Source organism: Myotis nattereri (genome assembly GCF_964212035.1).
Source record: "Myotis nattereri genome assembly, chromosome: 7".
NCBI classification, from domain to species: Eukaryota; Metazoa; Chordata; class Mammalia; order Chiroptera; family Vespertilionidae; genus Myotis; species Myotis nattereri.
This window is the reverse complement of record NC_138082.1, coordinates 9,583,377-9,803,344: the sequence shown is the minus strand read 5'-3', so window position 1 is coordinate 9,803,344 and position 219,968 is coordinate 9,583,377. Positions and strand designations below refer to the sequence as shown.

The 219,968-nt window shown below is 44.7% G+C and overlaps 5 protein-coding genes and 1 pseudogene across 8 annotated transcripts; 1 reads left to right on the top strand and 5 right to left on the bottom strand.

Annotated features, from left to right (window-relative positions):
• Positions 1-1,585: 1,585 nt before the first annotated feature.
• Positions 1,586-39,015, top strand: FLACC1 (flagellum associated containing coiled-coil domains 1; the record flags this gene model as incomplete). Its single annotated transcript, XM_081096156.1, has 15 exons — positions 1,586-1,615; positions 4,819-4,978; positions 5,486-5,560; positions 10,727-10,775; positions 12,215-12,348; positions 14,717-14,810; positions 16,650-16,711; positions 19,166-19,263; positions 20,279-20,331; positions 22,323-22,422; positions 29,456-29,559; positions 34,323-34,385; positions 37,566-37,655; positions 37,773-37,882; positions 38,889-39,015. Exons 2-15 carry the CDS (start codon positions 4,866-4,868, stop codon positions 39,013-39,015), a joined length of 1,272 nt encoding a protein of 423 aa, XP_080952282.1. The 5' UTR covers positions 1,586-1,615; positions 4,819-4,865.
• Positions 39,016-40,380: 1,365 nt separating this feature from the next.
• CASP8 (caspase 8) lies at positions 40,381-63,778 on the bottom strand. 3 transcript variants are annotated; one of them, XM_081096154.1, is made up of 8 exons: positions 63,711-63,778; positions 54,204-54,540; positions 51,097-51,202; positions 50,138-50,276; positions 48,307-48,575; positions 45,784-45,925; positions 43,414-43,912; positions 40,746-41,934 (listed from the first exon to the last, which is right to left on the bottom strand). In XM_081096154.1, exons 2-8 carry the CDS (start codon positions 54,506-54,508, stop codon positions 41,799-41,801), a joined length of 1,596 nt encoding a protein of 531 aa, XP_080952280.1. In that variant the 5' UTR covers positions 54,509-54,540; positions 63,711-63,778; the 3' UTR covers positions 40,746-41,798. The 3 variants fall into 3 exon arrangements, 2 of the variants coding, with proteins under 2 accessions (XP_080952280.1, XP_080952281.1); XR_013996250.1 differs by lacking the exons at positions 50,138-50,276; positions 51,097-51,202; positions 54,204-54,540; positions 63,711-63,778 and adding an exon at positions 48,705-49,202 and having other exon boundaries at positions 40,381-40,851; positions 41,602-41,934; XM_081096155.1 differs by lacking the exons at positions 50,138-50,276; positions 51,097-51,202; positions 54,204-54,540; positions 63,711-63,778 and adding an exon at positions 48,705-48,975.
• A 52,946-nt stretch (positions 63,779-116,724) lies between these two features.
• Positions 116,725-162,019, bottom strand: CASP10 (caspase 10; the record flags this gene model as incomplete). Its single annotated transcript, XM_081096153.1, has 9 exons — positions 161,133-162,019; positions 149,583-149,637; positions 147,833-148,186; positions 146,059-146,155; positions 140,360-140,498; positions 131,734-131,810; positions 125,569-125,677; positions 121,547-122,039; positions 116,725-116,887 (listed from the first exon to the last, which is right to left on the bottom strand). Exons 3-9 carry the CDS (start codon positions 148,177-148,179, stop codon positions 116,725-116,727), a joined length of 1,425 nt encoding a protein of 474 aa, XP_080952279.1. The 5' UTR covers positions 148,180-148,186; positions 149,583-149,637; positions 161,133-162,019.
• CFLAR (CASP8 and FADD like apoptosis regulator) lies at positions 160,573-203,278 on the bottom strand. Its single transcript, XM_081096152.1, has 12 exons — positions 203,225-203,278; positions 191,472-191,872; positions 188,423-188,528; positions 187,045-187,180; positions 186,073-186,158; positions 182,434-182,491; positions 179,285-179,334; positions 178,488-178,569; positions 169,461-169,603; positions 169,093-169,322; positions 165,627-165,787; positions 160,573-162,066 (listed from the first exon to the last, which is right to left on the bottom strand). The coding sequence occupies exons 2-11, from the start codon at positions 191,750-191,752 to the stop codon at positions 165,649-165,651; spliced, it is 1,311 nt and encodes a 436-aa protein (XP_080952278.1). The 5' UTR covers positions 191,753-191,872; positions 203,225-203,278; the 3' UTR covers positions 160,573-162,066; positions 165,627-165,648.
• LOC308522518 (actin, cytoplasmic 1-like) lies at positions 161,088-162,021 on the bottom strand (annotated as a pseudogene). Its single transcript has one exon. The product of its transcript is annotated as an actin, cytoplasmic 1-like (transcript).
• Positions 203,279-216,934: 13,656 nt separating the features above from the next.
• LOC308522746 (elongin-C-like) lies at positions 216,935-217,351 on the bottom strand (the record flags this gene model as incomplete). Its single annotated transcript, XM_081096311.1, has 1 exon — positions 216,935-217,351. The coding sequence occupies exon 1, from the start codon at positions 217,271-217,273 to the stop codon at positions 216,935-216,937; it is 339 nt and encodes a 112-aa protein (XP_080952437.1). The 5' UTR covers positions 217,274-217,351.
• Between the last annotated feature and the right edge of the window lie 2,617 nt (positions 217,352-219,968).

Sequence of the window (219,968 nt, the reverse complement as noted above, 5' to 3'; positions counted from 1 at the left end):
AAGTGTAATTTAGACTATAGATTTACTTTAAATTTGCTTTCAAATAATCTGATGTTGGAGGCATGGGCTGGGTATCAATGAATCGATTAGTCACAAATTGCTAACTGTTGAACCCGTGTGACAGATTCATTTCACTTTTTTTTCTCTACTTTTGAACATTTAAAAATTTCTCCACAGTAGTCAAGTTTTTAAATGACGTACTGATCTTCAAAGAACCTCCTTACTTAAAAAAGATTATCTAGAATATAAATGGGAGAAATTGTTCCCATTTACGAGTAATTACATAAATCTGCTTCTTTAGACTAAGGAGAATTCTAGAAGACTCTAGCCAAAATATTGCCAGTGGTCCTTCCGAGGTGTTAGCATTTTGGATAAACTTTACTTCAGGTTATAATTTTCTTTACAATGAGTTTAATCTAACACACACACAAAATAAACCTATCTCCCCCCCCCCCAAAAAAAATTTTATTTTGAAATAGAAACAAAACCTTCCGTAAACAAATGCCACCGGGTTCCTCATATTCCGAAGCTCCAAGCTCGGTGGCAGGGTCTGAGGGCAGGTGTGCCCGGCCGCGCGCTCCCGGCACCGGCTCGCGCCCCGCAGGGAGCCCCGCCGACGGACGGCCTCCCGGAAGGACCGGGCTCCCGGCTCAGGAAAGAAAAAGTTAATCTTTGGAGCCTCTGTGCAGTCAGGCCCACCTGACTCCAAAGCCCAAGGAAAACTTTACTAAACCATGTTGTGTGTGTGTGTGTGTGTGGGGGGGGGGGGTCATAATCCTGACATTCCAGCCCAATTTTCATTTTTCTAGTATATTCTTTTCTAACCCTTTTCTGTGTAGGTACATACTTTCACATCATTGTATCCATTGCACACATACCATCTCATATCCTTGTTCATGAGCATTTCTTCAGGTTTCCATAGGCTTTCAATGGTCAATCAAAATCTAGTAAAACCCCATTGAGTAGTTGCACTGTAAAATACCTACGCATTTGGGGGTTTTGTGGGTTTGTTTTGCGTGTTGCTGCTTTTTTTTTTTTTTGCCTCCATTTATCTCATCGCCCTCCCTCGAAGGAGGGCGACGCTCACTCGTCTTCTCTCTAGTCCTATCACTCTCCCCACCGCGCTCTCCCTCTCCCCGGATATCCTGCCTCAGACCCTCCAAGGGACATAAGGGACGTAAGGGACGTAAGGGACGTAAGGGACGTATGCGCGGGAAAGACGTGCGTGCGCCCAAGGGACGTAAGGGTAAGGGACGTACGCGCGGGAAAGACGTGAGTGCGCCCAAGGGACATGCGCGCGCCGAGACCTGCGCCTGCGCAAGTCCGCAAGTCCACGCCCCGCGGCCCTGAGCGCGTCTGCCAGGCTCAGGAGGCGGGGCTGGGGTAGCCGCTCATCGACGCGTGGCCCACAGGCGCTGCTTCCGCTCGGCCCGCGGGCTCCGCTGGGCGCCGCTCACAGCCGCCGCCTCCCACATCGGTTGCGGGGGTGTCTTCAGGCTCCGTAAGCGGCGCGCCTGGTCGGCCGGCCCTTTTAAGTCCTAAGGTTTAATATTGTCTGTACTGTTGTCATGGCCGTTACGTTTTTGCAGTTCATCTGACGATCGGCTTCTCCTTGGTGAGCCGGTTCCTGAGGTTACACTCTCCCAGTTTCTTAGTTCAGCAACAAATACCAGATTCTCACTGCGGACAAGCTGCCTCGCTTGGACCCAGGGCGGCGCCGAGAAGGGCCCCGGCCCGAGGCGCAGGCGAGGAAAGGCGGCGGGAAGGCGGCAGTTCGGGGAGCTGACGGCCTTTGCCTCTCGCCTCGGCCCCGGGACCGGCCCCTGTGCGCACAGGAAGCGGACGCCGAGCCTAAGCAGAAGCAGGGCTGCTGCCTCGCAGCTGCTGCCGCCGCCTTTCCGATGCTCCCGCGGTTCTGGCCCCGGTGGCACGGTCTCCTCGCCTGGGGTGCCCCATCCCGGCCGCTGAGATCTCCCCGTCGGGCCCCGAACGCCGGGGAGCACAGACGGCTAGATCCGCGGCCTTGTTGCCTGGCCGTAGGTCTTGGCTGTTCCCGCAGCCTCCCGGCCTCCTTTCTGGCCTCCTCTACTCCACAGGGGCGCCGGGCCCAGCCCGCTGGCCGGCTCCTCCCGCACCTGCCCCGCCCGCACGCCCTGCCCCTCTCTCCACCCTGCCTGCCCTGCTGCACCCCTGGGACCTGCACGCTTCCTGAGGGCGAGGTGCAGGTGTTGGGCACTCCCCCCACCCCCCCCCACCCCCCCCCACCCCGCATCTGCATGGTACTCTCAGCAGGAGCTAACCGTACCTATTTGTGCTACTAAACGAGCCCGTGACGGGTCCCAGGGTCGCTGCAGGCCTTTGAGTCTCAGTTTCAACATCTGTAAAATGGGTTTAATGTTAAGGTCCCCTTTAGCTCTAAAAGTCATTAGACCACCTATCTGGGTTTCTCAAGCAGCAGTCATGTTAGAGAAAAAAATGTGTGTTTCATTTTTCAGCTGATTTCTTAAACAGATTTATTCCAGTGAACTAGTGGAAACCAGTCGCTGACTTAGAATGGGAGTTAAATCTACTGTCATTGTAATGCTGCTACTGGTCTCTGGGCTCCCATAACATGTTGTTTGGTGGTAGATTTAATTTTTTTTATCAAATAACCCACTGGCATTTGAAAATCAAATTGTGTTACACATTCATTAACGAAAAGTTACAGTTTCCGCCCCGCCCTTCTTCTCAGTTCTGCTCCTCAGTGTGCTCTCTAGGGGCCATTATTTTCAACATTTTTAGCTACTACTTTGGAACTTAGCTTCACACTTCTAAATAATTTATCTCTACCCCATTTGTTAATTTTTAGACATTCTCCATTGACTTCCTGCTATGGTAGATGAGGATTTAACACTTGTTCATCCTCCCTTCATTGTCTTCCCCCCAGTTTTTTCTAAATTTTCTGTTTGTTTGTTTTTAATTATTACAAATGCTCTGTGACAAATTACCGCAAATTCAGTGGCTTAAAACAACATCAAGCCCTGACCGGTGTGGCTCAGTGGATAGAGCGTTGGCCTGCGGACTGAGGGTCCCAGGTTTGATTCCGGTCAAGGGCATGTACCTTGGTTGCAGGCACATCCCCAGTGGGGGGTGTGCAGGAGGCAGCTGATTGATGTTTCTCTCTCATCGATGTTTCTAACTCTCTTTCCCTCTTCCTTCCTCTCTGTAAAAAATCAATAAAATATATTTTAAAAACAAAACAACAACAAAAAAAAACACATCAATTTATTATCTTACCATTCTGAGACCAGAAATCTGAAAATGGGTTAAAATCGAGGTATTGGCAAGACCTCCTTCCTTCGGTAGGCTCTATAGGAGAATCATTTCCTTGCCTTCTCCAGCTTCTAAAGGCTGCCCACTTTCCTTGGCATATGGCCCATTCTTGGTCACTCCTACCTGACCATTTTTTGACTCTGACCCCCACACCCCAACTTCCTTTTATAAGGATGCTTGTGATCACCTTGGGCTCACACTAATAATCCAGATAATCTCCCCATCCCAAAACCCTTAACTTAATCATGGCTATAAAGCTCCTTTGGCACAAAAAGGTAGCATATTCACAGGTTCCAGAGATTTTTGTGTTTTAGGGGGGACGGAGCATTATTTGACTTCCCAAGGGTCTAACAGACCTGGGAAATGCCCATATGTTCCACCAGATAATCTCCCAGTTCCAAGTTCTGAGTCTTGGGATTTGGCTCCGTCTGGTTCATACCCCCTTTGCAGACATATACGCTGTAGCTTCCTATGGTGTGCTCAGTGAGGAAGTTACTGTGCCAAGCGTGTACTGACATCACCTGTGTGGTACTGTCTCCTCTCCCATTCTCTTTCGTTTTTATGAAATTGAGCCTATTTTAATCCTGCACTCTCATTTTAGTGGGATTCTGTGGGGGAGGGGGGAGCAGTGGGGAAGGGATAATTAGTTTAATCGTGTGTGATCATGTTTATCTGGTAGTTGTTTTTCACGCAAGCTTTCATAATGGGGATTTTTGTGTGTGATTTTTTTTTCTTTTTTTTACAGGGCCAAAAAGGCAGCGTTTTGACTGTGACTCAGGCAGGTGACCAGGAATGAGAAACTGGGAGATCCCGTTTAATTTGAATAACAGAGCTCATTTTCCACACCCAAGTTCTGTGTGGAAAGTCCCTGTGCAGGACCCGCCTTAGGGATTTCTCTTTACTTCAGTGAGAGTTAATGTGACCTGATGAAAGCGCAAGGGCTTAGGAGTCAGGTAGACTGTTTACCCTGTAACTTGCTACCTCCATGAGCTCTCTGAGCCTCAGTATCCTCATCTGTAAACAGGTAGTTAAGCCCAGCCAGAGTGGCTCAGTGGTTGAGCGCCGACCTATGAACCTGGAGGTCATGGCTCGTTCCCGGTCAGGACACATGCCCAGGTTGTGGGCTCTATCCTCTGTGTGGGGCCTGCAGGAGGCAGCCGATCAATGATTCCCTCTCATCATTGATGTTTCTATCTCTCTTTCCCTCTCCCTTCCTCTCTGAAGTCAATACAAATATATTTAAAAAGAAAAGAATAATTGATCACTTACTGTATACCTGGCTCACAGTAAGCACTCAGTTAGAGCAAATTTTAAATTGCTTTCAAGTCTAGCCTGAGATGGCAAGGAAAGAGGTGTGATTCTATAGTCAAGACCCTGAACCAGATCAGCAGCCTCCAGAATCTACCATCTGTGCTTTGGACCTTCCCCGGGTTCTTCCCAGCTTGTCTCTATGCATTGTTGCTTTGACTGGATGGTATGACTCTGCTGTTCTCCCCCCCATTTCAGCAAGGGCCTCCTGACCTAGCAGCCAAGACTGCCCCAGACCTCCTACCATGTACCACAACCCTCTCATCTACTGCACCTGCTGGGACCCCTGGAACTTGGAACCACGGAAGCTAATCAAGACCCCTCAGCCACCAAAAAAGACCTCCACAGGGAAGCCCAAGTAAGCATTACCTGGGATAGGCAAGGGCCTGGGGGCTTGGGGTCCATTTGCAGCCTTCTTTCTCTCACAAGATTCCCCAAAACAATTTGGTAGCCAAGATCCCAAGGGGGCCAGAAAGCCTAGCTCTACACGGCTTTCCCTGTCGGCCTGTTAGCTGCACATTGCTCTAGCCAGTCCTGCTAGGCTTAGTGTCATTGTACGTGAGGAATCTCAGAGATGATTGAGCAGAGAGAGGAGGGCTTCCAGCCAAAGGGCCCCATGGCAGCTGCCCCTCCATATGGGACCAAGAGCTTTGGGAACTGGGGGCAAACTGTGCTGCCAACCGGGGACCCCCTAGGACAGTGAGCAAGTGCCAGGGTCTTCAGCCTGAGGCTGCCAAAGATCATCTGTTGTGAGCCCATGTATTCTAATTCGGGGTCACTGTGGAGACGTACCTCATCTGGGAGCGCTTAAACAGAGTTGGGAATATCCAGTTTTCCCTTTTTGCTGTCTGTTTTTTCCTTTCAGGCTAACTCTTCTTCCTCCAGCTTCAAAAAAACAAAATTATGTCCAACCACCAACAAAACCTGTTGTCTCCCCAAAGTAAGTATCTGCATGTGCATGGGGCGGGAATGGTTTGAGGTACGTGAATAAAACAATCTCCTTCCTTGGCCTTCATACCCTTGCCTGCAACTTGAACTCATTGCTGCCAGGAATGTCAGAGAATCCACTGTGAAGGCCCCCAAAACTCAGATCCTACAGATAGATTCTATGGTCCTCTGCACCCACAGCTTGCAGAATCACCACAGATGAGCTCTCAGCTAAGGTGCCCTGACAACTGTCTCCTGCCCTAAAAGGGCACAGTTCTTGATGCCTGTTAAAGGCAAAGAGCCTCCCTTTGGTGGTTTCACCCTTTTACGGGTTTCTTTCCTGTGTCTAAGATTGTTTACAAATTGCAACTCTGTTTTTACTTACAAATTTAAAAATTTACCAATATTTTATAAGCTTATAAATATAACTTAATTTTGTCTTTGCATGAGTCTTTGTATTCTGTTTATTTGGAATATATTTATTGAGCATCTATTATTTGTTAAGCACTTTTCCGGGTGCGAGAAACAGCAGTGAACACAACAGAGCCTCTGCTCTCTTGGAGTTGACAGTCATGATTTCATGTATGGAGATCAGGGCAAGTCCCTCTGTAAAGGGGGCAGTGGGAGCCACACTGACATCTGGGCCAAGTACTCCTCTCAGAGGGAGCAGCAAGCACAAGGGCTGTGAGCAGGACCTCGCTTGGCACACCTCGCCTTTTCCAGGAAAGCAGAGAGACCAGTGTGTTGGGAATGGAGGACGTGAAGGTAGAGTGGTGGGAGATGAACTCAGAGAAGTAACAGAGGTGATGAATGTGGTTGGCGTCATAATGGTTCCCCAGAGATGTCTGTACACTAATCCCTGGAAACTGTGACCATGTTCTGTTACTTGCCAGGGGGCAATTGAGCTTACAGATGAAGTTATGTTTGCTAATCAGCTGACCGTGACAGATTACCCTGGAAGATCTAGCCCGGCCGCAGGTAACAATAAAGGTCCTCATATGTGAAAGAGGAAGTCAGAGTGTCAGAGAAGGAGATGTGACAACAAAAGCAGAGGTTGGAGTGATGCAATTATTGGCTTTGAAGATGGAGAAAAATAGGCAATGGAACGGGTTTTCTTTTAAAGCCTCCAGGAGGAATACCAACCTACCAGCACCTTGGTTTCCACCCAGTGAGACCCCTTGCAGACTTGACTCTAAAACTGTAAGATAATAAATTGGTATTGTTTAAAGCCACTTAACTTAGAGTAATTTGTTACGGCAGCGAAAGGAAATTTACACAGTGAAGTTTGCTGGCCACTGTAAGGGCTTTGGCTTTTACTCTGAAAGGGATGGTGTATCAGCTGCTAGAGCTGCCATGACAACAACAACAACAACAACAAAAGACGGGGTGGCTTAAGCAACAGACACATTTTCTCACAGTCCTGGAGACTGGAATACCAAGAGCTAGGTGCTGGCAGGCTGGTTTCCTCTCAGGACTCTCTGCTGGGCTTGCCATTGGCTGCCTGCTTGCTGCCTCTTCACATGACATTTCCTTTGTACGTGTGCCTCCCTAGAGGGTCTCTCTATGCATCCTCATCTCTCTTATGAGAGCACCAGAAAGATTGGATTAGGGTCCACCTTAATGGCCTTATTTTACCCAAAGGCCTTATCTCTAAATCCAGCCATACTCTGAGATAACAGGGGTTAGGGTTTCAACATATGAATTTGGAGTGGGGAGAGGTAGACACAACTTAGCCCATAACAGCTGGGAAGCCACAGAGGATTCTGAGAAGAGTGACATGATCCAACTTGCATTTTGGAAAGACTAATCTGACTACTGCACTGGGAATGAAGACTTACTCCAATGGCCAAGAGAAGAAGCCTTGGGAGAAGCCAAGGGAGATAATGTGCAATTGCAGGGACCCCACCAAGGGATGATGATGATTGAACTTGGTGGAAACAGTAGAGGTGCTAAGAAGTGGTCGCATTCTAGATATATTCTAAAGGTAGAAACCAATAGGATCTGCTAATGGGATGGGTATAAAGTATGAGAAAAAAAACAAAAGGAATCAAAGCTGACTTCAGGATGTCTGGCTGAGCCCCGGGAAGGATGGAGTTGCCATTTTCTGTGACTGCGGAGATTGCATGAGGCGCACACATGTAGGGGATTGCGCTTAGGCATTTTGAGATCTCTCTAAATTTCCAAGTGCAATGTCAAGTAAGCAGCTGGGTAAGCAGGTCTGAGAGGTCTGAGCTGCGGATAAACATTTGAGAGTCATTAGCATATGGTACTTAGAGCCCTGCACCCAGGTGACATCTCCAGGGCAAGGAGTGGAGATAGCGGTAGGAAGAGGTGGGAGAACTGAGCCCAGAGCACTCCTGTTGAGAGGTGGAAAAGATGAGAGGATCGAACGGACGTCGAGAAGGTGTGGCCAGTGAGGCAGATGAAGAATCATCTACCTGGTGTTCTGGAAGCAAAACAAAAATGTTCCAAGAAGGAGGGTCTGATTATCTCTGTTAAAAACTGCTGCTAGTCAATTAAGATGAGGGCCAAGCAGTACTGTTGGACTTAGTAGCCTGCATCTGGGTGACAACGAAGGGAATTGTCTCAGAGGAGTGATGGTGGAAAGCCTGAAGGGAATTGGATCCATTCATAATAAGGAGTCCACGGAATGCCTGTATGAAACGTTTCCTGGTTGCCTGCCTTCTGTGTGCTGGCACCCTGCAGGCATGATCCTACCTATGGATCTTATCTAACTTCCATTTCAACAGACAAGCTCAAGGCCTCAGCTACCCAGTGCTTGTTGGGAGAGACCTCACTAAGACCCACAGCTCCACTCTGACCACCAACACTAGCCCCGGCCAACATTGTCCTCCTCTGGCTTTGCAATATAGTGAGGAACACTTTGTGGGTATTTTTTTAAATATCTCAAGAAAAACAATTTTAAATATTATAATGTTACATGCAATAAACACCAATTATTTGTGGGTATTTTTAAATTCTCTATCACAGACCTGCTGATTGTATTTATAACTTTCCAGTAAGACCATTCAAGGCAACATATTCCCTGAAACATGACGTCTTCCAAAACCAATTCAGAGAACACACACTGGGGAATGTGTCCTCCGCTCTGGCTCCGGCCAGCACTTGGGAAGGGGGATGGAGCAGCCACACAGGCAGACAGGAAGAGGCCCAGGCAGACATTGACATGACCTCCAAATGGGGACAAAGAAGCTGCTCAGCAGTCAGCCTTTAACTTGGGCCTCTGTCCTCAAGCATGCCACCTTGACACTCTGAATCTGTCCCTTTTGTGAATCCTGTCATTTTCTTGCAAACATATAATGTGCTTTTTGTGTTCTAAGTTTTCAATTCTTAAACATGAACTATAACTCAATTTTTATAACCCTATTTTAGCAATTCTTGGGGTTTGTTTTTGTTTTGCTTTTGATTTTGTGTACATCAGAGGCCTTGAAAAATGGCAGTGGCAGAGCGCTCTCAATCCCTGAGAGACACAATTAGGAGATCTCTTTATCTGTACTTCTCTACGGCACTTAATTCTTTTTCTTCTTCTAGTTTCAGTATTTATGTGCCTTTTTTCATCTCTTAAATAAAACTATCACATCTTATTCCATTTCTCTTGGTACGGAGCGCTGTGGTTTGCATATATGAACTACTCATTGAATTCATTAAATGAGAAATTGTGAAATGCTTTCAGCGATGTCAACAAAGTGTCAGAATTTGGTCATTGTAATCAGAGTAATCTGAGTAACAGGTTGACAAGAACAAAAAGAGTAAAGATGAGTCGTTCTGGATCAACCTTACTTTTTACTTTTCAATGAGAGAAGCATCATTTTCTGACAAAATGAGTATCTACGTAGCCACATAAAAGTTCCAAAGTTAAAGCAATGCTATGGAAGATCTCAGTTTGTTCAATGAGATTTATTAAGAGCAAAAAATGACATAAACTCAAATCCAGGGTCAGCTTTTTAAAGAGATTGCCCATCCAGTGGTTTCCCAACAAGGTTTTCCTAAATTCAGAGAAAACAAGCCAAATTATCCATTGTGGACAGTTGAACTAGGAACATATGGTTAAGTTGCATTTTAAGTGATTTTAAATCTTAAATTACATGTGGACCTCATTGAAATATCAGTGTATATTATGCACTCATGCCCATTTCTTAACACGTAGACTTTTTTTTTTTGTCAGTGAAAATTAAAATCAAAGGTTGGTGGTCACCTCTAAGGTAGCCAAATCCTTGGAATGTTTTTCTCAGTGCTTCTCTGGAGGCCCCCTCTGGGGGTGGGAGATGTGGGATCTAATCCAGACTGATGGTTATTAACCAAGATGGAACTGCTTCCACCAGGAAAAGTCCTTCCAGCCCCACTCCCCACATCCGGAGTCAGCCACGGACTCTGGACCAGTCCCATCCTAGTAACCGACCCCACAGCCCCTAATGTTAGTGCGGTTGTTTTGATTGTGGGGAACTGGAACTTCCAGAGCAGGTTTCAGTTGTCTCTCTTCACAGCAGTTGGCCAGTGGTTGTGTACATGTGTGGTATTGTAGAGGCCAAGGGGAGAGGCCTACCTATTCTTGTCAGCACATCAGAAGGTAGTTACTCTAATATTTCAACCTTCTAGGTGAACTTCCTTATAAATACTTTTTTGATATTTGGGTACCTGATATTATACTCAGGTTTCTGTACCTGAAACAAAAATTTATTATGATCAGGAAATCTGTACCAGACCTCAAAATAGTAACATTTTGCTTATCCTGAATTAACTTGCAACTTCAGGGTCCCAGAACACGGAATTCTGGTGCAAATGAGAAGAAAAGTGGTTATACAGACAACATATATGTCACTAAAAAAATGTGTGCATTTATGATTATGCATCATCCCTTTGAATTTCACTCCAGGCTTCTTGGCCCTTATTTTAGGAATGGTTCTACTATTAAGACTAGTGACTAGTTGATTTTCCACTTTTCCACTACCTGCCATTTTATTACAACCTATGTACCAGTGATCTCTGGACCACTAAATATTCTCTATTTTCTAAAGTAAAATATTTTGAGAACTGATGGGCCACACAGATTATCCTAGGAATGTCACATTTTGCAGATGAGTGGTGGGGTCAGGGCACAGCTGATCTTGGAACTTCTCTTTGCTCGTTGGTTGATTCTGAGCATGCATTTCTCTTGCAGAGCGAAAACCCACTTAGGAAAACAAGAAGAGAGCAATAATTTACCTTCTGTGAGTAAAAATGGAAAGAGGGTTGTGGGATGTACCGTTATTGAGTACCTACTGTGTGCAGGCATGGGCCTTTTACACATACTGACTTCATTGAATCTTTGCAACAATCCTGAGGAGGTGCTGGAATTACTGCATATAGTGTAGGACCAGGACTTGGACTCGGCTCTGCCAGACCCCAGAGAGAGTATTTAATGACCTTTACTGCCTTATGTAGGGTGAGGAGAGTGTGCCAGGAAAACCAGGTGGTGGCAGTCAGTCCAGGACAGGAGACAACTCATGCGCAGGTGTAGGAAACCCTCTGCTGTACTTGGGAATCCACAAATGCTTGGCAAGGGGCCGCCAGGGCATCTGAGAGGGGGCAGGGCAGGAGAACACTGGAGAAAGAGATGGGGAGCAAACCCTGAAGGATCTTGACACCTGCCTAGAAGTTTGGGCCCAAACCTTTTGATGTCTTGGAACCTTTATGTGTCTGACAGGCATGTGACCAGGTAAGATTTACATTTTAGGGGGGAAAAACACACCCTCTGGTGGGATATAGTTGGTACTTTTACTACTTTCTGCTTTTGTCTATTTTCCTTTCTTCCCTAACCCCCTTCAAAGAAGATCATGCGATCCCTTAATGGGCAGGGAAAAAACCCCAAAATGTCATAGCCCTCCAGGTGGAGAGGATGATGAACTCAGGGGGAGCCAGACTGAAGGCGGAGAGGCCCGCTGGGGAGGTAGCTCCAGAGCCCAGGAGACAGATGTTGGTGGCCTCCAGCTCCATCAGGGGCAAGGCTGGGAGAGGAGAGGGTGAGGATGAGACACTTTTAGGAGATAACAATGGCAGGACCTGTGGCCGCCTGCAGGGGTGTCCACAACTGTAGAAGGTACAGTCGCATCCGAATCTATGGCTGCTGGTAGCCCTGCATCTGACAGGAGACAGAGAAGGAACTGACTGAAAAAAATTTTTTTGAACCTGTGCTAGGCATTTTCTCATGTTATTTTGTTTTAGCTTCACAAAATCCCTTTGAGGAAGAGCTATTATCCTTATTTTCTAATGAGGAAACGGCATAGTGATGTTGAACAACTATGGTTGGTGGCAGAGCCAGGATTTAAAATCAGGCCTGTCTAATTCCAAACGTTCAGCTGCCTCCTGGCTTCTGGCCATGATGGAGAACATAGAGGAGGAACAGGGTTTGGGTGTAGAATGTGGAGTGGGTGACAATGGCTGGATTTTGGAAATGTTGGGCTTGAAAGGCATAGGGAGACATCCAGGATCTAGCTGAGTCTTACAATTGGATCTCAGGAGAGAAATATGGAGATACGAGGGTGAATGGTAACTGGGGAGGGCACAGTCCATCTCAAGTCTCTGTTTGTAGATGTGATAGGGGCACTAGTGGATTTGGAAGAATCTCAGCTTGCTGCAATATTCTCTTACCTTCCACCCTGTTGCCCAGGAAGTGATCAACGTGTGCCCTGGCTATCGCCTCTTTCGGAATAGGGAGCAGATTTCCGTCACTTTGGGAGATGAGATGTTTGATAGGAAAAAGCGTTTGAAATCAGAGATCATGGACAAAATCAGAATTCGCAGGTAATGTCTTTGGGCCAACATCCAGCTCCTCGAACCTCTCCCGAGCTGGCTCAGCCTGGCCTCAAAGATAAGTGCCTAATGTCTACTCCCAGTCCTGCGCTGGAGGTGCTGCGAGTCCCTTCATGCCTCAGCCCTCTGCCTGCTCCTCTCCACCCTGGCTCTCTGCTCCAATCCCATTCTAGTCAGGATGAAGGTCAGCTCAGCAGCTCTGGAAAAGGATTAGGTGTAGTATAATTCGTACTAAAGGAGAGCAGTTTTTCCTGACAGTAATGAACTGATGAGATATTAATACAATAATCTAAATTTTTTGGGTGAGAACTAAAAATAAAGTCGGGGTTTCTGGGAGGCCCGAGTATACATCCCTTTTTTATTATGTCCAAAGGTACTACTCAGCTTATGCCTCTGGGAGATGTAGCTTGGAATATTCTGGTCTAACTCCCTCTCAGTTGAGTACACTGTCATCCTCTCTGTCATTCAAGTCCTACCCACTCTCTATCCTCCAATGCCATGTAAAAGCGGTCCCCACATCCTTTACATTCCACCTCCTAAATCCCTCATGTCTTCTCCTTCCCCTTCCCCATCTACCTACACTATTGCAATGGCTCCCCAATGAGTGTCTCTTCCTTGGGCTTTAAATTGCTATGAAAATTATTTTTTCAAGACAGAAATCTAAAAGACCAACAATAGCAACAGAACACACACACACACACACACACACACACATCATCTAGGTATATAGGAATATGGGTATATAGAAAGGATATGACCAAGCTGTTAGCAGTGGTTTTCTTTGGGAAGGGATTCAGACTAGGATAAGGCTGAAGGACGCATAGGCCCACTGTTGAGAGGGGCCATGCAGAAGTCACTCTGATCTGACCTGGCCTAGAGAAACCAGACTCCAGTCTCTGTGTTCCCTCCAGTGGGAACATTCCGGCCCTGTTTTCTTTGCTGCGCATCCAAGGCCCTCTCCAGGAGATGGGCCATGTACCCACAGTCAAGCCAGCACCCTCAGGCACCTCTTGGCCTCAATAAGAAAGTTGTCACCAATTATGGCATAATAAAATACTGTAGCCCATAATAGTTTTATTCCCTGGTAAAGCTGTGAGTATTGTTTATATTGAAGATCATGTTAGGAGTTCCCTATTGTTTAACTTTCTCATACCCTTTCTTTCTCATGCCTTGATGTCCTCTCTTCCCACATCCTTTTGTTTTCTCAACCTCTTAAATCAAAGACCTCTTCTCTGCTGCACTGTACACAGCACTGCCCTCCACCCTGTCTACTCCAGGTCAACCAAACAGAGCTGGATAATCTTAGACTCATGGAGGCCGCAGACCCAGAAGCACAGAAAACCTTTATCAAGTCTGAAAGCAACTCTTTCTCTCTCTCTCTCAAATCTTTTTTTTCTCTTTTAAATCTTTATTATTGAAAGTATTACATGCATCCTCCTTTTCCCCCCATTAATCTCTTCCAGCCCGCTCCCATCCACCTTCCCCAGGCCCTCACCATGCCATTGTCTGTATCCATGGGTTATGCATATATGCATACACGTTCATTAGTTGATCTCTTCCCACTCACCCTCCCCGGCCTTCCCTCTGAGTTTCAACAGTCTGTTCATACTTCTATGTCTCTGGGTCTATTTTTTTATTTTATTTTTTTATTGATTTCAGAGAGGAAGGGAAAGGGAGAGAAAGAGAGAAACATCAATGATGAGAAAGAATCATTGATCAACTGCCTCCTGCATACCCCCTACACAGCCTGGTCATATGCCCTTGACCGGAATCAAACCCAGGACCCTTCAGTCCGCAGGCTGATGTTCTACCCACTGAGCAAAACTGGCTAGGGCTCTGGGTCTATTTTTTATCATCAGTTTATTTGGTTCATTAGATTCCACATATGAGTGAGATCATGTGATACTTTTCTCTAACTGGTGAAAGCCACTCTCTTAAATCTCCTCCTCATCCAGTTTTTGGCCCATTCCTTGCCTATGATTCACTGTCAGCATCAATCCTATTCCCCACCTTCTCATTTCCTAATTTTCTGAATTTCTCCCCGCTCCATTTCAACTATCATTACCAAATCAAGGTCAAACCCTAATAGGTTTCTGACATATTCCACTTTCCCTTCCATTCAATAGGCCACTCAGCTCTGGCTAACTTACACAAAAGGGCCATGTTTGAGGCTTAACCACCCTACTGCCACATTCCTTCTCTCCACTCCTCTACCCCTCCCTCCCCACCTCAGTGATGGTGGAACAGGTACAGATGGTATGGCTTGGCTCTCACCAGAACACATCCAGTCATACTCAGGAAGAGGCCTGACTGGCATGAGAAAGCTTTGTGGGTGACTGAAGAATTACTTATCCCATAGGACTGATATCATTACTGACCTAGAAGAGCAGATCTCAGAGCTGACGATGATAATAGAGCAAATGAACAGAGACCACCAGTCTGCCAAAACAACGGTGAGTGATCCCTAAGCTAGCTGACGTCTCTGTGGGTACAGGAAAGACCAAGATTTTCAGATCACGCTATCTGCCAGGCATGCTGCCAAGTACCTGACTCATAGGAGCCACGTTGCCCAGGTGAGAGCTCTGAGGATAGGACTGGGGCCACCCAATACTATTTCTCTGTCTCCATCCTCCTCCATAATTGCAAGAACTCAAGTCCTTCTTCCAGGCCTAGCTGAGTTTCTGTAAGTTCCCCCAGTGCCTGCAGGGTGTTCAACACCACTGTCCTCTCCACACGAGGGGGCGCTGGCCATTTCCCGCCTGGCGGTGAGTTACGCTTCAGAGGTTGTGGAGGCTCTTGCTTAGGCACCACGGCGGTCAGTGCTTCCAGTGTTGCTCAAAAACTACCCAGAAGCCTTTAGTACCCACTTCCTGTTGCTACTGAAACTACCAAAGCCCAAATTTCGCTGATGTAAATTACACTCTTTGGGTTTCCTGGGGATTTTGGTGAAACCTCCTTTAGATTTTACCATCTATTTGATCATAATGTCTTCTTCCCCACTTCGAGCAGGTGTGCCTGGTGGCCTGCACTGGAGTGATAAACCAGAGCCATAATCAGACCCACCCCCACCTTGCCTGTTGGTATTGAAAGGCACTTGTAAAGGTTGAATTCCCAGCAGGCCCAGCCTTCACCCTCTCATGCACCCCAGATGCTTCTGAATCCTACAGGCACCCAGCTCATGACTCAGACTGAACCTTCCCTTACTAATGAGTCATTACTATGTTTATCTGAAAGCCCTGCCAGGTTTGTGTTTTTTTTCTACCCAAAGAAAATTGAGTCTCAGGAAGTTAAATAATTAGCCTAAGAGCATTTACCTTTATTTAGGCAAAATGCCTATTTTCACTCACTGAAGACATATTTAGAGATTACTTCCATGGAGGGACCTCAGATGTGATCCTTAACATTCACCTAAAAATAAAAATTCTTCCACCTGTAAACACCCCAAATTGTTGTGTGACCCTGTGCAAGGGAGGAGTGCTGGTGCCACGGTTCAGTAAGAGAGGGAAGGACAAGCCCCAGACCCTTGTCTCAGCAGGCAGTGGGTGTTAACTAATTTGGAAGTGTCCACTCCTCCTGAGACAGTGGCCAGAGGACTGGATGTGCTAGCATGGAAGGTCACCTGGAAGTGGGCAAAACTTGCCTGCTGGAACCCAGCCATTTTGCCAACGAGGCTTGAACACTGGATTTACAGTTCTTCGAAGGCAGGGTCTGAATCATAGACCTCTTTGGCTCTTCCAGGCCAAGCCCTTTGTTTAAGAAATGATTGTTCAATTGAATTCTGTATCTGAGGGTCTAAGGCAGCTGTGGGCAAACTACGGCCCACAGGCCAGATCCGGCCAGTTTGAAATGAATAAAACTAAAAAAAAAAAAGACCGTACCCTTTTATGTAATGATGTTTACTTTGAATTTATATTAGTTCACACAAACACTCCATCCATGCTTTTGTTCCGGCCCTCCGGTCCAGTTTAAGAACCCATTGTGGCCCTCGAGTCAAAAAGTTTGCCCACCCCTGGTAAGGCCACTCTCTTACAAAGAGATTACAGTCCAGCAGAGAGGACCGAGCCTGCTCACAAAACCTGGTAGTGACAGACATGGTTTCCATGCACCAATCCTACAAATTGATCACATGCCAGACCACACAGAGCAAGGCAAGAATTGTTCTGTTCCCTCATAATGATGGAGAGACACAGGGAGCGGGGTGTACCCCGTGAGTCAGAAGGCTTCTCACAAGTTGCAGACGAGTGGGAGTGGGGTCTTCAATCCTGTGTGGCTGATGATGGCCTCATTTGCAGCTCGCCAATGAAATGGAAATCCGCTGTGCTGAGATGAAGCAGGACTTCGAAAACAAGAGCAGGTATATTTTCTGGCACAAGCCCTTGTGTGCTGAAGGCCCTAAAGCTCCTGTATCCTCGCAGGACTTCAGTTCACTGGATTTCAGACAGTGTCAAATGGAATTGGGTAGCAAGGGGCGGGGGAGATGAGATGCATGTCTTTGGAGAGCAGGATGGTTTGATTTGAGGCACAGAAAAGGTTACCCCTGGTTTTGCACTTTCTCATCCAACTGTTTCATTCCCATTATAATCTCCCTTTTTGTTGGTTGCTGCAAAGAGCCATCTTTTAAAAATTGCATATGAGATTTCTGTGGTAGACAGCTGTGGTTCTCCTCCATCTCCTCCCCTTCCTCCTCTTCTACTCATACTGCTGCCCTCTCTGGCTGCTAGGTCAGGGCCTGGGCAAAATGGCAAGAAGGTATGGGAGGGGCAGGAGCCAGAGCCCCAAGGACAAATCAACAGGAAGTAAATGAGGTGTGTTGTCTGTGTGGGTGAGGAAACCCACAAAATCCCCTCCACGCTACCTGCTGGGCTCAGAAGCCCTGGTGGAGAGAAGTCTTCCTAATGGAGTCATAGACTTGTTTCCTTAAAAAACAATTTTTTAAATTAATTAACTTATTTATTTTTTTATTTCCTAACTTATTTATTTTTAATAGAGTTTCATTTTAGAATAGTTTTAGGTTCATAGTTAAATAGAGTGTAAAGTACAGACAGTTCCTATATATTCCCTCACCTCACATCTACATGACCTATGCCATTATTGACACCCTGCACTACCAGTGTGCATATGTTACACTCAGTGAACATGCACTGACACAGCATTCCCACCCAAAGTCCATAGCGTACATTAGAGTTCACTCTTGGTGTTGTCAACACACATTCTATGGCCCTAGTGGATAGAGCATCAGCTTGCGGATCAAAGGGTCCCGAGTTTGATTCCGGTCATGGCCATGTACCTTGGTTGCAGGCTCCTACTGCTCATGCAGTAGGCAATCAATTGATATGTTTCTCTTACATTGATGTTTCTCTTTGTTTTCCCCTCTGTCTTTACCTCTCCCTAAAAATCAATGGAAAAAATATCCTCAGGTGAGGCTTAACAAAAACAAAAAAACAAACCCACATTCTATGGATTTTGACAAAATATAATGACACTAGAGGCCCTGTGCATGAAATTCATGCACGGGTAATGTCCCTAGACCTGGTGGGCGATCAGGGCCGATCTGTGGGGCAACCAGTGGGGTGATCGGGCGGGGGGGCAGGCGCTGGCACCTGCCTTGGCCAGCCTGGTGTTGCCTGCTTGCCAGCCCCGCCCCCCGCTACCACCAGTTGCCTCCCTCTGCAGGGCGATTGGGGGTCCTCCTCTGGCACCCGCCTTGGCTGGCCTGGGGCCTGCGGACTGGGGGCAGCTCCTGGGTTGAGTGTCTGTCCCCTGGTGATCAGTGCACATCATAGTGACTGGTTGTGCTGCCAGTTCAGCCATTCGGTCAATTTGCATATTACACTTTTCTTATTATACTTGAGGCCCAGTGCACAAAATTCCTGCACGGGGGCGGGGGTGTCCCCTCGGCCCAGCCTGCACCCTCTCCAATCCGGGACATCCCTCTCACAATCCAGGACTGCTGGCTCCTAACTGCTTACCTGCCTGCCTGATTGCCCTAACCGCCCCCCTGCCAGCCTGATCACCTCTAACCGCCTCTGTCTGCCAGCCTGATCACCCCTAACTGCCCCACCTGCCGGCCTGGTCGCCCCTAACTTCCCCCTCCCCACCAGCCTGGTTGCCCCTTACTGCCCCTCCTGCCAGCCTGGTCACCCCCAACTCTCCCCCCCCCCCCCCCCGCCAGCCTGGTCACCCCACGCAACCTGCTGGTCGTTACTGTGATGGGATCCCGGACAATTTGCATATTCCACTATTATTAGTATAGATGTATCCACCATTATAGTACCATACAGAATAGTTTCACTGCCCTAAACATCCTCTGTGATCTACATATTTATCCCTCTCTCTCTGTTAACCCCTGGCAACTATTGCACTGACCTTTTGACTGTCTCTGTTATTTCGCCCTTTCCAGAATGCCAAATAGTTGAAATCAGACAGTTGCAGCCTTTTCAAATTGGCTTCATTCACTTACTAATAGGCATTTAAGTTTCCGCCATGTCTTTTCTTGGCTTGACAGCTCATATAGCCTTTCATTGTAACACTCATCTTGAACACTGGAATGGAGACTAGAGAGACCTTGCACTCTAACATTATCTATGGCACCCACCAGCTCCATTCACCATCTAGGATTGATGTAAACAAGAGTCGTTTTCCTCTTCTCTGCACGAATGCCAAAAAAGTGACTCAAAAAAGTGAGGGTTCCCCAGCCTGCCCGCTGGCTTTCTGTGTGAGGGAGGAGAGGTGGGGTCAGGTGAATATAACAGCTCAACTCTGCACTTCTTTTCACTGATGATTGTGACTTTCTCTCGGGACATCACAGGGAGCTCAGAGAGGCTCACACAGCAGAGCTCAGTGAGTTGGAGAACAACTACAAAGCAGCCTTAAAGGAAGAGAAGTTGGCTTCCCAAGAAAAACTAGGTACGTTCAGGACCTGGAAGAATGACCATGATGAAGGGGCGGAAGGCTGACCATGTGGGTCTAGGGCTGAGGAACTCTCATGGCCATGAGTGGGCTTTAGCTAGACTTTCAAGGTTTCCTCTTAAGCTCAGGAAGAGGGAATGATTGAGAACGAAACTGAAAAGAGGGAAGCCATGCCTGCCAATGTCCTTCTTACCCTTTGTACCGAGTCTTAGTTTCCCCATCTGGGAATTGAGGATAGTAATATTGGCCTTTTATCAGCATGATAAAAGTGAGAAAGCACTTTTTAAAGTATATTTAAAGTTCTGCAAATATAATGCTATTCTAATTCAGCAAGTTTGCTCACCAGCAAAACGATGGTGTTTCATTAAATTCTAACTGACACACTGTGATTTGTGTGGCCTCATAATCCATAGGGGTTGTGTTGGCCATTTATCCCATTGTTTATGCTGTTCCTGGGAAGAGGAAGTGTGTCTTCTTCAGAATTCTGAGTTCGTAGACTAATCTCCACAGAGAGGAGAAATTCTGTAACCTTCTCCCCTTCCATTGCCTTTCATTTTTTTTAAGGTGGTATTTATACCTTGCTGATTTCCCAGATTTTTTTTTAAAGAGAACATGTATTGTTTTCAAAATCAGTGTACACTAGGAGGTGTGATTTTAAAAAGAGAGAGGCAGGTGCAGGCAGATTTTGCTTCTCTTCTTCCAAAGATTCAGGTTTATCCTGGGGCTTAGTTCTCAGACTTGGTGTCCATCAGAATCGCCTGAGAAGCATATTGTCGACAGATACTGGGGCTCTCCTCTGAGAGCTCGATTCAGTAGGGTTGGGGTGGGGTTCAGGCATCTAATAAGAGTAGTTTCTAATAAGCCTCCAGAGTGGTTTCTGAGGCACACCATGGTTTTACCACCCAGGGGATGAGTTTGACATGGGGAAGGTGTGCAAGAGAGCTCACATTTGAATTTGAAAGTGTGCATTTCAGAGCAATAATGATGATCCTGTTGTTTTCCTTTTGTCCAGAGGAGATGGGAAAGGAATACAAGTATTTGAAGAATATGTTTTTTATGTATCAGGTGAGATCCAGAACTCCTCATTGGATTATGAGAGTAAGAGAAGCAAGACTCATTTTCTTGCTTGATGATGATGGGACGAATCTAGAGCTCTGCCCCAGAAAATAATTCCGGCAGCTCCCCAGCATCCTTGCACCTAAGTGGCACACACTAACTGCGCCCAGGGAGGAGAGTGCACTTCGGACTATGATGGCTCCCATGCGTGACAAGCCAGTCACCCAGGCCTAAAGAAGCCCATCAAAAAATACGTTTGTGATTACAAAAGTAATACCTGCTCAGTGCTATTTTATTTTATTTTTAGTGGGGGTTTTTAAAGGAATTACATAAACCAACAGCAGCAACAAAAAGAAAAACTGTCACTGCCCCAAGACAATGACTGTCCATATTTGTACTTTGTGACATCTTAGATTTTAATAGAGTTCTGGGTCAAAAGGAGTAACCATTGTAAAGGTCTTTGATACATTTGGCCAAATTTCCACCCAAAAAGACTGTATCCCTCTAGCACAGTGGTTCTCAACCTTGACTGCACATTAGAATCATCTGGGAATCTTTTTAAAATCCTGATTTCTGGGCCTCATCCTCCAGAAATTCTGTTTCTTTGTTACTAATGTTGTGGCCTCATCCCATAACAAAGAAACAGAATTTCCAGAGGATGAGGCCCAGAAATCAGGATTTTAACAAGATTCCCAGGTGATTTTAATGTGTAGCCAAGGTTGAGAACCACTGCTCTAGCACAGTGGTCGGCAAACTGTGGCTCATGAGCCACATGCAGCTCTTCGGCCCCTTGAGTGTGGCTCTTCCACAAAATACCACGTGCGGGTGCGCACGTACAGTGTGATTGAAACTTCGTGGCCCATGCACAGAAGTCTAGCAGAACATGGAAGTGCTCTAGCTTCTCGGGGCATAACCCATTCATTTAATCAACTAATTTGATGGAGGCCAAGGGACAGAGTTAGGGCAGGATTTCTTCCTAGGGGATGAGAGAGTGGGAGGTAGGGAATGGACAGGGAAGGGCTGAGGCAGCAAGCCCCCATCCTATGGTGACGAACTAATCCCAGTTTGCCTGGGACTTTTGGGTTTTAGCATCAAAAGTCTGGAGTCCCAGGAAACAACTCAGTCCCAGGCAAACAAGGATAGTTGATCATCCTATCAAAGGGGGAAATCAAGTAAAGCACCAGCACCACCTCTGAAATTCAATTTACCACTCATAGTTTCAGTTTTGAACTAGAATCCAAAGCTCATTTTTCAGGATGTACCTTCATACAGTCAGGGAAGCGTCATAGACCAGAGCCTAAGAGAAGCGTCAGGTTGATGAGCAGGTAAGCGGCCCCAGTTCCTATGTATACTTGGTGTTTGCTTCAATCTGGGCCTCTCCAGAGAGTGTGACCTCTCTGGAAACAGCTGCCCACCGGCCTTGAAATTGAGAGAGCTTCTATTTAAATGGCCACAATTACAAACGAGCTCTGATACCCAAGCCCAGTGTAAATTTTGTTGCTAACCGCACAAGGAGGGCAGTCAGAATTCTGAGTGGCAGGTTCCCGGTCCTGGGCCCCCCCTTCTGAGGTCCCACCGTCATGAAGTGGTTAGGCTTATTTAACGTTAACCACAAAGGAAGTTAGATTTACTGAGGGAAACGAACACTTTGAAAAACATCTTGTTTTCTAAGTGGTCACGTTAACTAGTGGGCATTTCTTTTGTTTTTTTTGAGTGCTCTTTTTGAGTCGTGAGTCAGAGGGAGGTGACAAGTGATTCTTTAACATGGGGAACACTACCTGTCTTTAAACTCTGCAGACACCACGCAGAGCCAGGCGTTTAAGCTTCTGTCATGCTCAAGGGGCTGGGCTGGAATTTACTTTCCCCATTCACCCACATAGGGCCCCCCACCCCAGCAAGGGTCTCAGGTGAGGGAAGCTGACAGGGCCCAGTGGTGGGCCTTAGGCCAGTGTGCACCTTTCTCAGGGCCCTTTGCTTCTGTTGCCATTATGTCTCCGCAGGACAGCCTTTATGATGAAATGGAAGATAAGTTGTCAAAAAAGAAGGCAGAATGGGAGAAGGATGAGAAGTCAGAGCGGGAAAAGATCCTGCTACAGCAAAGTGAGTACAGAAACTTCTGACGTCTTGGTGATAGGTGTACCGAAAAAGCACCATGAAGCTTGGTCTTGACTCAAGGAAGGCAGCCTTGGATTCACCAAGGTGATGAGCCACATGGCTAGACTCCCGAATGGAAGGTGCCTGGAGTTTGCAAGAAAGTGACAGGAGTGGAGTCTTTTATGAAGTTCAGCCACCTGAGATTCTAAGCCTACACCTTCCAAAACTCACTGATTCCAAGTTTGGCCATCATGGGTTGGAACAAGCTTTGGAACATCTGTAAGAATGTGCACTTGTTATTTAGTTACAGGTGACTCCAAAGTTCCAGGAAAAAAGTTCTTGAATTAGGTTTCAAATATTCAGTTGTTGGGGGAGGGGCAGTACAATCCATTGTACTCTATATCCCGCCCCCCCCCCCAAGTAAGCCATGTTTGAGATAGCCTATCTAATAAAAGAGAAACATGGTAATTAGCGTACGACCGCTACCCTTCCCATTGGCTAATCAGGGAGATATGCAAATTAACTGCCAGCCAAGATGGCGGCCGGCAGCCAGGCAGCTGACGCGAACAGGGAAGCTTGCTTGCTTCAGTGACGGAGGGAGCCAAGCTTCCCCGCCTGCCTTGCCGGCCTCTCCGCTGCACTCTAAGCAACATTGTAACAAATATAGAAGCTAAACAAAACCCCGGGCTTCAGCCAGCAGGACCGCAACATTGTTTCAAATACAGAAGGTAAACAAAGGCCAGAAAACTGCTTTCAGCAGCGGAGGTCTCATAGCTGGAGCCGAGCCTCAGAGCTAAAGCTGGCCCAGAATAAAAAAAAAGGAAAAAAGGACAGGTTGGGAGCTTCAGTCACCCGCCAGCCTGAAAATGGCCCTCAGCCCCTCACCCAGGCTGGCCAGGCACCCCAGTGGGGACCTCCACCCTAAAGGGTGTGTGACCAGCTGCAAACAGCCATCATCCCCTCACCCAGGCTGGCCAGGCACCCAAGCGGGACCCCCACCCTGATCCAGGACACCCTTCAGGGCAAACCAGCCGGCCCCCACCCGTGCACTAGGCTTCTATCCTATATAGTAAAAGGGTAATATGCCTCCCAGCACCAGGATCAGCATGACAGGGGACCGCGACCAAACCCCCTGATCGCCCTGTGGCTCTGTGTGTTACAGGGGGCGTGGCCACAACCTCCCTATCCGCCCTGCTCTGTTCCTGACAGGGGAGCTCCTGAACTCCCCAATCAGCCCTGCTCTGAGCCCAACCAGGGGCTGCACCTAGGGATTGGGCCTGCCCTCTGCCACCCGGGAGCGGGCCTAAGCCAGCAGGTCGTTATCTCCCGAGGGGTCCCAGACTGCGAGAGGGCACAGGCCGGGCTGAAGGCCCCCCTTACCCCCCCGAGTGCACAAATTTTTGTGCACCAGGCCTCTAGTATATATATATATATATATATATATATATATATATATATATATATAACATCGTATAAGTTTAAAGTATATGACATTGATTTGATACATTTATATATTGCTATATAATTTTTAATATTTTCTTAATGATTTCAGAGTGGGAGAGAGTTAGAAACATCAGTGATGAGAGAGAATCATTGATTAGCTGCCTCCTGCACGCCCCCCACTGGGGATCAAGCCCTCAACCCAGGCACATGCCCTGACCAGGAATTATACCGTGACCTCCTGGTTTATAGGTCAACACTCAACCACTGAGCCATACCAGCCATGGCTTGCTATATATTTTTAATATTTCCAACACTTAACTCAAAGTTTGGATCATACATAGGTGAGCTTTCTACCCCCCTGAGCATCTGCATAAATGGAAAAAGGAGAGAGAAATTTATGGAGATTCTGTTCCCTGACCTAGAAGACTAGTTGAGGTAGGAGTGGGACCTCTTCAAACCTATTTCACATCCTACCCCAACCTAATTCATATCAAATTTAGTTGCTTTAACAAATTACTCATTTAAATGCAGTTACCCCTGGAAAAGTTTAAATCTTGTCGCTATTCCTACCCCGGTGGGACACTGGACTGCTAGAAGGTAGCATGAAGACCCTGGAGTTAAAACTGGGAATGGAACATGGAGCTGCTCCTGTTGGAGGCTTTGCTTAGAATCTTGGTGTAGCATAGCCCGGGTCAACTCCCATACTCCTAGCTACTCATACTATACTCATCCCTTGTTGTCAAAGTCTAAGTTAAGATGTGACAACTAGTTTTTGGAGACCAGGCTTTAGCTGCTCACAGTGTAGCTCAGACCAGACTTATCCTGTAAGCCTGGGAGTTGCCTCCTTATCCATTCAGTACTGTGATGCTGAAGAAGAAATTTGTTAGCCCCATCACCCCTGCTTCCTTCTGTTCAATATTGATTGGATCTTTCCTGGCAGGTTCTACCCCAAAAAAGAAAAGTTTAAGCCTATTTCTACCCCAGGGCTAAGTGTGGAATGTCTCTTATATGGCTGGAAAAGTCATGTTAGCCAAGAGCTATACTTTAAGACTAGAGGCCTCGTGCATGAAACTTGGCAGCGGGAGGGGGGGGCAGGGTGCCCTCAGCCCGGCCTGTGCCCTCTTGCAGTCTTGGAGCCATCAGTTGGACATCTTAGTGCTGCTGCAGAGGCGGGAGAGGCTCCCGCCACCACCCCGAGCTTGCCAGCCATGAGCCAGGCTCAGGGCTTCTGGCTGAGCAGCGCTCCCCCTGTGGGAGCACACTGACTACCAGGGGGAAGCTCCTGCATTGAGCATCTGTCCCCTGGTGTTAAGTGTGCATCATAACAACCTGTCATTCTGCTTTTATCCTATACTAGTAGCCCAGTGCACGAAATTCATGCACATTAAAAGGGAATTAATTGTCCTAACCGGTTTGGCTCAGTGGATAGAGCATCGGCCTGTGGACTCAAGGGTCCCAGGTTCAATGCCGGTCAAGGGCATGTACCTTGGTTGAGGGCACATCCCCACTGGGGAGTACAGTACGCAGGAGGCAGCTGATCGATGTTTCTCTCTCATGGATATTTCTAACTCTCTATCCCTCTCCCTTCCTCTCTGTAAAAAATCAATAAAATATATTTTAAAAGTAAAAGGGAATTAACGGAGTTATTTTAATATTGCTATTTGCCCTTTCTCTACAATAGAGGTCTAAGAGATGAAAGGAAATTAGTAAAATGTATATGAAAATAATGTATAAATTTACTAATAAATAAACAGTAACAAAAGGATATAACAACAGAGGCATGATATAAAAATGACAAAAACATGATATGAAACAGTGCAAACAGTGATGCAAACAATGACTGATAAAGTGATTAAGCTTATTCTAATATCTCCCTGTATACCACATTAAGAGTGAAAACACTTTCAGAGTGCTTGACTAATTTCCCTGTGATGAAGTATTTAGAACTTTAACTGTAACATCATATGCTCTTCAAACTCAAGAGAAAGCAACGTATAACTGACCATGTGCAAAAACGGGTTCAGGTAGGAATATGCCTACTTTGTCTAGAGTTTGTCCTTGTGATTTATTAATAGTTATCACAAATGCTGGCATCACGGGAAACAGTCATCAAATCAATTTAAATGGGAGACCAGTGTCAGGTGGGGACAAATTAATTCTTGGAATCAGAACAACCTCTCCCTCTTCAGATCCTGTTAATACTTCAGCTTCAATAATGTTAGGTGGTAATCTTTTGATAATAAATCTGGTACCATTGCAAAGATCCCATTTACTATTGAGATTTCTCAATAGCATGATGATTGCACCCACTTTCAATTTTAATTTATGACACGGCATTCCCGAAGGAGTAATACTATTAAGAAATTCGATGGGAAAATTTTCCTTTTCAGCATCATCTGTGGAATCAATGGAATCATCACTCAAATATGTGTGAAACTCTCCATCGAGTATATACAAATTTTCTTCATTTAATTTTTGAACATGCTCAATTTTTGGACAAAGACTTGCACGTTTAGATATATTTTTAATATTCTCTATAGCAGTGATTCTCAACCCTGGCTGCACATTAGAATCACCTGGGAATCTTTTTAAAATCCTGATTCCTGGGCCTCATCCTCTGGAAATTGTTTCTTTGTTATGGGGTGGGGCCACAACATTAGTAACAAAGAAACAGAATTTCTGGAGGATGAGGCCCAGAAATCAGGATTTTAAAAAGATTCCCAGGTGATTCTAATGTGCAGCCAAGGTTGAGAACCACTGATCTATAGATATAGTATTTCCAAAGGTAGCTTCAATAATAGATCCATTACAAATCATTTCACTTCCAGGCTCTGCTCCGAGGGCAGATTCCTGCCTGAAACCTTGCCCTGAGGGCAAGTTCCTGCCTGAAACCTCGCCCTCCAGGAAACAACTGGGGGAGTGCACAGCCTTTTCCAAGATGACCCCTGCAGGACTGACTTCCTTCTGGTTGGTCACGGTTCTGGCCGTGATGTTACACCCAGGGTTTTTATATAAGTAGATAATAAAAGCATAATGTGCAAATAAACAGAAAGGTGTATATACTCGATGGAGAGTTTCACACATATTTGAGTGATGATTCCATTGATTCCTATGACGTGCACTGACCACCACAGGGAGTGCCGCTCAGCCAGAAGCCAGGCTCACAGCTGGCGAGCCTGGCAGTGTTGGCAGGAGCCTCTCCTGCCTCTGCTGCAGGTGGGCGGTAAGGAGCGAGGGGTCCCAGACTGCGAGAGGGATGTCCGCCTACCAGCGTAGGCCCTATCCCTGGGGGGAACAGGCCCAAGCTGGCAGGTAGACATCCCCCAAGGAGTTCTGGACTGCAAGAGGTCACAGGCCTGGATGGGGGGAACCCCCCCTCCAGTGCATGAATCTCATGCACCAGACCTCTAGTATTTGCATGTTAGCCTTTTATTATATAGGACTAGAGGCCCGGTGCATAAAAATTTGTGCACTCGGGGGGATGGGGGGTCCCTCAGCCCGGCCTGTGCCCTCTTGCAGTCTGGGACCCCTCAGGAGATAACGCCCTGCTGGCTTAGGCCTGCTCCTGGGTGGCAGAGGGCAGGCCCAATCCCTAGGTGCAGCCCCTGGTCGGGCTCAGAACAGGGCCGATTGGGGAATTAGGGCGCCGCCCCCTGTCATCCACAGAGCAGGGCGGATTGGGAGGTTGCGATGCCACCCTCAGTCACGCTCAGGGTAGGGCCGATTTGGGGGTTGGGGCACTGCCCCCTGTCACACTGAAGGCAGGGTCGATAGGGAGGTTGTGGCACTACCCCCTGTCACACACAGAGCAGGGCCCATCAGGGGGGTTGGGGCTCCATACCCTGTCACACACAGAGCAGGGTCGATCAGGGGGTTGGGGAGCTCCCCCCTGTCACTCACAGAGTAGGGCCGATAGGGGAGTTGGGGCACCGCCCCCTGTCACACACAGAGCAGGGCCCATCAGGGGGCTGGGGTGCCGCCCTCTATCACCCACAGAGCAGGGCTGATCAGGGGGTTGGGGCACCACCACTGTCAAACTCAGGGCAGGGCCGATGGGGAGGTTATGGCTCTACCCCATCAGACACAGAGCAGGGCCCATGGGGGGTGGGGGGTGGGGCGCTGCCCTCTATCACCCACAGAGCAGGGCCGATCAGGGGGTTGGGGTGCCGCCACTCTCACACTCAGGGCAGGGCCAATGGGGAGGTTATGGCTCTACCCTGTCACACACAGAGCAGGGCCGGTGGGGGGTGAGGGGGTTGGGGCGCCGCACCCTGTCACACACAGAGCTGCAGGGCGATCAGGGGGCTGGGGAGCTCCCCCCGTATCAGGCACAGAGCAGGGCCGATCAGGAGGTTGGGGCGCCTTCCCCTGTCAGGAACAGAGCAGGGCCGATAGGGAGGTTGTGGCCCCACCCCCTGTCACACACAGAGCCACAGGGCGATCAGGGGGTTGGGGAGCTCCCCCCGTCACGCTGATCCTGGTGCCGGGAGGCCTCTTGGCTCCGCTGATCCCAGTGCTGGGAGGCATATTACCCTTTTACTATATAGGATAGAGGCCTGGTGCATGGGTGGGGCTGGCTGGTTTGCCCTGAAGGGTGTCCTGGATCAGGGTGGGGGTCCCCACTGGGGTGCCTGGCCAGCCTAGGTGAGGAGATGATGACTGTTTGCAGCTGGTCACACACCCTTCAGGGTGGGGGTCCCCACTGGGGTGCCTGGCCAGCCTGGGTGAGGGGATGATGGCTGTTTGCAGCAGGTCACACACCCTTCAGTGTGGGGGTCCCCACTGGGGTGCCTGGCCAGTCTGGGTGAGGGGCTGAGGGCTGTTTTCAGGCTGGCGGATGACGGAAGCTCCCAACCGCTCCTTTTTTCTTTTTTTTATTCTCAGCCAGCTTTAGCTCTGAGGCTTCAGCTCTTAGGCCTCCGCTCCTGAAAGCAGGTATCTGGTTTGTTTTGGTTCTACAATCGAAACTCTGTATCAACTCCAGGTCTGAGATCCCAGCTCGCTGAAAGCAGGTTTCTGGGGTTTTGTTTAGCTTCTATATTCGTTACAATGTTTCTTAAACTGCAGGCTCAGAGGCCGGCAAGGCAGGCAGGGAACGTTGGAGTCCTCCATCACTGAAGCAAGCAAGCCTCATGTTAGTTTCAAGCTGCCTGGCTGCCGGACGCCATCTTGGCTGGCAGTTAATTTGCATATCTCACTGATTAGCCAATGGGAAGGGTAGCGGTCATATGCCAATTATTATGTTTCTCTTTTATTAGATAGGATAAGGATATTCAAGAAAGCATAGTGGTTTACTTCAGCCAAGAGAACAAACAAAACAATAAGCAACAGATCTAAAATAAACTACACAAATTGAACATGAGACATTAGAGGCAAACCCTATAGGGCTGATGTGATCAAGAGCCACCACCCTGTTGACCTCACTCTCAAGCTTCTCCAGGTGTGTGTGTCAGACGCTGAACACCAGGATGAAAGCACTTCGCGCTTGACCCAGGCTGGACTTTCTGTTATCTACTGATATTCTGTTTTTCTCTCTGCATCTGTTTTTTTCCCCATGTTTACACCTTCGATAAGTGGTTTCCTCTCATCTCCACAGAAAATACGATGACAAAAAAGTTTGAGTTAGAGTCAGAAGAAAAAAAGAAAAAATTAAGTGAATCCTACAGTGTTCTCTTTGAGAACCTCACTCAAGAGAAGGAGGTGAGTCAGTCCAAAGCACATCGGTGGTGGAATGTGCAGTCTTGATGGGACATCTGGTTTCCAGGGGTGCCCTGGTAATTAGATCAGCTTTCATCTTCCTGGGAATATTTCTCCTTCCCAAGCTTCCCTGGAGCATATGCAAGTAGACAGTTTTTCTGTCCTTTATCTATATAGCCATACCACAGGGTTATTGGAATGAAACTTATAATTAACAAGAAATATAAATTGTGAAACATGCAGAAGCTGAAATTCCCTATTTTGCCAAAATCCCAGTCTCTGAATATCCTTCTCACTCTTGACTATGGCTGAATCGAAAAGGTATTGCTGCAAATTAAACTAAGCAAATGTGGTCATGTTCGACTCTTAGTAAATGAGGGTAGCTAACTAAAAGTTAGAGGTTGTGAGGGTTAGCTGGTCCTGTAAGTCACTCCCCTACAACCTTGACACTGATACCAGGTTATAATGAAAGCAGGTCTCAGACCAAATTCTAACAAACACGTGGACATTCACTAAACAAACAGGCATTAGCCAGCAAGTCCAGGCAATTGTATCACCAGCTCTCTGAGTTTTGGGGTGCATGATAGAGTCAACATGGGTATTTGCGGTGGCATTATAGAAGTAGGCTTCTGTAAGCCTACTGTAACCCTGCAGCCAGCATCAGGCAACCAGAGTTCCCATCCCTAAGTGCACAAGCTACAGGCTTTGTTAGATTTTTGTACCCATTTCATACAAAGTGCAAAGAATCTCTAATATTCTATTTTTAAGAGCCCATTTCTAACCATCATGTTAATTGAAAAGCACCAATTTCGCCAATAAAAGCCCATGTATGACATTCACTATATTACTGAGCAAAACAATAATGAGGAGATGGGGCATGCTCTGCAATAATGCTTCTGGGGTCTGGAGAGCTCACATGTCTGAATGGTAGTTCAGTGGTAGTTCCTCTTAGTGGGGAGAGATTTGATCATCTGCATTATTTCTTCTTCCTCTAATGACGCCGATTATAAACCTACAAATGGGTGTTTTTTCTCTCTCTCACATATAATTTATACTTAGCAAAATGCACAGATATTAAATGTACAGTTTGATGAGTGTTTACAAATGTATATATCCATGTAACCAACACCCAAATCAAGATCTAGAACATTTCATCAACCCAGAAAGCACTCTAGTGTTCCTTTCCAGTAATCCCTCCCTCCGTCAGATTTGCCCCAAGACAACTACTCTTTTGATTCCTGCCACCATAGATTGTTTTTTCTTATTTTTTTAAACATATTTTATTGATTTTTTACAGAGAGGAAGAGAGAGGGATAGAGAGTTAGAAACATCGATGAGAGAGAAACATCGATCAGCTGCCTCCTGTACACCTCCCACTGGGAATGTACCCGCAACCAAGGTACATGCCCTTGCCTGGAATCGAACCCGGGACCTTTCAGTCCGCAGGCCAACACTCCATCCACTGAGCCAAACTCTTTAGGGCTTTTCTTATTTTTAAACTTCATATAAATGGAACCATACAATATATGCTCTTTTGCGTATAGTTTTTATTTTTCCTCAATGTAATGTCTGTGAAATTTACTCATTTGTTGTTCATATCAGTTATGTTTTCCTTTTTTATTGTCCAGTAATATTCATTTATAGGAATATCAGATAATGCATTCACCATTTCCCTGTTTGGGGAGATTTTGGTGGTTTTCGTTTTTTGACTTTTACAAATAAAGTTTCTATAAATATCCTGTACAAATGCTTTTGTAGACATTTGCTTTCATTTCACTTTGGCATACCTAGGAGTGCTAGTGCTGAGATTGAGGGTGGGTATAAGTTTAACTTCATGAGAAACTAGAGGCCAAGTGCATGAAATTCGGGGTCCCTAAAGTCTGCCAGCCGCCGGCCAGGGCCTTTCTTCCCCCACTGCTGGCCACCAGCTGGGGCTTCCTTCGCTCCGAGCTGCCCCCTGGTAGTCAGTGCACATCATAGTGAGCGATCGAACTCCCAGTCGAACTCCCGAGGGGACACTTTGCATATTAGGCTTTTATATATATAGACTAGAGGCCCGGTGCACAAAAATTTGTGCACTCGGGGTGGAAGGGGGGGTCCCTCAGCCCGGCCTGTGCCCTCTCGCAGTCTGGGACCCCTCGGGAGATAACGCCCTGCTGGCTTAGGCCTGCTCCCGGGTGGCAGAGGGCAGGCCTAATCCCTAGGTGCAGCCCCTGGTCAGGCTCAGAGCCGGGCCGATTGCAGAATTGGGGCGCCGCCCCCTGTCATGCACAGAGCAGGGCAGATTGGGAGGTTGCTATGCCAACCTCAGTCATGCTCAGGGTAGGGCCGATTGGGGGGTTGGGGCACCGCCCCCTGTCACACTCAAGGCAGGGTCGATGGGGAGGTTGTGGCACCATCCCCTGTCACGCACAGAGCAGGGCCGATAAGGGGGTTGGGGTGCTGCCCCCTGTCACGCACAGAGCAGGACCGATAAGGGGGTTGGGGAGCTCCACCCTGTCACGCACAGAGCTGGGCCCATCAGGGGGTTGGGGAGCTCCCCCCTGTCATGCACAGAGCTGGGCCCATCAGGGGGTTGGGGCATTGCCACTGTCACACTCAGGGCAGGGCCGATGGGGAGGTTATGGCTCTACCCCGTCACACACAGAGCAGGGCCCGTGGGGTGGGGGGGTTGGGGCGCCGCACCCTGTCACACACAGAGCCGCAGGGCGATCAGGGGGTTGGGGAGCTCCCCCCTATCAGGCACAGAGCAGGGCCGATAGGGAGGTTGTGGCCCCGCCCCCTGTCACACAGAGCCACAGGGCGATCAGGGGGTTTGGGCGCTGCCCCCTGTCATGCTGATCCTGGTGCCGGGAGACCTCGCGGCTCCGCTGATCCCAGTGCTGGGAGGCATATTACCCTTTTACTATATAGAACAGAGGCCTGGTGCATGGGTGGGGGCTGGCTGGTTTGCCCTGAAGGGTGTCCCGGATCAGGGTGGGGGTCCCCACTGGGGTGCCTGGCCAGCCTGGATGTGGGGATGATGGCTGTTTGCAGCTGGTCACACACCCTTCAGGGTGGGGGTCCCTACTGGGGTGCCTGGCCAGTCTGGGCGAGGGGCTGAGGGCCGTTTTCAGGCTGGGACTGAAGCTCCCCACTGCTCCAGTTTTTCTTTTTTCTTTTTTTATTCTGAGCCAGCTTTAGCTCTGAGGCTCCAGCTCTTAGGCCTCCGCTCCTGAAAGCAAGTATCTGGTTTGTTTAGGTTCTACAATCGAAACTCTGTATCAACTCCAGGTCTGAGATCCCGGCTAGCTGAAAGCAGGTTTCTGGGGTTTTGTTTAGCTTCTATTTTTGTAACTATGTTTCAGACTGCCAGCTCAGAGGCCTGCAGCGGCAGGCGGGGAACGTTGAAGTCCTCCGTCACTGAAGCAAACAAGCCTCATGTTAGTTTCAAGCTGCCTGGCTGCCGGCTGCCATCTTGCATGGCAGTTAATTTGCATATCGCCCTGATTAGCCAATGGGAAGGGTAGCAGTCGTACGCCAACTACCATGTTTCTCTTTTATTAGATAGGATTACCAAGCTATTTTCCACCATTTCACTCTGTGTCTTAAATATATGAGATGAATTCCAGTTGCTCCATATCATTGACAACAGTACTACTAATCTTTTAATTTTTGACCATGCCAATGAGTATGAAATAGTATTTTGTTACCGTTTTAGTTTCCTTAATGACTAAATATGTTGGGCAGTTATTTACTGTATATCCTCATTGGACCATATATATGTCTTCTTTTGTGAACTGTTGGTTCACGTCTTTTGCCATTTAACAAAAGTGGGTGCTTTATCTTTTTATTATTGATACGTAGGGATACTTTTTATATTATGGATACAAATTCTTTGTCAGATATATGCATTCCAGATTCTGTCTCTCAGCCTGTGGGAGTGCCTTTTCATTTGGCTCATGTTGTCTTTTGATGGGCAGAAGTTTTTAATTTAATAAAAGTCTAACTATCAAGTTTTTTCTTTCATGGTTACACCTTTTTGTGTCTTCTTTATGAAATTGTTGACTATTCCAAGGACATTAAGATACCTTTTTTAAACAAAATAAAAGCTTTATAATTTTAGCTTTCATGATTCTATGATCAATTTTGAATAATTTTTGTGTGTGAGATAGAGGTCATAGTTCTTTTTTTCCCTCCTGAAGGATATCCAATTGTTCCAGAATGATTTGTTTTTAGTGTATTTGTCATATCTGGGAAGTGGGGTGGTGGACTCTCCACTCTATTCCATTCAACTATTTGACTTTACTTCAGCCAACAACACATTGTCTTAATTACTGTAGCTTTAAATCAGGAAGTAAAAATCTAACTTTGCTTTTGTTTTTCAAGATTATTTTGGTTTTCTGTATCCTCTATATTTCTATATAAATTTTATAATTATCTTGTTAAGAAAACCTGCTGGTATTTTGACTGGAATTGCATTGAGTATAAAGTTCGATTTGTGGAGAACTGCATAGTTAGCAGTACTAAATCTGTATGCTAACCAGAAAAGCCTTTGAAGAAAATATTTCTTTTACTGTTTGTCAATGCGCTATGGTTTAACATAAGTGAGATTTTCATTATTTAACTTCAACATGCGATGCCATTAGTTAACAATATGTGCTTCATGAAACCAACATGTAAACTTTGGTAACTATTATATTTCTGAATTTTATTCTGGTTTTCCTAGTTTTTTAAAGAAGTGCCAGAACCCATTGCTGACCTTTTTCAAATAAAATTACTTTTAGGAGCTCTTGAAGCAACATGAAAAGGACACCTTGCAATTAAAGGAGCTAAAAAAGACCAACGAGGTAAGCTTTCTCATTTTTTTTCTGTGGAGTTAGCACCTTACAAATACATCAGTAAAATTATATACTCTCAATAAGATGGAATCAATGATAATTTCCCCAAAACTGGAAAAAGAAAACACACAAAAAACCCACAGAAGAACTAAAGCTGAGTTTGCTGAAATCAATAAGTCAAAAAGGATTTTAGAATTATCTGTAAAACAAAGCCATTAGTGTCTTTTTAGAGCCTGATTTGAACAAATATATGGGCAATATACTGTGTAATCTTCAATGTCAAAGGCCTTTCATTTCTAGTATGGTTCCAACCACAAAAGGATTAAATAGTAAAATGCCAAATTCTTTCCTTCAACCTCTGAAAAGTACTATCCTGCCCCCTTGGAACTCTAACTCCAAGCCTTTCCTTAAAACTTGGAGTTTACATTATCCTCCACCCCCAACCCAGCCCCTCAAGGAACTCTCTCCTGAGACTTCCATGTGGAAGATACCTGAAGGAAAACCCTTCAAACCCACAAAGTGCCTTGTGATTCATCTTTCACTGAAAATTTAATTTGGATCCAGAATGGACATGTTTGGGACATGATTAGCCATTATGAAAGCATGGAATGATACCTTAGAATCCAGGCAGGGTTTCAATATTGTTGGGCAAACAGATTGCAATGTCCTACAAAGTGAAGGAATGGGCTTTGGAGAAGATAGATCCCATGTATTCTTTTTCTCCCCCTTTTTAGTGAATGTATTGGGATGACACTGGTTAACAAAACTATACAGGTTTCAGGTGCGCAATTCTACAATGCATCATCTGTACACTGTATTGTGTATTCACCACCCCAAGTAAAGTTTCCACCCGTCACTATTTTTCTCCTTATATCCTCCTCCATCTCCGTTTACCCTCCACCCCCTGGCAGTCGCCACAATGTACTCTTATAACTGCTTTACCGAGTTTGTCTACTGATTAGCTATAAATTAGTTGCCTCCTTCATGAGCCGCAACCAGGGCCCAGGCCAGGGAGGAGCCTGCAACCAAGATATGTGCCCCTGACCAGGTAATTTTTTCAGTGGATGTAAGCCATTGTGAATTTTACCTTTTTGGATGCTGAATATTTTTGTATTCCTTTAAATATTCTTGAGCTTTGTTCTGGGATTCAGTTAAGTTACTTGGATACAGTTTGAGCTTTTCAGTGTTTTCTTTTAAGCTCTGTTAGGCAGAATTACAGCAGTTTTTGGGCCGAATTTTTCCCCGCTACTGAAATGATACCCTTCTGAGTAGTCTACCCAATACTGTGTATATTCAGAAGGGTTTTTCTACCCTGGCTGGTGGGAATCGGAGCTATTCCCAGTCCTGTGTTGGTTCTGGGGATTGTTTCACCTACTCCATGCTGGGGACTCTTTCCCCCACAACCTCATTTCCTTTGGTTTGTTTCCCTCCATCATGCCACTCCAGTGGCCCTGGACTTCTTGCTGTTTATCGGGCTAGGATGCTCCACTTTGGAGTCTTCGCACTTGATGTTCTCTCCTCCTGAAAAGTTCTTTGCCAGATATCCACATGGCTAGCTTCCTCACTGCCTTCCAGTCTTCACTCAAATGCTAACTTCTCAGGGGCCACTCAACAACCCGCCTGGCACTTCCTTTTCCCTGTTTTACTTTTCTACACAGACTTATAACCATCTAGCCTGATAAACTCAATAAAGACAGGGATTTTTGTCTGTTTTCTTTACCACTAATCCCAGTTTCTAGAACAGTGCCTGGCATATCACAGACATTCTGTAAATAGCAACTGATTTTTTTGAATGAATAAATCAATGAAAAAAATGCAAAATGACTGCTTTGTACAATGCAGTTGCAGTAAATGATGATGCCCTTCAAGTTTATGCAGAGTGGGAGGTTGCTCTACATGGGAATAGCTATGCAGATGGTAAGAGTTAAATGAGCCTGGCTCCTGAAAGCAGATCCTTATCTAGTCCCTTTTTATTTTTTTTTTAATCCTCACCCGAAGGTATTTTTCCATTGATTTTTAGAGGAGTAGGAGAGGGAAAGACAGAGAGCAACATCAATGTGAGAGAAATACATAAATTAGTTGCCTCCTGCATGAGCCCCAACCAGGGCCGGGGCCAGGGAGGCTCCTGCAACCAAGATATATGTCCTTGACCTGAATCAAACCCAGGACCCTTTGGTCTTCAGGCCGACGCTTTATCCACTGAGCCTAACCAGCTAGGGCTGGTCCAGTTTTATAGTCACTTCACCAGCTCTCTAAAGTAGATCCCACACTTATACTGTGTCCTCCACCTGCATCCTGGATTTGTTTTTAATCTACTATTGTAATTATTTTGTTTGCTTTTATTTAATTTTTTTATCTTTTCCTCACTAGAATGTGTCCCCCATAAGAGTAGGAATTATATTTGTCTTGCTCATCGTAATATTTGTAGTACCTAATACACTGGATCTACCTTGCTCCAAAGCCCATTCCTACAGTAGGTTTTTTATTTCTAATTAACAGACTTTTTTTTAGAGCATGGTTAAGTTTACAGAAAAAATAAGCAGAAAGTACAGAGATTTCACATACACTCCCCATCCCCACACAACTTCCTCTATTATTAATATCTTGCATTGGTGTGTTACATTTGTTGCAGCTGATAAACTACTATTAATATATTATTTTTAACTAAGGTTCATAGTTTACATTATGGTTCATTATTTGTGTTGTACATTCTATAAGTTTTGTCAATCATGCTATATAGTCACCATTGTAGTATCATACAAAATAATTTCTCTAATCTAAAGATCTTCTGTTATCCAAGTATACATCCTTCCCTTTCTCTCCCAACCCTTAGCAACCACTGATCTTTTTACTAACTCTATAGTTTTGCCTTTTCCAGAATGTCATATAGTTGGGGTCTATTGTTGATATTTAATAAATACTTATTTAATGAATGAATAATTGCTAACTGTTGTGACAACCCATGTGAGCTCTGATGAGGATTGGCTCTGGGGCAGTGACAGTGAGCTTGCAAAGGAGGGTATAGATGGGGAAGACAAAGGGAGGGCATAGGGTTAACAGGGCATAGTGACTGAATGGTGCAGAAGAAGGAGTAAAGTCAATGCTGCACATTCTAGTCCAGGTACCTGGAGAAGAGAATAAATGGGCAGATACCATCATGCTGTCCCAAAACAATTTCTTCCTACACAGATCATAGAGGAAGAGTTGCATGCACAAGCTGTTATCCTGGAATCACTAAACACCACCCTCTACCAAACCCAGATGGAACTCCAGAAGGAGGTGAGTCCTGGCTGGAGTGGGGATGGGCATTTGTGGGAGGATCCCAGGTCTCTGTGTAGCTCAGCCATACAGCTCTGGTTGGGAAAAGATAGCTATCAAAATGTACATGTCTTTCAGAAAGCTGCGGTGGCAAATCTGGAGAAAACACTCCAGACCAAGCTTGCTGAAACGGAAGAGAAGTTTAAATTCACCATACAGCTCCTGAGAGAAGAAAACATTCATCTGAGGTGTGAATGGGGTGCAAAAACATGGCTGACTTATCTTTAGGAAGGGGGAGGGGGTTGGGTGAGGAATAGGTGAAGATGAACTCAGGTGTTTCCTAATGAAGTCAAGGCACAGGCACTTTCAGGAGGAAGATATTCACAGTGAGCCTGACCACAGAATTTACCTGCTGTGCTCAAACAGTTCATTTGATAGTTACTATCTCTTTTTTTCATGCTGTTGAGCATTTTTACCATCATTACTCTCAGTTCTTATTTTAAATTTCTTATCTCTGCTTCATTTATCTCTTCTTCTGGAGAATTCTGTAGTTCTTTCATTTGGGGGTTGTTTCTTTGTCTACTAATTTTGGCTGTTTGGCTTTGTGACTATGTTTTAGGTAGATCCTCTACACCTCTCCCATCTCTAATGCAGGACAGTGTTAAAGGCTGTTTCTGACTCATTGGATCAGGCAAAGACTCAAAGCCTCCAGAGACTGCCTCTGCCTACAGACTAATAGGATTCTGACTTGAATTGCCCCACCCCCACCCCAGTTTGTTTGAATTGGTGCTGTGTCTCAGTTTTTATGCAAAATGATACATCGTATTTATCTGAGACTCTCTAAGTGTATTCAGGATTTAAAAATCAAAAGATTATTTTTAAACATCTCCCCTGAGAGTTTAGGGGTGTAGGTGTTAGTGGTTTACCCTTAGATGCAGCAATATTGGGTTCCTGTAAATCAATTTTAGGTCAGAAATTAAACTGCAACCTGAAGATGCATCTTAAATTATTGAAATAAATTTCGGTCAATACTTTAATAAAGGGAACTTATTTATTATGTTGATTTAGTGGAAAATTCCTCACATGGGCATTTGGTCATCCACATATCCTGTCTCATTAAATTCAAAACTACTGCAAGTAATGAGTGAGACTGCCCCCAGTGAAAGAATGAAACCACACTTCTCTCTCCCCAGATATCCTACCCCACTGTCTACTCTTTGAGTCTATAATGATACATTTTCTCTTTCTTTATAGGCAAAAGATAAATACCAAAAATGGAGGAATTTATGAAGAACGATCTGGAAAGTCAACCTGTATTACTATTTATGAGGATGATACTGAGACTTTAGAGGAGGGTAGCAACAAAAGACAAGAATTATGAGCAGAAAAGTTGTTCTCCATCATCAGAGTTGATAGGAACACCATCTCTGTAAGCCTAGAGTACTCCTGTAGGTTTTCTTGAGAAATGCATAAGATGGGTTTGGTTTTGGGGTTGCCTTGATTCTACTTTCGTCTTTTCACAATTTGCTTTCTTGTTAGTGGTTGGGAATGTTTTAATTCTCATCTCAATTACATAGATTTTTTTTTCATGATTTTCACTGAAAAGTGATGTGCTCTGTAGCTAGAGCTGGGCTTTCTCTGGGTGTACTATTTTCTCTTCCACCTTTACATATTTTATTATGAAGACACTGATCTGAAATTTTTCTTCCTATAAAATGTTAACTATATTTTGGACTGTACCTGGGGCATTTAGCTAGCAAGAAAAAATGTATTGGTTTGATTTCAAAAACCTTTCTTTTTCATATGTGTCCCCACTCTCTCACCTCTCAATCACATTCCCTAACCTGTGATTTAGGAAGAGTTTCTGATAATTCTTGCCAGATTCTCTAAACCATTGCTAGAATTCAAATACCACTGTGCAGACAACATAAATAAGTGAAATGGGCTGCACATAAAGAAAAACAATCCAACCAAAACAATAATTGGTAATTGGCAGCAGCTTCAATAGAGGGGACTAGAGGGGGGAGGCAGTGAGAGAAACCATTCCATTGCTGCCATACAGGAGCATGGATTAATGGGATCAAATACTCTGATTTTTCAAGAGAAGGTATTCTAGTTTTTATATCACATCTCCCAATTTTTAAATATGAACTACACATTTTTTTTAAATATTGATTTCAGAGAGGGAGGGAGAGGGAGAGAGAGATAGAAACATCAATGATGAAAGAGAATCATTGATTGGCTTCCTCCTGCATGCCTGTTATTGGGGATCGAGCCTGCAAAGGCGTGTGCCCTTGACCAGAATCGAACCTTCAGTCTGCAGGCCGATGCTCTATCAACTGAGCCAAACCAGCTAGGGCTGAACAACACATTTTTTAAAAATATAATGGTGTGAGCCAACATTGGAGGGTTCAAGTAAAATGTATCTGTGATCCAAACATTTTCCACCTGTGAGATGCCATTGGCAAAAAGCAAAACAATCTCCTGCGAACAGTAAAGTTATATTTTGTTAGAAGTACTTTTGAAAAACTAATTTTTAAAAAAAACCTAATTAGCTTTTAAAAACAAGATAATTCATGAGTATTTCAAATGAAATTATAATTTTAAAAGCATGAATAGCACAGAAATGCTAGCAAAAAAGCAAATCAAGCATGTACAGAAGAATGCATATACTACAAGAGCAATAAGAGGAAAGGCTGAAAAGGGAATTTGGAAGTAGATTGTAACAGATTTGTAAAACCATTTTGGGTTTTTAAAAGCTTTTAATGCAAGAAATAGTATTTTCCAATTTGTATTTTAAAGAAACTTGTAGTGCAAGTTACTTGAGACACAACAGTACAAGACGGACACTCTGACCCTGTTTTATTCCCCTGAAAGTCAGAAATGTCCCATGTGAAAGCCCCCCCACCCCCATCCCACCCCCAACCCCATAAGAGGAGGATAGAAGGCATCAATATTATCAGATAGGGAATTTAGGGCCAAGAAGGCTGTGTAAACAAAACTTGTTATTTCTTTACTATTAAGACCAAACTTCTTTGTCTTATAAATGCTTCTCAAATTTATTGTTATTGTGTCTAAAAGATATAAAATCTGCCTGATTTGATAACTTTTAAAAAAATATATTTTATTGATTTTTTACAGAGAGGAAGGGAGAAAGAGAGGGATAGAAAGGTAGAAACATCGATTCATGTGCCCGCAACCAAGGAAGGTACATGCCCTTGATGGGAATCGAACCTGGGACCCTTCAGTCCACAAGCTGATGCTCTATCCACTGAGCCAAACCGGTCAGGACAATTTTTTTTTTTTTTGAGTCTCGTATTTCTGTGAACTCCGGCATGTATGAAAGTTAATTTTATTTTTCTATTGTTAATTTATCTTAGGTCATTTTAATTAGTATGAATAAAAAGGAAAAGTTTTCCTTACATATAATTGTAGTGTGGAGGATGGCTTGGAAAGAGAGGGACTGAAAGTACAAAACAAAACAATTCTTAACAATTTGAAGCAGCAGTCGCCAACCTTTTGGGCCTCATGGACCACCAGTGGTCCGAGGACCACCGGTTGTCAACCGCTGATTTGAAGGGAATTAAATGATTTGGGGTTGAAAGGAAATCAGAGATGAGTGAAGTACATTCTGCCACTGTTTTTGAACCATTGTAATGTCGCATTTCTTTTAAACTTACTAGCCTTTGTATCTACTATAGTTTTTAAAAGTTTTTTATCAAATTAAAAATACAATTAAAATCATGGCTATGGCTATAAATATCTAGCTATCATTGCAAAGCCAGAAATTTAGGCTTCAATCTGCATAAAAATTAAATTGTCATGACTCCCATTCTCTCCCCTCTCTGCCTTCAAAAACTGGGGGGTGGGGCCGTACCCAGTTTGACACAGTGGATAGAGTGTCAGCCTGCAGACCAAAGGGTCCCAGGTTCAATTCGATCAAGGGCATGTACCTTGGGGCTCATGCAGGAAGCAACCCATCGAAAAGGGAAAAATATCCTCAGGTGAGGATTAACAACATAAAATAAAATAAAATAAAATAAAATAAATGGGGGAGGGGCATCATCATCTTATTAACAATTAAATTAAGCATAGTGTTATGCAAATAAATGATAGCATAAAGTAAAAGCATTATAGTACAAAAATTAAGCATAGTGTTCTGCATCAATTAAGGGGGAAGTAGAGTTTTTTTCTCAGGGTGAAAGTGGGTTGTGGCATCTGCTTCCCCATATTCTTCTTGTCGTCCTTATTGCTCACTTCAAAGTTTACCTCAGTGAGGATGGTGAGAATGTCGTCACCCCTGGAAAACAGAACATAGCACTGTGACCATGTGTGAGGGGGAAACACTGGTAAACCCGTTCACCTGCTGTGCTTATGATAGCTATTTCTCTCAAAACATCAGGCAAGCCCAGCTGGCGTGGCTCAGTGGTTGAGCATCGACCTATGAACCAGAAGGTCACAGTTCGATTCCTGGTCAGAGCACATGCCTGGGTTGTGGGCTCCATCCCCAGTAGTGGGCATGCAAGAAGCAGCCAATCTTTGGTTCTCTCTCATCATTGATGCTTCTCTCTCTTTCTCCCTCTCCCTTCCTCTCTGAAATCAATAAAAATATATTTTTTAAAAAAACATCAGGCAGATGAAATAAGTTGCTAAACCAAGACCTGCCATAGCATTTCAGGTAAAGGATGTTTCAGAGCTTAATAACTTACCTTTGGTTTCCTCAGGGTCTCTGCAGACCATCAGAAACCTCCGTGTTAACATGAGATTTGGCTTCTTCCCCTCCCAATCTGTTTTACCTCACTCTACTCCAGCTTCTATGTTACTTGCCCCCATCATCCTCTCAATGATCCCTAGCATCCTCTGCCCAAAATTGACATTGCTTCTGTGGATTCATCCATGATGCAACCAGACTTATGGGAAGTGAAAATCCAGTGTCTCCTGCAGCCACACCACCCCTTCCTCACCAGTCTCACTATGCAGTTTAATTGGGCCACCTGTTCATCCACCTCTGCAAATAGCCCCCCACCCCCACACCCCCACACCCGCCCCCGCCTAACCTTGCAGGATTCATGGTCTGAAATGAAATGAAATGAAATGAAAACATAGTGTTGATGTTATGGTTCACTCCTTTATCCGCCATAGAAAATTCTCATTCTTCATACACTTTAAACATAATAATGCTGAACTAGAAGGAACCTAGCAGAAGATTCCTTGCTATCCATCTGTCTGTTGTGTGTGCATTTGGGTGAACTGTGACATACAAAACTTCATGTAACTAAAAGAATTGTGGGATATTTAAATGAGGAAAGGCGATTTTCCTACATTTGGGGGCTTTAAATCAGGCCAGATGAGTACAACAATAAAGGATTTTTGCTCTTTCACATTTCTCTCTCACAATACACCAAGAGGGTGTGAGGTCGGTTAGCTATTATGGAACTTTTGACAGAGCTAGAGGATAGGACACACTGAAATGGGTTATTGCCTTTTTGGAAGACTTCTTAGAATTTTTTTAGTTAAGGTGGCACAGTCATGATTCTGCCCAGATACAGAGCTGGACTATATGACTTCACCATCCTTCACAGCAATCTGATACCCTGCCTGTCCTTTGAGGTGCTAACAAGGGGAAACTCCTCAGTAAGTATCTGTTTTTTCCCCTCTGTGACTAAAGATGTTAAGACTCGTCCTCTCTCCCACTTTGCAACTGACATGGGAAGTACAGCTCTGAGGCCCACAGCTGGACATGTATAGATGAATGACGGGTTGAGCAGGCAGGAATTACCTAGGACATCTTTCTCTCAGACTCTGGCACAGTGACTGGATATACCAGGTCCCCTCTGCAGGGTTTCGGTAGGAAACACAGTTGTTCACTGTGGCCATCCCTAGCAGAAAGTCAGCCTCATCTGGGATATTTCTCTTCTGATTCGAGTCCATTTCTAAATAGGCTTCCTTCTCCTCTGAGTCGGTCTCAACAGCTATGCCTTTCTGGTAGTTATCCCCTTGGCAAGCCTGGATAAAAAAGATTTTCGGTTTGCCTGCAAGGGAAGGGCACTTCAAACCAGTGAAGTAAGAGGTCAGCTCATAGATGGGGGCTTCCTGCCCATCACAGCCATAGACGATGCCCTTGTCTCCATGGGAAAGGATGCAGCAGACGAAGCAGTCTTTGTCACTGTGGTCCTTGAGTTGGTAGTCTTCCAGGATCTCACCGATTGTCTTTGCTGTGGCATCGTTGTAATGCACTACCTCAAAATGAAGATCACTAAAGGTTTTGCTCAAAGCCTCTGAAAAGTGAAATACAAAAAGTCATATTACACCACAGTAGTACCCAGAGCTGAAGAGAGCATTGATCAGATAAGAATTTGAACCAGAACTTAAAAACAAGATCCACTAAATTAGTGGCTAGATTCTAGCTGGAAAAAGTTTCCCAGTCTCGAGGCAACAAACAAAAGTAGAATACTATTGTTGGCCCATTGCCTTATTTCAGCTAGTCTACAAGATGAGTAAGCTTACTTACACTAATCAGAAAACAAAAACCAAAAGGACTTTTAACAAAATAACCATACTTATTTTATTCTGAACGCTCTCAAAACTGTCAAAATAAAATATATGAATGTTTAAAAAGTCAAGTAGAACCAAAAGACCTATTACCAAAAAAACTCTCCCTCTCTAGCCCTCCCTATTACCCAGTCACATTCCACTTTCAAATTCTAACTGCTTTTTTGTTGTTGTTATCAGCCTCCATTTTGTAATAAATTTTGGTACACTGCTATTTATTGATTGATAAATTTTAGACTTTTGTATTGAATTACTGATATGGTGTTCTTACACAATTGTTTACAATTTTTAGTAGAATCAATAGTAATGTTTGTATTACTAGTTTTTGTTTAAACATAATATTTAATTATGCTTCCTTCTTTTTTTCAATTGTTGACACTATTATAGATGTCCCCCATTTTCCCCACCTTTGCCCGCTGCCCTGGCCTTCACCACACTGTTGTCTGTCTCCAGGGGCTATGCGTATATATCCTTTGACTAATCTCTTCACCTTCTTTCATCCAATTCCCCCTCCCACCTCCCCTCTGACATGTCAGTCTGTTCCATGTATCCATCCTCTGGTTCTGTTATGCTCATCAGTTTACTTTGTGTCCCCACATGCTCTGTCTTTGAGACTGTTCCATGTACATTTGAGAAGAATATATTCTGCTTTGGGTTGAAATGTTCTGTCGTAAATATCAATTAAATCCTATTCCTGGCCCTTGGCAACCTGTTTGAAGCTACAAGTGAGCCACAGTTTGTGGCTGCCTCTGTGGGCATGGCAAGGCCAGCTTTTACAGGACAGGGCCCAGAGGGGGGTCCACAGGCCTCTCCAGGCTCCCAGGATCTGCCTCCACCTGCCAGCTGGCTGTTAGGCTCAGTCACTGAAAGAAGCTCTGGCAGAATGGGGAGAGTGCGGATAGTGGATACGATCTTGATACCATGGCAATGTTTTCACACACTGTAATACCTAACACATTCAACAGAAATACTAGTCATTTAGTTGAATTAAAGGCAAAGCTGGTTGCTGCTTTTCAGTAAAAGCCCTTTAGTAAGATTTAATATTTTATCTTTATGTGTATACATTATTTTAATTTTTAAAATTAAGTTAAAAAAAAAGAAAAGCAGAAAACTAGCAAATACCTAAGACTGTCCTTCGCCTCCACAGGAAAATGTGGTTATAGTCATTTTTCTGAAACATATAGCTCTGTTGGTATAGCTTTTGTTCGCCCCCTTTGATAAAAACATAAGTATCCTATATAATAAAAGCCTAATATGCAAATCGACCAAACAGCAGAACGACCAGTCACTATAACCTGCACTGACCACCAGGAGGCAGACACTCAATGCAGGAGCTGCCCCCTGGTGGTCAATGTGCTCCCCTGCTCAGCCAGAAGCTGGGCTCACAGCTGGCGAGCGCAGTGGCGGTGGCAGGAGCCTCTCCCACCTCTGCGACAGCAGGAAGGAGCAGCGAGCAGGCAGGCAGTAAGGAGCGAGGGGTCCTGGACTGTGAGAGGGCGCAGGCCGGGTTGAGGGACCCTCCCACCCCAGTGCACAAATTTTGTGCAAGGAGCTTCTAGTTAGAAATATTTTACATCTCTTTTGGAATCTACTGTACCTGCATCCAAGTTTGTTCCATCCCTATCCTTCATTTTGCGAAGTTTGGGCACGTTCTCCCGTGCTTTGCTAAAATCATAATTATTAAAGATCACACAGTATCCTCGAGGTTTGCTTTTCATTCGGTAAACTTTGTCCGCTGTCTGAAAAACAAAAAGCACAACCCAGGAGCTGACACTGCAGGTCAGACACTTGAGATGTGAGCAAACAACTCCCTGGTCCAAGGTTAGGCTGGCCCCTGAGCCAGACTGGGCTCGTTCAATGGCTCCCACCCAAGCTGACATTGTTTCCCTAATAAGCCGGCTCATCTCCTCACACAGGACCCCCAGACTCTTGCTCCCCCTGTAGTGTGTCTAGTTAATGTCCCAATACTTGGGCCTCCTGAGCACCTTGCACTTACATTCATATTGTCATCATAATGTATTATTTGTCCTCATTTCTGCTCAAGGCAGATGATGTCTGGGTCAGGAACCAGGACTTATTCATTTGTGAGAGCTCAAGCAGGAGTTGCTCAATCAATGAATGTCTTAGGGCTGTCTCTGGGCTGTCCTTCCGTGACCCTGTGATTTCTATGGCTATCTGATCAACTCATCCCTGTTTCTGGGCAAACAGCTGAGGGCCTTCCCTTCACACATGACATTGGGTCCCCAGACTGTTAAAGCTGATGTATTAATCTGGTTCTCAGGACCACAGGGACACGAGATGAGAGATGCACTGGACAAGCAAATCTTGGCTATTGCAGGTCACAGTTTCCAGACTCTAGAACCTGACATTACCAGTCAGTGGTGGCCCTGGGCTGGCCTTATTTTCCCAGAGCTGTTTCAGTGCAAAGATATCCAACATTTATTGGGAAATCCATGCAGCTCCTCCCAGTAGAGAAAGGGGCTCCCAGCTGGAGGGGGCGTGGAGGTGTGAGGGATTCTTGACTATATCCTATATAATAAAAGCCTAATATGCTAAGTGTCCAGTGGTCTGGTCGTCAGTTCAACCAAGCAAAGCATAATATGCTAATGATATGCTAAGGCCACTCAACTGCTCACTATGATGTGCACTGACCACCAAGGGGCAGACAGTCGACCAGTCGACCAGTTGCTATGACGTGCACTGACCACCAGGGGGTAGACGCTCCAACTGGTATGTTAGCTTGCTGCTGGAGTCCAGCCAATCAGGACTGAGCTAGATGGGCCGGACATGCCCTGGAGTCCTCCAGTGATCCCTCCCCAGCTGTCCAACTTCCCACATCCCTCCCCGGCCCTGATCATGCACCAGTGGGGTCCTTCAGCCTGGCCTGCACCCTCTTGCAATCCAGGACCCCTCAGGGGGGCACATTGTCTATCAGGTAGTTCCATCTATACAATAAAAGCATAAGCGACCATTACAGCGGAACAACCAGAATGACCAGTCACTATGATGTGCGCTGACCACCAGGGGGCAGACGCTCAATGCAGGAGCTGTCCCCTCATGGTCAGTGTGCTCCTACAGGGGGAGTGCCACTCAGCCAGAAGCTGGGCTCATGGCTGGCGAGCACAGTGGTGGTGGCTGAGCCTCTTTTGCTTCCATGGCAGTGCTAAGGAGCAGCAGGCTGAGCGGTAAGGAGTGAGCAGGAAGGTGGTAGGGAGCAAGGGGTCCCAGACTGTGAGAGGGTGCAGGCCGGGGTGAGGGCCTCCCTGCCCCACCCCACCAGCCAGTGCATGAATTTTGTGCACCGGGCCTCTAGTACTTAATAACCTTAAAACCTTGAACAAGTTATCCAATCTCTCTTGCACCCAGGATCCTTAGCTGTTCCTGGGGCAATGCCTGTAGAGTGCTTTACTCTGCAGTGTGCTCCCTTACTTCGGTTAATCCTTGATTTTCAGACTGAGAGAGGTCCGGTAACTTATTCAAGAGCCCCCTGGTAAATTGTTCTCTAGGTTTAATTTTAAGTCTCCTGCTGGGCTCCTGGTGTTCAGGATTTCCTTTGCTTTCCGCCACAGAGAGGTGTGAGTGGGCTATGAGTCAGAATGGGTTTGGTGGGTCACTGAAGGTTACACAAGCAGGAGTGCTTATGTCTAGAAAGGCAATTCCTGGACTGGCTCTTTGGAGTGAGAACACAGAGATGGCTAGATTATGAGCGTTTGCCACTTACACCTAATCACCAAGGAGAAACAGTTTTGGGATGTCAAGCCAAAGGAAACGGCTTTGCTTTCTCCAGTCCTGCTGGGCTCTGCCCCCAAAGCCCGCTGCCATTCGGGCTGATGCAGCTGCTGAAAGGGCCTGGCAGGAGCCTTCTCACCCCTCTGCTCCAAGTGTTTCAATGTCTTTGTCTTTGGTTTTAAAATAAACATTTAACCCGAGAAATCACATTTTCTTTACATTAAAAAGTCACACGTCAAGCTTGTGCTTTTGTGAATTTTTCCTATAGTTCTCAAAATAGTCACTAAGTTTCTTCTCCTTACTAGTTTATCTGGAAGCTTAAAAAGCGAAGGAATACACTAACTAGAATCTTCAATGTAAAGAAAAGAAGTAATGGGAGGTTTCCTCATACCTGCTGTGGCTTATTGTCCTGCTCCCGTGACTCACAGTCCTGTTCCCGTGACTCACTGTCCTGCTCCCGTGGCGGCTCACAGTTCTGCTCCCGTGGCTCACAGTTCTGTTCCTGTGACTCACTGTCCTGCTCCCGTGGCGGCTCACAGTTCTGCTCCCGTGGCTCACAGTTCTGCTCCCGTGGCTCACAGTTCTGCTCCCGTGGCTCACAGTTCTGTTCCTGTGACTCACTGTCCTGCTCCCGAGAATAGTCGGAAATTGGCCCCCCATCTACAGGGAACGACAGGTGGCAGAGAAGGTACTTTAGTAAAGAAACATGTAACACCTGAGACAACAGAAAGTGCCTTTTAAAAGGAAAATTCATATCCTTACAATCCACAGAATAAGTACCATTCTTACCACTGAAGAACTCTGCATCTGTTTCAAACTTGCTGGCCTGAGGCCACATGGTTTGTGTCTCTAGACACATGTTTTAGTGTGTAGAGCAGAGGTGACAAGAAGTAGCCACCGAGCCCTCATCCTGGTACTCGGTGGCAGGTCCATTAAGATGTGGACGTGGATGGTAGGAGGTTGTAGAGAGGAAGCAATGAAAATATCAAAGAGTAAATTAATTAAGCAGTCTTGAAAACAGCTCCAGGTATCACCACTTGAAAATTCACCTGGACTTCTGTTAAGAGGATAAGATTAAACAACAACAACAACAACAAAAAAAAAACACAACTCCCTGCCCAACTGGCGTGGCTCAGTGGCTGAGCATCAATCTGTGAACCAAGAGGTCACAGTTCGATTCCTGGTCAGGACACATGCATAGGTTGCAGGCTCGATCCCCAGTAGGGGGCATGTAGGGGGCAGCCGATCAAAGATTCTCTCTCTCCCTCTCCCTTTCTCATTGAAATCTATAAAAAATATATTTAATTAAAAAAAAACTCCCTGAGCAGGAAAAAAAAACAATCATACAAGCAAAACTTAATTTAGCTTATTTTACAAGGCTAACTTGACCTTGTTTGTGCCTCTGAAAATCATGAGGAAAACTTGAACTTTTCTCCAAGGTTGATATGAGGTAACCACTGATCAACCCGTCATTTAAGAAAATTCTAACATCAGAATCAATCACTGTGAAGAATGAACAGTCACTGCTTTCTCACTGTGCAATCTGCTTTATAACAGCGTGCTCCTGAGCCTCATGCCATGTTTTGTTTTGAAAGCTCCCGGTTTGCAAACTGTCTTTTTGGTGTGTGCATGGTAAATTTTTACAATTATTCTTTGATTTTGTTTTTGTTTCTTTTTCATATTTTTTTATTGATTTTGAGAGAGAGAGGAAGAAGAGGGAGAATGAAAGATAAACATCGATGTGAGAGCAGAACATCGATTGGTCGCCTTCTGCAGGCCCCCTACCTGGGATCAAAACCCCAACCTGGGCATATGCCCTGACTGGGAATCGAACCAGCAACCTTTTGATACATGGAATGATGCCCAACCAACTGAGCCACACCGGCCAGGGCTGATTCATTGGCTTTACTTTGGCTATTTATGAATATTTAACAAAGGCTCATTCTTCCCTCTGAATTAAAGCAAACACACAGTTTTGTTTTAAAAATACTGGGACATAGAGGGGTTTGTCAATTTAAGAATACATTTTGCTGCACTGGGGTTGCAGGTTCGATCCCTGGTTGGGGCACATAAAGGAATAAACTGGCAGGAATCAACCAGTGAATTCATGGATCAGTGGAACAGCAAATCAATGTCTCTCTCTCTATATATAAAATCAATAAACGAAAACTTTTTAAAAAAGAATACATTTTGCTGATTCACAGCTGTGAGGTTGTTTCTACCTTTACTTAATTTTTCATAAGCACTGATTTTTTCCAGCAGGCTCAGGTTGATTTGTTTACAGATTCTTTTTAAGGTGTCCAAATTTCTTTCTCCAAGGATGAGTCTCTTCTCCATCTCCATAAAAATATCAAGCAAACTCTAGAGGGAGGAGAAATAAAGTTGGAAGATGGAATTGGGCCATATTGGCTTTTAGATTAGATTTTTGTTTTTACTTGCACTTTCTCCAACCCAAGGGACCACCCTAGCTTCCCAAGCAGACTCTCCTGAGAAGACATCCTGGTCTCTCAAAGCCAATGTACTTCTAGGAAGGCACTTCTGTGTTTTCTGGCCCAGAAATAGAGAAGACAGGAGACACCACATCAGTCCCCAGGACCCAGGCCCTGTGCTAACACCACCCATGACACTTGCATGTGAAACAGCCATCGCCCCCTTGGTGACAGCCTTGGGAACTGCCTAACATTTCCTCTGGCGTTACACACACACACACACACACACACACACACACACACACACCAGACACACAAAACCGCACCAGACACACACACCAAAAAAACCCTGCAACACACCACAGATACACAAATATGCACACGCCCAGAAACACCCCACACACATATAAACACACGTGCACACACATCACACACACAGACACACAAAACCGCACCAGACACAGACACCTCTCTCTCCTGGCTCTGCAGAGTCCCACGTTGGGCTGAGCCCCACAACCCCCTTCTCTTCTCCCGACACAGCCTGGCTCCTGGTAAGGAGCGTGAGCAGCACTTCACAGCACACGAAGGGATCACATCTACAACCTTCATGCCTGACAGCTTTCTTCTTCGACCCAGGCTAAAAAATGAGAATTCGGGGTGCTTTTACCCGAGTAGCCCTCGCTTCAGTCTCAGCAATCCCCACTGGCTGACTCTTCCTCGGGACTGAATCTTGGCATGACACCAGGTCTTACCATGCTATCCACCAGTTTACATCTGGAGAGCTCCCGGTTCAAAAAAAACTTAAAGTCCTTCAATTCCGGTGCAGTTACATCTTCTGAAATCCGGAAAAGCATGACCCTGTGGTGGGAAATGGAGACACTTGAGAAATGCTTTTTTAAGTAATTTCTCAGGTGATACATGGCGTCACTGCAGACTCGATTCCGATGGCCTCCCTTCAAAATAAAGCCAGCTCATCGCATGGTGTAGGAGTTGAGTTCTTAGGGAGAGGCTGGTGTAGTGACACAGAAAAGTACGGACTCATGCCCAACTATCCAGCTTAATGAATTCAAATGAACCGTCCTTCAGTTCATTTCAGCTCCACGAATTGTGGTTTTCCGTTGTCTTCACTATAACGTCAAGATCTTGTTGCCACAAGAAAGTTTTGATTTTGGAAGTTACGTTTCTCAAAATGCAAATCCGATCCTCACTTCCTAATTAAAACTTGTCAGTGTTCTCCCAGCCGTTACCTTCAGTAGGAAGGCCAAACACTTGGTTCTGGAATACAGACCTCTGTGAGTTGAGCCCAACCTACCCCCTCATCTCGGCCACTCCTCACCACCCTCCCACTGTCTCTTCTCCAAGCACACCCAGCTGCCCTGCCCCTCACCCCTTTATGCCTCGCCCCCCTCCACACTCCTATTCCCTTGTCTATCTTTAGACAACCACTCATTCACTAACAGCTCACGCACTGCCTACGTGCATTCACCCTCTGTGCCTTTGTATCGCCCAAAGGGTGACAAATAATTGTCTGCTTATCAAGCTCTCCAAATCCCCTGAGAGAAGGGCCCAGGCCCTGTTTGCTTCCATAAGCTCAGAGGGTTGTGAGGGACAGTGTTTAAATGCAGGGGACCCAGACGAAGGATGTTGGAGCCTTGGTCCCTCCACGCACGAGCTGCGTGACTTCAGACACGTTACACACTTTTGTCTTCATTGTAGACCGCAGACGCTTCTGTATCTATGCATTGGAACGTGTTGGGGAATTACATGAATAAGTTTATCTGCAGTGCTTAAACCAATTTTTGGCAATGCACTAAGTGCTCCATACACGGCATTATTTTTCCTAACCTATGATAAGGTTTGGGGATACGCTTGTTCAATGAGCAAAGGAATGTTTTATAAGTCAGCAAACCTTTCATTATTATGTTGTAAAGGAAACAACTTTAATGCAAAAACACGTTAATTTCAAAGTTAAATTAGAAAATTAAAATTCTAAAAATAGTAGAAATGGGAGTTACTTAGTATTATCATCTGCTTTGTCCTTCTCGTGGAACCTGTACCCTGGAAGTATTTTGCTAAAGCTTTCTCGCTTTGGCCAAGACTGGGTCCAATCTAAAGCCACCGCCCCTTTCAACTTGACTACCAGGTATTTTTCTCTCTTACTTTCCTCATACTGAAACCTACTAGCTTTCTTGTCCCATCGTTGTCTACAAATAAACCTGGATAGTTTATGACACTTATTTTTTAGGTAGCAGTTCTACTTTGACATTTAAATGTCTAGTGGTTTCTTATAAATGGAAAGCTATCATACTAGTATATTTTTTATTTACTGGCTAATGATAAACAATGCAGAAGCACTAGCTTGTGCTTGTGCTGGCTCCACCCACCCCTCTTGCCCCCAAACTAACATGTTGAATATTTTAACAGACAGATCCTGCCCCTGGCAGGGACCCTGGCCCTCACACAGAAGGGACAGGCCATGTCCGGCACTGGCAGTTTGTCTCAGCCCAACAGCCTCCAGAAGACCAAGACGGTGGGCATAAGCTGAGACCTTCCAGGCTTCCTAGTTTGGGGGATGTTGTTTTTTAGGTTTAATTGGTGCCTAATTAAAAAATTCCTTAAAAGAACTTCACAACCCTATTAAACCAAAGTTACCCAGTATTGAATAGTATCCTCCTTCCCAATTCATGTTCATCCAGAACACATCACTGTGACCTTATTTTAAAAAGGTCTGTGCTGTTGTGATCTCGTTGAAATGAGATCATACTGGATTCCAGTGGGTCCTAATTCAATGACTGGGTCCTTATAGGAAGAGGGAGCTTCAAACAGACACAAAAGGAAGAATGGAGGCAGAGGTTAGATTGATGATTCTGCAAGATGAAGGATTGTTGAAAGAGAGAAGTAGATAGTATGTCTCTATTTTTAAAGTCTTGAGAATCACGAAGATGTAACTGGCAGTGACTTGTTATCACCCTAGGTCACCGACTCTCCCACAGGTGGGGACGGCTGAGCTGTAAGGCCTTTGGCAGGCCTGACACCCAAGTCAGTGTCATTCTCTCAGCAGCAGCAGGCCTCACGGGGGCTAAGCAGTCTCTGAGGGCTCTGGCCTGGCCCATCTGGAACACCTGGCAGTGTGTCCCTCATTGGAGGATTCTATAATGCAAGTGTGGGACATTCTCCATTGAGAATTCCTACAGTCACCCACAAGCAAGTGGGAGGAGGATTTCAGGGTAAAAAGTAGTGATGCTTTATCCAAAACTAGAGGCCCGGTGCACGGATTTGTGCACCGGTGGGGTCCCTAGTGTGGCCTGCAGGCAGCCGGGGAGGAGCCCAAGCCCTGGCCTGGCACCACACCACTCCTGCTCATGCTGACCCCACTGTGCATTAGGTTCACCAGCCATGAGCCCAGCATGGGAGCGCACAGACCACCAGGGGGCAGCTCCTGTATTGAGCAACTGCCCCCTGGTGGTCAGTGCACGTCATAGCGACCAGTCAACCGGTCGCTTAGGCTTTTATATATATAGATAAAGTAAGCACACAATGTGGGCATCAAGAAAACAGAAACACCAAGACAACAGACACCTATCAGAAAGAGAGAACATTTAGGAAAGGTCTATTTTAATGGCAGCATACTTGCAGGTAACGTTTCACTTTACAATTTTTATTTTATGGTTTGAGCTTTTTTTTTTTTCTTCCTGAATTCTACAACATCAGGTCTCCACATTTCTTCACCCAGCCCTAATAGGACATCTTCCCAGAGCCTCCAAAGTCATTCTACATCAGCAACCTGCAATCAACCCTCCCACAGGGATGTGTCCGCTCCCCGCCCCTTCCGTGCTGAGGCTACAGAGATGGTCCCCACCTGTACGCAGAGATCTGAGCCCGGCCCGGGATCTGAAGCTCCCTCCACATCTGCTCCTGTCTGGTTTTCAGGCGCTTTTCCAGCAGATCCAGCCTGTCGATTCGGAATAGCAGCTCCCTCAGGAAGGACAAGTTGCCCTCCTCCAGCATTTTCTTCTCCTGGAGTTTCTCAAAGAGCATCAGGGCATCCTTGATGGGCTCCTGCTTCCTTGGTGGGATGTGGTCCAGGCACAGGAACTTGAGCGAGGCCACCTCATCACTGCTCAGCGCTTCCCCAATGTCATACAGAAAATTGCTGAAATCCATGCTTGTCCGTGTTGGTCAAATGTAGCTGTAGCCTAGGTCAACACACAACATTATGATGAGGAAGAAAAGCACCATTAACTGCTTGGTTCCCTCATCAAATGCTATGACATCATTTACAATATGCGTCAGGCATTTTGCTGTGGGTAGAGGGACGAAAACAAACAGATAAGCTCCTGCTCTCAAGTAGCTTACTGTATGGGATGGTAGATCTATAAACTAGCCAATGGTCAGAGGAGTTGTGATCACGGTGCAGTAGGAATAATAAATGCGAAAATGCACTTGGAAGCAGTGGTTTTCCAACTCTCTGCAAAGTAGAAGGAGGCTTTGTTGAAGCCTTACTCTGACTCTCCCTTGCCTTAAGAGGTGCCTGGAGAGCTGCTGGGTGAGAACCTTGGACAAGGAAACCTTGAACTTCCCATCTGGCTCCTTCATCCCCTCAGTCCCACAGACTCTGTGCCTTTGGCACTTTCCTTAACCTCAAATAACCTTAACCTGTTTGGACCCCTTTCCTTCCTAAAGCAAAGCAGATGGTCCCCGGCTCTTTAAGCTCCCTGCGTTTACTGACATTCTTGGGTGAAAATGCAAATGCTGATTGCACTCAGAGGTACTAAGCAGAGGTAGTGAACCGGACCCATATATTTTGTACATATGATATTATAATAGAAATATTTTTGATTTGCACATTAAGGTAAGTGTTAGGTCTGATCAAATAATTGAGTCAATTTCCCCTCCTCTGGGAACTGACCTTTAGACCACTTCACAACAGACATTCCCTTTTGCTTAAAGCACATTCCACTTGCTAAGACCATCACCTCTCCCCTGCAGACCTTCCCAGGATCCAGACCTGCACAGGGAATTCTCTGCCCACCTAGAGTCCCTTAAAAACCTTTGACTCCCACCCTTGGGTGCTGGCGCCATTTGGGAGCACAGCCCATCTGGTATCCAGATGAACTAATAAATTTATAATCCAGAACCACTTTGGCCTCATGCATTCCTCCTGTGGTGAGCTTAACAGTAAGCTTTAAATTTTTTAAGTGACCAAAAGGACTTTGAGCCTTTTAAAAACCACCTTCCTGTCTGCACTTTGATTATAAAACCAGTGGGGTTTTTTGGTGAAATTTTAAAATGAGTTATAACACAGAAGCTCTCCCACTGCAGACACAGCTGACTCTCATAGCCAGTTAGCCTGGAGGTCAAATCACCCCTGGTATTACCGACAACAATCAAGGCTTAACTACAAGACTGCGCACAAAGACCACTAGGGGGTGCACCAAGAAAAGATAAAAAAATGCGGAGACAAAGAAACAGGACGCAAATGTCAGAAATGGAAGATATAGAGCTCAAAACCACACTTTTAAGGTCTTGCAAGAACTGTCTAGAAGCTGCCGATAAACTTAGTAAGGCCCTCGAAAAAACTGGTGAGACCGCCGATAAATGTAGTGAGATCCTCAAGAAATCTAATGAGACCCTCAATGTTGTGATAAAGAACCAACTAGAAATTAAGCATACACTGACTGAAATAAAGAATATTATACAGACTCCCAACAGCAGACCAGAGGAGCGCAAGAATCAAGTCAAAGATTCGAAAAGCGAAGAAGCAAAAAACACCCAACTGAAAAAGCTAAATGAAAAAAGAATCCGAAAATACGAAGATAGTGTAAGGAGCTTCTGGGACAGCTTCAAGTGTACCAACATCAGAATTATAGGGGTGCCAGAAGATGAGAGAGAGCAAGATATTGAAAACCTATTTGAAGAAATAATGACAGAAAACTTCCCCCACCTGGTGAAAGAAATAGACTTACAAGTCCAGGAAGCGCAGAGAACCCCAAACAAAAGGAATCCAAAGAGGACCACACCAAGACACATCATAATTAAAATGCCAAGAGCAAAAGACAAAGAGAGAATCTTAAAAGCAGCAAGAGAAAGAAACCCAGTTACCTACAAGGGAATACCCATACGACTGTCAGCTGATTTCTCAACAGAAACTTTGCAGGCCAGAAGGGAGTGGCAAGAAATATTCAAAGTGATGAATACCAAGAACCTACAACCAAGATTACTTTATCCAGCAAAGCTATCATTCAGAACGGAAGGTCAGATAAGGAGCTTCACAGATAAGGAAAAGCTAAAGGAGTTCATCACCACCAAACCAGGATTATATGAAATGCTGAAAGGTATCCTTTAAGAAGAGGAAGAAGAAGAAAAAGGTAAAGATACAAATTATGAACAACAAATATGCATCTATCAACAAGTGAATCTAAGAATCAAGTGAATAAATAATCTGGTGATCATAATAGAATCAGGGACATAGAAAGGGAATGGACTGACTATTTTTGCGGGGGAAAGGGGTGTGGGAGATGCGGGAAGAGACTGGACAAAAATCGTGCACCTATGGATGAGGACAGTGGGTGGGGAGTGAGGGCGGAGGGTGGGGCGGGAACTGGGAGGAGGGGAGTTATGGGGGGGAAAAAGAGAAATAAATGTAATAATCTGAACAATAAAGATTTAATTAAAAAAATTAATAAAAGTTGCCAAAAACTTAAAAAACATAAATATATAAATAAAACCCCCCTGTGCTGGAAAAAAAAATAATAAAAAATAAAATAAAATGAGTTATAACATAGTCCCAGTTATCATTACATACACCACACACACACACACACACACACACACACACACACACACATTTATATAAAAATTAGGATCAGGCTGCATATCCAGGTGTATACACATCCACCCCACACCAGCCCCCACTTAACACTTAAAATAAACATTAATCCCTACCATTAAATATTCTTCTTTGACATATTTTTAATGTTTCTAGATTTTTCAGCACGTGGATATATCAAAGTTTATCTTAAGCATTTTTCTATTTCTTTACTGCTAAAAATCATATTGCATTGAAAGGCTTTTGCATCTGTCCTGTGCCTATATCTGATAAATTCTTTCTGAGAATTAGAATTATGGGGCAAAACCTTTTTCCTCCCTTTTAATGTAGAGCTGACATCATTGTTTAGACAAGTCGTCTTGAGTCAGGAAACTGAACAGATAGTTATCTCGAAAGACACACTTTGCGTTGGATTCACAAGGGCTTCCGGACCGAGATCTCTCACGGCTGAAACAATCGGTTGTCATGAAAATGCCTTTGTTCGAAGACATCTTAAATAAGGAGCCTGCACCTCACAGAAGATATTCAAAGTGCTACAAACAAAACTGCCGGACATATAAGGAGACAAACTAGACAGCTCATTCCCTAAATCACACTCTATAGAAGCACACCTGGGTGCTCAACAGGGTACGTTCCTGGCGTCTCATCACAGGGTGACGGGTAACCTCCAACAACTAGGAGCACCCCACATGTCCCCCAATACAGGGACACTAGGCAAGCTAAGGCGTGGTCGCGCCGCACAATATCATGCAGAGGTTAAACAGTGCACACCGTCTTCCGAACTACACAGGGATAGAGATTCAAAATACGTGTTATGGTGACGGTGAGGAGAAAAAGCAAGTTGCAATATAACAAAAAAAATCATACACCTACTTTTTAAAAATACACAAAGCAATACAATTAGATTTTCAATGACTACAGACGCGTATGTGAAAGCGAGGTCTGGAGGGAGAAACTCTACTCACCCAGCTCGTCCTGGAGGTGGCGGGAAAGTGACAGCGTGGGGGGAGCGAGGAAACGGAATGTGCCAGGGAGAAAGCATGCAGGCATCCTCTGCGTAAATGAAACGAAACTTTAAACACCAGCCTGGTGTGTTCGTGGGTTTAAGAGAGTGGAACAAAGTGCGTGGAGGAGGGGCAGGAAGTGAGGCTTTGGGGGAACCTGAGGAGAAAGAAGAACCCCAGGCATGGAGACAAGATCATGGAGGAGTGACACAATCACATGCGTGTTCTTACAAGAAAACAAACAAAAAAAAAACTAGAAGGACTGAACATTTCAAAAGAACTCAAAGAACTTACTTTCCCCCAAAGAGCAGGAAACTTTCACACATCTCTCTCAGAGACTGAAAAATCTAGGAGGCTGCCTACAGAAGACGGGCGTGGCACAGCCGACAGACTGTCTCACAGGCATTTCCTCTCGGTGGGAAATACACATCCATTCAAACACGGACAGAATGATCACCAACCCTGTCCACAAGCAAACCTCTAACAGATCTCCAAAAAGCAGAAATAATACAGTCAATGTTCCTGGCTATTAGACGTTAACAATGAGATTAGAAATTAACATGTTCATTCGAAGTTAACAATGAAAAATGGCCAAACCAAACACACCACCAAAAAAGGCTCTTCACATGCAGGTGGCTTCTGAAGCACATGGTGTTCGAACAAATGGGTAGACTTCGGGGACAAGCTGGAATGAAGCCTAACTGAACTCCTTACACCAAAAGGATCAAAGATTTAATCCTTAAAATTAAAATACTAAGATAAGACATGGGAGAATTTTAAAAAAATAATCTTACAGTAGTGAAGAGCTTCTCTAAGTATAACAGAAAACCGGAAAGCCAACAAAGAAAGATTGATAAAGTGTATTTAAATAAAAACTAAATTATTCTGAAAAAACTCCACAAAATTCCAAAAAATAAGTAAATCTTGTACTGGGAAAAAATGGGCAGTAATATGTAATAGGAAAGGGACTAATTTTTTTTTTTTTTTAATAGGACTCCTACATGGACACAGACAATGGGGCAGGGAGTGGGGACGGGCTGGAGAGGGTCAATGGGGGAAACAGGGAGACATATGCAATACTTTCAATAATAAAGAACTATTTTTTAAAAAGAAAAAAAGGGGGGAGGAGAAAGAAAAGAAAGAGAAAAACTAAAATGGGGAAAGGAGAAGAAAAATGAGAGGAAAAAAGAGAAGAGCGAAAGAAAAAGGTGCAAAAATAATAATAAAAATTTTAAAAAATAAAAGGAATAAATAAATAAGGCTCCTATAAGTCAGCTTAAGGGGTTTTTGGAAAAAAGAGAAAGACCAACCATCCAACGCCTAACTGGGTAAAGATCATAAGCAGACAGAGAAAAAAGTCCCAGTGGCTTTTTTTTTTTTTTTTATAACTAATGGCGTTTTTACATTTGAAAAGATGTTCAACCTCATTCACAATTAATTTTTTAAAAGCAAATTGAAATTACAAAAGACCACTTTCAACAACAACAACAAAAGGTAGGTGGGTAATTTGGCCACATCTGTCAAAATATAAAATGTACAGCTCCTTTGACCCCCCAATTTAACTTGCAGGACTTTTCCCTACGTGAGCTGAACACGTTAAGCGCCCTGTCAGTCACCGGTGACTGAAACAGAAAGGAAGACAAAACAGGCCTGGCGCCCAGCGTGTTAAACATCAGTGTACGAAACGCATGCACAGGTTATTCATGGCAGCATTGCCTGGAATAATAAAGGAGCAGAAACTACCGTTTAATGAAAATCAGAAGAGTTAAATAAGCTTTTAACCATGTCCGGTGCTACTCTTGTCAACTATTAAAAAGAATGGAAAGGGCATCACGGTTGGGTATGTGCGATCTATGTGATGTATTATTAAGTGGTGCATCGATTTCAGAATTCACAGATCTTTGAACAGAACACACAGGAGTCTGCTTGGTGGTTGCCTCGGAGAAGAGGAAACAGGCCTGGGTGAGTGTGGGGAAGGCCTACGGGTGAACCAGAAAGTGAAACATTTTTCCCCATGTCAAATTTTTACCATGTGCATTATAAATGTACGTACAAACCTCTAAATTAAAATCTCTATTTAAAGATCCATTGGTATTCATATACTCAAAAGAGCCTAAACTAGGTCCAGCCCTGTTGGGTACAGTGTCGTTAAAATTTTATATCATTTCTAACCAGTGTTAAAATCTTATTTTACAGAATAAAATCAACCAAAGAGCCTAATGCAAGCAGAACCTTCTTTTTTTCCCTCCCCAGTTATTTTTTTCTGATGATAACAATCCTTCTCGTATTCATTTTACAAAATAAAGATAAAAAGAAAAAATCAAAATTACCTATGATTCCATCATCCTAAAATAAACACCTAATAATACTTTACTGTCTTTTGTGCCAAATATTTTATGTCTATATATTTTCCCTCACAATTCGTTATAATAATGTTATGGTCATAAGGAAACCCCTCTAATGTGTGGAAATAATTATTGTGTGAAATGTTTGCTGTGTGAAGACCCCAATACTCTGTAACTTCCAAAATGTGGTGAATGCCCCACTATCTCGATGTGAATGCCCTGAGCCCTGAGCGTAAACACCCTGCTCCTAGCAAAGGCACGCCGTCTGGCCCACACTGATAAGACACAGTTGTTGACTACGGCTATAGAAGCACCAGAGTTCCTCCAGCCGATGTCTCCTGCCTGAGAGGAGGACTCCACGTCACTCGGTGAGACAAGCCCCGGAGTGACTGCTCTGCTGTGTGAGCCTGAACCAACTGCGGCCGCCTGTCTGTCTCTGTCTTCGTCGTCCGTCTTTCGGTGTGCATCACCGGGTGGCCTTTGCTGGAGCCTGGGACCCACTAGGAACAGGTAAATAAACCCTGTGTGATTGCATACTGATTCTGTCTGTGTGTTCATATGTTCCGGTTCGGCTCAGCTCTCTAGACAGTGAAGTACCAGGGGACAGGCAGTTATTGCTGACTCCTGGCCACCTGCGTTTGTCCCACTAAGTCTAGACAGACAATTAATTAATTAATTAATTGGGACATAATTGGAACACAATTGAACACACCATATTCTTGAGGTGTAAGAGTATTTTTCCATTGATAATGTCGTAAGTACATTGATGTCTTCATTTTTTCTTCTGCAATATGAATTTTAAAATCTATAAAGCAGCTAATCAAATGCATGGGTCATAATTTATGCAACCAGTCTCTGATTACATTTAGGATGATCTTAAAATGCAAATTTCTATGTACACCTCTGATTATTTTCTTAGACTAATTGCCCAGAAGTAGTATTAGAGTCAAAAGAAATAAACCTTTTTAAAGCTTTTGTTCAAAAGTGTTTTCTGACAGTATATATACAGGGGTGGGCAAAAGTAGGTTAATAATAATTATTATTAATTACAATACAATAATGAACACATGATAATTCAAGAATAAACTCTGTGTTTCGTGTACTCACAACTGTAAACCTACTTTGCCCACCCTGTATGTATATTACAATTCAAGGCCAATGATGTCTCTCATTAATTGATGTTTTTCTTTCTCTCTCCCTCTCCCTTCCTCTCTGAAATAAACAGAAATATACATGTTTTAAAAATATTAATCTAACAAAGTTTCTAGCTCATGAGACTGTCCAGTAAACGCAGGTCCCAGGGTCCCTGTAGTTAGAACAGGAGTTTAGTTAGAACATGATTGGGGCTGGGCTCCTGTCCTCTGTAGCCAGCTCATTGTGCTCGTTTTATTATCTTTGCCGTAACATGACAATGTTTCCTAAGTGATTTTTGCATCGTATCAAAATGGCCACTTAGTAAATGCTAGTGAGGTTTCTTTCCTGGCTCAGGTTTCCAGCACACACTGGGATGACTGACAGTCAGTCTGTCTGTCTGTCTGTCTGTTTGTGTCACCTAGTTTTCTAGTCATAGTGCCTGGCAGCAATCGCCTGCACGAGATTCTACACCATTCACCACAGGCTGCTGCTGGGCAGTGGGTTCTAACTATAGGGAGCCTGGGGCCTAAGTTTACTGAACAAACTGATGAGCTAGAAACTTGGTTAGATTAATATACTTTTATTGATTTCAGAAAGGAAGGGAGAGGGAGATAGAAGCATCAATGATGAGACAGGATCATTGATCGGCTGCCTCCTGCATGTCCCACACGGGAGATCGAGCCCACAACCCAGGCATGTGCCCTGACCGGGAATTGAACCGTGACCTCCTGGTTCACAGGTCGACACTCAACCACTGAGCAACACCAGCCTCTAGTATAATTATATTTTTAAATATTAAAATTATTTAAAATTTTTTAAAAGACCAAAAAATCACCCCATAGCACAAAAACAGGAATTCTTAACTTCACTATAGCAGAGAGAGGTCAGAACCTTATAAACCGAGCTAGTACATGCTGGAGCCTAAATTTAGACCTCAGCCACAAATCCACCCCTGCCTTATGGCCACGATTTAACTACAAATAAATCTCATCTAATCACAAACAATCCTTCTGGCAATATTCTAGCAGCATCCCAGATCCTTTAGGGATATGGATAACGGGAAAAGAAATCCAAAACTTGCAGTCATCGTCTGAGACAAAAACCTGCAACTCATTCCAAGCTTAACAGGACTTGAAAATGGCTCTCAGGCCCAGCCCACAGTGATAGTGTGGCTACTCCCTCCCGTCCGGGGTGGCCACCTCAAGTGGGGGCTCCCCCAGAACCTGCCAGCTGTCCACTCTGCACACAAACACTGTCCCCGCAGGCCCTGAAACCAGCGCTTTCACACGGCCCAGTGAAGGTGTTCAAACCTCAACAAAACCCTGTCATTTTCAAACTGAATGACATTCCTAAGTCCACCTATAAACGCTAAACCCCACAAGTACAGTCTCGAATTTTGTCAGTAATTTCCTCTGTAATTTTTAAATTTCTCAAAATAAATAAATAAATGATTGAATTTTTAGGGCTGTGTGCATGTGTGCGTGTGTGTTTATGTGTGTGTTCATGTTAGTAGGCATCTATGTGGGTGGGTAAGTGCTGAGAAATGGTTAGCTGTAGCAGCAAAGTTCTTTGAGATGTAACATTTGCTTTCTATTCTTTGACAAGTTTTACCTGCATAAGAATCACTGTACTTGGAGCATTTCAGAAAAAACAAACAGGAATGCATCAACCTAAGCCAGTGGTCGGCAAACTCATTAGTCAACAGAGCCAAATATCAACAGTACAACGATTGACATTTCTTTTGAGAGCCAAATTTTTTAAACTTACACTATATAGGTAGGTACATCGTTATTAACTTAATTAAGGTACTCCTAAGGCTTGGGAAGAGCCACACTCAAGGGACCAAAGAGCTGCATGTGGCTCATGAGCCGCAGTTTGCCAACCACAGACCTAAGCTAGAGAGGCCTTGAGATGTGCAATCTGTGGGCCCACAGGCTCTCGGCTCAAACACAAGGCTCATTTCCAGGAGCCCTCGGCCACCAGATCCCACCCTCAGCAGCCTAGAAAACCCTAGAATCAAAGGCCTTCCTCCCCAGAGGCCCAACTGACCTTACCAAAGGCAAATCCTGGGACCCTCACCGCTGCTTGCTTTCCGATGGTCTAGCCAAGCCAAGAGTTTAAGCCGAATGAAGAGTGAAGTGGGCTTTTACTTCCTGTTTTAACTGTGCGTGGCACCTCCCAACATTTCATAATAAGGCTGGTAGAACCAAGAAATTGTTAGTTTTAGCTATGTAAGCTTGGGTGCTTTAGAGGCAAGTTTCATTACCATATTCCAAAATTAGAAAGCTGGACTAAATGATGACTAAGATTGTTTTCTTTTTACATCCAGAATTTACCAATAGTCTAGGAAGGTTTATCATAAATGTTATGTTTTGCCTAGAAGGTCAGGGTTCAATCCCAGTCAGGGCATATGCCTGGGTTGTGGGCTCGATCCTCAATGTGCAGGAGGCAGCCAATCAATGATTCTCTCTCATCACTGATGTTTCTGTCTCTCTCTCCCTCTCCCCTCTCTGAAATCAATAAAAATACATTTAAAAACATAAAAAATATAATTTTGATGTTTCCATTCAATAAATATTGACTGAGCACGTCTGAGAGATGTTGAGATCTGGAAACTGTAGGGACGCTCACCACAGCTCACAGAGGGTCTGCTAACTCCCACAGCTACGTCTTGTGGTTTCCCATCGACACTCAAATACAAGAGTCACCTCCATGGGCCCCTAGGCCACCAGATCCCACCCTCAGTGGCTTACAAAACCCTGGAACCAACCCAGCCAACCTTACCCAAGAGGCAAATCCTCAGGCCCTCATCATGATTGGAGTCTGGGAGACGTAACAGTGAACAAAACACACATAAGCCCGGCCTTTTTGCTGTCAGTCATTTGAGATGTTCTCTGATGTTAAAAGTAGAAACAAACAAACAAAAAACACCTCTTTCCTTGAAACTTCCTTTTTTTCTTTCCCCACATTGGAATATAAGTTTCCAGATGACGTAGACCCATCTTACAGCTCAGCGGATTAAGTGAGGTGTCTGGACATGCCTCATCCCCCGAGAAGGGCTAGGACTCAGTGATGGCGAACCTATGGCACTCATTTTTTTGGTTGATTTTTCTTTGTTCAATGGCATTTAAATATATAAAATAAATATCAAAAATTTAAGTCTTTGTTTTACTATGGTTGCAAAGATAAAAGAAATTTCTATATGTGACACGGCAACAGAGTTAAGTTAGGGTTTTTCAAAATGCTGACACGCCGAGCTCAAAAGGTTCGTCGTCACTGGGCCAGGTAAAGGTGCCAGGTAACACCGGTGTCCTTCACACCATGGATTCTGCTCATAAAGACTGAGTGAAAACACAACAACAGAATACAATCCTGTTGGTGCTAAATCCTGGCCCAGGGGGGTCCCCGACCCTCGCTGCCTCCTGAGCACCCAGCCCAGCCCTGTCCCTCTGTTCTGTGACTAGCTCCTGGCTTAGGCTTTGAGCTTCACAAGGCTGGGGTTCCCTGACCTGGTGTTCAAACTCATCGTAACCTGGGAAATGCAGAAGAAAGCAAGGAGATACCCACTTTACCCTTATCAGATTGGCAAAGATTTGCAAGTTGGATCAGGTCAAGGGTCAGAGGGCAAGTCCTTATAGAGAACTGGGGAAGCCATCCATCTCTCAATACTGTGTAGTGGTTAGAAAGGCGAAATACACAGAATATAAACTACACAAAGTGCTTACTTTTTAAAAAGGAAACAGGCCCTGGCCGGCTTGGCTCAGTGGATAGAGCGTCGGCCTGTGGACTGAAGGGTTCCATGTTCGATTCCGGCCAAGGGCACATGCAAGGGTTGCGGGCTCGATCCCCAGTGGGGGGTGTGCAGGAGGCAGCCGATCAATGAGTCTCTCTCATCATTGATGTTTCTTTCTCTCTCTCCTTCTCCCTTCCTCTCTGAAATCAATAAAGAAATATATTTAAAAAATAAAAATAAATATCATTATTTAAAAAAGTAAAAGGAAACAGAATGAGTAAAATAATACAAGTAATACATTTGTCATAATTGCTAACACTTGTTGGGTACTTAGCCAGCCAGTCACAAGCAGTTAATACCTCTTATCACCTTGCAATGCCCACAATCACCTCATGATGTCGTATTAATATTAACCCCATTTAATGAGCAGAAGCACAGAGAAAGTACTTGCTCCCGGTCACATAGTTAAAAAATAGTGCCCACACACAAAGCAACGACACGTTTTGCAAAGACACAGATCCATTCAGGGATACGGACCAAAAGATTTCAAGAGCTGTCTTTTGGGAACCTCCGAGGGTAGGAAGCCGGGATCAAGAAAGAACCTAGAATAGGGCAGGGGGGGAAAGGGACAGTGGGCCTTCAAGACCAAGGACCCAGGCCATTGGGATGTGACAGAAAGATTCACTTAGCCCTCTGCCCCAGCACCAAACAGAGTGGAAGCAACACATAAAGTCTTGTGGAATCTCCAAGCTGATCCGGCAGGTGGGAGACACTGTGTATGCTTGAGGCCGCTGAGGTTTGAGGAGACTGAGAAACCAGCAGAGGAACTGGAGATTTCCAGAGCTGAGAAGGAGCAAGGCCAGTGGCTGTAGCTCAGAGGGAAACACACGTGGAGATCCTGGCGGGACCCAGAGGTGTCCTCACTCAGCAAGTCCCAGCGACGCGGTGTCCAGAAGCCACTCGCAGGGGCACTCACCTGCTCCACCTGTCCCAGCAGCATCATAGTCACCAGGCCCCCGACGCCAAGGCCCCCAATCTCCTAATTTCCCACGATCACATTCCACACAACCAGAGGGGGGCGAGGGAAACCAGGAAACAGAGCAGGAAGGAAAGGGTGGGGATGGAACCGCCTCCAGAAACTTTTCTTTCACTTTCGTCTCTCACCAGGGACCCACTTCCTGTCTCTAGTCAGCACAGTCAGAATTCCCTAGCACGCGAAGCAGGGCTTTTAAAGTCACCAGAGAACTGTGCAAACATGTCCCTGCGGCAGAAGGGCGGAATCTGGTGTTTGAGAAAAAAACTCTCTCAACAGAAAGAACTAGAGAATAAATTTGATTCCTAAAACAGGAGGACAGACGAGAGACAAGTAGTGTTTCTTATTTAAAGAGACAGATGCCCAATTTCCAACCATTCAGAAGCGGAGGTGACAGTCGTCAGCATGCATACTAAACACCGGGAAGCTGGACGTGCCTCATTGGAAAGCGCTTACGCTGACTACGTTTAGTAGTAATAACCCCTGTCGTTTTTAAAGACAGGCAAGTGAAATGCCATTCGCCCTTGAAAGAGGTCTGGAGAGAGGAACTGTCCCTCTGGGCAGTGGCTCAAATCTGCACGAAGCCATGACCCAGCCCCTCAGATGGGGGGCCTGGGGGGGGGGGGGGGCAGGCGCTCCCCTTGGGTCTGAGCCGGCTGCTAGCAGAAATGTGGGGGAGGTTCTGCACAAACATGAAGCGGGTGGGATGGCCCAGCCCTGGCCAGGCTCCCAGGATAGGAGTCACCAAGGCCTGTGCGGTGTCGAGCCTGGTGGTACTATGGATGGAGATCTGCGCCCCAGGACCCTGAGCCCCAGGCCCTCCCCAGCTTTTCTTCATCCCCCGTCCACTCCTCTGTCTCTGTTTCCTGTCTGAATTTTCTTAGAGGTTTCCTGCCTTTTTGTTTTCACATCTTGTACATGTTATAACCCAAACGCTGACCATCATGCAATACCTCGATGCTGCGTCCTTTACACACGTTTTCTCTAATTCTCACAGCAATGCAGGGTCTTGTTCTCCCGTGTTCTGGGTGAGGAAACTGAGACTCAAACTGATAACAGACTCAAACTCAGTCCTGTTGGACCAAACACGGGATTATTCCACGATAACACACTAGCCCTCTTCCCCTTGACACTTAGGATTTGAAATAAGCAACGTGCTGGAAAAGCAATGAACTTGAGCTAAGACAGAGTGGCCTATGCACAAAGATCAGAAGGTCTTTGGTTCCCTGTCACCTAAGAAAAAGGAGTTGGCCTCCTGGCACCAGCTAACATTTACCAAACATTGTGTGTGCGCCGGACACAGTCACCTAAACCGGCTCATTTCACCTCAGAAGTGGATGCTATTTTTGTTCCCATTTTATGGAGGAGGAAACTGAGGCCTGAAGAGATTGAAAGACTTGGCCAAGTGAGCTAGTGAGTGACAGAACGAGGTCTGTTTGTCTCTAAGACCCCAAGCGGTTAATCACTGTCTAAATATTAACACACAGTGATGGGTCTCAACTTGACTGGTCTGAGAACTAACTGGAGAGGTTTAAAAAAGGGCCAGTCTTCAGGCCCCAGCTCTGAATGCCTACCTGAGCAGAATAACTGGAGATTGAACAGACCGAGGACTTCGAGCAGCCCCAGGCCTTCCACTGTTCTCGCCACCGTTGTTGCTTACGCTCAGGCCTCTGTAAGGCGGCTATTTTAATGACTGGACATCGTGTATGGATGAGAAAACTAAATTCAATGTCCACCAGCTGACAAATGGCAAGACCAGCAAATAAACCCAGGACTGCCTCCCTCGAGAATTCATGCTCATCCCCCAGTCCGCACCCAGGCCCAGCCTGGCCGACACGGGTCAGCCACTGGAGGCGTGAGGGTTCATTCAACAGGAAACTAGGAGCCGTGAAGAGAGAACTCTCAGGGATGGGCCACTCACCACAGAACAGGCAGAAACATACCTTGCGTCTTGAACAGGAAGTGCACTACATTACTTAGGAGGAAGAAGAGATTCCAACTTGCCCGGTAACAGCTCAGCCAATGGGAGCCTGCCATAACTCAGCCAATGAAAAATCATTATCCTTTGACCATCTGGTAGGGGCAGAAATAGAATGCTAAGGAACCAGCTAGAATTGCAAGAAATATTAGTCATGCTCTGTTAACCGTGACTGTTTTGTTCTGATTAAAGGAGGCACATCCTAACCTGGCTGGCAGACGCCCTCTGGACCTGGGGGCTCACCTGGGAATGCAGCCCGCCCTCCCCATTTGGAGCTGCCTGTTATCTTGGAAAGATGAACAACTCTGCTGCAGAAACCAGAATCGCCAGCCCCTCCAAGATCCCAGTCCTTGCATATCTGTAAACTGTCCATTTGCCCTTTCGCCTGCTTTCCTTTGTACTTCTACCAATCTAAGGAGTCGGCTTATGGTAGGGTCCAGAGCAGATTTTTGTGGAAGACCTGCTGCTCTCCCATACTGCCAGCAATATTGGAATAAACGCTCACAGATGATTCAACCCTGTCTCTGCTGAATTGGCTCAAGTAGTGACAGGCAGCACGGACCCACTGTTTGTCTGGTTACACATTCAATTTCTTTCTATATACTCCTTTACACCAGCATCCTTGTGTTCCCCTACCCCCCCCCACTCCAGTCTATACAGCATAAAGAGTGTTCTTCTCCTTTGTTCTCTGGACTTGCATATGTACCCCATTAGACCACACGTCCTGAATTTCAATTCTTTGTTATTCCCAAATAAAGCCATTTTGCTGGAGAAATAGCTGGCTATTTATTAAAGGTCAACAGATGCATTCAGGGGCCGTGCTGTGGATGAGTGTGGGCAAGGAGGAGGACAGAGGGGGTGTCTCAGGGCTTCCATTTGTGTCTTTTGTAAGGTATTGACCCTAGGCCCTGCCAGTCTTAGCTCTTTTTTAAAAGGAAGATGAATAATTAACCCGTGAATCAGGAACCTGAAGTTAGTTACATTCCTACTGTGATCTGCAAAGATCATTATTCAGTCATTTGCTCTAAACAGTTTCTCGCCTCAGTCTTGACATATATGTCTGTGTCTATTTGTTATTGAAAGGAATAATGTATGGGGTCTTTCACCACAGGGAAGCTGGAAGACCTGGAGGTGCTGCCGGAGCTGCAGGACTTGGGGGAGCTGGTTCCCGCCCGCTGCACCGTGAGGACAGCCTGATTTGACTTAACCACCAAGTGGTTTCCACCGTCGTAAATCTTAGCTCCCTCTGGAAGCCCTGCTCTGGAGACTCAGGCTAAACGCGATTTGGCTCTGTACGCCTCCCTAGCACACCCTTCCCATTGATCTGGACTTGAACCACAGGACACTAGTCAGGGATAAATACTGACAGTGAAAGAAAAGTCTTCTGAACATGCATGTGCTTTGTATGTTGCTTCTTCTTTAAGTGGCACATAACTGACTCACAGGCCCTAGCCTCACTCCTACTTTGACTCTAGCATCTGGCCTTGGTTCTGGGCCTTGTATACTCCCTCCAGGAAGTGGTGAGGGAAAGGAAAAGAGCTTGCATCCCAATCGATCTGTTTCATCCCCTCCTAGGCCTTGCTCGAAGAGAGTCAGCTAGTTGTTTAAAAGTTCTTCACCGCTGGGATTGTAAGCCTTTTGATTTTTGTTTAGGCGTTGAGATGATTAGACAGTCACAGGCAGATAGAAGAGGTTACAGTCACCGACTTTAACATGCATGTTCTGCAACTGGCTGGTGGCCAGTACCTGCCTCCCAAAACTACTGCAAACTAAGACCCATACCACTCACTGATCTAGAAAGGAGGAAACTGAAGTAATTGTTGGGTTGCGATGCCAATATTCATGTCACCAACCTAGCTTTTTTAATATTTTCTTGACGTTCTGAACAGGGTGAGGCTCCTTTATGTTCTTGCTTTACTCTATGCCTCTACCCAAGAAATGGAGCACCTTGAACCCTAAGGACAAGTGTAAAGAGTCACTTAAAATTTTTCATAAGGATAAAATATACATAACATAAATTTTACCATTCTAACCAGTTTAAGTGGATTCATACTGTTGTGTAACCATCACCACCATCCAAGACATTAAGTACATTCGCACTGTTGTGCCATCATCCAAGGGCCACTTTTAATGATATAATAAGACCATATTTATTAAGCATCGTAGTTTTTTTAAACATCTTTATTGTGATGTAATTCACATACCATACAATTTACTGGAGTTTCATATTTTCACAGAGTTGTGCAATGATCTCCACTATCAATTTTAGAACATTTTCATTATCCCCCAAAGGAACCCCATACCCTTTGGCAATTGCTCCCACTTTCCTCCCAAGCTCCCCAGCCATAAGCTATTTTCTACCACTAATCTACTTTCTTTCTTTTTAAAAATTTATTGATTTTTAGAGAGAAACATCAATTTGTTGTTCCCCTTTATTTATGCAGTTATTGGTTGCTTCTTGTATGTGCCCTGAGCAGGGATCAAACCCCAAACTTTGCCCCTACCTAGCCAGGGCAAGCATGATATAGTTTTATAGCATTTTCCCTACTATGTCATTTGACCCTCATTGGTAACTACCTTTTTAATCTAAGACAGGCTGGGCAGGTGTTACAAAGACATTTAGGAAACCAAAGCTCAGAAAGGTGAAGTGACTGAGCTGAGAGAAAGGATAGTCTTTCCATGAAATGGAAACTGGCATAACTGCACATCCACATGCAAACACACACACACACACACACACACACACACACACACACACCTTTAAATAAACAAACAGCCTTAGCAGGTTTGACTCAGTGGATAGAGAGTCAGCATGTGGACTGAAAGGTCCCCAGTTCTATTCCGGTCAAGGGCACATACCTCAGTTGCAGGCTTCTCCCAGACTGAGCCCTGGTCGCCCACTCAGCCTGCTTGTTCAGTCGTTTGGTCGTCCCTCACTAACCCCCCTGCCGGCCTTGTCACCCCACGCAGCCTGCTGTTCGGTCATCTGTCCGGTTGTTTTGGTCATGATGGCCCCTGGCATTTTATATATTAGGATGACAGATTAATTGGATAACCATAATAAAAAAAAGAACCTTCTACCTACAGAAATGCAAATCCAGGTGGATCCGAAACCTAACTATATAAAAAATGCTAAGAGGATATCTTCATGATGGAGTAGACAGAATAGGACACAAAAAGTGCTAACCCTTAGGGGAAAAATGATCAACTGAACATTCATTCATTCATGTATTAGAGGTAAGAGGTTCTGTTCAAAAGCTGAATCGTGAAAAAAGTCAAAAGGCAGGCCAGAGAGACGTACGTAATACTTTCAGCAATAAAGAATTTAAATTAAAAAAAAAAAAAAAAAGGCCAGAGAACAGGAGAAGAAAAGTTATGACCTGGAACAATCTCCATGATGTGTTGGTAAATAAAAAGTGTCACAGACACAGAAAAGCGCAGAATGAGAACAATAAACAGACAGGGCTGGGCGGGCCCTAGAAGTCAGAAAATGGCGTTTCCCTCCTTCAACACCGTCACTTGATTTTCTGAGGGACATTTTGCATTGCCGGGAGCTGGTCCATCCTTGCTGTTTCAAGGGACCTGGCATATATAGCATACTGTTCTTAATATGTTTGCTCCCCTTAGCGCTGTGTGTTTTAACCAAGGTCACCTCTCCGAGAAAGGTTGTTTCCCCAGGTAGGAATTTTTCCCTGAAGTCAGGGAGGGGATGCCTCTCCTAGAAAGGTTGTTTCCCCAGGTAGGAATTTTTCCCTGAAGTTAGGGAGGGAATAAAACCCCTCAACTAAGTGCCAGGCGGGTAATTAATCACTTTAACTATGAACAATCATGCTTAAGCTACATAATCTTTACTCCCTGGAATGGAGATAAGAAACACCCTAACCTTTGTAATAGAGATTGATAGGATTGAATCAACTGATATAAATACAGATGTAATAAGACAGCAAGACACAGAACTTAGGAGACAGAAAGAAGACAGCACCTACACAGAACCTACAGACAGAAGAACTTCGCTGGAGAGAACATGGCAAAAGATCCTGGACTGAACCTGACTACAGAAATTGGCAAGAGAACCTGACTAGAACCTGGTGACTGAACCTGGCTGGAGAACCTGGACAGAACCTGGCTGGAGAACCTAGCAAGAGAACATGGACACAGAACCTGGCTGGAGATCCGAGCCAGAACTTGGCTGGAGATCCTGGCTAGGCTGCTGATCAACTGAACGCTGTCTCCATGTCATTCCTTCTTCGCCGACTCCATCTACGCCTTTGGGGACTACTGGACCCGCTGGGGTTGGACCCCGGCATCTGGCGCCCGAACAGGGACCCCTAGGTAAGCGCCCCGCACTCGGGACGGATAGGACTCCACCGTAGGAAGAGGGTGGATAGTCTTCGCCGACTCCGTCCACACCTTTGGGAACTCCTGAAACAGGATTCCCCTAGGTAAGCCCCCCTCCCCATTGAGAACCCCCACACTCGGGACGGATAGGACTCCACCAGGGTGCTACAGACCCCCCTATAGAGGATAAGTAGGGTAAGAAGGTGGATAGAACAGAACTTAGATTGAGAAGATGTGCCATACTGAGTCCAAAGAAAGAAGACTCTGTATTGATTCTTAGATTAAGAAGATGTGCCATACTGAGTCTAAAGAAATAAGACTCTGTATTGATCTTTTAACTCATATGCTTGCTAGCAGAGGAATTAAGGTTACTCCTAGTCAGACAGAACGTTTTATACAAGAAGTATGTCCATGCTTTTCTGAGGAAGGAAAGGTAAATGTAAAGGCATGGGAGGAGGTAGGCCCAAGGAGCCTTATCCTTAACCCCACTGCAGCCTTTCCACCCCGGGAAAGTGCAGGATTGGCAAGCTCTCCCTGGGGTGATAGATCAGGCCTCAGGTAATAGCGGAAAGCGCCAATCCTACTCTTAAAATAGATACAAGAGAGCATTTGGGTTTTTTTTTTTTTTTTCTTTTTAATGCCTGCTTTTAAAAAATAAAAAAGGGGGAATTTGCCGGGAGCTGGTCCATCCTTGCTGTTTCAAGGGACCTGGCATATATAGCATACTGTTCTTAATATGTTTGCTCCCCTTAGCGCTGTGTGTTTTAACCAAGGTCACCTCTCCGAGAAAGGTTGTTTCCCCAGGTAGGAATTTTTCCCTGAAGTCAGGGAGGGGATGCCTCTCCTAGAAAGGTTGTTTCCCCAGGTAGGAATTTTTCCCTGAAGTTAGGGAGGGAATAAAACCCCTCAACTAAGTGCCAGGCGGGTAATTAATCACTTTAACTATGAACAATCATGCTTAAGCTACATAATCTTTACTCCCTGGAATGGAGATAAGAAACACCCTAACCTTTGTAATAGAGATTGATAGGATTGAATCAACTGATATAAATACAGATGTAATAAGACAGCAAGACACAGAACTTAGGAGACAGAAAGAAGACAGCACCTACACAGAACCTACAGACAGAAGAACTTCGCTGGAGAGAACATGGCAAAAGATCCTGGACTGAACCTGACTACAGAAATTGGCAAGAGAACCTGACTAGAACCTGGTGACTGAACCTGGCTGGAGAACCTGGACAGAACCTGGCTGGAGAACCTAGCAAGAGAACATGGACACAGAACCTGGCTGGAGATCCGAGCCAGAACTTCGCTGGAGATCCAGACCAGAACTTGGCAGGAGACCCTGACAAGAGAACCCGGCTATGATGATCAACTGAATGCTGCCTCCGTGTCACTCCTTCTTCGCCGACTCCGTCCACACCTTTGGGGACCCCTGGACCCGCTGGGGTTGGACCCCGGCATTGCATCTTCTTTTGAAATGAGTAGTATTAAGTGAAAGGCTCGGTTTGAAAATCTAACCTGATAGCATTCCCACTTGGGAGTGTACAAGGCCTGTGCTCACCAGATCTGCCGAGTCACGCACCCTGCACGCCCGCCATAGGCCGCTGGCACCCAGAGCCCCGCTAGCAGGCCTCAGACAACCCCGCGTGGTCCAGCCGTAAGGGAGGCTCCCCAGGACTTCCTTGCCCTGAATTTTCTATAATACTGTTCTGGATGTTTTTATCTTGTTAATTACTTCAACAGTAGGGAAAAGAGAGAGAATTAGTCACCACGACTAAGGAAGTAGGGTGTTTGAAGCTCGAAAATGAAAGCTGTTTCTCATTAGTAAGTTGTGATCGTCTTACTAATGCTGAGAAACCCGGCCACTCTGGCAGAGAAGGCAGAGCTGAGGGGAAAGGGCTGAGCCAGGAGGAAGATCTGTACCCCGAAAGCTCCCAGGACCCAAATGGGCTCTCAGGTGGTTGCCAGAGAAATGTGTAATTTATATATATTCAGTTAAAAGAAGAGTATTATTTGGATGTCCCAGTGGTCTCCAGCCTAGACAATTCCAGAAACAAACTGGTTCCTTCCCCAAATTCTAAATAAATCTTACCAGCGGGCAAATACAGATGGTTCTTTCTGGATGTGTTCTCGCCAAGAAAGGTCCTTGAGAACTGCTGGGTGCTTCTCTCACTACTCGAGAATATAAAGGAAGTGGAGACTATAAAGGAAGTCGAGAATAAAGGAAGTTAAATGAGCACAAGTGAAATTTTCTGAGATTAGAATAGACTCTGCCAATGAGTGTGGGTGGGGTTCTGATAAAAGCACATAATATTTAAATGACAATTCTCTTCAGTAACTAGGATTTTTTACTTATTAAGCCCAGCTCTGGGAGTCACGTTTACTCAGCACAGCTCCGGGGGTCACTTTTACTCAGCAAGGAAGTCATGTCTACTCAGCACAGCACCAGTTGCAAATGCCTACAGGCCTCTTGTTTGGAGTGATACTGATTATGTCCTCAGACTAATTACCTCAATGTCTGACCCATTCATGCCCATGATGGGGTCGCCTAGGTTTCTCCCTTGAGGTCTGGATTGCTCAGTTTAGCTGTTTTCCCTTTGCTAAAAGAGGGTGTTGGAGAAGGGAAGATAATCTCTTCATATCTCAGTTCAAATAGTTAATGAGTGCATGATGATGTGCTCTTTTTTTCATTTAGGGTCTCAATTATTTTTCCAGGATTCTAGTCAGGACGTCATTCATTCAAAATATATATGATAAGGGTTCACTCCCCTGGAGGGTGGGGAAAGGTGCAGTTCTTGCTCAGGACACAGAACAGATTGCCCACCTACAGTTGATGGGGAGATGTCCCTCCAATTGTGAGGACAGGAGCACCTTCGGACCTGAGCTCTGTTGTGGGAAGGGACCTAACTCTCCCCTCTCTCCCATAGGCTGTGTGACGTGTACATCACCAAATTCATCCACTTCCAGTCCCAGGAAGTGGCCCCTGCCCTGTATTGGACAAACTGCTGGATGTGCCATCCACTACCCATCCCTGTAGATAAACATCTGATTTAGTATCCAAGCTGCTGGATACTAAAGAGGGACCTTTCTGGTACCTTAGCTGCCCCGGCCTTAGCGATCTGGATCCAACGTGTTGCCCAGTTGGACTCTGACAGTGCAAAAGCAAATGCCTTCCGAGGTGCCAACTTGCTCCTGTCAGGAGACAGGGCAACTGGAACATCTGAACAAAGGGGCCTGGGATCCACCTTTGGGGCTATTTTTAACCCAAAAGAGTGAAGACCTTCTCCTCCCTATACTTGCCCCTTCCATACACAGATTTACAAGTCCATTCAAGGACTCTGCCCCATGGTAGCAATGATTCTTACACACTCAGTGCAGTGTGTGTGCCCCTTGAGAGTGTTATTTCTTTAGTGAACATAGGCTTTCCCCTGCCTTCCTTCTAGCAATGTAACACTTATATCCAGGGCATTAATAAGAGACTTCCAAATATTCAAAACAGTTCCATCCATTGATCATATCGCCTTACACGGAGTAAGATGAGAACTCCAAAAACGAGGGGGACCCCGGTTACTCAGGAACATTTCCAGGGGGCATTACCAACCATTTCCACTGTCAGGATCCTTCCATTGGAAGTGGTTGTGCACAATGTGTGTTTGCTGAGGTCATTCATGGCCCTACTTCAGCTCTGGAGACGCAACACATCATCCTCAGTTTCTGGGCCCAAGTGGTGTTGGATGCCTGTATAACCCTTGACTTCCTACTGTGAGTCAACGTGGATGGCCAACAATTGGTGTTACACCTGAACCAATGGGACTGGCAAAGTAAAACAATCTATCACTAAGCTTAGGTAAAAAGCCTCCTGGATCTCTAAAGTAGACTTGGGGGAACTATCGAACCTCTTTTTCTCACTTGACAATCATTGGGGTTTGTGGTTAATCATCTTATTTGGAGTGATATTGATTATGACCTCAGACTAATTACCTGGTTCTTGACACAGTCCCTCAATGTCTGACCCATTCATGTCCATGATGGGGTCGCCTATGTTTCTCCCTTGAGCTCTGAAATATCAAAGGATGATGGTGAGAGTCTGGCTCCAAGCCACAATCCCATGTGTGGGTTTTCAGGCCCAGACATGGGCAATTAAAGAGGCCTTACCTGGCCAACTTCACAGGTAAGCTGCCCTCACCACACCAGATAGACGTGTTAAAGTAACTTGTTAAGTGGTCTAATTTATTAAATTGGCCAGGCCTCCACAACAGTGTGGAACAATAGGATCAATAATAGACAGCTTTACCATGTCTTTTAGTTAAATGAGAATACTTATAAAGTATTTCTAATAGCTATGATTTTTTAATTTAGGTTTCTGGTAGATATTTTTATCAAGTTGGAGACTCTTCTGATTGAGTTGCTGCTGAATACAACAAATGAACAATTCCTAAATAGGGACCTTTCTGGTACCTCAGCTACCCCAGCCTCAGCGTTCTGGATCCTATGTGTTGTCCCAGTTGGACTCTGACAATGCAAGAGCAAATGCCTTCTTAGGTGCCACAGACAATGGGGTAATGGTTGCCCATCACCAGTGACACCTGACGTGGAGGATTTCCTTGCATGAAAAGGGTGAAAATGGTTAAGCCAGGGAGGAAGGGAAGCTTAAGGAAGTCATCACCAAGGGAAAGCAAATGAACCCAAAGCACAACCAGGCCAAGAGACCTGAGAATTAAGGAGGAATCATATTAGAAAAAAGTAAGCTGATAGGTGTCTCTGAACTCCTAAAAAGATTTGTTATTCATCAAAAAGTAAAAGTCAAATCAGGCAACAAAATTCAGAAATTAGATGAAGATACCTAACAATGGAGGAGAAATGCATTTCAGAAGAGTAAAGAGAATAAAAGATTAAGTACCTCTTACACTCAGAGAGGAAGTTACTACTCCCTAAAATTATCTCATAAATAACCTTTAGAAACTTTAAGTGACATCCCATGTATTCAAGGCATACTAGGTGTACCGGTTAATAATGCAGACTTTTTTCAATAGATGGATTTACACATATCTACTTATATAAAAACCCTGGGTGTAACATCACGGCCAGAACTGTGACCAACCGGAAGGAAGTCAGTCCTGCAGGGGTCGTCTTGGAAACAGCTGTGCCCTCCCCCAGCTGTTTCCTGGAGGGTGAGGTTTCAGGCAGGAACCGGCCCTCAGGGCGATGTTTCAGGCAGGAACCCACCCTCAGATTGAGGTTTCAGGCAGGAACCTGCCCTCAGGGCAAGTGTTCAGGCAGGAACCAGTCCTTGGAGCAGAGCCTGGAAGTGAAATGATTTGTAATGGATCTATTATTGAAGCTACCTTTGGAAATACTATATCTATAGATCAGTGGTTCTCAACCTTGGCTGCACATTAGAATCACTTGGGAATCTTTTTAAAATCCTGATTTCTGGGCCTCATCAAAATGCCTCTTTTTAATGTTTCCCAGGCACCATACTCAAAACTCTCAATTCTAAATTCTATCCTTCTGAGCCAGGATAAAGCCAGAAGAAACTATCAATGAACAAGTAAATAAGACCAGCCTGTTTTCTTGTGGAGAAAATTTGCTAGCATGAGAAGTAAGACCCTTGGTTTGGAGAATAAAAAAAGAAGTGACAAAAAATGTCTAAAGCCAAGGATAATTCAAGCTGCACGTTTACAACTCTGCAATCTTCAGCACTTATGTAATATTGGAAAACCCATATGACTCATTTTCATCTAATTTTCTAAGCCTTGCTAGATGTTTTCATAGAGAAAAAGATCCTATCCAAGAAAAGTCACAATGAAAAGACTCCAAAAGTTTAAGAATCTAATGAAGAAATTCAAAGACATAACGATTTAAGTGGAAGGTAGAAATAACTGACACTTTTTCAGCTTTTTTTTCCCCATTGAAAAATCATGTCACACCATTCTTCTTATTTGTTTTGTTTCACTCTTTGTATTTTAATTCAGAGGAAATAACGTGCCCTGAAAGAGCTCTAGATGAGCATTCAAGATTTATTTATTGATTTCATTTTCTCACCTCTACTCCCATATTTCACCATTCATTTCTTGGTTAGACATGTTTGACAGAATAAAAGTTCAGTAGCTGTTTCTGGTATTTTTCCTATGGGAAGGAAAGCTTAAGGTTGTTGAAAAAGTCAAAGCCCATTGGTATAATTTAGGTTAACTGTAGATAGGCGTTCCTCCTCTCCAACCTAGGGGATTCTAAATTCCTTTCGTTGTCAAATAATTAAAACAAAGAGTTTGTCATGAGTGTCTTTATTCTGCTCCAAATTGCTTGCATTTATTAACCAAATATGCCAATTCAAAATATATTTCAAAATGGCCTCAGTTAATTTAGAAAAAAAAAATTGTCATTTGGGTCTAAGGCCTTTTGGCTATAGTACATCTGTCTTCCCTGGCCCCTTACCAGATAAGATGGGGGTCTCCCTCACCCTCCCTGGAGCTCAGCTTCCCTCCATCTGTCTACCCCACAAATGGGTGTTTCAGCCAAATCAGACACAGTCACTATTTCTGACTAGGAACCCTGTCCAGATTCCTGTCCTTCTTCCACTCACAACAAATAATGAAATCTTAACAACCTCATTCAAAATGTTGATCATTGAAGTTTTTTTCTGATTATAAAAGTACTAGAGGCCGGATGCACGAAAATCCGTGCACTGGGGGCGGGGGGGGGGGGGGGAGGCAGGGAGAACGCTCAGGCCGGGCCTGAGCGTTCTCCCAGTCTGGGACCCCTTGGGGGATGTCCACCTGCTGGCTTAGGCCCGTCCCCCAGGGGATTGGGCCTAAGCTGGCAGTCAGACATCCCTCTAGCAGCACAGGAGCCCTCAGGGGATGTCCAACTGACAGCTTAGGCCCGCTTCCCATGGGAAGCGGGCCTAAGCCACAGTCAGAATCCTTAGTGCTGCCAAGGAGGTGGGAGAGGCTCCTGTCACAGCCACTGCACTCACAGCCGTCAGCCCAGCATGTAGCTGAGCGGAACTCCCCTTGTGGGAGTGCACTGACCACCAAGGGGCAGCTCCTGCATTGAGCATCTGTCCTCTGGTGGTCAGTGCGTGTCATAGCAACCAGTTGTTCCACCATCAGGGTCAATTTTTCATATTACCCTTTTATTATATAGGATTACATACCTCATACAATTTTGAAAATGCCAAAAAGAATAATAAGAAGTATAAAATTCAGCAGTAACCCTTTTGTCCATAGGCATCATGTGTATGTGTATGTGTAGATATAAATGTGTATATGTGTAATGGATCATAATGAGAATTCAAATTTTTGTCAACTTTCTCCCTGAATTTTATCTCAGCCTTCTTCACCACTATTTCCTTTAAAGACTAATCCTGAGCAGCGTCCAATCACCAGCTTCTCCTTTCTCTCCTCATCTGCCTTGGCCCCATCTGCTTGACTGAATCAGAGAATTTTTTAACAGAATTTTCAAATGTTGAATGCTGCCCTCTGGTGAAATTCACTCTGGCCATGACCACTGGCATAAACTACCTGTGGGTCTTGAATATAATAGCCCCTCTGGATAATAGGATATCCGATTTCATGGGCCCAGGAATTTGTTATTGGCCTGGACAACAGAAAAATGTCTGGAAAATCTCCAATACATAGAGGGTCCAGGCAGATGTCTTAGGGAGGTATCGTACTTCTAAATAATCCATGAGTCAAAAAGAAAGAAATCAAAAGGAAATTAGGTAAGTAGAAATCCGAACTGAATTAAAATAAAAGCAAAACATATCAAAATGAAGCAGTACTTAGGGAAATGTTATAGCACTAAATACCTAGAAGAAGCAGGGGTGGGGAGGAACAGGAAGGCAGGATAAATGGGCATAAGGCATATTTAGGAGGTCAAATTATCTTGACTGAAGTGGTGGTTTCAAAGGTATATATATATATATATATATATATATATATATATATATATATATGTTAAAACTTATCAAATTATGAATTTTAAGTATGTGCCATTTGTTGTTTATCAATTATACCTCAATAAAGCTATTTTAAGCAGACATATGGCTAGTGGCTACATTATCACACAGAGCAATTTGAAAGCAATTACTAAAAGACAACTAAAAGAATGTATAATTAACTAGCTAGTAGAGGTAAGATACACTTTTTTAAAAAATTATTTAATTCACCTAAACTAAAGGAAGTCAAAGAAGTTAACAAAAATAAATTGGCACCACAAATAAAAACAACTAAAAATATATTAGATTTAAACTCAATCATACTAATAACTACTGGCCCGGTGCACAAAAATTTGTGCACTCGGCGGTGGGGGTCAGGGGGTCCCTCAGCACAGACTGTGCCCTCTCACAGTCTGGGACCCCTTGGCTGATGACCATCTGCTGGCTGAGGCCTGCTTCCCAGGGGATTGGGCCTACGCTGGCAATCAGACATCCCTCTGGCAGCTCGGCAGCCCTCGGGTGATGTCCACTTGCCAGCGGGGAGCAGACCTAAGCTGCAGTAGGAAATCCTTAGCGCTGCTGAAGAGGCAGGAGAGGCTCCCACCACCACTGCTGTACTGGCAGCCAGCACCCTGGCTTGTGGCTGAACAGAGCTCCTCCATGTGGGAGCTCACTGACCACCAGAGGGAAGATCCTGCATTGAGCGTCTGCCTGCTGGTGGTCAGTGTGTGTCATAGTTACCAGTCATTCCCAGTCTTTCTGCTGTTAGGCTCAGTTTGCATATTACCCCTTTACTATATAGGATAGAGGCCTGGTGCACGGGTGGGGACCGGATGGCTTGCCCTAAATGGTGTCCCGGATCAGGGTGGGGGGTCCCGCTTGGGTGTCTGGCCAGCCTGGGTGAGGGGCTGATGGCTGTTTTCAGACTGCCTGCACCCCTTCAGGGTGGAGGTCCCCACTGGGGTGCCTGGCCAGCCTGGCTGAAGGTTTGAGGGCTTTTTGCAGGCAGGCCAAGCCTGCAACTGAAGCTCCCAGTCTCTCCCTATTTTTCTTCCTTTTTTTCTTCTGGGATATATTTACCTTCTGTAATTGAAAGTTTGTTGTGGCTCCAGCTCCAAGGCTGGCTGGATGAAAGCAGGTATCTGGGGTTTGTTTAGCTTCTATAATTGAAACATAGTTGCTTTTGGAGTTGTTGCTTTCAGAGCTCAGAGACCGGCTGTGGCAGGAGGGGAACCTTGGCTTCCTCCATCGCCAGGGCAACCAAGGCTCATGTTTGCTTCAGCTGCGTGGCTGCCAGCCGCCATCTTGGTTGGCAGTTAATTTGCCTATCACCCTTATTAGCCAATGGGAAGCATAGTGGAGGTATGCTTAATTACCATGTTTGTCTATTATTAGATAGGATAGTGTTATGTTATTATATATTATAAATATTATTTTTTAGATGTTTTTTGCTCAGTGCTTTGTTGGTTTTTTTTAAAAATTAAATCTTGCCGAAACCGGTTTGGCTCGGTGGATAGAGCGTCGGCCTGCAGACTGAAGGGTCCCAGGTTCGATTCCGGTCAAGGGCATGTACCTGGGTTGTGGGCACATCCCCAGTGGGAGATGTGCAGGAGGCAGCTGATCGATGTTTCTCTCTCATCGATGTTTCTAACTCTCAATCTCTTTCCCTTCCTCTCTGTAAAAAATCAATAAAATATATATTTTTTTAAAAAAATTAAATCTTTATTGTTCAGATTATTACATTGGTTCCTCTTTGTTCCCACCATAACTCCCCTCCACCCAGTTCCCACCCCACCCACCGCCCTCACTCCCCACCCACTGTCCTCATCCATAGGTGCACGATTATTGTCCAATCTATTCCTGCACCCCCCACACCCCTTCCCCCCCAAGAATAGTTAGTCCATTCCCTTTCTATGTCCCTGATTCTATTACAATCAACAGTTCATACTGTTCGTCAGATTATTTATTCACTTGATTTTTAGATTCACTTGTTGATAGCTGTGTGCTTGTTGTTCATAATTTGTATCTTTACTTTTTCTTCTTCTTCCTCTTCTTAAAGGATACCTATCAGCATTTCATATAATACTGGGTTGGTGGTGATGAACTCCTTTAGCTTTTTCTTATCTGTGAAGCTCTTTATCTGGCCTTCACTTCTGAATGATAGCTTTGCTGGATAAAGTAGTCTTGGTTGTAGGTTCTTGGTATTCATCACTTTGAATATTTCTTGCCACTCCCTTCTGGCCTGCAGAGTTTCTGTTGAGAAATCAGCTGACAGTCGTATGGGTACTCCCTTGTAGGTAAATGACTTTCTTTCTCTTGCTGCTTTTCGGATTCTCTCTTTGTCTTTTGCTCTTGGCATTTTAATTATGATGTGTCTTGGTGTGGTCCTCTTTGGATTCCTTTTGTTTGGGGTTCTCTGCACTTCCTGGACTTGGAAGTCTATTTCTTTCACCAGGTAGGGGAAGTTTTCAGTCATTATTTCTTCAAAGAGGTTTTCAATATCTTGCTCTCTCTCTTCTTCTGGCACCCCTATAATTCGGATGTTGGTACGCTTGAAGCTGTCCCAGAGGCTCCTTACACTATCTTCGTAATTTTGGATTCTTTTTTCATTTTGCTTTTCCAGTTGGGTGTTTTTTGCTTCTTCGTATTTCAAATCTTTGACTTGAGTCTTGCGGTCCTCTGGTCTGCTGTTGGGAGTCTGTATAATATTCTTTATTTCAGTCAGTGTATTCTTAATTTCTAGTTGGTTATCACAACATCAAGGGTTTCATTAGATTTCTTGAAGATCTCACTACATTTATCGGCGGTCTCACCAGCCCTTTCGAGGGCCTTATGAAATTTATCGGCAGCTTCTAGACAGTTCTTTAAAGACCTTAAAAGTGTGGTTTTGAACTCTATATCCAGCAGTTTGCTTTCCTCCCATTCTGTCGTTTGTGTCCTGTTTCTTTCTCTTGGCATTTTTTATTCTTCGCTGTGTCGATAGAGTTCCTTTCTGTGCTAAGTGTCCCAATTACCTGAGGTAGACACTCTTGGTGCACCCCCTTGTGGGCTTTGTGCACAGTCTTGTTGTAATTAAGCCTTGATTGTTGTAGTTATCACTGTGAGGAATTGACCTCCTGGCCAATTGGCTGTGAGAATCAGCTGTGTCTGCAATGGGAGAACTTCTGTGCTGGAGACACCCCTCTGGGGCAAGACTTGCTTCAGTGGGGCTTTGGTGCTCACTGAGTCTGCCTCCTGAGTGTGTCTATTATGGTTCCACGGAGCTGCAAACTGGATGGTCCCACTATGACTTCTGGGCTTCCTGGCTCCTGGATCTCTAGGGAGGTGCTAATCTAGCCTTTGCCTGAGGCTATCCAGCAAAAGCCTCCCTGGAGGGCTTGGGCGGAGCGGGTCCCACAGGATCAACAAGGTGGGGCTAGCAGTTATGGCTGCTCTCAGTATTGCCCTCAGAGGCTCTGCTTCTCAGTGTCCCAGTAATTGCTGCAAGCCCCTCAGAAAGGAAGCTGCCCTAGGGTTCTGACCGATGCCCGCAGGCCCACTTCTCCCATATGAGTCTGGGTCCCGAGAGACTCGCTCGGAACTGGAGCTCAGGGCCTTAGAATCCCTCCGGATTGAAAACGACAACCACGCCTTCAGCTGCCAGCCCGCTCCGCATGCACTTTGCACCTTAGTATTTTACTCCCGTACAGCGCCTCCTCTGAGTCTCGGTATGCTTTTCTCTTTCCATCTAGTTGAAGAATTTCCACTCACCCAGCCTTCCTGTGGTTCTGGATGATGTCCGTTCCGTCTTTCAGTTGTATTTTTGAAGTGGTTGTGTGAGGCAGCAATCTCCGGTGTTTACATATGCCGCCATCTTGGTTTCTCCTGTTATAAATATTATATATAATTTAACTATTCAATTGTGCACCTGAAACCTATATAATTTTGTTAAGCAGTGTAACCCCAATAAATTCAATAAAAATATAATAAAAAATAAAAACTATTCAGAATGCGAACTCATATAAAGATTAAATTTCATATTGTAGTTTACTGAATTACCTTTGATACATATAAACAATTTAAAACATGGCTTTAGCCATTAGAAAATGACAAAATCTCTTGTCTCGAGGTCTGTACACTTTTCTGTTTAATCTCACAGGCCAAAAGAAGAAGTAACTCTTCAAATATCATCACATATTACAAAACTAACTGTAAAGGATTTTGGTTGTTGCGAAAGACATGTTTCTGAGAATCGTTACAAAATAAGAAAATTGTCTAGAGCTCAGATGGAAGTCAGATGATTCTGTGGCATTTTGAATTGTCATGTATCATTTCCTGTTTTAAAACGGAAATGATCATTATTAATAACTAAGGCCCGGTGCACGAAATTTGTGAACTGGGGGGGGGGGGGAGGGTCCCTCAGCCAGCCTGTGCCCTCTCACAGTCTGGGACCCCTCAGCTGATGACCATCTGCTGGCTGAGGCCTGCTCCCCAGGGATTTGGGCCTAAGCTGGCAATCAGACATCCCTCTGGCAGCTCGGCAGCCCTCGGGTGATGTCCACTTGCCAGCGGGAGGGCAGACCTAAGCTGCAGTCGGAAATCCTTAGCACTGCTGAGGAGGCAGGAGAGGCTCCCACCACCACTGCTGTACTGGCAGCCAGCACCCTGGCTTGTGGCTGAGCAGAGCTCCTCCATGTGGGAGCTCACTGACCACCAGAGGGAAGATTCTGCATTGAGTGTCTGCCTGCTGGTGGTCAGTGTGTGTCATAGTTACCAGTCATTCCCAGTCTTTCTGCTGTTAGGCTCAGTTTGCATATTACCCCTTTACTATATAGGATAGAGGCCTGGTGCATGGGTGGGGACCGGATGGCTTGCCCTAAATGGTGTCCCGGATCAGGGCGGGGAGTCCCGCTTGAGTGCCTGGCCAGTCTGGGTGAGGGGCTAATGGCTGTTTTCAGACTGCCTGCACCCCTTCAGGGTGGAGGTCCCCACTGGGGTGCCTGGCCAGCCTGGCTGAAAGTTTGAGGGCTTTTTGCAGGCAGGCCAAGCCTGCAACTGAAGCTCCCAGTCTCTCCCTTTTATTTTTCCTTTTTTTCTTCTGGAATTTATTTACCTTCTGTAATTGAAAGTTTGTTGCGTCTCCAGCTCTGAGGCCGGCTGGCTGAAAGCGGGTTTGTTTAGCTTTCTGGGGTTTGTTTAGCTTCTATAATTGAAACATAGTTGCTTTCGGTGTTGTTGCTTTCAGAGCTCAGAGACCGGCTGTGGCAGGAGGGGAACCTTGGCTTCCTCTATCACCGGGGCAACCAAGGCTCATGTTTGCTTCAGCTGCGTGGCTGCCAGCCGACATCTTGGTTGGCAGTTAATTTGCATATCACCCTTATTAGCCAATGGGAAGTGTAGCGGAGGTAAGGTTAATTACCATGTTTGTCTATTATTAGATAGGATAATGTTATGTTATTATATGTTATAAATATTATATATAATTTAACTATTCAATTGTGCACCTGAAACCTATATAATTTTGTTAAGCAGTGTAACCCCAATAAATTCAATAAAAATATAATAAAAAATAAAAACTATTCAAAATGCAAACTCATATAAAGATTAAATTTCATATTGTACTTTACTGAATTACCTTTGATACATATAAACAATTTGAAACATGGCTTTAGCCATTAGAAAATGACAAAATCTCTTGTCTCAAGGTCTGTACACTTTTCTATTTAATCTCACAGGCCAAAAGAAGAAGTAACTCTTCAAATATCATCACATATTACAAAACTAACTGTAAAGGATTTTGGTTGTTGCGAAAGACATGTTTCTGAGAATCGTTACAAAATAAGAAAATTGTCTAGAGCTCAGATGGAAGTCAGATGATTCTGTGGCATTTTGAATTGTCATGTATCATTTTTTGTTTTAAAACGGAAAAGATCATTATTAGTAACTAAGGCCCGGTGCACAAAATTCGTGAACTTGGGGTGGGGGGTCCCTCAGCCCAGCCTGTGCCCTCTCACAGTCTGGGACCCCTCAGCTGATGACCATCTGCTGGCTGAGGCCTGCTCCCCAGGGGAGTGGGCCTAAGCTGGCAATCAGACATCCCTCTTGCAGCTCGGCAGCCCTCGGGGGATGTCCACTTGCCAGCGGGGGGCAGACCTAAGCTGCAGTCGGAAATCCTTAGCACTGCTGAGGGGGCAGGAGAGGCTCCCACCACCACTGCTGTACTGGCAGCCAGCACCCTGGCTTGTGGCTGAGCAGAGCTCCTCCATGTGGGAGCTCACTATCCACCAGAGGGCAGATCCTGCATTGAGCGTCTGCCCGCTGGTGGTCAGTGTGTGTCATAGTTACCAGTCATTCCCATTCTTTCTGCCTGGCCAGCCTGGGTGTGGGGCTGATGGCTGTTTTCAGGCTGCCCGCCCCCCTTCATGGTGGCGGTCCCCACTGGGGTGCCTGGCCAGCCTGGATGAAGGTTGAGGGCTCTTTGCAGGCATGCCAATCCTGCAACTGAAGCTCCTAGTCCCTCCTTTTTTTTCTTCCTTTTTTTTATTGTGGTATTTATTTACCTTCTGTAATTGAAAGTTTGTTGCAGCTCCAGTTATGAGGCCAGTGGCTGAAAGCAGGTATTTAGCTTCTATAATTGAAACATAGTTGCTTTCGGTGTTGTTGCTTTCAGAGCTCAGAGACCGGCTGTGGCAGGCAAGGAACCTTGGCTTCCTCCATCGCCAGGGCAACCAAGCCTCATGTTCGCTTCAGCTGTGTGGCTGCCAGCCGACATCTTGGTTGGTAGTTAATTTGCATATCACCCTTATTAGCCAATGGGAAGTGTAGCAGAGGTAAGGTTAATTACCATGTTTGTCGACTATTAGATAGGATAGTGTTATGTTATTATATGTTATAAATATTATATATAATTTAACTATTCAATTGTGCACCTGAAACCTATATAATTTTGTTAAGCAGTGTAACCCCAATAAATTCAATAAAAATATAATAAAAAATAAAAACTATTCAAAATGCAAACTCATATAAAGATTAAATTTCATATTGTACTTTACTGAATTACCTTTGATACATATAAACAATTTGAAACATGGCTTTAGCCATTAGAAAATGCCAAAATCTCTTGTCTCAAGGTCTGTACACTTTTCTGTTTAATCTCACAGGCCAAAAGAAGAAGTAACTCTTCCAATGTCATCACATATTACAAAACTAACTGTAAAGGATTTTGGTTGTTGCGAAAGACATGTTTCTGAGAATCGTTACAAAATAAGAAAATTGTCTAGAGCTCAGATGGAAGTCAGATGATTCTGTGGCATTTTGAATTGTCATGTATCATTTTTTGTTTTAAAACGGAAAAGATCATTATTAGTAACTAAGGCCCGGTGCACAAAATTCGTGAACTTGGGGTGGGGGGTCCCTCAGCCCAGCCTGTGCCCTCTCACAGTCTGGGACCCCTCGGCTGATGACCATCTGCTGGCTGAAGCCTGCTCCCTAGGGGATTGGGCCTAAGCTGGCAATCAGACATCCCTCTGGCAGCTCGGCAGCCCTCAGGTGATGTCCACTTGCCAGCGGGGGGCAGACCTAAGCTGCAGTCAGAAATCCTTAGCACTGCTGAGGAGGCAGGAGAGGCTCCCACCACCACTGCTGTACTGGCAGCCAGCACTCTGGCTTGTGGCTGAACAGAGCTCCTCCATGTGGGAGCTCACTGACCACCAGAGGGAAGATCCTGCATTGAGCGTCTGCCTGCTGGTGGTCAGTGTGTGTCATAGTTACCAGTCATTCCCAGTCTTTCTGCTGTTAGGCTCAGTTTGCATATTACCCCTTTACTATATAGGATAGAGGCCTGGTGCACGGGTGGGGTCCGGCTGGTTTGCCCTAAATGGTGTCCCGCATCAGGGTGGGGGGTCCCGCTTGGGTGTCTGGCCAGCCTGGGTGAGGGGCTGATGGCTGTTTTTAGACTGCCTGCACCCCTTCAGGGTGGAGGTCCCCACTGGGGTACCTGGCCAGCCATATGAGGGTTTGGGGGCTGCTTTCAGGCTGCCCGCACCCCCTTCAGGATGCGCATCCCCACTGGCATCCCTGGCATGTCTGGATGCAGTGCTGAGGGCTGTTTTAAGGCAGGCCAAGCCTGCACCTGAAGCTCCCAGTCTCTCCTTTTTTTCATCTTTTTTTTTCTTCTGCGATTTATTTACCTTCTGTAATTGAAACTTTGTTGCGTCTCCAGCTCTGAGGCCGGCTGGCTGAAAGCAGGTATCTGGGGTTTGTTTAGCTTCCATAATTGAAACATAGTTGCTTTGCAGTTGTTGCTTTCAGAGCTCAGAGACCGGCTGTGGCAGGCAGGGAACCTTGGCTACCTCCATCGCCGGGGCAACCAAGCCTCTTGTTCACTTCAGCTGCATAGCTGCCGGCCGCCATCTTGTTTGGCAATTTATTTGCATATCACCCTTATTAGCCAATGGGAAGCGTAGCGGAGGTATGGTTAATTACCATGTTTGTCTATTATTAGATAGGATAGTGTTATGTTATTTTAGTTGTATTTTTGAAGTGGTTTTGCGAGGCAGCAATCTCCGGTGTTTACCTATGCCGCCATCTTGGTTTCTCTTGTTATAAATATTATATATAATTTAACTATTCAATTGTGCACCTGAAACCTATATAATTTTGTTAAGCAGTGTAACCCCAATAAATTCAATAAAAACATAATAAAAAATAAAAACTATTCAAATGCGAACTCATATAAAGTTTAAATTTCATATTGTACTCTATTGAATTGCCTTTGATACATATAAGAAATTTTAAAATGGCTTTAGCCATTAGAAAATGACAAAATCTCTTGTCTCAAGGTCTGTGCCCTTTTCAGTTTAATCTCACAGGCCAAAAGAAGAAGTAACTCTTCCAATGTCATCACATATTACAAAAGTAACGGGAAACAATTTTAGTTGTTGCTAAAGACATGTTTCTGAGAATCGTTACAAAATAAGAAAATTGTCTACAGCTCAGATGTAAGTCAGAAGATTCTGTGGAATTTTTAAATATCATGCTTCATTTTCTGTTTTAAAATGGAAAAGATCGTGATTAATAACTAGAGGCCCGGTTCACAAAATTCGTGAACTGGTGTGGGTGGTCCCCTCAGCCCAGCCTGTGCCCTCTCTCAGTCTGAGACCCCTCGGCTGATGACCATCTGCTGGCTGAGGCCTGCTCCCCAGGGGAGTGGGCCTAAGCTGGCAATCAGACATCCCTCTGGCAGCCAGGCAGCCCTTGGGGGAGGTCCACTTGCCAGATGGGAGCAGACCTAAGCTGCAGTAGGGCATCCTTAGCGCTGCTGAGGAGGCAGGAGAGGCTCCCACCACCACTGCTGTACTGGCAGCCAGCACCCTGGCTTGTGGCTGAGCAGAGCTCCTCCATGTGGGAGCTCACTATCCACCAGAGGGCAGATCCTGCATTGAGCATCTGCCCCTTGGTGGCCAGTGTGTGTCACAGTGACCAGTCATTCCCAGTCTTTCTGCTGTTAGGCTCAGTTTGCATATTACCCTTTTACTGTATAGGATAGAGGCCTGGTGCACGGATGGGGGCCAGCTGGTTTGCCATGAATGGTGTCCCGGATCAGGCTGGGGGTCCTGCTTGGGTGCCTGGCCAGCCTGGGTGAGGGACTGATGGCTGTTTTCAGGCTGCCCGCACCCCCTTCAGGCTGGGAGTCCCCACTGGTGTGTCTGGCCAGCCTGGATGAGGGGCTGATGGCTCTTTTTAGGTTGCCCGCACCCCCTTTAGGGTGTCGTCCCCACTGGGGTGCCTGGACAGCCTGGATGAGGGGTTGAGGGCTGTTTGTAGGCATGCCAAGCCTGCAAATGAAGCTCCCAGTCTCTCCTTTTTTTCTTTTCTTTTTTTTATTCTGAGATATTTTTACCTTTCGTAATTGAAACTTTGTTGCAGCTCCAGCTCGGATGCCGGGCTGTCTTAAAGCAGGTCTCTGGGTGCCGGGAGCTGGTCCATGCTTGCTGTTTCAAGGGACCTGGCATATATAGCATACTGTTCTTAATATGTTTGCTCCCCTTAGCGCTGTGTGTTTTAACCAAGGCCACCTCTCCGAGAAAGGTTGTTTCCCCAGGTAGGGATTTTCCCCTGAAGTTAGGGAGGGAATAAAACCTCTTAACTAAGTGCCAGGCGGGTAATTAATCACTTTAACTACGAATAATCATGCTTAAGCTACATAATCTTTACTCCCTGGAATGGAGATAAGAAACGCCCTAACCTTTGGAATAGAGATTGATAGGATTGGAATCAACTGGTATAAATACAGTTGAAACAAGACAACAGCAGACAGAACTTAGGAGACAGAGAACTAAGAGAGACAGAACCTAGGCACAGAACCTACACAGAACATTCTCTAGAGACAGAAGAACTTCGCTGGAGAGAACATGGCAAAAGATCCTGGACAGAAACAGGCCTCAGAACCTAGAGATAGAACCTAGCGAGAGAACATGGCAAAAGATCCTGGACTGAACCTGACTACAGAAATTGGCAAGAGAACCTGACTAGAACCTGGTGACTGAACCTGGCTAGAGAACATGGACACAGAACCTGGCTGGAGAACCTAGTGAGGGAACATGGCTACGGAACCTGGCTGGAGAACCTGGAGAACCTGGCTGGAGAACCTAGCAAGACAACATGGACACAGAACCTGGCTGGAGATCCAGAGCAGAACCTCTCTGGAGATCCAGACCAGAACTTGGCTGGAGATCCTGGCTAGGCTGCTGATCAACTGAACACTGTCTCCGTGTCATTCCTTCTTCGCCAACTCCGTCCACACCTTTGGGGACCCCTGGACCTGCTGGGGCAGGACCCTGGCATCTGGGGTTTGTTTCGCTTCTATAATTGAAACATAGTTGCATTTCGGAGCTGTTGCTTTCAGACTCAGAGCTGGGCGCAGCAGGCGGGGAACCTTGGCTTCCTCCATTGCCCGGGCAACCAAGCCTCATGTTTGCTTCACTTGCGTGGTTGCCGGCTGCCATCTTGGTTGGCAGTTAATACATTGTATGTGGGGAAACATATTTATACGTTTCAGGTTGACTGGTAGTAGAGCGTGGGACACGTATTTTATAGACAAGGGATACATTTTTTATAGACTAGCAGTAGAATGCGGGTAATGTATAAATACATAAACTAAAGTTATCGTAATTTTACTGAATGTTGCCATTTGCACAAAAAATTAGCAAAAATGGCCCGCACCACCTGTTAGCACGCGATAAAAACTACCTGCAAACAATGTGTTAATTTGCATATCACTTTTATTAGCCAATGGGAAGCATAGTGGAGGTATGGTTAATTACCATGTTTGTCTATTACTGTTAGGGTTACTGTTAGATAGGATTACTGTTAGGGTTTGGCCAGTGACATGGGCTGTTAAATAATTCACAATTAAAAGAAGAGAGCCCAGCGCACTAGCATGGCTTGGTGGTTGAGCGTTGCCCTATGAACCAGGAGGTCAAGGTTCAATTTCCGGGGTTGATCCAGGCACATGCCCCGGTTGCAGGTTCAATCCCCAGTAGGGGGCATGCAGGAGGCAACTAATCAATGATTCTCTCTCATCATTGATGTTTCTATTTCTCCCTTCCTCTCTGAAATCAATAAAAATATAGCCTATCTAATAATAGACAAACGTGGTACTTGACCATACCTTCACTACACCTCCCATTGGCTAATCAGCGTGATATGCAAATTAACCGCCAACAAAGATGGCGGCTAATTTTCATACTGCAGGCAGGGCGGGACAGCGCCAGCCGCCAGCACACCATCATCCAAGGCAGCCCTGAAAGACCCAGAATCCAGTCTGCTTTGCTGCCCAGGCCGATCTGGTCCCGGGCGGCAAGGCAGGGCGGGACCCAGAAGTCCCAGAAGCCGCCTGATATGGTAGTAACTCTATCAGTAAGCACTCTGAAAGTCAGTGGCATAAATGCACCAATTAAAGGATAGATTATGAGGGTGAATCAAAAACAAAACCCACTTTAAATATAAAGACACATATAGATTAAAAGTAAATTAATTAAACTGCAGCCTGTTTTGCTCAGTGGATAGACCAGGGGTGGGCAAACTTTTTGACTCGAGGGCCACAATGGGTTCTTAAACTGGACTGGAGGGCCGGAACAAAAGCATGGATGGAGTGTTTGTGTGAACTAATACAAATTCAAAGTAAACATCATTACATAAAAGGGTACGGTCTTTTTTTTTTTTTAGTTTTATTCATTTCAAACGGGCCAGACCCGGCCTGCGGGCCGTAGTTTGCCCACAGCTGGGATAGACCATTAGCCTGTGGACTGAAAGGTCCCAGGTTCGATTCCGGTCAAGGGCATATACCTCAGTTGCTGGCTTGATCCCCAGTCCCTATCAAAGCATATGCAGGAGGCAACCAATCAATGTGTCTCTCCCTTTCCCTGCACTCTCTCTAAAATTCAATGGGAAAATATCCTTGGGTGAAGATTATCAAAAACAAAGTAAATGGATTAAGTAACATTAAAGAGATTATAAGAAAAATATATTCCAAATTTTGTTAGTTGTATAATGGTTATGTTTAAATTATTAACACCTAAGAAATTGGGTGAAGAGTACATATAATATGCTGTAGTATTTTATAGTGTTTTTTTACATGTATGAGATTATTTCAAATTAAAATATTAAAAAATTAAAAATTGCCAAAACCGGTTTGCCTCAGTTGATAGAGCGTTGGCCTGCGGACTGAAAGGTCCCGGGTTCGATTCTGGTCAAGGGCATGTACCTTGGTTGCGGGCACATCCCCAGTGGGAGATGTGCAGGAGGCGACTGATCAATGTTTCTCTCTCATCGATGTTTCTAACTCTCTATCTCTCTCCCTTCCTCTCTGTAAAAAATCAATGAAATATTTTTTTTTTAAAAAAATTGCCAAAACCGGTTTGGCTCAGTTGATAGAGCATCGGCCTGCTGACTGAAGGGTCCCAGGTTCGATTCCAGTCAAGGGCATGTACCTTGGTTGCAGGCACATCCCCAGTAGGAGATGTGCAGGAGGCAGCTGATCAATGTTTCTCTCTCATCGATGTTTCTAGCTCTCTATCCCTCCCCCTACCTCCCTGCAAAAAATCAATAAAAATATTTTTAAAAATTAAAAATTAATAAAATATTAATTGAAATGTGTATGCATTACATGAAAAATCTCCTAATTGCTTCTAGCATAATTTATTAAATTGTGCTAAAATTTACAAGGGTTCAATTAAAAAATATCTTAATTCTAAATGATATAATAAAAAATATATAATGGTGCAATTATAAGCACTTATCTGAAAATAAAAATTTAAAGAAGTGAATTTAAAGAAGGTATTAGCCAAAGAAAATATATGCACAACCCATGGACACAGAAAACAGTATTGTGATGGCCAGAGAGAAGTGGTGGGCAAGAGCTTGGTAGAGGGGACAAAAGGAGGGAAATAGCGACATCCTATCTACACTAATAAAAGAGAAAAATGGTAATTGCTGTATGGCGCTACCCTTTTCATTGGGTAATCAGGGCTATATGCAAATTAACTGCCAACTAAGATAGCAGTTAACTGCCAACAAAGATGGCGGCTAATTTGCATATGTAGGCACAATGCAGGGAGGCAAAAGGGAAAGCAGGAAGAAGCCCCCTGCCACTGACAGTGATTGGAAACCCAGGGGGGAGCTAAGAGCTGGGGGGCAGGGCAAAGGCGGCCCCAGGGCCGCCTTTGCCCTGTCCCCCAGCCATGATCGGAGAATCAGGTGCCTTTGCCGCCCTGGCCAGTGATAGCAGGAAGTAGGGGTGGAGCCAGCGATGGGAGCTGGGCATGGTCGAAGCTGGTAGTCCTGGGAGCTAGGGGTCCCTTGCCTGGGCCTAAAGTGGAGCCCACGATCGCAGAACTGCTGCAGCTGCGGGTCCCCGCTGCCCGGGCCAGACGCCTAGGCCAGAGGTGTTAGGCCTGGGCAGGGGAAGAGCGGGAGATCGTGGGGAGCTGGGGGTCCCCTGTCCAGGCCTAATGCCTTGTCGAGAGGCGTTAGTCCTGGGCAGGGGCAGAGCCTGCAACCACAGGGAGCTGGGGGTCCCCTGCCCAGGCCTAATGCCTCGGCCAGAGGCATTAGGCCTGGGCAGGGGCAGAGCAGGAGATCGTGGGGAGCTGGGAGTCCCCTGCCCAGGCCTAACGCCTCGGCCAGAGGCGTTAGGCCTGGGCAGGGGTGGAGCCTGCAACCGCGGGGAGCTGGGGATACCCTGCCCAGGCCTGACACCTCTGCTGGAGGCCTCAGGCCTGGTCAAGGGGCCGATCCGGTGATTGGTGATCGGAAGGTGATGAGGGTCAACTCCCCTGGCTGAGGCATCAGGCCTGGGCGGGGGGCTGGGGGTCCCCTGCCCAGGCCTGATGCCTGGGCCAGAGGGATCAGGCCTGGGTGGGGGACGGAGCCGGGGATTGGAGGGATATGATGGTCCCCTTGCCCAGGCCTGAAGCCTGGGTCAGAGGCATCAGGCTTGGGCGGGGGGTGGAGCAAGCGATCAGAGGGAGATGGGGGTCCCCTGCCCAGGCATGATTCCTGGGCCAGAGGCCTCAGGCCTAGGCGGGGTCAGAGCCAGTGATTGGGGGGAGATGGGGGTCCCCTGTACAAGCCTGACACCTCTGGCGGAGGCGTCAGGCCTAGGCAAGGGGCCGATCAGGCGATTGGAGGGTGATGGGGGTCTACACCTCTGGCCGAGGCATCAGGCCTGGGCAAGGGGCAGAGCCAGCAATCGGAGGGGTCCCCTGCCCAGGCCTGACGCCTGGGCCAGAGGCATCAGGCCTGGGCTGGGGGCAGAACCAGTGATGGGGGGAAATGAGGGTCCCCTGCCCAGGCCTGACGCCTCTGTTAGAGGCGTCAGGCCTGGGCAAGGGGCCGATCCTGCGATTGGAGGGTGATGGGGGTCAACGCCTGAGGGCTCCCAGTATGTGAGAGGGTGCAGGCTGGGCTGAGGGACACTCCCCCCCCACACACACCCAGTGCACGAATTTCGTGCACCAGGCCCCTAGTAAAATAATAATAAAAGGCTAATATGCACATTGCCTGATCGGCAGAATGACTGGTTGCTATGAAGCGCACTGGCCACCAGGGGGCAGACGCTCAATGCAGGAGCTACCCCCTGGTGGTCAGTGCACTTCCATATGGGGAGTGCCAGTCAGCCAGAAGCTGGCTCATGCATGGCTGGCCAGCGCAGAGGTGGTGGCAAGAGCCTCTCCCACCTCCATGGCAGCACTAAGAATGTCCAACTAACGGTTTAGAGTTGATCCCCTGGGGGCCTAAACCTTTAGTCAGACATCCCCCTAGGGCTCCCTGGCTGCCAGCAGGATGTCTGACTGCAAGCTTGGGCCCCAAGGGGTCCTGGACTGTGAATGGACACAGGCCAGGCTGAGGGACTCCCCCCCCCCCCCCGAGTGCACAAATTTTTGTGCACTGGGCCTCTAGTCTATATATAAAAGGAAGAGATTCAGAGAGGAAGTTTATTTTACTTCACCAGAAGGGAAAGGGTCAGTGCAATACTAAGCGATACAAGGGCAAGAAACAAAAAGCGGCTTCCCCTTTTAAAGGGTAATGGCTGCTGTTGCTGGGTAAAAAGGAAGAGAGGGGGATTTTTGGCTAAAGTTGAGTTTGTTTTTCAGGATATAGTCCAGGCAGATGTCCTAGGGAGGTGTCTTACCAGTATTTTTCCAAATCAGGTAGAACATTCTTAGAGAAAAAGTTATGAAGAGTTCAATAGAGGCTTGTTTGAAGGGGCGGAGGGATAGGAACTTTCTACTAACTAGAGACTCCTTGGTGCAAATTATCACTGAGTTGTAAAAACAGCAGGGAGGAGGTGGATACAAGAATGTGGCCCTTGGCGGGAGTAGAAGGATCATATCTCAACATAATAAAAGCCATATATGACAGGCCCACAGCCAACATCATACTCAATGGACAAAAACTAACACCATTTCCCCTAAGAACAGGAACAAGACAGGGATGCCCCCTCTCACCACTCCTGTTCAACATAGTACTGGAAGTGTTAGCCATTGCAATTTGGCAAGAAGAAGAAATAAAAGGCATCCAAATTGGAAAAGAGGAAGTAAAACTGTCCTTATTTGCAGACGACATGATATTATACATACAAAACCCTAGAGACTCCATCAAAAAGCTACTAGACTTAATACATGAATTTGGCAATGTGGCAGGATACAAAATTAACCCCAAGAAATCTGAGGCATTTCTATACACCAATAGTGAACTTTCAGAAAGAGAGATTATAAAAACAATCCCGTTTACCATCGCACCAAAAAAAATAAGCTACCTAGGAATAAACTTAACTAAAGAGGTAAAAGACCTCTACTCAGAAAACTACAGGACATTGAAAAAAGATATAGAGGAAGACATAAACAGATGGACAAACATACCGTGTTCATGGATTGATAGAATCAACATCATTAAAATGTCCATACTACCCAAAGCAATCTATAAATTCAACGCACTTCCCATTAAAATACCAACGGCATACTTCATAGATCTAGAACGAACTCTCCAAAAATTCATCTGGAATAAAAAAAAAGACTCCGAATAGCTGCAGCAATCCTGAAAAAGAACAAAGTAGGTGGGATCTCAATACCAGATATCAAGATGTATTACAAAGCCACTGTTCTCAAAACTGCCTGGTACTGGCACAAGAATAGGCATATAGATCAATGGAATAGAATAGGGAGCCCAGAAATTGGCCCGAACCAATATGCTCAATTAATATTTGACAAAGGAGGCAAGAACATACAATGGAGCCAAGATAGTCTCTTCAATAAATGGTGTTGGGAAAATTGGACAGATATATGCAAGAAAATGAAACTAGACCACCAACTTACACCATACACAAAAATAAACTCAAAATGGATAAAGGACTTAAATGTACGACAGGAAACCATAAAAATTCTAGAAGAATCCAAAGGCAACAAAATCTCAGACATATGCCGAAGCAATTTCTTCACTGATACAGCTCCTAGGGCACCTGAAACTAAAGAGAAAATGAACAAATGGGACTACATCAAAATAAAAAGCTTCTGCACAGCAAAAGAAACCATCAACCTCCCTGGTATTAGCTACAACAATCAAGGTTTAACTATAAGACTGCGCACAAAGACCACTAGGGGGTGCACCAAGAAAGCATAACAAAATGCGGAGACAAAGAAACAGGACAAAATTGTCAATGGAAGATATAGAGTTCAGAACCACACTTTTAAGGTCTCTCAAGAACTGTTTAGAAGCTGCCGATAAACTTAATGAGATCTACAAGAAAACTAATGAGACCATCGATGTTATATTGGGGAACCAACTAGAAATTAAGCATACACGGACTGAAATAACGAATATTATACAGACTCCCAACAGCAGACCAGAGGAGCGCAAGAATCAAGTCAATGATTTGAAATGCGAGGAAGCAAAAAACACCCAACCGGAAAAGCAAAATGAAAAAAGAATCCAAAAATGCGAGGATAGTGTAAGGAGCCTCTGGGACAGCTTCAAGCGTACCAACATCCGAATTATAGGGGTGCCAGAAGATGAGAGAGAGCAAGATATTGAAAACCTATTTGAAGAAATAATGACAGAAAACTTCCCCCACCTGGTGAAAGAAATGGACTTACAGGTCCAAGAAGCACGGAGAACCCCAAACGAAAGGAATCCAAAGAGGACCACACCAAGACACATCATAATTAAAATGCCAAGAGCAAAAGATAAAGAGAGAATCTTAAAAACAGCAAGAGAAAGAAACTCAGTTACCTACAAGGGAATACCCATACGACTATCAGCTGATTTCTCAACAGAAACTTTGCAGGCCAGAATGGAGTGGCAAGAAATATTCAAAGTGATGAATACCAAGAACATACAACCAAGATTACTTTATCCAGCAAAGCTATCATTCAGAATTGAAGGTCAGATAAAGAGCTTCACAGATAAGGAAAAGCTAAAGGAGTTCATCACCACCAAACCAGGATTATATGAAATGCTGAAAGGTATACTTTAAGAACAGTAAGAGGAAGAAAAAGGTAAAGATACAAATTATGAACAACAAATATGCATCTATCAACAAGTGAATCTAAGAATCAAGTGAATAAATAATCTGATAAACAGAATGAACTGTTGATTATAATAGAATCAGGGACATAGAAAGGGAATGGACTGACTATTCTTGGGGGGGAAAGGGGTGTGGGAGATGTGGGAAGAGACTGGACAAAAATCATGCACCTATGGATGAGGACAGTGGGTGGGGAGTGAGGGCGGAGGGTGGGGTGGGAACTGGGAGGAGGGGAGTTATGGGGGAGAAAAAAGAGGAACAAATGTAATAATCTGAACAATAAAGATTTAATTAAAAAGAAAAATATAAACTTCCTGGAAAGTAAAAAAAAAAACAAAAACAAAACAAGAAAGGATATATGCACCCCTATGTTCATAGCAGCACAATTCACCATAGCTAAGGTCTGGAAACAGCCTAAGTGCCCATCAGTAGATGAATGGATTAGAAAACTGTGGTACATCTACACAATGGAATACTATGCTGCTCTAAAAAGGAAGGAACTCTTACCATTTGCAACGTCATGGATGGAACTAGAGAGCATCATGCTAAGTGAAATAAGCCAGTCAATGAAGGAAAAATACCACATGATCTCACTCATTCATGGATAATAGAGACCATTATAAACTTCTGAACAATAATAGATACAGAGGCAGAGCTGCCTCAAACAGATTGTCAAACTGCAGCGGGAAGGCCGGGGAGGGTTGGGGGACAGGAGGTAGGGAGGTAAGAGATCAACCAAAGGACTTGTATGCATGCATATAAGCATAACCAATGGACATAAGACACTGGGGGATAGGGGAGGCTAGGGGACTGTCTAGGGCAGGGGGGAAAAAATGGACACATATGTAATACCCTTTGTATTACTTTAAGCAATAATAATAATAAAAAAGAATGTGGCCTTGAAAGTAACTTATTATATCCCTCAGTTTGAACAGAGGGGCTGTTTGAACCAGAGGAGCTAATAATCTTGAGGTTTAGTTACAAGGTGCTTCTTATAGCTTATGGAAGGTTACAGTAAGGAAAAAGAGGCTCTTGTCCTAACAATTACATGAAAGAAAAATGAACTAAATATTCTCATTTTAAGAAAAAAACAGACGGGATTTTGTTAAAAACAAAAACTGTACAGTGCTCACAAGATACTTTTTAAGTGTGAAAGAAACTGACACACTGAAAATATAAAATGAAAAGTGATAATCAACTTATATCATTATAGTTTACTAGAGGCCCAGTGCACAGATTCATGCACCAGTGGGGGTCCCTCAGCCTGGCCTGCGGGGATCAGGCCGAAACTGGCTCTCTGACATCCCCCAAGGGGTTCTGGATTGTGAGAGGGTGGTTCTCCGGTGATGCACCCCCAACTTGGGTTCCCTCCTCTCTGGGTCCGGGGTGCAAGTGAAGCAGATTCAGGGCCAACAGTGCCCAGCAGCAACCTAACCCACGGCTGATTCCGTGAGGAATCAGGCTCCCTCCTCTACTGGGCAGAGCATCTGCCCCCTGGTGATCACTGTGTGTCATAGCTACCAGGCGAACAGTCAGAGGGTTGCTTAGGCTTTTATATATATAGATTTTGTCAAACAAATTAGACATAAAGCAAAAATGATCATAAAAAAAATGAGATATAGTCCACAATCATAGTATGAGATATTTATGCACCTCTCTTAGTAACTGACAAGCAGTAGAACTATAAGAGATTTGAACACAATTAATGACTTAACCCAAGTGACAAAACTGATTAAATAAGGAATAGAAGTAGAAGCACCTCACCTAATAGTAGACAAACATGTAAATTGACCGTACCTTCACTACACTAACCAGCCAATCAGGAAAGTATGCAAATTAACTCAACAAAGTTGGTGGTTAATTTGCATACATAGGCTCCAAGCTGCAGAGCGAAGCCTTATATCTCCAGGCCGGAGCAGCGAATCCTGATGGCCCTGTGTGTTTATGTCTCCCGTCAGGCCCCAGCAGCCCCAAGCCCCACCACCTCAGTGCTGAGGCTGCTGGGGGCCGGATTGGAGACACAAACATGCAAGCAGACCCAAACCCCGCCATCACAGAGCCGTGGATGCTGGGGGCAGAATCAGAGACACAAACCTGCAGGCCTTGCACCCAGCAGCCCCAAGGCCCACCATCAAGGTGCTGGAGCTGCTGGAGGCCAGATGAGAGACACAAACACACAGGAGGGCCCTGCACCCAGCAGAACCAAGCCCCGCCACCACGGTGCTGAGGCTGCTGCGGACAGGATCGGAGGCACAAACCCGCAGCCCCAGCACCCAGCAGCCCCAAGCCCCCCATCTTGGTGCTGGGGCTGCTGGGGGAATCAGAGACACAAACTCGAAGGACTGGCTGGCACCCAGCAGACCCAAGCCCTGCCACCATGGCGCTGGGGCTGCTGGGGGCCGGATCAGAGACACAAACCAGCAGGGGAGCCCTGAACCCAGCAGCACCAAGGCCCACCACCTCGGCGCTGGGGCTGCTGAGGTCAGGATCGGAGACACAAACCCTGCGAGCCCTGCACAGGAAGGGTGCTCTGCTCCAGGCCAAGTGCTTCCCCTCCGACCCGCTCTCCCTGGGAACCCGGAAATCCGCCTCTGGGGCGACTGCGCAGCAGCCATGCCTGGCAAGCCACAGGGTGACCTACCCATGCGGATGTGTACGTGGGCGGAGGCCACGCAGCTGCCATAGTTGAAGTCGTCCTTGATGTAGGAGCGGGGGTAGCGGGGATCAGAGTGGGCCAGGTTGGCAATGGAACCCCAGCTCCCCACCGAATGACTAGAGCACACGGTCCTCAGTCACTTCCTGAGCAGCAGTCAGCCCCGACCGGGGATCAAACCCAAAACCTAGGTAGGTGCCCTGGCAGAATGGAACCCAAACCTTTGCTGTGGCAGAGGAGCTCCGACCCACAGCAGGGGCCAGGGCACCCAGAGGGGTTTTGTTGAGGGGCCCTGACAGGCAGCGCGCAGCCCAGTGGGTTAGGACCTCCTCCCGATACAGCCAGGTTGCGGGTTGGACCCCTGGTCAGGGTACAGACAAGAAGCAACCAAAGAGAGCATAATAAGCGGAACAACACACTGGTGTTTCTCTCGCTCCCTTCCTCTCTCTAAAATAATCAATCAATAAAAATTAAAATAAAAAATAAGCCCTCTGGTTTGCAGAGTTGCTAAAACAGAAAGTGAAGTCCCATCCCTTCCCGCTCATTCAACAAATACTTCATATGCTCCTTCAATAATCACACTGGGGATGGGTGTTTGTTTTGGTTAATCCTCACCTGAGGACATTTTTGCATTGCTGGTTTTTTTTTTTGTTTTTTTTTTCCGGAGAGTGGAAGGGAGGGAGAAAGACAGAAACTAATGTGAGAGACATCAATTGGTTGTCTCTTGCTGAATCCCCGACCAGGGCCCGGATTGAGCCTGCAACCCAGGTACGTGCCCTTGATCGGAATCCAACCCGGTACCCTTCAGTCCACCTGCAGAAGCACTATCCACTCAACCAAATCAGCATTTTTTTTCTTTTTAAGTCCTCCCCTAAGGATATGTTTTTTTCATCGATTCTAGAGAGAGAGGAAGGGAGAGAGAAAGTTCCCCAAGCATTCTGACAGGGATGGAACCCACAACCTGTGTATGTGCCCTCAGCTGGAATCGAACCCATTACCCTTTGGTGCGTGGGAGGACATTCTAACTACTGATCCACACTGACCAGGACCTGGAGGTACACTTAAAAAAATTTTTCAGATCTGCCCTGGCCAGGTGGCTCAATTGGTCAGAGTCTCAACCTGTACACCAAAGGATTTCCTGTTGGATTCTAGGTTAGGGCACATACTTAGGTTTAGGTGAGATCCCAGTGGGTCAGCAGGTGCAGAGGCAGCCTACTGGTATTTCTCTGTCACATGGATGTTTCTCTCTCTAAAAATCAATTTTAAAAACATCCTCAGGTGAGAATTAAATATATATATTTAAAAATTTTCAGATTTAAAATTTTTTTGGTTCTGTTTTAAATTTTATTTTTCATTTACAGTTCACATTCAATAACCTATCCTATATAATAAAACCCTCATATGCAAATTGACCAAGTGGTGGAATGACTGGTGGGTATGAACTGACCACCAAGGGGCAGACACTCAACGCAGGAGCTGCCCCCTGGTGGTCAGTGTGTTCCCACAGCGGGAGTGCCACTCAGCCAGAAGCGGGGCTCACAGCTGGCGAGTGCAGCGGTGGTGGCAGGAGCCTTCGTGGCAGCACTAAGGAGCAGCAACCCGAGCGGTAGGAAGCAGCAAGCGGGTGGGCGGTAAGGAGGAAGGGGTCCCAGACTGCGAGAGGGCACAGGCCGGGCTAAGGGATGTCCCCCCCACCCCCAGTGCATGAATTTCGTGCACCGGGCCTCTAGTGTTGTATATAAACGTGGAGTTAAATATCAAAAGAAACAACTTTAAGTGTTCAAAGTGGTACTGTTATTGGTGGAAGTGGGGTATCCCTTTCCCCATTGAGTGCTGGAGGTGGGGTCCTTATAATACTGCAAGAAAAAGAATTTTCTGAAACTCACACGGGAGCGTGAGGGATTTTTATGTGCATGGAATTATGTCCCTGGGTTTCTAAAGTCCCACTTACCTTGATCCAGTCCTGGAATAAGCATAGCTGAGGATTCAGTGGAGCTAAAAGCAAAGCCAGGGTCCACAGTTTCTGCTCCATGTTGGTACAGCATCGGGCTAGTTGCAGTCTATTAGTCCATTGTGTGGGACCAACATGGCTGCGAGCCATGTGGCTGAGTGCAGGAATGTGAGAGCCATGAGAGCGAGTTCCTTTTTTCAGGGACTTAAGTATCCCAAATCTTCCCGCACTTGCAGTGGCCATCCCTACTCTAGCCAATAACCTGTTCACAGGTGTGACTAACAAACAAGTACCTTCCCTATGTCACCCAGACTTTACAGGGCATGCATCTATTCTCCCCCTGTCCAGGCCCTTCCCCCAGCTATCTGCGGTCTATTCCAGTGGCCCCCTGGAGAGTGTAAAGCTGCAGCTTCCTGGGAAGGCTGCTCAGCTGACATGCCTACAATATTTGCTCCTTTCCTGTTGTTTTTTTCTCCTTTCCTGTGATTAATGACTAGGCTAATTGTAACAGTTTCAGTGCCATAGGAGGAAGCACTAGCAAGTAGGGCTCTCCCACTGGTGAAGGAATGCTGCTGTTTCCTGAACCCAACAAGGGAAACCTTGAACTTCTGTCAGTTGTAGTCCATTGTTTTCACACTTACTAATTTTCTAATTGAAAAAGCACATGTGGAATGAGACTCAGGTATAAAAAGAATTTTGTAATGCAGTGTGTCATCTGAAAAATAACTCATCTCTAACCAAGGCTCATTCTAGAAATTTCCCTGAAGAGTTTGGGTTTTGAGGGTACAGTTTATTGTGGCCAAACTTAAATCCTTATTTGAAACCTCTAGTCTTTTCTAGATGTTTAAAAGTGCGCAACAGGCCCAGCCTGGGTGGCTCAGTGGTTGAGCATCGACCCATGAACCAAGTCTTGGTCGCGGTTTTGATTCCCAGTCGGAGCACATGCCTGGATTGTGGGCTCGATTCCCAGTAGGCGGAGTGTGGGAGGTGGCTAATTCATCGATGTTTCTATCTCCCTATCCCTCTCTCTAAAATCAATACAAACATTTTTTTAAAGTGCAAAACATATGTTAAAAAGTAGAGAGTGAATGTGACATCCTTTAAGCATTTTTTTCTGTTAACTCATAGAAACGGTTATATTTGGGGAATGGAATTGTTTCTTTGTTTGTTTGTTTGTTTTGAGGGGGATGGAATTGTTAAACTTGATGCCTTGCAGAGTATGCTGACTGTTTATGAGATGATGGAGGAGGAGGAGGAGGAAGGAAATACAGAGAGAAGGGATCTATGCCCAGAAGTCTTTAGACAAGCTGACTGTCTAAGCGTTGCTATGTGTGTGCATTTTAGTCAATACTGCCTCATATTCAAGGATAAGCAAGTCTTAAAGCCCAAAGTATGCTAAAAGCAGAGGCAGTAAAGTCATCCCTTTACAAATGCCCTCTTGTTAGTTTTTAGGAAGGACTGTCTTCTGGGAGTCTTTGTTGGAGCTAGATGTAGTCCTGTACTCTGTCACTGAAGTGTTGGAGGAGGGAGAAGAGGAAGGGTGAGGGGAAGGGCTCTTTGCTAGTATCCCCATATCTAGAAGACAATTTTAGGTTATAGCCACAGTGCTATACATGCATTTTTGTAAAATACCTCTGTTTGCTGTGGACAAGATTCATTCTCTTTAAATACATATATATATTGATTTCAGAGAGGAAGGGAGAGGGAGAGAGAGATAGAAACATCAATGATGAGAGAGAATCATTGATTGGCTGCCTCCTGCACGCCCCCCACTGGGGACCAAGCCTGCAACCCAGGCATGTGCCCTGACCTATTGGTTCATGGGTTAACACTCAACCAACTGAGCTACACCAGCTGGGCAATAAAGATAAACTTTAAACAATTTTTTTAAAAAAAAGTCCCCTTGGCCAGCTGGCACAATTTTAGGCTTTGTTGGTAGAGGGCGCTAGAGGACTGGTGCAGGGCGGAGCAGGTGAAGAGGCCTCCCTTCCTGAGTCAGGTGCTTGTCTTCCTGCCCCTAAGGCAGGGCCTCAGCTCACAGGACTCAGCGGTGGGGACTGAGTCAGCAGGCCTGGCACGGCCTCTGGCCCCAGCTCCCCCTTGCTGACTGCGGACAAGCTCTGGCTCGTGACACCCCAGGCTCTGCTTTGGGTGCTCTCCCTTACCGGGAGCAGGGGTGGGAATCCTTTTTCCTGCCAAGGGCCATTTGGATATTTATACTTATAATTCACTTACTATAAATGCATGTTGCGAATTTTTTAAAAAAGCTCCTAGATTTATTGAATTTCAAGTCCCGCCTGGTTGCCTTGGCAGGGCCAGAGCCAATGATTTTGTGGGTCTTATAGGGCCATAGGCCAGACATCCCCCCACCCCTGGCCTAGAGGGATTTTCCCTTTTGAGTGACAGGTGTGCTTCCCATCTCTAACTGGACCCTAACTGGGAGATACATCTACATGACTTTGCACACTATGTACCTAAAGAAAGAAAGCTGCAGACCATATGTTTATGTGGTTTAGGTATCCCGATACGATAGGCATCTTTCCAGGTCCCTACACATAGTCCTAATTCATTCTTTTAATTCATAGCTAGTCCAGCATTATAAAGCTTGTCGGTTTTAATTAGCCATGCCCCTATTCAAGGACATAGGGGTGGTGTCTCATTACACACCTTGCAGTACTGGACATGTGTTTTTGTAAACATGGCTATTTCTGAAGAAGACATTTCTGGAAGAGGAGAGAATTGCTCTGTCATAGGGCTGTACAATTCCTTTTTTTTTTTTTTTTTTTTTTGAGAGGTGTGAAGTTGCTTTTCCTGGAAGGTTGCACAATTTATGTCACCAGTCATACTTAAAAGTGCCCATTCCCCACACCTTTGCCCATCTCTTTTTCTTTAATTTTTATCAATCAGAGGGCTAGTGTCCCATTGTTTGAATTTGTTTTGTGGAGTTACTAAGAAGACGGAACATCTTGTCATAATTTTGTTTTTCACTTTAATTTCTTCTTTTGTGAACTCTCTGAAGGGACAATCAAAACACTGGAGATGATAATTACCTCTGTGGAAGGAACTGCAGGTTTGGGGGGAAGGGGTCAGCATGAAATTTACTTTCCCCATGTATCCCTTTTGCACGGTTTTAATTTTTTTTACTATGTTCTTGTGTTACATTTCCAAATAAAGGAAATAGAAAATCTAGAAAGACGTTTACAATGAAATGAGAAAGATAGACACATATACACATGAACCAAAAGTCTGAACACACAGATGCAGGTTACAGCATAGGGAGTATAGTCAATAACATCGTCATAACTATGTATGGGGCCAGGTTGGTATTTGAAACATCACGGGGGGGGGGGGGGCACTCTCTAACTTACACGATTTTCTAACCACTCTGCTGTTACATCTGAAACTAATACACAAAAATATCAAATGCAAACTGTAATTGAAAAATTAAAAAGAAAGGAAAGTGTGAACAATAAGAGGGAAAAGAGTGATAAGTTCAATGTGGCTCAGTGGTTGAGCATTGACCTATGAACCAGGAGGTCATGGTTCAATTCCAGGTCAAGGGCACATGCTCGGGTTGTGGGCTCACTCCCCAATAAGGGGCCTGCAGGAGGCAGCCAATCAATGATTCTTTCTCATCATTGATGTTTCTATCTCTCCCTCTTCCTTCCTCTCTGAAATATATATATATATATACACACACACATATATATATATCCTATCTAATAATAGAGAAACATGGTAATTAACCGTAACATCGCTACCCTTCCCATTGGCTAATCAGCGAGATATGCAAATTAACTGCCAGCCAAGATGGCGGCCGGCAGACAGGCAACTGAAGCGAACAGGAGGCTTGCTTGCTCCAGTGAAGGAGGACGCCAAGGTTCCCTGCCTGCTGCAGCCCAGCTCTGAGCTGCTCTCTAAGAAACAATGTTACAATTATAGAAGCTAAACAAAACCCAGAAACCTGCTCTCAGCCAGCTGGGACCTCAGAGCTGGAGTCACAACAAAGTTTCAAATACAGAAGGTAAACAAAGCCCAGAAACCTGCTTTCAGCAGCCAAAGTCTCAGACCTGAAGCCGAGCCTCAAAGCTAAAGCCGGCTCTCAGCTCCAGTGACAGCCATAGAAGGTAAATAAATCCCAGAATAAAAAAGAAAAAAGAAAAAAAAGAGAGGTTGGGAGCTTCAGTCACCCGCCAGCCTGAAAACAGCCCTCAGGCCCTCACCCAGATGGGCCAGGCACCCCAGTGGGGACCCCCACCCGGAAGGGGATGTGACCAGCTGCAAACAGCCATCATCCCCTCACCCAGACTGGCCAGACACCCCAGTGGGGACCCCCACCCTGATCTGGGACACCCTTCAGGGCAAACAAGCCAGCCCCCACCGGTGCACCAGGCCTCTATCCTATATAGTAAAAGGGTAATATGCCTCCCAGCACTGGGATCAGCGGAGCCGCGAGGCCTCCTGGCCCCCGGAGCAGTGTGACAGGGGGCAACGCCCAAACCCTCTGATTGCCCTGTGGCTCTGTCTGTGGCAGAAGGCAGGGCCACAACCTTCCTATCCGCCCTGCTCTGTTCGTGACAGGGGAAGGCGCCCCAACCCCCTGATCGGCCCTCCTCTGTGCCTGATAAGGGGGAGCTCCCCAACCCCCTGATCAGCCCTGCTCTGTGTGTGACAGGGTGCGGCACCCCAACCCCCCCATGGGCCTGCTCTGTGTGTGACAGGGTAGAGCTGCAACCTCCCCATCGGCCCTGCCCTGAGTGTGACAGGGGGGAGTGCCCCAACCCCCCAATCAGCCCTACCCTGAGCGTGACTGAGGGTGGCATCGCAACCTCCTGATCTGCCCTGCTCTGTGCATGACAGGGGGCGGGGCCCCAACTCCCCAATCAGCCCAGCTCTGAGCCTGACCAGGGGCTGCGGGGCAGGCACCTAGGGATTGGGCCTGCCCTCTGCCGCCCGGGAGCGGGCCTAAGCCAGCAGGTCATTATCTCCCGAGGGGTCCCAGACTGTGAGAGGTCACAAGTGGGGCTGAGGGACATCCCCCAACCCAGCCAGTTCATATATATATATGAAGTTTTAGAATTCTGAACCTATTTATCACTTTTAAAGAGTGATAAATAGGTTCAGAATTCTAAAACTCCGTGCTCCTAAATAGAAAGGTGGGGCTGGAAAGGGACCAGGCTTACTCTGGCTTCAGGGCCTGTAAAAGCAGGTGGCGTGGCTGTGGGTGAGCGAGAAGCCAGCCTCTGGAAGGGACTTTCACACAGTCCTGCCTGCCCGTGGGCGTGTGAGACATCTGAGCAAAGGTGCGCCCGAGGGAGGTGGTTGGGCTGTGGGAGGGAGTCTGCTCCGCGCACCCACATGTGTTATCTTCCTGCCATGAAACCGGTTTCATTTCCCTTTCCAGAAACTGTAACCCCTTCCTAAACACAAGGAGCAGAGGAAGGGGGTTGGGGAGCCTGGTGAGTGGGTGTGGCACTTCCAGGGAATCCAGACCTAAGGCATCAGTGCCAAGGGCCGGAGGAGGTAAACCACCTACTCTTCTACAGACAGCGTTCAGTTACTGGAAGAATGAGTCACCTTTCTTATAAGTATCAGAGTTCATCACAATCTTGCACTTGGCCAAACCCGTTTCTCGCAGACCTTCATGAACTGTTGATAACATTGGCTTGTCCTTGACCACTGGTTGTGCCTGTAAGTTAAGGTCCCTCATCTGGGACAGCTCTTCGCTTTATAATGCTTGACTAGCTATGAATTAAAAGAATGAATTAGGAGGGTGAGGAGGGATGGCAGCCCAGTTCCACTCCGCGAGGCCAGGCCAAGACAACAGGCGTGGCCTCAGCTTTGCCTGCCTTCCCCCTTTACCTGTCCTGCACCCAAAGAGCAATTCCTGAACAAATCACTTACACAAGAATCCTCCTGAGTCCCTGACTAAACCCGGGCCCTGCGGGGGCGGGTGGTGTTTTGTTTTGTTTAAAGGAAGGGGAAATTGTAACATGTGTTGTGTGCCCAGGGAAATGAGCGGAGGGAAAGAGGTAAGTTCATGGTTTAGCAGGAGACCCGAGGGAGGCTTTGGGAGTGAATTCCTTGTAGGGGTGGTCCCTGCACAAGAGGAGGTGTTGACTCCAGAGTCGCACAGAGAGCTCACCCATCGCTTCCAGGAGAGAAAGAAGCAAATACGGATCAAATGCAGGTGGAGCAGGAGACTCCGTGGTGCAAGAGGAAGTCTCTTCCGATTACGTCCCTCAGTGAAATGAGACCATAGAGTGCAAGTGAGGAGAGTGGACGGTGATAGAGGTCTGAGGAGACCAAAGAAGGCGGAGATAGTCCCAGAGAACAAAAGGGTGACCTGACTAGGGAAATGTCACAGGTTGTGGTCATTGGCTTGAGGCCAGTGATGTTTTTCCACAAGCCACAACTAGGAATTCCAGTCCAGATGTGGTTAGCAAGACATATGAGATTAACCAGAGTTCAGGTTCTGTCCTGAGAAGGACTGAGGGAAAGGCAAGGGTGTTTAGGGTGGGTGCAAGAGGGAGAATTTAATGATGACACGGGGACTCTAGCTGGGTAAAGAGGAAGGGAAGGGACACTGTTGGAGGGAGGGGCCTAGAGGAAGTGAGATGGAAAGGTAGCAGGCAGTTGTCAGCGATGGAGGGGCATGCTTGAAATTGAGACTTGGGTGGAAGTACAGATATTGGTAATGACAAAGTTTACAGGATGCATGATTGGGAAGACTTGGAGGTTAAACTGACTTAAAGAGGATGGGAAAGATCAGGAAATGATGGCAGTGTATACCAAAGAGGAATTGTAAGTGAATTAACTCTTCTTCTTTATCTGTTCTTGCATTTCCCAAATATTCCACAATGAGCGAATTTTATTATGTAAGCAGAAAAAAAGGTATTAAATAATATCAAAAATATGGAGAAAACCAAGATGGTGGTATAGGTAAACACCGGAGTTTGCTGCCTTGAACAACCACTTCAAAAATACAACTAAAAGACGGAACAGACATCATCCAGAACCACAGGAAGGCTGGCTGAGTGGAAATTCTACAACTAGAAGGAAAGAGAAAAGCATACCGAGACTCAGAGGAGGCGCAGTGTGGAAGTAAAATACTAAGGTACAGAGGCCCACACAGAGCGGGCTGGCAGCTGAGAACGCGGTTGTCATTTTCAATCAGGAGGGTGTCTCAGGCTCTGAGCTCCAGTTCTGGGTGAGTCTCCAGGGTCCCAGACTCATACAGGAGAAGCGGGACTGTCTGGCATCGGTTGGAACTCGAGGGCAGCTTTCTCTCGGAGGGGCTTGCAGTGATTGCCAAGACACTGAGAAGCAGGGCCTCTGAGAGCAGCCATAACTGCAAGCCCCGCCCTGTTGATCCCATGGGACCCACCCCGCCCAAGCCCTGCAGGGAGGCTTTTGCTGGATAGCCTAAGGCAGAAGCTAGATTAGCACCTCCCTAGAGATCCAGGAGCCAAAGTACCCAGAGGTCAGAGTGGGACCATCCAGTTTGCAGCTCCTCCAATCCATAAAGGACACACTCAGGGGGCAGACTCAGTGAGCACCAAAGCCCCACTGAAGCAAGTCTTGCCCCGGAGGGGTGTCTCCAGCACAGAAGTTCTCCCACTGCAGACACAGCTGATTCTCACAGCCAATTGGCCTGGAGGTCAATTCCTCCCAGTGATACCTACAACAATCAAGGCTTAACTACAACAAGACTGTGCACAAAGCCCACAAGGGGGTGCACCAAGAGTGTCCTCCTCAGGTAATTGGGGAGGCTGAACCACTGGGCCCTAGAGGACACTTAGCACAGAAAACCACTTTATCAACACAGGGAAGCATAAAAAATGCAGAGACAAAGAAAAAGGACACAAATGACAGAAATGGAGGAAAGCAAACTACTAGATATAGAGTTCAAAACCACACTTTTAAGGTTTTTTCAAGAATTTTCTAGAAACTGCCGATAAACTTAATGAGATCGACAAGAAATCTAATGAGAACCTCGAGGTTGTGATAAAGGACCAACTAGAAATTAAGCATACAGTGACTGAAATAAAGAATATTATACAGACTCCCAACAGCAGACCAGAGGATCGCAAGAATCAAGTCAATGATTTGAAATATGAAGAAACAAAAAACACCCAACTGGAAAAGCAAAATGAAAAAAGAGTCCAAAAATACGAAGAGAGTGTAAGGAGCCTCTGGGACAGCTTCAAGCGTACCAACATCTGAATTATAGGGGTGCCAGAAGAAGAGAGAGAGCAAGATATTAAAAACCTCTTTGAAGAAATAATGACAGAAAACTTCCCCTACCTGCTGAAAGAAATAGACTTACAAGTCCAGGAAGTGCAGAGAACCCCAAACAAAAGGAATCCAAAGAGGACCACACCAAGACACATCATAATTAAAATGTCAAGAGCAAAAGACAAAGAAAGAATCTTAAAAGCAGCAAGAGAAAGAAAGTCAGTTACCTACAAGGGAGTACCCATACGACTGTCAGCTGATTTCTCAAAGAAACTTTGCAGGCCAGAAGAGAGTGGCAAGAAATATTCAAAGTGATGAATGCCAAGAACCTACAACCAAGATTACTTTATCCAGCAAAGCTATCATTCAGAATTGAAGGTCAGATAAAGAGCTTCACAGATAAGAAAAAGCTAAAGGAGTTCATCACCACCAAACCAGGATTATATGAAATGCTGAAAGGTATCCTTTAAGAAGAGGAAGAAGAAGAAAAAGGTAAAGATATAAATTATGAACAACAAATACGCATCTATCAACAAGTGAATCTGAAAATCAAGTGAATAATCTGATGAACAGAATGAGCTGGTGATTATAATAGAATCAGGGGCATATAAAGGGAATGGACTGACTATTCTTGGGGGGGAAAGGGGTGAGGGGGAGGCGGGAAGAAACTGGACAAAAATCGTGCACCTATGGATGAGGACAGTGGGTGGGGAGTGAGGGCGGAAGGTGGGGTGGGAACTGGGTGGAGGGGAGTTATGGTGGGAAAAAAGAGGAACCAATGTAGTAATCTGAACAATAAAGATTTAACTAATCAAAAAAAAAAAAAACACCAAAATCAAAGGTTAAAAGGAAAAAAACAAACACCTCTTTATTGGTAAATCAATTACTACTATTTACAAGTATCCAGTCTACAAAATTTATAAAGTTATTCCCGTTCTAGAATTGTACCATTATTTCCAAGCATCTTGCATAGAATCATTTAAAATGAGACTAAATAAGAGATGTGAGTTTCACAGTGCATGCACTTTGCTTCAGGCAATACTTGTTTTAAAATGCACACATATTGGTATTTGTGCCTGCATTAAGAAACCCTGAAATGCCCTAGCCAGTTTGGCTTAGTGGATAAAGCATCGGCCTGCAGTCTGAAGGGTCCCAGGTTCGATTCCAGCCAAGGGCATATGCCCAGGTTGCAGGCTCCATCCCCAGTAGAGGATGTGCAGGAGGCAGTCAATCAATGATTCCCTCTCATCATTGATGTTTCTATCTCTCTCTCCCTCTCCCTTCATCTCTGAAATCAATAAAGATATATTTTTTTAAAAAAAGAAACCCTGAAATTATTTATGGGATGAGGAGGTAAGGATTGGGCATACGACAGAAATGGGAGCGAGACTTTACTTGGGTACCTTTTTATGTTTTATTACCTATAAACAATACAAAGATATTATCTGTTCGAAAATAAATTTAAAAGTTAAGAATTAATACAATTGTAAATTTTTAATAGAAAAACTCTTAAAAATCACATATGCAAATTTATGTTAAGAAATGGTTGTTTATATTGACACATGAATCTTTTTTAAAACGGGATTTCCCCTAGTACTTTTCACCAAGGGTTCCACTTTCAAAAATGTAGTTCCTGTTCTAAAATACAAATCTGTCCCTACATTCTTAACACAACCTTAGAAAAAACTGCAAACTTTTGACAAGACCCATACAGCACCAGAAAAGTTAAATAACTTGTTGCTTACAGTATATACCTCCTCAGAGGATAATTATACTTGGTTGGTGTGGCTCCAGAGTTTAGAATGAGAACCAGTGGTTTTAAGTCCATTCTAAGGAGGTAGATTCAAGTCCAACAGAGAAAAGAACAATGACAGCTGTCCTACCGTGAAAAACCAGGTGGCAGGATTGCAGAGCAGTAGATAGACAGGATTGCAAACCCTTCACTAACAGCTGTGAGAATTCAGCAAGTCACTCAACACTCGGAAGGCTGGCCCACAGGGTTTCTAGAGTTTTTTAAGCTCCCAAACCCATGACTCCGCATGTGATGCAAGTCCCCGCTGCTGGAAGAGTGAGAGGTGAAGGATAGTGGAGGATTGGCAACCCTGTCATGGGTGAGAAGATGGACTGGAGCAGGTTTCAAATAGATTAACCATGGGCACCAGACAATAAATCTGAGGGCCTCCAGCCAAGGACCCTTATCCATGCTACATTAAAAAGTTCAATGTATAGGCACACAATGCAGTATACAGATCATGTATCATAGACATGTTCACTTGAAACCTGTATAATCTTATTAACCAATGTCACCCCAATTAGTTTAATTTTTTAAAAAGTTCAACACTTTTGTAAACATCAGGATGTGAGCACAGAGTCTGTGTAGCAGAACTCAAATGCATATAAACTGGTCATACAGAAGAGCCAGGATTCACTTCTATTAACGTTTCTTCATTATCACCAAAAAGGAATGACAACATTTAAAATGATGGTGGAGGACTCAAAGACCCTGAGAAGAAAGCCACAAACACCTGTGGACCCAAGAATTCCAGGCTGAGAACAGCTTGACTAAATCACTCAGACAGCATCTGACCTGGAAGACTGTAAGGTAGCTGTGGCACAAAAGTCATCTCTAAAATGAGCTAAACTTCTAATTTGATTGGCCTCAGTGGAGACTTGATCATTGATAAAGGGCTGTTATTCAGCAGCATTTACCACTGAATTATACTGGTCAGTGTCTATTCTGATTGGCCAGTACCCACAGTGCACCAGTTGCTTATATATTTAAATTACCTGAGCATTGGCCGGGAGATAATGTATTACTAAGGGGGAATCCCCTAGATATCATACGGGCCCATCACACTTCAGTCCCTGAAGTAGCCCCACAGGTAAACCCCAAATGTTTCCAACGAGGGAGACTTCATAAGCAGTGCTTTGTCTATCTGGACGCAGAGCCAGGAGCTGGCCTTGTTGCTGCGGGGACATTGTGAGCCAGTGAGGGAAGAGCCAGCTTTTCACTCAGAGGATGGCAGTAGGTATTGCTAGTGTTGATTTGCAGCTACAAGTAGCTGGAATAAGATGCAAAGGAACTCAGATTCTGCTATTTTCATTTGCGTTACTACCAAAAGACTCTGCATCTAAAAGCCTTATATGCACAGCAGCACAATTACATTTTATATAATATATATATATATATATATATATAACCAAAAAGGTGATACAGTATATATATATATATATATATATATATATATATATATATGCATATAGGTGTCTCTGTTTAGCTATCTATATAGTTAAATAGATAACTAAATAGATAGCCATTAAATCTAAGAATATATACAGAATGGGGCAAAAGGTTTACAATTGTCAACCTACTTTTACCCCACCCTGTATGTATGCATATATATATATTCCTTAATCCTTCCAACAGATAATATTTTCTCTGCTTTATAGAAAAGGCTCAGAAAACGAGCTTGAGTTAGTGTCTTAGAGCAAGGGCGTCACAGGGCATCACAAACCCAAAGCTTCTACCCCCGACTCTCTGCTCTGCTCTGCTCCACGCCATGCTTCCCTGAAGAGGAGGACTGGTAAGTGGCCAACAGCTGTGCATATGCAACCGAACAAAGACTGTAACCACCAGCTGTTCCTCTGACATGTTTGAACCACAGTTTAGAAGACCATCCTGACATACGGGTTCCTTTGCCAAGCTACATTCAAATCCACGTGTTTACTAGTTACATTAACAAGGTTCTCATGACCATTTCTCCTAGAAAGTTCACCATAAATGAATTTGACTATAAAATCAGGCATCACTGAGAATGTTCTTCATTCCCCGACGTCTTTCACGAGCCTCTGCATATCCAAGGGGCCGTTCATAAAGCCCCACTACGTCCCGTGACTGCTCAGCTCGCTTCCATGGGAAATGAATCACGTAAACAATAGCTGGCTGGAAGGCTGCAGCACGTTGCCCTGCCTCCTGGGACCGCGGCTTCCTCATCTATAAACGAAGGTCTTAACCACAGCACTTTCCCTCTCCCTCTTTCCAAGAATTAAAAAAGAGAAATTCCTCTTGAAATTGAAAACAGAGTTCACATACATTGAAATGTTCAAAACCTTAATTTTAGAAGCGTCAAGGCTTCCATACAGAGCCACCTATCCACAGGCGTAGCCCTCCACAGGCAGACACCTCTCTGGCCAAGAAGGGGCAACAGTTCCTGTAAACAGCGAGAGTCGGTCCCCCAAGCTGCTCCTCTCCACGTCCTTTGGCTGGAAGAGCCAAGCGTGTTAGTGCAGCTGCCAACCCTGAGGGCCCCCCCACCCCCCACCCCCACCACCTCCACCTCCCAGCCGGGAGACACACACTGTACCCCAGAGTCCCGACTCAGGCCTCCCCGGAAGTCAGCACCACGCATCATGTGTTCAAGTGGCAGAGGCAGTAAGTCCTGTGCTTTCCTCGGTCTGCGTTGAGTGTTCTGTCACCAGCCTCTGCAAGGTCCTGACCGACAGGGAAGTAGCATCAGGTTGTAAAGTTTCTGCTCCCGGAGTAGCTGAGCGTGTCATTTCCTAGAGCCAGCCCAGTTCCTGCAGCAACACCTTCCTGAACACGGAAGCAGGCGGGCATGGCTGTAAACCAAAGGTTCCCCTCAGGAGGTGTGCAGAAGGAAAGCTTTGGGATGGCAAGAGCAGAGGGAGGGTTGGAAACCATGATCTTGTGATCTCATCATTGGTCAATGTCCAAAACAGGGCCATGGGGAGGGGACACAGGAGTGGTCCCTTATAACAAGGAGTTGTCAAGGAGAGGGGAAATCTAAGGACATTGGTTCCTAGAGCGAAAGGGAACCTTAAAATGTCCCTCGTTCCACCTTTTCCTTCACAGCTACACAAACCAAAGTCAATTGCTTTTTTCTCAGGGTGCAGAGCAAAAGCCAAGATTATAACCCAAAGCATCAATAATTAAAAAGAAAAAAGTTTTGTAGCATTTAGATTTGTTTAAAAGGGGAAGGGGGGGGAACACAGAATTTACTGTGTCAGAAAGTAGAACATTTCTTATTGCTAGAGTGACCGACGAAGGCCAGTTTACCATCTGCCACTGATTCCTATGCTGGGTGGGAAGTTGGAAGAGAAGGTTCCTTTCAAGTCTAAGAGTCAGTGAAAACCCTCTCTGGAGGTTCCCGCAGGGGCACAGGGAATATGACTTTTTTACGTAGTGTGAAATAAGGTTGAGGGATCTGTTTCTTCGTTACACCTCGTCGACTCACATCATTATTGACAGCAGTGAGGATGGATAAGATATCTTCATGTCTGCAGGCAGAGAAGAAAACATATTTTCAATCAGGAGACAGAAATCATGTACCAGGTCTTAGAAATAAGACTATAAAAAAAAAAAAAAGAAAGAAAGAAGACCATAAATCATGTGACTCCTTCCTAGCCCAACAGATCCAGATTCTAACTGGAATCCTGCCAACTATAAAGAAATATTTCTGGCCCTAGCTGGTTTGGCTCAGTGGATAGAGCGTCAGCCTGTGGACCAAAGGGTCCAGGGTTCGATTCCAGTCAAGGGCATGAACTTTGGTTGCAGGCTCCTCCCCGGCCCAGGCCCCAGTCAAGGCTCGTGCAAGAGACAAGCACTTGATGTGTTTCTCTCACATCGATGTTTCTATCTTTCCCTCTCTCTTCCACTCTTCCTAAAAATCAATGGAAAAGTGTTCTCGAGTGAAGATTAACAAAACAAAAAAAGAAAAGAAATACCTCTGAAATTAAAATAAGAAATTCTAAATTACATAAAATTTTCAATTCTACATTCAGTGTTTAAGGACATTATAGTAATTACAGCTTGCATTTTAATGTACTTAGTCAACAAAGGAATTTTACATATAATTATTTTTCTTCCTTCAAGCTGATAGCTAGCTAGATAAATAGATGGATGGATGGATCATAGAAAGATGGAAAGAATAGACAGGCAGGTGGTAGAGGTGGAGAAAGAGAGCCCTCTTAATAATGTCCTCTCTATTCTTGGTTTGGAGAGGGATACAGAGATGAAAGTGATACAATTCTTGATCTGAAACACTTAAAATGCAGACATAAAACATGTACCAAGGATTGCATAGACACCAAATTCATAATACAAGGCAGAATGTGATCAATGCCATCTGAAAAGGTCAAAGTTCTGTTGAAAGTTTGAAGGAGAAAGACAGAACTCCTGGCTGGGAGAAGAGAAGGCTCCAGAGAGGAGAGAGCATGTGAGCCTGGGCTTGCAGGATGTGCAGCATTTATTAGCATGAATGTTCCAGAGGCGGGCAATACACATCATCAGAAGCAACACATAGGCTCTTCAGACAGACTCAAGTTTGAATCATAGCTCTGTCACTCACAGATCCTGCAGTCTTAAGCAGGTTACTTACTTTCCTATGCTTCCGTTTTCTCAGCTCTAAAATGAAGACCATTATAGTACTCATTTTAGGGACTGCCATGGGAATTAAATAAGGTAATTTATATAAAGCACTTAGAACACCGGCTGCAATATTCCACTGACCATCGTTGTTAGTATGATTAGTATTACTGCTACTTCTCGTCATCATCATTAGTTTTCATTATTATTTTTTTAATCCTCACGCGAGGATATTGTTCCATTGATTTTTAGAGAGAGTGGAAGAGAGGGGGAAAGACAGAGAAATATTGATGTGAGAGAAACACATCGATTGGTTGGCTCCCGCAAGTGCCCTGACCAGGGCCCCCCTGGCCAGGGAGGAGCCTGTAACCAAGGTACATGCGCTTGACCGGTATCGAACCTGGGATCCTTCAGTCTGCAGGCTGATGCTCTACCCACTGAGTCAAACCGCGGCTCGCGAGCCACATGCGGCTCTTTGGCCCCTTGAGTGTGGCTCTTCCACAAAATACCACATGTGAGCACACATACAGTGAGATTGAAACTTCGTGGCCCATGCGCAGAAGTCAGTTTTCGGAAAGGAGATAGACGAAACAAGTATACAAGACAAGTGTGGATGGGAGAGTGGGAAGGGGTCGACCTCACCGCGAACGTACCTCAATCAGATTGAGGACGTTTTAGCAAAGGCCAGCTTAGGAGTACTCTAAATTAATAACAGTGTACCTACCTATATAGTTTAAGTTTAAAAAATTTGGCTCTCAAAAGAAATTTCAATCGTTGTACTGTTGATATTTGGCTCTGTTGACTAATGAGTTTGCCGACCACTGAGCTAGGGCAGCATTGTTATTTTTTCAGATGGGAATGTAAGCCCTGCCTGATTTTAGTCCCTCCACCCTGCTGTTCTCTCTCTCCTGAAATCTTGCTGTGGCTGACTCCTCAGCATTCAGCCACTCCCAGGATCACCTCTCCCAAGAAGCCTTCTCAAGCACCTCCTTGCCCTCCTCCCCCCCATATCATGATCCTGTTTTGCTTTCTTTGTAGCAGGCATCACTTCCTGAAATTATCTTGTTAACTTAAATTCTCATTTACTTACAGTTTTATTATATGTCTACCTCTTACTGGACTGTACGCTACATGGAGAAGGGATTTCTTTTTTTAAGTTTTCGAATGAGTTGCTTATTCACTATGTGTGATGACTATAAATGATGGAAAAGAAAGTTAGCACAGTGCATTTTCATGACTGGGGGTCTCCAATAGGGCAAAAACTTCCAAACAACCAGAACACCTGAATGTTGGAATTCAGTTCTTTATATAAAGTCCCTCATAAAAACAAACCGAAAAGAAGGGGGAGGGCAAATTTTTTTAAAAAAGGACAAAGTAGCCCAGTGGGCGTGGTTGGGTGGTGGGGCGTTGGTCCGTGGATTGGGAGGCCCCGGTTCCATTCCCAGCCAGGCCCAGGCCCGGGTTGAGGGCTCAGGCCCCAGTGTGGGGCGTGCAGAGGGCAGCCAGTCGGGGATTCTCTCTCATCATTAATATTTCTCTCTCTCTTCCTCTCGGAAGTAAAAATATGTATTTTTTAAAAAGGAAAAAGGAACCGAAAACAAGGGCAGAGGGCTTCTTGCTTCTCCTCGGCTTTCTCCCGGGCCTCCTCCACCCAAAGAGCTCCTGGCTTTCCGGCCTCTAAGATCTCGGCACCATCGTTCCTGCCCAGTCCCCCTCCCTTTCCTCTCTGCCCCGCGTTCTTCAGGCTTCGCCTTGGTTTCCCTGCAGGTTCAGCATCGAGGAAGCGGATGATCCGCGTGGGGCGCTCATCCGCAAGGGGCCTGGGTGTTCCGTGCCCGGCGCGGTCCCTGCCGGCGCTGGTTCTGGTTCTGGTTCGGCCCCATCGCTGGGGGAGAGACGGGTGGGCGCGTGTCTTCAAGGTCCGGTCCCCAGCGGGAGGAGGCGATGTCCCTTTCCTTCTGCTTTGGGGCTGGGCGCCGCCGGGCCTCCCTCCCTCCGTGCTCGGAGGCTGGGCGATGGTTCTCCGAAGCGACTCGAAACAGCTTTGGCCGCATTTTGAAAGGTTCCTCTTCATCTTCGTCCCGGGCTTTCATTTCTTGCTCAGGAAGGGAAACCACAGGCTCAAACTGGGGGGTCGCGGTTGCATTCGGCTGCCTCCTCGGTGCAGGAATCATCGTCCTCATGGAGGTCCGGGGCGGCTGGCGTGGTGGTCGCTGGCTCCGCCGGCCCCGCCCACAGCTCCCCGGCCCCGCCCGAAACTCGCAGCTCCCACGCCCCGCATCTGGTGCCAGTGCTGCCCGCCCGCCGGCCCCCGAACCTCGGAGAAGAGGTTTTTGTCTGATTTACAGCCACCTCCCTCGCCCCTAGCTCAGTCCGGTCTAGCAGGCACACAGTGTCCCTCGGTAAAATATTGCCTCGTCTCTGAAGCCGCAGGACTTCGGTCTCTGACGGCTATGGTGGGGATGGAGAGGTTGGCAAAAGAGAGAGAAAAGCTTAGGTCCCTCGAGGCTCCAATCCGGATTCACTATCTTAAATTCCCAGAACATCGTGGCCATTTCCAGAGATGGCACTCGGGAGTAGGAGCTCCCGGAGCGGGCTGAGCAGATGGATTCAGGATGTTCATAGGGATGTGAGGTCCGAGGGCAACGCAAAGGTCCGAGGGTGTCTGGCAGGTTGTGACAATGTGTAAGAATGACCTTCAGAATGAGGTTGGCTTGGTCACTCATTCATTGGTGCAGCAAAGAGTTACCAAGCTCAACAACATGTCAGATACTCTGCCAGGCGCTGAGGACATAAAATTGGATGAAGCTAAACTTCAGTGATGGCAGAACTCAGAGATGGCAATTTGGGAGACATTTCTATGGAGATACCAGTGGCCTCCAGGGATAGCAAAAACTACCCAGAGAGGAGAGAGGTGGGGAGGGGAGGGGAGGGGAGGGGAGGAGAGAGGTGGGGAGGGGAGGGGAGGGGAGGGGAGGGGAGGGGAGGGGAGGGGAGGGGAGAAGGTCCAGGGCAGAACCTTGGTGAAGGCTCATTTCCAGGAAATGAGGTAAGGAGCATGTGGCAGAGGCAGAAGGACAGTTGTCAGAGCAAAGGCAGGAGACCAAGCATATGGCCCGAAGGCAGCACATAGGCACTCACTAAATATGTGTGACTGACAAATTAATAAAGGAAGGAACACATTAAAGGCCCCCATGCTTTTATATATGCTGCGCCCTCTGCTCAACACGTCTTTCACCGCAGTTAGAAGTTTCCCCTGGTCCTCCAAATCTGGGTGAGGTACCAGTTCTGTGTGTTCCCATAACACCTGTGCTCTACAGTATATATAGCTACCACAGGGGGATGCTCTTCCCCATCTGCTTGTCAGTCCCTCTAGATTGTGAGCAGCGTGAGGACCAGGACTGTGTCTTTTTTTAATTCCGTATCTTCCTTTCCAGTTATATGTTGGTTCTCAATACAGGTTTGTTGGATGGATGGATGGATGGATGGATGGATGGATGGACGGAAGGACGGGTAGGTGAATAGATGGATGGATAAACAGGTAGGTGGATAGAACAATGCGAAACTCTTACCTTGGGACCAATTCCTTCAAATAGTTATACAGAGATTGAATATACCAGCTCCCCTCTGTCTTGTGACGAAAAGATACGTAGCCGGGGACAGTGGACAGGCCAAGAAGGAAATCTGCTTCCACAGGAACACTTTCCTGAAGGGGAGGCTCTACTAACTCGGGATTTACAGCATCTGCTTCAATGGACACAGAAGATTGTATCTCTCCTCCTTGACAGGCCTGGATGAAAAAGAGTTTGGGCTTGTTAGCCAGACCGGGGCACTGCTGGGCCGTGAAGTGAGACATGATCTCCCGGATGGGAATGAGGGCCTGGTCTGAAGAGTAGACAGCTCCACATTGCCCGTGGGTCAGAAAACAGAACACAAAGCAGTCTCCGTTGGCATGGTCTGGGTGACTCTTATATTTTTGCAGAACTTCGTCCAGCCGTTCTTTAGTTACATCAACCCGCATATCTACGTTGAACCCAAGCCACCGGAACACATGCTTCAGGCACTCTGTTAAAAAAAAAAAAAAAAAAAAAAGTGGGGGGATGAATGATGAAATAAAACAGAGTGAAATGAAATAAAAGGGGTCAAACAATGCTAATAGTTATACAAATTGCACAGCAAATATCCTGAAACTTTGGATTATGTTTTACTTTCATCAATAAAACTTTATAATTAACCTGCCTTTTTATAGCACCCACAGTGCTATCACAATGGCCCTGCGAGTGAGCAGAGGCCAGAGTCCATTCTCTTTCACGGGTGAGGAGCTGAGGCTCTGTGACTCTCCCGTGGTCAGAAATCCCAGTTAGTGGTGGAGCCAGAGCTCAAACACAGGTTTTCTCAAACTGACCTAGCATGCTCGCCCCTACATCACGAAATCATATGTGGTCAGGGGCCCTTTTCACGCTGTAAGCAGGTTGCTGACATCCCAGGTGCTATGGTCTAAAAGTTTGTGTCTCCCCAAAATTCACATGTTGAAATCCTAACCCTCAAGGTATGGGCATTAGAAAGTGGGAACTTCGAGAGGTGCTTAGGCCATGAGGGTTGAGCCCATAAAGAAACCCCAAGTGAGGTTACAATGAGAAGATAGCCATGTAGGAACCACACTCTCACCAGACACTGAAACCCCATAGCCTTGATCTTAGACGCCCCAGCCTTCAGAACCATGAGAAATACAGATTGGTTGGTTATAAGCCACCCAGTCTCGGTTGTTTGATACGGCAGCCTGGATAGACTAAAACACTAGTGGTATACAGGAGGCTTCGAAACATTTGTAATATCATCCTTACATTAAATGGAAGATTAAAAATTACAGAAAGAGCCCTAACTGGTTTGGCTCAGTGGATGGAGCATTGGCCTGCGGACTGAAGGGTCCCAGGCTCGATTCCGGTCAAGGGCATGACCTTGGTTGCGGGCACATCCCCAGTAGGGGATGTGCAAGAGGCAGCTGATCGATGTTTCTCTCTCATCAATGTTTCTAACTCTCTATTCCTTGCCCTTCCTCTCTGTAAAAAAATCAATAAAAATTTAAAAATTAATAAATAAATAAAAAATAAAAATTACAGAGGAGAAACTAAGATGGCGGCATAGGGAAACACTGAAATTGCTGCCTCCTACAACAACTTCAAAACACAATAAAAGGACAGAACGGACATCATCCAGAACTTACAGGAGGGCTGGCGGAGTGGAAATTCTACAGCTAGAAGGAAAGAGAAAAGCACATTGAGGGTCAGGAGCTGCGGAAGTAAAGTGCAGAGGTACGGAGGCTTGAGAGTGCGCGGAAGGGGGATGGTACCAGAGGACGCGGCTGTCTTTTTGAATTGGGAGGGAGTCACAAGCTCCCGACTGCTCTGAACTCTGGTGCCGGGAAGTCTCTGGGGACCCAGGACTCATACAGGGAGAAACTGGACTGTCTGGCAGCGGGCAGAACTTGAAACTCAAGGGCGGCTTTCCCTCAGAGGTGCTTGCAGCAATTAAATTATCAGGACACTGAGACGCGTGTGGCCCCTTAGGGCAGGGCTGAGAATCTGCCATAGTTCCTTGCTCCGCCCTTTGATTCCCTGAGACCCCGCCCCACCCAGGCTGCGGCAGAGGCTTTTGCATATGAATGCCCTGGCCCTTTGCAACCTGAAAATTACCTAACAAACTGCAGCTGGGCCACAGACCCAGAACTTCCAAGAGAAGGCCCAAGGCCCCAGAGCAGCTTGCATTGCTTCACAGGTGGGCCTCATCAGGGCACCTCCAAACTCCAAAAAAGGAAGGGGAATCTGCAGTTCTCTTCATAGCTCCTGCTGGGTAACCTCCAAGAGCCAGTGTACCCAGTGGTCAGAGGGGGACCATCCGGATTACAACTCCTCAGATCCATAAGGGACACACCCAGTGGGCAGACTCAGTGAACACCAAAGCCCCACTGAAGCAAGTCTTGCCCCAGAAGGGTGTCTTCAGCACAGAAGTTCTCCCACTGCAGACACAGCTGATTCTCACTGCCAATTGGCCTGGAGGTCAATTCCTCCCAGTGATCCTACAACAATCAAGGCATAACTACAACAAGACTGTGCACAAAGCCCACAAGGAGGTACACCAAGAGTGTCCACCTCAAGTAACGGGGAGGCTGAGCCACTGGACCCTATAGGACACCTAGCACACAAAACCACTCTACCAACACAGGGAAGCATAAAAAATGCGGAGACAAAGAAACAGGTCACAAATGACAGTAATGGAGGAAAGCAAACTACTGGATATAGAGTTCAAAACCACACTTATAAGGTTTTTCAAGAATTTTATGGAAACCACCGATAAATTTAGTGAGACCCTCAAGAAATCTAGTGAGACCCTCAAGGATATGAAAAAGGACCAACTAGAAATTAAGCATACACTGACTGAAATAAAGAATAATATACAGAGATCCAACAGCAGACAAGAGGATCCCAAGAATCAAGTCAAAGATTTGAAATACAAAGAAACAAAAAATACCCAACCGAAAAAGAAAAAAGAAAAAAGATTCCAAAAATATGAAGATAGTGTAAGGAGCCTCTGGGGCAACTTCAAGCGTACCAACATCAGAATTATAGGGATACCAGAAGAAGAGAAAGGGCAAGATATTGAAAACCTATTTGAAGAAATAATGACAGAAAACTTCCCCTACCTGCTGAAAGAAATAGACTTACAAGTCCAGGAAGCGCAGAGAACCCCAAACAAAAGGAACCCAAAGAGGACCACACCAAGACACATCATAATTAAAACGTCAAGAGCAAAAGACAAAGAGAGAATCTTAAATGCAGCAAGAGAAAGAAAGTCAGTTACCTACAAGGGAATACCCATACGACTGTCAGCTGATTTCTCAACAGAAACCATGCAGGCCAGAAGAGAGTGGCAAGAAATATTCAAAGTGATGAATAGCAAGAACCTACAACCAAGATTACTTTATCCAGCAAAGCTATCATTCAGAATAGAAGGTCAGATAAAGAGCTTCACAGATAAGAAAAAGCTAAAGGAGTTCATTACCACCAAACCAGCATTATATGAAATGCTGAAAGGTATTCTTTAAGAAGAGGAAGAAGAAAAAGGAACTCTTACCATTTGCCACAGCATGGATGGAACTGGAGAGCAGATAAATACCACATGATCTCACTCATTTGTGGAATACAATGAACAACATAGACTGATGAACAAGGACTAATCCAGTGACGGAGAGGCATTGATTGGACTGTCGGGCCTTGGAGGGAAGGTAGGGGAGGGTGGGGGTAAGGGGGAAAGATCAACCAAAGGACTTATATGCAAGCATATAGGCCTAACCAATGGACACGGACAACGGGGGGGGGGGGGAGTGAGGGCATGAGCGGGGGGGGGGGTAGGGGGTAACGTGGGGATAAGGACACATATGTAATATCTTAATCAATAAAAAATATATTTTTTAAAAAATAAAAAATAAAATAATGATTGCCAAATTAATCCAGAAAAAAAAATTACAGAAAGAAAATATGAAAATGATTTTAAGATCCCCAGCTTCCATTCGATATACTATTACAGCCTTTCTTACCAGCGTCTTTATCGGTCCCTTGTCTTTCTGACAGTGAGGTAAAGTTCTGGTTGTTGATAACAACACAGTAGCCTCTATGTTTACGATCCATCCTGTACACAGTTTCCTCCTTGAAAGAAGAAGAGATGGAACCACTTATTAGAGAATCTTCACTTTAAGAGTTTAATGTTTCTAACCAACCACTCCATTTATCGGTACCAAAGGCAGAGAATTCTCAAGATCCTGGGCCTGGTCTGGAATTAATCAATGGCCAGGCCCTAACTAAAATTCAGAATTCACCTGGTTTAATTGCAAAATGTCAATTCTCAGTGTCAAATGACAGAGTATGTTTTTTAACTTTGGAAAACCCGGGGTTTATGCAAAAGGATCTTCCTTTTTGGATTAGCAAAGTGAAAGCATAGGTAAGGACCTAACAAGACAACAAAACTATCAAATGATAATTTTTTTCAGATGGTAGGATTCAGTGATCTGTTTTCTCCAAAACCAGAGAAATCTCTTTGGTAGCAATCACAGTGGGGATTTTAAAATGTATGCAATTATTTCCGAAGGCTATCACAAACAGCCTGTGATTATAAATTATCTGAGTTGGCTTCAGCGGGGCCTCTGTGTGGCTAAAATGATCTCCTGAAAACATGGTACAGCTTGAATCCAAACGGAAAAGAAGTGGCATCAGGAGATAAAAAAGAAATTCCCTTTCTGGAAATAATTTTAAAAGTATGTGTGACTGCCAAAACCGGTTTGGCCCAGTGGATTGAGCGTCGGCCTGCGGACTGAAAGGTCCCAGGTTCGATTCCGGTCAAGGGCATGTACCTGGGTTGCGGGCACATCCCCAGTAGGAGATGTGCAGGAGGCAGCTGATCGATGTTTCTCTCTCATCAATGTTTCTAACTCTCTATCTCTCTTCCTTCCTCTCTGTAAAAAATCAATAAAATATATTTTTTTTTAAAAAGTGTGTGATTGAAAGGGCAATAGCGTCCCCTCCATAGCAAGTGTCAGCACACTTCTGAAGGTTTTAAAGAAAGGTAGGAAGGACAGAGATGATCACAGAAAGAGGAAGAAGAACCAAGACAGACACAAAGAACTCTGAGCCCTCAAAGCCACTAAGGGTGAGACCCCAGTTGGAAACGCCCCCAAAGAAACTGTCCAGACCTTTGTGCTGGTTCCAGAAGTTAGACTGTAAGCAGATGGTCCCAACATCTCCATAGAGACCAGGATTACTTGGTTACCGAGAAAGAGAAATACTTATTTTCTTCAAATATTATCTCTCCTCACTTAGATATCCTTACACAAGGTGGGTTGAGAGTCAATACCACATGAATCAGATAAAATATTTCTGTTAGAAAGCTTGTTTGGGTACAGTCACTGAGCAGATAAGAAGGAGAAGAAAGGGGGAGACGGGAAGAGATTAACCAAAGAACTCATGCATATATGCACAACCAATGGACACAGACAATAGTGTGCAGAAGGCCTGCAGTGGGGCAGGGACTGGGAGGAAGAGGGTAAAGGATGAGAAATGGGGGACATCTATAATACTGTCAACAATAAAATAAACATAAATAAAATCAATTTTAAAAATTAAAGAAAAAAGGACTCAGTCTGGGAAAGACAAAAATCAGTCCATAGCCCTGGGATTACTTGGTCAGGGTTTTGGCATTGGCTGAGGATTGCAGTGCTTTGAAGGGTTTCTGCAAACTCCCTGGTTCCTCTGACTAAGGATCCATCATAAAGAGGAAGCCAAGAATGAGTTGTCACAGAACAATAACAGGAAAATATCTCTTGAAACTTTTCTTGGCCCACCAGCCAGACTTCAGTAGAATCTGGCGAGCTCCGCCCTAGCCTCTGAGTCAGTTATTAACTATGGTTAAGATGAAGGGTCTGTCCTGGGTGCTCACCTCAGGCTGAGCAAGTCTAGTATCCACCAGACCAGAAAACACACTGAAAAGGACCCCAGCTGCTGTCATACAAAGAGGTGCACCTGCACGTTCCTCCTCACCTTGGAGAAGGTGAGGTCCCAGGGAGCAAGGTTTTAACTGTGAAACCGCAGAATTGCAAAACTGAAAGAAACTTGTTTACTTTTCAAAGAAGTGAAGCCGTTGCCTGAGCTCCCGCAGCTACCCAGTGAAGCCAGGTGTTTGGAGGGCAAGCTCTGGGGTCAGACTGCCAAACTCCAGCTCCATTCCTTTCTAGCCACTTTGGCTTTCAGCAAAGTACTTGACCTCTTGGGTCTCGGTTTCCTCATCATTCAGTGATAATGTGATTGAAGAATTAAATGAGATAAGCCCTAGAAAGCTCTTACAACAGTGCCTAGCGCAGTGATGGCGAACCTTTTGAGCTCGGCGTGCCAGCATTTTGAAAAACCCTAACTTAACTCTGGTGCCGTGTCACATATAGAAATTTTTGATATTTGCAACCATAGTAAAACAAGGACTTACATTTTTGATATTTATTTTATATATTTAAATGCCATTTAACAAAGAAAAATCAACCCAAAAAATGAGTTCCTGTGTCACCTCTGACATGCGTGTCATAGGTTCGCCATCACTGGCCTAGCACATGGACAGAGCTCAGTAATGGTTAATTCTCACCAACACCATATCACATAACCTCCCAGCTAAGATTCCTGGGGAAGTGGAGCGTGTGGAACCAATAACCGGTTTGTTCACAAGCAGGTTCTCCCAATGGCAGAGCCTGAAATATTTCCCTGAGGTTATGGTTTCTGGGCAAGGATTCAAGGAAATACACACACCATTGCCGAGCCCCTCCCTCTGGCCTCTCTCCCTCTGCAGGCAGCACCATAGCAGACATCCTCAGACTCAACATCCCACTCTGTCACTGCTAGCCTGGTGCCTCAGGGCCACCAAAGGTTCCCTCCCTCCTCACAGAGGGTGTCCGAATTCTGAAGGGTTGCTTGCATTCCCCGGAAGCTGTTATGTCAGGCTTTCCAAGTGGAAGCCACCTCTTCACCTCCCATAGAAAAGCCTGGTATAATCCATGTGTTCATTGGCTCGCTCTGAATTGAGATAAGAAATGAATTCTCCACTAATCTGTAAACCTTCTCCCAAGTCACAATGAATAACTTGCTATATGTAAAATATATCTCTTTCTGCCATCCTGATCCAAGTTATAAAAAGTGCATTGGGAACATCTACCATTACTCCTTGCGGGCTCATCTTGCCAAGTCCCCTCATGTTGAGGAAAGAGGGAGTACAGGAAATTCGCAGAGTTAGGAGAGTTGAAAATCTAGACTTGCTGGGTTGGCAAACACATTGAGGGGGTGTGCCCTGAGAAGGTACGGAAGCTCCCTGCCACTCCCACCTCTCATCTCTTGCCCTATGGATCTCTTCCATATGGATGTTCTTGAGTTGTATCCCTTACAATGAACCTGAAATGTAAATGTTAACAAAAAGTGACGTGATGCAGAAAAGGGCAGATGCCTCATCTCCAGCCATAGAAAAGGCCACTGGCAAGTGACAAGAAGAGAATCAACTCCCTTCTTCCAAAGGGGAAGGGTCCATGAAGACACAGTGGCGAGAATTTTCAGAGCAAGGGAGACTGAGTGAGTCAGTGTGTGGGCCCTTCATGCACCATGCCTGGGACTCCCAGAGCCCTTCTTCTCACTCAGCCACTAGTTTTCACAGCTGGAAGTGACAGGGACTTGTCTTCCCAGCACTGGAACTCTGGGCTGGGGGCCCTGGTGTTGGGCTGGGACACCTGTATTTTCAGAGGGGACCTTCACAGTTGAGATATTCCTCCTGATTTTTTATGTGCCACACGTGGGAGTGGGACCAGGCTGTTCCATGTCTCCACCGTTCCTACCAGTCTCAACGTGGCTCCCTCTATATATCCTTAGTTACAGGACTTCAGTTCAGCTAATTTCAGGCATTCTGAATGGTGGTTGCTCTGTAACTTAGTTGTAATTTTGATGTGGTTGTGGGAGGTTCTGAATACCATGTTTACTTACATCATCATCTTGACTGGAACTCTATGGAAAATTTTCTAAAATAAAAAATAAAACTTCCACAAACAACCCAATTTAAAAACAACCCATTTATCCAAAGAAGATATATAAATGGACAACAAGCACACGAAAGGATGCCCAACATCACTAATCATGAGCGAAGCAATGAGAATCAAAACCACAACGAGATACCACCTCACACCCATTTGGATGGCTACTGTCAAAAACCGGGAAAATAAGTGCTGGCGAAGATGTGGGGAAACTGGATCCTTTGTGTATGATTGATAGAAAGGATGCTGCTGCTGTGGAAAACAGTATGGTGGTTCCTCAAAAGATGAAATACAGAATGACCCTAAGATCCAGCAATTCCACTTCGGGGTAAACACCCCAAAGGACTGAAAGCAGGATCTAGAGGAGATATTTATACTACGGTCATAGCAGCATCATTCACAGTAGCCAAAAGGTGGCAGCAACCCACATAGCCATCAGTGGGTGCGGATAAACGAAGTATGGGCTATCCACACAATGGAAGATTATTCAACCTTTAAAAGGAAGAAAATTCTGACATGGATGAACGTTGAGGACATTATACATGAAACGAAATAAGCCAGTCACAAAAAGGCAAATATTGTATGACTCCGTTTACTAGTCTATGAGGTACCTAGAGTAGTCAAGTTCATAGAGACGAAAAGTAGAATGGTGTTTGCCAAGAGCTGGTGGGAGTGGGAAATGAGGAGCTATTGTTTAGTGGCTACAAAGTTTAAGTTTTACAAAATAAAAAGAGTTCGAGAAGGAGATAGGTTACACAACTATGTGAATGTACTTAACAGTACAGAACTGTACAATTAAAAAATGGTTAAGATGATATGCCTGGCCACTGTGGCTCAGTGGTTGAGCGTTGATCCACAAACTGGGAGATCACAGTTTGATTCCGGTCAGGGCACATGCCCTGTGTGCAGGCTTGATTCCCAGTGGGGGGGTTGCTAGAAGCAGCCAATCGGTGATTCTCTCTCATCATGGATGTCTCTGTCTCTCTCTCCCCACTCCCTTTCTCTCTGAAATCAATAAAAAGATATTTTTTAAAATTGGTTAAGATGATAAATTTTATGATATTTGTATTTTACCACAATTACAAACAAAAACAAAAATTTCCAAGGCCAAGCTAACTTCACTGATGCCAACAGAGTTACAGAGTTTGGCAAAATAGAACTGCCCGAGTCTGCTGGAAAGAAACAAAGCCCGGGAAGAACGTCATCTGTCTACCAATGGTCTCGCTCACGTTGTGACGAACAGATTGCAGATTCCCCCGTGTTTCCCTCTCTCCCCACCCTCCCATTGCTGGGCACCACAGAAACTCCATTCTTGTCCTCTGGGGAGGTCTGGCTACCTAATTTGTGGGGCCTAGTGTAAAATAACAGCTATACATTATTAAGAATTTCAAAACAGCCCTGGCCAGTGTGGCTCAGTTGGATGGAACATTGGCAGTCGACCCATAAATACAGGTTCAATTCCTGGTCAGGGCACATAACTAGGTTGCGGGCTAGATCTGAGGTCCAGGCACATATTGGAGGCAACCAATCTCTTTCTCTCTCTCTTTCTCTCTCTCTAAAAATCAATGAAAACATATCCTCAGGTGAGGATTAAAAAAACAAAGAATTTCACCTGGCTCGTGTGTCTCAGCTGTTGAGCATTGACCCATGAACCAGGAGGTCACAGTTAAATTCCCAGTCAGGGCACATGACCAGGTTTCAGGCTCAATTTCCAATAGGGGGCTTACAGGAAGCAGCAGATGGATGTTTCTCTTTCATCAGTGTTTCTCTCTCTCTCTCAGTGTTTCCATCTCTCTATCCTTCTCTCTCTCTCTCTAAAATTAAAAAGAAATTTTAAAAACATATTTTAAAAAATAATTTCAAGACAGTGAAAAAAGCATTTTAAAAAGCCTGGGCTGTATGTGACTGCACAGGCTGTATGCCCATGAGGCCAGCCCTGATTGGACGCCAGAGATAAGAGTAGATGGCACAGCACTACACAGTAGTGCCCTGGAGTCAGCTCAAGCCAGCTAGTGTTAGATTTTTTAAATTCTGCAATACAGTTGATGTCCTATTAGTAACTGGAAATCAGATGGAAATCGGTGTCTCTATCTCTCTCTCTTTCTTGGAGACTTGGGGTGGAGAGCAGAGCTGGTGGTTAAACATTTACCAACATACCGATGAACTTGCTGGTAAGGCTTGACGGATTTGATTAATGCTTGAAGCAGAAAGTAGTTCTTTCTCCTTTTGCTCAGCTTCTGCAAAAAAAAAAAAAAAGAAAATATTTGTTTTTTAACGATGTCTGGCTACGTTGCTTTTCAGAGTTTGCCTCATCAGCTGGTCAATAGATCCATTCAGCAAGGCTTCTGTTTTAATAATCTCTGTGTTGAGGAGACTGGAATTGGAAAATCAATGCTGATTGATACATTATTACTAATTTTGAAGACCGTGAATCCTCGAATTTTACCCACGTTAGACCTAAAATTCAGGCCTATGAACTCCAATAAAGTAATGTTCGGTTACAATTGGCCATTGTGACTACAGTGGGACTTGGTGACCAGATAAACAAAGAAGAGACCTACCAACCAACAGTGACTGCAGAGATGCTCATTTTGAGGCCTCGCTCCAAGAAGAACTGAAGATTAAGCATCATCTCTTCAACTACCACTCTTCTCAGACCCATGCGAGCTTCTGCCTCATCTCACCACCAGGCCACTCTCTGAAGACACTTGACCTCTTAACCATGAAGAGCCTTGACAACAAGGTGAGCATGATACTAGTGATTGCCAAAGCAGATGCAATTTCTAATGATGAATTACAGGAGTTTAAGCTCATGAGGTAAGTGGTCAGCAATGGTGTCAGGTATACCAATTGCCAACAGGTAGTGAAACTATTGCTAAAATCAAGGCTTCAATGAGTGACATTTTCCATTCGCTTTTGAAGGAAGTGTGAACATTGAGGAGTAAGAAGGGCTCTTGGTGGCTCACTGGGCTCAGATGTTAAAAAAGCAGAGCCTCTCAGCCGTTTCTGCACAGGAGCCTCTTAAGCAAGCTGCACTTTTCGGAGAAGTTTCTGCATCGCCTGCCGACATTATGTTTCTGCCATCAGGACAAGCCCTTACGAAGGTTTCCTGGAATCCTATTTCAACCAATAGGAAAATTGGGGGGCTATATTTTAAAATATATTATGTACCTGAAGCTCTAACCTTTCAAGTTTTTAGGACTTTTACATTTTTGATGTTATTATCTAATTTATAACATGATCCTAAGTTTTTGTATCAAATTTTATATAACACTAGAGGCCCAATGCACGAAATTTGTGCAAGAGTAGGCCATCCTTCCCCTGTCTGCCTGCACCAGCTTCCCTCTAGCACTCAGGACCCAGGCTTCCCTCGCAGCCCCAGCTTTGTCCGGAAAGTTGTGTGGAAGCACGTCCGGTCTAATTAGCATATTATGCTTTTATTATTATAGATGATGGCCTTCCATGCTTCAGTATGCCTTATTGAGGTTCATGTATTATTGTGATGAGAGAAAATATGTTTAAAAGTAAAAACATCCAAGTATATAAACCTTTTTTCTAGTGATAAGTGCCTTTGAACTTAGGTGTTATCACAGTATTTTCACTAAGATGTATTACGTACTTGCTGCTTAAAACTCCGTATTCCAGAGTAAAAAAATAATAAGATTGAATTATCTTATTAAAAGTATTTCTTTCCATGGCCAGTGTGGCTCAGTTGGTTGGAACTTACACCAAAAGGCAGAGGGTTTGATTCCCTGTCAGGGCACATACCCAGGTTGCGGGTTTGATCCCTGGTCGGGGAGAGTGAGAGATGTTTCTCTCTCACATGGATATTTCTCTCTCTCTCTCTCCCTCCATCCCTCCCCAACTCTCCCTTCCTCTTTCTAATATCAATTTATAAAATATTTCTAAGTAAATAACTATGAACATTTGAATATTAAAGATATGAAATTTTAGGTAATTCACATCTCAAGGGATATTTTAATTCAGTGCCTTAGTAGTATTCTCAGAACAATGAACTTTTTCTTAACAGTCATAGGTATAAAATTTTTTTATTTTTTGTACTTGAATATTCTAAACAAAGCTGACATTTACTCTAGACAGAGTAAAAAAAAAGTTATTTCTCCCTCTCCTTAAGGCAATAATTCACTTTCCTGGTCTAAGGAAATGTTACTACCTAGGAAGCAGCAAATAGGATCACAGATCAGAAAACAACCATCTGACCAGCAGCAATTCAAGGTAACCAATCAACAAAATAAATTATTTTACAGAAACCTATAGATTTGTAATGCCATTTGCTTAAAGAGATCTACATATATACACTCAGAAGAAAAAGTGAACTTATAAATTATTTTTATTTACCATTATATTTTCAGTCCTGGTATTATTTTATTTCTTATTGTTTTTTTAAATTATTTTAATAATTTTGTTAGTTCTTAAAATTTACTATATACTTCACCAGATACCATTTCTAAACATATGGTGCTTACAACGTCAGATAATTGCCAACTAGAGATTACAAAAGCATTGCCTCAGCATCAAAGCCAGAACTCAGACTATAACAACTAAAAGAAAAAGAAGGAAAAAGAAAAGAAAAACAGGAAAGAAAAGAACAAGAAAGGAAAGAAAGAAGTAAGGAAGGGGAAAGAAGAAAGAGAAAAAAAGAAAATCCTTTTTCTTAGGTCAATGTTTAGTCTTTAATACATTTTTGATTAAACATTTTTAATGTTGACATTATTGCAGGTGTCCCCATTTCCTGCCCTCTGCCCACCTCCACCCCTCCTCTGCCCCTCCCTTGGCCTTCACCACACTGTTGTCCATGTCCATGCATATATGTTCTTTAGCTAATCCCTTCACTCTTTATCCAGTCACTCCTAGCCCCCTCCCTCAGGCACCAGCCAGTCTATTCCATGTATCCATTTTGTTCATCAGTTTATTTTGTTCATTAGATTCCACGTATTAGTGAGATCATATTGTATTTGTCTTTCTCTGACTGGCTTAAGATCATACTCTCCTGGTCCATCCATGCTGTCAAAAAGGGTAATATTTCCTTCTTTTTTACAGCTGTGTAGTATTTCATTGTGTAAATGTACCACAGCTTTATAAAGTAGTAATTAAATAAATATTATATGTATATCAAATGTATTTTCTGTGGAACCATTAATAAGAATGAGCTATGGGAAATCTCAGATATTTTGGGTAAGAATAAAGTATGGACTATGATTAGCATGACCTTACTTAAATATATATTAATCTTCACACACACACACACACACACACACACACACACACACAATTGTCTCTATAAAGAAGAAAGGCTACATGAGGCATCTAATGAAAAAAATTAATTGACCAACAAAATAGGACCCAAAGCATGGAGGCATAGAACAGACTGACATACCTCAATGTGGGGTGGGGGGATAAGAAAAGATAAACCAAAGAACTTATATACTTATATGCATAGCCTATGGACACGGGCAATAGGGTGGTGAAGACCTAGGGCAGTGATGGCGGACCTTTTGAGCTCGTCATGTCAGCTTTTTGAAAAACCCTAACTTAACTCTGGTGCCATGTCACATATATAAATTTTTTGATATTTGCAACCATACTAAAATAAAGATTTATATTTTTGATATTTATTTTATACATTTAAATGCCATTTAACAAAGAAAAATCAACCAAAAAAAATGATGAGTTCGTGTGTCACCTCTGACCCGTGTGTCATCACTGACCTAGGGAGGGGCTAGCAGGAAGTGGGTAAAGAGGGGGAAATGGGAGATATCTGTAATACTATCAACAATAAAAAATAGGAGAAACCAAGATGGCGGCATAGGTAAACACCAGAGATTGCTGCCTCGCACAACCACTTCAAAAATACAACTAAAAGACGGAACGGACATCATCCAGAACCACAGGAAGGCTGGCTGAGTGGAAATTCTACAACTAGAAGGAAAGAGAAAAGCATACCGAGACTCAGAGGAGGTGCGATGCGGAAGTAAAGTACAGAGGTACAAAGGTGCATGCGGAGAGGGCTGGCAGCTGAGGACACGGTTGTCTTTTTCAATTGGGAGGGAGTCTTAAGCTCTGAGCTCCAGTTCTGGGCGAGTCTCTGGGGACCCACACTCATATGGGAGAAACTGGACTGTCTGGCATCAGTCGGACCTCGAGGGCAGCTTTCTCTGGGAGGTGCTTGCAGCAATTGCCAGGACACTGAGAAGCGGGGCCTCTGAGGGCAGGACTGAGAGCAGCCATAACTGCTCGCTCCACCCTATTGATCCCCTGGGACCCTGCCACGCCCAAGCCCTGCACGGAGGCTTTGGCATATGAAAGGCCTGGCCCTTTGCAATCTGATAATTACCTAACAAACTGCAGCTGGCCCAAGGCCCCAGGGCATTGCTTCACAGCTGAGCTCTTGCTGGGTAGCCTCAGGAAGAGGCTAGATTAGCACCTCCTTAGAGATCCAGGAGCCAGTGTGCCCGGTGGTCAGAGTGGGACCATCCAGATTGCAGCTCCTTGGATCCATAAAGGACATGCTCAGGGGGTAGACTCAGTGAGCAACAAAGCCCCACTGAAGCAAGTCTTGCCCCAGAGGGGTGTCTCCAGCACAGAAGTCCTGCACCAAGAGTGTCTACCCTAGGTAATTGGGGAGGCTGAGCCACTGGGCCCTATAGGACACCTAGCACAGAAAGCCACTCTATCGACACAGCGAAGCATAAAAAAATGTGGAGACAAAGAAACAGGACACAAATGACAGAAATGGAGGAAAGCAAACTACTGGATATAGAGTTCAAAACCACACTTTTAAGGTTTTTCAAGAATTTTCTAGAAACTGCCGATAAACTTAATGAGACCCTCAAGAAATCTAATGAGACCCTCGAGCTTGTGATAAAGGACCAACTAGAAATTAAGCATACACTGACTAAAATAAAGAATATTATACAGACTCCCAACAGCAGACCAGAGGAGCGCAAGAATCAAGGCAAAGATTTGAAATGCGAAGAAGCAAAAAACACCCAACTGGAAAAGCAAAATGAAAAATGAATCCGAAAACACGAAGATAGTGTAAGGAGCCTCTGGGACAGCTTCAAGCGTACCAACATCCGATTTATAGGGGTGCCAGAAGAAGAGAGACAGCAAGATATTGAAAACCTATTTGAAAAAATAATGACAGAAAACTTCCCCTACCTGGTGAAAGAAATAGACTTACAAGTCCAGGAAGCGCAGAGAACCCCAAACAAAAGGAATCCAAAGAGGACCACACCAAGACACATCATCATTAAAATGCCAAGAGCAAAAGACAAAGAGAGAATCTTAAAAGCAGCAAGAGAAAGACAGTCAGTTACCTACAAAGGAGTACCCATACGACTGTCAGCTGATTTCTCAACAGAAACTTTGCAGGCCAGAAGGGAGTGGCAAGAAATATTCAAAGTGATGAATACCAAGAACCTACAACCAAGATTACTTTATCCAGAAAAGCTATCATTCAGAAGTGAAGGCCAGATAAAGAGCTTCACAGATAATAAAAAGCTAAAGGAGTTCATCACCACCAACCCAGTATTATATGAAATGCTGAAAGGTATCCTTTAAGAAGAGGAAGAAGAAGAAAAAGGTAAAGATACAAATTATGAACAACAAATACACATCTATCAACAAGTGAATCTAAAAATCAAGTGAATAAATAATCTGATGAACAGAATAAACTGGCGATTATAATAGAATCAGGGGCATAGAAAGGGAGTGGACTGACTATTCTTGGGGAGGAAAGGGGCGTGGAGGATGCGGGAAGAGACTGAACAAAAATCGTGCAGTGGGAGGGGGGGTGAAGACAGTGGGAGGGGGGCGGTGAGGCCAGAGGGTGTGGGGGGAACCAGGTGGAGGGGAATTATGGGGGGAAAAAGAGGAACAACTGTAATAATCTGAACAATAAAGATTTAATTTAAAAAATAAATAAATAAAGCAATTACTGATAGGGATGGGAAAAAAAACAATAAAAAATATATTTTAAAAATGTAAATTAAATTAAATTAAATTAAAAAAAGAAGAAAGCCTGACTGTTTTGGCTCAGTGGATAGAGTGTCGGCCTGCGGACTCAAGGGTCCCAGGTTCAATTCTGGTCAAGGGCATGTACCTTGGTTGCGGGCACATGCCCAGTAGGGGTGTGCAGGAGGCAACTGATCGATGTTTCTCTCTCATCGATGTTTCTGGTTCTCTATCCCTTTCCCTTCCTCTCTGTAAAAAATCAATAAAATATATTTAAAAAAAAAAAAAAGAGAAGAAAGGCTACAAAAATATACTCCAAATAGTGGTTATCTCTGGGGTATGGGCTGTCAGTGGAGGAAGGAGAAGAGAGAGACTTTTACCTTCTATACTCTGTATTGTTGTCATTATTTAATTTTAATTTTTGTTATAATTATTACACATCTTTTAATAATAATTTTAAAATACTAAGTCACACGAAGGCTCAAGAAAACTGAGGAAGATATCCTGGTGGTTCTTAAGCAGAGCTTCTGTCCTAATCAGATACAAATGGGACAGCTCTTCCAGGTTGGTGAACATGGAGACGGTGAACTGCCCCCAGAGAGCCTGGGAGCGCCATGGTCCTTCCCCCGCCTCACCCTATGCATCTCTTCTGCTTGGCTGTTTCTTTTCCTGATAATCCAGTCACCTAGCAAGGACTCAGGTTTCCAGAGTCCTGGAGCCATTCTAGCCAATTATTGAACCTGAGGTGGGGATCATGAGACCCACGGGCTTGTACCCAAATCGGACAGATGCTGTGCGTACTCTAGGGACCCACTACTTGTAATTGGCATTTGAAGGGGGGGCAGTCTTGGGGGCCTGAGACCTTCACTAATGGCATTAGGGCAGGGGTGGGCAAACTTTTTGACTCGAGGGCCACAATGGGTTCTTAAACTGGACCGGAGGGCCGGAACAAAAGCATAGATGGAGTGTTTGTGTGAATTAATATAAATTCAAAGTAAACATCATTACATAAAAGGGTACGGTCCTTTTTTTTTTAGTTTTATTCATTTCATTTCAAACGGGCCGTAGTTTGCCCACGGCTGCATTAGGGTCTGCGCTAACTCTGGTTCGTGTCAAAAGTGAGTCAAATGTGGGACACACAGTTGGTGTCCACAGAGAATTGTTGGGTCTGGAAAACCCCACACATCTGGGGTCAGAGGTGTTCCTGGGGTGCTGGTGGGCTAGTAGAAGAAAACACGAGTTTTTCTTTCAACACCCAAAGGAGACCACACAGCAGGTAGGTTGTGGATAAGAAAAGTCAAAATTAGAATTCTTCTGATCTAAAGCTCAGCCCTCAAGACTCATGGAGGCACTTACTACATGAAAACTAGAGTTCTGCCCACCTGCCCTATGTTTACCTCATGTCGGGTACATGACAAGGAAATGGCAATGTGATCGTAAAACAAAACCTCAGAGTTCAGACGAGGATTCCAAATATACTTTCAACATCAACTTCCTGCTTTTTATTTCTCACTTGATACCCTGCTGGTTAGAAGACCTGCATTTTTTTCTTCATAACTTTTACTTAAATTATACATTCATTCATTGCTGTAGTTGTGGTTTGAGAGTTTATCATTTTAACAACAATATATTTTGTTCCAAAGTTCATCTTGTATTTAGAGAATTCTTAGAGAGGAGTTTCCTTTTGGCTAGTTTCACTTTCAACCACAGAAATTTGCACACTAGATTGATTCACCTAAGTAAATATGGGTGTGGCATAAAGGCTTCCTAAATATACTCAGGAGTTTTTATCTGTAGCTCTTGTTTAACAGTGGAGAAATAGACCCAGAGAAATACAAATTTTTCACAAGTTGATACACGGTGAGGCAGCCAGGTTTGATTTCTGCCCTGTGCTATTGCCTCTATACCAAAGCAATCCTACCTTTACAAAACAGAAAGGTAGAATAATAAATTTCTTCTCTGATAGTAATTTCTGAGAGTACCATAGGAAAGTTTTCATGACTCTCCTCTCCGACAAACATGTATTGAATGCTTTATTCTGTGCCAGACAAGCGTTTCATAGGAATTAGAAAATGCATAGCTTCAAGTCCTAGCCAGTTTTGCTCAGTGGGTAGAGTGTCAGCCCTCAGACTGAAGGGTCCCGGGTTTGATTCCCCATCAAGGGCAAGTACCTGGGTTACAGGCTCAATCCCGGGCCCTAATAGGGGCATATGTGGAAGGCAACCAATCAATGTGTCTCTCTCACATCGATATTTCTCTCTATCTCTGTCTCCCTCCCTTCACTCTCTCTAAAAATCAATGGGAAAATATCCTTGGATGAGGATTAACAATAAATTAATTAAAATACAATAAAACTCATATCTTCAAGAAAAACCATGAGGCGGGTACTATCATTACCTGATTTTATAGAGAGGGAAAGTGAGGCGTAGAAATGCTAAGGCAGGGGCCACAGCACCACTAATAAATGGTGTCCTGGCAATCTGACTCCATAGCAGACTCCCTGTGCTATCCTGCCTCCTTTTTCGTTATTTCATTCTAACTGATTTCCTGTACTCTCACTCTCACATAAGAATAAGAAGATATTTGTCTAAAAGTACTTTCCCCCCACTAGAATACAAGTTCCCAAGAGGAGCTTCTAAAACTGTGTCTAGCACAAAGTCTGCACTCAATCAATGAGTTGAATAAACAAGCTCAGGAGAGTTCTGGCTTTCCCAGAGAATATTATCAGACTGATAACATCACACGTGACCAGTTAATTTAAGAATTCCGATGGTCTGATGCAAGCAAGTAAGCATTAGTCAGTTACCTTTCTTCTCTCTTTTATATTTTTCTATCTTTCTCATAAGATGAGGTGCAACAGTCTTGCAGAGATCCTCCAGTAAGGTCAGATTATCTGCATCTATTTTAGCTTGTTTCTCCAGATGTTCCAGGAAACTTAGAGAGGTCTGCAAGAGAATTAATGGAGTCACATTTACTTGCCTACTGATTAACCATTCATTCATTAAACACTGCCTACATGGCCATGAGGCACCAGGTTTTGCATGGATGAATAAGGTGGGTTGTTTATCCCAGAGTAGTTCAATAGTGTGGGGGAGGAGGTATGACCAAGTCAATCTCTATACAATCTGTATTCATATCCAAAGCCAGTATACTAGTATATATGGTGTCTCCCCCAAAATGTATACACATCATGTCTGTAATTTCAATCGCATTTTGAAAATGAAATGTATCTTAATAAACACTGCTTTTATAACTATTCAAAGTGTGTATACATTTTCTGAAACACCCTGAATACTACATGCCATTCAGTGCCTGCCAGATATTAACCTCAAAAACAACTCAGTGAGGTAGATACTACTACAATCTCCATTTAACAAATGGAACAGCTGGCCCTGACGGTTTGGCTCAGCGGATAGAGTGTCGGCCTGCGGACTCAAGGGTCTCAGGTTCGATTCCAGTCAAGGGCATGTACCTTGGTTGCGGACACATCCCCAGTGGGGAGTGTGCAGGGGGCAGCTGATTGATGCTTCTCTCTCATCGATGTTTCTAACTCTCTATCCCTCTCCCCTCCTCTCTGTAAAAAATCAATAAAATATATTTTTAAAAAATGAAACAGCTGAAGCACAGAGAGAGTCGACAACTTGTCCAAGGTCACAGAGCCAGTAAGTGGCAGTGAAGTCTCCTTCATTAACCATTGAGCTGTACTACCTTTAACTCAGCAGCAAAACAGAGGCACCAAGGAAATGACATAAAATGTTTTTGAAAGAATGTTATATTTGGTATTTTAAAAGAAAAATCTCATAAGTACTCCTGGGAAAAGCTCAAATTGGCTAGTATTATTTTAATACTGAATTACATATGGGACAGAAGCCACCAAATCTTTTCAATGATTAGGGCTTCTCAATGTATTAAGCTGCTTCTGAAAGAAAGTATATACGAACAAAATTATACTAGAGCCCCAGAAAAGAGAAAATATTCATAAAGTGAACACTATTAGCAGAGTGGGATCTGGGGAAGAGGTCTCTAGACATGATGAATGGTTGAACAGTCGAAAAGGGACAGTGTGTGCAGGATATTGAGAAGAAGGCTTTGAGCACAAACCATGGGCGAGAGCCAGGTCATGGCTGGAGCAATGGGTTGATAAGAGACGGTGAAAGAACACACACACCATGTGGAAGCTTGGGCAAGTGTCCCATGGCCCAAGGGGTAACAATAGTAGTTTTTAAGAACAGTAACATGAATAGATTTGTTTTTAAATAGGAGACTTTGGGAATAGGTTGGAGAAGGAATGGATTCGAGAGAAAATATTGGCAGAAAGGCTAAATACTCTGGTGAAGAGATGATCGAGACCTGGTGGTGGAAATGCAGAGGAGGCCCTGGACTTGAGAACATTTCTGAGTTGCAATTTGGTGAGTTTTGAAGTTCAATTGGAAGTGGGTGAAGAAGTGAAGAAAGAGTCAAAGATGACTTAAATGTTGATGCCACTCAATAATGTATCATCTATTCGACACAGCAGGCCTCACACAGCTGCCCATGGGAGGAGAGACTTGACTTGCACCTTGGAGGATGACTAATGCTTCACTGCCCACATGGAAAAGGACATTCCAGGCAAAGAAAACCATGTGGGAAAATGATGAGAAACTAAAAATCCGCTTATGTGGGCTTGTGTGGTGACTTCAGCAGGAATAGTATGGCTGGAGTGATGAAAGCTGCAGCCATACTGGAATGCATGGAATGTGATCGAGAATTGAGTGAGTGGAGTGTGTGTGTGTGGAGACTATTTTTTCAAGCAGTTTGGCAGTAGAGAGAAGAAGGAAGTAGAGCAGTAACATAAGGATGAGGACGAGTTCATTGGAGTGTGTGTATATATATGATGCAGTCTATTAAGTGCTGGTGAGTTTCCATACCAGGACTTAATAAGGCTACATTATCTGCAATTGCAATTGCAAAAAATTCGATCTGAGAAATAAATTCTTTACCGGCCAGTGGAACAAAAATGACCTTTGTAAGGTATTCTAGGTTTCCACACCTATATATTTAATTGTAGAAAGAGAACTAAATGAAGATTATAAGAAAGTATAAACATAAAATAAATAAAAATGTTAAAGAAGATTGTGTAGTATATGCACATGTAGCCATGTACTCTAACAATGTAGATATAGTGCAACCAAAAAAAGGGGGGAAGATAATAGGTATAGTACCTGCAAAGTAAATTTTCAACTGTTGTAAATAATCACACTGAATTCATGTAAAAATGACACAGGAACCAACTTGAAGAGGCTACCACTGGGCAAAAATGGGACAATGTGAACTTCAATGAGGGTAATAATTGCAATAGACTGAAATCCATCAAATATGTTTAAATCTATGAATTCAAACTGGTTTTTTATAATGGGTCACGTTCAGAGAATGACAGGGAACCAGTCAGTCATCATAAACACTGGGTAAATAAAAGAATCTAGGATTTATATATAAACTGTATCACCAGGTAACCAAATAGACAAGGGGGAAACAAAGTACAGAATTCAAAAATCCCATTTGCAACCCCCAAAGAGTCAATATATAAAACCATTAAATATCAATAGTTGCTAATATCAAAAAAGAGAGACCCTGGCCGGTGTGGATCGGCTGGTTGGAGCGCTGTCCTGTACACAAAGAGGTGGCAGGTTCGATTTGGTCCCGGTGCACACCCAGGTTGCAGGTTCAGTCTCCAGGCGGCGGGGCGCATACAGGAGGCAGCCAATCAGTGTTTCTCTCTCACATCAAAGTGTTGTTGCTTCTTTCTCTCTCTCTCTCTCTCTCAAATCAATGGAAACAGGTCCTCAGGTGAGGAGTAAAAAAAAGAGAGAAAAAACCAAGATTTCTGGACCTCCCAATGAAAGGATGCAACAAAAGACCACTATGTTCTTGTCAAAAAGATCTAACCTGAGTCTGTTGAAGCCTCTGAATTCAGTTGCCAATTTTCAGGAAAAGCAGAAGATAGAAGAGCTTGCTGCACTGCACCAAGCACACACATTAGCAAAACCTAGACGAGGGGAAATTCCATGGGCCAATTGTCCTCGGGGTCGTCAACACATTTTAAACAAAAGAAAGGGATTGTGGGAGGGGAGTTTAACCTATAGATTAAAGGACACTTCAAAGAAAAAAACTGGACAAGACTAAATTGAGGTCTAGAGATGCACAGGTAGGTGATACAACCATAAAGGAACGTAAGACCCTGGTTACTATAAAAGCCAGGACAGTGGATGCTTCCAGGGAAGGAGAAGGGGCTGTGATTGGGATGGGGCACATGGAGGGGTTTCTGGAAGGGCTAGCAAAATTCAATTTCTTAACCTGGGTAGTGGTTTCAAGGATATTAGCCTTATAATAATTCATTTAGTTGTATGTTTATTTTGTGTCATTTTACTGTACTTATATTTTGGTGCATGTTTTTCAAGAAAAAAAGAAAGAAAGAAAAGCCTTAGCCAGTTTGGCTTGATGGTTAGAGGGTTGGCCCACAGACTGAAGGGTCGCAGGTTCGATTCCAGTCAAGGGCACATACCTCGGTTGTAGGCTCGATTCCTGCCCCTACCCCCTACCCCCTACCCCCAACCTCCCACCCATCAGGGTGCGTGCTGGAGGCAACCAATCGATGTGTCTCTCTCACATCGAAGTTTTTCTCTCTCTGTCCACTCTCTCTAAAAACCAATGGAAAAAAATGTCCTCAGGTAACAACAAAACAACAACAAAAAAGTGTAAAAAAAATAACACAATAACAGGAAGCTATCAAAACTTCCAGGGCTATCTAAGGAAGAAAATTCTGACAAGGGGCAACAACGAGAATGTCATAAATATATCTTTGCACCCCCCGATCATGGAGGTTTAGTTCATCCTGCCACTCCCCCCAGTTATTCATTGTAAAATCACATAAACAGAAAGTTCAGGCTTTTTGTTTGTTTGTTTGTTTTTTCCAAAAGGAAAGAGAAAAGGGTAGATTGCATCACAAGGTTCTGGGGTGATAATGATGAGTAGGCTCAGCCCCACCCCCAAGGAACTCACAACCAATCTGTGGGAGAAAAGGACCTCTCAACCTTCTGGCCCTTTAAATACAGTTCATGTTGTGACCCAACCATAAAATTCTTTTCGTTGCTACTTCATAACTGTAAGGTTGCTACTGTTATGAATGTTAATGTGAATATCTGATATGCAAGATGGTCTTAGGCAACCCCTGTGAAAGGGTCGTTCGACCGCCAAAGGGGTCACGACCCACAGGTTGAGAAACGCTGCTCTAGAGATAACCAATCAAAGGACACAAAAGGCGTAAATCCCTGAGGGCTCTGAAAAGGGGAAAAAAGGACTCAAAGATTATGGCCAAAACAGAGACATAACCTGCTCAGGTCACACCAAGAAACACATTTAATGAATTACTAGCATGGTGTTCATTTGACCTACCACATGTATCACAGCTTCCCAATCCTTGGTTATTTTTTTAAGTTATTTAGTATCAGTTGCTCAGAGAGAATGTGACACGGTGGCTACACATGAAGGCTCAGAGAATTGGTGAGGTTCTCATTCATAAGTTGAATGGGGGAATTTATGGCTATTCGCTTAGGGATACATTTCATAACTTCCATATGCCACATGTATTTTTTTTATGTTATGAAATGTTATACAACTTAGAATCTAATTAAAAGAGCAGGTAAATAACACAAAGTCATGTTACAGGGTAAACTTTGAAAATTGGTCCCTTCAGAAATCAACTAACTTGCTTGCCACAAGCTGCTATTGGAGTCAAAAGAGAAAATATAAAGTATTGAGGCCCAGAAGAGAGACACGCAACTACCTCCCCGCCAATATAGCAAGAATATTAGCAAATATGGCCAATACAGTAAGAATTTTAGCAAAGAGCATTATATTAACATTAAACGCATTACTATTAGTTCAAAGCACCTATATAGCTCTTTGCAAAGCAGATCTTCAAACTGTTTCATTTGATTTCCACAGAAACCTTACATGGGAGACCCTGTGAAGTCCACGGGAAAGGACACCCGGTTCCCTCAGACACCTCGATTAGTGTAGGTGACGAGCGATGAGTCCCACTCTGCCTTTATTTCCCACCTCTTCGCTTCTTGGCTGTGCCCTGAACATTTATTTCTGTATCATAAAAAATAGTGGATGTCAGTAGCAGTTAATCACGTACTGCACGGTTACTGTTTGTCAAATACGGGCCTTATGCTCATGTACATTATTTTCTTGAATCCCCTCAACAGTGCTGGAAGGAGCTGGCATGGCACATGAGAAAATGGAGACGCAGAAATCTTCGATCATAGCCTCACATATGGAGAAATTGGTCGCAGAACCAGCACTAGAATCCAGGCCCGTTCGACACCAACGTCGATATTCCTAACCTTTGATGATATGGTCTCCCACAAAAAATACACCATCTTGAAAACCCTCCCCAGCATCTTCCCAAACGCAGATTAGAGCGATGCTCACAGAGACCCCGCCTCTGTGTGACCCACTCACCGGCGTCTCGACTTTCGGCAAGGACTCCTTCAGAATGAAGATCATGCCCTTCAAGCTCTCTGAGTCGATGTCTTCTGACAGTTCATAGAGCAGGTTTCTAAGACACACACACCCAAAGAGTCAAATGAAGCCTCTCACGTGCAGAGGACAGCACTGTGAATCGAGTGCATCTACAAATGTTCCCTCTCGGGTACATGACCACAGCCCTGTGATTAATCCCACTTTATAGATCCAAAAACTAAAACTTTGAGCTTCAACGTGGCCTCTTAAATTATGATAACACAGTAAACAGTAGGGACAGGCCTTCTGGTTCCAAGTCTAGTGCCAGGAAAGCACAGAACACAATTTTGGCCTTCCATCTCCCAACTCCACTAGAGGAATTCTGGGTTATTCTACAGGCCCTTGTCACAGAGAACCTGATGCCCGGCAACGTCAAGTCCACTCTTGAAAGAGAAAGGACAATACCCCGACTTCTGGGTAGTCATATAGTGAATCACCAGGAAAGCTGAATATTTCTTTCACTCACACACTGATGCCTCTGCACGCCAGAGACCAGCCCTCCGTCGTTGAACAGCAGATTTCCAGCATTCCCTCACGGAGCCGAGCGAGGGTAGCTCAGGTTCTGGGAGCCAGTCCAAATGTTAAAGCCTGAAGGACGTAATCACCCAGGCAATTCGATAAAGCCGCACTTCGAAGGCTCCTCCTTGTGAGGGTCTCTGCAGCTACTATGTCCGGGGACCATGTAAGACGGTGGTGTCTATGGTCTGACCACAACAGGCCTGATGTCTGTATTTTACCTCTCTCACCCAAAACATGTAACCAGACGCACCATAAATGACATCCCTCCCTCACACAGAGGCATTTCACTCTGCTTCGTATGCATTCTTTCCTTCTCAAATCACTGAATATAGGCAGACACGCCCAGAAGAGAGGACTGTCTGAGGGCGTGCAGACTGGGAAGGAGGAACGCATGGGCCTGCTGTGCTGGGGTGGGCTTCCCTTGGCAGTGAGATACGAAGCTGAGGGAAGCCACTGCCAGGCCCGAGAATCCCAGCGTTTCACCTCAATGGCACCTAGAGCTGAGAAATCGCCTAGCGTTGCTGATCAGAGACACCCAAGGAGGTCCATAAGAAAGAGACCCAAGAGATCTTAATCCCAGCCTCCTTTCTTTCTTCCTCTTTTTTTTTTTTAATCTTTATTGTTGAAAGTATTACATAGACCAGTGATGGCGAACCTATGACACGCGAACTCATTTTTTTGGTTGATTTTTCTTTGTTAAATGGCATTTAAATATATAAAATAAATATCAAAAATATAAGTCTTTGTTTTACTATGGTTGCAAATATCAAAAAAATTATATATGTGACACTGCACCAGAGTTTTAGGGTTTTTCAAAATGCTGACACGCCGAGCTCAAAAGGTTCGCCATCACTGACATAAGCCCTCCCTTTTTCCCCCATTAACCTCTTCCAGCCCTATCCCGTCCCCTGCCCCTTAGGCCCTCACCACCCCATTGTCTGTGTCCATGGGTTATGCATCCATGCATACAAGTTCTTTGGTTGTTCTCTCCCCACACCCCACCCCACCCCCACCTTCCCTCTGAGGTTCATGCTTCTATGTCTCTGGGTCTATTTTTGATCATCCGTGTATTTGGTTCATTACATTCCACGTATTAGTGAGATCCTATGAGGAAACCCGTCTCCTTCTGAGGCCCAGTGGCCTGAATGGCCCCTAACTGGACACCCATTCTGCCTGATGGCAGTCCCCTCCTCACCTGAACGGGGAGACCTGCTTCCGGGTGGGCAGCAGACCCTTCACTTGCTCTTTGGTGTAGCTGAGGTGCCTCAGCAGCGAGTTCTGCTTCATGATGTAGAGGAGTTCCGCCAGGAGGAAGGGGTCTTCCTCACTCAGCAGCTCCTCGTTAATGAGATGGTCAAAAATATCCAAGGCCGAGCTGGCCTTCTCCAGCTTCCTGCTGGGGACGAAGTCTCGGCAGAGAAACTTCAATTTTTGCACCTCTAGGTCTCCAAGGTTTGAATCAATACGCACAAGCCTTCTGCGCAGCTTCTCCCTACCGTTATCCTCCGGACCGGGAATCCAACTCTGAATGCCGGATGACATGGCCAGTCTGGAAAAGACAGAGAGACGGGGTAGCCTCCACTTCCCAGGCCCTCTCCCGCCTACAGCCTCCTCCCTCCCGGGCACTAGACTTTCCTGGAAACTTAAACATTACTGACAGGAAAATGATTGTGCAGTTATTTCAAAAACCAATAGCCAACACTTGTGTGTGAACCCTTTGGAAGGTCTGCGGGGAGCTTTTGGGGGAAGCCATTTACCCTGACTTCTCTGAAATCAAAATGTCCCCGTAGAAGCGAGTGAAATGGAGGACAACTCAGCACAACAGTTTCCATTGGAGTTCGTCTTCCAGTTGGAGCTCTTTTGTTTTTAAAATTATTTTTTATTTATTGATCTTAAGAGAGAGAAACATCGACTTGTTGTTTCACATATTTATGCATTCATTGGTTGATTCTTGTTTGTGCCCTGACCGGAGATGGAACTGGAAACCTCGGTGTTGGACATTCTACCAACTGAGCTACCGTAGGCCGAGCTGCCAGGGTCTGGTTGGAATTCTTAAGTCATTGCCATCAAATGGCAGAATTTGCACTTAGATTTATGCCCTACAGTTTAGAAATAAAGCAACGGGGGTTTATATTTCTGAAGTGCTTACCAACCCAAGGATGGCAAGGTAACATTACTAACCAGAACAGGACAGGTTTGTAACCCACAGGAAGAATAACCATAATCCTAGACCCCAGAAATACAGGGAGGTTTTAGACAAGGATTGCTCAGATCAATATAGAAAGTCACAAAGTAACTAAGTCAATATCTCCACATAAGCAGTGTATAAAATGGTCTTTTCTACACTAAATTTCATACTAATAAGAGGATCAATAAATTGGCAACATTTTTCAATGTAATATTATTCATCATATAAGGACAAGGTATATATCCACTATGCAAGACCTGGCTATTTAGAAAGAAGAAACTACTTTCTAAAGGAAAGAGAACATAGCAAAAATGAAACATCAATAACAAAGAGTGGTTATATCTCGATGGTCTAATTATATAAAATAGAAATTTTCTTCTGGGTTCCTGTGTGAGTTTTTCAAATCTTATGCAATAAACACATATTACTTTTATTATTAGAAAAAGGAAACAAAAAAATGGGGTCATCCATGGGATCTTCTTATTCTAACTCATTATACATTTGCCTTGAAGTTTCCTGAAGATCCTAAATCTCTCGCTTCCTGAATGAAGACGAGCGTATTCCTGCCGGTAAAAGGCTGTGTCGAAGCCTTCCTAAGGCTTTTTAAACTTTCATTTTCCATGAGGAGGCTAATAAATCCAGGCAGAAATCATGCCATTGCTGAAAACAAGAGTTTTTGCAAGTTTCTATGACAGAAAGTAAGGGGGAAATGCTGGACTGTATGACTCCCGGCAGAGGAAAGTAGTTAACTACATACCTTCAAATCAGATGCCACGGATCCTCTGGAAGTAAGTGGTTCTTGGGAAAATTACCTGAAAACAAAGTTTTAAAGGAATTAGGATCCTCTCTGGGCTCCAAGTTTCAAGAAAGCTCCCATTTACACGGGAGGAAAACCAGGCTTCTGCTGACTCTAATGAATACTGGCCCCTCAGGTTTAATATTAATTTCCTGCTGATGTCATCGCTGCCTTTTCCCTGCCCCTTTCCCTATGCTGGCATTAGGGTAACCCTGATCAACAGCACCTCCTAAAGGCAGACGCGTCCATTTTTCCAACCACCTCCTTCCCCAAATTCCCTTAAGCTTTAAAATAAAACCCAGAATCTCATGAATAGTAGTCACCCATCTTAATCTTTTCTCAACAACTCCATTTACAAATTAACAACAACAATTTCAAGCAAAAAGGAAGAAGAAAAAGAGGATGAGGCGGTGGAGGGGGAGCTGAGAGATAAGCCAATCTGAGGTATTTACAAAGAAGTCAAATAACAGTAGACAAAACTGATGCAGTCTCTGCCCTCACAGCGCATTCAGTCCAGCAGGAAAGAGAATTTGAAGACATAATTTCTAAGAACAAAAACAATACCTAACACTCACCAGTATATCACTATGTGTCAAGCATGCTTTGTACACTAGGTCACCCAAGAACCCCTTTTTTAAGACATGAGAACTCAGACACAGAAAGATTTGCCCAAGGTCACACAACGAGCTAGTGGGAGACCCAAACCTCACCCAGCAGGTTTGGCTCTAAATCACTACACGATAATTCAAATGTTGCCAAGTTCTAGGAAGAATTCCAGAATCGTGGATACTTCATCTCTGAAAATAAGTAAAATTTATTATGCTTTATTAGCAAATGTTAAACTGTTATTTCCAGATCCTAGGCATCATCTAGAGAACCTCTGGGTTTAAGAAAGAGAAGTCCTGCCCTGGCCAATTTGGCTCAGCGGATAGTGCATTGGCCTGAGGACCAAAGGGTCCCAGGTTCGAATGACAAACTTCTTAATGGCCTTGTCCTTGGGCACGCACCAGGCGCAGTTGGTGCAACGAATAGGCTGCACATGGCCTTGGCCTTTTTTGGCAAGACCATTATTCCTTCTTTTCTTGGTCATCTTGGAAACAAGGACCCGAGAGAGTCATTGTTATGATTTAATTTCATGGATATTGTAAGGTAAATTGTAAGGAATTTAATTTTATCAATAAATAATATCGTTATTAAGTATGATATCAAGTTTTATTCAACGTACTTATAGTTTAACTAAGACTTAAAACTTTAAGTAAAGTTTATTAAGTTAATGTTAGGGAACGTTGTGGAGTGAAAGAAGATGTAGTGTCGAGGATTGAGAAAGGTATGTTGAGATGGTTTGGACATATAGAGAGGATGAACGAAAGGAGATAGACAAAACAAGTATACAAGGCGAGTGTGGATGGGAGAGTTGGAAGGGGTGGACCTCAGCAAACATACCTCTATCAGATTGAGGACGTTTTTAGCAAAGGCCAGCTTAGGAGTACCCTAATTAAGTTAATAACAATGTACCTACCTATATAGTTTAAGTTTAAAAAATTTGGTTCTCAAAAGAAATTTCAATCATTGTACTGTTGATATTTGGCTCTGTTGACTAATGAGTTTGCCGACCACTGGAAATGATAGGGAGGATTTATAATCTAACTAGAGGCCCAGTGCATGAAATTATGCACTGGTAGGGTCCCTAGGCCTGGCCTGCAATCAGGGCCAATCTGTGGGGCAACCGGCAGGCAATGGTGGGGGAGGCGCAGGGTCCAGAGAGGGGGAGCTGCTGGCACCTGCCTTGGCTGGTCTGGGGCCTGTGGCTGGGGGCAGCTCCTGTGTTGAGCGTCTGCACCCTGGTGGTCAGTGTGCATCATAGCGACCAGTCGTTCCACCCCGTCATTCTGCCATTTGTGGATTTGCACATTAGGCTTTTATTATATAGGATAGATAGAGCACCTGAATTAATCTGAAAAGTAATCATATTATTTTAAATCTTAGAACACATATACTTATGTGAAAAGGGGGTTAAGTTTCCTTTTCAAGGCCTGGGCAAAGCAATTGAGGAGGTGACTCAGCTGTGAATCCAGCAAGCGGAAACGATAAGCAGGTTCAGATCAACCCACCAGGAGTCAAAACATTATCTCCTTAACATCATCTCATCGCCTGATGAGTAATTACAATAGCTGATTGTAATAAATAAACAGAAACAATAGCTGCTTCTGTTTCTGTTTGTGGATGTTCACTAGCAACCCCAGCTAGCAGCCCCCTGGGCCTCATTCTGGCTGTAAGTCCCGGGCACAGTAAGACATCTTCTGAAAGATCCATGGAAAGGACTCTGATTCATTAAGCCTTGTCTGTGGTTATGTGCACCTGTAAATATCGTATATAAGAGTGTCTCTGTTGATTGTTGTTTGTGTCTCTTTGTTGTTTGGTCTCTAGTGAGAGTTCTTGTCTGTCTGTCTGTAATGTAAGGATTCTACTGAGAAAAAAAATATGGGAAATAGTCATTTAAACTCCCCAAGTACTTATCCTAGAGGGCTGGAGCTAAAGAAGTGCCCTTGAATAGGCTGCAGAAGCGGCAGCAACAGGGAGAGGGGGCACTCTCCTTGTAAAGGAAAAAAAATGGTACTTTTACACTAAAGCTGTTGGAGGCCCAGGAGTTGCTACAGTCCTAGGAACAAACCCCGGGGTCTTCTATCTCCCCACATACACACCCACCTTTTTTGCAGCCTCCTAAGAGTTATCAGGTTATGTTATCTCAGTTATACTTCTTATGAATGTGAGTATATTTTCCATGAGGAAATTAAGCCTATTTCTGAAATCAACTCATCAACATCATCTCATCGCCTGATGACTAATTATAATAACTGACATCTGCGGACCCCCAGGCCTGCCTGTAGCTGCATTCCTGAGGGGGTTGGGGGGGGTGGTCCTGTATTTGCCTAGGAAGCAAAGGTTTTATATATATTATTAAAATGGTTATGTTATGTTAATCATGAACTTGATTATTTAAAAGCCCATCTTAGAATATTGTGTGTTGCAGGACAAGATTCCATGCCATTTGCATTATAATCAAATCAATGACCGTATAATTTTAAATGTCTTGCTTTTTGGAGACAGTTGCTGTTTTGTTATGATGCATTTGAAAAACTGTTACATCTTCTGAGGGATCCATAGAAAGAACTCTGATTTATTTTAAGCTACATATCTCTGAGAATAAACTTTCAGATCATCCCCTTGAATTGGATAAAAATTACTAGAACTCTATAGAGTATCTGCATGTATAGAAATACTGGCAAGAAAAATCAGGAGAAACAGAATGTGATTATAGAACTGAATGAGCTAAAAATAATTGTATAGTTTTTGTAACTTTTATTAAAAATATTGCTGATTTTTAACCTTCTTGTTTTCCAGGCATAAGGGAACTTGTTTCTTTTTTTAAAGCAGTTTGGGCCCTAACCAGTTTGGCTCAGTGGATAGAGCATTGGCCTGTGGACTGAAAAGGTCCCAGGTTCGATTCCGGTCAAGGGCATGTACCTGGGTTGCAGGCACATCCCCAGTAGGAGGTGTGCAGGAGGCAGCTGATCGATGTTTCTCTCATCGATGTTTCTAACTCTCTATCCCTCCCCCTTCCTCTCTGTAAAAAATCAATAAAATATAACAAACAAACAAACAAACAAACAAAAAGCAGTTTGGTAAATTGTACCTTGATAGGCAGTATTACAGCATTTATATTTTTCTCCATATCTGATTCCTCCAGAAACTAGAAACTCTTAATGAGTATTGTTCTCATGGCAATGTGTTTGTTTGCATAAATCCAAAAAGAATCTGATTTCTTCATAACAGGATGTAAGCCAGTTTCCAATTGTGGTTTTATTAACCAAAACTTTACTGGAATGTCATGTCTGAGAGACAGATGCCAGAACTCTAGATGTCATCAGAAAGCTCTAAGGCAGTGGTTCTCAACCTTCTGGCCCTTTAAATACAGTTCCTCATGTGGTGACCCAACCATAAAATTCTTTTTGTTGCTACTTCATAACTGTCATGTTGCTACTGTTATGAATCATCATGTAAATATCTGATGTGCAGGATGGTCTTAGGCGACCCCTGTGAAAGGGTCGTTCGACCGCCAAAGGGGTTGCGACCCACAGGTTGAGAACCACTGCTCTAAGGAATGAAGACTGACTCTGAAGCCGATAAGCCCCTTGGATAAATAGCCTGGTACCTTGCTTGGTCACGTAGTTCATGACAGTCTTTCCAGGTGAGGAACGAAAGTTGTTTTCCTGAGAGGTGGCATGAAAGGAACCTTAAGACACCTGTAGGGACCTTAACTCAAGGAATGCACCCCAATTCTGTAGGTCTTGCAGGCGAAACCTGATAGCAACTGTGTGGCTTGGTTTCTTTGCCCTGGGAGTAAACTTTCTCATGAGATTCCAGTAAAGACTATTTTTTTTAAATAGTCTGTGTGATCAACTGTTATTCTTGTTGTGTTCATGCAAACCATCAGGCCAAATTGTAGCTAAATGTAATACAGTAAGTAAATTGGTCTTAATTTGGCTCTTTAATAAAAATGAGAGTGATTTTAGGGAGAAAATTTATTTCAACAGGAAATTATTAGAACTAAAATGTTTTTTTCTTCCACCAGACCACTTGTCATAATTCTTACTGTTCTAACTTTTGCCCAATAAAACTAAATTTTATAACACAGCTTGTCTCCACCAGGTTACAAGCCCTACTCACACCTAGGGAATACCAGGTGTTCATCATTGCCACCTCCTTCTGTGGCCAGGCCTCATCGTCCCTCTGACAGGGAGCAAGGATCTCTTGGGTCTGACAGGACTTCAACCCTCATCAGCAGGAAGTAGTTTCAGAAGAGATCCGACGTCTCCTTTCCCTGAAAGAATTCAGAGCCAAGATCCTTGAGGAGGATGTGGTAGGCAATTAGACAGACATAAGCAGAGCAAGGACACTGGGCCAACTGGAGGAGAGATGGACCCTGAAACGTACCTCTGACCACTCCAACTGCTCCGAAGCTGGCGATGGAGGAGCCTGTGTAGAACTGACCTTTAATTCTAACTAATTAGAAAGAATGTATAGTTTCGGTATAATAGAAAGTATAGAGATGAAAGAAAAGGAAAGTGAAGTAGACAAACTGAAAGGGACTAGGTACGTTGCAGAGTTCTGTGTAAGTTGCAGAGAGTCTGTGAAGAGTTAGAAGTGAGGAAGTAAAAAAGGTGAGAAGGGATATAACAGGAAAAAGGGATAGTAGAGTAGGAATACTTAATAGAAGGCATAAGACATGGAGATACATTTTTTTAAGGAAATGAAAGTGAGTTAAAGTTGTAAAAATATTTGTAAAAATCATAGAAAAGTTGTAAAGAGAAATCATAAAAGCAAACTATAGGTATACTAAATAATAAATCTAAATAGATAAATAAATGTAAACTAATACAGAATTTCTTTGGCTCTTTTCCAGTCTTTTGAAAGAGAAAGCTTCTTTATAAAGGAATTTACTACTGTAGTACAAGGTTGGTAGATATCAACCAATCTACCTAATCAGAGAGGGGGATTATAAGGGGAACTTATAATCTAATAGATGGAGCATCTGAATTAATCTGAAAAGTAATCATATTATTTTAAATCTTATAACACATATACTTATGTGAGTAGGGGTTTAAGTTTTTCTTAAAGTTTCCTTTTCAAGGCCTGTGCAAAGCGATTGAGGAGGTGACTCAGCTGTGAATCCAGCAAGCAGAACCAATAAGCATGGTCAGACGACCCACCAGGAGTCAAAACATCATCTCATCAATATCATCTCATCACCTGATGACTAATTACAATAGCTGATGTCTGCGGACCCCCAAGCCTACATGTAGCTTCATCCCTCACCCCAGCCCATTCCCCTATATAATCCTGTCTCCTGAATCTTGCTGGAAGGCAGGATTTGATGCTTGTAAGGGCCCTGTCTTCTTGGTTGACAGGCCTTCTCAATTAACACCTAATATGATTCAACCCTCCCTTCGTTATTGGACACAGCGACAGGCAGCCTGAGCTGTGGTAAGAGGTGGCCAGCCAGACTGCTCTGTCCAGATGTGTCAGCACATCTGCCACTTCCTGGAAGCCACTTGGATGTCTTCATGGCAGCGTTTTAACCCCACACAGCAGCTTCTCGAGCCTGAGCCCGCCTGGAATCCACCCTGGAGCCCCCACCCCAGTCCTCCCTTCGTTTCCTTCAGTATATTCTGACTTGGAAGAAATAAAGTCACAAAAATCAGGAGGAGGAGGAGGAGGAGGAGGAGGAGGAAGAGGAGGAGGAGCAGGAGACCAAATATGAACAATAAAATAGCAATAAATAAGTACCTATCAATAACTGAACAAAACAAAAATAAATGAACAAGAGGAACAGAAACAGATTCATAGATACAGAGAACATCCAGGTGGTTGCCAGATGGGACGAGGGTTGGAGGGATGGATGAAAAGGTGAAGGGTTGTTTCAGAATAGTCGTGGGGATGTAAAGTATGGCGTAGGGAGTATAGTGAATAATATTCTAATAACTATGTATGGTGTCAGAAGGGTGCAAGGTATATTGGGATGGTCATGTAGTAAGTTATATAATGTCTACTCACTTGGGTATACACTGGAAACTATTGTATGTCAAATGTAATTGAAAAATAAAAAAGGATTTAAAATTTTGAAAAATATAGGGAAAATAGATATAATGAGGTCCCTAAATACAAAGTAATATGGAGATTTTTAACTTTCTAAAACTTGGTTTTGATGAAGGTTTAGAGACTATATGGTTCCATGCACAATAAATATCTCTATGCTTCTTGCATATGAAATATGAAAAATATGAAAAAGTGGTTAAAATGGTGAGTTTTATGTTATGTATAGTTTAGCACATAATCTTAGTCTTCTATTCAGCTATTCAACCATAAATATTTTATTCCTTGGGCCATATCAGGAGGCAATTTGGTGAAACTACCACTTCTTATCCTGTTCATAAAGCACAATAGGTTTTTCAATTATTTTAAATATTTAACAAGCTCTTCTTATTTGTAAAGAACTAGATTGGGCATATTTAGAAAGAAAACATGGATAAAACACAGTGTCTGCCTTCCATAATAACTATGACTACTACATTTCTTGACACCTTCTTTTCTGATGAACAGTCTGACGTCAGCACTATTATCTACATTCAATAGATGAGGAAATCGAAGTTCAGAGAGGCAACGTACCTTGTCATCATCCCAAAGTTAGGAAGAGGTGGGAATTCAGGATTCAACCCTAGGTCTCTCTGATTCCCAATCCCATGCTCTTGATCCCAAGGTTACTGCTACTTACAATATACTATCTGTAATGATTGGGGAGGGTGAGACTGCAGTGGGGCTTCACCTAACTGCCGCAGGAGACTCAAGGAGCAAGGGATGAATCCAGATGAGGATGCCTTGGAGGAGGAGGCATCTGAGCTAAGCCTGGAAGGTAGAGGTAGAACATAGACACCTGAGCTAAACTTAAACTGCTATCCTAGTACTCCTAGTACGCAAGGGGAAATCTTGAACCAAGTTACAGGGGCGAGATTGTGTGGCATGTGATTTGTATTCAGCATTTCATCCTCCCTTCCATTCGGAACGTAATTCCTGAGATCATGCTGATGGTGAGTTGATGGTAGTAGAAAGAATAGACATTTCTCACAATCTCTTTCCTGACTGGGTCCCCATGAAGAGCCAATCAAAACTTTTATGGCCTCTTCTAGTGGTGGGAGTTGATGACTGTCCTGGTGACAATGGGGAAATACTAGACTGTTTCTCTTTAGTTCCGCCTGGGGAGAGGATGGTGGTAGCAGTAGTTGGCTTCTCTTTACATCCAAGCTCTGGTCCAAATCCCTCACCCTCAAAGTATATAAAGGGAGACACGCAGTACCTCCACTTCCCAGGCCCTCTCCCAGTTTCAGCCTCCTCTATTCCAGGCATTAGACTTTTCTAGAAGCGCTGAAAAATAAAAATTATTGCGTGGTTACTTCAAAAACAAATAGCCCAGAACACTCGGCCCTTCCGAAGGTCTGGAGGGAGCTTTTTTGGGGACTCACCCTGATTTCTCTGAAATCTAGCTCTAGCTAGATGACCTTATGGCTCGGAGATGGATAAGCAGGGTATTCTTCCCTATTATATTCTTAGTCATTTTACTCATGCCTACTTTTATCTGGAGTCCACAGACTAAAGGTTACTTTCTGAAGCAGAAGCTTTCAAATGACCCTAGCTCCAACATTAAGCTTTCTTCAATTTAACTAGGAGCTTTTATAGCACTCGGTACCTAGTTCTATAATTTTAAGTGACCATATTCAAATTTGAAGAAATCTAGATAAAGTCATATAAGATATTCTCTCCGGCTCTTAAAATTCTTAAGGGGACTTTAGAAATTTTCTCCCCAAAGGTAGGAAAAGCAACAACCAAAAAGGTAACAGCCCATGGATAAATGGACCCTTCCCACCACATGACTATGACGATTACTGTCACAGATCCCATTGTACTACTACTTCCCGAGGATAAAATTCATGAAAGATGACGCTCAACCAACATAGTAAAAAGGTCATTAGGTAATCAAAAATTAAAACATGATACCAGTACACATCTACTAAAAAGGCTAACATCCAAAACACTAACACCAACAAATGTTGGCAAGGATTCAGAGCCATGGGAACGCCGCAACAACAGTACAGCCACTTGGGAATACAGCCTTGCATTTTCTTCCGAAGATAAACGTAGGCTTATCACGCAATTCAGCAATTCCTTGGTATGTACCCAAATGACTTGAACACATGTCTACACAAAAATTAACACACAAATGCTTACAAAAGCTTGACACTTTTCTGTATTCTAAAATATTTTTATTTAAAAACAAAGTATACAAGAGGGCAGAAAAGGCCTCTTTCAAATAGATACAATGGACCTATTATCAGAATATACAGGAATATAATTTTCTTAACATTTTTATGGATTCTATTCCTGTGCTGGGGGATGGGAGCAGACTGGGAGAAGTCAATGGGGAGGGGGGGAGTGGAGGAAACATGTAATACTTTAAACAATAAAGAATTTTTTTAAAAATACTAATACATATATAATGTTCTGTTTAAACTGAACAAAAAAGGTAAGCCCTCTAATGTTAAAAATCTATAGTTACCAAATAAAAGACATTAAGGCATGTTTGGTTAAATTTACTTAATTACTTAAATTTAGTTGTACGTAAAATGAGCTAACATCTCAATGTAAGCTCTTATCTATATACATATTTTTTAAATATATTTTTATTGATTTCAGAGAGGAAGGGAGAGGGAGAGAGAGATAGAAACATCAATGATGAGAATCATTGATAGTCTGCCTCCTGCACACCCCATACTGGGGATGTGCCCTTGACTGGAATCAAACCCGAGACCCTTCAGTCTGCAGGCCGACGCTCAATCCACTGAGGCAAACCGGTTAGGGCTCAATAAAACATTTTTTTAAAAAACTATATTCAGTAAAAAAATAAAATATGCATTTAGTAATCAAATGATTATATACAAAAGTGCCCAAGAAAAGAGTCACGATTAAAGTAAGAAAAATAACTTACATGATAACTAAAAGACAAAGATGCAGACCTCTGAGGCTCCTGACATTCTAACCACAGCATCTCCTGGCTTCCAGCTCACCTTGCTCCCATTCTCTCCTCTCCAGCTAAAAGTTATGCTCCAGGTGTGGAGCACACACCTTGCATCTCTCCTCTCTGCTCCTTCACTTGGTTTAGGTCTTCTCTGGCAACATACTCTCTTCTCCATTTCAACCTGCCAAAACCCTACTAACTTCTCAAGGTTTAGTTCAACCTTTCCAAAATAACTCCTAGTGTGGTATAATAATAATAACAACAATAAGCAGCCATAAACACTCTCTCGTTGGGTATGATCATAAAGGCTCTCTCATCTCCTCCTCAGAACAGTTCTGTGAATTAGGCAAACCTTCATCCTCCTGTTTTGTCAGCCTATGCCTGGAATCACAATCCCTCTTTACTCCTCCCCATTCCCCTTGCAAATGAGCAAAACACACCAGCAAGCACATAGCATCCCTCTCTTTGGCTCTGGGAATTGACTGATGGATGGTATTAATAAAAACAGTGTCATCAAAGGCAAATAAGAAAAGCGACAAAAGTAAAGAAACAGACAACACTGCATAACTTAATCAGTGACTGCTTAGTCCTGGCCAATGTGGCTCAGTTGGTTGGAGCATTGACCTGTACACCAAAAGGTGGCGGGTTAGATTCCTGGTCAGGGCACATACCCAGGTTGCAGGTTCCATGAGACCGCTGATCAATGTTTCAATGTTCTCTCTCTCTCTATCTCTCTCTCTATCTCTCTTTCCGTGTGTGTGTGTGTGTGTGTGTGTGTGTGTCCCTTCCTCTCTCTGGAATCCATTAAATAAATAAGTAAATAAATAAATAAATAAAGACAAACAAACAAACAATTGTTTTAAAAAGAGGGAAAGGAAAGAGAGGGAAGGAAAGAGAAGATGCTGATTTGCCTTGCTCTGTGTTTTCACCATGTCAGGCAGATGGGATAAGACCAGCTATGTGGTCATGCCACCTCTACGGTAGAGGATGGGGCTGGAAGGGGAAGGTAATGACCCCCACAAACTGCAGAGAGGAGCGCTTTACTTTAATTAATTAATTTACTGACTGATTTTTAGGGAGAGAGAGAGAAACAATGATTTGTTGGTCCACCCATTTATACATTCATTGGTTGATTCCTGTATGTGCCCTGACCAGGGATGGGCCTGGCAATGTTGGCGTTTCTGGATGAAGCTCCAACCAACGGAGCTAACCACCGGGGCCACAAGCACTTCAATGCTTATCTCTGTGGGTTTTGTTTTTTGAATCTCTCTCTCTATGGCTTTTGTTTTTTTTTCTTTTGTTTTTTGTGTTTTTGTTTTCTTTAAGGTGTGCACTTTGTTGAACTGGTCTCAAGTCCTCAAGTCAGTCAGTGCACAGGTAAGCCCTGCTTGGCTACCTCCACACCTCAACCCACTCCCAGGGGACCAAAAGCCTTCATACATCTCAAGTTGGGGACAAGAAGAGGGGGCCACGATGGCTGGCCATTCAAAATAAAACAAAAATAACAGGTATTAAGGCGAAGATTAAAAAATTTGGATTACATAATTTACACAAAAGCAATGCTACCACCCTCCCCGTGTAGACTCGGGAGGACTGGCCCTTCTTAAGGAGAGTGGGCGGCTCTGGGGCAGGCAAGGGACTTCCTGTAACAGTGCATCTCTCCTATTTGGGATGACTATTTAAAAGAAGAACAATGTGCAATCAAAGTCATCGGCCACATTGTAGAACTTTGGGGGTGCTTGCTCCAACAGACTGCTGTCACCCTCACCATGCTAATTTTTAAATCCTGAGTCAAGCGCCCACCCCCCCAAAATCAAACAAACAAACAAACAGTCCACCTAGAAGCACTTGCATGGACGATGGTGGGGCCAGACTCCTCATACCCCTGCTTGGTGCTCCACATCGGCTGGAAGGTGGACGGCGAGACCAGGATGGAGACTCGCGCTCCGGGGTGCAATGGTCTTGACCTTCATCGTGCAGGTCGTGCTGGGAGCCAGAGCAGTTATCTCCTTCTGCATCCTGTTGGCGGTGCCGGGTGCATGGTGGTTCCACCAGGCAGCACCGTGTGGCAGCGGCACCGCTCGTTGCCCATGGCGATGGCCTCCCCGTCCGGCAGCTTGCAGCTCTTCTCCAGGGAGGAGCTAGAGGCCGCCGGGGCATTCTCCTGCTCCAAGTCCAGGGCGATGCAGCACAGCTGCTCCTGGATGTCGCGCACCATCTCCCGCTGGGCGGTGGTGGTGAAGCTATAGCCATGCTCTGTGAGCACCTTCATGAGGTAACTCAACGGTCCAGATGCAGGATGTGGGTGACCCCATCCCCAGAGTCCATCACAATGCCAGTGGCACGGCCTGGATGGCCACGCACATGGCGGGGTGTTGAGGTCTCCAACATGATCTGGGTCATCTTCTCACTGTTGGCCTTGGGGTCCAGACGGGCCTCAGTGAGCAGAACAGGGTGCTCCTCAGGGGCCACATGCCCCCCATCCCCACCCCTGCAGCTCGTTGTAGAAAGTGTGATGCCAGATCTTCTCCCTGTCGTCCCAGTGGGTGGCGATGCCATGCCTGATGGGGTATTCAGGGTCAGGGTGGCTCTCTTGCTCTGGGCCTCATCACCCACGTAGGAGTCCTTCTGGCCCATATCCACCATCACGCCCTGGTGCCAGGGGCGCCCCACATGGAGGAGACAGATGGCCCTGGGGGCATCCCCCCCAAAGCCCGCTCTGCGCAAGCTGGAGCTGGTGTGTTCCACACATGCAGCAATATCATCATTCATGGTGAGCAGGGTGGTGTGGGTTGAGGAAGGTGGAAGAGGCGAAGTCTGGTGGAGAGAAACCAAGATGGCGGCATAGGTAAACACCGGAAATTGCTGCCTTGCACAACCACTTCAAAAATACAACTAAAAGACAAAACGAACATCATCCAGAATCACAGGAAGGCTGGCTGAGTGGAAATTCTACAACTAAAAGGAAAGAGAAAAGCACACTGAGACTCAGAGGAGGTGTGGAAGTAAAGCGCAGAGGTACGGAGGCGCACATGAAAAGGGCTGGCAACTGAGGACACGGTTGTCTTTTTCAATTGGGAGGGAGTCTCAAGCTCCCAACTGCTCTGAACTCCAGTTCCGGGAGAGTCTCTGTGGACCCAGACTCATATGGGGAGAAACTGGACTGTCAGGTAGCGGTCGGAACTCAAGGGCGGCTTTCTCTCAGAAGTGCTTGTAGTGATTATCAGGACACTGAGATGCGGGGCCTCTTAGGGTAGGACTGAGGATCAGCCATAGTTGTTTGCTCCACCCTGTTGATTCCCTGAGACCCCGCCCCACCCAAGCTGTGTGCAGAGGCTTTTGCATATGAATGACCTGGTCCTTTGCAATCTAAAATTACCTAACAAACTGCAGCTGGGTCAGAGAGACCCAGAACATCCAAAAGAAGGCCCATGGCCCCGGACCAGCTTGCATTGCTTCACAACTGGGCCTCATCTGGGCACCTCCAAACCACAAACAAAGAAGAGGAATCTGCAGATCTCTCCATATCTCCTGCTGGGTAGCCTCAGACAGAGGCTAAATTATCACCTCCTTAGAGATCCAAGAGCCAGTGTACCCAGTGGTCAGAGTGGGACCATCCAGATTACAACTCCTCAGATCCATAAGGGACACACTCAAGGGGCAGATTCAGTGAGCACCAAAGCCCCACTGAAGCAAGTCTTGCCCCAGAAGGGTGTCATCAGCACAAAAGTTCTCCCACCATAGATACAGCTGATTCTCACAGCCAATTGGCCTGGAGGTCAATTCCTCCCAGTGATACCTACAACAATCAAGGCTTAACTACAAGACTGTGCATACGGCCCACAAAGAGGTGCACCAAGAGTGTCCACCTCAGGTAACTGGGGAGGCTGAGCCACTGGGCCCTATAGGACACCTAGCACAGAAAGCCACTCTATCAACACTGGGAAGCATAAAAAATGCAAAGACAAAGAAATAGGTCACAAATGACAGAAATGGAGGAAAGCAAACTACTGGATATAGAGTTCAAAACCACACTTTTAAGGTTTTTCAAGAATTTTCTAGAAACCGCCGATAAATTTAGTGAGACCCTCAATAAATCTAGTGAGACCCTCGAGGATATGAAAAAGGACCAACTAGAAATTAAGCATACACTGAATGAAATAAGGAATATTATACAGAGATAAGATAGCAGAATAGAGCTGTGATGGCGAACCTTTTGAGCTCGGCGTGTCAGCATTTTGAAAAACCCTAACTCAACTCTGGTGCCGTGTCACATATAGAAATTTTTTGATATTTGCAACCATAGTAAAACAAAGATTTATATTTTTGATATTTATTTTATATATTTAAATGCCACTTAACAAAGAAAAATCAACCAAAAAAATGAGTTCACGTGTCACCTCTGACACGCGTGTCATAGGTTCGCCATCACTGGACTAGAGGATTGCAGGAATCAAGTCAAAGATTGAAATACGAAGAAGCAAAAAACACCCAACCGGAAAAACAAAAAGAAAAAAGAATCCAAAAATATGAAGATAGTGTAAGGAGCCTCTGGTACAACTTCAAGCGTAGCATCATCCGAATTATGGGGATGCCAGAAGAAGAGCGAGAGCAAGATATTGAAAACCTATTTGAAAAAAAATAATGACAGAAAACTTCCCCTACCTGGTGAAAGAAATAGACTTACAAGTTCAAGAAGCACAGAGAACCCCAAACAAAAGGAATCCAAAGAGGACCACACCAAGACACATCATAATTAAAATGCCAAGAGCAAAAGACAAAGAGAGAATCTTAAAAGCTGCAAGAGAAAAAGTTAGTTACCTACAAGGGAATACCCATGTGACTGTCAGCTGATTTCTCAATAGAAACTATGCAGGCCAGAAGGGAGTGGCGAGAAATATTCAAAGTGATGAATGCCAAGAACCTACAACCAAGATTACTTTATCCAGAAAAGCTATCATTCAGAATTGAAGGTCAGATAAAGAGCTTCACAGATAAGAAAAAGCTAAAGGCGTTCATCACCACCAAACCAGTATTATATGAAATGCTGAAAGGTATCCTTTAAGAAGAGGAAGAAGAAGAAAAAGGTAAAGATACAAATTATGAACAACAAATACACATCTATCAACAAGTGAATCTGAAAATCAAGTGAATAAACAATCTGATGAACAGAATAAACTAGTGAATATAATTGAATCAGGGGCATAGAAAGGGAGTGGACTGAAAATTCTCAGGGGGAAAGGGGTGTGGGGGGTACAGGAAGAGACTGGACAAAAATCATACACCTATGGATGAGGACAGTGGGGGGATACGGGCAGAGGGTGGGGTGGGAACCGGGTGGAGGGGAGCTTTGGGGGGAAAAAAGAGGAACAACTGTAATAATCTGAACAATAAAGATTTAATTTAAAAAAAAAAGAAGGCTCTCTATGGCTTTTGTTTGGTGCTTGACTTAATCGCTATCATGGAAAGCAACATAATCCTGAGATGCCCAATTCAGTTTCTAAATTCAACTCGATTTTTAAGTTTCAAAGCTCTTTTCCTTCCCAACTCTGACTGAGAAGCTGTTTCAGCAACAGCACCCAAGGCCTTCACCTCCAAGCTCTAGTCAAATACTCCTTCCCCTCCAACATGCCTCTCGGAGGGTCATTTCCACACCAGCCAGGGCTTCTTCTCCCACCTCATGAACATTCGCTTGAAAGCTACTCTCTGGATAGTGATAGAGAGTGCAGGACTAAAGAAAGGTCTTTGGATTTTCTTTTAAAACTTGAGGCCTGGTGCACAAAATTTGTGCACTGGGGGTTGTCCCTCAGCCCAGCCTGCACCCTCTCCAACCTGGGACATCCCTCTCACAATCCAGGACTGCTGGCTCCTAACCGCTCGCCTGCCTGTCTGCCTGATTGCCCCTAACTGCTTCTGCCTGCCAACCTGATCACTCCCTAACTACCCGCCTGCCAGCCTGATTGACGCCTAACTGCTCCCCTGCCGGCCAGATCGCCCACAACTGCCCTCCCCTGCTGGCCATCTTATGGCTGTGGGCACCACCATCTTTGAGGGCGTGGCAGTCAATTAGCATATTCCATCCTTATTGGCTGTGGGCACCACCATCTTTGCAGTCTGCTGCTCAGTAGTTTGGTCGTCCCTCACTAACACCCCTGCCGGCCTGGTTATCCATTTGGTTGCGATGGTCGCTTAGGCTTTTATATATAGAGATGTGTTTTGATTATTGATTTCAGAGATAGAGAGATAGAAACGTGGATTGGCTGCCTCCCACTGCCCCACACTAGGGATAAAGCCTGCAACCTAGGCATGTGCCCTGACTGGGAACCTAATTGTCAACTTCCTGTGCATGAGATGACACTCTACTAACTGAGCCACACCTGCTCAGCAGTCTTCCGCTTTTCATTTGCAAGAGAGAAAGAGTTTCTTTCTCAGAGTATGCTGCAGCAAGACGTGGTACTTCTCCTTATCAGGTACTCCGCGGTTCCAGTCATACATATTGCTATTCAGTTCAAGGTGGAGATCCACAAGTGGCCGACTTCTGGAGGGAAGGAGAAAAGCGAAAGTGAATGGCATGCAAACATCAAAGAGGAGACAGATTGTCATTAGGGTGAAATGAGCCAACTGAATAGGGTAGTGAAGACCTGGGGTGGGGAGGGAGTAGGAGCTGGGGCGGGGGGTAGGGGGGGAAGGGGAGATATCTGTAATACTATCAGCAATAAAAATATTTTTACTAGTGGCCTGGTGCACGAAACTGTGCACATTGAAAGGGAATTAATTAGAGGAATGTAATTTGGACTCACTAATATCAATAATATGTAAACGTGAGGCAGTCCGCGTTTCTGAAATTCAATGACATGAATTTTAGCTATTACTTTGCCAAATAAATGGAATTTACAGATATCATTTAAAAGAGCACTCAGCTTGTCCTAACTGATTTGGCTCAGTGGATAGAGCGTCAACCTGCAGACCAAAGGGTTCCAGGTTCAGTTCCAGTCAAGGGCATGTACTTAGTTGCGGGCACATCTCTAGTGGGGGGTGTACAGGAGGCAGCTGAATTGATGTTTCTCATCGATGTTTCTAACTCTCTGTCCCTCTCCCTTCCTCTCTGTAAAAAATCAATAATATATATATATTTTTTAAAAAGAGCATTCAGCTTAATATTAAAAATTCTGGCTCCAGGTCAGGTCTGTTTTCAACTTTTAGCCAGCATTGTAAATTGTTTGCAGTATCTGCCCATTTGGGGTTGCCATGTCATGGTTATGAATAAATCGGGCTTGCCATACTTCGTTACAATTGCCATATCGCTGCTGCATATTTCTGAGACTACCGTCAAAGGATGATGGAAGTATTATCATTTTACCATGGTCATTTTCAGAGCTAGATTTGAGATAATCCATCAAACCACTATATTTTTCAACTCTCAACTTAGATTGATTTGCTTTGATGAAATTTATCCGATTGGCCTCCATTTTTTAATATGAATCCATGATAAACTGCTGAGTTAATTTTCCTGGATTTAAAATAGGATTGAATGTGCCCTGCACAGAGACATAAAATCCATAATACTGCATTTGTGTGACTCGTATCCTTATATTTTGTCTAGTATTATTGTCGATTACACTGTTGTCTCTGAGTCTTAATGCAATATCTGTTCCCCAGCCTTTTTCACCATGTAGAAAAAGAATAGGATATGTCATTGCATCTAACGTAGGAAACAGGATATTGATTTGTTTCATTTTAGTGGCATTTGGATTATTGGGATCTGGTTTACAATGAATGAGCAAGTTCGTTTCAAAAGGAGGTTCTCCATCTTCGTTCCTGAGTATGACAGAAACCTCAGTTACACGGGGAGAATTATATCTACCTGGGTCACTGTTACGATAGTGCTTAATTGCCATTGTTACTTCTGTGGGAGCAACACCTTTTGCTGCTGCTTCAGATTGGGCTTCCTTTTCTACCTCATGTAGCATCTTGTACGATTTTGTTAATTCATTTATTTCATGCATGAGGTTGTTGATGTTGATCATGAGTCTTTCTGAGCAGCCCTGGCTTTCTGGCATTGCTAATCTTTTACTTGTAGCTTCGGCTGTATCCAAAATATAGAGTTGAGCAAACTTCCAAGAAACACCATCCGAAGGATGTAAAGTTCCAGCACGGTGATAAACTTGTCCGTGTATCCTAAAACAGTATGGCCCATATCCTGATGGTGATACAATATTTGCCCCCATGGAAGCAAAAGCAAAAGAACTATTTATGGAGCGAATATTTTCCATGAGATTTTTACTGTCAGAATCTTCGTTTGTCATTAATCTTTTTAAATATGCCGGGTAATCTGGAAAATGTATATTATTTGGACAGACTTTCCCTTTGCTACAACATTGAGTAAATTTCCCATTGGCTGGTTTGTCATCAGAGAAATTTAGTGATAGGCAAAATTCACATCGAACAGTCATTCCACCACAACTATGTTCGAGAATTGCATCCTCATGTACTCCATTTTTGCTGAAAAGGCAGTTCCTATCAGTATTGGTAGTACTTGTTGATGACTGTTCTCTAGACATATTCTGTCGTCGCCACTGCCTTCTTTCAACTTCAAAGGCATGTTGGTCTTTAGACATTTTCTGTCGATAATGCCGGTGTTTTTTGGCATCAGAGCAACGTTTTTCCAGAAGCTGGTGTTCAGATACATTCTGTCGCAGGCACCACCTTCTTTCAAGATCAGACACATGCTGCTCTGCAGACACTGTCTGCCGACAACACCTGCATCTTTCGGCTGCAGAGCTACGTTGTATCAACAGTTGTTCTTTAGACATAGTCCCACCTCCCTGCTGTCACGGTCTGAGATGCAGGTGAATGAGAGTCCTGGCTGTCAGGCCACTGAGAGCTGTCTGACCAACAGCTGATTCCGGCTGATTCTGTGGGGGTAGGACTTCCTCCTCCCTGCTGTCAGTTTCCACAGCTGTGATGAGGAAACTGGGGTGACAGAGGGAGCCGCACACTCCATGCCACCCTCCCTCTCGCTCTGCTCTATGTCCAGCGGTCTTCTGCTCTGCCAAGTCCTCCAAACCTTCCGCTCTCCGCTCGCTCTTCCTCTCTGCTCTCCGTTGGCAAGTTCCTGGGAGCCCGCAGGCATGGCTAGGCACACCTGGCCTCCCCTCCCGGGCCAGCAATGGCCGCCGTTGCCTCCTGGGGTGCTTGACACCTGCATATGCAAATTAACCGCCATCTTTGTCAGGTTAATTTGCATAATCACTCTGATTGGCTGGTGGGCGTAGCGGAGGGATGGTTAATTTGCATGTTTCTCTTTTATTATATAGGATTGATTCCAGAGAGGAAGGGAGAGGGAGAGAGAAATAGAAACATCAATGATGAGAATCATTGATCAGCTGCTTCCTGCATGCCCTCCCATTGGGGATCAAGCCTGCAACCTGGGCATGTGCTGTGACCAGGAACCGAACCATGACCTCCTGGTTCATAGGTAGACACTCAACTGCTGAGCCACGCTGGTCAGGCTAAAAAATATAGTTTTTAAATGAGCCAACTGATGGGAAAGTGCTCTTTTCTAAATACTTTACAAGCTGCTTAGTCAGTGATTCAAGCCAGTGGGCAGCACTCTGGCACGTGACTTCAGTCCCCTTCACCAAGGGGCAACTGAATCAAACAATGACCCACTTGGATTGTCTGTGCACATGCAGGATACATGTAAAAGGCCAGTAATGCCACTGGCACCCTGAGTGTCCACCTTAGAACATGGAGTCATCCCTGCTCTGTGCACCCATTAGTGCTGAACCACCACTGAGGTGGTGGTGATCTAGTGCTCTGGGATCAGTCAGGGCGGCTCACCTCTCCTGCTGCAGCTTCTGGGAGAGGCACTGTAGGTACCGGGACGATAAGGTGGGGCACCGGTCCAGCAGAGATGCATCTGCCTTGCACAGGCTCCAGAAGAAGTCGGCTTCTGGGTGAACCGTGCAGGGCTCAGGCTGCCAGGCCTTGGCATCCATGTTGCTCGCTGCTAGCCCATCGACCTCTGGGAGGCTGCTGTCTTCCATGTGACTCTCTGACTTCTCATAGTTCTGAATAAAAAAGAGCTTTGGCTTTCCCAAGAGAGAAGGGCATGCATCTCCCCTGAACATCCTCCTGATCTGATCCAAAGACAGCCCTGAGTGAGTCTGATCCACACCAAACAGGCTCTGCGAGCCCCCTCGGCTCACCAGGACGCACACAAAGCTGTCCTTGTCTTGGTGGTGAGTCCAATAGGCAACTTGGCGAAGATGATGACGCATAAGGCTCATCGTCAGAAATGAGAAACACCAGACTTCAAAGCCCAGGGAAGTGAAGGTGTGCCGAAGAACGTCTGGGGAAAAGAAACAGGCAGGTCATAGGAATGGATACATTACAGGGCTCAGCTCCAAATAGCTGCAGAAAGGGTGGTGTGGGTCTCGAGTCCTCTCACCTCCACCCAGTCGCTGGGGGATGACCTGAAGCCCCTAGGATGTAAGTGGTGACCATTTCCAGACTCTCCAGTTCCCCTCCTGACCTGCTTCCCAGTGTGACCTCTGACTGAGCAGTGGGAACCCTGGGCCAAGACTCCCTACAGTGCCCCCAGAGTCGTCTCCTAGCTTGCAGAAATCCTGGATTGACCCTGGCTCCAGACGTAGAGGAAGGAAGTAGGAAAAGTAGAGGTCGAGTGTGTTGACCTTGCCACACCTGTGGGCGGCATGCTCTTTAGGAAGTGGGTCTTTCCAGCTTTCAACGGAAGTGATGAGACCCACCCTCTGAGAACGCTGTGAGGATTACATGAGATAAGACAAATAAAGCTCCTGGTGCTCCACAGAAATTAGTTCCTACTCTCTTTTTAAAAATCTTTTTGTCCATATTCCAGAAATTTCTATGGCCTTGGAACCCTAGACACTCTACGCAGTCCACTTCTTCTCCATCTGATCAGCTTACCTTCACTGGAGACATAAAAACAGTCTCCCAAATTGTTTTATCTTTCTAATAGCAAGGAGAGACATCTTTTTCTTCCTCGCTCAAAACTTCCACAGTCTTTTTTTTAATTTTTTTTTTTATTATTATTGATTTCAGAGAGGAAGGGAGACTAGAGAGAGATAAAAAAATCAATGATGAGAGAGAATCATTGATCGGCTGCCTCCTACACACCCCTCACTGGGGACTGAGCCCACAACCTGGGCATGTGCCCTGACCAGGAATTGAACCATGACCTCTTGGTTCATAGGTCAACACTCAACCACTGAGCCATGCCGGCCCGGCAATTCCACATTCTTTTGAGCCACCCATTAAGTTTCTGTTTCTTGTTTGAGTGATGTCTCCAGTTTTTAGTTCATTTGTGGGGCAGAGAACTGTCTGTCCCAAGCCCAGAGGCTAAACAAACATCTCCTCATTCAGGTTGCCACCCAAACTATTAGCCCATGAGCTCCTCTGGGTTTTGTTTCCGTGTCTCTTGGCTGTGTGCCCACCTCTCTTTTTCACCTGGGGAATGGTCTTCCGGGAGCCTACACTGCATTCAGTCCAAACCAAACAACACAACAATAATTAGAACAGACATTCCTTCCACCAAGGAACAGAGGGGTCCCACCTTCTGCTAGTTTAGGCATCACAGAAAAGCATCAAGGGAGATACATAACCGAAGGCACCACAAAACTGTTGACAGATTCCCAACTCTCTACACCAAATGGGAATGATGTGCAGTCTGGAGAGTCCCAAATAATTCAAAGGCCCACGGCTGCAACCACTCGTCTTCACTTCCTTGCCCTGCAAGCTTCACCGAGCACTAGTGACATATAAAAGTGAAAGTAAGCAACCGCAATTTCTCTTCTGACTTCTCAGCAGGAAATAGGAAAAAAGACAAAAGGTGGGGCAAGAAACACCGCCTTGGGTCAACAAAAAGCTGGAATAACAGCCACTGGTCAAGCCAGGGCCTGCGTGCTCCGAACTTGATCCACGCAGCTGCGAGCAGCGTCTACACACGCTCGCCACGGGGCTGGTAGAACTTCCCCCCAGGAGAGCTGCGTTTCTCTGTGGCCCCACACCCTACCAGACACGGCTGTTTTAAACAACTCCACAAATTCTTTGGTACTCCTCCCTTAAAAAGACACAGAGTCATCTGCTCCCCTTGAAATGTGGACCACACTTGGTAACTGGTCTTTACTAGTAATGGCTGGACTGTGGCAGAAGGGAGACTGTGACCTCCCAGGCTGGATCCCAAAAAGGCCTTGGCTTCCACCTGGCTCTCTCTCGCTTCTGAACTGCTCACTCTCGGGGCAGCCAGCTGCCATGTCCTGCGAACACTCAAGCAGTCCCAGGGGGAGGCCCGCAGGGGGAGCGAAGGCCTTGCACCCACTCCCCAGCCACGTGGGTGAGGCCTTGAGAAGGTCTTGGGATCTCACACCTCCCTGGCTGACCTCTGACCCTCCCTCCTGAGGGACCCTGGGCCAGAACAGCCAGTGAAGCAGCTCATAACTCCCTACTCACAGAAATTTGTTCTTCTAAGCCTCTATGTTTGGAGTGATTTGCACACATTCTCAGATAAATAATTCATCAGCTAAGTCCTCTTCTCTCCTGCCAGGAAAAGGAAAAGGCTATAACCATGACTTAAGACTACTTCCTTTTCTCCTCTGCCTAGCCCACAGATAAGGTGAGAAAATGAATTTTATATATCACATAATAATGAAGGGATATAAAAAAGGTGCCCATCTCCATAAAACCCTATGAGAAATAAGCATTAGCAGGGAAACGAAGGGCATGATACACAGGGGGCTGACATCCTATTAAATAGCTCGCTTGTCCTCAGAATCCGTGTAGCAGAGGCGGCTAGCTCTGCGCCCTGGCCCTCGCCTGTGGGGTGGGCAAGGCTCCCGCCCCAGCAGAGCACTCAGGCTGGAACCAAAAGTGTCCCCTAAGAAAGCCTGACTAGGTCCCCAGTTCCATCCCCAGTTGTATTCCAAATGGTTCCTTTCTCTGCAAAGGACCCAGAGCTCTCTGATCATGGAGTCCTCTCCCCTCTAGGGGGCAGGAGCAAACAGGGAAACAGCAGCCTCAACACTGTTTACTTGTTAGCTCAGAGAGATGATTCACTTCTTCCCAGACCCTCCCTTCCGGAGAAATTCCCTCCTTTATCAAAGTCCTGGGAAGGAAGCCACAGTCTCGCCCTAGCTGACGTGGGCTCAGTGGATAGAGCGTCGCCCCAGGACTGAGGGTCCGGTATGTACCTCGGTTGCAGCCTTGATCCGGGAGGCTCTCTCTCACATCAATCAATGTTTCTCTCTCTGTCTCTCCCCTTCCCTTCCACTCTCTCTAAAAATAAATGGGAAAATATCCTCAGGTGAGATTAACAACAACAATAAAAAGCCATAGTTTCTTCCTATGCTGTTACACAGGGGTACTGTCAGGACAGCTGTCTGGTGCCTTTATTGGGCTCCTGTGGGTTCCTGCGAGGACAGCAGCTGCCACATGGCTGTGAGCAGGCAGCTGCATGGCACAGGGCAAAAGAGGAACCAGCCTTGGAATCACAAGATCTGAGTGTAAGTTCCGCTCCCCACCTACCTGCTGGGCCTGGGCTTTGCCTAGTCCTGAAAGAGGACTGACTTACCCAGCAGCGGGGCTAAGAGAGGGGTGGGGGCCCGAGGTCAGGGCAGGGGGTCCTTACCTAATAGAACCAGAGAAAAAAGGCTAAAGCTGGAGGGGAAGCCAAGACCCACACAGGTCCCCAAAGCCGAGAACGGGACAATAAGAACAGCAAGTCTGGACGGGCCTCAGACCACGATGGCGCACCCTTTAAACATCCCTCTGGAAAGGCAGTCACTCGGAGACCAGCCTGCCGTCATGGCCGTAAAGTCACATCTCTCCTCTACCAGACGGCGAGGTGGCACGATGCCAGCTGGGAACTGCAACGCTGTTGGGCCAGCAAGAACACGGAGACAGCCCAGTCTCACGTACAGGATCAAGGGGGCGGTCACAGTGTGACGCTGAACAAGTTACAGCCTTAGTTTACGCATCTGTAAAATGGGATTAGCACTGACGCCTATACTACTGGTATGCGCTTCAAAAGGGAGCAGTGGGGATCCGAGGAGGTTTCTGCCAAGACGCTTTGGACACTGTGCGTGCTTGTGAATATAAGGTAGTAAATTTAAAGAAAATCAAGGCAGGCACTTCCAATCACAAAGCACGAGCCTGCGGGTGCCTCTCTCGCATGGAATCTGCCTCCTTAGCACCCAGAGAAAGGTCTCCGCCTCTGAAACGGAAATGGGCTCAGAGTAGTCCGTCTGTGTCCTCCCATAGCACCGCGACTGCCTGCTCCTTTCCCACAAATAGGGGAACAACAGCTTTGGGGCAGAGCGCAAAAGAAACTTCAACAAACCAGTTCCACATTCGAAACGCCCTGGAAATTCCGCTCCTGACCCAGCACTATCTTTGTAAACTTGAATTGTTCTTCAGAAACCGCATTCCGGGAACGGGGGGTGCGGCGGGGGGGGGGGGGGGGGGTCCTTCCGGCCACGCAGTGAGAGCGTGGCTCTTGGTGAGCCGCCAGCCCCGCTGCTGCCAAGCACCCCCACCGCCCGCCTCTGGCTTTCTCATCTCCTGCTGCTCCGCTCCAAGAGCATGTTTACTTATTCAAGATCACAAGGGAAGCAGCAGCTGCTAGAAAGATCCCAGTCTCCGCCCGGCTAAAAAGTACAGGGACATCTTCCAGCTTCTCAGAAGGAGCAGGGAGAAAAGAGAGAGGGCGAAACACTTCTTAACGTCTTTTCGTCAGGAGCCTACACACCAACCAGAGCAGCGGTTCTCAACCTTCCTGATGCCGCGACCCTTTCATACAGTTCCTCATGTGGTGGTGACCCCCAACCATAAAATGATTTTCGTTGCTACTTCATAACTGTAATTTTGCTACTGTTATGAATCATCATGTAAATATCTGATATGCAGGATGTATTTTCAGGGGTCGCGACCCACAGGTTGAGAACCGCTGAACCAGAGCTTTAGATCGAGGAGGCCCCGAGTTCACCTGTCTGTGACCTGATCCATTCCCTTCTCCACTCTGCGAAGCAGGGCCTGGCACAGCCCAGCTCTGAAAGGTCACTGACACAGAGGACACAACTCCACGACCGGCTTTTTAATTCTACCAAACGGAGACAATTAGCCCCAAGTCCCTACGCCTCCGTGTCTGCTCCAAGGGGCGGTCACTGTTCTCTGTGAGGATGCGTCTCAAGAACAAGCCACCAAAAAAATCACCTTATCGTCGTTCACAGCGCGGCTCTGAGACCAGACTGCACCTCATTGCCTCCGTATTTGCTTCACACAGGACCAAGCATGGGGCTTTGCATAGAGGAGGTGCTCAATAAACATGTATGGGATAAAGGAAGAATAAACCTATAAATGTTTGGGGGAGACTTATACTCTCTGGGTAAAAATCTTTTTTTTCTTTTTGAGGACAGAAGATAGGTAGGTATAAGAGCGTCTGCTAAATTCTGCAGTACAGATAAATGGTTTTAGAATCGCGCTGAGATTAGAAGACCGTATTCCTTCATTCACCCACCAAATATTTATTGGGCTCCAATGTGCCAGGTGCTGTGCCAGGTATTGGAGACACAGTAAAAGGGATGGACAAGCCACCCTCCCCCCGCTCCCCACCCCCCTCCCCCCCCACACACACACACAAAACTTCCATTACAGCAAAGTAGCCAAGAGCAGAGGCTGTGGAGTCAAGCTTTCAAATTCCAGAGAAGTTAGGAAGGAAGTTGACCGTGTTCTGCTTGCTCACCTTGAAAATGGGGATAATAGTACCGACCTTACAGTATTATTTACGAAGATTAAGTGAGAATCCATGTGAAGGAATTAGCACATAGTCGAGTTTAAATCAATTTTCCACTCTGATCACCACCGCTCTCAAGTTAGTCATCATATGCCTGTTCGTCTCTTTCAGATCCCTTGTCTCAGCTGGCAATGTTTCTTACCAGACTCCTACACTCTTCCCAAATGTCCAACGTTAACCACATGACTAAGTTAACCAGGCAAGAGGCAAAGGAAACCGCAGGCATCCTTCTAGATGAGGCCCCAGGCTGCTCAGATGGAAATGAACACATGAGGGGCGCTCTGCGTAAGTAAGACCACTGCTAGTCAAAGCAGGATTGATTCCAGGCCTCGGTGAAAATCTCTAGGAGGGCAGCTGGCAAGTGAAGGGCTGGAGGCCTAGGAAGAAGGTGAGAAGAGACCGTGCCTTCCACTCGTTTTACTTTATTTTATTTTTTTAATATATTTTGTTGATTTTTTTACAGAGAGGAAGGAAGAGGGATAGAGAATTAGAAACATCAATGAAAGAGGAACATCAACCAGCTGCCTCCTGCACACCCCCTATTGGGGATGTGCCCGCAACCAAGGTACTTGCCCTTGACCGGAATCAAACCTGGGACCCTTCAGTCCGCAAGCAGATGCTCTATCCACTGAGCCAAACTGATCAGGGCCCATTCATTTTAATCAACACTCTGCAGGGGCTCTGAGTCTCAGCTGGGCTTACGATGGACCCGGGGTCCCTCAACAGATAAACCCACAGCACAACAGGAGTAGGGTGTGCTGTCTTGTTGCTTAGCTGTTCATTGGGCACCTGAGCCCAGGAGGGGTTGTAAAAGAGGCCTCAAGCCCTGTTATTTGTTTTGCTCCCAGAGGCAGGGAGGGCTTGAGTCAAGGAAACAGAGATACAAATGCACCAAAGGCCAATACCTGCTCCTACCTCAGGCCAAAGACACAGGTGCCCCGGGCTCCACCCCCACTTCTACCCTCCTTCCCATCCTCTCCAATCAGCTCTTTCTCCTCCCTCACCCGCCCCGGGTCCTGGCCTTGGACTCAGATTCCCTGTCTCTGCCAAGCCCGTTCACACTGATGACTGGTAGGAGTGGTCTGGCTAGCTTTCCACTTGGGTGTTTCCTCAGAAGTTTCGGCCTCTCAAGTTACCCCTCCATCCCACCCAGCTCCAGCCTGTGGGGACCTGCCCCACTCAGCCGGGCCCAGCACAGGTCTCAGCCCCCAGTTCTCTAGGCCCTCACTCGTCTGGGATCAGACTCCTTGTACCACACACAAAGCCATGCAAGTTCTAGCTTAGTGGTGTGCAACCAAAGTTAAACACACGAACTGGGAAAAGAATGTCAGCTGGCATTCAGTACCAGTCTACAGTGGACCAGGCACCACTCTAAGCCCAACCTTCCTGTGAGGTAGGTCCGGTTACTAATCCATTTTACAGAATAGAAACTGAGGCATAGAGAGGAAAATCGCCCAAGGTCACAAGCTAGCACATGACAGAGCCATTTCACACCCATGCAGCAGTCATATTCCAGAGCCCAACTCTGACCACACTCCTGAAATGCAGAAATACACAAATACACATTCAGTCCCTGCCGGCAAGAGGCCCATAACCCAGCATGGGAAGCAAGCACAGACAATGGGTGTTAGCCACAAATTCACAGCAGATCATGGCTTTATCTGTGTAATTCTCTTTATGCCACAGATGTACATCCCGTGCCATGTGCATCTGGGAACTCAAAGGAATGAAACGGAACTGATTAAAATGGAAAGTAGAAGATAGCTACACCGTCTCTTTTAAAGCAGAATTTACTCATTGAGAAAATATATGCTCCTCTTATGTGGGTACTAATGGCTACAAAAGGAAGGACACTTACTTATACCGAGAAACCAGCATTTCTCACATCTAACCAAAAATAGGACATGAGAAAGACAGATCACATCAGAAATCCTGGGACATCCAGCTTAAGGGTTTCTAATTTGATCTTCTGTCAGATTCTCTGTCCATACATCTCTCCATGGTAACATTTTATGTGAGCCTAAAAGCTAGCTCTGGTTCATTCTGAGAGAATGTTGGAAAGACGGAAGGAAACTGGGGAGACAGGACGACCAATCCTTTTAAGGAAGAGATAGGGAATTAAACATAATGTTATTCCACTTAACTAGCATTTTCTCATTCTCTTTAGATGCATCACCAGTGACTGATGTCATTTGAGTCACCACAATTGGACAAAAGAATCAACCCAGACCCAAACAGTGGTGGCACACACATAGCTCAGACTCAGGGCAACACCCACAGTGCAGAACTCAGTGACACACTGCCTCTGACAGAACACACATCATATTTTTAATGTTCCCCAGAAAAACGTTCACGGTCTCTCTGGGTGAAATGATGAGGCATCTGGTAATACTGAAACCCAGAAAGCCTTCCATCCCACCACCCTCCCCGGGCCCAGGACTCCTCTCTGCCACAGCATCCAGCATGGGAAGACAAGGCTAAAGCTCAGCAACTTGCACAAACTACGCCTTTGTGCCAGGCAACATGCTCTGTGTTCCCCAGGTCCCCTTTCAGTTTCCTCCTGACACACAGCTAGACTGAGTTCTTTGTCTGCTGGGGTTGGGTGAAGCCATACAAGTGAGTTTGCCCAGTGGAATGTGGGGTGGAAATGATGCAGACTATCTGGCTGCTGTGTCTCAATGATTCAGCATCGACCTATGAACCAGAAGGTCACATGCCTGGGTTGCAGGCTCGATCCCCAGTGTGGGGGGAGGGGGGAGGAGGCCGATCTCTCATCATCGATGTTTCTATCTTTCTACCCCTCTCTCTCCAAAATCAATAAAAACATATTTTTAAGAAATTGGGCATACCACTCTGAGGCCTGGTCCCCAAATACATGTGGGATCATGCATTCCCTTCATCCACCAGCCAGACAGAGAGGTTCCTGTGGGAAACTCCAGGGCCTCCAAAGATGGAGCCACTAAATAACCACATGGAACCCTAGCCCAGCGGTTTTCAACCCTTTCCATCTCATGGCACATATAGACCAATGACTAAAATTCTGCGGCACACCAAAGAACTGTTTTTGCTGATCTGACCAAAAAAAAAAAAAGAGGTATAATTTTTTTGCTACTGTGGTGTTAGCTGTTCTCATTTTTTTATCTGACAATCTAAGGGAAAAGAGGTCAGTGCCCCTGGCTAAATATAGTCAGGTATGGCATGTTGTAAACATCCTTGCAGCGCACCACTTGAAAATTGGCTGCCTTAGCCCAATCCACACTGGACTGTGACCTGAAAGGGAAACTCCCCTTCATGCAGAGGTGGGCAGTGGTCCGTGAGAGCCGCGAGTGCTCCGAGGGCCGGCGGGTAGCCTGCCTGTGCCGTGGCCTCACTCTGGAGGCAGCGGTTACCCTGCAGCAGGCACACCTACCTGTGTCGTTGCCGATGCAATCCAGTATCAGGCAGATTCCCAAGGGCTTGCTCTGCATCTTGTACCTGTCCTCTGGGATGGGCTGGAAAACAAAGCAGGCATTGTTAAAGACTCTGGCACCGCTGTTTCCGCAAGGTCTCCCCTGTGTGCCAACTTTCCTTCCGGATTTTCTTAAACAGCCCTTGGGCAGGAAGTCAGTCAACAGACAGAGCCTGACTAGTCACAGCTGACATTTCCATTTAATATCAAATGGTTCCTCTATTCAGGGAATGTGCTTCAGACAACAAGCTATTTCTGTTTTTATTTCATTTTAAGGAGAATCGCAGTCTCTTTCCATGTGTCCTAGCTTTGCAGGAGAAACATCATTTGAAACAGAGAGAAAAGATGGGTCACATATTTCTCAGGAACCTCAGTTTGTACACGTGCTATCATTCCAAATGAGTACAAAAGGCGGCCCCCTATTGCCTCTCCTTACAGAGGTTATCAGCCCAAGAAAAAGCAAGTCAAGGCTCAGTGTCTGGGCTTCCTGGTACACTCAGGAATGACTCAGCTGACCAGGGACGTGGCCCTTGGCATTTCTCTGCATTCCAAAGTTCACAAACACAATCCACTCCAGCATTTTTCTCTTCGCTACGTCCACGGTTCCCCTTCAGAAGAATTCTCAGGAGAATGACACTCTCAGAATCCTATCACTGCCACTAGAAATTCTTAACGGACAGATATTTTTAAAGAAGCCAGTGTTCTCCACAGAGCGTGTGCGTGCGGTGCCATCCCAAATGAGAAAATGGATTCTGTACCCGAGGCAGGAATGCTCCTGATTCTTGAACAGACGTCTTCACTGGTTCTCCTGCGGATGAGAGGGAAATCACTTAAAAGCTGAAGGAGATTTAGCCCACTCCATGCTGGCTGCGTTTCTTCATATCACAAGTGTCTCTTTCCCTATTTCTTCCCCCCATTATCTCTTCTCTCCTCAGCCATACTCAGCTCCAGGGTTCCGACCTTGCACTGTAAAACCTAACCGATATACTCTGCCAGGATGGCTCAGCAGTTGAGCATCGACCCAGAAAACCAAGAGGTCGCTGGTTCGATTCCAGGTCAGGGCACATGTCCACATTTCTGGCTCAATCCCCAGTGGCAGCCCATTGATGATGTTCCTCTCTCATCAATGTTTCTATCTCTCTCTCCCTCTCCCTCTCCCTCTCCCTCTCTCTTCCTCTCTTTGTAAAAATCAATAAAAACATATTTTTAAAAAAGAAAACCTGATAAGGTAACCCAAGTTTCTGTGCTAAAGAAGGGTCATGTAGAAAAACTGCTTAAGTAGCAAGTGAAAGAAGGCTTCTCCAGGTGAGGACCAGGTAACTGCTGAGTTTTTAACTTGAGAATCTAATACCTTCACCACCAACAATACCAATAGCTTTCCTACCTGTGCTAAAACTGTGGGCAACACCCAAGGGAACAGCCTTAGAGACTGAACAGATGGCCAGGTTGTCTTAGCCCAGTGATACTGGGAGATCGTAACATTAAATGTCAATGGCAAGATCGGGGACAGTGAGCTTAGCAAATGTAGGTGAGCCTACAGCACATTTCGTTAGATAAAAATGACTTTATCAGCCCAGGGAGGTAGAGAAATGATCAGTTTTAAGGCCATAAAGGGCTGGCACGAACCCTAGCACCATCACAAACAAGCTCTGTGAACCTGGGCAAGTTTCTTCCTGAAGTCTCAGGGGATTTTTAAATCTCTAGGGTGAACAAACCAAATCTATACTACTGTTGCAAAAATGAGAAATAATGTCTAAAGACAGGCCACGAAAATGCCAGGAATGATAAGGCTTGGGGGAAATGAGCATTTTCAAAGCTGTAAAAGTTGAATCACTCTTTTTAAAGAACAACTAGCAACACCCTTTAAAACAACATCCTGCTTCTAGAAGTTTATCTTATGAAAATAATAGAGAAAGTATGCAAAAATGTCAAGGACATCTACTGAAGGACTGCCCCTAGCTAGAAAGAAACTAAAAGTCTACCCATATGAAACAGGGTAAATAAATTATCCTATATAATAAAAGGGTAAAATGCAAATTGACCAAACGGCAGAATGACCAGTTGCTATGATGTGCACTGACCACCAGGGGACAGTCGCTCAACGCAGGAGGTGCCCCCTGGTAGTCAGGGCACTCACACAGCGCTAATGGCTGGCAAGTGCAGTGGCCCGCCTCCACAGCAGCGCTAAGGATGTCCAACTGCGGCTTAGGCTGTCAGTTCGACATCTTCTGAGGGCTCCTGGACTGCGAAAGGGCACAGGCTGGGCTGAGAGGTGCCACACACCCCCCATCCCCCACAGTGCACTGGGCCTCTAGTGTCCATATAATGCAATACTATGCAATGTTAAAAAGGATAAGAGATCTTTATGTATTTGACATGAAAAGATATGCAGAATATATTGAGTAACAAATAGATTACTAAATATTATAATGTTGATCCAGTATACTTAAAAATATGTATTTGTGTGATATATTTATACATCTATATGTGAAAAATAAGAGTCTTAGAGGTTTATAAATCAAACATTAATCAGATTATGTTGATACTTGTAATTAAGAGAAAATTTCACTTTGTCTTTTTGTATTTTAGCAATCATGGATTAACAGAATTTTTAAAAGCACAGAATGATCTCTGTAATATGCCTTTCTCCATTTAAGGCACTTAGTAAGAGCTTCATAAATTGTATCGTCATCATTATCATCATTCAGACGAGATCTATTTAGAAATCCAAATTAATATGAATACAGGGCTTGATCATTTTAAACTTCTATTAGATTAAGGCCAAGAATGCGTTCTTCCTTTATTAGCAAATCAACCATGCCCAGGCCAAAGCAGCTCTCCCAGGATCACCAGGGTGTGGAGAGCTTCACTTACCTCGCCTGTGCAAGTCCAATCAAGAACAAACCTGCCATTAGCGCAGTGGAAAGAACACAGATTGCTTTTAATTCCTATCCAGATCTACCAGATCTCCTATTTCCCTTTAAACAGCTTTCAGAATGCTAATGCTCACCGCACCTCACCAGCGTTTTAAGAAATGCTGTCACTTCAGGAATCAATTCGCTCCTCTGTAGCTTTTCCTGGAGCCCAGAATTTTAGGTATGAAATGACAGGCATGGGCTTCTCCATCTGGCTAATCGGGCAAAATGCTTTTCCGTTTCCAAGTGCACGCAGGCATACAGGCTGCCACGCAAAGATAGCTTCCATCAGGCTACTGCCCTCCTACAATGTTCACGATCTCCACTGCACACAGGACCAGGTCCAAGCTCCTCGGGTAAGACCGGGCCCTCCTTACCTGCCTAGCCATCCCTGCCTGCCTCCGGGAGTCCTGAGCCATCTCCACTGCAGTGTGACTGACTCAGCCTCGCTTCAAGGAGGTCTCAAGACAAGCAAAGGAAATACACTTTTAAAAATAGGTGGGATTGCGTGCTGCTGTCAGAGAGATGAGAGAGGTCATACAGGTTGAAATTACTAGTTTTTTAAATTGTATTTTTTCCTTTCTTTTTAGGAGAGGGGGATGTCATCTATAGAGTACCTAGACTTATTAAATGGACTTGAACACAAGATCTTAGTAACCTTTCTTCTTCCTGCTGCTAGATATTTGGTTTAACGTGACTCATTATCACGGCTAGATTAATGTTTAATGTGGCCTGGTTATTGTTTCATTTCAGGCAGAAATATATAGCCAAGAAGATGAAGCTGGTAGAGTAAGAGGTGTTTAAATTCAACTAAGTGAGTTTGGTAAGTAACTAGAAATGCCGATGAATACATTTTAAGAGTTTAACTGCATTGGGGGAGCTTTAATGAGACTGTATAGATAAAGAAAACAGCCAACTCTAAAAAAGAAAACATTTTGTACTAGAATGATCAAGCATTTACAAGAAAAAATATGAAGAGAAGTCAGTCTTACTTTGAATGTCAGGATGGCTCACCATGGGTCTTTGTCCTTTACTCCTCCCATTCTGAAGCTTCAAATATAAAGAATAAGGTCACAGTTCCCTGTTAGTTTTTTCAGAGTCACATTATGTTACACCTCTTTAAATATTTCTATAGAATTTTTACCCAGAAACAAACAAAAATATCACATTCACTGTTAAATTATCTAAAGAAGAGCAAGAGCTATTAACTCCGTGAATCCCACATCTTGTAGCCAAAGAACAAGGCAACTTTCTTTTCAAGAAGTGAAAATACAATTAACATGTAAATATGCTAAATTAGCATATTAGAATGTTTCAAAAGAGCTCAATAAAGTCAGCTGTCATGGTAATAGTAGACTTGCTATAAAAGCTCCAAGACAGCCCAACTAGGTGTGGCTCAGTGGTTGAGCATTGACCCATGAACAGCAGGTCATGGTTTGATTCCTGGTCAGGGCACATGCTCAATCCCCAGTGGAGGGAAGGGGAAAGGGTGCACAGGAGGCAGCCAATCAATGTTTCTCTCTCATCATTGATGTTTTTATCTCTCTCTCTCTTCCCTTCCTCTCTGAAATCAATAAAAAAAAAAAAAAAGAGTTCCAAGACAGAACAAGCTGTTGAAACATGCAATTGACCTTAAACCTGATCATTTAACACAGAGGCAATGTATGTATGGTTAAGAGTGGGAGTTCTAGCTCAAATAAACCTGGCTATAAATTTTGTTTCTGCCACTTACTAGCTATGTAACCTCAAGCAAGTTATTTAACCTCTATTTATCTGTTTCTTTATCCTCAAAATGAGGACAATAGTGGTACCTACCTTATACATTTTTGTGAAGGTTAAATGTATTCAAAGCACTCAGGACAGTACTTAGCACATAAAGTGCTTAGTCCAGTTACTGTTTTTCTGTAATTGCCTAGCTAAACATAAGCCACATGTGGGCTTGATTCTCGATAACAGCTACCACTGCTGAGGGCTACCGTGGGATTAATCAGAGAATTAAAGATTGAACCGACCCTTTCTTCTCAGATGACAGGTCCTGTGTAAGGTACACATCCCACATACTGTCAACCATCTGATACGCTCAGCTTTCAAATGACAGTTTCTCCACTGAAGCTATCCTAGCCAAAAGAGAGAAGACTGTTCATTACACTGTCTTTAGCTAAGTCTGTGTGTCTAAAGTAAAGAAAAGCATGTAACCAGTGACATGGCCACAGGTTGATGATATTAAGTAGAAGTTCAAGCTCCACATGGATATGCATTCATTTTTACATACTATTAAAGATATATAACATTAAGTCGAAGCTAGATTTAAGAAGCATTATACTGAGCCCTTATACGGTGTGGCTCAGGTGGTTGAGTGTCATCCCGTACACAGAAAGGTCAGCAGTTTGATTTCCAGTCGGGGCACAAGCCCATGGTGCATTTGGAAGGCAACAGATTGATGTTTCTCTCACATCAATGTTTTTCTCTCCCTCTTTCTCTCTCCCTCTCCCTTCCTCTCTCTCTAAAATCAGTGTTAAAAATATATTTATTTTAAAAAGCATATTACAAAGAAATAAATGAAATTAAATAAGCATTATATTGCAGTGTCATACAACTTTTTTATTCTATAATATGTTGGTATCATGTGCCATTTAATGCCACCGTATCTATTTTTATTGATTTGAGAGAGAGAGGAAGGGAAAGGGATAGAGAGATAGAAATCTCGATTAGTTGCCTCCTGCATGTCCCCCATGCAACCAGGGCATGTGCCCTGACCAGGAATCGAACCGGGGACCTCTTGGTTCAGGGGTTGATGCTCAACCACTGAGCAACACCACCTGGGCTGCCACCATAACTTTTAAAGCACTTTTGCAGACATGTATGAGTTAATATCTAGGTATCCGGCTCCTAAATCTTGTGAGAAATTCACTGAATTCATGTGCTACAATGCCTGCTTATTAAATAAATGAATGATCAGGGTCACAGATTAATATAGCAAATTTAAGGAGAAGTTTACACACAGAGCATGTGAGTTCTCAATGGGCTACAAAGATAGTGAATACAATTACTTCCATTAACAAAATAGAAAGACAATAGTAAAAATGGGGCAGACTTTTAACTAAGAATGGTGACATAATTGATATTAGAGAGACAATAGCAGAGAAAGCTCAGAAAATCTGAGTCAGCATCCTAAATCAGTTTTGTCTCATCATTTAATATCACAGAGGTTCAGAAAGACAAAAGCAAGCATAATTGGTTCTTGGAAAACGACAGACATATCTAAGCGATGGCGTATCTAGCACGTAGTTTATTACATACACCTCGGTGTAGAGGAAGGCACAGGACTGGGCCCAGTTCTGGTGAGAGCGGGAGGCGGGCAATCACTCAGCGTTCTTTAGGACTATGTTTTCGTATTTGTTCAGTGAGGGGGCTGGACAGTATAATCCTCATCATCCCTTTCAGCTCTGAAATTCTATTGCTCAGTGGCATCTCTTACAGCTCATGTTCTTCATGAAGCTATTTCTATCATAGGGGTAGTTAATGTTTTCATCACATACTTTTATGAAAGTCTTTATCATTTAACCATGAAATTGCACTCTGATCTACGTCCTCACTACAAATTCCACATATCTTTATATGGGGATGAGGATGAGATTATACTAAGATAGACTTCTCAGAATAAAACATACTTATGTTCACAGATCAATAACATCTCTCACCCTGGCCGGGTTTGCTCAGTGGTTAGAGGGTTGGACTGCGGACTGAAGGGTCCCAGGTTTGATTCTGGTCAGGAGCACATGCCCTGGTTGTGGGCTCTGTCCCCAGTGGGAGGCTTGCAGGAGGCAGCCGATCCATGATTCTCTCACATCATTGATGTTCCTCTCTCTCCCTCTCTGTCCTCTCTGAAATTAATGAAAATATATTTTTTAAAAAAATCTCTCAATAACAGAAATGAAAGGGTTAATCAAGAGACAGGGCTAACTCAGCAGAGGCTAACAAAAGAAAGCTCGTTCTGCAAGCCTAAGCCTTGCACACAACATGCTCCCTTTGAGTGGTTATTTTACAGAAATTCCTGAAGACCATAACTCCTGCGCAGCCCCCAGGAAGGACAAAGGGCAAGGCCGTAAAACTACGACCAACGGACTGGGCAAGGTCCTGATCCGGGCAAGGTCCTGATCCGTGTGTCACCCTAAAGCTATCTGCAAGCGCTCCCTATGCGCATAAAAAGCCTGCTCCCTCCCCATTCGCCACTGATTTCTTTTTCAAACGCAGTCCACCGGCACCCAGGTGCCTTGAGTAAATATCTTTTTGACTACACTGAGCCTTGAGTCAGTTCTGTGAGATCCCGGCCCAACTCCGAACCTTTCAAAAAACACTTTTGCTGACATCATTAAAATAAGCTCAATAAGCTCAATAAAAAGCAAATGCCCAGAGAGGTAAATACAAAAGTATTTATTTGGAATTATTTTTTGTCAAAACAAAAGATTGGAAATAAGTTGTTACATATATATGTTTTATATACATAGGCACATTTCTACCACAATTTTTTCAAGTGTTAAGTAGAGTACATAGTGTAAGAATATATATTTTTTAATTAAATTTCTGAAGCTTTTTCATGCTGGGATTCCACACATTTGCTCCAGACTCACCCTTAAGTTATATGAAGGGTCCTTAATACTCAAGTTTGGGAGAGATGCCTGGAGGCCATTTACATAACTTGATTCTGCTCCTTGAGCTGTAAGCAGAAGAGAGTTAAGGTTTACCAATTATTATTAAATGAATCTTCAATGATAGCTCAGTACAAGGTCAATCATCATCTTTGAAAATACCCTAAACTTTCCAGCCACCTTACTTAATTCAAAATATCAGATCAGATGACTCTTCTTCCACCAGCATCATTAAGAAAGGACTAAAAATGCTACTCTTGTACTTAATCTTTTATCAGTCATTTGGGGTGGAATAGGAGGCAGGGGCGGGGAGGGGCAGTTCTGTAGATCACTGGGTCTCAGCCATGTCCTTTAGGCTGTGACTCTGGGGGCAGTAGACTGCTAACAGGCCCCAAGCTGAGGCTGAGTCTAAAGGACAATGGGGGCGGGGGACATGCCAGAGAAGGCCAGCGTGAACCTGGTCCCCTTTACCAAGGGAGGGGTTTTCAGCAGAACAGATGCCCTTTTTTATGAGAAGATTCTGTGAAACTCAGAACATATGCAGGAAAGCCATGGAAGCCCAGTGACAAGATCCCACCCAGAGTTGGATGGTGATCAGGTCAAACACTGGAGCAAGGCAGCAGGGCATATCCTCAAAAGCCCTGAATGTCCACAGCACCTCCACCAGGTACATAAAATAGGGGTGCCAACTCTTTCTTGGAGGTGGGAATGTTAAGAACTGCTTGGTGGCATGTTGGAGAAGGCCAAGACTCTTGGGTCATGGGCGTGGGGCGATGAAGTCAGCAGATCTGGGATATGAAAGATATAAAGGGATATGATCTCTAATCACAGGCTACCAGGGGGCTGTGAACATTCAGGTGCTTTCCATCCACCCAACAATGGACATTTACCAACCAAACCTACCCCGCACAGGGTACTTTCCTTAGACCACGGAAAGGCCAAAATTCTGCTTACCAGACTGCTTGTATTTCTGGATTTTTGTCTTCAGGTCTATTCTGTGGATGTTCTTCAGACATTTTTCTAATAATTCCAATTGATCTGGAGCAACCAGATTTAGCTTCTCCAATTCCATCACAAGATCCAAGAAGCTCTAAGAGAGACACCAACAAGAAATAAATGTCAGTAGGGCTGACGATTAAGTCCCAAATGCAAAATTCAGGCTGTGGGTTTTTAACAGCAAGAAACGGTGACAAGGGGAGCTCCTTCAGACCTTCAGGGATCCTAAACTAGACTTCTCTGCTTGATAGGCCTTCCAGGGCCAGGTGCAAACTACTCTCCTGAAGTTTACTCAGCAAAGAGGCAGTGGGAAGTCTTTTGGTGGCCAGCCTGTGTCTAGGTTGGGAATGGACACATGGCCATTTTGTGTCATCAAGGAATATGGTGAGAGAGCGGGCCTAAAAATACAGTAAAATCCTCCCGAGCTGCTTCTCTTTCAAACACTCAGGCTGGTGTTATTGTAAAAAAAACACTGAGGGTCCTAGCCGGCTTGGCTCAGTGGATAGAGCATCAGCCTGCGGACTGAAGGGTCCCAGGTTCGATTCCGGCCGAGGGCACATGCCTGGGTTGCGGGCTCGTTCCCCAGTAGTGGGCGTGCAGGAGGCAGCTAATCAATGATTCTCTCTCATCATTGATGTTTCTATCTCTCTCTCTCCTTCTCCCTTCCTCTCTGAAATCAATAAAGAAATACATATGTTAAAAAAATTAAAAAAACACTAAGGGCTTTCCTGAAAAAGGAAGAGAGAAGGTAGTTTGGGGAATCTTTTTACTAGGAAAACCCCAATGATACCGTTTTGAAGTTCCTCACATTTTTAATCAATGCTGGCCATTCCAACTCACTCTGATTCAGAGGATATGAGGAGGCAAAATTTCAAGGTCAGGGCATTTTATTACTCAGGCATTGCCTTTGGTTTCACCTCCCTTCTGCTTAACATTTGTTTGCTGATGTGCTATTTTTATTCTAAAATAGAATAACCATGCCCTAGCCAGTTTTGCTCAGTGGATAGAGCATCGGCCTGGGGACTGAAGGGTCCCAGGTTCGATTCCAGCCAAGGACACATGCCCAGGTTGTGGGCTCGATCCCCAGTATGGGGCATGCAGGAGGCAGCCAATCAATGATTCTCTCACCCTCTCCCTTCTCCCTTCTTCTCTGAAATAAAAAAAATTTATATTAAAAAAAACAACAACCCCATACTGTTCTCACTTTCTGCCTTCCCTCACCCCCAGCTTGGGCCTCCCTGCTCAAACGCCTGCTTCCCTCTCTTCACACCATAGAGAGTGTCCTCCAACTTCTGATGGGCTCTTGGGAATATTAACCAAGAAAAAGAAAACGCACCTTATCCTTGGCTGTCTTGCCTCGGCCCATATAATCCTTCATGAGAAAAATTAATGAGGACATATCAGATTTATCCAAATGTTCACCAATCTCAGCCATCAGCACCCTGTGAAACAGACAAGTTTCTTTAGTAAATTCAGATTACCAGTCCCAGTGAGACCACCAAGAACCTATGCCTCCTCTATGCCAACAATTGGTTAAAAGACTAGTTCTTGTCCCCATTTGAATGTGCCCCCCATAAGACAGAAAGCCTAGATCACCCCAGAAGGAGATCTTGAGGGAACTCCAAAAGATAACGCATCTTTTCCCCAGTTTTCAGTAGGAGATGGTACTTCTCTTTCCAAATAACTACTCTGAAAACAACTCAGAGAATAAAAACTTCCCTAAAGAATCCCCTAGCTCCCCCAGAAGTTATGAAGAAATAAGTAAAGAACCTGAATGACTAAGATGAAGACACAAATAGAATTGAAAATGATCTTCTCTGTTGAACAACCTCCCTGATGCTGATGCTGATGCTGATCCATGGGCCATACTTTGAGTCACAAGATTCTAAAGCAAACACCTGGCTCACTCTGAAACTCAAAGGGTAAAGATCATGGAGAGCCTGGGGATTGTGACCGCAGAGGTCCTGCTCTAGAAAGCCCCTCCTAACTCAGTCAGTCACCTCTGCTCCAGTAAGAGCTACCATCATGCTTTATTGGGCTTAAGGGCTGTTTTCCCAATTAGACTCACAGAATCTTGAGTATGGAAGAGTCTTCACTTACTTTGCTCTAGCACTTTCCAAATACGAGGCTGGCATATATCAACCCACAAAAACAAAAGCTACTTAACAAATAAATAAATGGCCCTAGCCCAGTTTGGCTCAGTGGATAGGGCATCAGCTTGAAGACTGAAGGGTTCCAGGTTCCATTCCAGTCAAGGGCACATGCCCTGGTTGGGGGCTCGATCCCCAGAAGGAGGCATGCAGGAGGCAGCTGATCAATGATTCTCTCTCATCATTGATGTTTCTATCTCTCTCTACCTCTCCTTTGCTCTCTGATATTAATTTTAAAAAATACATTTAAAAAAATGAATACATAAATCTAGCACTCCCCTCCCATTGCCTGGTCTTTCTGCCAAAATGCCCTGAGAAACTGCCTCCCCACTCACCAACCATAAGAAATAGTAAATGTTGAGTGCCCCCTAACTTATTCACAAAAACCCAGTCGGTGCCTCCCAAAAAGTTTTAAGGTTACTGATATTATATGATGGTTATGATGCTTGGAGAAGTGGAAAATGACCAAGAATAACAACAGCAACAATTACATTCGCAGAGTGCTTTACAGTTTTAAAAGGTACTTCACATGCTAGATTATCACAATTGAGCCTCACAAACAACTTGTGAAATTAGGTATTCTATTATTCTTAGCTTTACCACTAGGATAAAGAAGGCCCAACCAATGTTAGTGGCTGGATCAGCTAACCAGGCCTGCACCTGACAGTTTTGAGGCTTGAATCAGGACTTCAGACCTCAAGTCTCAGACACTTCCCAAGGCCCACACTGCTTTCAACTCTCTTTAATATATTTTTTAATAATACACATCATCTCCAACTATACATTATTGGTATAATAAAGGCTGGTGGCCCAGCTGGTGTGATTCAGTGGATTGAACATTGGCCCATGCACCAAGAGGTCACTGGTTCAATTCCCAATCAGGGCACATGCCCGGGTTTCGGGCTCAATATCCAGTAGGGGGTGTGCAAGAGGCAGCTGATTGATGTTTCTATCTCCCTCTCCCTTTCTCTCTCTCTCAAATCAATAAAAACATATGTTAAAAAAAATAACTCAAGGCTGGTGGTCTGGAGAAAAAGGAACTGCTAATTTAAGCAGTTCCCAACAAGTTTTAAGGTTACTGATATTATATGATGGTTGGAGAAATGGCTTCTGTGCACCCCAGAACCTCTAAGAGCACTTTGTGTGAACAAAAGGAGCAACTTAAAGGCTGTATGAACTAAACGGGACTCCAGCGGATGTTCCTCTCTGAAAGGGGATGAGATGTGGTCTTTCTTAGCTTGACATGTCTGGACATGGTAATTTCCATACTGAGGCTGGAATTTTCATACAGAAGCATCTGGAAGTAAGAACTTCCCAGAAACTCACAAGAAGGAAGTCCAACCCACTAGTTTCCTCAGGAACAATTAGACTTGTTTCTATGTGTTTGGCTCTTTGTTTATCAGTTTATGTTGTTCATTATATTCCACAAATGAGTGAGATCATGTGGTACTTATCTGACTTGTTATTTCCTTTCTCAATATGGAAAATTGCCAGTTCTGACATCATAGAAAATAATCTAACAGAGACCACTGCAGATCTCACAGAGGCTGCAAGAATCACCAGGTCTTGGCCCAGGTGAAGCTCAGTGGGTTAGAGTGTTGCCCCGATACTCCTATACTATGCGGGCCGGTCAGGACACTTACAAGAATCAACCAATGAACGCATAAGTAAGTGAGACAAAAAATCTCTCTCTCTCTCTCTCTCTCTCAAATCAATAAATTTTAAAAAAAATTTACTAGGTCTTAGTCGTGCCCATTTCTCTTACTCTATCCATAGGGCAAATACATATCATCTATCACTTCCGCTGTCATTATGATCTACTACTACCCAACTATTAAAGAAAACACCATCTAGAAATTCAAAGAGCTTAAAGCAGTGGTTCTCAACCTTCCTAATGCCGCGACCCTTTAATACAGCTCCTCATGTTGTGGAGACCCCCAATTTCATTATTACAAATTGAACATAATTAAAGCATAGTGATTAATCACAAAAACAATATGTAATTATATATGTGTTTTCGGATGGTCTTAGGTAACCCCTGTGAAAGGGTCGTTCGACCCCCAAAGGGGTCGCGACCCACAGGTTGAGAACCGCTGTGCCTTAAAGGAATGAAGTAACATTATACAGCCGTTGGATCAGTGAGCAGAGGAAGTAATGAAGCTGCTTTTCTCACTGTCCTTGTTTCTCTCGTTCAGAAGTCTCCACCACCTGCTTCCCGCCCAGCCTCAGGCTTACCTGTAGTCTGAAACAAGATGTGGGTGTCCGAGCAGGTGGGCCTCCACTGCCCTTTTGTCCATCTTCAAGATCCGCTTGAGCAGGTCAAACCGCCTCACTCTGTAGAGCAGCTCAGCCAGGCCCATGTGAGACAGCTTTCCTCTTTCATTTAAACTGTCCAAAAGGTCCCTGACGTTAAATGCAGACACATCTGCAACAACATCTCGGCACAGAAACAGAAGCATCTCCCTCTCATCTTCATCAAGCGCCTCGTCAATCTGATGAATGACCTCAGCAAACATCCTGCAGAGTGCCTTGCAGGGGCAAGACGCCAGTCCAGTCAACAGAAGGCCATGAGGCTACTGACTTCATTTCTGATGGGCTTCTTCATTTCTTTCAGAATCCTTTCCAATGGAGGTGTTCTGTGGTTAAAAGGGAATTTTTTAAAAAATCTTCTTATCAAAGGAACTTATGCTTAAAATTCAAAATAGGGGCTTTTCCTTTCTTGCTGGTCTCCAGGAGATTAATTTCATATTGTGAAGTCTACAAAGAGCGGCCCTCAATAGACAAACGGATCCAAAACCAAGACAAAGAAAATAACTTACATTTTAAGGCAAATAAAATCAGAGACAAAATTCCCCCCCAAAACACCCACACGCTTACCAAAAATTATTAGAATGTATGATGTGGTAAGGAATGTATGAAATCATACAAGAAGTTGATTAAACTTGGAAAGAAAATAGGTTGTGACTAAATGGCAAATTTTACTAGAGGAGGAAAAACCCAGTGACTAAGCATCTGAGAGGACAGACGAAACGCATCACGGGAGTTAACTTCCTCTTTCCGTGGCCTAGCCCAGGCAAGCTGACACAAAGGGGCCGGCCCTCTGTGGGGGATCAAAAATAATGGGAGAAAGAGGCATCTATTCCTACTTCTCCTACTTTAAAATCCCTCATTCTACCTGTAAGTAACAAACCTTCACTGCCATCCTCCCAACGTCCCAGGCTTTTTTCACGGCTTCACCATGAATGCTTGTAGGACCCGCCACCACAGCTGAACCTTGCCCAATTCTGATCCCCTCTTTCTGGCCCCCCTCCCCCCTGGAAGTTCCAGGGCAGCAATTGTCACTAGAGTTCCTGATGGTACCAGTGGAAGGAAGGAAGTGGAACAGATGTGGGGAAAGATCCCAGTCCTGGGATGGGATCTGGGTGGGAGTGGTGGGGAGGCCATGCCATGGGTACATTCTGAACTTCTTTCAGTGGAGCACAACCTATTTTCTTTCCAAGTTTAAGCTGCAAATGGCAGTCACCATCTATTCTAAAGTTTCATGGCTATGTTTTACGCTTAAAAATGTTAGTGTTCTGGGAGAGTAGTACCTAGTCTGTTTCTATCAGAGAACCTTGGGGGTTAAAAGCTAACCACAGCAAATAAATAACTGGAAACACAACCCAACTGCAAGGTGTTGTTGCTACATATTTGCATACAAGTATATTTATATACTTATGTAGCTAAACTTAGTGAAAAGAACACTGAATCTATTTTATTTATTTATAAATAATTTTTATTTATATATAATCTCAGTCCACAAAAGATTTGAGGCATCTTAAATAAAATTTCATAAGCAGGAAAATTTTATATACGTAAACAAAGGAAAAAATTAGGTTACAAAGTCGAAATGGGTTGGAGTGGTAAATACAATGCAAACATGCAGGCCAGAAAGGCCTAAACAGATTTTAGTAGGCTGTGAATTTGTCCCTGAGCTCCCTGGCAGTCAAAGCAAAAAGGGGTATTTGGGACATTAAATATATAGTTCTTGCTGTCAAAGAAAAGAAAAACAAAACAGATTCTTAGAGGAAGCACAATTTTCCTAAAATTCCAGAACTATCCATCAATGAAAATATTAAAGAGTCTGAAAGTAATAAAATTACATTTATTTTATTTCTTAAAATTTTTAAATATTTTATTTTAAAATAGACTATTCATTCATTCATACTTTTCACACTGGCCTCCCACTACCAGTGTAAATGGGTGAGCTCTTAATAAAAATAGATATTTTATCTAATGTATACTTGTTAATAAGTATTGATGTGTCTACACCAATCCCATTCCCATTCATCCAAAATTCACTTACATATGGCCTCTTGTGAATAATTAGAGTAATGCAATTTACAAAATTATTGCTCAATGAAAGTAAAAAGTAACTGGTACTCAAACTATTTTTTTCATCTGAAAGCTGAATATTAATTTTATGTGTTTCAGAAAGCCTAAATCTATACTCTACTCATAGGCATGTTAATAGCCACTAGTTTCCATTAAATGAGGTCAAGTTCTTTCTTTATTCACTAAAAGTCACAATTTTGTTAGTAGTTTTTATAAATTAACCTATAAAATATTTATATACAGCCCAGGTGGTGGGCTCAGCAGTTGAGCAATGACCAGGAACTAAGAGGTTGCTGGTTCAATTCCCAGTCAGGGAAGGTACCAGGTTGTGAGCTCGATCCCCAGTAGGGGCTGTGCAGGAGGCAGCAAATCAATAATTCTCTCTCATCATTGATATTTCTATCTCTCTCTCCCTCTCCCTTCCCCTCTGAGATCAAAGATATATATATATATTTTTTTTTTAAAGTTATAGTCCTTTAATAAAGTACCACATGGCCCTGAAAATAAACTACTACTTCATGAATCTTACAAAGAAAAAGCAAAACAAAAGAAATATTTTTGCCTAGGCAAAAAGCAAATTGCTAAAGCATACATTAAAACCCTAAATGCTTAAAAAATAGTACCATACAGGGTGGAGTAAAGTAGTTTTACAATTGTTCATATGGAAAATAATACAATAATTAATAAAACAAGAATAAACTCATGTTTCGAGTACTCACAACTGTAAACCTACTTTTGCCCCACTGTATATTGTTTAGGGAGTAAGGTATGTAGTGAAAATATTAAAACATACATAGCAATAATAAATACTGAATTTTTTTCCATGACAGGATGAATGGAATGTGACTAGATAAAAATACAAAGGCTGAACTTATAATATTTTGAAATGACTGAACGTGTAATATTTTGCTTCATAAGCCGGACATTAGGTATACAGATACTAAAATAAATATACCTCGTACCACATTCTCTGAACACAGTACAATAAAATTAGAAAACAGTAGCAAGCCAAAAGGAAACCTTATAGATCTTTAAAAAGAAAAATTAGCTTCGGTCTCTTCTATACACGTATTTCACAGCATCCAGAATGCTTTTAGAGCTTCCCTGGTGCACGTATAGACAAGCTTTAGAACAAGGAATCCTAGAGGCATCCCAAAGTTATCCTCAAAAAGAACTGGTCAGATTGTACTTAACATGACTCAAAAGATGTGGCCAGGGGCAAGGAGGGGTGGCAGCAGGGGGAATGAGGTCTGCAGAGTTCTGTGAAGCCCAGTGCCCATGGCTTGCAGCCCCACCCTGCCTGCGCTGCCAGCTCCGCACGCCACTCACCTCCTCCGAAGTCACTTGCTTCGCCTCACTTGGATGAGGGACAGAGGGGCTATGTGAGTCCAATTATTTTTTTCCCCTGCTTTTAAATGCCCAGTCTTCCTGATGTCATCATCATTAGATTAGTTTCATTTCACTCTACTACAGTAAGCTTTTTCTAGCCAGACGTAACTGGCATCGATAGGTATATAGAATTCTTTTAAAAATTCCCCTTTTCTACTCCCCTGCCCTCTTCTGTCAAATTGTAACTTGATGATGATGCCTCCCCCTTTTTCCACCCCCATACCCTGGTACAAACTGTTCCGATCTTCACAGTGAGACACAAAACCCAAGACCAGTTGCAGTTTCATTTCTCGAGTGGGATTTGTGCAAGGGTTCAATGATCATTTAAAAAAACTCAGCTGTTAATTTCCAAAGTGAATCCCCACAACTTTGGCCAATAGAACGTGTGCCAGGTTTTAGAAACAGAAATGAGGTATTTTCCATGGAGATACATTCAATATGGGTGTTTATAAAACTGCAGCAAGGGCTAGGGGAAGGGGCTCTTGGCTGGGCTCCTGAGGAAGATTCCTGGGACTCCCACGAAGACCGTATCTCAGTGGGGAATCAGGAGGCCGCCACAGGGAGAACTGAGCTCAAGAACACCCACGGTGACCCAGCTACCAGGAGGCAACCCACCGCCACCACACCTGCCTCCACCAACGCCACACCTGGTGACTGGACACCTAAACGCTGCTACCCACATCCCCAAGTCATCACCACCATGCTTGCCAGCAGAGAAACGGAGAAAAGCAACCAGCTATTGGCCTCTACCTCACTGCTGTTTGTAAATCTTGCCTGAATGCACCTAATTGGCAGAACTAAAGTCACATCCTACTTGTAAAGAAGCCGGGGAGATGCAGACTGTAGTTGTCCGCCCTCTGGACAGAGGCGAGAATGAGTCCTGAGGACCAACTGACATTAGCCACCACGGAAGGATAGTCCATGAGGGCATTCCTGTCTTCTTTCTGCTTAAATCCTCTGTGTGGACCTCAGTGCCTGACTCATAGTAGGCACTCAGTTAATACTTGTTGAATGAATGAAGGTATGATCACAAATTACTACCAAGTAATAGCCTCGCTTCCCTTTCTCCCCAGACTGGACTGAGAGCATAAGCTACAAACTCTCACCAGCTAGCACCCTCAATTCTCTTGCCATGTTGCCTCCTGGCCACCAGCTCTGCAACACCTTGAGTGACCAGCTGGTCCTGATTTGCCAGGACTTCCCAGTTTTAGCACCAAAAGTTCTGTGTCCCAGGAAATTCCTCTGTCCTGGGAAAAGCAGAATGGTTCATCACCCCAGCATCCCATCCTCAATGGTGAGCCTCCTCCACACATACGTCCAGAATAGCAAGTCTGGCGGAAGGGGGTGGGGGTGGGGGAATCACACCACACCCTTAGGTTTTCAACCTCAGCAGCTCCTTACTGCTGCTCTGAAACCATTTTTACAGGACCTTGGTCAGCTACTTTCCCATAACCTCACAATGGCGCCACCCACGCTGCTCCCTTCCATCCCATCACCACCCAGGGGTGCAGGTTATCAGATGACTGACATTTACCAGGGTTGAACTCCAGTAACCTTCCACATTCCCACTGTGGGGCTGGCACCTGTTGTCTGTCAGCTTGCCCAGGGCCAACCACTCCCCTTGTGCCCTCCTGTCTCCATGAGCTCTTTGGTCAACCTTTCCCTAGGCCCAGGGACTCCTTCCCTCAGCTTGTAAACATGTTAAGGTCTCTTCCATCTTAAAAAAAACCCCAACAACAAGAAAAAGCCTTAAGCCTCAGATCCCCTAGATCAGGGGTGGGCAACCCCTGGAACGCGTGCCAAACATGGCACGCCAGTAACTTTTGCTGGCAAGCGGAACCCTCTCTTATAATCTTCCATTTACAATTTTTGTCAACATTTGAATGACTTAAATGTTAAATTACAAGGAACTGGCAAGACACTTGATGTTATGTTTGGTTACATAAAGGCTTTTGAAAAGAAACTGGAAGTCTTTAAGAGGGATGTGGATGGTGAGAGATTTAGATATTTCCCAAACCTCAAGAGGCACATCAAAGACCTCCCAAAAGATGACAGAACAGACTGTCAAAGCCTTCAAAAGCTGTTTTTAAACATCATCGAGTCAACTATTGAGCAGTTCTTCTCAAGATTTGCGAAATTTAGAGAACTGGAAGAGACAGCAAAATTCATGAGGTTTTCAGACAGCACGAAACTGGAGGGACTAAACTTACAAATGTTTTCATGGATAGACATGGCTGACTTTGAAATGCAGTTGACTGAATTTCAGAGTAGCTCAATTTGGAAGCAGAAATTTATTGACCTTAGAGTTGACTTGGAAAACATTGGGGGGGGAAAAAGCGATTAGAGACAGGAGTATCAGAGAGAAGTGTCAAAAACGAACTATTGAGGACTTGGAATGCCATTCCAGAAAATTTTTTCTGTTTAAAAAACTTTGCAACAGCATTACTCTCCATGTTTTCATCCACATACGCTTGTGAATCTTTGTTCTCACTGATGAATTTTGTTAAGTCTCGTAATAGGAGTAGCCTGACGGATGAAAGTAGTAGCTCGTGCATATCTCTGAAGGTCACGAAATATAAACCTGATGTAAAATCTCTGTCATCAGTGATGCAGCAGCAAAAGTCCCACTGATAACATCAAACGGAGTCATAAAGTTTTCTGTCAGACTATCAGTGTACATGTATACATTAAAAAATAAATGTATTTTTCATCACCATATACTGTGTTTTTCTCGCTCGAATGAATTTTATTATTTCATCAAGTTTCTTCACATACGTACACCTTAAGAGATATCAAGTTGGCATAACATGTTCTCAAAAAATTAGGCTTGGCACGCAGAAGAATTTTGAGTCAGAGATTTTGCTGGTTTTGGCACGCACTCACAAAAAGGTTGCCCACCCCTGTCCTAGATAGACTGATCCTTTCAGTAGTTTACTTTCATGTGAAGCTGGGCCTTTATGAATGAAGAGTCTGCCCTCAGTCCTTAGGTTACTTCAACTTCAATCCACTCCTCACTAAGCCTCCACCTGCATCCTCCCTCCCCCCACATCCTTTACACACTGACACTCCGTGCGGAGCCAAACTACAACCTGCCGAAGGAAAAATCAGTAGTACTAATGCTGTCTGTTTTAAATGTTGATATTTGGTTCATTATGGATTTTTTGCATGAATGTCAATTTTTTTCAAAACATTGCATTAGAATACTATATCTTGATTACTGCGTTTTTAAGCACCCCCTTAAATGTTGTGTCTGAGGTGGTGCCTCCCTTTGCTCACCCTGCTGTCCCATTCCTGCTGACAGTGCTCTTGTAGAGGACTTGGGGGCCTCCTAGTGGCCACATCGGGGGTCTGCTGATTAACCCCGCCTTGAAAGCTCCTCCCTTGGCTGACCTCACACCTCTGCATTCTATGCAGTCCCTTGCTAACCTCTGACTCTCCACACCCTCCTTCTGCACCTGCTCCTTAAATGAGGGTGTGCCCTCCCATCCATCTCTCTCCCAGACTCTTCCCCTGACCTTTCTGTTCCCCTGACCTTTCTGCTCCCCCTGCCTATGACTTCACCCTCTCCAGACTGAACTCCTATCAGAATGAACTTTCTGAAGTTCATGGTTGAACCAAGTCACTTTCCTAATTCAAACCTTCTAAGGGTTCCTCCTCTCCCAAGGCAGGTTCCAATTTTCTTTGCATTCAAGGCCTCTTGTGGTCCAGCTCCTGCCCTCACCTCTCATTAACACCCACCTTGCACATTCGGCTTCAATCAAACAAGGAGTTCTTTCTTTCCCATGCATACTGTGAGCCTTTGCCTGGATTACCTCTGCCATTTACCTGCCTAGCAAAACCCTTCTCCGCTTACAGGGCCCGCTGAATTACCTGCTACTGTGCATCTCCTAGGAAGAGCCCACACAGACCTGGTCAGTAACACCTTCCACCGTGTTACATAACTCCCTGGCATCCAGCATTAGCTCTAATAGGTGACCAATTTTTGTCACAGAATGTCTACTTTGCCTCCAAACCATCTGATATCCAAAGCACATAACATTCTCTGTAATCAGTAGCACAGCAGCCAGCACGACTGGTTCCCGTCCTGCTTTAACCTACCCAAGGACATACTTCAGATTCCATTCTTTATACTGCTTCGCTCGCTGGAGCAAGGTCATGGCTTAGCATGAAAGCAAGGTCATGTCCACCGAGCTGCAGTAGAGAAGTAAACAGTTCCCCAGCAACACCATGAACAGGTGCTAATGCAGAGAAGCCCGCCTGCCCTGCCAGCTGCAGAAAGCTGCATGCAAACTTGCCGCTTTCAGGTAGCTGTCTGGGAATCCCCACTGAGATGAGAAGGCCCAGGACTCAGTCACACAGAAGTTTCTGGAAGGATAAAGGGGTGACTTGACCCCCAAGGCAACATAAAATGAGGCCATCTCACAGGAGCTCTGTGCATTCACTCTGAACATAACAGAAGCCACTTTCCTTCTCCATTCATGCACAGGCTCTGTGGATGTGGGCTGTGTGGGTAACAATTCAAACTGCTAATACAATAAACCCCTCTTTCCTCCTGCAACTATAAAGTGCCATTTTGTGCCCCCCCCCCCCATATTTAAAATGAGATGTGGCCCAGCCGATGTGGCTCAGTTGGTTGAGTGTTGTCCCATGCACCGAGAGGCCACCTGTTCCATTCCTGGTCAGGGCATATGCCTGAGTTTCAGGCTCCATCCCCAGTAGGGGGCATGCAGGAGGCAGCAGATTGATGTTTCTATCTCTCCCTCTCCCTTCCTCTCTCTCTAAAAATCAATAAAAATAATTTTAAAAAGTAAATAAAATAAAATGAGATGTAGTAATTCATCACATGGTTTCTGGAATTTTTGAAGTGCCAAGGATACATACCAAACATAGTCTAAAAGACCACGTACTTAGGCTGAAGCATAAACACACTCCAATTTGGTGTGTTACTATTTTCTGCATCAGTGGCTAAAAACACACATTAAAAATTATGTGGCTTCACAAGCAGTGCATTTCAATTACTGCAAATTGCCTACAAACAATAGATGATCTCACTTATAAAATAACATAAAATTTAAAGGTATATTTTATAAACTTATTTGGTGAGGCTCAGCCCCATGACTCCCAGGGAAGCTCCCACAAATTCCAGCATATCCTTACTTCCAATAACTTCCTTGGTTCATAACAGTAGCATCATCAAGGCTAGATAAACAAAGGACTGAAAGAACCACAGAATGAGAAAGGATAGATCAAAAAGAAATCATGGCCCTGACCCGTGTGGCTCAGTGGCAGAGCGTCGGCCTGTGAACTGAAGGGTTCCAGGTTCAATTCCGGTCAAGGGCATGTACCTTGGTTGTGGGTACATCCCCCGTAGGAGGTGTGCAGGAGGCAGCTGATCGATGTTTCTCTCTCATTGATGTTTCTAACTCTCTATCCCTCTCCCTTCCTCTCTGTAAAAATCAATAAAATATATTTTTTTTAAATCATGAATTATTTAACTAAATATAGCAACATAAGCAGAATTACTAGGGACAATAAAGCTAAATCTGCTTAATATAGTGGACCCCTCCTTCTTTACCAAAGTTAAGCCTTTGCTAGGGCAAACTTCTCATACAGAGCCCAAACACCTAACTGTATCTCCCACCTCTGTCCCACCCATCATCTAAATCAAGACATATAAAAATCTCAAGCCGAAACCAGTTTGGCTCAGTGGATAGAGCGTCGGCCTGCGGACTGAAAGGTCCCAGGTTCGATTCCGGTCAAGGGCATGTACCTGGGTTGCGGGCACATCCCCAGTGGGAGATGTGCAGGAGGCAGCTGATCGATGTTTCTCTCTCGTCGATGTTTCTAACTTTCTATCTCTCTCCCTTCCTCTCTGTGAAAAATCAATAAAATATATTTTTTTAAAAAAATCTCAATATTCCCTGGACAGTGTTCTCTTGTCCCAACAGGTAGTTGGGACAGCTCAAGTATTTGCTTCCAGACGGAAATTCCTTTTTTTTTAGTCCCTGCCTATTAAAATTCTCTTCCATCTTTCCAGGTATCTCTCCCATAAGATTGTCTTGACCCCCAAATCAGGTCACCTCCTCTTGCTTCACAGCATCCTTTTTACTCTTGTCTGGCATTTGTCTTATTCTAGTTTGGGCACCTGTCACCTGTGGTAAGATCCTTGAGGACAGATTAATTTCTTATTCATCTTCATTAGGCTGTGGTGGACCTTGACCAGGCCTGCCAAGCTCATTCTCCTCAGCCTTGACCTGACTGATCATCATTACATAACTCCATTAGTAAGGCTATGTGTAATGCCTTACTCATCCTAAATATTAACACATTGTATGCAGGAAACGTATTTATACGTTTTACGTTGACTGGTAGTAGAGCGCGGGGCACGTATTAATACGTTTTTTATAGACTAGTGGTAGAATGCGGGTAACGTATAAATACGTTTATTTTTAGACTTTTTTATTGCTCTAAAGGGATGCTAACATGCAGATATACGAATTCCAAAGGACAAAATTTGGGTCTCTAACACATACAATGGTGAATTATGTATGTACTTCCAGGTATAACGGTAATCAATCTACTCAACTGCAAAAATGGCCCACGCTAAGCACCACCTGTTAGCGCACGATAAAAACTACCGCAAACAATGTGTTTAAAAGCCTAATATGCAAATCAACCGGTCACACACTGACCACAAGGGGGCAGATGCTCAATGCAGGAGCTGCCCCCAGCCCGCAGGCCCCAGTTCACTGCAGAAGACATAAACCATCTTGAATATGCAGGTAAATGTGGTATCAAATTAGAGGAGCTTATTTCTTTCATAAGTAGGGAAATACTAAAAATGACAGCCCAATATCTAGAATAAGAGGAAAACAATGAAGAAGCTTTTTGTCTGTTCTGCACAAAAAATTAAATGGTTGAAAAGACAAAGTGGCTAAAAGTGGAGACCACACCAGAGAAACATAAATACAAAACAAGGTACGAAGTGGGGGTGAGGAAAGGAAGCAGTTTCATCTGGAAAGAAAAGATTCAAGAATATACCTATTACATATATGAATACATATGTCCACTCATTTGTATGTACAAGAGGTCAAAGAAGAAATTATTCCTCTAAACCCATAGTTGAGGAGGGAGAGAAAAAAAAAAATTCCGGCTTCTGAACAAGCAGATGAATGAAATGTTAATTGTGGATACACACCTTCTCATAAACAAGAAAAGGGGTCATTAGAAACCCTGGTTCCAGGGGGGAGTTAAACTACATATTAATTGAAAGAAGAAAAACAAACACCAGCAGTTCTGAAATACAGTTGGAGAAACGGCATCAGACAAAATAAGAGAATACATATACATATTTACAAACACTGAAAAGGCTGCATTTGAGTGCATAGCTGTCTAAACAACAACAACACTAAACTGTAAGCTTTGCTTATCTTAGGCAGCGGACTCCGGTGACTTTCTCCGTTTATTCTGCATGTATTTTTAACGCAGATAATTCTAATAACTTGACTGGAAAGTTTTTTTAAAAGGAAATATGACAATACAGTGCAATCCTGTGTAAAGTGCAAAAATAGCCCCTGGCTTTATGCAAGTTCAGGAACCCCCCGGGCTGTGAAATCTTCCTAGAGGAGTGACAGGAGATGAATATAAGGCAGAAACAGGGCATTTCAACAGTAACAGTATTCTTCCCTCTCTGAGTATAGTAAGGAAAGTAAGGACCCATGGGAGTCCCCGTGTGACAGCTCTGTAACCGTCTGGCTTGCTCCTTTGTATCCCAGGCTGTCGGTGCCCTGGCCTAGCTGCTGGACATCAAGTTCGCTGTGGAGGTAACTTTGCTGGGTCTCCTCCCACCACGCTGGGGGCTGCCTGGGGAAGGAGCCAAGTTCGAATCCATCTCGCCGTCCCCAGCACCCAGAGCTCTGCCCGGCCCAGAGAAGCTCCATAAATACTGGCAGGAGGATAGTGAGTTCCAAGGAGAGGAGGCATGTCAGGACTGAGACACAAGTGTCATCAGCCTCTGGGGCCCTATAAGCAAGAAAGAATGGACGGAGGGAGCCCAGGAGGGCTGCAGGAGTCTCCGGGAGGCTCAGAGGGGGCGACGGGCTGAGAGCAAGACTCAGCCCTCTCCTGCCCGGATCGGGGACAGTGCTGGACAGTCCCGGAGTCCAGGGCGACAGCACAGCGTGCAGGTGGGGGAGAGGGGCGGGCGGGATCGCCGGTTTACTCACGCCGGGCGGCCGCCAGCTGCTCAGCTGGACCTCCGACCTCCTCTGGGGCAGGCGCCACCCCTCGCAGCACCCAGCACCCGCAGACCAGCTCCGGGAAATTGCAGAGTTGGTCTTTGTCCCGAAAGAACAAGGAAGTGGACGGGGCGTCACCGGCAGCTCAGCCCCGGCGGCTCGGGCCGGGCCAGGCTTCCTGAAGCCTGTTGCGACGCAGCCCCGAGCCGCCTCCAGGCCGCCCCGCACGCCGCGCCTTCCACCCGAGACTGCGTGTCTCTGTGCAGAGTCAATGCCCCGGCGCCCGGGAAACTACCCGCGGGGTGGGAAATGAGTGGGCGCCGCGGATGGGGGCGCCCCAGAACCGAGGACGGAAACATACTTTACTTCCAGCTTCCAGTGGGCCCCCTGCTAGCGCTAATAATAGTAATTAAGGAGAAGGAGGAGGAGGAGGAAGGGGGGGAGGAGGGAGAAGAGGGGGAAGAAGAGGAGGGAGGGGGAGGAGGGGGAGGAAGAGGGGGAGGGGGAGGAAGAGGGGGAGGGGGAGGAAGAGGGGGGAGGGGGAGGAAGGGGGGAGGGGGAGGGAGGGGGGAGGGGGGAGGAGGGGGAGGAGGAGGAAGGGGGAGGAGGAGGAAGGGGAGAAGAGGAACAAGAAGAGGAAGAAGAAGAATTAAAAACCCATTAGTTACAAACATAATGTAAAACAGGAAGTCTTAGAAAAAGCCATTTTCATCAGGACATCCAACCTAGAAGCTGCAAGTAAAACAAGTGTTAGCAAATACGTGAAAACTTCTGGATGGCAAACAAACGCGCTTTGGTTCTGTTTGTGGAGTCGAGCTGTCTTGTCTGTCCTCCAAATGAAACTCTTTTTGGTGAGATTATTTAAGGACACCACCAGAGGTAAAATGCCAGCAATGTGCTTCCTCTTACCTGAAATCTCTTACCCACAGCCGGGTCTCCACGGGCTTCAGTTTTTTACCCACAGTCGGGGCGGTCTAACTTGTTTTGCTATCAACCCAAAGGCACCGCCTCTCGTTGGGTAAACGAATTTCAAAGTTAAATAAAAATAGTCGCCAGAGCTCCAACGTCCTTGAATTTACTTGCTGTCCCTGGAACATGCTTTCTGTTCCTGGAACCAGAACCTTAGTCTGCATTTCAGTGCCCTTTGTCCTACTGCAACCCATTGTTAATATTTCAAAGAACAGGCCTTCTGTCCAAACCCGGACACCATCCAGCAAAAACCTACTGGAAGCAGGTTTTTTCTAAGGCTTCACATACATAGCATCGTTCTGATCTTCCCCGAGACAAGCTGCCCTCCCTCGTCATTAGCCAGAAAGTACGATTGCTCGGCTTGGAGACCCCTCCCCGGGCTGGGCTGCGGCGAGAGAGGGAACCCGGCTGCCAGGCCAGCTGCTCCCTTAAGCGCGCGCACTCTCGCTGCAGAGAAAACGCCTTTCGCATCAACTTTTCAAAAGGAAAACATTTCGAATAGTTCACCGCAGGCATTGATCACTCTCAAAGTGATCTCAAGTTTGCAGGACGCTGGAGACCTGCCACCCGAGCTGGCGGCCTGGTTTTTGCCTCCGCTGGCCGCGGGTTACTGGGTCCCGGGGATCCCGCGCCCCGGAGGGACCGCACCTGGGGTGCCCGCAGCCTCTGGCAGCCCTCCAGGCAATCGGGGTGCGGGGAGAGCCGGGGGAGTGGGTGGGCAGGGGTGGGGGTTGGAAGGGCGCGGGGGCGGGGGGCGGGGGGCTCCGCCCCGGCCAGTGCCCGCGGGCAAACCAGAGCTAAAGAGTGGGCAGGAGCGAGTCACCTGCCAGAAGGCCCACCCCCGTCCCGGCCTTTGCCGGGAACCCCCCTGCCCAGGGCCAGGTCTCGGGAGCGCCCGGGGATGAGGAGCTGGCGAGGCTGCACGCGGGGCGCCGGGGCGCGGGGCGACACTGACGCGCAGCCTGCAACCAGGTCTGGAGCGTTTGGAGCCGGAGCGGCGGGAGGGAGAGGGCCACGTACCGTGCGGTCCGCGGGGCTTTCCTACCGCCGCGACCTTTCAGGCTTCGCTTTCCGGACGCTTGAGCAGCAAAGTGGAAGTGAACGTGGCGTTTTGCTATGCGCCAAACGCCCGTTGCCAAGAGCCTGTCCCTCCCTTAACCCTGCACACCACGGTTTGCCGGCCTACGTCTGGTCCTGTGTTCGGGCCAGAGACCCCCACTCACCAGCCCCCGTGGGTTGAACGATCTCTGGACCAGAGCCAACCCCTATTTCTTGTTTATAACCCTTGTAACCGTTTACCCGAACCCAGGGCTGTTTCGGCAGGGTTAGTTGGCGTTAGGAGCAAACACTACTAATGCTTTTTACTGAGGTATGGGAATAACTAGCAAATGTGAGAGCACTTCATGTTTTCATCTATGTGTTCCTAATAACTACTTGGCGGTTTTTCTTTTAATTTTTAACTTGTCTTGAAATAAGTTTAAATTTACAGAAAAGTGGCAAGAATAATACCAACAGAGTATTGACCTCGGTGAAAGAATAGTGTACCCGCCCAGAAGGACTCCTTCTGATCAGTTGGGTTCAAATTCCTAAGAAAACACCTAGCAGCTATGCTATAGGAAGCAGAGGCCTGCCTCTCTTCTTGCATTTCAGAGGAAAACTGCAAATGAGCTACAGCTCCTGAACCACAAACCGCTACAGTTCCTGCGGTCAGAGTCAACCGTTATAAAAAGTGATAAAAGACTTCTATCTATTTCTACCAGTGGGCTGATAAACCACCTGCACCTCGGATCTGAACTACACAGACAGGAATATCCCCATTTGCATCCACTCTGGCCAATCAGGCTCCACAATGACCCATCAAAACACACAGACCGCTGGCCAGTCAGGACAATGCTATTTTGGTTCACCAGACTCGGCCAATTTGGATACCTCATTTACATTAAGATGGACCAGCCACTGGGGTGGAAACTTGCTCTTTAAAAGGCACACTTTCTGATCCTCTGGAGACTGTTTCCCTGTTTACAAACTGCTCACCTGAAGAAAGTCTCTCGTTTTTCCCAGCCCCATATTGGGAACTCCTGTTGGCATTAGATTGGTGGCAGCTAACTTTTGTTGGCAAGAGATTGACTACCGGCATGACAGCGATGAGGAGCTGGGCTCATCCACTTTCTAGAGCACCTGATGAAAATTATTATAACACAAGCAAACAACAAATAACCATTTAAAGTTTTGGAAATCATCCTAAGAGAAAACAGCAAATGAATAAACATCTACTCAAGAAAATATATGAAAATTAGACAAGAAAGGAGATCATCTGTGGTCTTTCAACCAAGACTCCTCTTCACCCTCCCAACTCTGGAGTGCTGCAAGCAAGAACACAGGGCTTCCTCCCCCCAAGGCTCCGAAGGGGAGGAAGGAACCGGATGTCAGCAATTCTCATCCTGCCCCTAGCTACCTGATACCGAAGCGAGGTCCTGGGTGAGTGTGGTTGAAAGATAAACGATCCTTTCTTTCGTTCAGCCCCACTCATGGAACAGAAAGTGCACAAAGGAGGGGTAATAAATCATAAATTTCTAACTGGGCAGGTCATGGTGGGTAGTCACACTTCTTTCATTTTCTTTGCCTTAAGCAAGCCCTGTCCATTGTGTCTGTTCATTTAGGTCAGTGGTTCTCAACCTTCCTAATGCTGTGACCCTTTCATACAGCTCCTCATGTTGTGGTGACCCCCAATTTCATTGTTACAAGTTGAACATAATTAAAGCATAGTGATTAATCACAAAAACAATATGTAATTATATATGTGTTTTCTGATGGTCTTAGGCGACCCACAAGTTGAGAACCGCTGATTTAGGTTAACACACCTTTGAAAGGCCCCCTTACAGATCCCTTTCCCACCCCAAGAGAGCACATAATCTCTTTTGTTTTTTGAGGGAGTTTTTCTTTTCTCTATTGCTGAGAGTATTAGAGAAGACCCCCTTTAATTTTCCTCCAGTGCCCCCCTCCACCTGGCTCCCACCCCACCCCTGGCCTTCACCGAATTATTGTTTGTGTCCTGTAATTCAACCCTGACCTTGCTTTCTCCTGCCTTTATGTAGTCTTCCTTACTTCCTTCCCTCTTTAATCTCAAATGCATAAAAGGAACTGCAATCTGTTGTTCTTCGAAGCATTTTTTTCTCAGTCTGTTGAGATCCTGCTTCCAGGCATATTCTCTGTTTGACTCAAGCTTTTATACAAATTCTCCACAGGCTTGGATGTTCTTACATGGATATCTAAGCTCTACTGTGGGCTGGAGTGTGGTGAATACTGGGATCCTAGTTACCCTTACCCCAGCTCCTAAAGTGGTGGTTCAAGCCAGAAGAGATCAAACCAGAGGACCTCAGGCTGCTGCCTCCTCCTCCACCTAGCGTTCAGGGGTGGGCAAACTTTTTGACTCGAGGGCCACAATGGGTTCTTAAACTGGACCGGAGGGCCGGAACAAAAGCATGGATGGAGTGTTTGTGTGAACTAATATAAATTCAAAGTAAACATCATTACATAACAGGGTATGGTCTTTTTTTTTTTTTTTTAGTTTTATTCATTTCAAACAGGAGGCCCTCTGTAGTTTGCCCACGGCTGGTTCAGCCCCTAGACCAGGGAGGTTGACAAAGCCCAGGCTCAGTGGTTGTGCCTGGGGGAGAAGCAGTCCATAAAACACATAGCTCTTAAACAATTCCCAAATGAACTGACTTCATTTGCAACAGAACATGGAGAAATTCAAGCCGGAGGTTGCTCTCTAAAAACCTGGAGGTTGTGGTGATAAGCAATGGGGAGGAGGTTCAAAACATGGGCTAAATTGTAAATTGGCTCAATTGTAAATTGGCTGGTTTGCAAGAGAAAACCAGAGGTAAAGACAGCTGAGGGAAGTCTTCCTGGAATAAGAACAACTATTAAACACTGAGCTCATAAACGGTTGCTTCAAAGGAGCCAATATTTGATTGGATTTATGTGTAGAGCCATTTATGTCAGGCAATTGTTGAAAACAATAAGCCATCAGCCAACAAATTGGTGAAACTGAACAGCTGGTCATGGGAGCAGCACAGAGCTGCTGCTCTGAGTCCGTGTAGTCTTCCGAATTCTGCTAATGACTACGCCCACTGTCAGGGCAGGTTCCTTCTCAAACCCTGCCCATGGCACTCACTGTCGGGGCCGAGCCCCTCTGCCAGGGGCTGGGCCTTCTTGGATGCCGGGTGGTAGATGGAGAAGCCATGAGAAGTTGTGGGTGTATATAAGAAAGCCTTGGCGCCGAAACCGGTTTGGCTCAGTGGATAGAGCGTCGGCCTGCGGACTGAAAGGCCCCAGGTTCGATTCTGGTCAAGGGCATGTACCTGGGTTGCGGGCATATCCCCAGTGGGGGATGTGCAGGAGGCAGCTGATCGATGTTTCTCTCTCATCGATGTTTCTAACTCTCTATCTCTCTCCCTTCCTCTCTGTAAAAAAAAAAAAAAAAAAAAAAAAAAAATTAATAAAATATATTAAAAAAAAAAAAAAAAGAAAGCCTTGGCTGTAGAAGCCAGTGGCCATATAGCCATCAGACAAAACAGTCCTTCACAGCAAAGTCCTACACAGGCAGCCGCACACCGGCTGATAAACCAGTTTTCCGACAAAGCAGCAGTAGCCTCTGCACCCACAGCTATTATCTGAGCAGCCACACACTGCCCCAGACTCACCGCCTCACGGAGCAGCAGAACCTGAGCTCTCTTCCTCAGGAGTCTCAGTAGCCTCTCCAGGCCTCTCCCGCTTCGCGTCACAGCAGCACTCTCTCTCAGCACATCCCCTGACCCTGCCCTTTCTCCCCAGCCTCTCTCCTGTCTCTGCCTTTTCTCCCCCTTTCATCTCAGCAGCACCTGAGCTCTCCCTTAGGAGAGCTATAGCCTCAGTAGCCTCTCCAGCCTCTCTGGCCTCTCCCCTCGCTCTCCTGCATGTAGCCCCACATATAACCACCTCTCCAGTACACTAGCTGGTCCGTAACATGTATTATACCACTTTACAAAAGAGGCCAGTTGCCAACAGTGACATCAATCATTTGGGTTATAGAAGGGCAGGCGTGAGCAGTGTACTGTAGTTGTTGACCTTGCACCTGCCTGTGGTACCTTAGCCTTGAACATTCTGATTAAGATTCCCATGTTCAGAGAGGCCTTGGCCTTCTGTCATACTGTCAACAAGGGCATTCATACTCTAAGTCGCCTTGGCTCTCCAACAACTCTGGTATGGTTCCCACCCACACTGGTTGTGGTCAGGAAATAAGAAGAAAGCCCTACTCAGACTACAAGAATAACATTAGAAATGTAGAGGGGAAGGGAAACTTAGCTATTCTACTTTCAACAATGGATAGAACAACTGAACAATCCACAAGGAAATAGAAGGCTTGAGCAACACCATAAACCAATTAGACTTAACTCACAGCCAGGGAACGCTCCACACAACAGAATATGTTATCAATATACATGAGTATACATTCAAGGAGAGACCATCTGCTAGGTTATAAAACAAACCTCGATGCATTTAAAGGGGTAGAAATAATATAAAATATGTTCTCTGACTATGGTAATGGAATGAAATAGAAGTCAATAACAGGAAAAATTGGTAAAATTCACAGATATGTTAACATTAAACAGCACACTCCTAAGTAACCAGTGGGTCAAAGAAGTCAAAAGAAAAATCTAAAAATACTTTGAGATGAATGGAAATCCAGGGCAGCATGTCCAGCCCTATGGGGTGCTACTAAAGCAGTGCTTGGAAGGAAACTTACAACTGTAAATGCCTATATGAAGCAAGAACTGCTCAGGCCCAGATAGCTCACCCCAAACAGCCATCTGCTTGGGTGCCTATTTTGCCCTGCCCCACGTAGTGGCTTTAGGGCTGGGGTATTAGGAAAGGGTGGGGAAGGGAAGAAGAAAATCATGAATGAATGCTGAATTTAACAAAGTGATTTTTCTGCACTTAGTTAACCTCTCCCCAGAGACAACCTATCACTTCTTTTATGTATTCATTTATTCATTCATTTAAAATATATATATATATATGTATATATATATATATATTATTGATTTCAAGAGAGGAAGGGAGAGGGAGAGAGAGATAGAAACATCAATGAGGAGAGAGAATCATTGATTGGCCGCCTCCTATACGCCCCCTACTGGGGATCAAGTCCACAACCAGGGCATGTGCCCTGACCAGGAATCGAAGCATGACTGGGGTCATAGGTTGACACTCAATCACGGAGCCACGCTGGCTGGGCTTATTTTTTATTTTATTATTTTTTTTCTATCTAACACTTCTTTTAGATGATTATTTTATTTACTAGAGGCCTGGTGCACGAATTCATGCACCAATGGGATCCCTCAGCTTGGCCTGCTGGATGGGGCCAAAACCGGCTCTCTGACACCCTTCAAGGGGTCCAGATTGGGAGAGGGCGCAGTCCAGGCCGGGGGACCCCACCAGTGCACAATCAGGGCTAGGGAGGGATGCAGGAGGTTGGCCAGCTGGGGAGGGACTGTGGGAGGGCTCCAGTGTGTGTCTGGCCCTTCTCCCTCAGTCCTGATCAGCCGGACCCCAGCAGCAAGCTAACCTACTGGTTGGAGCATCTGCCCCCTAGTGGTCAGTGCACGTCATAGTGACTAGTTGATCAGATGACTGTCTGCCCAGTGGTCAGTGCATATCATAGCAAGCAGTTGAATGGCCTTAGCATATTAGGCTTTTATTATACAGGATTTTTCTAAATGATATGCCTACATTGTTACTACTTGATTATTTTAGGTTTAGGTATTTCCTACTGACTTCATATTATGCAAGATGAGACTATAGCACTCTTTTCCCCAAATCTTCACTCCATGTTCACCGCAACCTTTTTATCTTTCCAAGTATTTCTTGTCTGAGTTTGATTAGCTCAATCTCAGTACTTATCTATATTTATAAAAGCCAAAGCGACCGTTACAACCAAATGACTGGTTGACCTATAGCTATGATGCACACTGACCACCAGGGGGCAGACGCTCAATGCAGGAACTGCCCCCTGATGGTCAGTGCGTTCCCACAGCCAACCTCCCACAGCTGGCCAACCTCCCATGATCCCTCCCCCATTACCCTGATCATTGACCAGGCCGAGGGACCCTACCCATGCACAAATTCGTGCACTGGGCCTCTAGTATTACTATAGACATCTTTTTTTCCTGGGTAGTTTGTATTGCTGTCTTGAGATACACTAATCTTTTATTCTTCAGTATCTAATCTGTTACTTATACTACTAAGTAACTACTGCAAACAATAGTCACAGCCAAGCCAAGTACCAAACTATGATCACCTGTCTTTTCCTGCGCAACTTTTGATTTTCCCTGGAGTTAATAATTATCTTGTTTTGCTTGGTTTTCTAAGTAATTTGACCCTAGACTCTTTGGTCAGTTATCCATATTGATTGGATGGTAGTTACATGGGAGTATGCATTTGTCAGACTCACTGAATTGTACATGTAAAATGAGTGTATTTATGCACATTATGCAAATTATACATTGATAAAGCTGATTTTAAAATAAACAGGCAAGCAAAAGTGAATTGGAAGCTCTGAGCTCCTAAGTAGATCTATTCCATCTTAAGCATCTCAGTGGATGATCTAGCTGAGCTATTAACTTGGGGAACTTCTATAGTCAGTATTTTCAAAACTTTTCTGTTAACTTGATCAGATTTAGCAGAGATGACTCTTCTAATCTTCTACCTGCAGAGTAAGAACCTGGTTGCCAGGACTCCCAAAGTGGGGTGGGAAATGATTGATGAGGTTCCCTAACCCTATAGGTACACCCATCTTAGATGAACACTCTTTTTTTTAAATATATATTTTATTGATTTTTTTACAGAGAGGAAGGTAGAGGGATAGAGAGCTTGAAACATCGCTGAGAGAGAAATATCAATCAGCTGCCTCCTGCACACTCTCTACTGGGGTTGTGCCCGCAACCCAGGTACATACCCTTGACCGGAATCGGACCTGTGACCCTTCAGTCCGCAGGCTGATGCTCTATCCACTGAGCCAAACCGGTTAGGGCTTAGCTGGACACTCTTGACCTGCCCCATTCTTTTGTTTTTAGAATCCAACTCTCTCCAGTTTTACCTCCCATATATCTGATTATTTTTTCTCAGCCTCTTTATGGACCTCCTTTTTTATTTAGTTTTTTGTTGTTTGTTTTCTTGTCCCTTAACCTCTTACTTGACCTCTTCTTTTGGTCAACCAGGATTTAATTATCTTCTTGTTTTAGTGGTCAGACATCTCTCTACTGTGTTTCTCTAGTTTCCCTGTCCATCTGATTTCTCCCAGGGTCTGCTGGAGTTCTGTGTATCTGTTGTCCGCCTTCATGAAGTACTAAAGGGATGTGCTGAGTACAGAATGTGACACAGAGAAATAGTCAAGGTCAGAGGTGAGGAAAATCATCAGAGCTCAAAGGTCACCAGCTGTTTCAGCAATGTTCCAGGCCTGGAGGGAGATGCTGACACAGATGGAGACCAAGCCTGGGTGCAGATGTGGCATTTCTGTGTCTTACTGCTGCTATTCCTTATCTGTGCTGCCTACTTCCATGATGTTACTCCACTGCAAGGAGCCCTTTCCCGACACAAAGTAAATGGATCACTGAGTAGTGGGGGGGATATTAGTCCTATACTAAAGGCTGCTCTGGTCCCATATAACAAAGCTAAGAGTAAGTCTCAAAAGGATTAGACTGTTTATCAATAATTTACCTTTATCTCAGAACAAAGTTCAAAAATATTTAACAGGAAAACAAAAAATATTGAGCACCCAACAAAGTTCACAATGTCTGGCATTTAATTTTAAAAAATTACAAGAATGCACAGAATTGGGAAAATACAGCCATATGGTGACTACAATCAATCAATAGAATTAAACCCAGAAATGTCAATATAAGTTAGCAACAGATTAGCTACTGAAGAATAAAAGATTAGTGCATCTGAAGACAGAGCAATAGAAACTATCCATGAAAAAAAAAAAAGATTGGGGGGAAAAAAACATCGATATTAGATATTAGGGATGTTGCAGTATAAGTTCAAGCACCCTAATATACATGTCAGTGAAAGAGAGTACAGAAGACAGAAAAACTAGTTGGAGAAATAATGGCTGAAAACTACAAATTAGATAAAAATTATAAACCCGTATAGATCAAAGAAACTAAAAAAACAGCAACAACCAAGTATAAGACACACGAATAAAACTACACCACATAACATGATAAATTGTTTAAAAATGGTGATATGAATATAAATGACCTGTTAATCTGCCCCATCACATCCCCTTTGGACAGAAACTGACTGAGCTAAAGACACAGTACCCCTGGAACATTGCCAGAATATGAAGTTCAGTGTCTGTCCCATTCCAGACTCTTTAAATGAATTTGATCAGCGCTAAAATGTGAGATCCAGTCTCAGGTAGCACGAGCTATCACCAGATTTCATCTGAACAACCTGCCATTTACTACCCAAAACTGTTCCATTTACTTTCTTTGCCTGCCTGGCCTGTCAATCTTCTTGAATTTTAACCTATGCGCACGTCCTTTTTACTTACATAATCTATTTGGGCAGGATTTTCTGGCTTTAGTTCTCAGGGTTCTCTCCAGACCTGATTTGGTAATGTCCTCTGTCCCAACTCAGGACTTACCCCAGATAGGCCAACCACCTTTCCTACCAGTTTTCTTGTGAAAATTTTCCAGGAAATTATAAGGATAGATCTTAAAAGTTGTCAGCACAAGAAAAAATAATTGTAACTATGTGAAGTGAAGGATGTTAACTAAATTTAATTCTAGTAATCATTTTGCAATACATACATATATCGAATTGATTAGGTTATACGCCTAAAATGAGTACAATGTTGCATGTCAATTACATCACAATAAACAAAAATTTCCAGAAAGAAGTTAAACTTTCTGGCCATGTGGCCAGATTCCAGGCAATATTGGAATCCACCTCAGTGCTATGAAAATTGTGTCAAGTTGAAAGTTGAGAATTTCAATTGCCTTCGTTATGTAAATCTGAAGGTTGAATTGAAATATGTTTTCACATCAAATATGCCTTATCAGAAATACCTGTCTTCTTGCTGTCTCAATCAAAATTGAGCAATAACATCCAGCTGGTGTGCCTCAGTGGTTGAGCATCGACCTATGAACCAGGAGGTCAGGGTTCCATTCTCGGTCAGGGCACACACCTGGTTTACAGGCAAAATCCCCAGTAGGGGACATGCAGGAGGCAGCCGATCAATGATTCTCTCTCATCATTGATATATCTATCTTTCTCTCCCTCTCTCTTCCTCTTTGAAATCAACAAAAATATATGTTAAAATTTTTTTTAATTGAGCAATAACTAGTAGTACTATTGACACAAATACCAATTCTACAGCAAGGCACTTTTGTATAAATAAAGTTGAATAAAATATTTTGGGACATCTTTTGTATTACTGCAAACATTAATCTTTTTAATTGCTTGCTTCTACAGTGGTCATTAAAAAATTAGCCTTCCACAAACATGGGTTCCTGATCATACTGATCTTTTTTAAAGACACTCAGACACACTTCTGCTGTATTAAAAATACTTACATGTCTATGTAGAGCCATGTGTGGCTTATGTGTACAACCTTAACATAAGTCAGAATGTGTGCTACAGCTTTGGTAATCCCAACAGAGGCTAAGTAAGTCCAAAGCAGTTCTGGAACACAGCTTTATTTTTATGCTAGAGGCTCAGAGTGTGAAATTGCGCGGCCCCACCCACCCACATGCACCTCCCCATGTGGGCGCCGCCCCACAGTGCTTGCAGCCTCACCCACCCACCCACCCACCACCCCGTCTCACCACACCCATCCACCCACCGCCCTGCTGGCCGCCAGTCTTGAGCCGTGAGCCCTGCCACCACAAGCAGCTTGCGGGCCAGGGGGAGGGACTGAGAGGTGCTCCATGCACCTCCTGGTGACTGGTCATTTGGTCGTGCTGGCATTATGGCATTACAGCCACTGGCCTTTTATAATATAGACTAGAGGCCCGGTGCACAAAAATTTGTGCACTGGCGGGGGGGGGGGCGGTTTCCCTCAGCCCGACCTGTGCCCTCTCACGGTCTGGGACCCCTCAGGAGATAACCACCCTGCTGGCTTAGGCCTGCTCCCCGGGTCGCAGATGGCAGGCCTGGATGGCAGCAGGTGGGCAGCGGATTGCTCTGCCCCACCCCGCCTGCAGTATGCAAATTTAACAGTCATCTTTGTTGGGTTAATTTGCATACTCTTCTGATTGACTGATGGGCGTAGCAAAGGTATGGTCCATTAGCATCTTTGTCTCTTAATTGTGTAGATGGGTGAGCATTTGGACCCACAGTGGGGCAACCAGGAAAGAATGAGAAAATTAAAAATGGTTTTAGTCTCAAGGAATTCATAATCTAGAGGCAAGACAAGCATTAAGCAAAGTTGAATGAGGTAAATTAAATATAAGCATCAGGCTGAGGGCTTGAAGAGATGAAATTTATTACGTTTGTGGCAGGAATTCAGTTCCACTAAGTAGGACAGGGAGTGAAAGGGAATGTGGGTAATCAGGGAAAATAGTCTGGGCTTCAACCAGCTGCTGATGCTGAGTTTTGAAATTCTGATGGCACTGAAGCTAAATCTATGTGATTTGTGGCTTAGTGAAAAGGTGTCTCAGTATTTCCTGTGGCCTTTGAAAACTGTTGGATCCTGATAAGAATGCTTTCAGTTAATCTATACAGTCAGGTCAGCTTCACTCTATCATCAACATACTCAGGACACCTCTCAAGTTGTCCAGGGAACCACACAAACCCCCATATTTCTCCTCAGAGGTTGCATGTGCAAGCCACTTAGTTTAGATTTTGTCACTTTTTTTTGAAATTATACACTTTATTATGCTTTCTATTATCTTTAGTAAGAATAATAAATTGACCTTAAAAGATAGCAAAAAGGGAAAATGAATTATTTAATATATGAACCAAGTATAATAAATGTTTGTAAGTAGATTAAAAAAAGAGGTGATCAATGCATAAATTGAATAAAATTACCTAGTTTGGTAAAGATGGAGATTCTGATTTAAAATAGAAGAGTGATATACATGAAATAAAAAAGTGACATATTTTATTTAATTTTTTTCAAAAAGTGACATATTTTAAAGCTCTTTCAACATCTGATGGTTGTTTTTATTTTCTTACTCTTTTCTTTCTTGCCTTTTTAAAAGATTGATTGTAGGTGGTCAAACAAAAGGGAAATGTATAGCCCTCACAAAAACTGATTCCAAATTTTTTTTAATTTAAACTTACTTTCAACATTTTCAATACACTTTAGTAATTACTTATGAGGGTTTCCTTTCCTCAAAACACTGTGGAAAAAAAATAGTGTAATTGTGTGTAAGTAGTTTAAATGAGAATTTATATTCATTCTAAAAATGTTGATAGTGTCTTCACTTAAAAACAGAACTAAGTCCAACTTAAATACCTGTTGAACATGTACCACGTGTAAGGCACTGTGTAAGAGATAAGATGATAAATAAAGCAAGATTTTCAAGAATTTATAACCTTCTAGAGAAGAATAAGGCAAGTATAAAAATACCTAAGTTATAAGATAAGGCAAGATATGCTTTATTAGGAAGGTACAAAGTTCTGTGCAATTTTCTTTTTAAATATTGGAAAAAGTTAACAGTTTATTATAATTTATTATATTTAACAATCTAGGAAGTTTGCAGCCATCAGCAGTTCCAGTGCAATTTCAGGTGCAATTGGGAATTCAGGAATTTCCGTGGAGCTGTTAGTGTAGCGAACCTTGTAAGTAAAATACATGCACACTTTTGATAGCAGGTGTGAAGGGATCTCTCTAAAATTGACTTCATTAGTTTCATTCTCAGCAAATTGACCTGGGCCACTCAACATGGCTTTTATTGTTCCTGATGTTAATGCATGTTCTCTTTTTACAATAAATTCATGACCATCTGAAGATATCAATTTGACATACATGACATCAGGGCCTTCACAACCACCATAGGTTTTCTCTTCTCCATCCATTATGTTCTTATGAAATTCTACTTCGCTTGCACAGGAAGTTTAGTAGTTTCTCGTCAGTCCCGCAGCTGCCACAGCCACCGCACCAGGTCCCCGTGCACCTCCACAGCCCCCACGCCAGGACCACACCCCCACCTCCCAAGTTCTGTGCAATTTATAGATGAAAAGATTATTATCAAGAATCAAATCTCACTGATTCAAACTACAATTTCAGATATATGCTCCCATGAAAAAAATTGTATGGTTGGGAAGATATACCACATGTAAGTACCAAGTATGTAAGTACCAAGAGGAGAGAACTTTGTTTTGCTCATTGATGTATCCGTAAAGCCATGAAGATCCCTGTTATAAAGGAGTGGCTGGCCTTTATTGTGCAGGAGGCAGTAGACTGATGATGTTTCCCATCGATTTTCTCTCTATTCCCTCTCCCTTCCTCTCTCTCTAAAAATCAATTAAAACATTTAAAAAAAACCAATAAAAACAAAAACCAAAGGAAGTGCTCAATAAATATTTAAATGAATGAATAGAATTTGAAGAACAAGTTGAGTTGTCTGCCTCTGTTCTAGTTGCAACTCCTTGCAGCTGCTTGACTTGGACTTTGGAGGTAGGTTGGGCAAGCATGCCCTATTAGTTGCATTCAGGGGTTCTGTTCCTTGTAATTTTGACAAAATAGAACAAAAAAAATCACTATTGTGCTAAAGGAGAAATGTTAACTGCATGCAATGACCATAGTATAATTGGTTGCTTTTAGCAGAAGTTGGTCTGGACCTTTGATGGTTAGTATTTTTATCACCAACTCATCCATAAGTAGGGAAGGTTACAGAGCATGTGTCAGAAAGTTTAGGCCTAGCTCAGTTCTAACATCCTTGCCTTGGAAACGAGGGGAGTGCCTTCTAATCTCGAAATATGTTTCCAGGTCACCATCATGGGTCTTTTGTAACTGGCCTCCATTTTCTAATAAGCAATTGGAATGCATGAAGCCTCGTAGACATGGGAAAATATGTGTCTTTCCAATCCTCCATTCCCACTAAACCTTTATGGATTCCTAGAAGAGGTGTCAATCTGTGACAAATCATCTCTTACCTCACTTGTATTTTTAGATCTCTAATGATGAATTCATTCGTCAGAGACATCCTAAATAGGTACTTACCTGTTTCACAGATGCACAGGCACGGTCCCTGTTTTCAAGGAGGCCATAATTTAATGAGGAAGTCAAACAAGTAAATGAATAATTATGATGCATTATGATAAGTGCTATAATAGAAATGTATATAGATCTTCCAGCTGTAACACTTTTTCTTTCATCTATGTATATAAAAGGCTAATATGCAAAGTGTCCCCTCAGTAGTTCGACTGGGAGACCAGGAGTTCCATCACTCACTATGACGTGCGCTGACCACCAGGGGGCGGTGCGGAACAAAGGAAGGCCCTGGCTAGCAGCTGGCAACTGGGGAAGGGTGGTGCCAGCCAGCAGCTGGCAGCCAGGGAAGGGACACCATGGCTGGAAGCCAGAAGGAAGGCCCTGGCTGGCAGCCAGAAGGCCCCTATCAGCCCTGATCACCGGCCAGGCCTAGGGACCCTACCCATGCATGAATTTCATGCACCGAGCCTCTAGTTTACTTAAAAATGTACAAATTTATATATTAGAATCATAATTGCTGATAAACCCAGATTAAATATAAGGAAGCATTTATGGGTCATGAATTAAGAAATAAATGCCTTGAGTTGAATCCCCTGTGCTGTTCAATATATGAGTTGTGTGTGACATGAGAAATACTACCTGTTCATGCCATGTCTCCTTGTTGGAACTTACCTAGCATCTACAGCTATTGTTTTAGTTTTTAATTATGTTTCACTAGGAAGTCTGGTCTAAATATATGCCTTTATATCTGTATGAAGCCCTCATGTTCTCATATTACGTTACTATCAAGTGGGATTCCTAAGTTCAGGTGATACCACTGCTTGTGAACCTGATTCTTCCTCAGTAAGAGGATCCCATCTGTGCTGATAGAGGCCCTCTTTATTTTTAGGACAGTTATTGCTATGGTTACTGTGAGCCACAGCATCGGCCTTCAGTATTGTGTCCCTGAACAGTTAGTATTTCCCATGGAAATTTTGTAGCAAGAGAATAAATGAAATAAAACACTTCATACATATAGCACTAGAGGAGCTAGAATCACAAAACATTCACTTAATTGTGAATTTCATTTATTGCAAAGACTTCAAAAAAATCTTAGCTACTCAACAAGGTAAAAATGATCAATGTATTTAAAATAAGTAAATTTAGAAAGATGTTTGGTTAATTACCAAGTTAGCAGAAAAATGTAAGTTGGATGCTATTATTTCCAAATTCAGTTTAGGAATTGAGTAATTAAAATTAGAGTGGGCAGGACATTTGCGGGGGGGGGGGGGGGCTACTAAGTGCTTTATTAAATGAGATTTAATTAGTAACTTACAAATCCTATGATTGGTAAAAATCTAAAAGCAAAATACTTCTTTTTAACCATAATGTGCTTAAAGAGCATTGGAGCATTATTAATAATGATCTTTTCCGTTTTAAAACAGAAAATGAAACATATGACATTTCAAAATGCCACAGAATCTTCTGACTTACATCTGAGCTGTAGATAATTTTCTTATTTTGTAACGATTCTCAGAAACATGTCTTTAGCAACAACCAAAATTCTTTCCAGTTAGT

Bases quoted from the DNA above. Each gene is read 5' to 3' on its own strand.
- CFLAR (XM_081096152.1), bottom strand. From the start codon at position 191,752: ATGTTTGCTGAGGTCATTCATCAGATTGACGAGGCGCTTGATGAAGAT. The intron at 182,492-186,072 runs GTGAGTCTGGAG...TTATATTTGAAG, and splicing joins ACCCTTCATATAACTTAAGG to CTTCAGAATGGGAGGAGTAA. The intron at 169,604-178,487 runs GTAGGTGTGCCT...TCTTTTCCCCAG, and splicing joins TTGCATCGGCAACGACACAG to ACGTTCTTCGGCACACCTTC.
- CASP8 (XM_081096154.1), bottom strand. From the start codon at position 54,508: ATGGATTTCAGCAATTTTCTGTATGACATTGGGGAAGCGCTGAGCAGT. The intron at 51,203-54,203 runs GTGGGGACCATC...TTCCCACCACAG, and splicing joins GCTCAGATCTCTGCGTACAG to GGTCATGCTTTTCCGGATTT. The intron at 45,926-48,306 runs GTATGAGGAAAC...TTTGTTTTTCAG, and splicing joins AGGACAATAAGCCACAGCAG to ACAGCGGACAAAGTTTACCG.